Here is a 288,358-nt window from a genome sequence, read left to right on the forward strand (position 1 = left end):
GAGTTAATAAGCATTGCTTCTAAGATTTAAATACATGCTTTCTGATTACATGCTGAATGCAAATAATGAAATTTTCACTGAATGAATTCATGGATCAATTATTATTAATTCATTTATTGATACATATTTATTTTTCTATAAAACTGTTACAAAAAACAACTTTGCCAGTAGCACTTATCCAAACAACTTTAACATCTTCACCTGAAAAATTAAAATTTAGACTTGAAAAATTAAAAACACCCTCATTTTAGCCTCCACTTATAACTTGAATCACTTTTAAATCATCTCAGATTTAATTTTTCTTCTTTTTTTTTTTTTTGAGACAGAATCTTGCTCCGTTGCCCAGGCTGGAGTACAGTGGCACGATCTTGACTCACTGCAAGCTCCATCTCCTGGGGTCATGCCATTCTTCTGCCTCAACCTCCCGAGTAGCTGGGACTACAGGCACCCGCCACCACACCCGGCTAATTTTTTTTGTAGTTTTAGTAGAAACAGGGTTTAACCGTGTTAGCCAGGATGGTCTCGATCTCCTGACCTCATGATCCGCCCGCTTCGGCTCTCCAAAGTGCTGGGATTACAGGCATGAGTCACTGCATCCGGCAGATTTAATTTTTCAATCACAACCTCAGAAAATTTTTCACATGATCTCTAAGTAATACATTCCAGTATTTAAGAGGCTTCATTTTCATACATATATCCTCATTAAAACCCATTTTCTCTCTTGAGAATAAATGCAATGATAATATATTTTTAAAATCTTATTCTTTATTTTGCAGAATAGAATCTTGCCTCTATGTTCAATGCCATTTTGTAATAAATCTGGACTTTAAAAAACTTATTTTAATCGCAACAATACTATTTGTAAATTTTTTTTGTTTGTTTCATGTTGTAGGAAAACATTCTAATAATTCCACATTCTCATTTTCTGGTCTCAAGCTCCAAAGCCTTCCTCATTTTTTATTTGTCCCACCAGTCTGTCTCCTTCACTGACATTTCCTGACATCTCGTTCCTTTTCCTACCTCTATTAGAGGTCTTTTTTTTTTTTTTCGCAGTTCTCTGTTAGAAGGTCTTCTTTTTCACAGTGTTAGAAAGTGTGGGCACAAAAATGCTTGCATGGTCCTTTGGATGAGCTAAATCAAAAGGGCAAATTGACACATTTGAGTCAGATTGCTCTCTAATCCGTACTTTATTTTCTAAGTGAAAGAAAATGAATAATAAAGTTTTTGATCACAGAATGTATTCTGTATATATGTAAACACTTGAAGCTTTTCTAATAATTATGTGTACAAGATCTAATTTAATCTCAAGAATTAATGTCAGATTCAGAACAGAATTTTAAAATGTTGCTAATCCATTTTAAAGTCTGAATGAATTAGTCATTAGCAGAATGCAAATTAGAATCACAAGATGCCGCTACACATTCATTAAGAAACTTCAGTAAAATGGACAATTGTCTAGGCAAATACAAATTATCAAAATGGAACCAGTCATTGGAAACCTGAATAGATCAAGGATTAACTTTTGCTCAACCAGTCAATAAAAAAGGTGAATACTCCACTTAAAAGATGAATCAGACGTAAATGGTCATTCGTAAAATAAACAAAGACAGCCAATAAACATATGGAAGACCACACATTCATTAGTAAGTAAAGAAGTTAAAATAAAAACAGCAATAAAATATCATATTTTAAAATATCAAGTGACACAAATTTTAAAAGGACAGTAATATCCACATTTGCTGAAGAAATTTAGGAGGCAAATACTGGCACATACAGTTGATAATGAAATGAATTGTTAATACTTTCATGTTAATAAGCTGTCAAGATGAATTTAAAAACTTGAAAAAAGTTTTTTGCTATAAGAATGTTCATCATAGAGAACATTATTTTAAAAGAGTAAAGAATTGAAGTGAATCTAAATTTCCTTATATAAATTTTGTTATATATATGAGTATTAAAAATGAATTTATGTTTTAATATGTTAATGAGGGTTGAACTTTAAAAGTTGTACACTACTGTAATGAGAATCAACAAAATGCCACTACACACAGCAATGTGGATGAATCTCACATACATATTTGAGTAAACAAAGCCAATCACCAATGAATATGTACTATATGATTCCACCTCTCTAAAGTGTGTAAACAGGCAAAAACAATCTCTGCCATTAGAAGCCAAGATAACTTGACTTTAATTTACGATTATCTCTTATGGGAGGTGATAACTGGAAGAGAGCAGAAAGGGAGCATCTGGGATACTGGTAATATTCTTTTCTTGAGATCAACTTTGGTTACATGGTTGTGTTTGGTTTGTGAAAATTCATCTAGCAAATGACAGAAGCCAAGGTTTGCATGTATGAAGCTCTAGAGAAAAGTTAGAAAATGATATAAACAAGCTAGTATATAACAAATAATTTAAATAACTCTCCTTGGCCTGATTCTATGCCTCCATATAAGACAGCATGGATAAAATATTTAGTTCATTCTTCCATTATCTTTTCATTCATTCAACAGTTATTAACTGCACATTTATTATAGCCTGGTCTAGTTCTAGTTCATGAAGTGAGCAAAACTAACAGGTCACTGCTCTTATGGAACCCATATTCCAGTGGGAAAGATAAACAATAAACATTCTAAATTTCCATTAAAACTTAAAATATCAGCTAGTGTTAAATGCTGTACAGAGAATTTGATTTTTAAAAATATGGTGGTGACTGAGTTGTTGCTTAAGATTAGGTTGACAGAGAAGGTCTCTCTGAAGAGATAAATGAATATCTGAAAAAAGAGAGTCAGCAATTAATAATTTAGTGGAGGGAACATCAATTTCAAAGAAAAAATGACTTCTGGGTTTGAATGCAGGCACCTGGTAGATCAGTGCTGATGTTTAGGTAGGAGTATAGGAAGAGCGACTGGCCGATATAGCCGGATAGGAAAAGGCTGCATTTCTCAAGTGTGAAGTAAGTTTTTAGGTGCATTTGGATGAGTCTGACCTTGATATCTTTGAAACTGATTTGAAAGACTAATGTCCTTGACAGATATAATCGGGGTCATTGGAGGAATTGGTGCTGAAGGAACCTATTAGGCAGAAGAAAATACATGGAAACTTTGAATTGACCTAAATAGAGGCTAAAGGCTGATTGGGAGATTAAGAGGAAATGTGAAACCAGTTAGTTATTGCAGTAACAATGAGGATAAAGTTCAAGATACTTTTGCCTTAATTTAAGTGGAATGACCCAGCATTCCTGTCTGTAGGTATAATGTTTTCTGCTTAAGCTCATACAGTAAAGTTGTTAGTGGTTCCTTTTTGTGGTCCTTTTGTCAGCTCTGTGATTGATTCATTAAAACTGATGCTTGGGAAAACAAGATTCCATTTTTTAATTTAATAAGCATTTATTGAGCTTGGTGATGGGCATTGGGGAGATGATGATGAGTAAGAGATTGTCTCCTGCCCTCAAGGATCTCACCCTCTGGAGGGAAAAAAGGACAAGTAAATGGGCAGTTACGTGACACAGAGAGTTAATGTGAAACTCAGGGGTGAGAATTAGGGAAGGTAAGAGGAGCTTAACCCTCTGGGGAAAGAGGTTGGAGGAATTAGGGGATGCTTCCCAGAAGGAGTGACTCCAAAGACCTGAGAATGAGCATGATTTATTCAGTGACTGCAGGATGTGGAAGTGGAGGGATAGTGGAGAAGAGGGCATTTATAGAGAATGAAAAGCACCTCACAGCCTTGGAATGAGAGATCCTGTAATGTATTCAAAGAACTAGAAGTGGTCCATGGTGGATGGAACCCAGTACGTAATGTGAGAAGTTGTGAGAAATGAAACTGGAGAAATAAGCTGGATGTGGAAGATGAAAAGCATCATTAATCATACCACAGGGTTTGGACCTCACTGGAATCAAGCAATGGTTTTGTTGCCTGATGCTCATAGAAGCTAATACTATGGCACTGGCTTTTGAGAAAAGTAAAGAAAAAAGACTTATTGAAAATCAACTGGTAAGGAGACAGGAGGCAAGTTCAAATCCATCTCCCTAAGTGGGGGTCTGGGGGCAGGTTTTATAGCCTCAGGCTAACAATGGGGAGGGTAGGAAAATGGTACTTGGGTTCCACCTGCGGTTGGCTTTTTATTCTGCTGGCTCTGGGATCTCGAATGAGACATACTTGGTTCGTCTGGACCTGTTCACATTACATGATATGCAACCTGGGGGTCCATTGCACTGCAAAGCAAATCGTCCTTTTGTTACTAACAAAGTTAAACCACACTGAATTGGGTCTGTGGTTACATCACCTTGAGTGCAAAGGAAAGTCATTAGAAGGTTTTAAATAGGAGTGCAACAGGATCATACTTGTACTTTAGAAAGACTTCAGCTGCAAAGTGAATAGTGGTTGGAAACAGGCTTGCATTACTAGCATATATGTCTTGTGTGAATTAGAAAAACAACTTGTAAATTAGAAAAATGTGCCACCTCTGGGCAGACTAATGATCCAGTAGTGCCCCTGCAGCCCTGATTCTGGGAGCTGAGTTTGGACTATATTTCAGGCCTCACTCGCTCCTGCCCTCCATGGCTGAGTGTCTTCAGGCAGGGCTCAACCTTCACAATGGTTCACAATGGCTGTTTGGAAAAGGGTTTTGTAGGGAATATAGGTAAGAGATGCTGTGGGCATGAACTAGGGATAGAGACAGGTGGAAGGTTTTTTGAGATATTAAGAATTGACGAGACTTGGTGACTGACTGGATATAGAGAGTAAAGAAGCAAGAATAGGGATATCTCTGTATTTGTATGTGTATGTGTGTATTAGAATATTCAGCACTCCATCCTTCCTCTTCTCTCTTTTTTACTCTGTCTCCCCAGAATGTAGTCCCATTTTCCAAAGTGTTCACTGTATAATCGAGGGGGATTAGGAGTTAGGACTCGTGTCAGATAGTAAACAAATAACTGCATTTGGGTGTCAGAATTCTGTATGAAGAATGGGACACAAATGGGGGAGTGTTCTATTCTGTCTGAGTGTGAGGGAGGGAACCAGGAGAGGCAGTAGAAATGGGATTTTGAAAAAGGGGAATGTGGTTAGGGGGCAGAAAGGGAGGCTGAAGAAGGTGTAAAGAAGTAAAGAAGGAATGGTAAAGTATGGCATTTCTGACAAAGGCCCAGAAATATAAAACTGTGTGCACTTCTGGGGAAACTGAAAGTCTTTGGCTGATTACAGCTGGGAGATCAGTGGGGATGGTGTAATAAGAGATGTGGAAGTGGAAGCTAGGGCCAAATGATGATGAGCCTTGCAGTCATTCATTTGACAAATATTTGCCATCATGCAAGGTGCCTGGCAAGAAGTGATGAATAAAACAGGCAAAGTATCTGCCTTTGTGGCATTTATACCTTATCTGGAAGGCAGTGTGGGAACTATTGTGGTTTTGTTCAAATTAATCTGTGGGGAACATGGGTTGGGAAGGATTGACAGAAAAGAGAGATCTATTAGGGACCATCTTTTTCAGAAGAAGATGATGGAGGCTGACTGAGGCAGTCACTGAACAGGAGTGGGGAAGAGATAAGGGTTAAGCAGATTTCACAAACAAGACTCATTCACTGATTTGACATAAACGGTGAAGAAATTGGAGAGCAGGAGATGGCCTCCTGGTCTCTGGTTTGAATAACTGGATGGTGAGATACTTTTCTTTCACTGAGATAGGACATTTTGGAAGAAAGTATAGGTGAAGAGAATGAATTTAGTTTTATAGAATTATACTGTTTCCTGACCCAAGTTGACAAACCTATACCCAAACAGTGCTCTGAACCACCTACTTTTCCCTGCTTGGCTCAAACTGTGTGTGTGTGTGGGGGGGGGGGGGGGGGGGAGAGAGAGAGACAGACAGAGAGAGAGAGAGAGAGAAGGTTCATGGTGGTGGAGCAGAAGTTGAAGGAACAACAGATACTCAATAGTGGGCTTCCTTCCTTTCCTCAGATAGCATTATCTCCTGACACTGAGCTCTCTGGGATCTGTAGAGTTCCGGTTTGCTCTATGAAGGAAGCCTGATTAAGGTTCTAAATACATCTGAGAGGCTGTACATAGATGCATGTTTGCAGAAAAGCAAATGTTTTGATTGTTTTTAGTTCCAAGCCCAGATAGAACTTCAAATGATAAAGTAAATGATGGTTCTCCTTTCACGTCACCAAACTCCTACTGTTCAATCTTTTCCATATGCCTCTAAAACAACTTCCTATTTCCTAAACACCACATGATGACACAAAGCAGGACATAAAATATGTAGCACTTTGCTTACATTCCTCATGGGGTCAAATGCATCAGGAACTAATTTGCTGATCATCACATAGATTATTAAAGAAAACAGGGCATTGGGATGATAAATCAAATAATTAATTAGCAACAAATATGATCTGAACAGGTATATTTACTAAAATGCTATTACAGATGCTAAGGCTTTAAAATAACTTGCTGTTTCATGGAACAATACAGAATCATTTACGAAGAATACTTATTTTTTCATGTGTCAGCTCTAAGAGCAGGACTACCATATGAGGATGCAGAGACTGTGCTTTGTGAAACTCCAGGAGCACCATTCATAGAAGGTATGATTTGCATGGCTCCCTTTAGAGTTCTGTAATATGGTAGCCCTAGATAATATTCATGGTCATGTGAAGGGAAAAGACAGAACTATAGGGAAATCAGGCTTATCTAAGGCACCAGTGATCAAGCAATGCTGGGCACCAGAAAAGTAGAGGGTGATGGTAAGAGGAACAGGATTGGAGAGGAAGACAAGGACTTGCCAAGAAGTTCAGCATAGGAAATGACTAGACATTTGCTGGAAGGAGGGAGAATGAATGATGGTAAGGTGAACAAAAGTGTTCTCTATAAGAGGGAAGGAAGTGGAAAGACAAATTAGGAATTCAGTGCCTAGAGAGTAGGCCTGTATAGCAGTGGGCTTGTCACTGTTTGTTGTTTTTCAAAAACTTATGAAGTTTTTGCAGTGACGATATTGAGTATAATTGCTGTGAAAGCAGTTTATTGAACAGTCTCCATTCACTAGGATATAAACATGGAAAAACAATTTTTTGAGTCGCTGTAACAAACTGTGTTCTACTGAGTTCCTCTATGTCACTGGGTAGCAATTACTAACATCAGAGCCCAATTCCATTAGCATTGTCATTGTCAATTTGTAAAAATCACAGTATCTGTGAAGCACAATAAAGTGAAATCCAATAAAACATGGTATGTCTGTATATGTATACATTGTGGAATGGATAAATCAAGATATTTAATTAATGCATTAGCTCATAAATTTTTTTTTGGTTAGATCAGTTAAAATCTATTCTTTTTGTGAGTTTCAATTATAGAGCATATTGTTATTAACTATAATCACCATGATGTACAGTAGATCTCTCAAACTTATTTTTTCCTCCCACCCCAGCCTCTGGTAACCACCATTCTACTCTCTGCTTCTATGTGTACAATGTTTTTAGATTTCACATATAAATGAGAACATACTGTATTTGTCTTTTTGTGTCTGGCTTATTTCACTTAATATAATAGTGGCTTTGCTGAGGCAAGTTGGATAAATTGGAACTACATCTCTCAGAAACCATATGATTCTGGGTTAGAGTTGGTCAAAAATAATTTGCATGAAATGTGGAAGGCAGAAGTAAAACAGCAGCCATAACTGCTTGCAGGAGAAGTGATAAGAGGCAGTGGGAAACAGGTGCAGATGGGCCGGCATCCTTGCTCCTCTCTACTCCATTTCTGACTCTTCTTTCTGAATGCTGACATTGCTGACTGACAGTGATCCTAGGTCCACCACAAGACCCTTGGCAACAAACCCACAGAGGTTTTTTACGCACAGGTAACAGTCTTCCACAGGCTTCTACAGTGGCCCCCTTCATGATCCCATTCCAGTTCCTGGACATGCCTGGATACCGACATTAAACACCCAACACAAACTTCAGCACTTCAGATAGGCTTGTTAGATTTTTTTCTGATCTCCCATTTCCTTTCTTCAGTGCTTTACTTCCTCATCCTAATTCTTATAATAAATAAATTCCCTACTCTGTAATACTCATGGTGGTCTGTTTCCCTGATGGAACACTGACCAGTACAGTTATTGGTTATTTTGGTAATCTAGCACTGTGGACCAAACCATCCCAAAACAGTGGCTCAAAACATCAATCATTTTCTTTTTTCTATGATTCTATTGGTTGTCTGGGCTTAAATGGGAGGTTCTTTTGCTGGTTAGGCTTAGAGTCTGGTGACTGCAAATGGAATCATCTAGAGGCTGGGAAACAGGGAGAGTTAATTAGTCCTCTTTTTATTCTGCATGTATTCTTGGAACCTCTCCAGTGGTCTCTCCATTAGCATAGCTGTATTTTAACATGGTAGGCCAGGGTTCCCAAGAACACTAAAATGGAAACATCTATCATTTTTCTGTGTTATGTTAATTAAGGCACATCATTCACCCAGCTGAGATCCAACGTGAGAAAGAACTACATAAGGCTACAAATAATTGGAACTGTGGATCTTTGAAAACATTTTTGGGGATTAGCTACCATACTTTTCTGTTTGGCTGCAATAGGCCTGGATCACTTCAGTGTTGCTTTGAGTTGAACTCCTCTTAGTTCTATTTTATGCTGGTGTGAATGTTCATCAGGCACTGTGGTTTGGGTCCCCACACTTACACATGCTGTACTGGGGCACTCTAGCCTGTGACAGCAGCCATCTCAGTGGCATGAATAGAAGCATGGAAAGGTAGTTCTCTCAGTCCTAGCTGAGCAGCTGTGACTATGAATGCATACCATCTCTCTGTGCTAGAGCTTGGGCAGACCTAGCTTGTGACACTGTAGACTTCCCACCCCAAGGAGTAACACTGACTTGGATAGCTAGTGATACAAGTTTTTTTCTATTCAGGAACCCTGTAGACATTCAAGTCTCTGAGGTCCGTAGAGGGTTCGTCCTCTCCCATACAGGGCTGCCTCTCTTCCTTAATGGAATATCTTAGATGTATTTTCTGTTGCCAGATTCCCTGCCAGAGGCGATGAGCCTAAACTTACTTTCCCAAATGTGGTAGTTTTTTCATGATTAATTAAATCAACTACTAGACCATGAATGCTGCTAGGTGGTTGTAATGGACAGCCCACACAGAGACTTCATACTGTAGGTACAATCGCTAGTTTATCCTGGACTACAGCCAGGGCTGGTTTTGTGGACATACCATCTGTGCAGTTGCTTGGAGCTCTGCTTAGAAGGGCCCTGAACTTGGTTTAATGTTTGGCTGTTGGTGTCTTGAAATTCTTACTAATTTTAAAGCAAAGGCCTCTTATTTTCATTTTGCAGTGAGCAGCATAAATTATGTAGCCTGTATTGACTACAACAATGGTAATGATTTAGTTATCTTCCTGATTCTTAAGAATTCACAAATAACTACTTGATGCAGACCTGGGAATAGAATGAAATCAGAGCTTGACCTGGGAGAGGAGAGCCCACTACTGGGACCCACCTGAGCCTAGCTATTGCACTAGAACCTCAGAGAGGGAAGTAACCAGGCTGGGAGGCTTTGCCTCCAGAGTAATGGGGTGAATGGGTGGAAAGGACATAAAGAAAATCTGACTGTTATATGATATTTCTAGTGCCAACATAGAATTTCAGGCCTTCATTTCCCTCTTGGTAAAGGCCAGGTGCTCTACAATTAATGCTTTTCCTGCATTTTCTCCTGTACATCCCTAGCCATTAGCAACTGGCCAAACAGGTGCCAGTCTGCTAGAGGAGCTAACAGTGCCAATAGACTTTTTGCCTCAACAGCTTAGTCTCCAAATGCCCTAGTGCACAGCTCATTTTCCTCTGCACATTTTCTTCTGCATGCTTTGAGAGGAAGTCAAACCTTCCTAGAGTCAGGAGTCTCCCACTTACTTCCTCTTCCTTTGCTCCTTTACTACTTCCAACTTAAACTACAAGGCCTTTTTATTGTCAGCCCTGCTAATCACACCAAATTCTTTATGCCAGGTCAAGATCTATGTTTGAAGATTGTTAAAAGTGACACCTGGACTCAGCTTATATGGCTTTCATTTTCATTTACTTCCAAAGAGCAAAGAATTCCTGACAATGCTACCTGAGATAAGAATGCAAATGAGTGGATGCTGTTCTTCAGGTCCTCTCTAGTTTCTCAGGATGCTGAGTTATAGTAATAAAAATTCCTGTGCAAAATGAGAAAACCACCCGTTGGAACAACAAGGAAACCGTATGCTTGTAAACTTGGACTCAAAGTCTACTTACTCCTATGAGGGGAAGTTCTTTCTGCACCATCTTACACCATTGTTACATGCTCTGTGTTCCATTTTGTTTACATCATTAAGGCCTCTGGCTGACCTGGCTATGGTCTGCCATGTAAAACTGCTCCTTTCAACCCACATTTTCTCCTTAAGTGATCTCATTAGTCAATATGGTTGTGACCCTGAGAGATGAATGAAAATATTATGTTTTAAAAATATTTAGCTTTCTTTATCTGAAAACAAGGGCAATAGATAGTAGTTTCAGTAATTCTTTCCTATGATAAAATAAAAAGTATGCAGATAGGTATGGCTTTTTAAATGAAAAGAGACAGATATATGTTTATATCAAAATAAAATCAGGAAAAATTATAGTTTGACAGGTGGTAATTGATTTTGATTTTTTTTCTAGTTTTCTCCATATCCATGAACTGTAGTAAACATAACCTTGGCAATTGTAGGGTACAGTTGGAGGCTTTGGATGAATATGAGATCATCAATTTATACTTAATAATACCAATATCAAATTCATTTTTTTCCAAATGTTGTTTATTTGCTCTCCTTTACTTGTATTTTGACTGTTCAAATAGATGATTTTAATTTCTTGATGAAATTTGAAATATCATTTCAGAAAACTGTTGCATCAAATAATATACAACCAGGCGTCAAATAATATACAACCATGTATCAGTATGAAAAAAGATCTTTGTTCCTCACTATTTCTTACAAATAAAATAACAAATAAATGAAACTATTAAATTTTAATCTTGACAGTTTTTTACATATCCATGAGTGTTTTTATTTAATCAAAGTATCCTTTTCAGACATCTTAAAATTATTTTTATGAGTTTATGATCACACATGGGATGAATTTTAAGATTCAGAAATATCCTTTACTTACATTGTTTTGTTTTCTAAAACTCTCTTCTGGGTCTACTTGAAGATTTTTTTCTTCGTTAAGGTTCAAATGGTGGTACTTAAAATAAAGTTAACAATTACAACAGACCCAATCACAGACAATATCAGGGTAGAAATATTAACTCCAGAATTATGACTTTTATCAGGAGTAGGAGTAGGATCAATGTCATCAGGATTTGCTTGAGGGATAAACAAAGTTACTTGTGCAATGTTGGATACTTTTGATGTCAAATTGCTTTTATCTATACTTTTAATGGCAATAAATACATGGGTTGCATTTTCTTCTGAGATATTTTCTGGTTTAAATGCAAAGATTTCCTTGGAGTTGGCCTCCTTTGGTGACAGATCAGTAGTATTTACTTGAAGAGCATCATTAAAACTGTCTCTTAGATCAAGAATACTTCCACTTATTCTTATGATATAATGTTGAACTGAGAAAAAAAAGTTACATGTAGTTTAGAGACTGGAGCATAGTATATTCATTCCTTTTTATTTATTCTCAAAAATGTCTAGTTATGCAAAGCAGATACTCAGATCAAAAGCCTTACTCATTTTTTAATAAAAGCTGAATTCTGATCTTAAGCTCTGCAAATTGCTACCTTCTTTGTATGAAAAGTAGGACCACGTTAAAATGTGTCATTTGATTGATTAAAAAATCACATTATAAAATTAACACTTTGCTAGGCTGTCAATATAAAACCATTCTCCCCTCACCCACCCTTACACCCCTGTTTTTGCAATTAGCACCTTTCACTTAAGTCAAAATCACATGACACTTCGTCCTTACCTTTTCCAACATCAAAATCATCTCCTGGTGCTGTCCATGTAAGAATAATCTCATCCTCATGAACTGTGGCATCAAGGTCTGTGATTTGACTTGGTGGGTATTGGTCAGGCAAGGGAAGGCTTGGGACTTGTGATACCACAAATGCACCTCCGGACGCTGTTCGGCTGAAATCCTCCAAGGTGGTCTGAGTATCCTCATCAGTTTCAGGTCTTGGCAGGTTTGCTTCAATTTCCCCTGCATTAAACATTTCCTGGTTTATAATGGGCAAAACTACTGGTATTTTTTATAATTCAGTGAATCACCTTCTTCACTTGTCTTTTGCTTTTAAAAAAATATATACAGTCACATTTTTACTAAGTTTTGTGACAATCATTAGCGTCCAACTGGTGAGAGAATTCTTTCTTTGGTAGGATATTGTAGGACAGAATCAGAAAACAAATTGCTTTAGAATTAAGCCTACACTAGGTGACAGAAATATTATATAATTCAATATGTGCCTTTTTAAAAAAGGAATTGCTTTGCCTCTTAAATTATCTGCACTCTGGGAATATACCTGGGGAAATCATTACCAGTTCTCCTCCACCCACTTGTGCTAGGTCCCTCCCTCCATGCTGCAAGTGCTAAGGAATAATTCTTCTGATTGTATTCCAATTGCTAGTAGAAAGCCCCTAAAAGTCACAAGGGACCAGATGAAAGAAAGCTAGCAAAGAATGCATTCTTAATTCTTACATCACTTTACTGCACACACTGTTTGTTTTTCTTTTTGACTTATTAAAATTCCAAATAAATGTTTACTCTTACAGCATATGTAATCTGAAAGATAAATTCTGCACTGGCTTGTGCTTAGGTTCATAAATTGGCCTGTTTCCTTCATCTTGAGCTGAAAGTTGGGCATACTATTGCTGATATACATAAGATGTTCAAACTAACATAATAATAACTGATGTTTTTGAGTGAGATCATGTCTTTTGCAGGAACATGAATGGAGCTGGAGGCCATTATCCTCAGGAAACTAATGCAGGAACAGAAAACCAAAATACTGCATGTTCTCACTTATAAGTGGGAGCTAAATGATGAGAATTCATGGACACAAAGAGGGTAACAACAGGCACTAGGGCCTACTTGAGGGTGGAGGTTGGGAGGAGGGAGAGGAGCGGAAAAAATAACTATTGGGTACTAGGTTTAGTACCTGTGTAATGAAATAATCTGTACAACAAACTGCCATGACACGAGTTTACCTATATAACAAACCTGCACATGTACCCTCAAACCTAAACTGAAAGTTTAAAAAAATAATAATAATTGACCTTTTTTTGAGTGCTGAGTGCTTACTAGGTGCCAGACATTGTACCAAAGCTCAGATTAATTTAGAGGCAAATCCTAGTATGGCTGAGAACTTTATTCTGTAAATGGGAAAAGCTATATTTTGAGTTTTGATCAACCTGTTTGAAGCCTTAATTATATCAAATCATCAATATTATTCAAATTAACACTGGATTACAAATATCATGAGTTACTCACCGTTCACTACCCAGCCTGGTATGTACGCAGCTCTATTCAGTGGAGGCCGTAATCTTAGCCTGGCGGTGTTTGTTCCTCCATGAGCCCGTACTTTTAAGCTGTATCTGCCATTTTCTGTATATGCTGTAAAATACCTGGAGTAGACTCCATCATTCTTGAAAGAATCAGCGCCTTGTTATAGAAATGAAGGAATAAAGTATTGTAAAGAGAAATTTCGCATTTTCTAAGACAAGCAATTGGCTCTACAAGCATATCCTCTAGATTAGGCTTAATATTTTTAGATTGACCCTTTGGAGAATATTTCCATTATATTCTGCCAAAACAATATATTGTAGAATTGACACCCTTGAGCTATTTTGATATCTACTATTTCTATGTAACATACATACACACACATTGATATTTATGTATGCATAATAAATGCCTAAATACTTCACCTTTCTGTCCTTATTAATTCATATACAGAATATCACACATAGTACTCTTACAATTTCTCCACCATTTGGTTGCTTTCAGCTTGCTTTCTCTAAACACACTAATTATGTCATCTCTCTGTTTAAATCAAAAGGGTCCCTACTAAGGAAAAATCCTTTCTTTGTGTAGGATTTAATTCTCACAACAGTCAACTAAAATTACTAAATTTGGAGATTTTTAGAGATATACATTTCCCAGACTTCCTAGGGAAAGGTCCCAGCATTCTGTGTTCTTACAAGCCCTCGAGATGATTCCTTTGCACACTAAAGTTTGTCTGCAGACTAAAGACATTTGCAGACTAAAGAATGTCTGCTCTATGTCATTGTTAATCACCAATACCATCTCAGGTAAAGACATTCCAAATTAGCAAATTTCCCCAATTACCTAAATGGTCATCTAGCAAAATGTTGAGAAGGGAAACATGGTGCATATAAGTTTTAATGTAGTATAGATTTGCAGAAAGGGGAAAAAGAAGCAAGGGATAGTTGTGGAAATATTGATATATCTGAAGAAGACACTGAGGTACACAAAAGAACAATTTCGCCTTCTCAGTTTTTCTCAGGGGCAACTCTAGTTGAAGATATGATTATAAAATGATTGAATAAGTTACATTGCAAAATATACTGATAGAAAATTTTGTTAATTCGGATGCCTATCAATATACTTATTTCCTTGCTCATTAATCTCTTAACAGAAGCTTCCATTCCTAGAACAACCCAGAATCTAGGGAAAGCGTCTTTAGGCATCACCCATTTGTGCAGACCAGGGAGACAGAGAATGGCCAACATTGCATCTTGATTCCTACCAGCCAGACCTGGTATCTGATGCCCCAGTGATGAATCTTCCTCTCTTGTGGCAGTGCTAGCTGCCCCTGGGCCCCAGTTCTCAGGACTATATTTATACTTTGTTCCAGCTGTTGAGGAATACTCCTGCTTTCTTTTCCTGCCAGAGACCCAAGTTCTATCACTTAATCACATTTAGTTTGCTTGTGCTTCACCCTTTCTCTAGACAGACTTTCTTGATGCTGTCCTCACCTTCCTGAATGAGACCTTTCTAATTGGTGACAGACATTGGTTGCCTGGATGATAAACAATAATGATGACAAAAAATTACATGTATGGCCAGGCATGGTGGCTCACTCCTGTAATCCCAGCACTTTGGGAGGCTGGGGTGGGAGGGTGGCTTAAGCCTAGGAGTTTGAGACCGGCTGGGGCAACATAGTGAGACCTTTTCTCTTTTGTTGACCTTTTCTCTACAAAAAAATTTAAAGATTAGCTGAGCATGGTGGCACACACCTGTATCCCAGCTACTTGGGATGCTGAGATAGGAGGACCGCTTGAGCCCGGGAGGCAGAGGCTTCAGTGAGCTGAAATGGTGCTACTGAACTCCATCCAGCCTGTGCGACAGAGTGAGACCTCATCTCAAAAAAACAAAAAACAAACAAAAAAATTCAACAACCAAAAACGTTTTTATTTTTATTTATTTATTGGATATTTTTGTTGTCGTTGAGACGGAGTCTTTCTCTGTTGCCCAGGCTGGAATGTGGTGTTATGATCTTGGCTCACTGCAACCTCCACCTCCCAGGTTCAAGTGATCCTCTGGCCTCATCCTCCCAAGTAGCTGGGATTACAAGTGTGTGCCACCACACATGGCTAATTTTTTGTACTTTTAGTAGAAAAGGGGTTTCACCATGTTTGCCAGGCTGGTCTTGAACTCCTGACCTCAAGTGATCTGCCCACCTTGGCCTCCCAAATTGCTAGGATTACATACGTGAGCCACAGCGCCCAACCCACAAACATTGATTGGGTGCTTACCACATGAAAGACATTTGCTAAGCACTCTGTAGGTTTTACCTAGATAAAATTTCCTGCTGTTCCTGCTGTTCCTCCTTAATCTGCATCAATTCTGTTGCCTGTCTTACTGCCCCACAATGCCACAGGGACTCACAACATGCTGAATTAAGAAAATATTGGCTTATTCATAGAAACCTATGAATTACCTGCACCATTATCCAAAAGTTCCAAAACTTCTGTATGTCCATTCTGTGATTCAATGAAAGCAGTCACATTGGCTCCAAGAACAGGTACATATCCTTGTAGAATTTCTGCATAAACAATCATTGGGCTGGGGAAACTGTTTACATCCTTATTCATTTTAGCATTCACTGTGATTGGAGGCACAGATGAATTTGCTGCTCGAGAAGTTACTGTAATGGTTAATGTTTCTGGGGTTGCTTTCGCTTGAAGATTGTATGCCCAAGTGCCCACCTAAAAGTTTCAACAGAAATGTAGTAAGTATCCAAAGTCAAGCTACTTTCTATATTTCCATTATGTAATTCTAAAATAAATTATATAATGGGGAGAGAATAAAGACGTTTTTAAGGATGTTGAGGATAAATGGGTCAGGGCTGAGGTAGTTCAGACAGGGCATGCCAAGTGGTACCATTCATGATGTGTACACTTTGCTACATCTCAATTGGAAAAAATAAGTTTTAGAAGGTTTGCCTTGGTTTTGGCCTTAGAGTCCACAGATTCATCATTCCTGGTAGGATGAATAAGGAAGGACCCAGTAGCTCTCTACCCACCAATTTGCATAGACTCTTCCTACATTTCCTTCTTAAAGTTCTTCTCAGACAGTCTTGACTACCTTTTCTTCCTTCTTCTTGATATATAAGTTCTTTTTTCCTACCATCATAATTTTAAGGACACAGGCATAGAAAGTACATAATATTTTATCTTAATTTTAAAGTTGATACAGCCTTTGGTACTGACATTTATGACATTAAACAATTTATGTTCAGTTTTTTAAAAATGTTGACAGGAAGTCTAAAAGCTGATTGCTTACCTTTGCAGTTCCTGGAATACTGAGATAGGCCATTTTGGAAGTTGCATCCACTGTGAAATTTTCCATTATTGTTCCACTGGGATCCCAGAGAGAAATACTGGGAGGCAGACTGTTCCATGTGATGAGAAAGAATGTGTCCTTTCCCACTGTACTATCAATTATGACAGTGTCGTTCATCCAGGGATTACTATTCAGTGTTAATCCCTTACTTTCAAGCTGTTTAAATAGATTTCAAAATTAATGACTGCAGAAGACAGTAATTTTATTCTTTTTTCAAGATGGTTTTTAATTTCTGGCCTGAGAACAAGCTTATAAATGGCAAACCACCTTAGACTTGTGATTTCTCTGCAAGCTGGTGATGATATGACAGTTATCAATTAAAAAGTGAGGAAGTAAGAGACTTAGAGCAGAAGCATGTAGAGCAGAAGCATGGGTTTTACAGTCATGAATATGACCTTACTGTTTTTTTCCCGGTTGTCTTGGCAAGCATTCATGGATGTTTTCCTGATGTGGAATTTTGAAATAATTTTTTCACACAGATAGAGGGAGTAGCACTGGACAGTAAATATATTCAACAAGAGGGCAAACTGATATATAAAGGTTGGAATCCTGAGAAGAGAGGAAACTGAAGATAGAACCTTTCTTTGAGAAGAGCTTTAAAGAAAGTATTTCAACTTTTTGTTGATAGCTGTTAGTCCAGAAGAGCCAACCATTTTTGTTTAGTTACTCATTTTTTAAAGTGACAAAGAAATATGCACATATTGTGAAATGGCTAAATCAAATGGATTAACATAGGCATTACCTCACATACTTATTTTTGTGATGAGAATGCATAAAATCCACTTAGTGATTTTCAAATATACAATACATTGTTGTTAACTACAGTTGCTATATTGTATAGCGGGTTTCCTGGTGTTCCTACCATCCATTTAAAATAAACAGAACGCAAAATAGTATCTTCGGAATCAGTTCTCTCTCCTTACTTCTCAATTTCAGTCACTATAATCATCATTTTCTCAGTCAACGACGATGGCAACCTCAGAAATGACTTTTATTATCCTTCAGCTTATTCTCCAAACACTAGCAGGCAATATCTCATACTAATATTTAACTTGTTTGCAGGGTATATCTGCAGACCAGATGTCCAAACCAATCTGTACATACTCTAAGCTCACATCCTACAACTTCTGTTCTTTTCATTGTTGAGAAGTAGAGGAAAATAGGTTTGTTTAGGGATCATGGCAAGTTTTAACATAGGCAGTGAGCTGATGAGCTGGAAAACACAAGACAGAAGTCTTGACATAAAGTGACATGACATAGACATGTAGGAATGAAAAGAAGAGAAACATTTTTGTAAAATATGTTTTGAGAGAAACTGGCTATGTTCATGTGGGACATGAAGAAAGAAGAATCAAAGTTTACTCAAAGTTTTTGAATCTAAGTAACAGAAAATGGTGGTGCTATCAAGACGCAGATGAGCAAAAGTGTTAAGTTCAGAAGACAGGTGAATAAAACAAAAAGCCACCGAAAAAAGTGGTTGAAGAGGTGACAGAAGCCCTATGTTTGTAGATAGACAATGATTATTCACCCCTTCTTTCTCCTGCTTAATTTATTTCCAAGATACACTCCCATTTCCCAGCCAGGTTCTTGAGTTCATGTGTCTAAACCTATTTCATAGAAGTTAAGCATGGGGAAGGCTTGGAAGCATGAGCTTTTAAAATGCATTCATTGAAAAATGGGTGCTTTATTTTGGAAAAGGTCCATTTTTGGTGAAAAATTTGACATTATAACATCGTAATGTCATTTCTTAACCAAACCCGTGGCAATAGGAAAAGAAACAGTATGTCTGCTGTTTCACCATTTATTTTACTCTTATTTCACCAATTAATTTGACTATAGCTAAAGGGTAATTTCTATTTAAGATTAAAGTTTAGATTTTAATAAAAAATTTACTTTGAGAAAAATATGGAACTCAAAACTTATAACCACCAAATTGTTTTTTCTTTGTTATGGCAAAAGTGAACATGAAAACCCAAGGAATGAGAACTCTGACCTGAAGGGACTTCTGGGAGAGATCAGTATTTCCTGATGTAAGGGCCCCAAAAGCATCAATGAGGCCATTGTTCTGGGCTTTATCTGAAGCATACAAATGACTTCCTCCTAAAATGTAAATGCATTAATTAGACTGCTTTTTAGAAAATAGGTATGTATGTTTTAGTGATTATTAAGGTAATAGTTAAAACAAAATCATAGTTTCAGTATGTGTTATTAAAATAGACCAAAAGCACATAGTTGTACAGGTTAATTCTGAAATGCTCATTTTAAAATGTCATAACTAGTGAATGAAAGCTACCATAATACCTCATTATCAAAATCTTAGCTAGCTAAAATGCATGATAATTATAGAATATGAAAGATGTTACAATTCCATGTATTAAAGCTCACAAACTTTACACAGCCCTTTTAGAGAATCTTTTATTTCTAACAAAATTGACTCTCAGATATTTCAGCCAGTGTAGATTTGTGAAATCTTTTGTTAAAAGATTGCTAATCTTTTATTTTAGTTCTAACAAAGCTGACTTTCAGATATTTCAGCTAGCGTAGACCAAAATCAGAAAATTAGAAAGATGAAAGAGCTGCTATATTTAGGTATCCTCACAATAACTGGCAATGAGCAGATAGAAAATTGGAAAGCAAGAGAGATAAATCCAAAAAAGTACTACTTTCAAGGAGCTACTTGGAATAGAAATAAATTTTACAATGGCCATGAAAGGACTTTGAAATGATGTGATTTTGTATAACTAAGCATTAAAAAGCAAGCATATATTTAGTACCATTAGAAGCCAATTCAACATAATTTATACTCATGTCATAAATTATATATTCTCTACTATGTTTAAGAAGGTATTGGAAACACGTAATCCATTTTCATCACATCTGTGTGTCTGAAATAACCGCTACCATAGTTAATGTTTATATAAAAACTTCATTGTTATTTAGATCTTTTCAGTCTGAGCTTCTGTTAATCACATACACCCACCCCACAGCTTATGCTCTGGTCTCACGGAGTTTTCGCCATTCCCTCCATGTGCCTTGCATTGTCACCCCAACATGATGTTTTTTGCTCATAACTTGATCATCTTTTCTTATCCCCTTTTTCTTCCCAGAGAAATTCACCACCTGTTCAAAGCCCAGCTCAGAATTCAGCTAGTTTCTCATGCTTCCTTTCCCTGGCTCTATACAACTCTAGTAAAGCTAATGGCTTCCTCTGCTCACATAGAATTTTATTTTTCTATATTCCTCCTGTTATGAAGGAATGCTATCTGATTTTGTTATTTCATTAACAGTTTTATTCGTCTCTCCAGCCAACTGGACTCCAAGTGCCAGGAGAACAGAGATTGGGTCTTGTCCCCAGCTTCAGTGCCTCTAGGGCAGAAACTCAAGAGACGTTGTTGAACTGTCAGCCTTTACATTTATGCATTGCTATTGAAGGCCCGGAATAAATGGATCATGTTTTACCTGTTATCTTGCTCATCTCTATTACTGCTTCATCAGCAGCTGTTCCCAAAGCAATAAAATGAACAATGGCCCCACTTTGTTTCACTTCATCAATACAAGAACTTGCAGTGTTATCCTCCCCATCAGTCAGCAGCACTACTTCAGATCCATCGAGTTGGGAATGTAGCTCTCTAATCACCTGCAAACATAATTCAGAGCACAGTTACCAACAGGCGTTCCTAGATCAAATAGACAAACGGGAAATGAGAAAAAAATTACAGAGAAAATAAACACAAGTTACGCAGAATAGAAGAGATAGCCTCTATTTTAAAATAAAGAATTTTCAATCAACAATCTTTGGGGGAAGTTAAACACGAATTTTTTTTAACTCCCAGCTGCAGGGAGTATTTATTTAAAGGAATTCGGTGGGACCAGGCTTTGGAAAATCCTGTCTAGACTAAATGACAATAACATCTCAACCTGGGAAAGTCAGGTCAACCAGATACCAAAGGTATAATCACAGTATGTGACATTAAATAGTGTTCTGTTTTCTTTGACTGGACTACCTTCTGACAGACAAGGCTTCAGTTTATAAAGTATCTTGCATTTAAAGCTAGATGCATTAAGAATCCACTTCAACATTTTAAAAAGTCAGTGATTACAAATTAGTAAACCCTCAGTATGCTTATAAAGAAAAAATATGGAAAGTTCTAAGCATGTGGTTAGGGACCTTGTTATGCAACTTTCGTTTGCTTCTAATAATAACTGGCACAGAAGTAAGCATATTGGTGATGCTTAAAGAATATATGAAAATTATATTTATTAAGTTCAATTTGTAGCTTGAATCCTTTTCCTAAATGCCAAACAGTTTGAAACTCAAAGTTTTGAATCTAGGTGCCTGTAAAAGAGGATAAAGAGAACTTAGCCCAGGATGACAACATATTTCATTTTCTTTGACAGTTTTAATTGGTGGTGGCATCTTGGAGCACCATTTTGAGACTTTGATTCCAGGCCAAGAGGTGAAAAATGACAGATTGTCAGTGACTTTCTTTGTCATGGAGTGAAGGTGTGTGTGTAGATTTGCAGAAGAGGGTTTGGAATGTAGAAATCCGTAAGAAAGCTGGTATCAGGGAACAAATTGACCACCCTTATTACAATTTTTGCATGTTTTGAAGCAAAGAGTGACTAATATATATATTGCAATATATGGGAAATATTCTCTGACATGCCTTGAAACCGAACGGAAAGATAGGAAAATGCTTTTATACATTTATGGCATTTGTAGCATCTCCATCACACTTCTCCCAAGCATTTAAGTACAAAATGAAGATCCAAAGATGAAGGAGAGTTCTCTCTTTCACCTCTCCTTTTCTTGCATGAGTTTATTTACCAAGCATTTACAATGTGCCAGTCACCGTGCTGGGGATTCGGTAGGAACTACATTCCTACATTCATATATTAATAAATAATTGGGTTCAATTTAACAATGTTTATGGAGCTTTGTGTCAGAGACTGAGGAGATCTAGAGATGAACAACAAAGACAAAACTAATACGTATTTACCACAGAATATTCTATAGTTTAAGAGAAATAACAGTGTAGTGTTACAGTTTACTGAACATTTGCTATGTATTAACTGTGTTTTATACATTGCATAATTTAATCCAACTCCAAGCTCCCGAAATTTTGCCACTTTTACTGCCTACAATTTATTTTATTCAGGGCAATTGGAATCATCTTCCTGGAACATAAATTGATTATCAAATTCCGATACTTTAAACCCTTCAAGAGCTTTTTGTTGTGCTTGAAACAAAATACAAGTCTCATATTTTTTGAAGTTTTTAAAGATCTAGTCATTGTCTTCCTCTCCAATCACATTTCATACCCCCTCATTTGCCAAACTCCACTGCCACTAGCTTCTATAATTTCTTAGAATAATCTAGTTTTTTCTCACCTTTTTCCTAAGGAACTTTTGCATTTCTTTTTTATCTGAACCACTGGCTTCTTCTCATCCTTCAAATCAGAGCTTAAATGTTACTTTTTAGAGAAGGCTCATTGGCCTCTCTACCCAAAGTAATTCTCCTTTCCCTGCTACTCTCTCACATTGCTCTGTTTCATTTATTCACAACACTATCTACATAATCTGCAATTCTTGTATTTATCTATCTGTTTATTATCTGTTGCGGGAAGTCAGGGACCCCAAACGGAGGGACTGGCTGAAGCCATGGCAGAAGAACGTGGATTGTGAAGATTTCATGGACAGTTATTAGTTCCCCAAATTAATACTTTTATAATTTCTTATGCCTATCTTTACTGCAATCTGTAAACATAAATTGTAAAGATTTCATGGACACTTCTCACTTCCCCAGTCAATACCCTTGTGATTTCCTATGCCTGTCTTTACTTTAATCTCTTAATCCTGTCAGCTGAGGAGGATGTATATCGCCTCAGGACCCTGTAATAATTGCGTTAACTGCACAAATTGTACAGCATGTGTGGTTGAGCAATATGAAATTTGGGCACCTTGAAAAAAGAACAGGATAACAGCAATGTTTAGGAAACAAGAGAGATAACCTTAAACTCCGACCGCCGGTGAGCTGGGCAGAACAGAGCCATATTTCTCTTCTTTCAAAAGCAAATGGGAGAAATATTGCTGAATTCTTTTTCTCAGCATGGAACATCCCTGAGAAAGAGAATGCGCACCTGGGGGTGGGTCTCTGAACTGGCCCCCCCTGGACGTGGCCACCTCTTATGGTCGAGGCTGCAGGGGTGAAATAGACCACAGTCTCCCATAGAGCTCCCAGGCTTATTAGGAAGAGGAAATTCCCGCCTAATAAATTTTGGTCAGACTGGCTGATCTCAAAACCCTGTCTCCTGATAAGATGTTATCAATGACAATGTTGCCCAAAACTTCATTAGCAATTTTAATTTTGCTCCGGTCCTATAGTCCTGTGATCTCGCCCTGCCTCCACTTGCCTTGTGATATTCTATTACCTTGTAAAGTACTTGATGTCTGTAACCCTCACCTATTTGCACAGTCCCTCCCCTTTTGAAAATCCCTAATAAAAACTTGCTGGTTTTTGTGGCTTGTGGGGCATCACGGAACCTACTGACATGTGATGTCTCCCCCGGATGCCCAGCTTTAAAATTTCTCTCTTTTGTACTTTGTCCCTTTCTCAAGCTGGCCGATGCTTAAGGAAAATAGAAAAGAACCTACGTGAATATTGGGGCAGGTTCCCCGATATCTTGGGGAACTAATAAATGTCCATGAAATCCTCACAATCTACGTTCTTCTGCCATGGCTTCAGCCGGTCCCTCCGTTTGGGGTCCCTGACTTCCCACAACAATTATCTGTTCCCCACTTATATACATGTATCATAAGAGTGAAAAAGCTTTGTTTGGTGAATAAAGTAAAACATGCTCATATTTTGAATAAATTAAAACATGAGCAACCTTATGTGCTAGCTTTAATTGACCTATTTTACTGATGAGGTAATTGAGGACTAGAGAGGATAAGAATCATGTTTAGGGTCACAAAGCTGATAAGTGACAATTGTGATTTGAATGCAGGACTTCATGTTACAAACCTAAACTAAAATGTCATGCAACCCATGGAAGAGACAGATTCAATTGGGTTGGGAGTAAAAGGAAAGCTACATGAAGGAGAAAGGATTTTGAAGGACTGGTAGAATTTTAACATGCAGAGATGGGAGAAAAGGAAGCATTTTAAGTAGAGGAATTGCATGTGCAAAGGTTTGGAGGCTGTTAGTACACAGTGGACTTGGAGAACAAAGTGTGTAGTAAGTTGGTTGGAGGATAGAACATCGAGAGGGGAGAATGGAGTAAATAAGGCAGGAAAGATAAGTGAGGGCAATTTTACTGGGTGGGGGAGACTTTTTAGTAATATCAGACTGAGAGATTGAGACAATTTTGTAGACTGTGAAGAGACAGTGAAGATTTCTAAACAGTAAAATGACATAGTTTATATTAATTGTGGGCTCAAGATGACCATTTGGCTAAAAATAATGTTCATAATAATTATACATATATTTACTAATTATTATAAATATATACTTATAATACATTATTATATACTTAGTATATATAGTATATGAAGTAGATATTTACTATATAATATAGTAAATATTGTTCTAAGTATGTAAATATATCATTTCATGTAATCCTCATAATTACTCTATGAGGTAGGCATTCCTATTTCCTGTATTGTATAGGTAAGGCACTGAGAGTCCAAAGAGACTGAAAGGTTAGCCTAAGATTACATGGTTAGTAAGTAGCACATACAGTACTCTGATGTCAAATTTCATGCTCTAACTTGTATGGCTTACCCTAAATATGACTCACAGTCTTGCTACATCTGCTTGAAGAGGTATGATAAATAGTTGCCCTAGCTGAATATTACACAAAACTCAAATGAGAACTAGCTTAAAGTGGAACCATACTATATCACCTGTGTCATTGCCCCGAAAGTTGATGGCTTTTGCATCCAAGCACACATATTTAACTAACATTTGTCGAGCACTGACTACTGCATGGTAACAAGACAGCAAAATCCATGACTTCCTTGGGCTTGTAAGTGAGTGGCAAATTGATAGTCATTTATTCACCCATGGGTTGTTCATTGATTCACTGATCCATTAAAACATCAAGAGAACTTTTTTCTATATGCTTAGTCCTGTGCTTCTTAGGATTAATTATGCTAAAATTAGGCAGCAAGTATGTGCAGTAGCACTTAACATGAAAATGCCCTGAAAAGAAACAAAAACCAAAATATATTTGCAAAACGATTTTCACCTGAAATGCGTATTTAATTCCAGAGCAGATGGAAGTTCCTCCCTGAGCGTATGTAGGTAATCTTGCCAAGAGTGTGTTTCTTTCATCATTGCTTATTATTTGGATTAGCTTATTTACAATAGTGGCAGTACTATCAAAGTGAACCATCCCCACCCAGGATCCATTTTCAACAGTTTGCAGCAGGAAATGTTTTGCTGCTTGATTCATTCGATTTAGGCGGTCATAACTCTAGATCAAAAAGACAAGAAAAACAAACAAGTGATTTTGACTGGAAAATAACAGAAGATCACATAAAATGAACGGACAGAATTTATTGGTAACATTTTCTATGAACAGTAATCGATGTTGTTAAAGGAAGCTATTATCAAATTTTTAATGGATAAAATTTAAAAAATGGTTGTGTGTAATATGGGACATATATTGTATAGTAAGGAGCACAGGCTTTTATTTACAATTGATTCTTGACTGCTAAGTATCCAAGTAAGAGGTGGAAGGTAGGGTGGGGATTGTGTTGAAACTGGGGTCAGGATACACATCTTAGAGACTGTCTAATTACTCTTGGGAGCTCCTGTGCTTGTTGTCTTCAGATAAAACTATACCCCCAAGCCTATAAATCAAACCAGACTATTGCAGACTCCAACCAGAGACTGGAATCACTCCATTGACTGGAAACTAGACTGCCCAAAAGGTAATACTTACCCAAGCTTCATTTTAAGTTTGGAGAGGCCAAGGCCCTATCTTCCCACTTTCTCCTTCTGTTCCTAACCTCTCCCTGCCCCCTTTCCACCAATGGGTTAATTGAATTGGCTCTTTGGTAACCCTCAGGACCCAGCCCTCTTTTGGAAGGGATTGTCTAAGGTGTAAGCTTCTTCATGCATTTGTCTTCTCCAGTCCTTATCACCATACTGATCTGTGTTACTTCCCACCAATTTATGCCCAAATTTCTTTCTGAACTCCCTGAACCAAATCACAATGAGAAACTTCTACATCTTCATTTTACATGCTCTCTCCACTACCTGCATCGTTGTGGCTCAATTCCTTCAGCTCTATCATTCTCTGCCCTTTTTAATACCTCCCTCATTTGCTGAAGACCTTATTCCTGTTCTTCAGCATGCTTTGCTATGCCTTAAATGTGCCATCCTTCTGGTTTCTTATCACATTGCACCCACTTGTCTGCTGTCCATTCATTTCAACAATTATTTATTGATTACCCCTATGTGATTAACTTTATTCTAGGAAATGGGGTAAAGAAGACCTTATTCCTGTTCTTCAGCATGCTTTGCTATGCCTTAAATGTGCCATCCTTCTGGTTTCTTATCACATTGCACCCACTTGTCTGCTGTCCATTCATTTCAACAATTATTTATTGATTACCCCTATGTGATTAACTTTATTCTAGGAAATGGGGTAAAGATGAATAAGACATGGTTCCAAGTCCTAGAGGATCTCCTAGGCTAGTGGAAGAGAAATGTGTAACATAAATATAATGTACAGTAACAGAGGTTTATGCAGGACATTGTTGGGAAACAGTAGAAGGTGTTTAACCAGCCTAGAAGCCCAGTCCATTTTCTGGAGGAATCCAAGGAGGAAGAGACCCTTGGATTAGGTATTTTTAATTATATTGGCGTCTTTCTTTTACTATGGTGTTTTGCTGCAGTATCTTGAAGTCATGATCATGGGCAGTGATGGTACTTTATGCCACCGTGCAATTTAGAACAATCTAGGTGCAGACAGAGTTCAGTGTGTTCTCAGATCTTCAAATATCCCACATCCCTATATCCAGAAAAAGTGAACCTACCGCCATGCTTCCAGACTTATCAAGAACTAAGCACACAATTCTTTGACTGATCTTCAGCAATGAGAAGACAGGTGGAGGAGGTGGTGTCACCATGGGTGTGGTGTTTTTAAAATCCTCAGAATTGCTAATCACCTCCCATGTACTTCTAAAATTGCACTTTATGTTTTGTAGGCTTGGAGCTTCTTGATTATGGGTTTTTTCATTACAAAATTCAACAACCTAAAAGGTTAATAAAATAAAAAGTAATTTTAATATACCATGCATTTAAAAATCAAACTACAAACCTGAAAAATTTAAAATGTCTTCTGCAGATATGTTGTTTGTTGAATGAAATATCATTTACTGAGCATCAATATTACAACAAGGTAGATTTACCATAATAAGAATAATGGTAACAGTAATAATAGATAACACTAGATAGCACTAGTTCAGCATATACTATGTGTTAGCCAGTGTTCAAAGAACTCTATACCAATATATGTAATCCTCAGGTCACCTGAACAGATACTTTAAAAACATGACAATATGTCATTTGATTATAAATTCTGGAAGCAATTATCAGCATACTTACAGAATCAATACTTTGCATAAACATTATGGATGCTTTTTCTGTTTGCACTTTCTCAGGAAAGAATTGACAATCTTTTTCATACAGTTTTGTTGTAGAATCAATTCTGCATGCTCTATTAAGACAGCTGCCTCCTTGACACTTATAAACTCTATTTCTACCAGAGATACCTGTGGAACACCTGAAAATATATGACAGTTAATCTTTGAGGCAACTGAATCATTAACACTTACAGAAATCTTAAGTGGTTCTATCCATGATGACCTTTATATCAAGATGTTTATTCTTCTATGTTGTGTACCATGAACTTCCTATCCTGGCTGTAGAGCTTAAGGGTTCCAATCAAAGTAATTATCTATTTTTTAAGAAATTCTAGAAGGAAATTTTAAGTGGGGCCTCCAGATAAACACAATGGTTGAGTTCTCTCCTTGTATTAAAGCTGCTAATCTCTTGCTTAGACATCTCTCCCACTGGACTTTTGGTGGTAAATATGCTATAGGGACCTGGATAAGAGAACTTTTGAGACAATTTACTCTGAGTACCACTTTAGCTTGAAGTTCTTTTTAGATTTCTTCCCAAAGAAGATATTCCCAAAGGAATAGTACATGGGATAGACACAAGTGTTCTTATTACTCAAAGAGCATTTTTATCCAAAGGGAAATGTGATTGGAAGCGAAGATAAGGTGCTGCCAAGAATCCCATGGTAGAATAAAAAATGATGGAGACATTTTAGACATATGTTTTATGGCATGTAATTGACCACAGGTGGCAGTGATTACAACAAATATGCTGAGATGTGAACATATTTTGTCTTTTCAATAGGCTTTCAGTTCAAATTCAGGAAATGATGAATAGTTTTTATTCAGTTATTTAGGGAGTCTCATAAATATGTTGATGCTTCTTTTGCTCCCAAACTTGGTGGACATGATGAAACTATCTATGTGGAAAATCATGATGAATATTCTGCAGCAGCAGTTATACATCTAAGGGGAATATGACATAAACAAATGCAATAAACGTAATACTCTCTAAAAGTTGTGCCTGAAAATTGGTGCAATGGGGCAAAGGAAGGACCTTGATTGAAATCATATACCTTTCAGTTCTCACATTAGTGTCAAGTCCCAAGCCCCAGCAGGACATCTACACTGATGAGGTGATAGCACCAATTTTAATTTTAAACCAATTCTTCCCAACTATTTTGCTCTTTTGATCACAGAATCAAAAGGACAGTCTATTATTAACTGTGATGCTAGATGGTATTATAAAACAACCTTTATAAATCTCCAAGAAGTTCCTGCTTGGCTCCTTGAAGCTGCTTGATTTCTTACTCAGTCCACATTTAGCACTACTTAACCATGTTTGTGCATTCTTGTGTAATGTGAATAACTTTGATCTTATCCCAGCATATTGTAAATCCATTTATATGTCCAACTTCAATGCAAGTGAGTTTTGGAAGCTATGGTATAGAGGTATAAAATATGTTAAATTGTCAACTGAATGCTTGCCATTGAAATTGTGTATGTTTTAAATAGCCATCAACTACTTAAAGATACATTTTCTAAAAAAAAATAAAAGCATTGTTTTGTAACATATTGTCTGCATGAAGAATGATTTAGGAAGAAATCAAAGTAGGAAAATAAGAACGGATAAAAGCCTGAAGTCAGTTTAGAAAATTTAAATAGCCATGCCTTGTTGCTTCGATTTTTTTTGACTTAGCACCGTAGAAAGGCTGATCTTCATTGTACTCATCAAACACTCCCCACCGGAGGTGAGCCCACTCATGGACAAACAGTCTGCCTGCAGGAAAGCATTTCAAATACATGATCATAATTCAAGTGACACATTTGGTATCAAAATATTTTAAGAAGCTTCTCTTTCAATTATAAAATATATTTAGATTTCGGTTTTCAACAATTATCAACATTTATATTTCAGTGTATAAAAAAAGTCTATTGCATGAAATTACATTATATTATGCTATATTATGTAATATATTATCTTCTTATTCCACAACATGTTAAATCAATGAAGCAATAAGGGAGGATATGCTATGGGCTGAGTGGACTGGGATTTGTGTTTTGGTTCTTGGGGGTAAAATGTCTTAGTACAATGGTTTATGGTTCTCCAAATTATAACCAACATAATCAGATATACAGTACATCTGTTTCACTAAAATACCATGTGAATGCAATTTAAAAAAAAAGTCTAAAAATGCTCCCTATTATGATTTTAAAAAAGATGGTAAACACTATTGTGGGCCAAATACAATTCTGAGGATGTTAAAATGAAGGAATTCATTTATGGTACTTAAGACATATAAGCATTAATTATATGAAACAATTATTAATTATATATATATATTCAGTGCAATACTAGGTATTAAAAAATATAAAGATGTGTGAGATTTAGTCCTTCACTTGGGGAAGTTTTGAGAGAGGGAGTTCAAATAAAAAATTTTTTAAATAAGAATTTTGCAATAAATGGAGGAATAAAAGTAAATCCACAGCTTGAGATGCTGAAAGAAGGAAAGTAGAACTTTCATTTTAGCAATGTTGAGAAAAACTTCAGAGGAAACGGAGATGGAGAAGGAAAGATTGGAAATTAAGTCTCTTCTGCTACAATGTGTGTTTCTGCGGCTCAAACAACCTCATATGAATCTGAAAATAGGAGGAAAATACACCATAGTATGAAGAAGTCATGTTTCTTTTCTTTTTCTTTCTTTCTTTTTTCTTTTTTTGAGATGGAGTCTTGCACTGTCGCCTGGGCTGAAGTGCAATGGCACAATCTCGGCTCACTGCAACCTCTGCCTCCCGGGTTCAAGTGATTCTCTTGCCTCAGCCTCCCGAGTAGCTGAGATTACAGGCACCCGCCACCACGCTAGACTAATTTTTTTTTATTTTTAGTAGAGATGGGGTTTCACCACGTTGGCCAGGCTGGTCTCGAACTCCTGACCTCGTGATCCGCCCGCCTCACTCTCCCAAAGTGCTGGGATTACAGGCATGAGCCACTGTGCCCAGCTGTCATGTTTCTTTTTTAAGTCTTTGCTATTCAAACTGTGGTTCTGGACCACATCCATCAGCATCACCTGGGAGCTAGTTACAAATGCAGAATCTTCAGGCCACCCTTTGCTTACAAAATCAGAAGCTGCATATTAACAAGGTCCCTAAGTTACTCTTCTACATAATGCACTTTAAAAACACTGGTTTCAGGTTTCCTAGGCAAATGGAACCAGGTTTGTGGGAGCAGAATTAGAACCTTCAGTAGGAAAGGAAAAAGCCCTCATATCAGCTACTGCAGTAGGAATTTGGTGCATGTTAAGAAAAATTTAAAACTCCCTGTACCTGGCTGTCTTCTCAGAGAGTCCACTCAGACTTGATTCCTTCTCAGGTTTCCCTGCCTCCCATGCCTACCTTAAAAGCAGCCCTTTTGACTTACAATTCCATGCCTGTCTACATCATTGTCTCATTTCCAGCTGTCTCTGTTCCTATTTCTAGCAACATTTCTCTCTCCCCCTCCTCGCACCATGTGTGTATGTGTCGTGTGTGTGTGTGTGTGTGTGTGTACTTTTAATATGTGCTATGGCAGCCTCTAGCCATACTGCATTGCTTGCCTGAGTGATCTAAATGATCTATTGTGATTGTTGGTGTTGTTATCATGATTATTACAAAATTGCATAGATTTTGAGAGCTCTCTTACTAATCTTATTTATCCAAAAACCTTATTTGTTTTTTAGGATATTGAGGAATGTGAGTTTTTTCCACAAATGCATATATCAGATTACGTGTTTGTGAAAAGGAAGAAAGATCTGTGTAAGAAGAAGGGGTGACCTATCAGTAACAGAACAGGGTTGAGGTGTGGGATATGGGAAAAATCAATAACTGATATGGGGACATTGAACTTACAAATTGGAGAAGCCTTTCTGTTCTAAGAAAGGTGCAGGTAGAGAAGGTGTAGGTGGTAATAAGTTTGGAAATAGGAAGAATGTAGAGACCTCTGTTTTATCAATCAGGACATTAATTGATGGGATTGAGAAGAGTGCCTGGAGATCTTGAGAAAAATGGTAGAAGTTTTAGAACAGCTGCTATAGGAATTGAGAAAGAGAGTTGAGAAGAGCTGAGTAAAAATATTGTTGAGTAGCTTTGAGTGCTTCATTGAGCTTGGAAAGTGTGTTTTTATAATCATGTCAATTAGTTTTATAATTTTCTTCAACATTCTTGGAAACAAAACAGGATCCAAGAATAAAGTAGATGGAAAATTCAGAAGATTTAGTAAATTGAATGAAACATAAAGATGAGAGTAGTGAGAGAATTGAGCTATTTATACTTGTAGTTGAAATGACTGACTTTGCTGGACATGCCAGGTGGAAAGAAAGTATAACTAAAAGGGCACAAAGGATTACAGGTGTCAAAGAAAACAAATGTGGTCAGGATAATTACGGGGAAGAGGTAAGATTGGGACATGAGGAGATGATGGAACTTTCAAGACTGGAGAGGGGAACTGGTCCAGGTAATGAATAGGACCAGATCTAGCTGAATGTTTGGCAGAGACAAGGGACTTAATGAGTGTTCAATGAACAGGAATAGAAGAGGGTGATTCTGGGGTATGGGGATTCAGGAAGTTTCCCATTTAATAGTGACACACGTGTAGAGCCCTCCTTTAACAATGATTTGCATTTTTGTCTGCAAAGTGCACTTTTGTTGTTTTGACAAATTATTTTAACATTTAGATTGAACTAGATGACACTGCCATTTTTATAGGTCAAAATGATCAATTACAGACAATGTCATCTGTTTCAATGAAATAGATTGATATTATCAGCAACTGATAGTCTAGGAGTGTTTTCTCTTGACCAGTAACTGGCAACATGACGCTTTCTGGCTTACTATACATCTGGCTTTCATGTAGCTTACCTGTAATTTGTTAATATCCAGCTATGGAGAACTGGAAAAATTAAAATCTAAAAAGCATGCCTTAAGAAAAACAGTTATTATTGCTTTGCTCTCTTTATATTTCTGTAGACACTGTACTGAGTACATTTATCTGGATTCTCTAGTTTAATGTAGAACAAATATTTTACAAGGTAGAAACTCCTCTCTTTGCCATTTTGTAGGGAATAACCACAGAGACAGTAGGTCATTTGTTTAAGGTCACATACAGCTAGTAAGTAGGAGAGCCAGGATTTGATTCTAGGGACTTTGGCCCTATGGCCTGCACACTTAACCTGCATAGAAAGTGGTATGCTGCAATCACTGCAAAATTATTTTTTAACCAAAATTTCTACCTGGTGGTCCATATTCATTTTGTTTTTTTCCAAGTAGAAGGTCAGGGGTGAAGTGAATGTATTCGCCTTTCTCTCCACATTCTGTGAACTGCTTGGTGTATGGTTCATCTCTACCTGGGAGCGTAGGTGGTGCAACTATAACATCAGCCTGAGAATGTTGAAAAAGATTGTTAAACATCAAAAATAAAAAATATAATATTCAGTTAGAAAGACCCTTAATTTGTGGCAAAAATGGGCAATATCAGAAAATATAATTTTTTAAGAGAAGATTTTGACACTTACATGTTTATAGTTTTCATGTTTTGGCCTTTTGTACTGAGGATTTTCCTTCCAATTCTCAGGAATTAATATAGATACATTTTTGAAAAAAAATCTTTTTTCTGTGGCTTCAAACAGGTAAGTAGAAGCTGTAGTCACCATATCCTGTCATTAAAGGAAAAAATATGTGAGAATGGTGAAGTCAGAGTAAACTAAATTAGCAGGGTTTTGTGACAGGCATTTCCCAATGTAAGAGTGGACAGAAAAAGCAACAGACTGATGAGCAGGGCCTCTGCCTCATTATTCTAACCCTGCCACCTGTCAACCCCAAACCATCACTTAATCCTGCACGTTGAAAGCCTCCTCAGTCTTCTATAATCCTGCCTTAAAAGGCAAATGCTTGTATTTGGCATTAAGAGGAATTGATTAATATGAATATGTACATGGACTTTGGAGTCATTTACGTGATTCTAATACTAATGTTATTATCTTCTGGGTGACAGATCTTGGCTGATTTATGTAATGCTCCGAATCTTAGTTTCCTCATCCTTCAATGGACTATTACTATCTATCAGTATGGTTGGCTTAGAGATGGAATCAGATATAAAGTCCTCTACAAACAGGCAATCTTAAAACTGTTTGATATCATTACTATTTATAAGAAATCTTAGTAGAAAACAGCCTTAGTTGATGCAAACTGAGGAGGAGACTGTAGAAATGGGTCATTGAAGAGTTTTCTCATCCCAACCTTAGGAGAAGCAGCTGGGTTGGGAGCCTGTGTGGGTGGGAGGTGTGATGAAAAAAAACCCATAGTAGAGGCAAAACTTTGATTACAGAACTGTTGCTCTACCACCAATATGAAAATAATATCACCTTATATTCAGAACTATAAACTCACATACAAGGACAAATAAGAAAAATAGTCCCTCCCAGGAGAAAGCAAACTACTTGGAAAACATATTTCAGCATATCATCTATGAAAACTTCCCCAACTTTGCTAGGAGGCCAACAGTCAAATTTAGGAAATACAGAGAACTCCTGCAAGACTTTACACAAGAAGATCATCCCCAAGATACAATCATCAGATTTTCCAAGGTTGAAATGAAAAAAGAAGAGTGTTAAAGGCAGCTAGAGAGGAAAGGGCAGATCACATACAAAGGGAACCCCATCAGGCTAACAGTGGACCTCTCAGCTGAAACCCTACAAGCCAGAAGAGATTGGGAGCTGATATGGTTTGGCTGTGTCCCCATCCAAATCTCATCTTGAATTGTAGTTCCCATAATCCCCACATGTTGTGGAAGGGACCAGGTGAAGATAATTGAATCATGGGGGTGGTTTTCCCCATCCTGTTCTCATGATGTAAGTTCTTACGCGATCTGATGATTTCATAAGGGGCTTCCCCCTTAGCTCGGCTCTCATACTTCTCCTTCCTGCTGCCGTGTGAAGAAGGACATGTTTGCTTCCTCTTCTGCCATGATTGTAAGTTTCCTGAGGCCTCCCTGCCATGCCAAACTGTGAGTTATTTAAATCTTTTCCTTTATAAATTACCCAGTCTCAGGCATGTCTTTATTAGCAGCATAAGAATGGACTAATACTTTATTCAGCATTCTTAAATAAAATAATCTTCAACCAAGAATTTCATATCCAGCCAAACTAAGTTTCCTTGTCAAAGGAAATTCATTACCACCAGAGCTGCCTTACAAGAGATCTTGAAAGAAGCACTAAATATAGAAAGGAAAGACTGCTACCAGCTAATACAAAAACAGACTTAGACACACAGACCAGTGTCACTATAAAGCCAGACACACAGACCAGTGTCACTCAAACAAGTCAACACAATATCTAGCCAACAAAACAATGACAAGATCAAATCCACACATATCTATATTAACTTTCAATGTAAATGGGCTAAATGCCCCACTTAAAAGGCACAGAGTGGCAAGCTGAATAAAAAAACAAGACCCCATGGTATGTTATCTTCAAGAGAATCATCTCATAAAGGCATAATGACACCCATAGGCTCAAAATAAAAAGATGGAGAAAACCTACCAAGCAAATGCAAAACAGAAAAGAGCAGGGGTTGTAATCCTAATTTCAGACAAAACAGATTTCAAACCAACAAAGATTAAAAAAAGACAAAGAAGGGCATTACATAATAGTAAAGGGTTCATTTTAACAAGAAGCTCTAACTATTCTAAATATATATATGCCCAACAAAGGAGCACCCAAATTCATAAAGCAAGTTCTTAGAGACGTAGAAAGAGACATAGACTCCCACTCAATAATAGTGGGAAACTTCATTGAGGCAGAAAATTAACAAAGATATTCAGGACCTGAACTCAACATTGCACCAAATGGATCCAATAGACCTATACAGAACTCTCCACCCCATAACAACAGAATATGCATTCTTCTCATCACCACATGGCACATACTCTAAACTCAACCACATAATTGGACATAAAACAATTCTCAGCAAATGCAAAAGAACCAAAATCATACTAAACACATTCACGAACCACAGCACAATTAAAATAGAATTCAAGAGTAAGAACAACACTAAAAATCATGCAATTACATGGAAATTAAACAACATGTTCCCGAATGACTTTTGTTTTGGTAAATAATAAAATTAAAGCAGCAATCAAGATGTTCTTCGAAACTAATGAGAACAAACATACAACATACCAGAATCCCTGGGACACAGTTAAGACAGTTTTAAGAGGGAAATTTATAGCATTAAATATCCACATCAAAAAGTTAGAAAGATCTGAAATTAACAACCTAACATTACAACCGAAAGAATTACAGGAGCAAGAACAAATCAGCCCCAAAGCTAGCAGAAGACAAGAAATAATAAAAATCAGAGCTGAACTGAAGGAAATTGAGACACAAAAAAACCATTCAAAAGATCAACAAATCCAGGATCTAATTTTTTGAAAAAATTTATAAGCTATATATGCCACCAGCTACCAGCTAGATTAATAAATAAGAAAAGAGAGAAGGTCCAAATAAACAGAATTGGAAATAATGAAGGGAACATTAATGCTGAGCCGTCAGAAATAAAAATAACCATCAGAAACTACTATGAACACCTCTAAGCACACAAACTAGAAAACCTAGAAGAGGTGGATAAATTCCTGGACCCATACATCTCCCAAGACTGAACCAGGAAGAAATTGTTTCCCTGAACAGACCAATAACAAGTTCCTAAATTGAATTAGTAATAAACAGCCTACAAACAACAAACAAACAAACAAAGCCCAGGATCTTAAGGATTCACAGCCAAATTCTACCAGATGTACAAAGAAGAGCTTCTACCATTCCTACTGAAACTATTCCAAAAATTTGAGGAGGAGGGATCCTCTCCAACTCATTCTATGAGGCCAGTATCAACCTGATATGAAAACCTGACAGAGACCCAACAGAAAAAGAAAACTTCCGGCCAATATCCTTTATGAACATTGATGCAAAAATTCTCAACAAAATACTGGCAAACCGAATCCAACAGCTCATCAAAAAGCAAATCCACCGTGATCAAGTAAGCATCATCCCCAGGATGCAAGATTGGTTCAACATACACAAATCAATAAAAGTGATTCATCACATAAACAGGACTAAAGACAAAAACCATATGATTATCTCAGGAGATGGAGAAAAGATTTTCAATATAATTCAACACCACAATAAAGTAGTTATTGAAGGAAAATACCTCAAAATAATGAGAGCCATCCATGACAAACCCACAGCCAACATTATACTGAATGGGCAAAAGCTGGAAGCATTCTCTCTGAAAACTGGCACAAGACAAGGATGCTGTCTCTCACCACTCCTATTCAACTTAATATTGGAAGTCCTGGCCAGAGCAATCAGGCAAGAGAAATAAATAAAGGCATCCAAATAGGAAGAGAGGGAGTCAAACTATCCGTGTTTGATTATGACATAATTCTATATCTAGAAAACCCCATAGTCTCAGCCCAAAAGCTCCCTCAGCTGATAAGTAGCTTCAGCAAAGTTTCAGGGTACAAAATATATGTACAAAAATCACTAGCCTTCCTATACACCAATGACAGCCAAGCCCAAAGCTGAATCAAATAGGAAATACCATTCACAATTGCCACAAAAAGAATAAAATACCTAGGAATACAGCTAACCAGGGGGGTGAAACATTCCTACAATGAGAATTACAAAACACTGTTCAAAGAAATTGTGTCAGAGAAGACACAAACTAATGGAAAACATCCCATGCTCATCAATAGGAAGAATCAATATCACTAAAATGGTCATATTGCCCAAAGCAATTTATAGATTCATTGCTATTCCTATCAAACTACCAACATTTTTCACAGCATTAGAAAAAAAACTATTTTAAAATTCATATGGAACAAAAAAGAGCCTGAACAGCCAAGGCAATCTTAAGCAAAAAGAACAAAACTGGAGGCATCATGTTACCTGACTTCAAACTATACTACAGGGATGCAGTAACCCAAAGAGCATGGTACTGGTATAAAAACAGGCCTAGACCAACAGAACACAATACAGAGCCCAGAAATAAGGCTGTACATCCACCACCATCTAATCTTCAACAAAGCTGACAAAAATAAGCAACGGGGAAAAGATTCCCTATTAAATCAGTTGTGCTGGGATAACTGGCTAGCCAAATGCAGAAGATTGAAGCTGGATCCCTTCCTTACACCATATATAAAAATCAACTCAAGATTAAGATTAAAGACTTAAATGTAAAACTGAAAACTATAAAAACCCTAGAAGACAGCCTAGGCAATACATCCTGGACATAGGTAAAGATTTTATAACAAAGATGCCTAAAACAATTGCAACAAAAACAAAAATTAACAATTGGAATCTAATTAAACTTAAGAGCTTGTGCACAGCAAAATAAACTATCAACAGAGTAAACAGACAACCTACAGAATAGAAGAAAATATTTGCAAATTATGCATCTGACACAGGTCTAATATCCAGCATTTATAAGGAATGTAAACAAATTTACAAGAGAAAAACAAACAGCTGCATTAAAAAGTGGGCAAAGGACATGAACAGATGCATTTCAAAAGAAGATAGACATGTGGCCAACAAGCATGTGAAAAAAAGCTCAATATCACTGATCATTAATGAAACAAAAAAAAACCCACCATGAGATATCATCTCATACCAGTTAGAATGGCTATTATTAAAAAGTAAAAAAAAAAAAAAAAAACCAGATGCTTGCGAGGTTGAGGAGAAAAGAGAACACTTATACATTGTTGATGGGAGTGTAAATTAGTTCAACCACTGTGGAAAGCAGTATGGTGATTCCTCAAAGAGCTAAAAGCAGTACTACCATTCAACCCAGCAATCCCATTACTGGATATACACTCAGAGGAATATAAATCATTCTACCAGAAAGACACACATGCACTTGAATGTTCATTGCAGCACTATTCACAATAGCAAAGACATGGAATCAACCTAAATGCCCATCAATAACAGATTGGATTAAAAAGTGTGGTACAGGGCTGGGCATGGTGGCTCACACCTGTAATCCCAGCACCTTGGGAGGCCGAGGTGGGCAGATCACTTTGGGTCAGGAGATCGAGACCAGCCTGTGCAACATGTTGAAACTCCATCTCTACTAAAAATACAAAAATTAGCTGGGCATGGTGACAGAGGGAGACTCTGTCTCAAAACAAACAAACAAACAAACAAACAAAAACTGTGGTACATATACACCATGGAATACTACACAGCCATAAAAAAGAATGAGATCATGTCTTTTGCGGGAACATGGGTGGAGCTGCAGGCTATTATCCTTAGCAAACTAACACAGGAATAGAAACCCAAATACTACATGTTCTCACTTATAATGGGAGGTAAATGATGAGAACTCATGAACACAAAGAAGAGAACAACAGACACTGGGGTCCACTTGAGAGTAGGGGTGGAGGCTGGGAGGAAGGAGAGGAACAGAAAGATAATATTGGGTACTAGGCTTAATACCTGGGTGATGAAGTAATCTGTACAACAAACCCTCATGCCATGAGTTTACCTATGCAACAAACCTTCACATGTACCCCTGAACCCAAAATAAAAGTTAAAAAAGAAAAGAAAAGAAGACACTACGGGTCATACATAGACACACAAACTTTTTTTTTTGACAGAGTCTTGCTCTCTCTCCCAGGCTGGAGTTCAATGGCTCAATCTCGGCTTACTGCAACCTCCTCCTCCCGGGTTCAAGCGATTCTCCTGCCTCAACCTCTCGAGTAGCTGGAATTACAGGCGCCTGCCACTGGGCCCAGCTAATTTTTGTATTTTTCAGTAGAGACAGGGTTTCGCCATGTTGGCCAGGCTGGTCTCGAACTCCTGACCTCAGGTGATCCACCCGCCTCAGCCTTCCAAAGTGCTGGGATTACAGACGTGAGTCACCACGCCCGGCCGACACACAAACTTTTTATGGGAAGTAAAACTATGGCTAGTTTCCTAAGCAGAGTTGATTGTTTTAAAAGGGTAAAGGCCCCGCGCTGGCGGGCGCTCCTCCCTCAGCGGCGGGAAGCAGGAGGCAGCGGCGGTGGCGTCGGCTGAGCAGAGGACCTGGCGGGCGGCCTCGCGGGTCAGACAGGATCGTCGTGACAAAGGCTTCGACAGCTTGCTAGAATAGAGGATCTCTGCTGCGTCTCCTCTTCTGTGGCCTTCGTGTGGGATGCACGAGACAGCAGGACCCAGATAACCGTTCTCTCAAAGACACAATGTTTGCACGAGGACTGAAGGGGAAATGTGTTGGCCACCAGGAAGACGTGGAGGGAGACCTGGCCGGCTTGAAGACCCCGTCCTCGTACAGCCTGCAGCGGCAGTCCCTCCTGGACATGTCCCTGGTGAAGCTGCAGCTTTGCCACATGCTTGTGGAGCCCAACCTGTGCCGCTCAATCCTCATTGCCAACATGGTCCAGCAGATCAAAGAGGAGATGACGCAGGATGGGACACGGCGCACACCCCAGGCTGCAGGGCGGGCGCCGCTGGACCGCTTGGTCTTCACGGAGATTCTGTGCCGCGCGACGTGGGAGCAAGAGGGGGCACGTCCTGCCTCTGGCTTGGGAGATGGCCACGCACAGGGCCCAGTTTCTGACCTTTGCCCAGTCACCTCAGCACAGATGCCGAGGCACCCACAGAGGGAGGAGCGTCCGGGAGATGGATGGCCCTCAAGAAAACAGAGGAAGCTTTCGCAAATCACTCGATCAGATATACGAAATGCTGGAGACTAAAATCCCCTGCTACATGGAAGAGCTGTTTTCAGGCGTGGACAGCCCCTACTACAACCTGGACACAGTACTGACAGGCATGATGGGGGTGCCGGGCCGGGCCCCTGTGAAAGGCTCGAGGGCTTGGCTCCGGTCACCCCGGGCCCCAGCTCCAGCTGCAAGTCCGATCTGGGCGAGCTGGACCACATGGTGGAGATCCTGGTGGAGACCTGAGCCGGAGGCATGAGGGCTCGCAGCAGTGTCTGACGCGTGGACACGTGAGCACTCGCTCCCGTAGAGGGTGCGCCTGCCGCCAGCGGCCCAGCCTTGCTGCCCTGTCTGCTAATTCTGAGAAATCCCAGAACAGACCATCATCAGCGGGGTCTGCAACCCCAGGCCTGTCCCACTCACTTTCCCCGCTGTGGAGGGCCAGGCAGAGATGGCTGTTCTCCTGGAAGACTTCTCGCCTCTGGGCCGGTCCTGACGTCCTTACAGCCTTGGGCCCCTCGTCTCTCTTTGTGTCCCCCACTGTAGAGGACGGCGAGCCACAGCTGCATCAACCTCCTTTACATTTAGACAGGTGATTTTTTTACAATTCAGTTTTAAGTGTTTTGGGCAATATTTTGTCTTAAGATATATATTTTTAAACTTTTTATACCTTATGTCTTTAGATTTTTTCAGCTATTTTCTTAAAAGCATATTTTTTCAATAAATATCCTTTGCTGCGACTTTAGAACTTTTATAGCCTAAACAATTGTAGTTGGTGTGTTTCATTTTTTTCAGGTTTAAATAAGGGATTTTTTTTTGCAGTGAGCATCACTACGGTCCTTGTCAACAGTGTAAATGTATCATGTTTTACTTTAAATATGCGTGCAATATTTCTCCATTATGTTCTGTGCTACCGTGAGACCTGGGTGAAACTCAAGAACCGCACATAGCTACTACACTTTTTTTTTTTGTCATTAGAAAATCTACTGTGGGAGCCACATCTTCCTAGACTTGAGCGTAAATTATGGAGGATTTTATTTGTGTCTATTTATGTGTAAATGTCGTTGAAGGCAAAGGTCAAATATTTGTCTGTTTGGAGATCACGGGCACCAGCTGGTCTTCAGGACCTCAGAGACCCTCCTTGGTGCCTTCTGACAGGCAGTGCTCCTGAAGGCCTCCCGTCAGCCCAGGCACCTGCCCTGGGTGAGGAAATAGCACTGCTACTGGATTAGAAATGCCTGTGCTGCTCTGTTAGATTGGTGCTGGAACAAAAGGTTAAGCTTAGGCTGAAGTCTAGAATGAAAGAAATCTGAATCTCTTGTCATTCATGGCCCCTTGATCTGTAGGGTCATAGGTGCTGCCGCAGGGAGTGAGCTGGAGGTGCCTGCAACCTTCCTCTCCTGCCCCGACTCACCCCACTTGTGTTTCCTGTTTCTCATGCTTTTTCTAACTTCCTCACCCCTTAGCCAAAAAGGTTTGTTTTCTTTTGTGGATACAGCCATTCTTAAATATCAGTGATGTAAACCTCACTTTATTAAAAAATTATCCAGCAAAACAAAACAAAACAAAACAAAGGTAAAGAAAATAGACAACGCATAAGGATTTTTAAAGTTTTAGGTTTTTTAAAAGCAAGAATTGAAATAAAAATAACATAATGAACGAATATAACAATGATTAGCTAAACTATTAATATTTGGCACACAAACTCATTTTGGATAAAAACCGCATTTTCTTAAACATTAAAAAAAGAGGCTGGGTGCGGTGGCTCACGACGTAATCCCAGCACTTTGGGAGGCCGAGGCGGGTGGATCACGAGGTCAGGAGATTGAGACCATCCTGGCTAAGACGGTGAAACCCCGTCTCTACTAAAAATACAAAAAATTAGCCGGGCGTGGTGGCGGGCGCCTGTAGTCCCAGCTACTCGGGAGGCTGAGGCAGGAGAATGGTGTGAACCTGGGAGGCGGAGCTTGCAGTGAGCCAAGATCGCACCACTGCACTCCAGCCTGGGGGACAGAGCAAGACTCTGTCTCAAAAAAAAAAAAAAAAAAAAAAAAAAAAAAAAAGAATTAATCCCTCCCTAGACCTTATTATCTCATGAGGAAATATAAGGATGAAAGGCACTTTTTTTAAATTTTATTTTTATTTTTATTTTTTTGAGACAGAGTCGTGCTCTGTCACCCAGGCTGGAATGCAGTGGCATGATCTTGGCTCACTGCAACCTCTGCCTCCTCGGTTGAAGCGATTCTTACCTCTGACTGTGATACTTAATATGATCTTAGAAAAATCATTAATTTTTTCGGACCCCTAGGTTTTTCTTCTGTAAAATGTGGATTATAGTATTTCACAGGGTTTCTTGAAGATATTAAATACGAAGATTTTGTGAAGGGCTGGGAGAAATGTCAGGAAACATTGTAAAATCTGGGCATGCTTGTAAACAATTGAATTTCTGCTTGTACTTATAAAGGACAGTGTTTACAAAATTTTTGCCCATCCAAGTAATTCTTTCAAATAGTGATTTCTGAGTAAAGAAAAGTTTGATACTGATTTACTGTCCTCTGGACACTAAAAACCTATCATTCAGAATTAGCTGCATTAACTGCTCTTTAAACATCTTTAGTAAAATGAATTTTTATCTTCTCATGAAGTTTAAAAGGTACCTATAAGCAAATATCTCTGTGATGTAACAGAGTTTATAGAGTGAATGACAAATGGCAGCCACAAAATCACTTGATTACAGCTTAGTTCATGCCTATCACCTTCTGCTGGGTAATTAAAACATGCAGAAGGGTCCAACCATGAGCAGCAGAACACAGTAGTAGAGAAATTAAATATAAGGAATTAGTATATGTTGATATCAGGGAGAGGGAAAAATAATGTACGTGGCTACACCACCAAACTCTATATTACACGGAATGTTATATTTGAAAGAAACAGAAGTTAGTGTCCTTGGTTTAGTCCTGGAGCCTTTCTCTTCTCCATCTGTACTTGCCTAGTTATCTACACCCAAATTTTCATCTTCATCATGAATTCTGATTCCTGCCTCCATCTACATGGATGTTTTCAGAAGTAACATAAATTCCAAAAGCCCCAACCAACAAACTCTTGATTTTCCAAATGCCAAATTTTCTCCACTTACAGTCTTCCCCTTCTCAATTGATGATAGTTTCATCCAAGTGTTCAAGCAAAACTCTTGAATTCTTCCTTGACTCTTATTTTATTTCCTTCCTACCCTCACCTATCCCCTATACATCTTAATCATCATATCACTTTAACAATCTTTACCACAACCTCCCTGTTCCTAGTCACCATCACTGCCCACCTGCAAGAGTTTCCTAGCTGGGGTCCTTCTACACCAGTAAGCTGCCACAGAGTTTATAGAGGATGGGTGACAAGTGGAAATTCTTTACAGTCCTCAATATTGCAGTCAGAGTGATTCTTGAACATGCATGAGAACACACCCTTCTCTGCTCAGAATCCTCCTATGGATTTTCATCACAGAGTCAATGTCAAAGTCTTTCCAGTGGTCTAGGCCCTGCCACCTCTCTAACTTCAGCTCACCCTATGCTTCCTCCTCCTCATTCATAGCTGTTTCCTTGGTTACATCAAACGAATTCTCACTTCCATGCTGTTTTTCTCCCCTAGTTTTCAATGGGCTCTTCTCTCGCTCATCTCAGGTCTCTGCTGACACATCATCAGTGAGGCCTTCCCTGACTTCCCTACATGAAATAGCAACCCACATTCTCCCCCAATCCAGCCCCACCTAACACTCCATATCCCCCTTCATGATTTGTTTTACTCCACAGCAACCTACCACGATCTTATCTGTGATCCATTTACTTATTAACTACATCTCTGAAAAGAAGATACACTGCATGGTGCCAGAGGCTTTAAAAAAATTTTACTGCTCTTCAGCATGTCATAAACATTCAATAAAGAATTCTTTAAAGAACAAATGAGTCCAACTGCTAACTTACAGATCAAGAAACTCAGTGTCAGGGAGCCCTGTGCCTTGTCTTCTGTCTTGTGGTGAGACAGTGTAGAACCCTGTCTAAAACCTTCATCACCCTCTGCCCATTACCGTATTGTCCTCACTGCACCACACTGCTTTTAGCTTCCTGAAGGACTCAGAAGTTTCCATAATAATTATTAACTATTAACTTTGTTTTCCTCTCCATAATTCAAACAGAAGACATCCCAATTCTTTTTTTTTTTTTTTTTTTTTCCAGAGAGGGAGTTTTGCTCTGTTGCCCAGGCTGGAGTGCAATGGCGTGATCTCGGCTCACTGCAACCTCTGCCTCCTGGGTTCAAGCAATTCTCCTGCCTCAGCCTCCTGAGTAGCTGGGATTACAGGCATGTGCCACCACACCCAGCTAATTTTTTGTATTTTTAGTAAAGACGGAGTTTCAACATGTTGGCCAGCCTGGTCTCGAAATCCTGACCTCATGATCTGCCCTCCTCGGCCTCCCAAAGTGTTGGGATTACAGGCATGAGAGCCACCGTGCCTGGCCGACATCCCAATTCTTGGGAAAAATATTTGCAAACTATTCATCCAACAATGGATTGTTATCCAGAATATACAAGAAACTCAAAAACCTCAAAGACAAAGTAATAATAATAATAATATTTTAAAATGGGCAGATGATCTGAATAGACATTTCTCAAAAGAAGACAAACAAATGTCCAACAAGTATATGAAAAAGTGGTCAACATCCCTAATCATCAGGGAAATTCAAATCAAAACCAGAATGAGACACCACCTCAGCCCAGTTGGAATGGTTATTATCAAAAAGACAAAAAAAAGTGCTGACAAGGATGTGGAAAAAGAGACCTATTATATACCATTGGTGAAAATGTAAATTAATACAGCCATTATGGAAAACAGTATGGAGGTTCTTCAAAAATCTAAAAATAGAATGACCACATGATTCAGCAATTCCACTAGCGGGTATATATCCAAGGGAAAAGACATCAGTCTGCACTTCCATGTTTATTGTAGCACTATTCATGATGGTCAAGATGTGAAGTCAACCCAAGTGTCCATCAACAGATGAATGGATAAAGTGTGGTATATAAACACAAATGAATACTATTTAGTCACTGAAAAAAAATGAAATTGCTTCATTTGTGGCAGCATGGATGAGCGTGGAGGACATTATGTTAAATGAAATAAGTCAGGCACAGAGAGATAAATACCACATGTTCTTATGCATATGTAGGAACTAAACCAGGGTATCTCATGGAGATAGAGAGTAGAATGATACTTATCAGAGGCTGCAAAGGATAGGGGAGAGAAAGGAAATGAAGAGAAGTTTGCTAATGTGTACAATAGCACAGTTATATAGACGGAATAAGTTCTAGTATTTGATAGTACAATAGGAAAATTAAAGTTACTGATAATCTGTTGTGTATTTCAAAATAGCTAGAAGAGAATAATTATAATGTTCCCAACACAATGCAAAGATAAATGTTTGAGTTGCTGAATATGCTAATTACCCTGATTTGATCTTTACAAATTGTATACATGTATAGAAATATTACTTTGTATGCCATAAACATGTACAATTATATGTCAATTAAAAATAATAGTAAAAAACTAAAAATTAATGAAAGATATTCCATTTTGTTCTTACCTCTATTTGTTCAATTATTTTTTCATCTTCTGGCACACTAGGATCTATAACAATGATAATATCTTCAAAGCCGTTATTATTCAGCCTAATGAAGGAAGTATTTGACTGGTGCAGCAGGCACAGAACTAAGAGGAAAACAAAACCTCTGAATAATCCCATTGTTCCTCTCTAGTTATTCCTGGCCCAAATGTTGGTTTGTTCAAGAGGCTTTTCTCTCCTTTCTCTTTATATATGTTCCTAAAACTTATCAGTATTGGCTGATTATGGGATGTTGACTGTATAAAGGTACATTACGTGGCGAAATACATGACTAATTCATCTAATTGTTTAATTATATGTTGTCATAAAAGTGACTAAGAATCAAGATAAATCAGATCATTTTATAAAATGCATTGCACATGTTCCTCTTGGAACACATTTTCTTTTTTGTTGTCATTGTTGATATTCTAAGGGCTCCTTGACAACAGGGATTTTTTTTCAATAGGTTTTTGGGTAACAGGTGGGGTTTGGTTACATGAATAAGTTCTTTAATTATAATTTCTGAGATTTTGGTGTACCTAACCACCCGAGCAGTGTACACTGTACCCAATGTGTAGTCTTCTATCCCTCACCCGCTCTCCTATCCTTTCCCCCGAGTCCCCAAAGTCCATTGTGTCATTCTTATGCCTTTGCATCCTCATAGCTTAGCTCCCACTCATGAGTGAGAACATATGATGTTTGATTTTCCATTTCTGAAATTGGCTGCTGCAAATGCCATTATATCATTTCTTTTTATGGCTAAGTAATATTCCATGGTGTGTGTGTATGTATGTAGGTATATGTGTGTCTATATATATATCTATATATATATATATATATATATATATATATATCACATTTTCTTTATCCACTGGTTGACTGATGAGCATTTGGTCTAGTTTCATATTTTGCAATTGCAAATTGTGCTGCTATAAACATGTGTGTGCAAGTATCTTTTTCATATATTACTTCTTTTCCTCTGGATAGATACCCAGGAGTGGTCTTGCCGGGATTGCTGGATCAAATGGTAGCTCCACTTTTAGTTTTCTTTTTTTTTTTGAGATGGACTCTCACTCTGTTGTCCAGGCTGGATTGCTGTGGCGCGATCTCAGCTCACTGCAACCTCTGCCTCCAGGGTTCAAGGGATTCTTCTGCCTCAGCCTCCTCAGTAGCTGGGATTACAGGCATGTGCCGCCATGCCCGGCTAATTTTTGTATTTTTGTTTGTTTGTTTGTTTGTTTTTTAGTAGAGATAGGGTTTCACCATGTTGGTCAGTTTGGTCTTGAACTCCTAACCTCGTGATCCACCAACCTTGGCCTCCCAAAGTGCTGGGATTACAGGTGTGAGCCACCACACCCAGCCCACTTTTAGTTCTTTAAGGAATCTCCACACTGTTTTCCATAGTGGTTGTACTAGTTTACATTCCCAGCAGCAGTGTTAAAGTGTTCCCTTTTCACCACATTCATGCCAACATCTATTATTTTTTGATTTTTTGATTTTTTTATTATGGCCATTCTTGCAAGAGTAGGGAGGTATTGCATTGTAGTTTTGATTTGCATTCTTCTGATCATTAGTGATGTTGAGCATTTTTTCATATGTTTGTTGGCTGTTTGTATACCTTCTTTTGAGAATTGTCTATTCATTTCCTTAGCCCACTTTTTGATGGGACTGTTTGTTTTTTTCTTGCTGATTTGTTTGAGTTTGTTGTAGATTCTGGGTATTAGTCCTTTGTCAGCTGTATAGATTGCAAAGATTTTCTCCCATTCTGTGGGTTGTCTGTTTACTCTGCTGATTATTTCTTTTGCTGCACAGAAGGTTTTTAGTTTAACTAAGTTCCAACAATTTATCTTTGTATTTGTTGCATTTGCTTTTGGGTTTTTGGTCATGAAGTCTTTGCCTAAGCCAGTGTCTAGGAGGGTTCTTCTGAAGTTATCTTCTAGAATTTTTATGGTTTCAGGTTTTAGATTTAAGTCTTTGATCTATCTTGAATTGATTTTTCTATAAGGTAAAAGATGAGAACCCAGTTTCATTCTTCACCATGTGGCTTGCCAATTATGCCAGCGCCATTTGTTGAATAGGGTGTCCTTTCCCCACTTTTTGTTTGCTTTGTTGATGATCAGTTGACTTTAAGTATTTTGGTTTATTTCTAGGTTCTATATTCTGTTCCATTGGTCTATATGCCTGCTTTTACACTAGTACCATGCTGTGGTGGTAACTATGGCCTTATAGTAGAGTCTGAAGTCAGGTAATGTAATGCCTCCAGGTTTTTTCTTTTTGCCTAGTCTTGCTTTGGCTATGCAGGCTTCTTTTGGGTTCCATATGAATTTTAGGATTGTTTTCCTAGTTCTGTGAAGAATGATGGTGGTTTTTGATAGGAATTGCATTGGATTTGTACATTGTGTTTGGCAGTATGATCATTTTCATAATATTGATTCTATCCATCCATGAGCATGGGATGTGTTTTCATTTGTTTGTGTCATGTATGATTTATTCAGCAGTGTTTTGTAGTTTTCCTTGCAGAAGTCTGTCACCTCCTTGGTTAAGTATATTCCTAAGTATTTTAATTTTTTTGCACTATTGTAAAATGGGTTGACTTCTTGATTTGATTCTCGGCTTGGTCACTGTTGGTATATAGGAGAGCTACTGATTTGTGTTAATTAATTTCGTATCCCGAAACTCTGATGAATTCATTGACCAGTTCCAGGAGCTTTTTAGATGAGTCTTTAGGGTTTTCTAGGTATATGATCACGTCATCAGCAAACAGTGACAGTTTGACTTCCTCTTTACTAATTTGGATGCCCTTTATTTTTCTTGTCTTGTTGCTCTGGCTAGGACTTCCAGTATTATGTTGAATAGAAATGGTGAAAGTGGGCATCCTTGTCTTGCTCTAGTTCTCAAGGGGAATGCTTTCAACTTTTCCCTGTTCAGTATAATGTTGGCTGTGGGTTTGTCATAGATGGCTTTTATTACCTTAAGTATGTTGGGGACACATTTTCTATACTTTCTAATTTTGATGAATTTCCTAAACATAGACATATACTTTATATTTTCTGTAGAGTAGAATGTGAAAATTAATAAAAATCCATAATAAAATGAACAGATACAGTAATACTAATGTCTTTTATTTTTACAAAGCAATTTATCAGCATTACAATGGTATAAATAATGGAAGAGATGATAAGATAGTTAAATGTAAATAACAGCAAATTAGTTAAGATGGGTTTGAGGTCAAAATTAAAGATTTTAAAGACTTTGATAAATTTAGAAATCAAATTATTTACCTAAAAAATACTGTCCAGTAAAGAAATAATAAAATTTGTTTCCATACAAGCACATCAAAAACTTTATCTGGTAGTTTGCTGGTTGCTATTGAGGCAGAATGAACCACATTAATAGTTTACATTTATTCAGTTCTTACCAGAGCACAGATTGTCTCACTTAACCCTTACTGCAACTCTGTAAGGCAAGTATGCATATTACCTTCATTTTATGTATGGAGGAACTGAGGCACACAGATTTAAGTTGCTTGCCAATATCACATGGCTAGTAACTGGTAAAGTCAGGATCTGAACCCAGCATTCTTATGCCAGAGCCCATGGTTTTAATCTCTCCATCACAAGGCAATGCTGTTTTGCTAGGCAAGTAATGTAGTAAGTTTTTATAAAAACGAGCAGCTCTGGGAAACTGTGATTATCCGGAGTGAATAGACTGGGTATTAACAAATACATCCTATGCAGTCTTGCCCTCACTTACCCTCCCTTCCTCTTGCTCCCTGCTTCTCCCTGAACTCCAGCTTTGGTGGCTCCAAGAAAACCAAGCATGCTCCCATCCCATAGTGCTTGTGTTCAGGAAATCCTTTCTGACTGGTTGACTAAATGAATAAATGAATGATTATCATTTTAACCAAAATAACAGCTTATCACAATGCCTAAACAGAAGCTTGTCCAAGGCCTTTGAAATGTTGAAGAAGCCTGATGGACTTAGATCCCCTCTATTGTTTAGAGGAGTATTTATTTTGAGGAGGTGCTATTATAACTTAAAAAACTCAGGAAACTCTCAGTTATACATTTGGGAGAGAATTCCTCTTTGCCAAAGCAGTTAGATAAAGCTCCCCTCAGGCAATGAGCACATGCGGCCTGGTGAAAAAAGGTGAATATTTATAACAGTCTCTCCCTACTTTTTCCTGGTGTCACAGGAACCTCGAAATTGGAGACAAATGTATATCCTTGTCTTGTTTTCCATCTATCCCCCTGGTTGAATTTCTAATACTCTTCTAAAAGAGGAAAGTGGGAAGCTGCTCTGGTGGCCTCAGAGACACCCCCTTCCATTACTAGTCTACATATTACAGTTTCCAGGTCAGCTGGTCCAGCTACAAGGGCCACTGCCTCCATCAACCCAACCTCAGGTAGACATTCCAGAAGCTGGCTTGTCATAAATCAGAAAAGACTGTGCTAAATGAGTCAAACCTAGATTCAATTCAACTCAGGCAAACAGGCTCACTTGAGTCACTCAAAAAGTATGAGTTTCCTTGTCTGTCACTGGATCAAAAAGGAGTTATAAAAAAATCAGTTGTTATGTATTTGTTGAGTGCGTAATAGAAAAATGTATCCAACATAACAAACTTCTGTTTTCGCAGATACTACTATCAGAATAACACCATATTTGTTTTTCTCTCTTTTTTACTGAGAAATAGTAATTGTACATATTTATGAGCTTCATGTGATATTCTGGTACATGCATAACGATGATCAAATCAGGGTAATTAGAATATCCATCACCTCAAATATTTATCTTTTTTTGTGTGTGTTGGAAACATTTTAAAGCTTTTTTTTTCTAGCCTCAGCCTCCCAAGTAGGTGGGATTACAGGTGTGCACCATGCCGGCTAATTTTGTATATTTAGTAAAGACAGGGTTTCACCATGTTGGCCATGCTGGTCTCAAACTCCTGACCTCAGGTGATCCAACTGCCTTGGCTTCCCAAAGTGCTGGGATTACAAGTGTGAGCCACTGCACCAGGCCTCTAGCTCTTTTGAAATACACAATAAATTATTGTTAACTCTAATAACCCTACTATGCTGCTATTGAACATTAGAACTTATTCCTTCTACCTAACTGTATGTTTGTACCCATTAACCAACCTCTCTTCATCCTTCCATGTTCCCACCCTCTGGTAATCATCATTCTACTCCCTAGCTCCATTAACATTGAATTCTCCAGAGCGAGTCAGGACTTCTGATTTCCATGGCAACAGAGAGGTCTCCTGTCACTGGACTTTTAAATCATGAGTCAATTACATGCTAAGAGAGTAATAGTCATTTTCTTTATGAGAAAATTTGGATTCTTACTGAGGTAGATGTGTGGTCTATGATTTCATTTTTTATTTCTGGAAGAAATAATATTTGTAAACTTTTTATTTAAAAAAATGAAAACAGCCTCTTTTTGAACTGAAAAACTGAGTTACTTATCCTTATACAATTTTCTGAAGGCAACATTGGATTTTAATTATTATAAGCTATACACTATCAACACAGAACCTGAGATATAAATAAGTTGGAATTTATTATGTGAGGCTTAGTTTCTTCCTCTTTCCTTTTGGATCTCTCTATGTGTAGTGTGCGCATTCCTTGTGCTCTGGATTCCTTGTGCTAAGCACATGTGGTTCAGGGTCATATCTTGCCTTCTAGAGGCAGATCCAGAAACCAGTCTCTCTTTCCTGTTCCCAGTGCCAACTTACATGAGGTTGGGATTCCCTTTGCACCTAGTCAGATGCAGGTATCTGTGAAAGAGGGAGTGTCTCTATGAGCTCTACACTTGGAGAGAAGCATTAGCAATCCCAATTGTGACTTGAGGTCAAGCCATATTTATTAATTTAGCTTCAGCATATGTGGAGCTAATATTTTTATAATCTGTCTGACTCCTATGTCAATTTCCAAATAAGTTCCAAACTCTGAAAAGGAAAATGGCAGGGTTTGCTGTGTTTCATTTTTGTTTTTGCCATTTTATTTATTCATTTATTTATTTATTTTGAGATAGAGTCTTGTTCTGTTGCCCAGGCTGGAGTGCAATGGCACGATCTTGGCTCACAGCAACCTCTGCCTCCTGGGTTCAAGCGATCCTCCTACCTTAGCCTCCCAAGTAGCTGGGATTACAAGCATGTGCCACCACACCTGGCTAATTTTTGTATTTTTAGTAGAGATATGGTTTCACCATGTTGGCCAGGCTGGTCTCGAACTCCTGACCTCAAGTGATTCGCCTGCCTCGGCCTTCCAAAGTGCTGGGATTACAGGGATGAGCCACCAGGTCTGGCCCTGTTTTTACCATTTTAATATACTAAATACACTAAACAGGAAACAATGTGAAGTCACCTATTTTTGTACATTTTTGGGAATCCCACCATTAAGGATTTCTCATTGGCCTGCCTTTCTTCCTACTTAGTGTCCAGTTTTCCCCTCACCTTCCCTCATTCCCTGATTTTTACCCCTTCCTTCTAGGATTGTTAAATTTCTGGAACTCCAAATACTTTCTCTCTGTTCTACAAAGCAGTGCTTCAGCTTTTTCCTGCTCCTACTCCCAAACTTGCACATTCAAACCCATCAAAGGGAGGTGATGATATGTATAAAGAGCAATACAGTCTTACATGAACAAAGGGAAATTTACAGGTTCTCTATGTATAGATAAACTGTTGGAGATTATTCTATTCCACAGTTAGAGGACTGTGCTCTATTTAACCTCTCTGCAGATTAACAAAATGGTATAAAACCCTCATTTCATCTCATAACTGGACAATCTGGCAGCCTTCTTAAAGATTTCTTAGCAATATCTTCCAGTCCAGTCTTGCACAACATCAAATTATCTAATGTATAATACTAACTTTTCTTTCTCAAGTTCTTCAGGAGTTCATCATTACCTTTGGGTTGGCACAATCCTTTACTTGCTATTCAGAATTCATCATAATGTAGTTCCAAATTATAATTTCCAGTTTTATCTCCCAATATTATCTATGATAAATCTTTTTCTCTAGTCAAAATTTGTGGAAAATTATTTTTACTTTCCACTATTATCCCCTTGACCATACTCATTTTTCTAATTCTATCCGGCTTAAATTCTACTTCTTTATGAAGACCCCCCTGAGCAATCCAGCCTGTCATTTCACTTCTCTGAACTTTTGTACCCTTTTTTACCATAACAGGAAATCTTCTAGATCTAGGATTTAGGAGTTGAGATTTTGAATATCCATATGAGAGAATTTTCTTGCTGGAAAATACCTTAGAGACCATCTAATTCAACCACTGATGTTACAGATGAGAACACTGATGTCCAAGGAAGGTAACTGACTTAATGGCAAAACTTAAACTGGAGACATTTGACTTTTAGCCCCATGTGATCTCTTCTCATGGCTTCCTGCTCACCAGCGCTGCACCAACCTCTCCTTACTCTCTCTAGCTGCTGCTTCTGCTGCTGCTATTTGTACACCAGCTGTACCCTGAGCTTAAGGCATCCCTTTCTTCTTAGAAGCTGTCAGCTTAGCAGATGCTGCAGAAATATTCTAACATATGGCTCTTACATTTAAATATTTCTCTTTGTATAATCAGAAGAACTGAAAAAGCCACAAGGAGAAATAGCCTTTGGACAAAATTGCTTTGAAGAGAGTTTGTCCAAAGAATGTTATGCCAGGAGAAAGTACTTATAGATTTATCAATTCATACTCTACAATCTATTCTTTTTTATATATAAGAAATCCTACAAAGATTGGGGAGAATTAATATTTACAGAGCATATCTGAGTATGTCTGATATTCTGATAACTATATAACTATGTCTGATATTCTGATAACTATATTCTGAGAGTTACCTGATAACTCTCAGATATTTTGATAGTTACTTTACATGAACTTATTTAATTTTCATAATCACTCTTTGAGATAGGTATTATCACCTCCTTTCTACAAATGGTGAAATAGATACCCAGAGATATTAAGTAAATTGTCGAAGTTTGTATAGCCAGGAAAAGGAAGGAGATGGGATTTGAACCTATGTGTACTTCTCTTCATGCCATGCAATGGGTAGTTATGTTTTGCGTGGTTGGTTATACCTTGGAGTACGGTGCACTGCCCAAATCCCCTCATATCTCTTTGAGTGTTCCTGTGTGCTCCTTCTTTCTGCATAATATGCATTTGCTTGCAAAGGCCCATACCTACAACTTTTCTTTGGAGGACAGCCTTCAGACTACGAGAGCTATTTTACCCACTTACACAGAGAGCCAGAAGGTACTTTACATCCTCTGAAGTGGTACATAGCCAATGACTGACAGTTCAGCGATATGAAATCTGAATGCCTTCACTTGGGTTGGGACCAGTTCTGAGGTGTAACGTACACACTAGAGATCCCTGTGGACCAACTTGATGCTGCCCCCATGGGACTTTGCCTGTACTCGTATCCCTGCTTGGATTATTCTCTTGTCCACTTCCTCCCATACCCTTTTATTTCTTTCTTGAGAACTTATTTGGTAAATTACTTGTACATAAATACTTGTCTCAGGACCTGCTTCAGGAAAACCCGCCTAAGATAGGGTGTCATGTCTTAACAAATAATATTTATTAAGCACTTATTGTATGTATGTTAAGCACTATGTTACATTGTTTATATGTATTAACTTATTTAATCCTCACAACAACCTCAAGAGCAGACACTATTTCTAATTTTACAAATGAGAAAGCTCAGCTTTAATAGCTTGCTGAAAGTCACACAGCCATTGGGTGTTAGAACTAAACCGAAACACTGGTCCATCTCCAAGTCACACTTATAATCCTTATGCTGCATTCCTTGAAGATACACCATTTTCCCTGGTAAGGAGACCAACTTATGGTCAATCAACCCCTCTATTTGAGGAAGAATATTGAAAGAAATGATTAAAATGCCAGTGCAAAAACCAGATTCTGACAAATTTTACAATTTTCTTTTTTCTAATGCAGAAGCTTTTAACTTTTGTTACTGGGGAGCAACAGAAATCTTGTCTGGGAAAAACAAATTTAGCAGGTCATATAGTGATTATACTAATTCCTTAAATGTTTATGGTGTATTTCCTTTGTGATAAGCTGAGAAAATAAAAAGTTGCTACCCTTAAGGAATCTATAATCTTGTGAAGGCAATGTCCTAGTGAAGACCTATGACATAATCTCATAAGTGCCATAATAAAATTATATGATAGCGAGGAGGAAAGAACAAGGAGTCATGACCCTAGGGATTCCTTAGGTGAGTCAGGGCTAGTGATGGAGTTAGAAAATGATGATATTTCAGCTAGGTCTTAAAGAATTGGTAGAATTTTAATATTTTATTTTACTCTGTTATTTTTATTTTATTTTACTATTCTATTTTATATTTTATGAAGGAAGAACACATACCAGAATTGTGTTTAAAAGAGAGGTCAAAATCACAGAGGTAGAAAATGGCCAACATTTCTACTTCTAATTAAACTTCCAACACGAAGAATTAAAAAATATATATTTTATACATATATACATATATACATATATACATATATATACATATATACATATATACACATATATATACATATATATACACATATATATATATATATATATGACACTTAGAACACTGCCTGACACATAGTAAGTGCTCAACAAATAGAGGCTATTATTATTATGTATATGAATTCGGGAAGTAGATTCCTGACATTCTTTTGACATTAAAAAAATACTACATTATTTATGAAAAAGCTGGAGATCAACTTCTCATTTCCCATTTCACAGGTAAGGAGCTTTGAAGTTTCTACTCCATTCTAACAAGTAAAATGTTGAACACACTGAAAAATCAACAACTCTTCTTGGATATCTGAGAGAGGTGAGGACACATGGCAAACTGCTGCCCCCAAAATAGGAGCAGACAGGTGAATACAGGGTCTTAGCTTACTGGTGTATAGACTTAGGAGTGGAAACCTCCATGAGAACCAGTGCCAAGGTAGGAAATCTGAACTGTAATTGACTACTTGCTGGAAGCTCAGTGTGGACAAGTCTGAGAGTTAAAAACTCCAGGGTGAGCCAGCCATGGGCGTGGGGCAGGGCAGGTGCAACATTTATGTAAGTTTTACCTCCAGAAGCTTGACCAGGTTCTCATAGTAAATACTAGAAAAAAACAAACAAACAAAAACTTTATGCTTCCAGTAGCAGGAGGGGGAAAAACTATTTAAAAATATGTCAGAGCACTCTGTTCTTAACAAGGCCTTCTCTCAGGAAAAGCTATTTAACCAGAGCCTAACGTGCTGGGGTTTCTTCAGAGCCTAACTGACTTGAAGGAAGGGAAATACCCAGCTCCAGCCAACTGTAGCCATCCTGTTCCATCTAAGGAGGGAGAAAAACCTGAGACACATTTGTAACATTTTCCAGTCCAGAGGCATAGGCTCACTGAAAGACTAATCGTAGGATGATAGGACATTTTTGCTCTCCCCCACCCCCGACCTTACCACCACATTTTTACAGGTCTACTTGTGGCAGTTCCTTTTACTCAGTACATCATGTTTAGCTACCAAGAAAAAATTACAAGGCATACTAAAAAGCAAAACAACTACAATTTGAAGAGAGAGAGGAGGGATCAGAACCAGACACGGCAGGGATATTGGAATCATCAGACATGGCAAGGATATTGGAATCAGACCAGAAATTTTAAACAAAAATGATTAATATACTAATGGACAAAGGAAACAGCATGCAAAACCAGATGGGCAATATAAGCAGAGAGGTGGAAATCCTAGGAAAGAATGAAAAAAATGCTAGAGATAAAAAAAAATTGTAATAGAAATGAAGAATACTTTGGTGTGCCTATTAGTAGATTGGACACAACTTATGAAACAATCACTAAGGTTGTGGCTATATCAATACAAACCTCCAAAACTGAAAAGCAAAGAGAACAAACAATGCAAAAAATAGAAAAGAATGTCCAAGGATTGCAAGACAACTACAATAGGTGTAACATAGGCATGATGGGAATACCAGGAGAAGAAAGAGAGAAAGGAATAGAAGTCATATTTGACACAATAAAGACTGAGAATTTTCCCAAATTAACGTATGGATCCAGGAAGCTCAGAGAACACCAAGTGGGATAAATGTTAAAAAAAATTACACCTAGGCTTATCATTTTTGAACTACAAAAAATTAAAGATTAAAAAAATTCTCAATGAGGATTTTACCTATAGAGAAACAAAAAATTACATTTGACTTTCCTCAGAAGCCATGTAATCAAGAAGAGAGTGAAATAAAATATTTAAAGTGTTGAGACAAAAGAACCCCCATCAACCCAGAATTCTGTACCCTGTGAAATTATTCTTCAAAAATGAGGGAGTAATAAAGAGTTTCTCAAACAAAAATTAAGGAAATTTATTGCCAGTAGTCCTGCCCTGCAAAAGATGTTTAAAAAAGTTCTTTAGAGAAGAGGAAATAATATAGGTCAGAAACTCAGATCTTTATAAAGAAAAGAAGAGCACTAAAGGAGGAATAAGTGAAGATAAAAACTTTTATTTATCTTATTTTCAGTTGTTCAAAAGTAATAGTAACAATAGATTATGTATGCTTATGGGTATATATTATAGATCATTTATATAGATAGATGTATGCTATATCTATCTACATATGTAGATATAACATATGTCTTTTTACATATCATATATATAATATATGTGCTTATATGTGCTTATATTTTAATGAAATGAATGACAGCAATGATACAAAAAATGGGGCAGAGGAATTATAATTATTTTGTATTATAAGGTACTCGCACTACCTGTGAAGTGATGTAGTGTTATTTGAAAATGGAGATGGATTAGTTGTAAGTGTATATTGCAAATTCTAGGGCAACCACTAAAAAGATACAAGAATCATAACGGATAATGCTAAGAAAGAAGAGAAAATAGATCATATAAAATCCTCAGTTAAAACCACGAAAGGCAGGAAAAGATAGGAAGACAAAAATAGCAACAAAAGAAAACAAATAGAAAAATAGCAAGGAAAACAAATAGAAAAATAGTAACAAATATGGTAGACAGTAATCCAACTACATCAATAATCACTTTGAACATCAAGTCTAAATGTACCAATCAAAAGACAGAGATTGTCAGAGCGAATCAAAAAACAAGATCCATCTAGATATTGTTTACAAGAAACTCTCTTTAAATATAAAGACATGTAAGCTTAAAAGTAAAAGGATAGAAAAAACTTGGGAAACTAGAAACAAAGGGAAAATTTAATAAAACTGTGCAGAATAAAAGAAATAAGTAGAACAAAAAACAATAACATTTAAAACAGGACATTAATAGAGAAAATCAATGAAACAAAAATCTGGTTCTTTGAAAAGAACAATAAAACTGATAAGTCTGTAGCCAGGCTAAGAAAAAAGAGAGAGGACATAAATTGCTGACATCAGAAATGAGATAAAGGATATTACTACAGATCCCATGGACATTAGAAGGATAATAAGGAAATACTATGAACAGCTTTATGCCCACAATTTGATAACTAGATGAAATGGACCAATTCCTTGAAAGTCACAATCGGCCAAGACTCACACAGGCACAAATAGACCATTGGAATAGGCCTGCATCTGTTAAGGAAATTGAATCAATAATTAGTAACTTCCTACAGAAAGCAACAAGTCCAGATGGGTTCACTGGTGATTTATACCAACATTTAAGAAAGAAATTAAACCAATTCTTGACAATCTCTTTCAGAGGTTAGAAGCAGAGGGGTTACTTTCCAACTCATTCTATGAGGCAAATGTTATTCTAAAACCAATACCAGACCAAGACATTATAAGAAAAAGACAATTACAGACCAATATCTCTCATGCAAAAGTCCTCAACAAAATATTAGTAAAGTGGATCAAAAAATGTATAAAAAGAATTACACACCATGACCAAATAGGATTTACCCTAGGTTTTTATCCCTTTATACAAGGTTGATTCAACATTGGAAAATGAATTAATCTAATTCATCACATCAATAGGATAAAACTAGAAAATCACATGATCATATCAATAGATGCAAAAAAAGCATTTGACAAACCAAACACCCATTCATGATAAAAATTCTCAGTAAACCAGGGATAGAGGAGCATTTCCTGAACTTGACAAAGAATATCTACAAAAAAACCCACAGCTAATATTTTCCTTAATAGTGAGAAATCAGAGTTTTTCCTCCAAGATCAGAAACAAGGCAAAAGTGTCGCTCTCACCACTCCTCAACAACATACTGGTAATTCTAGTTAATGCAATAGGAAAAAAAAAGTGGGTGGGGGGAGGGTGCGGGAGGGAGAAATAAAAGATATACAGATTGGGAAGGAAGAAATAAAATTGCCATTGTTCACAGATGACTTGAGTGTCTATGTAGAAAATTTGAAAAAGTTGACAAAAAATTCCGGGAACTAATAAATAATTATAGTAAAGTTGCAGGATCCAAAGTTAATATACAAAGGTTAATCACTTTCCTATACACCAGCAATGACCAAAAGGAATTTGAAATTAAAAACACAATATCATTTACATTAGAACTGAAAAAAAGAAATAGATATAGTCTACCAAAATATTTATATGATCTATATATGGAAAGCTACAAAACTCTGATGAACGAAATCGAAGAACTATAATGGAAAGATATTTCATGTTCATGGATAAGAAGATTCAATATTATCAAGATGTCAGTTCTTCCCAACTTGATCTATAGATTCAAAGCAATCCCAATCTAAATCCAAGCAAGTTATTCTGTGGATATCAACAAACTGGTTTTAATATTTATATGGAGAGCCAATACCCAGAATAGTCAATATAATATTGAAGGAGAAGAACAAAATTGGATTATTGACACTACCTGACTTCAGGACTTACTACAAAGCTATAGTAATTCAGACAGTGTGGTACTGGCAAAAGAATAGGTAAATAGATCAAGGACACAGAATAGATAGCCCAGAAATAGATCAACAAATATGCTTAACTGATCATAACTGATGACGAGGGAGCAAAGAAAATACAATTAAGTAAAGATAGTTTGGTGCTAGAACAACTGGACATCCACATGCAAAACAAAAAAGAATTTAGTCACAAACCTGACACCCTTCACAAAAAAGTTAACCCAAAATGGATCATAGACCTAAATGTGAAATGCAAAACTATAAAACTCCTTGAAGATAACATAGGAGAAAACTTAAGTGACCTGTATATGGTGATGACTTATTAAACGCAGTACAAAGGCACAATTCATGAAATAAATCATTGATAGGCTGGATTTCATCAGCATTTAAAACTTCTGCTCTGCAAAAGACAATGTCAAGTGAATAAGAAGGTAAGCCAGAGATTGGGAGAAAATATTTGCAAAAGACACATCTGAGAAAGGACAGTTATTCAAAATATATGAAGGATTCTGAAACCAACCTAATTAAAAAATGGGCCAAGGACCTTAACAGACAACTCACCAAAGAAGATATGCAGATGGAAAATAAGCATATGAAAAGATGCTCCACACCATAGGTCATCAGGGAAATACAAATTAAAACCACAATGAAATACCACTGCACACCTATTTGGCCAAAAACCAGAATACTGACAAGATCAAATGATAGCAGTAATGGAGCCAGAAGAACTCTCATTGGCAGGAATACAAAATGGCATAGCCACTTTGGAAGACAGTTTCTTACAAAGCTAAACATACTCTTGCTATATGATTCAGCAATTATATTCCTTGGTATCTATTCAAAAGAGTTGAAAACACGTCTACACAAAAACCTGCACATGGATGATTATAGCAGCTTTATTCATAATTGCCAAAACTTGGAAGCAGTCAAGATATCCTTCAGTAGATGAGTGGATAATTAAACTGTGGTACATCCAGACAATGAAATATTATTTACCACTAGAAAGAAATGTTACCAAGCCATGAAAAGACATGGAGGAATCTTAAATAAATATTACTAAATGAAAGAAGCCAATTTGAAAAGGCTGCAAACTGTAGAATTCCAACTATTTGACACTCTGGCATTCTGGAAAAGACAAAACTTTGGAGACAGTAAAAAGGTGAGTGATTGCTAGAGACTGAGTAGGGGAGGGTGAGGATAAAAAGTCAAAGCACGGATTTTTACTTTGTATGATACTATAATGGTGGACACGTCATTATACATTTGTCAAAACACATAGAATGTACAACACCAAAAGTGAACTCTAATGTAAACTATATGTAGTGTCAATGTAGGTTTATCAATTATAACAAATATATCACTATATTTGGTAGGGATGTTGATAACGGGGAAGGCTATGCACGTGTAGGAAACTGGAATATATGGGAAATCTCTGTACCTTTTTCTCAATTTTGCTGTGAACCTAAAATTGCTTTAAAAAAATGAAGTCTATGAAAAGCTGGGGGTTTCTAGTCCACAGTGGATTCTTGCTTATTCACAGAAGCTTATCTCAGTTTGGATTACCCAGGTCTTTTTTTATTTGAGACAGAGTCTCGATCTGTTATCCAGGCTGGAGTGCAGTGGCACGATCTCAGCTCACTGCAACCTCTGCCTCCTGGGTTCAAGCGATTCCCCTGCCTCAGCCTCATGAGTAGCTGGGACTACAGGCATGTGCCACCACACCTGAATAATTTTTGTATTTTTAGTAGAGACGGAGTTTCACCATGTTGGCCAGGATGATCTTGATATCTTGACCTCATGATCCGCCTGCCTTGGCCTCCCAAAGTGCTGGGTTTACAGGCATGAGCCACCGTGCCCGGCCAGATTACCCAGGTCTTTTACTCCTCCTCTCTCTCCCTGTCCTGCTAGCTTGTTTGTCCACACTTGACACATTAGTACTTATAGCCTATATCTATTTATTAGGAGTGTTTCCAGTTGTAACACCTGATAAATAGTGGCTGAACCAAATATGGATTTATTTTCTTTATAAGGCAGCCTAGGGCTGGTATAGTAGCTTAATGATGGCACTAAAGACACAGGTTCTTTCTATATTTCTTCACCAACCTTGGATTGGTGGCTTTTTACTCATCATAAGATGGCTGCTGCAGCTACAGAGGATTGTGGTGGCCCCAACAATGTCTGCTCTTTTATCAGAATAGCAAAAAAAATTTTTTTTTTTTTTTCTGAGACGGAGTCTCGCTCTGTCGCCCAGGCTGGAGGGGCTGGAGTGCAGTGGCATGATCTCCGCTCACTGCAACCTCTGGCTCCCGGGTTCAAGCGATTCTCCTGCCTCAGCCTCCTGAGTAGCTGGGAGTACAGGCACACGCCACCAAGAGCCTCAGAAAATTTCAATTTCCACTGATTCACTGTATCTTCTGATTCTGTACATCATGCTATTAAAAGTGTGGTCTATGGTCTGGGCACAGTGGCTCACACCTGTAATCCCAGCACTTTGGGAGGCTGAGGTGGGTGGATCACTTGAAGTCAGGAGTTCGAGACCAGCCTGGTCAACATGGTGAAACCCCGTTTCTACTAAAATTACAGAAATTAGCCTAGTGTGGTGGGCGCATGCCTGTAATCCTAGCTACTTGGGAGGCTAAGGCAAGAGAATAGCTTGAGCCTGGGAGAAAGAGGTTGCAGTGAGCCAAGATATTGCACCACTGCACTTCACCCTGGGAGACAGACCAAGACTTTGTCTCAAAAAAAAAAAATGTGTGGTCTATGGACCAGCTGCATTGCTGCATTGTCATCAGTGGGAGCTTGTCAGAGATGCAGAGTTTCAGGCATTATCCCAGACCTACTGAATCAGAATCTGCATTTTAACAGATTCTCAGATGATTCATATGCACATTAAATTTTGAGAAGCACTGATGTTCACCATATTGACTATAATGGCCAGACTATGCCTTTATTTGTTTGACTTGGATGTAAATGCATTATTATAAATCATTTCTCTGCTATGGTCAAATAGGCTTATGGTGGCAGCCCTGTCACCCACATAATCCTTCATGCTTGATCTACTTTCTTTACTAGGCATTCACATCTTTGCATTTCTCTACCCTGCATGGCCTTCCTTCTTGGTACAGAGTCAGCTGTGCCATTCATATCTTATTTCAGCTTTTGAATTATTCTTGTAAAACCTGCTCAGACAATTCTCTTGACACCTGGGGGAGGGATGGTTGGAAGGAAAGGTCCCTCTTTCAATGAAATACTTGCCCAACTAATTATTGGTTGGGCTGCTTGTTTTTCTTCTTTCTACATATATGTGCTTCAAAGTAAGCAAGTTGAAAGTTATTATTGAGCTCCTTATTTAGTGAAATACAGTGTTTATGTAATGGGTTTTCCCTTTAGATAGAAATTTAATGTTTTTGTGTACTTTCAGATATTTTATTCAGAAGATTGTCACAGAGCAAATCAATTTTAATTTTCTTTTAGATAAAGTATCTGCCACACAAGTCAATAAAAAGTTTGCTCTGTTTTTTTTGTAAGTAAATTCTTTTGACGGTTATTTAAGACAATATGTTTTTAAGGGAGAAAACTTCATAAGGTAATAATATACTTCATAAGGTAATAATATAAACAATATACAATGTTTAAATAAATAATTAATATATAATATAAAGAGCATACAATGTTTTAAAATTTGCCCCTAGATTTTAGAAAATGCAGTTAATAAATAACGTGCTTCTTCATTCACTTGTTGATAACTCTTACCTGAAGAACTGGATAAAAAGTTTGAATGACTGAAAAATTGGAAAGCTGATATAAACAGAATAAAGGCCAATTGGGTCTAAATGAACTGCTCAGTTAAAGACAGGACAAAGACTAACATAGGATTAACTAGGAAAAAAGTGTGAATTTTGTAATATTAAGCACAAAATGTAGAGTATTTCAGCACCTCCATACCAGTATGCATAAAATAGAATGAATACTATCCTTTGGGAAGTGTTCTTTATTTCTATGATTTCAAAGAAGTTTTCTTTCAGTGTAGGATTCAAGAGTAGTATGAAATTTAGAATATGCAGAGTTGCCAGAAAGATAAACACTGGTCAAAAATGTTAGAAACTTCAGAATGAGACACTGCTTCACACTTGCTAGGAAGCTATTATCATCAAACGAACAGAACAAAAAACATAAAATAACAAGTGTTGGCAAGGATGTGGAGAAATTGGGACACTCCTGCATTGCTGGTGGGAAAGTAAAATGATGCAGCAATCTTGAAAAATAGTATGGTGATTCTTCAAAAATGTAAACACAGAATTACCATATAATTCAGTGATTTCACTTCTGGGTATATACCCAAAAGAACTGAAAATAGGAACTTGAACATATATTTGTACACCCATGTTCATTGCAGCATTATTTACAGTTAACAACCAAAGTGTTCATTGATGGATGAATGAATTAAAAAAGTGATATATATGTGCAACTGAATATTATTCAGCCTTAAAAAGGAAGGAAATTTTGACACATGCTACAACGTGGATGAACCTTGAAGACATTATACTATGTGGAACAAGCCAGTCACAAAAGGACACAAATATTGTATGGGTCAATTTTTATGAGGTACCCATAGGAGTCAGATTCTTAGAGACAGAAAGTAGAATGGTGGTTGCCAGGAACTGGGGAGAGGTGAGAATGGGAAGTTATTTTTAATGGGTAGAGTTCCAGTTTGGGAAGATGAAAATGTTCTAGAGATGGATGGGGGTGGTGGTTGCACAAAAGTGTGAATGTATTTAGTGCCACCGAATTGTGTACTTAAAAATGGTTAAAAAGGTAAATTTTATTTTTTATATATTTTGCCATAAGGAAAAATTTAGAAACTTAAGAGGATGAAGGTTTAACATTTTTTATTATCTCACATGTTTAAGTTAATGAGTTAAACACTTACCACAGTGCTATTGCCTTTATTAGGTAGCTTTATTAGGTAGGTTGGTGTCAGGTACTGGTAACCTCAGTTTTCCAGGGTTACCAATAGTCCAACAAGCATTTGCTGAGTGCCCTACTGACTATTAACCAGGCCCTGTAGTAGGCCTTAAAGATACAAAAAGAAGTTAAATATAGCCCTTGACTTTAGTGAGGTCACAGATTAGCATGGAAGACAGACATGGAGATAAATGACTGCAACTTAGTGTAATGCAACGTATAACAGAAATATATACGACATTCTGGTTGAAAGAGCAGGCTCTGGTACACACTGCCTGAATTTGAATCCAAGCTTGATTACTGTTACCAGTAGTGTGATCTTAAGCAAGTTACTAAATCTGTGCTTTAGTTTCTGTAAAATCAGGGTAGTAATGATTCTTACCTCACAGGATTGTTGTGAGGATTAAATGGGTTTTTATTGTGAAATGCTTAGATTCGTGCTTAACATGCGGTAAATACTTATTAGATCCCAGCAAAGACTGAACAAAGAAGTGTGGGAAGGTCAAGGTACAGCTAATTTCAGGAGTGGTCAAAACCAGGAACTTACACATTCTCTCTCTCTCCTTTGTTTCTACTTCCTTTAGTCACTTCCCTTCTCTCTTATGAAGGCTGACCTTGTCCATATGACAAGAAACAGAGCCAAGAACAGAAACTGAGTTTTATGTTTTAAAGCTTCTCTCACCGGAAAGGAATGGATTCATTCAGTTTCTTAGGCGAATACTTTGATTGGCCTGGCTTGGATTAGGTACCCACCCCTTGGTCAATTACCAGAGTGGGAGGGGGATGAGATACTATAATTGGCCCATCATGGGTCACATGCCAATCTCTAAACCAATCACCTGTGGCCAGAATATGGGGGTCATATGAGAAAAAAGTTCTAAAGTCCTGGAGATCTGGATGCAGGAGGCAGTTCTCATCCAGAAAGAAAATAACCTAAAATTACCTATTATCATCTTTATACAGTATACTTGTCTTATTTCTCTAACAAAATTGTAAACTTCTTTGAAGCATCAGTCATGCCTTATATTTTGCCTTCTTTCATAATTAAGGATTTTTAGCAGGTATTTACTGATTGATTTATTGTCATGTAGAACACACTGGGTCTCATAAGAGACAGAGGAAGAACCACTGTATTAGAAACCTGGGGAAATGGTTTCTGGGTCTAACTTTGCCACCTCTCTGACCTTCTATAATATGATGTGGCAAATTAAGATATTAGAATAGATAATTCCTAAGATTCTTTTCAACTCTAAAATTCTATTAATTTTATCAGGATTATATTCACTAATTTTTAAAAAATAATTTTGACTTATTTTAGATTCAGGGGTACATGTGCATGTTTGCTACATGGGTATATTGCATCATGCTGAGTTTTGGGGTAGGAATGATCCCATCACCCAGGTAGTGGGCATAGTACACAATAGGTATTTTTTAACTCATGCACCCCTCTCTTCCTCCCTAGCGTCTATTGTTCCCATGTTTATATCCATGTGTGCTCGATGTTTAGCTCACACTTAAAGGTGAGAACATATAGTGTTTGGTTTTCTGTTCCTGCATTAATTTGCTTAAGGTTATGGCCTCCAGACCCATCCATATTTCTGCAAAGGGCGTGATTTTGTACCTTTTTATGGCTTCATTGTATTCCATGGTGTATATATTCCACATTTTCTTTATTTGGTCTACCATTGATGGTCACCTAGGTTGATTCCACGTATTTGCTATTGTGAATAGTGTGGTGATGAACTTACGAGTGCATGTGTCCTTTTGGTAGAATCATTTCTTTCCTTTTGCTATATACCCACTAATGGGGTTGCTGGATTGAATGATAATTCTATTTTTAGTTCCTTGAGGAATCTCCAAATTGCTTTCTGCAGTAGCTGAACAAATTTACGTTTTACTGACAATATATAAGTGTTCCCTTTTCTCTGCACCCTTGCCAACATCTATTGCTTTTTGACTTTAGACTGGTGTGAGATGGTATCTCATTATGGTTTTGATTTGCAGTTTTCTGACTACTGGTGATGCTCAGCATTTTTTTATATGTTTGTTGGCCACTTATATGTCTTCTTTTGAGAAGCATCTGTTCATGTCTTTTGCCCACTTTTTTTTTGAGACGGAGCCTCACTCTGTTGACTCCAGGCTGGAGTGCAGTGGCATGATATCGGCTCACTGCAAACTCCACCTCCCAGGTTCAAGCGATTCTCCTGCCTCAGCCTCCTGAGTAGCTGGGATTACAGATGTGCCTCACCACGCCCTGCTAATTTTTGTATTTTTAGTAGAGACAGGTTTCACCATGTTGGTCAGGCTGGTCTCGAACTCCTGACTTCGTGATCCACCTGCCTCGCCCTCCCAAAGTGCTGGGATTACAGGCGTGATTGCTCGCTTTTTAATGGGGTTGTTTTTGGCTTGTTGAATTAAGTTTCTTATACATTCTGGATATTAGGCCTTTGTCAGATGCATAGTTTATGTCATTCACTAAATCTTAACTCTTTTCAATTATTGATTGGCTGGTATTTTTGACCCTCTTGTTTAAACAAAATTATTTTTTAAAATCCTGAATTTTTAAATGGCAGTCAGACTTCTTATATAGAACAGAATTCCACTCACATCTGTTTCTTTAGGCTGCCAGCACCTTTCTCCTAGGTTGTTCACATACATGGCTTCCTCCTTTTCACCTTTGCTTTTCTTCTCATAAGCAGAAAAACTGGGAAAAAATAAAAACTAAAAGGTAATAATCATAGACTGAGAGTTTGAAATACCGTAGGTCACTTTCACGACCCAAAAAGCTTTGAAACGGACTGTTTGGAAAGGGTTTTTGGAAGTTTGGAAGAGGGCTACTATGGGTTGAATCTTGTTACCCCAAAAATTCATATGTTGAAGTCTGGACCCCTAGTACTTCAGAATATAACTTTATTTGAAAATAAAGCCATTAAAGATGTTAATTAATTAAGAGATTATACTGATGAAGCTCCTGTTTCAATATAACTAGTGTACTTATAAAATGGTGAAATTTAGACATAGACCCTCAAATAGAGACAACACCACATAGACATGAAGCAAGGGATCAGGTGATGTGTCTATAAACCAAAGAATGCCAAAGATTGCGAGCAAACTACCAAAAGCTCGGGGGGAAAAGGAATGGAACTAATTCTGTCTCACAGCCCTCAAAAACTCGGAAGGAATCAACCTGCCAACACCTTAATCTTGGACTCCTATTTTCCAGAACTATGACACAATAAAATTCTGCCATGTTTGTGGCATTTTGTTACAGCAACCCTAGGAAACTATATAGGGACCAAAATTTTGCTCCCTGATCATACTTTAACTGTAAAATTCTGTTAACTGAGTCTTTGCCTTAATTATAGAGCTTAGAATTACAAAAATCTAGGTTGGAACCACAATTTTCCCCAAAGAATCAGAGACTCATCAAACAACTTCCATCTCATAAGATTAAAAGGAAAATGTAATAGATTCTTAAACATGCAATTAAAGCACTATGGTAGGGATGCCCTCTCTCACCACTCCTATTCAACATAGTGTTGGAAGTTCTGGCCAGGGCAATTAGGCAGGAGAAGGAAATCAAGGGTATTCAATTAGGAAAAGAGGAAGTCAAATTGTCCCTGTTTGCAGATGACATGATAGTATATCTAGAAAACCCCATTGTCTCAGCCCAAAATCTCCTTAAGCTGATAAGCAACTTCAGCAAAGTTTCAGGATACAAAATCAATGTACAAAAATCACAAGCATTCTTATACATCAATAACAGACAAACAGAGAGCCAAATCATGAGTGAACTCCCATTCACAATTGCTTCAAAGAGAATAAAATACCTAGGAATCCAACTTACAAGGGATGTGAAGGACCTCTTCAAGGAGAACTACAAACCACTGCTCAAGGAAATAAAAGAGGATACAAACAAATGGAAGAACATTCCATGCTCATGGGTAGGAAGAATCAATATCATGACAATGGCCATCCTTCCCAAAGTAATTTACAGATTCAATGCCATCCCCATCAAGTTACCAATGACTTTCTTCACAGAATTGGAAAAAACTACTTTAAAGTTCATATGGAACCAAAAAACAGCCCGCGTCGCCAAGTCAATCCTAAGCCAAAAGAACAAAGCTGGAGGCATCACGCTACCTGACTTCAAACTATACTACAAGGCTACAGTAACCAAAACAGCATGGTACTGGTACCAAAACAGAGATATAGATCAATGGAACAGAACAGAGCCGTCAGAAATAATGCCACATATCTACAACTATCTGATCTTTGACAAACCTGACAAAAACAAGAAATAGGGAAAGGATTCCCTATTTAATAAACAGTGCTGGGAAAACTGGCTAGCCATATGTAGAAAGCTGAAACTGGATCCCTTCCTTACACCTTATACAAAAATCAATTCAAGATGGATTAAAGACTTAAATGTTAGACCTAAAACCATAAAAACCCTAGAAGAAAACCTAGGCAAAACCATTCAGGACATAGGCATGGGCAAGGACTTCATGTCTAAAACACCAAAAGCAATGGCAACAAAAGCCAAAATTGACAAATGGGATCTAATTAAACTAAAGAGCTTCTGCACAGCAAAGGAAACTACCATCAGAGTGAACAGGCAACCTACAAAATGGGAGAAAATTTTTGCAACCTACTCATCTGACAAAGGGCTAATATCCAGAATCTACAATGAACTCCAACAAATTTACAAGAAAAAAACAAACAACCCCATCAAAAAGTGGGCGAAGGACATGAACAGACACTTCTCAAAAGAAGACATTTATGCAGCCAAAAAACACATGAAAAAATGCTCACCATCACTGGCCATCAGAGAAATGCAAATCAAAACCACAATGAGATACCATCTCACACCAGTTAGAATGGCAATCATTAAAAAGTCAGGAAACAACAGGTGCTGGAGAGGATGTAGAGAAATAGGAACACTTTTACACTGTTGGTAGGACTGTAAACTAGTTCAACCCTTGTGGAAGTCAGTGTGGCGATTCCTCAGGGATCTAGAACTAGAAATTCCATTTGACCCAGCCATCCCATTACTGGGTATATACCCAAAGGACTATAAATCATGCTGCTATAAAGACACATGCACATGTATGTTTATTGCAGCATTATTCACAATAGCTAAGACTTGGAACCAACCCAAATGTCCAACAATGATAGACTGGATTAAGAAAATGTGGCACATATACACCATGGAATACTATGCAGCCATAAAAAATGATGAGTTCACGTCCTTTGTAGGGACATGGATGAAATTGGAAATCATCATTCTCAGTAAACTATCGCAAGGACAAAAAACCAAACACCGCATGTTCTCACTCATAGGTGGGAATTGAACAATGAGAACACATGGACACAGGAAGGGGAACATCACACTTCGGGGACTGTTGTGGGGTGGGGGGAGGGGGGAGGGATAGCATTGGGAGATATACCTAATGCTAGATGACGAGTTGGTGGGTGCAGCGCACCAGCATGGCACATGTATACATATGTAACTTACCTGCATGTTGCGCACATGTACCATAGAGCCTAAAGTATAATAATAATAATAATAATAATTAAAAAAGAAAAAATAATAATAATAATAATAAAATAAATAAATAAATAAAGCACCATGGTTCCTTTTCACAGCTTTTCAAGGACATAGAAGCTACACTTTGTCTTAGGTTTATTTTGGTTTTTGATTATGGGGAATCAATGGGGGAAATCTATTTACTCTAGGCAAATGTTTTTGTTCTTTGGTCTAATCAGAAGATGAGAGGTGACAGTGTGTTAGCAGCCCTCGTTTGCTCTCAGTGCCTCCTCGGTCTAGGCATCGGCTCTGGCTACACTTGAGGAGCTCTTCAGCCCACGGCTGCACTGTGGGAGCCCCTCTCTGGGCTGGTCGAGGACAGAGCTCCCTCGACTTGTGGGGAGGTGTGGACGGAGAGGCGCGGGAACCGGCCATACCCCCGGCGTTCGCAGGCCAGCGCCAGTTCTGGGTGGCATGGGCTCCGGGGGGCCAGCACTTGGAGCGGCCGGCCAGCGCCACCGGCCATGGGCAGTGAAGGGCTTAGCACCTGGGCCAGCAGCTGCTGAGGGTGCTTCAGGTTGCCCAGCGCTGCCTGCCCACCTGCCCTGTGCTTGAATTCTTGCAGGGCCTAAGCCGCCTCCCCACGAGGCAGGGCTGGAGACCTGCAGCCCATGATGCCTGAGCTCCCCACCCCGTGGGCTCCCATGCAGCCGAGCCTCCCTGACAGGCACCGCCCCCTGCTCCACAGCCCCCGGTCCCATCAACCGCCCAAGGGCTAACCTGTGCAGGCACAGCACAGAATGGGCGAGTAGCTCCACCCACGGCCCCAGCGCTGGGATCCCCTAGGGAAGCCAGCTGGGTTCCTGAGTTGGGTAGTGTCTTGGAGAACGTTTATGTCTAGCTGGAGGATTGTAAATGCACCAATCAGCACCCTGTCAAAACAGACCAATCAGTGCTCTGTAAAATGGACCAATCAGCTCTCTGTAAAATGGACCAATCAGTAGGATGTGGGTGGGGTCAAATAACGGAATAAAAGCAGTCTGCCCGAGCCAGCAACTGCCACGCGTTGGGGGTTCCTTTCTGCGGTGTGGAAGCTGTGTTGTTTTGCTTTTTGATGTGAATCTTGCTGGTGCTCGCTCTTTGGGTTTGCACAGCTTTTATGAGCTTTAACACTCACCATGAAGGTCTGCAGCTTTGCTCCTGAAGCCAGCGAGGAACCTACAAGAAGGGACGAATAATTGCAGATGCGCTGCATGTAAGAGCTGTAACGCTCACTGCGAAGGTCAGCCTAACTCCTGAAGTCAGCGAGATCATGGTGAGAAGAAACTGTGGACATGCCATCTTTAAGAACTGTAACACTTATTGGTAGGGTGCCCTGCTTCATTCTTGAAGTCAGTGAGACCAAGAACCCACCAATTCCAGATCCAAAGAGATATAAAACAAGTAGACCTGTACTACTGGTACTATTTACTGGTATCATTAATAGTTCCAATACTACTGGCACTACTCACGCACCTCACTCCTTATCAGCAAAAGGCCTTGATTCCTATTTCACGAAGAATATAGAAGCTCCTAGACATGAACTCTCTCAAATGCTTGCCTTCATGACTATTTTTTTCCTTAATCATCAGAGAACACTGATCGTTACCTTTGCAAAGGGTAATGTCTGTGCACTTGTGCTCTTTATCCTCCATTCTCTCTAAATACCTTGATGTTCTATTTGTCTCCTCTCTTTTTTATGTCCTCTTCTCTACTGGTTTCCTAGTGCTCTCCCCGGCCCCCACCACCCACCAACATAGAAAAATGATACAAACCTTTGTTATGTTAAAGAAAATGCAGTAACTTGGATATATTGTTACATCCGAAGAACAATTTGAAATACTTGTATTGCTAGATCTCTCTGTAATAGGTTGTTGCTGATCATCTCTCTCTGTTGAAACTGCCCCTTTTGTTGGTTTTCATGATGCGCTTCTGATTACATTTACAAAACTCTGGCCATTCCTTTTCAGTCTAGCTCACAATGCCTCTTCTCGTATCCACTCCTTAAATGTTGGCTTTTCTCAGAGTTCATTCTTGGCTCCCTTCTCTTCCCCCATCTGTGTTCCAGTTGGTGATCTTCCCTCCCACGCATGGCTTCAGTTATCCTCTGTATGCTGACGATGACCAACTGCACATCCAGCTCACTTCTGAACAGCAGCGCTAGGTGCAAGAAGTGGTAGAATATATTTTCAAAGTGTTTAAAGAAAATTAAACGGTGTTTTTAATTATCACTTACATGTTTGCATGAAGTGGATACTAAGATGCAGACCACCTAACACACAAGTTAAAAGCACTGTTGGAGGAAATTATCCAGTTAGAAGCAAATAAGATATAGGAAATAAATATCAGTAAATAATTTAGTAAAATTTCTTGTCTAAACAAGTAATGAATGACAACAAAAGTCTATCAATGTTTAAACTTTAGAAAACACCAACATGAGTCAGGTTGGTGTTGGAGTCCAGAGAGACCAAAGAGCTTACTAAGGCATTTCTGTTGAAAGTGAAGGGGATAAGGAAAATATAGCTACTGACAAGCTTTAGAATTCTATTACTGTAGGAAATAAATCAGTGAATACTAAAGATAAGAACAGAAATTGAGAAAAATACCAGAAGACTAAAAATCATAATGTGTAATTTTCAAACCAGCAGAGTAAAACTCAGTCTATCGAATAGATGTTAGGAAAGGAGAGAAACAGAAGAAACAAAAAGGAAATGCAGAAAATGGAAGAGATAAATGCAAGAAATAAATAATAAACCTTTGTGAATTAAACTCACTTTTAGTAAGAGACTCTCGGTATAGACTTTTAAATGATGCAATAGTATAAGGTACATAGAGAAATACTTAAAATGAATGTAACAATTCCCAAATTACCTACGTGTAAAAGAAAATGTATGAAAGTTAGGATATTTGTAACAGGTAATGAAAAAGAAAAAACCAGTTGACCCTAGAATATTTTATTCTGCCTCATTATAACTCTGCTCAGTGGCTCACTAGCTCAAAGATTGCCAACTCTGTTCTACGGAACTCTTTGTCTCTATCTTGATTGCTCTCAGTATGTCCTGCAAGTCAGTCTAAGTAAAAACATGATTCACACCTGTTGCTGCTTTTCACAATCGTTATCTATTGCCTATAGGATAGAAGTCCAAGATCACTGTCATGTTTTTCAAAGCCTTGATTTGTATTGGCTACTTCCCTATTGCCTCTGTACCCTTGACCCTCCTGTTATCTCCTTTTCATGCTTTGGGATGAAACATATGCACTTTTCTAAATAAAGCATTGTAGTTCTCGTTTATGTACCTTTGCCTATTTGGATCTTTCTGGCTGGAATTTCCCTTGTTTATCCATCAAGACTTTGAGGAGGTACCACCCTCTCCATGATACTGTCTCCTTTATACTCCTATATTTATATGACATTATATTACATCACATTACATTACTTTGTTGCTTTATCCATATCCCCTACTAAATTGTAAACTACTGGAAAACAGGGACCACGTGGTCCCAGCCTCCAGCACAGTGCCTGTCATGTGGTACAGATTGTTCTCCATGAATAGATGAATCCGAGACAACAAATTCTATGTCTCAGGTGCTAGACAGTGTTAAGACTCAGACCAAGAGGTAAAAAACAAAAATTTAGGAAATAGGTTCTGCGTACAAAGGTTACAATAAATGATTTAGTTAGCTCAAAAAGGAAATTAACATAAACAAGTTATTGTCTGAAACTTAATTGTACTGTATGAGTATTACACTTAGGCAGCACTCCGATGGTGGCATGTGAAAGAAAACCAACTCAAATAAGTTAGTTAAATGTATGGTATATGTAAAAAATATTGGGCTTGTCTCAAATAGCACTGTAAAGGTGAGGCTGCCCCTACAGCTCAGGTTCAAAGGGAACTGGGAAAACTGGGGACATGAATGTAGCCAGCGTTCTGACCGTCTCTTGGTCTACTGGCCTCACCTCTTATATCAGCTTCCCTCTTTCAACAGGAAAAATGGACAGAGAGGAGCCCCGAGCCTTACAACACATAGTTTTTCTGTCAGAGACATTGATCTTCTTCACTGGTTCCTGTTGAATAAGTCTTGGAGAAGAGCTCTGATAAGTCTTCTGACTCAGGTGCCCACCCAGGGTGAATTGGTGATAGCTAGGAGGGAAGGGGCAGATAGCCAAAGGTATGAGAAGTAGGGCAGTCTCAATTCTTGACATGCAAAATGAGGTCCTCTAGCATCATCTGGAGCTTATTAGACATAAAGAATCTTGGGCTCCTGAACTTACTGAACCAAAATCTGCATTTTAACTAGCTCCCAAGTGATTCATGTACACACTCAAGTTTAAGAGGCATAGAACACATTAACCAGGAACGACAGTTCTCTATTTTTTCTGAGACTGGGAAAATTAGTACTGGTTTTAAGTTGTGGCAAGAGGTGTTTCAAGGAAATGTTTGCAAGATAATCTTGTGTTTAAAACATAGAATACAACAGTACCTTGAAAAGTTTTGGAATTTTCTTTTGGTAGAAATTTTACAGAGAAATATTCACTATTTTTGTCTGGAATAGTTTGTCATATATGCAAAGAAATAGACATTCAAACTTACTTTACTCTCCCATCATTTCTGTAATAAATTTATCTATTTTTTTTAAACAAATTCACCCCAGAGACTAAATACTGGCACCTGGAAATACCTATTTCCATACCAGTGACTTATTTCCTCTTTGGGCCTCACACTAATTATGTTTTCTCCACATGATATTGAGACTCCATCTCAAAAAAAAAAAAAAAGAAAAAGAAATAATAAATAAAAAATGAAATAAAGTTATAACAGGTTTCTTAAATTTACCAATCCTTTTTTCTAGCTTATTCCAGGTGAAGTCTAGAAAATGCTTTTTGACAGTAAAGAATTTGTTATTTGGTTGAGTGGAGCAAAAAACATTTTCAAGAATCAACCATTCTTTTTATCTTCTCTGCATATCAGAGCTTTAAAAAATCAGATTGTGTCTTTGCTATTAGTCAAAACGAAGGTTGATTACAACAGATTCCCAGAGGATTAAATGACAGTTCCAAAGAATATTGACTTTTTACACAGAATTGTTTATGTCACTTATTGTTGATGAATTAAATTAAAATATGATAGATATTTTTTCTATAGTAGCTTTTTTTTGGTTAATAGTTTAAATCATTTCAGGTGGTGATTTTTTTTTCTTTTAAAACAGAGAACGGGCTGGGTAAGGTGGCTTACACTTGTAGTCACAGCATTTTGGGAAGCTGAGGTGGGAGGATCACTTGAGGCCAGGAGTTCGAGACCAGCCTGGGGCAACATAGCAAGATCCCTGCCTCTATTATTTAAAAAAAAAAAAAAAGATTAAAAAGTGGTAAGAATTTAAAGCATCTAAAACCACTTTTGGGATTCTGATTCAAAGTCTCACTAGGTTCTCAAACCATCTAGCCCACAGTGACAAAGATTAGCAAGACGTCAGTTCTCCTGATTTAAGAATCTATTCAGCAGTAAAACAGAACAACAAAACAAAAAACTCCAACTAACTAGACAACTATGTTATGTTAAATTAGCAAATTTGATTGACACACATTATCCAGTGTTAAAACAGAAAAACAAAACAGACAAGCAAGCTAGGCCATTTAACTACATACTTTAAGTTAGTAAATTTGATGCACGCACAGTCATAAAAATTCCAAAGTCAATAGCTATGTTGAGAATAGTCCCTTGTAATAGTTCTTCCCTGAATCCATGGGAATTTCCCCTTATTTCCTCATTACTGGAAATATAGATAAGGAAGGTACACAGAACATTGAATTAAATACAAAATATTTCCTGCATATGGGACCTTGACTACACAATAAAAAATTAGATCTATAATGAAAGTATTTAAAATTCTTTTCTGAAAAGTAAAATGCAAGAAAAAAAATGGCTAATGTTAGATGTTCATCAGATAGACTAAAATGTTCCTGAAGTTACTTGTACTATTACTCTAGAAATATTTACAGATTATCTTGTCTGGGTCAATTGCTTTAGTTCTACCTTCCTGCAAATAGAGCTCACTAACACAGTATGACCTTACTCAACTTGTTGAATCACTCTTTGCCTCAGCTTCCTGATTTGTAAATATGGATAATAATATTATTGACCTAGGGTTTCTATGAAGAAAAATGAGATAATATAGCAGAAGCTCTTAGAGTAGTGCTTGACACATGGAAAGTGCTTAGTAAATAGTAGCAGTTCTTAGTGTTATTATTAAGCTAGAAGTATTTTGTTATTCTAATTTTGTTATTATTATTCTTGGTTCTAGTAAGTATTCTGTTACCACTATAAGGAAAGTAGTTTTCCACTTCTTTCTTCGTCCAGCAAATAATGTTTTGTGAATAGCATTAATATAATTGTGATTGTGTTTCTGGAGTGAGCCTGCCAATGGATTAACCTGAAAATGCTTCTTGGCTACAGGGACTAAAGCTGTTGAACATCTGAGGCTTGTACAGTGTTGGCTTAGTTCATGCAACTAAGCTTCTTTCAAGAGGAAATATAATAAACTGATGAAAGAGATTGGCTTCCAGAGTCAGACTAACTCTGATTTACACACTGCTTAAGTCACTTACCAAGTGAGGTTGCAGGCAGATCATTTAGTTCTCAGTCTTAGTTGTCCATCTACATAGCCTTTTGATAAGACATTTCTTCCCCTTAGTGGGTCCAGGGTGAGTTTCAAGGGCATGAGAGACCTGTGTAGTCACTTATGGCCCTGCACTCAAGGGGTCCTGCACTTAGTTTAATCCTCTGCTTCAGTTGTCTTAAAATTCTTAATAATTTTATCTTTGAACTTGTGTTTTATAAGGGAAGCCTGATGGAACAATAGAGAACGTGTGTAACTAGTGGAGATAGGTGTAATATGTGTATCTGCCATTCCTTACTGTGCCATTTGTATACAGGTTCCAGATGGCTCATGCACAAAGAATTTGGGTAGACCTAGAGTGCTTGGAAAGTCAGTGAGACTCAAAGTGCCAGATAAGCATGCCATTTCTAGGACTGAGTAAGAAGGTGCCCTGACATCTTGAGACCACACTTTTAGTTCAAACCACAACTTTCTTCAAACACAGAAGGAAAGCAACGACATTCTAAGAAACATAAAAGACCACGCAATTCTACCTATCCTTTTTTATTTGTGTTACTTCCCTGTATTTGCCAATTACTTGTGCTGAAAATGGTGACATAGACGGAAGGAGAAAGATGAGGCAACCCATAGTTCCTTTCCCTTTCAGTCTTTTCTTATTCATCAGTCAGCCGAAGGTAGAGGGTGTTGGTAGAATGTGAACATATTAAGTGAAATAACACTTGAGCCAGTTTTATGCAGTATTTTCATTGTTTTGACAAAACAAAGTAAGTATGCATGTACAAGCTACAGAATACAAATTGTGTATTCAATATAGAAGTTAAAAGTTCTTATATTTGTGTTTAAAACTGGCACCACATAATGTAGATGCATTATGTGGTGAAATTAATGTGGTGAAATTCATATGAGTACTTTAGAATTATAATTTTTCTTTACTTAGAACATTAAATGGCAAAAACAAAACAAAACAAAACAAAAACACCATGACAAGCTGAGATGCACTATGGAAGAAAGAAAAAAGCTTTATATTTTAGTAACTTTAATTACACTTTTTTCCTGATGTTTGAATAAGGCCTTGGTCCTGCATTTTCATTTTGTACTGGGTCCCCAAAATTATGTAATGTGTCCTGTCCTCTTCCGATGGAGTGTAGAGTCCACAGGACCAAGGGGTTGTGACACCCAGTGTGTGTCCTCCCACAGCCTCACATTTCTAGAACACGCATAACATACCCAACATGAAATTCCCTGACAAATGACTCATCCTCCTTCCATGGTCTGTGTGTGCCACAACCGACTTGGAGTTCTTCCTAGGGAAGATTGTGACAAAGGTATGTATACTTCCAGGTTGGAAAGATGGACAAAGGGTAGCTATTGATGTGGTGTATGGGCTGATGAGGCCACACCCATATTCATGAGGCCCATTGGGGTTTGGACTGTGGAGTGGAGAAAGATAGGAAGATGGTGAATCATGGCCCATCTGTTCCTGAGGTGTCATGTCCCACCATCACACTAAGAGGTTTCCAAGAATTTTAAATTTGAACCTGGACTTCCAAATCCTTATGAAGGTATATTTGTCAAGATAGGAGATAGCACATTGTAACAGCTTGTAGGCCTGATTTATAATGTTTGCATATTTAGACACATGGTATTTGGACCTACATTTGTCCTCTTGCCTCAGGACACTCAAATATTAGTGGAGGACCTAGACGTGAATATGTGAAGGACTTAGTACCTGGCACTCAGTAAAACAAGACAAAACTAAACTAAAAACCCAGGAAATGGTAGCTGTTATCATTATCAGATAAAATAATTAATGATAATAATATCACACCATTTTCTTCTCTGTCAAGGCCCTGAGTTTTGCTCACCTCTCCCTCCCCCTGCACTTTCCCCCCTGAGTTGGTGTGATGATGGTGGTAGTATTTTGCTTTCCAACCCTCAGATTAGTGTCTGAGGAGGGAGACTTTTCTCTACATGGACTGGTTGCCTTGATCCTTAAAGTGCTGCCTGGGGTCCCACTTCCATGCCCTACCAGTAGGAGTAGTGCATTCCTGTGCCTGCCTGAATCACACATGAACTCAGTGTGCCCTCTGGAGTTTGATTTGTGCTGTCCATTGTACAGATCATCACTATTTTTTAGTCTCCCCTCCCCCTTAAGAATTCTGAACTTCTTTGAAATTTAGGAAAAGCTTTATCTCTAGAAATAGCTAAAATAGGTTAGGAAGAACCATTTAACATGTTTTCCTTTTGGCATGTGGGTTCAGGAACTGAGTTAAATAGATTTTTCTCAATTACAATAACTGTGCATTGCTTGGGCTTTTTAATTGGATGACTTTCTTGTCCTCTTAGTTATTACCTGGGTTGTTGGATTTGACTGTCTATGTGAAATTTTACTGTAAGCCTTCTTGAACACTGCTTTGTTGATTTGTCTTCTCTTTCTTAGTTTAATGAATCACTCTAACAAATTTTTTTGGGAAAGATTTTGGCATTTCTTTAAAAGTCTGAAACCATGTAGAATTACTTGGAGGCAATGAAAATCTGTTGAGGCCGTATGTCAGGTGTATTTTTAAAGTATAATTTAAAGATTATAGTGTTCATATTTTCTTTATTTTTGATATTGTTCTGGGCAATGATTTTTTCGGATTTGACTCCAAAAGCTCAGGCAACAAAACCAAAAATAGACAAATGGCATTACATCAAACAAAATGGTCCTGCACAGCAAAGGAAACAAATAACAGAGTGAATAGGCAACCTGTGAAATGGGAGGAAATATTTGCAAGGCCATACATCTAACAAAGAGAGAATATCTAAAATATGTAAGGAACTCAAACAACACAATAACAAGAAAACGACCTGATTAAAAAATAAGCAAAGGGCCTAAATAGACATTTCTCAAAAGAGGATGTATTAGTCAGGGTTCTCTAGAGGGACAGAATTAATGGAATACATAAAGGGGATTTTAGTATTAACTCACATGATCACAAGATCCCACAATAGGCCATCTGCAGCCTGAGTAGCAAGGAGAACCAGTCTGATTTCCAAAACTGAAGAACTTTGAGTCTGACGTTCAAGGGCAGGAAGCATCCAGCACGGGAGAAAGATGTAGGCTGGGAGGCTAGGCCAGTCTTTCTTTTTACATTTTTCTTCCTGCTTATATTCTAGCTGTACTGGCAGCTGATTAGATTGTGTCCACCCAGGTTAAGGGTGGGTCTGCCTTTCCCAGCCCACTGACTCAAATGTTAATCCCCTTTGGCAACACCCTCAAGGGCACACCCAGGATCAATACTTTGTATCCTTCAATTGAATCAAGTTGACACTCAGTATTAACCATCCCTTGTCAACTTGAACCCATATACATCTCCTAAGATCACACATAATCTTCAAATAAAGACAATAATAAGGTCATAATTATGCTTAACATAATACAACTATCCTTCATACAACCAAAATGCACCAATCCGCAACCCAAATACATAAAGTTAACAATACTTAAATGCTAATGTGAACTCAATAAATCTTATGTCACATGATAAAGGAGAAAGAAAAAAATGAAGATATTTTCTTGGTACAAGTGTGTACATGTACAAACATGTTTTTAACAAAAGAAGGAGGAAATACTCATGACAATTACAGTCCTCGTTTTTACAGCTGGTCCTGTTGTGGTAGCTGATACCAATGACTACCTTGTTCTACTACCCATTTTGTATCCCATTTGCCTTCAGCAAGCACCTCAGCAGGCCATGGTTTTTTCCCTGTTGGAGTGACCCAACCCTTCATTCCTGAAGGGCCTGGATCATTTGTAGTCCTGCCTGGATTGGGCTGTTGTAGTTTCCCATTACCTTAATCACAGGGCATGGTAATACTAAGAGACACCCTAATGGATCTCCTGTATTCCATTCATATTCTTCCTTACCTCCATTGTGGAGTAGTAGACTAATTTCATCTTGATAATCCGGGTCAATCACCCCAGCCAACATTGTAATTCCATTCTTAGCCTGTTGACTTAAAGGGAGGAGAAGCCCAAAGTGTCCAGGTGGCAATCTTAACTTCCAGTATAATGGATGGTTGTGTCTCCTGGTGGCAGCATTCCTCCCTCTGGAACTAAGACCTCCAGGCAAGCAGAACATAATGTCATGGGACGAGGAAGCAAAAATTTTGCTAGTGAATCACTAGGGGTGATGGTGAGTGGTGCTACTTCCACTTCCACCCCTTGATTCCTGGACCCATGAATCCTGGCTATGGGAGAAACAGTACCATATACTGGATGCTGATTCAGAGCATCCATGGCCTTCTGGAGAACTGTGCCTCAGCCCTGCAAAGTATTGTCACCTAGTTGGCTTTGTAATTGTGACTTCAAAAGGCCATTCCACCGTTCTATCAATCCAGCTGCTTCAGAATGTTGGGGAACATGGTAAGACCAGTGAATTTCATAAGCATGAGCCCACTGCCACACTTCTTTGGCCATAAAATGAGTGCCTTGGTCAGAGGCAATGCTGTGTGGAATACCATGATGGTGAATAAGGCATTCTGTGAGTCCACGGATGTAGTCTTGGCAAAAGCAGTTCGTGTAGGATAGGCAAACCCATATCCAGAGTAAGTGTCTATTCCGGATAGACACTTATTCTATCCAGTGAGGAAAAACCTCTGCCCTTTCCATGATAAAAGAGGTCCAATATAATCAATCTGCCACCAGGTAGCTGGCTGATCACCCCAAGGAATGGTGCCATATGGAGGGCTCAGTGTGGGTCTCTTCTGCTGGCAAATTGGGCACTCAGCAGTGGCCATAGCCAGGTCAGCCTTGGTGAATGGAAGTCCATGTTGCTGAGCCCATGAGTAACCTCCATCCCTGCCACCATGGCCACTTTGTTCATGGGCCCATTGGGCGATGACAGAGGTGGCTGGGGAAAGAGGCTGAGTAGTGTCCACAGAATGGGTCACCTGGTCCACTCGATTATTAAAATCCTCCTCTGCTGAGGTCACCCATTGGTGAGCACTCACATGGGATACAAATACCTTCACAGTTTTTGACCACTCAGAGAGGTCCATCCACATGCCTCTTCCCTAAATTTCTTTGTCACCAATTTTCCAATCATGCTTCTTCCAAGTCCCTGACCATCCAGCCAAACCATTGGCTACAGCCCATGAGTTCATATATAATTGCACATCTGGCCATTTCTAATTTCATGCAAAGTGCACAACCAGGTGCACTGCTGGAAGTTCTGCCTACTGGGAAGATTTCCCTTCATTGCTGTCTTTCAAGGATGTCCTAGAAAGGGGCTGTATTGCTGCAGCTGTCCACTTTTGGGTGGTTTCTGTGTATCGTGCAGAACCATCTGTGAACCAGGCCCTAGTCTTCTCTTCCTCTGTAAGTTGGCCATAGGGAACTCCCCATGAGGCCATCGGTGCAGGCTGAAGAAGAGAAGGCAGGATGGCAGGAGCAGAGACCATGGGCATTTGAGCCACTTCCTCATGTAACTTACTTGTGCCTTCAGGACCTGCTTGAGCCAGATCACATTATATACCACTTCCATTTGATGATGAAATGCTGCTGTGAACAACCCATTTTATAACTAGATAGATCAGAAAGCACCCAGGTCATGATAGGTAGTTCAGGGAGCATGGTGACTTCATGACCCACAGTCAAATATTCAGTTTCCACCAAAGCCCAGTAACAGGCCAAGTGCTGTCTCGCAAAAGGAGAGTAGTTATCTGCAGAAGATGGCAGGGCCTTGCTCCAAAATCCTAGCTGTGATTCACCTATGGGGACCTGCCAAAGGCTCCAAACAGTATCCCTATCTGCCACTAACACCTCAAGCACCATTGGATTTGCTGGGCCATATGGCCCAAGTGGCAGAGCAGCTTGCACAGCAGCCTGGATCTGTTGCAGAGCCTTCTGTCCTGGGCCCCACTCAAAACTGGCAGTCTTTTGGGTCACTCAATAAATGGGCCGGAGCAACACAGAAGACATACAAATAGTCAATAATACATGAAAAAAATGTTCAACATCACTAATTACTGGGGAAATGCAAATTAAAACCACAATGAGATATAACTTAACACCTATCAGAATGGCAATTATAATAAAGACAAAAAATAGTTGTTGGCGAGGATGTAGAGAATAGGGAACCTAGTATACTGTTGGTGGGAATGTAAGCTAAGACAGCCATTATGGAAAACAGTATAGAGGTCTCTCAAAAGACTAAATTATCATATAATCTACAATTCCTTTTCTGGGTGTATATCCAAAAGTTTTAAAATCACTATGTTGAAGAAATATTTGTACTTCCATGTTCATTACAGCATCAGTCACAATAGCCAAGTTATGGAATCAATCTTAGTGTCCATCCATATATAGCACATTTTCTTTAACCATCTGTTTGGATGAATGTATGTGTATCTGTATATGCATACATATACAGGTGTGTATATATATATTACATATATATATTACATATATATGTATATATATAACATATGTACATATATAATATATATGTGTATATATAACATATGTACATATATAATATATATGTATATATGTACATATATAATATATATGTATATATGTACATATATAATATATGTATATATAATATATAATATATAAATTATAATAATAAATAATATATAATATATAAATATATAATATAAATGTATATATATAATATATAATATATGTATATATATATTACATATATATGTATATATATAATAATATATATATACACACACACACACCCCGCATATCTATATATTCACATAATAGAATACTATTCAGCCTTAAAAAAAGAGATTATGTTGTGACATGGATGAACCAGAAGGAAATTTTTCTAAGTGAAATAAGCCAGGTACAAAAGACAAATGCCATATGTTCTCACTTATATGTGGAAGCTAAAAAAATTGAATACATAGAAGCAGAGAGTAGAATGGGGATTAACAGAGGCTGGAGAGTTAGGGGAATGGGGAGATGTTGGTCAAAGTATATAATGTTTCAGCCAGACAGGAGGAATAAATGATAAGAATTTGAGGTGATGGATTTCTTAATTAACTGGATTCAATCATTCCATATTGTGTGTACATATATATATATATATCAGAATCATTTTGTATCTCATAAAATATATACAATTATAACTTGCCAATATCTGACAAAAAATTAATTAAAAAATAATTCAATCCCTAGAGGAATTCCAGAGTATACCTGGAAGTAGATTTTGCCCAGCGTGACTAATTCCAAGATGCAGTAATATTTGGAGAAACAGAGGTTTGATTAGGGTTATTTTGCTTCATTTCTTTCTCTTGCTTTTCTCTTCTCTTCTTATTTTATACATATACCCAGACATCATGAAAGTAAAAGGATCACTTTCTCTGGCAGATACCACATGTGGATTAGGTATGCAAAGCATGAGTTCCTATAATATGTGCTTCCCCTGAAATAGACCCTACATACTATGCATTGCTTTGTTTGTTTGTTTTTAACTTTTATTTTAGGTTTGGGGGTACATGTGAAGGTTTGTTACACAGGTAAACTTGTGTCATGAGGGTTTGTTGTACAGATTATTTCATCACCCAGGTATAAAGACCAGAGGACAATAGTTATTTTTTCTTCTCCTCTCCCTCCTCCCACCTTCCATCCTCAAGTAGACCACAGTGTCTGTTGTTCTCTACTTTATGTTCATGACTTATCATTTAGCTCCCACTTATAGGTGAGAACATGTGGTCTTTGGTTTTCTGTTCCTGCATTAGTTTGCTAAGGATAATAGCCTCCTACTCCATCCATGTTCCTACAAAAGACAGGATCTTGTTCTTTTTTATGGCTGCATAGTATTCCATGGGGTATATGCACCACGTTTTCTTTATCCAGTCTATAATTGATGGGAATTTAGGTGGATTCCGTGTCTTTGCTATTGTGAATAGTGGTGCAGTTAACATTCACATGCGTGTGTCTTTACGGTAGAATGATTTCTATTTCTCTGAGTAAATACCCAGTAAAGGGTTTGCTAGTCAAATGTAGTTCTGCTTTTAGCTCTTTGAGGAATCACCATACTGCTTTCCACAATGGCTGAACTAATTTACACTCCAACCAACAGTGTGTAAGTGTCCCCTTTTCTCTGCAACTTTGCCAGCATCTGTTATTTTTTGACTTTTTAAAAATAGCCATTCTGACTGGTGTGAGGTGGTATCTCATTGTGGTTTTGATTTTCGTTTCTCTAATAATTAGTGATGTTGGACATTTTTTCATATGCTTGCTGGCTGCATGTATGTCTTCTTTTGAGAAGTGTCTGTTTATGTTCTTTGCCCACTTTTTAGTGGGGTTGTTTTTCTCTTGTAAATGTAAGTTCCTTATAGATCTGTGCATTGTTAAGTGCCTGTTTGCTTGATTGTACTTTAGTTGGCAGAAACCATATAGCTTATTACCCATTGTAATCTTAGTGTCTAACATGGAACTTGGGATACAATGTGGGTAATTTAAAAATATTTCCTGAATAGATAAATGAATGTCCCAAGCACACAGATAACATGCTTAATGCAAAGCTAAAGGATTTCAGGGCAGGTGTGTTAAGAGGTGGAAGTTGAAGGAATCGTCAAAGGAGGACTTGAAGTGACATCCCAAGGCATACAGGGGCCATATAAACAAAAAGATAATGGACCAGGTAAAAAGAAACGATCAAGTCATGAGAGTCATCATGAAATTACGTCAGTTCAGTGGGGTAGGAAGTGAACAGCACGGAGGGTTAGGAGGTTGTGTCCAGAATAGAATACTGGATTTTAAGATTTCACAGGTGCAGTTGTTTCAGGTCATTACTAGGTCAAAATGTGGCCTTAGCAAGACTTGTTCAAACCATATGGAATTGCCAATATTAGAATTTTTTACTTATAAAAATACACTTTTATTATTCAAACCAATAGTTTGCTAAATTTTAGTGGAGGTGGGGTGACGATCAAGGAATTTTGAGGCTGAGATATGAATTGACTCATTCATATAGATTCTGATACCACTCAGAGTGATTTTAAGAGGTGAGCGGGGAAGAGTGTTGTGCCTAGCTTGGGTGAGGATGGTAGATAACAGTGAAGAGAAGGGATAAAAATCAGCGTAGATCAATGACATAGGATGGAAGCTTTAAACAAACCACATTAGATCATAGGGGTAACAGCCTAGCTTGGAAGTTGCAAAGGGGAGTTTGGAGAATATTTCTCCCTACCCTCTTTTGATGCTAGATACTTGGATATTAAGAGACATACCAACGTCTGGGACAGATTTACCAGATTTACTCACTCACTTAATTGACTTATCAGAAACTAAGGCCATTGTGGGTCAATGATGGCATAAGGCAAAAATTTGGCTTATTTTATCACCTATGACAATAGAGATCTATTTTGCAATAAACTTTCCTATAACCCAGAGTACATAAGAATGTTTTTTCTTTGTTGCTCTCTACTTTCTATCTTATCTACATGTTAACATTTATCTCTTCTTCTCCAAAGTCACATGTTATGCATCTCTGGTTTACTACCATATCCCATGCTACATTTCACTGAGTTCACCCAAATGGGAAATTAAAATCTCAGTGAGTGACTTATTGGAAAATTTCCAGGCGAAACCCATGGCAACCATGTTCTACAAAGTTGGGACCTCAGGCTCATTTGTCACAAAGTGGCCTTCTCATCAGGTATGTGCGTGGTTTGGTTTTGTAACATTCAGAAGAGGACTCCAAACTGACCCTTGCAGAGCTTATAGCTTGCAGTGAATGCCAAGAATGAGTTCTCAGATGATTCCAGCTGAGCGGAGCGGGGGACCACTCTTCTGAGAGAGAGTGTCACCCCAGAATTCATCCGCCAAGTATTTATTGAAAGGGCTTGTTAAACTACAAACATCCACTAGATGGCCTTTTGGGGTCGGGTCGTGAGGCACCTATGGCCTTGTAAAAGCACTCAAACCACATTCTCAGGAGGCTGTTTTCAGCGTTCCTTATGACACACTCCACTCCTTGTCCTGTTTTCAGAGTCAAGGAGTTACACTTCCATGCACAAATAACATACACACAGTGCCTCCATCTTTTTCCATGTCCCGACCTCAAATGCCTTGTACACAGCTTGAATGTGTTGCCATGAACCCCCGACGTCTCCCCCTTCTTTAATTCTTAGAGCATGCTGGTCATCCAATGCAAGGTAAGCTTCTATTGTCTTTCCTGGTCGTCGATGCGCTGGGTAGCAGCACAGAGCCATCTGCAGATGTCTAGCAAACAGATACAAGAAAGAATAACTATAGCGGCCATCACCCAGATGTGCATGTTTAACCCAGACAACCAAGTGTTTGGGTTTAACCATTGAAAGCCTTCTTGAAATTGCTGAAGGGTACTTGTTTGTGATTGTTGTGATCATTCTTCAAGTTGTTTCTTTAACTCACAGTTAGGAGTAGAAACTTAAGACAAATGGTCGCGATAAGCCCTTTGTGTTCACTGTCTCCCAAGCATATTGGGAGCTATTATACGGCAGAAGTGTGAGACAGATAGAATTATATTGCCAATCACAATGTAAATTTTGACGGGCAATGAATGCCTGCTGCTGATTCCCTAGCTATTTAACAGTGGCTTTAAAAGCTTCCAGGCGAGACAGAATAGTTTTATCAATATTTACCTGTTCTTGAAATTCACGGGTTACATTATATACAATGTGGTTCACCACTGAGGCTGTGTGAATAGATTTTGTCAGAGAAACAGCCACAGTGGCGGCAGTTGCTAATATAATAATAGCTGAGACTAAAAAGGCAATTAAAGTGGCCAGAAATCTTTTTTCTGAGTATGAGACAGTGCTTTTCTAAATAGCTGCAGAGTGGAATCTCCTTCCCAGCTCCTGGTTAAATTTATGGCATCCACAATTCTGCACGCCATTTTACAATCATGACATAGGTTATATTCAACTGTGTAATGTTTTGATGAGACAAGCATGTAGCATACCAACTACTGGGAGAGACTTTAATACCATAAAAGGATTGATTCCGCTCTATGTTAGGAACACCTTGCCCAAACAAAAGTATATAGGAGTGCATAGTACAAATCAGGACTGTGTCAGTAACATTATTATGCAAAGAGAGGGTATAGTTGCCACCGCTAGTAATACTCACCATGTGAAAGAACCCATTCAATAAAAGGAAGTCCTAGTTTCCAAATTTCGGTATGAGCAGGGCTTAAAGCTTGTTTCCCTCTTAGTTATAATATTGGTCCTGAAAGCCTATACTCTGACCAGGTGACAAAACTATTGGGAGGACTCCAAATCCAATAGCCTGATTGGCACACATAAGATAACCATGGGGACCCCATTATCAAACAGAGGCCCTTGATGCGGCGCAGGCTGTCTGCGCGGCGAACACTGGACGACCTCAAACTTATATTGCCAGTCTCTACTCAGACGGCATATAGGAAGATCAGGCCCTTGTGTAGCTTCATTAGAGACCTCAGTAAGATTAGTGGTAACAGCAGAAATAAAGGTCAAATTTGCAAGCTTAGTATCCCTTTTAGACTGATGGTAAAGATACCCCTGAAGAATGAGAGGAACACACTTATCATGTGCTATTGTGGAGAAACAAATAGGGGGATTGCTAGACAATAAAATCAAGGAGTAATTAAGTTTAATCCATCCCAAATTTTCAGTTACGGGGTAAGACAGGAGCATCCATCGACCTCCTATCCAAGAAGTATCATTAGATGACAAAGGCGGGTCAGCATCCCACCATGTAATAACATTAAAAACACGGGGATTTAGAACATGACTCCAATAAACATGTTCTTGAGCTGATCCCACTTGGCAAAGGATAAGAATTACCAGCCACCCCAACATCCATGTCTGTCTTACTTTCTCAGAAGTTTCCCCAGTTACCACCAGATACATAAGAAACCAGTTCTCTGCAGTTGGATGGGCTTCCACAGCTGCAAGCAGGATAGATGCCTGTTGATCCAATCTCTTTAGCTGTCCCCAGGTAATGTTAGGTGACTTCTGAGTCATCATCGTCATTGTTGGTTGATTCTCCGACAGGTCCTATTCTCGAGAACAGAGCCCCATATTCCCCCTTTTTTGTTTATTAAGATATATTTTAAGAGTTTGATGAGCTTATTTAACAATGGCCTGACTGGTTGAGTTAGAAGGAATACCAGTTTTGTGTTGTATGTGCCAAAGTTGCAATGCATATGCAAATTGAGCACTAAGATAGCAAGGTCCATTATCAGTTATTATAGTGCGTGGAAAACTTAGAGTCATAATAGAGTTAAACAAATAAGCAAATGCGTCTTTAGTTTTTTTCTCCAGTCTGGGAGGTAGCATGTGTCAGGCCTGCATAAGTGTCCACAGTAACGTGGAGAAATTTAAAACTTCCAAAGGATGGATACTGAGTAACATCAGTTTGCCAGATAGTATTAGGCACCAGACCTCGTAGGTTGGCACCAAGCCCTAAGGAAAAAGGGGAATGAGAATGCTGTTGGCAATCAGGACAGTTTTAATAATCGTGCAAGCTTAAGCAAGTGTCAAATGAAACTGTTGTTTAAGACTGTGGGCGTTCTGATGAAAAACAGCATGATCAGCTTGAGCTCGCAAAAAAACAGGAGAATCTGCAAACCACATCTGTGGTCATACCAGAGCATCAGCTCAAGCATTCCCTTCTGACAAGGGACCAGATAGCCCAGAATGAGAGCGAATATGTGTGATGTAAAGAGGGTGATGACTGGCACAGAGGAGTCTTGCGCTGCAAGAAACAAAGCTAGTAGGGGTTCATTAGTAATGCCCTTCACATGTGCAAGATCTAAATGAGTAATACTATACACTGCATAAGTGGAATCACTAACTATATTTATGTCTTGGTGAGGAAAAGTTTGTAAGGCCAATATCAGGGCACCTAACTCTGCCTGTTGCTTAGTTTTTAAAATGCTCCTGGATTCTGTGCTGCCAGTTTTGCATGGCATCTTGCCACACTATAGCTACTTTTCCAGTTTTTCCTGAATCATCTGTAAAGAGAGTGATGGCATGAAGTAAAGGCTCAGAGACAACAATAGATACAAATCTCACAGGCACAGTTTGCAAAAAGTTCAGGAGCTTAGAGGCTGGTAAATGGAAGCTGATATTACGAATAAAGTCAGCCATTGCTACTTGCCAATCAAGATCACAAGCTAAGAGAGTATGAAATTGTTCCTTGCTTAAAGGTAGGAAAAGAGTAGCAGGGTCATATCCTGACAGCTGGACACAAAGTTGGCGTCCCGTTATGAGAAGAGAAGCTATTAAATCTGTAGTCTTTTGTACACGTTTAGAGGGATTATGAGACAGGTACATAACAGATGTAAAATACAGAAATGGCAAAAGATAAAGCCTACCTGTTAAACTAAGGCATGGAAGCGATGGATATTTTAAATGATTTTCACTATATTTTGGCCCTTGAAAGTCATTAGAATGTGACTGCAAGTCGCCAGGATAATAAACCTGCATTGAGTTAGCTTAAGTATGTAAAAAAAAAAGAAAAAAGAAAAAGGAAAAAACCCCAAAAAACTTTTTAAAATGTCCTTTGGTGTTGGCCATTTTCCTGCATCAGCCTTTAGATGGAATGTCTTAGAAGTGAGCTTGGGAAAGTAGGGCTGTGGTCAGTTTCTTTTTATTCGTTCTGGGCTCCTTAGGCAGCTTCTGTTTTTAATAGCTTGCCACTTGTTGCTGCCCTTACTCTGAAAGAAAGGAAGGAAGACTACAAGTGGCAGTAAGAGGCCAAAGAACGACCGGGTGGTAAAGTGTGTGTGTAAGCGCAGCGGCTGGAGGCAAGAAGGTAACAGGCTGGGAGAAAACCACTCCGCTTGTCTTCTAGGCCGCCTACGCCTGAAGCCAACCCTGTTAGGTAAGGTACTGAAAATAGACTGGGCTTTTATTATTTTTACCACCCTCAAGCAGAGAGGCTCAGGGGAGGAGCAGACAGGCAGCACAGGGTCTGCTTTGAAGTTTCTTAGCCCCAGTGTTTTTAAACATTTTATAAAAAAGCGAAACAAACATTCCTTACTGCTGCGTCTATCTTCTGACGTTGACAGCAGCTGGCAGAGCGCATCCACCTCAGCCTAGTTAGCATTTAACTTACGGCTAAATGCTGATAAGGGAGAGCGTCCCTTATCAGCGGGCTCCTCCCCCAGGGCTCTGTACTCTAGGCTCCTACGCACTCCTTTGCCCACCTTAGGCTAGTAAGGTCGGGGTGCACATGGACTGTTTCTTAGCCCTTTCCCTAAGGGGCCAGGGAAGACAAGAAATTGCTTGTCAACTGAGACATGCGAGGGGTGGCAGGGAAGGGCAGAAGTAGGAAAAGCAGCAGCACAGCAAGCAGCAGGCCACTTCCTGGGCACAGTTACTAAGGCACGTGACCATGGTGAGGCGGATCCTCAGGACCGGGCTGGAGCTGCCTGCAGTCACCCGGGGACTCGGTCTGTGCCTCTTGGCCTCCCCTCCATCACCACAAACCCAGAAAGGGGCAACCTGCCCAGACTGCCAGTGACTAAATGGGCACTCCATGGCATCTTAGCAACTCTCCTGCCCCAGGCCTCTGTGGGCAGCAAGAAAGCCAGAGCTATCTAGGATAAAACCCAGGAGGCAGCATGTAAGTTCCCCTTATACTCCAGGGAAACAGAAAACCGACAAGGCCAGAAAGGCTGACGTTGGAAGCAGGAAATGAGAACTTGCATATTAGGAAGACAATCATAATCAGCCACTTTCCTTCCCTCTTGGAGGCACCCCTCCAGCAGGGAAGTTTGTCGAGGAGAAGCGGCCACACGATCATACAGATGTTCGCTGACCGGGGGTCTTATCTAAGAACCGTCCCTTGGGCAGTCTCCAATCTCCTTAAGGGGGATGGGAGGCACTGTTGGCTGAACGGGCCCAACAAATGCAGGTCCCTTTAAGGGTGGAGGAAAGAAGGGCAATGGCTTTTCTATAGGGGGAGGAAAAGGCTCTGGTCCGTCTTTATCCTCACTAGAAAAAATATCCTGCTCATGTCCTACGGAAGGGAATGAAGTAGAGAGAGGAGCACCCCCCTGCTGCTCTGGTTCCTGTTTTTCCTCACTAGAAAAAATCTCTTCCTTATTCCCCATAGAAGGGAATGAAGAGGGGAGAGGAATCTCTCCCTTTAAATCTTCTGAATTCCTTTCAGGTGGAGATAATGGGCGGTCTGACTCACTACAATCTGGCAGATAAAGAGGATACAACACAGAGCGTACCAGCGCCCAGGTGGTCAAAACAGTAACATTTGCTCATATCCTCTTTTCAGGCAGCGACCTACCTGCTCCCATAACTCTAAATCTAAGGTTCCTTGATCAGGAAACCAAGGGCATCCCTGCCGAATTAAAAGCATAAGCTTGTGTAGAGCTCCAGGCTCTACAGTGCACTGGATAGCCTTAAGTAGCTGTTGCACTGTTTTAAAAAATACTTTCTGTTCTTTGGTCATTTCCTGACCCATGATAACCCAACCCCTGGTATTTTACGCGTGGGGCCCGTCCTCCCAATGGGAATCAGGACTGTCCCTTACTGGGATTCCCCCAAAATTAATGAGTTTTCCTCCTTCACGTGTAACTTCAAGGCGATCACTTCGGGCGCACCACTTGTAGAGCTTATAGCTTGCAGTGAACGCCAAGAATGAGTTCTCAGACAATTCCAGCTGAGCGGAGCGGCGGACCACTCTTCTGAGAGAGTGTCACCCCAGAATCCATCCGCCAAGTATTTATTGAAAGGGCTTGTTAAACTACAAACATCCACTAGATGGCCTTTTGAGGTCGGGTCGTGAGACACCTGTGGCCTTGTAAAAGCACTCAAACCACATTCTCAGGAGGCTGTTTTCAGCGTTCCTCATGACACACTCCACTCCTTGTCCTGTTTTCAGGGTCAAGGAGTTACATTTCCATGCACAAATAACATACACACAGTGCCTCCGTCTTTTTCCATGCCCGGACCTGAAATGCCTTGTACACAAGCTTGAATATGTTGCCATGCACCCCCAACAACCCTCTGCCCATTTGGCTGGCTAAAGCAACTGGTTGTGTCCTCAATAAACAGTACTGACTTTGGGAACATCAGGGTCTTCCTAGTCTTGGAACTCTCTACTGTTCAGTTTTTATAACAAATTTATATGTAAGAAATACGGGTCCTAGGAAACAGCCTGAAGGACATGCAATCCATTCACTCCAAATTTTACCTCTGGGGCAAGCTCAAGAGCTAACTGCTAGGCCCGCATTTTTTGGGTCCCTGTATAATTGCCTTTCCTGAACAATGCTGTGGTGTTACTCCTTTGGCTTACAGTGAAGGATGTAATTAGCCCTATATTAAACTTGTTGTTATGATTACTATACGGATGCTGCTTTGGCTGCAGCCCTTAACATCACAGTGCCCTAATAAACTGAGGATCCATAGATAAAACTTCTTGTGGGTCTCATGACTAGGAAAAGCCATGCTTCTCCTGAGCTGCTTCTGGCTTGCTTTTCACTATAGACTCTGTTAATCTTGTTACTATATACACCTCATTTGTCCTACCTACTTGTCACAAAGTGAAATATGTGACTTGGCTGTAGCAATTGTACAGAACATTATATTATGCATTTGATGTGGTGGTTTTTCCTCTAGTTTTTTTTCTCCCTTGTATTCTTTATAGGTTTATACCTGAGCACTTCTTCTAGTTTTTATTATATATTTTATTTCTTTATTTTTATGTTTATTGCATGTATCACTAAGATGGCTCAAATCTGGTTTTGAAATAAGAAAGGTCTACAAATAAAGAAATTTTGGGTCTACACAGAAATGATATGCTAGATATTTTGTTTTCAATCATAAAGAGAGCCACCCACATCTTGAACTCATTGTGCTAATAACTGAGAACTTGAAACAATTTTCACAGGAATATCTACGCTGCAGGCACTGGAATCTGTGACTAGTCCTTCATGAGGACCGCCATACTGCTAGGCCTACACTTGCAGCCCTTTTTCCTCTTCTTCTCCTTCCCCTTTCATCTGTCATGCTGCTGGTCTTTCTCACACTTATTAAGGCCTTCGTGTGGTTCTCAAAGACCCCCTTCTCAAGCATATCTCTGAGCATATCTGCCTCCTGATTTCAGAAATAAATCCTCAAATGCTCTTTTTAGTGTACAGGAAAAAGGCCAATGCTTACTCATCTTTCTATCCTTAGAACCTAGCATTGGCCTGGAAAATAATAAGCAGCTGGTGAACATTTGTTGAAAGAACTGAATTACATTAAATAAACTAATGCATATAAGGCATTAGTTGGGCCCTTGGACAAAGTACACAATAAATGTTTATTTCTCAATCACTTTCCCTTCACACCTGGCCTGAAGCTACCTTTCCCACCTTATCCCAACTGCCATGGCTTAAAGCATCACTAACTCTTGTAATTTCATGCACATAACATTCATTTCTGTGCCTAGGGAACTTTCATTATGCTGTTCTTTCTTCAATGCCATCTCTTCCTTAAATGCACCATCATTGCTCAAATTTAGAGAAAATAAGACATATTCCTGGTGATGCTGGTCCAAAACTCCTATAAAACAAGTCATGTCTTTTATATTTAAATAATTTAGATTGGTCTTTTCTTCACCAAAAGAAACCAAACAACTTTTAGCAACTCTGTTAGATTTATGCAATTGCGTGTTGCTTTTAATTGGCAAAGCTCCTTAAAACAAATAAAAACATACTTCCATTTATTGATGCAAGCCCTGTTTCTTTCTAGTATTCAAATTCATTAATAACAAACTCAATGATTATTAAATTTTTGGGTTTGAATGGATAGTTTTTATGCGTGTATACCCAGTTGTTTAGCATTTTATTTTATCGCCCCCTACAGGAAGTCTAAAATACATTTAGTATATCGCCCCCTACAGGAATACATTTAGTATAAATGTACTATATACATTTAGTATATCGCCCCCTACAGGAAATCTAAAATACATTTTAGAAAATTTTATAATCAAAAAAAAGGATGAATGATTTATTTTATTTATCTCACAAAAATTCAGCCCTAGGCTATTGACAGCTGCAGTTCTCCTATCCACTTCCACATAATTTTTAAAATGTGAATGCCAGGAATGGTGCTGTTGATATGAATATTAGGACAAGGAGCAGACGTTTCATCAGGATTAGGTGTCTCTGGCGGAGTCTGTGGAGGAATAAACAAAGATACTCGTGCAATGTTGGATATTTCTGATTTCAGATCGACCTTATCAACAGCCTGAATAGCAATGAAAAGATCTGTGCCATTTTCAAAAGTAATGTTTTCTGGTTTAAACAAAAAGACTTCCTCAGAGTTGGCTTCCTTTGGAATGAGAGCAGTAGTATTCACTTGAAGAGATTCATTGAACTTGTCTCTGAGATCAAGAATACTTGTACTTATTCGAATGATATACTTGTGAGCTAAAAGGAAAAAAGAAGAATGTGACTTTAATTCTGGAATCTTAAAGAAACTTTTTAAGCAGTAGAGCTTTAAAAAATATTTAAAAAGCTTTACAAGTCTATGAGAAATTATATCATCACCCCATAAGGTTCCCAAATAAATGAACTGATGGTCCTGTTTACAAGGGTTACTATCTCTTTTACATTCTTGTTTGTATATAATGACACAGTGATAAGCGTAAAACTGGATTGGGCATGACATAAAGCCTTGGTCAGCATTTCTAGGCATAGTGCCTGGCAGAAAGAAGAGACTGTTTAACAACTGTTTATTATTTTATTATTTATAGAGGGAGTTTGCACCAATGCTTCTCAAACTGTAATGTGTGTACAAATCACCCAGGGATCTGAAAATGCAGATCTGAAAACACTTTCTAACAAGTGTTCATGATATCTACATGCTGCAGTCCACAGACCACACTTTGAGAGAGAAAGTCTGGTAGGACCTGAGGTTCCTTCCAAAAGAGCTCTGCTCTGTAGACATCTATGCTCTATTTCCAGTTCTTCCCCAGGAGTCACTGCTACCCAGAAAATGGAGTTTGTCAAAGGACAGTTTGGCAAGATTTCAGAAACAAAGTGAGGTTTACCTTTCCTGGCTGAAACCTCTTACTCCCAAAGTATACCAGTTTTTCAGGTTTTAAATCTCTCTTCTTTAAATACATTTGTCCCTCATTTCAAAGGACCGGCAAGATCCCTCCTGCCTTCTGCCCCCTAAGTATCAGAACACGGCTGCCTGCCTCACCCACTTCTGCTCCTCTACTTGGCTGGTAAACTCCTTTACAGGGTCCACACCAGGTTCAGCTTACCTGTTCCACGGTCATAATCATCCCCAGGAGCTGTCCAAGTCAGATTAATGAGACTGCCCCCGTGAATTTCTGCCTTCAGGTCGGTGATTTGGCCAGGTGGGAAGAGATCAGGTATGGGAGCATTTGGGACATTAGAAGCCACAAATGAGCCTCCCGAGGATGTTCTGCTGAAGCACACTTGCTTGTGTTGAACATCATCCTTATTAATTTCAGGTCTTGGTGGATTCCATCGTATTTCATCTGCATTAAAAAAAATACTCAAAATATGGTAAGCAACACCACTAAATGGTGATACCTCTGTCTGTTTTCTTATCAGATCACCCTCTTCCTGTTCCCCACTTCTGCTTCTTTCCTTCCACACACAGAATTAATTTTAAATATTTGGAGACAAGACCACAAATACGGTTTCATCAGAGGGAAAAGAGAAAACAGAGAATCACAGTTTTTTTAATCTCTTAGATATTTCCTGGATATTTAGTGGAATAACCTTTTGGAATTTATTTTCATGACATTTGTCCTGAAATTGCTTATTTTCCCATCTTTTTGCCCATCCTGATCTTGTCTTTCCACAAGGTCAGTTTAAATACTACATCTGTTTTTTCCTTCCTTCCTTCCTTCCTTCCTTTGTTTTTGTTTTTGAGACGGAGTTTCGCTCTTGTCATCCAGGCTGGAGTGGTGCGATCTTGGCTCACTACAACCTCTGCCTCCTGGGTTCAGGTGATTCTCCTGCCTCAGCCTCCTGAGTAGCTGGGATTACAGGCATGTGCCACCACACCGAGCTAATTTTTGTATTTTTAGTAGAGATGGGGTTTCACCATGTTGGCCAGCCTGGTCTCGAACTCCTAACCTCAGGTGATCCACCTGCCTCAGCCTCCCAAAGTGCTGGGATTACAGGAGTGAGCCACTGCGCCGGGCCTAAATACTAACTCTGTTTTAAACCTCAGACTGCCTCAAGAAATGTATTCCTCCTAAATAATAGTGTGAGTTTCATTATCTTTCCTATTTATTTGGCAACTGATCAACTGGACCTTCAAGAATGCCTTGATTGTTTATGCATATTTCTTTCACTTTCTTGATGTTTGTATTTCATTTTTCTTATTAAATTTCAGTTTTTAATGAAATGTTTTATGTTAGAGGTTCCAAAATTTTGTGCTTTTGAAAGACTTCTCATTTTCTCAGTGAATGCATGGGAATCTAGTTCTTGTAGCGATCCCAGTTTCATTCACATTCTTGTTGAAGACATGTATAAAAGTAATCCTGGAATTTAAAAAATACCCTGGTCTGTTCAATCTGTAGAGTTCTCAGGTTCTCTTTTCTTTTCAATAAAAATATCTCATAAGATCCTAACATGGCATTACTTAGAATTTGTTTTCTCATAAACTCTACCTCTTTATAGAATTTTTATCTGTTAAAGACCGTTTAATCTTCATACCCATTAATCTGGTCTTGGCAAAGATGAAGTGAATGCTCTAGCATGTTCAGGGTTCATGTTGAAAGCACCAGTAGAGACTGCCATTAAGGCTTATCGAGGGATAGAGGGAAGAACATGGCCTTCTACTGTTATGCCAGGCACTAACACTATTAGTTATATGAACCCATAACCTCTCTAGCTTCTGTTTCCCCATCTTTAAAAAGGGATACTTACAAGAATGAAATGTATTACTGTAAGTAAAATGCTGTGATAAGGCTAGACTTAGCCACTAAACCAGTCCCCTTCTGCCTCCTTCCCCTAACTCAAAAAGCAGTGGCATGGGCCGGGCACGGTGGCTCACGCCTGTAATCCCAGCACTTTGGGAGGCCGAGGCGGGTGGATCACAAGGTCAAGAGATCGAGACCATCCTGGCCAACATGGTGAAACCCTGTCTCTACTAAAAATACAAAACTTAGCTGGGCATGGTGGCACGTGCCTGTAGCCCCAGCTACTCGGGAGGCTGAGGCAGGAGAATCACTTGAACCCGGGAGGCGTGGAGGTTGCAGTGAGCTGAGATTGCGCCACTGAACTCCAGACTGGTGACAGAGCAAGACTGTCTAAAAAAAAAAAAAAATGCAGTGGCATCTTTTAAAACATTTCCCTCTATTATCACCTTTGCATGAGGGACACAATGTGTCTCTGAATCCTCTCTTCACTAAGCACACACCCAAGTAAAGATGACAGTGGGAAGGTTCTCAAAGGAGCTCTTCTCCTTCCCGCACACCAACCTCAGGAAAAGGCCTGCCCAGGACAGGGTGGAGATTGATGGAAAACTAGTCCTGGAACCCATTGGGACACAAACTTGGTCTCAATTCCTTCTCTAGTCCAGGGCAAGTGTTTGTAACCAAAAGTGGTACGGGACTGTCTGTTTCATGGACATAATTTTCCCACCTGCTTACACGTGGGCTCAGTGTGCTGGCCCGCATGAAATTCATCTACTATGCTCCCTGGCCTGAGCAGGAGGATAAAAGAGGAAAGACAGACAGTGGACTTGGACAATGATATTGATGTAGATAACAAGCCCTAAATTATTACTTTTTTATTCTGTGGAACAGATTCATTAGGATAAATTAGAAATGCTTCAATGGAAAGAACTTCATTAGAAGTGTTTTTAAAATAATGATAAAACCTTTATTAAACACTATTTACCAGTAACAGTTTGTTAGATGTGTTTAGTTATTTATTCTGTGTGACCATCCTATGAGGTAGCTGCCATTATTATCCTTATTTTACAACAGAGGAGAGTGAAGTACAAAAAGATTACACAAAATACTGTATTTGATAGAGGGCTGGACTTTGAAGTAAGGCAGTCAAAATCTATGTTCTATCCAGTGATTTTCAGCTGGAGGCTAGTTTGCCCCCCTAAGGGATAGTGGACCACATATGGAGACATTTTTGATTGTCATGACTAGGGAATTGCTATTGACAAATAATGGATAGAGGTTAAGGATGCTGCTAAACATGCCACAGTGTGCAGGATAGCCCTCCACAACAGAGGATTGTCTGGCTCAAAATCTTGATAGTGCCAAGGTTGAGAAACCCTGATTTAATCATGCACCATTCTGCCCCACAGGCTTAATAGTTTCCTCTTGAAACCAATGCTTTTGCACAAGCCAGATGTGTTATTACAAATCACTTACCATTCTCAATCCAGCCAGGTATGTACAGTGCTCCACTCTGCTGGGGTATCACTCTCCGTCTGGCTGCGTTAACTCCTCCCAGAGCCCGCACTTTTACACTGTATCTACCATTCGTGTCATAAGTTGTGAAATACCTTGAGTAGACACCGTCATCCTTGGTAGCATCAGCACCTTGATAAAGAATGAAGGAATTAATAAATATCCTAAAGGTAATGGGGAGGGTATTTGTATATTTCCAACTCATATGTAGGCTATGAATTTTCAAAGCAACAAGAAATTCAACATTAGCTCCAAGAGACCTTAAGATTTTGGTGTGTTGAGGGTAAGGCTTACTTCTTTTATCACTGTGTGTGTAGTGTGTGTGGTTTTCTGTATGCATTCTGTCTTCTTGAATTGTTGACTTTCTTTTTGAAATCTAAGATGGTATCGTTTCTGTGTTACACCCAATGTAGCACAAGGTAACTACTCAATAAGTATCTGTTGAACTAAATTAAACTGCTATATGCAACTGTGGAAGAAAAAAATGTTGTATGATTATTTAATAAAATTCATGACTTCTCCCCAGGGTAGATTTAGGTGGGAAATTCATTCACAAGATTCATTCTATTAAGGTTACTTGCTTCACAGTAAGCAGGCATGTTTTTTTTTTTTTTTTTTAAAGTGTAGAATTCTCTTTCTCTCTCTCCCTGATAGACTTCTTAAAGACAAGAATAATGGGCAGAATTTTCACTTTTGGGGCAAGCTAATATAGAGTCTGCATAGATACAGGAATCATATAACACTGTGCTTGAATCTATCTCTGCTGCTTTCTAAATGTGAAAGCCTCTGAAGATATTATAAAAACAAAGATTATATATGTCTTTGTATATATGTATTTGTGTATATACACACACACACACTCATATGTGTGTATGTATGTATGTGTATATACAAAGCACCTAACACAATATGGTTATTAATTTTCCTCTTTTTCTTTTTTGGGGGTTGTGGAATACCCTATGGCAACTCCCTAGAGACTCTGAATCTATTGAGCTTGAGCCGTTAATGTGTTTTGGGCCTTGCAGAAGCCTTCATGTTTTCCAGCATTTTGAAATGTAGGAATTGTGGGGAAATGGAGAACACTCCCAACCAGACCTCAGTGCTGTGCTGCCTTGCCTGTCTAACTGCCCTCACCAGACCATGCCCTCTTGGCATTCCCTGGTTGCTTCCTGGAAACAGAAATAAATATTTTCCAGTTTCTTGGGTGATTACCTGCTCCATTATCCAGTAGTTCCAAGGTAACTGTTTTTCCATTCACTGATTCAATCAGGGCTGTGACACTGGCCCTCAGAATTGGGGAGGCTCCTTGGCGAATATTTGCATAAACTATCACAGGGCTGGGGAATTTGCTGGTGTCCTTGTTCGTTTTGGAAGTCACTGTAATTGGAGGCAGGGTAGCATTGGATGCACGGGACGTGACAGTCAGAGTCAAGGTTTGTGAGCTTGCTTGCAGACTGTATTTCCAAGTGCCAACCTGACCAAAACACATGTAAACATTTCCAATGAGTAACTTCAGGTGACACAGACCTGACTTCAATGTCACGTACAGGAAAAGCCTCTGATACAAGCATGTTGGAAGCATATCTAAGAAGAGGTGTGTATGTTTGATACTTTGTCAGTCATGGGGGAGCTTCAGTGTGTTTGAACTAACTATATCGTTCCCATTGTCAAGAAAATTCCACGGGGAGTGGGAGGGCGATGGTGAGGTCTGAAAGCTATATGCTTATTGTTGCCTTGGTTTTATAAGAGACGAGTCTCTGAGATAAAGGAAACAGTTTTTATGATCCCAAAACGTCAAGGATCATTTTGCGTCTTGATTACTATGTAATTTGAAGGTTCTCCATTTAGTACCTGGACAAAATATCACCTATTTGCTTTCTCTTTACTTGCTGGCATACTGAGTGATTTTCATTGGATGGAGATTGTTTTTCCTTGTTCTCTCTTTGATTCAATACTGACTCTCCTTTTAGCAACCATCAACATTTAAAATGCTACAATTATTCTGTAAAAACTTTATTTTACCTTGTTGAATTATGAGAAAGAAAAAAAGATGACTCCATACCTTAGCAGTGCCTGGGATTTGGAGGTAGGCCATTTTGGTGTTTTTGTCCACTACAAAGCCATCTTGCTTCTGTCCACTGGGATCCCAGAGAAGGATTTGGGGAGGCTGCGTTGTCCAGGTGATAAGAAACAAAGTGTCCTTTCCCACTGTGCTGTCCACGATCACTGTGCCATTCATCCACTGGCTGTTCTGAAGGGTTAATCCCTTACTCTCAAGCTGTTAAGAAAAACAGCGCTTACTTTCTGGAGAATACAGCTCGCATCACATGGTCTTTTCCCTTCTGCCCCTGTCTCCCCAGTGCCCCATTAAAAGGACTTCAGTGATGCCTGAGTCCTTGATTTGGTGTTAGGAGCAATTATGATGCAGTTCTAAGTTACCTTTCTAGCCTTAGCTTCACAATTTTCCTTCCTCCACCCAAACAAGACCACTTCCCCAAAAGGTCCTTGTGAATCCCTGACTCTTTGACTTTATTATCATACTCTTTACTTTTCCTAGAAGGCTTTACATTTGTCTTCTCCATTTATCTAAGCCTTCTTAGTCTTCTCTATTTGTCTAAGCCTTACCCATCCTTCAAAATTCAAATATGACTTTCTCCATGAAGGTTTCTCTGCTGTCCATCTCATTTACCAGTTGTAAAAAATCTCCCCTTCCTCTGATCTCCTATAGGATTTTATTTCTATCAATCCTTTGACATTCATCACATTGTGCTTCACCCTATATTTATTGGTATATGCAGCTCATCTTATTTACTAGACTATGAACCCTTAAGGGGACTCACTGTGACTTATTTTTTACCCACACATGGATTGTCTGAATTACCTAATTGCTAAGTCAGGCAGTATTGCAGGCCCTGTGGAGATAAATGACATAAGCCAAGGCCAACTTGTTTGGAATAGAATGAGGGAGCTGCAGAGTGAGAGTGAGGTAAGGAAGGATTAACAAGGCTTTTTTAGAAAATGTGATTTTGAGGATTATCTCCTAGGTAGTTATTGTCTCAAAGTTAGCACCTATTAGAAGACAGAGTGGGCTAGTCATGGAGCCAGATTTCCTAGTTTCACAAGTAGATTACAAGCTGGCATGTGGAGAAAGTGAAGGGCTATTAGACCTGGTTCTTGTGGCACGCTGGTGAATGAGTCTTGCTCATTTCTCCATCTCTCTCTCTCTCTCTTAGGTTTCTTAAATACAAAAATCATAGGCAGAAATTTCCTAAATGTGAACTTGTCCTTTTATCACTTTAATTACTTTTCTAGGACACATTCCTACCTTTTCCAAAGCAGGCCCTTGCATTTAATTTTCTAAATCTGAACCAGAATAACCCAGATGGGTGTAATTGCTGTCTTCCTAGATTGAATAAATGCTCCATTGGTAAGCCAGAAAGCCTATGGTTTCAAAATCTCTCATTATTAGGCTTTGACATTACAGTTTTCCTTTACCTTTATCTGAACTTTCATCATAAAAATTATAATTCACACCAGTGTGAATGCTGATTGTTCACTCCCTCTAGTTTAAAAATTAATGTGAATAATTTCTGCAATTACTAAAAAGAGCATTGAAAAAATACATTTTTTCTTTTTTCTTAATAGTTTCAAGACTTTTAAAAGGCAATTTGGTTTTCTTGAAATTTTAGAACCAGATGGGCCATTGGAAGTTTTCTGTCTATACCTGGTGGAGAAATGAAGGTCCACAGGGGTGAAGTTCTTTGCCTAGGTCACATAGTTAATGGCAGACCCAGGACCAAGATCCAGGGGTCTGGACTCACACCGCTGGCTTTTTACAGTACAAAGCACTTTCTGTCCATTATATGTAAATCTTGGCAAACAACAGAAATTTGATGTAATAGAAAAATAAAGCAAGTAATCCCTGGACACTTGTCCCAGAAAATTTGTAACTGAGACGATCTACTCTGAAGAAAATTCTGAGCCAATTATATTGCTCTAGTTGCTTGTTCAGAGATGTTAAAAAAGAATTCTTGGACATATGACATTTTATCTGCTGATTTCTGTGAGGAAGTCACTTGGTATTGCTTCCAAACAAGTAGACAATAATTGCCTTGTTTAAATAAGTGGTGTTGCATTTTAGGAATAATGTTTAATATCAAGCTGGACCTTCTATTTTCATTTTAATTCAGTACCAGACGAGTGGAAAACTTAAAACTTTTAGCCATTAAATTCTCCATCTTGGCTATGATTATGTGTAAATATGAAAAACCAAAGATTAAGAACTCCAACCTGGATGGAGCGCTGAGAGACAGCTCCATTTCCTGATGAAAGGGCCCCAAAAGCATCAATGAGGCCATTGTTCTGAACTTGATCTGAAGCATATGTCCGTAGACCTCCTAAAATGCAATTACATTTTCAGAAATTATTTTCCAGAAAGCAAATATTCGCAACATTTTAGCTGTTGTTTAGAGAGTATACAATATAAATATCCCTTTGTGTTATTAAAGTATAAATAGATCAACATCAAATAGGTGCCTACATTAACTCAGAATTTGATACTTTTTTTAAACTTATTTATTTTTTTCTAAGACAAGCTCTCACTCTGTTGGCCAGGGTGGAGTACAGTGGCACGATCTTGGCTCACCACAACCTCCACCTTCCAGGCTCAAGCGATCTTCCTACCTCAGCTCCCAAGTAGCTGGGATTACGGGCATATGCCCACATGTCTAATTTTTGTATTTTTTATTTTATTTTATTTTTTTTTAGAGATGGGTTTTGCCATGTTGTTCAGGCTGATCTTGAACTCCTGGGCTCAATCAATCTACCTGCCTTGGCCTCGTAAAATTCTGGGATTACAGGAGTGAGCCACCACACCCACCCACTAATTTTTAAATCTTAGTAAATAATAGCTTCAGCAACATCTCAGTCACCTGGCTACTTCAACTATCTGCAAAGCAGCCATGAATCTCTGATATGTTTTGATATTAATTTATGATATAAATTGATGTCATAAAATCTACATATTAAAGGTCCTGCACTTTTACATAAGAGAAGTCATTAAGCCGTACTCCAGGACTATTGATTTACTCTTATTTGAAACATAATTCCAACAAATGTGGCTTTAGAGTTTTCTTCTAAATGAGGAAAGGCACATATGCGACAGCAGCAAGAAATAACAGTGGACAAAGGGACAGTTACAGAATAGTATATTGTAAAAACAGGATTTTACACCAGGCCAGGCAGTCTTGGGCTATTTAGAATAGGTGTCACTAAGTTAGTTGATGTGAAAGCACTTTTTAACTCTTATAATTCCATCTGAACTTAAGGAAATAATTTCAGTAAGGCTGTTGATGCCCCACCCACATCCCCTTACCCAGCCAAGTGCATCTCTTCCCAGCTGCTCTAGGCATTGGCTTATAGCTGCCTCCTCTTCCAGGGAATTATTTTACCAAAAGGGGCCACCCTACTTAGAGAAATAACATACCCCTCTCCTCTGCCCTGTTCTGACAGTCCACAGCCAAAGACTGATAGACACAATGGTGCAAAAGGCCACCCTCCTGCCTCAAGGTGAGACAAGTCTGTGATGTACTTTCCATTCCAGAGTCCCCTGTGGGCGCAGCTAGACTCCGACTAGGTCTGCATCAGTGCTTAGCTCCTTCCCTGGCCCTATCCTTTCCTCCTTCCTTTTCTCCTGAGAGCTCTCTCTCCTATAAATTGCATGCACCCAAATCCCCGTCTCAGGCTCTGCTTCTAAGAAACCCAGCCTAGGACAGGTAGTATTAGGAATAAACAGCTCTGACATTTTAGTGGCCTCAGAAGGCAACTCAGTATAATAGTTGAGATCCACAATATTATCCCTAAGTTAAAAAAGAAAAAAATGTGTTCACCTACTCTGCTAAAGAAGCTGGTGACATATGGAATCTGTTTTAACCATCTGTCTGTGTATGGGAGTTAGACACACAATACGTTAAGGTTTCATGGAGAAACTGCATTGTATTCCATTTTGGGAGTGATCTTTTGCCTTGTTTAACATGCCCTTTGCCCTTCCCTGCTACTTCTCCTGTTTCTTGAATGCTTCTTCTCCAGGTAAAGTTAAAGGCTCCCTTATTTGTGCTTTATTGTACTTTCTGTTGCTAATATAGCACTTGTGCCATGGCGTTATGTAGTTAGTGGCTTGTCATCTGTCTCCCCTAGGTCTCTTGGCCAGCTGCCACTGGAAGAGAGTGGTTCCTGGCCTGGGAAGAAGGTCCTGAGTCCTCACTAGAGTGCTGTGCTAGTTCCGTCTTCTCCAGGCTGCCTTAGTCCTAGACACAAAGCTTTAAAATAAATGGGCAGAGTCCATTCAAACAGTCATTCGGGGGTAAGGGTGGCTAATTAGCCAATTAGGTTATCCTATCTCTCTCCATCCCATCTTTCCCCCACTCACCAGTTCACTGGAGCTCACAGTCCAGTAGGAGAGACAATACCAGGGGTCTCAGCAAATCATCCCTCACCTGTCATTTTGGACAGCTCCTCTAGTTCTTGAGCTGCAGAGGGCCCCAAGGCAACTGTGTGGATGATGGCACCACTTTGTTTGACCTCGTTAAAGCACCCACTTATAGTGTTGTCTTCCCCATCCGTCAGCAGCACGATTTCAGATCCATCGGTTGGATATTTCTTCCTAATCACCTAAGGACAGAATTTAGGGCACGAGTTATCAGACTTACGGTGGCCAAAGTGTTTATGAAAATTCTGCTTACAGGAAAGGAGAAAAGAAATTCCAGAGGGAATAACAAAAATTGTCTGGGAATGACCAAATATCTGTCTGTCTTGAAATGATACAATCTTAACCCAGCAGCATTCATGGAAATTGACCACTGTCTTTCACCTTGGCTAGTCTGCTGCAGAGAGGGATGGTGTGGGATGCAGGACAACTCTAGGGGTGGACAGCACTGGGGAAACAGCAAAGAAGGTGTTTCTAGTTTCCTTCACGTGGTCTCTCCTTGATAGGCTTTCAGAGCTTCCAAGATGCCTTCAGAAACCATCTCATTTAATGGGGATTATATTGGGGGGATATTAGACCCAGGGCAGACTTTAACTTATATGATATTCACCAGTCTGACAATACCAGCTATTTATGGCTGGCACTGGTTCTGACTGGTCATTACCTAGGTCACATGAGTTGTCAATATTTTTAACAGCCTTTCTGATTAAAGTGAAACATTTCATTTCCGTTCATCCTCAGTTCCTAGTTGTTCTGTGACAACTTTGTCTCAACTATTCCCGGTATATTTGGATTATTTATTTATTTTTTTACATAGTATAGAGAGGATACTCCTTCTGCCAATGTTGAATAAGATTAGGATGGGGGGAAAGTTAGATAAAAGAATAATGCTATCTATTTAAGAAGAGAAAGCAAGAGTCCACTCTTCCCCTAAACAGACTGGAAGGAGAGACCCAGAATTAGGGAAAATAAGAAATCAAGCCTAAGCCTCTCTCTGGCCTAGAATCTCAGATAAGAAGGCATCTTCCAAAGGCCTAGAATCTCAGAAAAGAAGGCGTCCTCTGAAGGTGGAAGGGAAAGCTGAGGGCAGAGGAGGCTTCCTCCTCACTCACTGTTTCAGCTATTAGAGGAGGCTACCTTGACTCCCTAGAAGAGAACAGAACAGTGACTGTTGCTGTTGCTGTGTCAAAGAGCCCAGAGCCCAGAAGCCTGTCAGCTGTGATCACAGCCTTGGCCTTACTAAGCTGCAGGCCAGAGAGGCCCAATTTGGATTTTCTTGTCGCACTCCCCATAACTGCTGTGTGTCATGGAAAAAAGGCAAATGTTGCCACATATCCTAAAGAGGAGACAGAAGACAGCTGAGTTGAGTTTTGGCAGGTGAGAGAAGGATAATCCTGCCACAGAGGCTGAGGAGTATACAGTATGGCTAGAGGCTGGATGGAGGATAGGGTGGTGTTCAGGGCTGTGCTCCAACAGGGAGAGCCAGGGTGGGGCTGAGTCAGTGGAGGAGGACCACTGGGCCCTGAGCAAGCCAAGAGAACAAGCCAAACTCGTATGGCCACAGCAGACACCACTGCAAGGAGCCCAGGGCAGACCTGACCAGGGCCTGCAGCAGGGACTAGCAGGGATCTTGAAAGACAGCATAAGATCCAAGGTCCTTTGCCTCATCACCCTAAAGCCCCATGAGCTTCTCCCACCCCACACCCAGACTCCACTCCAGGGGGCATCCTAAATTCCATTGGTATACTGCACACTCTCTCTCACTCATCTGAATGGAAAATGTAGAATCAGAAGTTCTTTCTTCACCACCATGCCATCTGGCATTAGTCATCTCCCCAAGGGTCTTGCACAGCAAAGGTTTGGTACAGCACATCAGTGATTTTATTGTCTGTTTTCCTCCCTTATTTGCTCCCTTAGTCAAAGCTTGGGTGGGTGACAGGGGTAATAAAATGCAGATGCATGCAGGCATCTGGAGAAGTGTTTCATAGCTGACTGTGTATGCAATAGAAACCACTTTCAGGGAATTGATCTTCAAAGTAGACCAAAATGGTCAGAGAGACAGAAAGCACTTGAGGAAATGGTCAAGCCCATTGTCCACATCAAGCCATGTGAGCTGGAAACTACATATTCCTGCTGCCACATGGGAAACTGGAACAGCACTATTGAGTGTGATGTGCCCAACGAGCAGGCTTAGGGCAAACCTGCCTAAGACACTGCAAGGTTCTGAGACCTTATGCCTGCCAGCCCCTTTCAATCTCCTATTCTCTTTCATGTGGCTAAATATTCTCCAAGCAAATACAGAGTATTGCTCCTTGGTTATCTCATCCAGTTGGACCCTAGGCATGTATGGAAACACTGGAAATGGAAGTTTGTTAAGCAACATAAATTGCAAACATTCCAAACTACAATAGAAAAACACTTCTCACAGTAAATGCCGATCGAAGCCCGCTGCAGATGGACGTCCCTCCTGAAGCTGCTGCAGGTAATCTTTTGGCGAGTGTGTCCCTATCACTGCCACTGTTTATCTGTATGAGTTCACTTTGTACATGGGCAGCACTGTCAAATGTCACCATCCCAACCCAGGAGCCCAGCTCAACTGTCTGCAGCAGGAAAAGCTGGCCTGCTTGATTCAGTCGATTGAGGCGGTTACCAGTCTAAATGGAGAAGCAAAAGAAAAACAGGTTACGTTTAGATGGAAAGACTAATAACAGAAAAGGCCATAGGGAATTTGGAAGTGGCTGCCTTAATGTAGGGCAAATGACCATAAGCTTACTTGAGGCATATCCTATGGGGAAAAATTTCTTATTTATATTTAGCAGCACCTTTGGGTAGAATTTTAGGGCCAGTGTATAAATAGTAAAAGATAAAAACAGATTACGTAATCATTAAAGTTCAATGCATTAGTAATAATTCTAGATAAGTTCTGTATCAGGTGATATGGTTTGGCTCTGTGTCCTCAACCAAATCTCATCTCAAATTGTAATCCCCATAATCCCCACATGTTGAGGGAGGGACCTGGTGGGAGGTGGGAGGAACATGGGGGTGGTTTCTTCCAGGATGTTCTCGTTATAGTGAGTTCTCACAAGATCTGATGGTTTTATAAGGGGCTAAGGGGCTCTTCCCACTTTGTGCTTTCTCTCTCTCTTCTGCTGCCATGTAAGACATGCCTGCTTCCCCTTCCACTATGATTGTAAATTTCCTGAGGCCTCCCCAGCCATGTGGAACTGTGAGTCTACTAAACCTCTTTCCTTTATAAATTACCCAGTCTTGGTTATTTCTTTATAGCAGTATGAGAACAGACTAATACATAAGACTATGGACCTATAGATTTATATATTGTCAGTGAAACATTAAAAATGTTAAGCTCATATAATTCATCAAATCTTGGCTCATAAATTGATAATTAATTCAATTTGGCAAATGAGATAGTTGATGCTGAATCTTTGTTGAACAAAGTTGAAGTGGGCATTTCTGAAGACAATGTTACAGTTATAACTATTCTGGCCCTCGGGTTATGTTTATTCCCAACTAGTTCCAAGTCAGGGTCCAGAACATGCATATCTGTGACCAGTATCCAGAAGACCAAGACTCATTGAACATACCGCCATGCTTCCAGATTTATCAAGGACTAAACACACAATTCTTTGTCCAATCTGCAGCAATGAGAAGGTGGGATTGGGTGGCTGTGTTGTCATAGGAGTGGTTTTCTTAAAGTCCTCAGAATCACGGATCACTTCCCATGTGCTTCGGAGATTGCATTTTTGATTTTGCTTGTTTGGAGCTTCTTTGTTATGGTTTTGTTCTGTACAGAATTCAACTATCTGAAATTGTCAATGAAATTATATAGATAATGGTCAACTATGTGGTAAAATATTTAATAGTTTGTTAGACCTGTCTGCTCTGCTAATGCATAACCTTGGCTCAATTGCACAATCACTGTAGAACAGTGCTGGAGAAAATCACAGTAATAATGCAGATTTCCTACCTTAAACCAGGCCTTCAATCTCATTGGACCCTTAGTGCTCCTCAGCAATCCATTTACCTCCTCTTTTTGGTTTCCTTCCTACTCCTCAAATTTACCATTTCAAGCCATCACTACTCTCTCCATGGCATCCTCTCTAGCATTCCTCTCTTGGAACCATCTTGTCTCTCCACCCTTATACCACCAAACTCCACTTCCTTACTTTCCGCTCATTTACCAACACACTATATTCCAACCTTCAACTCCCCGTGTTCCAGCTCTCTCCAAAATCCACTTGGATGTCTCACATGCTCCTCAAACTCCACATGTTCATTATTGACCTTATCACTTTTCTCCCATCTGCTCCTCCTTCTCATGTATTTCTTAACTTGATGTCACCACTATGCACCCCACCACCAAAATTAGGAAACTGGAAGTTTTCCTACCTTTTCCCTCCTAAAAAGTACCCAAGACCAATACATTTCACTATATCTCAATTTCATCATCTTTTCTCCATCTCCAATGAAATATCCATCACCCAAGCCATCGCAGTCCCTCCCTCAGATGATTGCAGTTTCCTTTGTGACTTTTCCATCTTGTTTCCTCTCTGTTTTGTCCACCTCACAGCTGCCTGAGAGTCTTTCCTCTTACTCCTCTGCTTAACACCCTTTGGTGGCTCATGATTGTTCATACACTACAATCCGCTCTTCATATACCAATGGCAAACTCTATGACTTGGAGCTTTGCTTCATTCTCCATTCTCATTCTGGCTGTGTATTCCATGTCTCTAATTTATCCCATTATAGCCTGTCAGTTCCCAAACTTGCCAGCCTTTGTCATCTCTATTGCTCCTCCTCTGTCTTCTACGTTGTAAACTCTACCTTCACGTTCAGCCAAAAAGTCACTTCCGAAATGTTTCTCCATTTTCTACTCTTCCTCCTGAGAATTTCCATTCCACCCTTTATAGCTTCACAGTATCTTGTAGAAATTTCAATAAGGCCCCTTTAACATTGCAGTGCACTTACTGGTCTGTAAATCCATCTGATATGATTTGGCTCTGTGTCCCCACCCAAATCTCATCTTCATTTGTAATCCCCACGTGTTGAGGGAGGGATCTCGTGGGAGGTGATTGGATCATCGAAATGGTTTCCTCCATGCTGTTCTTGTGATATTGAGTGAGTTCCCACGTAATCTGATGATTTTGTAAGTGGCAATTTCCCCTGCATTCTCTCTCTCCTGCCACCTCATAAGGTGTGCCTTGCTTCTCCTTCGCCTTCCACCATGATTGTAAGTTTCCTGAGGCCTCCCTAACCATGTGGAACTGTGAGTCAATGAAACCGCTTTCATTTATAGATTATCCAGTCTTAGATATAGTTTATAGAGGTGTGAAAATGAATTAATACACCATCTATTACAGAAACCTGCTTACTAAATTTTTCTTCCTCAAAATTTAGCCCTAGTACCTGACATGTAACAAAAACTGAATATAACTATGTTGTTTTTTGAGTAACCTTAACCTCTCTGCACCTGAATTATTAAATCTACAAAATAGTGATAGTTATTATGCAGGGAATAAATGAGAATATATGCACTAAGGTCAATACTAATACAGCCAATAAATGATGGTTCCTTTCCCTTTCTTATGTCATATAACACTTGCTAGTATTTATATCCCTTGCATGTGGGGGATTTTTTTTTTAAGGCATAGTATACAGAAGAAAAGTAACATGATTCCTCCTGTCAGTGACTTTACAATATTATCATTCAATTACAAATCCTAATATCTGGGATTCTATTAATTTAGAAAGTAATCATTAGTTGTACAACATTTTTCTCTTTATGTACATTTTTCAGGTCATGTGTTTCGGTAATGTTTTTATGTTATCAATATGGATATTTTTTAGGAAGAAGACCTGAAAAACGTTTGTGTAAACCCCAGGCAGAGGCTTCCACACCTGACTAGGCATCAGATTTAACTCTGTGGCTAATTTAAAATATATAATCTGGGCCTCCTCCTGGAAGTTTCTGAATAGGCCTAGGAATGGACTGCAATGCCAAATTGAAGGACGATGGGCCTGGTGAGCCATGGTGCATCACATTTTAAAAACTTATGCTCCATTCCTATTGACAGACTCTTGCAGTTTATTGCACCCTCTATTCCAAAAGGAAAATGTAATTTTATATGAGACTGGAAGATAAGAGAGACTTCCCACTGAAGTCAGTTAACCGATGCCTTCAATCTCATTTTGCGCAAAATTTCTGATTTATATATTTAGCAGTAATATCAATAACTGGCCAAGTTCATTTTATGACCAGTTAGTCATTAAAAAAATTAAGAATTTTAAAACTATTTAAAGCTATTTAAACTATGTGTAAACTCCCTAATGTAACCAACACTCTTAAAAAGATAGAAAATTTCAGTTAACAACCAAAAGCAAACATGCAGTCTGAACAGAGCTCTCTGAAAGTTAAATCAAGAGCCTACTGATCATGTCTTTATTAACTAGTAAAAGGAACTGCCTAATCCCCCTGGGTAAAGTCCTTATTTAAGTAAGAATGTGTGTGCTTGTATGCCTTTGTGAGTATTTAAAGTAATCCTAAGCACTTGAACTAAAAACTAGTGGGAGGTAGATGATGGAGAAGAGAGCGTGGACACGAGGAGGGTGAGGGGAAGGAAGACAGGACTTTATCCTTGATTTGCACGCCCAGCTTGTTCCAGAGATAATCCACTGCTCACTGATGATTTCTCTAAACTTTGATTCTCCCTTGGAGCACTTGGAGTAAAAGCCTCACTAAATTCATAAGAATCTGGGGGAGGGGGTGAGAACAAGGTACTTACAGAATCAACATGTTGTGCAAACATTATAGAAGCCTTCTCCGTCTGGCGGGATTGGAGTACAAACTCACATCCTTTTTCATAGAGTCCTGTTACTTTATTAAATGTGCATCTTTTGGTGTAACAGCTGCCTCCCTGACACTTCTTTACTACATTTGTACCAGTAATACCTGCTGAACATCTGAAAATATAGGAAGGTTAGATGTTTAGGTGATGTCGTCATTTCAAAGGGTCAGAGTCTATGCTCAGTTTCTGACAGATTGCCTTTCTGTGATTTTCCTCTCATGATCCAAGAAACAAGGACATCCCATCATAGCAAAATTGTTAAATTGTCATCAGAGTCATTTCTGTTTGCCAGAAAGTATCTGAGGGGATTACAAAAATGGTATCAGAATGTATTTCTATGCAGCAGAAAAGCCAAGTCTGGCTTAGGGCTGTTGTTAGCATTAATACAGACTAAGTCCTCAGGCACCTTTGAATCTATTCCCTTCATCCCTAGAAGGTCAAGAGCCCTCTTTTATTTCCCACAAAAGATTTGCTGACATTTCTTGTTTGTTTGTTTTCTAATTAGTTTATTTCATATGGTTTTTGTAGAGTTCTGGTATGTTCATAGGTATTTTAAATGTTTCCATGTATTAGGTATTTATGACTTTTGTTGCTATTATAGTTTGAATGCTTTCCCCCTACATCTTATTGTTTAATTGTATTTTTTAAGTATATAACAATGCATGAGCGGTATAGAAAATTTGGAAAATAGCAAAAAGCATGAAGAAAAGAAAAAAACATGTCTCACCATCAGAAATTAGCTACTGTTACCATGTTGAAGCGTTTTTCACTTTGTATGTATCAACATAACACTCACTGCACAGATGGCTTTGTTTTCTGCTTTAAAAAAACTTAGCAAATTTAATTTTTTAATATTATTATTTAATATTTTTCAAAATGTGGCTGGGTGTGGTGACTCACACCTGTAATCCCAGCACTTTGGGAGGCTGAGGTGGATGGATTGCTTGAGGCCAGAAATTTGAGACCAGCCTGGGCACATGGCAAAACCCAACTCTACCAGAAATACGATGAAAATTAGCTGGGCATGGTGTTGCGCACCTGTAATCCCAGCTACTCGGGAAGCTGAGGCACGAGAATTGCTTGAACCTGAGAGGCAGAGGTTGCAGTGAGCTGAGATCACGCCACTGCACTCCAGCCTGGGAGACACAGTTGGGACTGTCTCCAAAAAAAAAGAAAAAAAAAATTCAAAATGTGATCTTAATAATTTTATATCTTTTAATACTATCATATGTATTCAGACTAACTTGTTGAACTTAGTTTCCCCTCCCAATTTGTCAGTACTAAAATAAAACATCAATGAATAAATAAAATTTCATATCCAATTTTGACTATATTTCCAAGTTTGCCCTGTGATTGATTCCCTGAGTAATTACTAGATCCAAAAGTTTGAACATTTTAAAGCCCGTTGATACAGCTGCTCTATCATTTCCTTACAATGTATTTTTAAACATGAAATCACAGGATCAAGACTTTTTTTAATTTGACATGTGTCACCCAAATTGCTTTCCAGAAAAGTTGCATGAATTTATGCCTCTAACAACCATCTGTGAGAGCTTTCATCCCATTGACAGTAACTTACTAGACAATAAATGAATCTCATCCTTGTCAAATTTACATCTCTCATTACTAGTAAGTATGAACATTTTTATTATTGGACATTTTAATTTCATTTCTTTAATTTTCTTTTTCTTGAGACAGGGTCTCACTCTTGTTGCCCAGGCTAGAATGCAGTGGTGTGATCATGGCTCACCGCAGCGTCAACCTCACTCCCAGGCTCAGGTGATCCTTCCACCTCAGCCTCTCAAGTAGCTGGGACCACAGGCATGTGCCACCATGCCAGGCCAATTTTTGTATTTTTTGTAGAGAAGGGGTTTCACCATGTTGCCCAGGCTGGTCTCAAACTCCTGGGCATTTTAATTTCTTCTTTTGTAAATTACCTATTCTTCTCCTTTGTCTATTTTTCTATTTGGATGTTACTGTTTTACTGATTTTTCAAAAGCTCTTTATGTGTTACAATACTAAGCTTCTAAAGGCTTTCTTTTTCATTTTTGCAAATATCTTTTTCTGTTTTTTCCTTTTTATTTAGTTTATGTTTGGTTTGCGTGCAACAAAATTTTTAATTTATATGTAGCCACATTTATTATTCTCTTAGTTATATTTTTCAATGATTGAATGCATTGAAAGAGTTTTGCTATCTAGGGATTTGATACTTATTAACATTCTTCTAGTTTTCATTATCATTTTGCTTTTCATCTTTAAAGAGTCCATCCAATTGGAAAAGAGTCTGTTAACTCTTTCCCCACACAGTTAAAAAATTGTCTATCTCAAGAAATCCTATCTTTCTTCACAGACTTGTAATTCTACCTATAATAACTAAATTATCATATGTGTAAATGTCTGCCCACATTGTTGTTTTTTTTTTTTTTTTTTGAGATGGAGTCTCACTCTGTTGCCCAGCTGGAGTGCAGTGGCGGGATCTCGGCTCACTGCAAGCTCCGCCTCCCGGGTTCATGCCATTCTCCTGCCTCAGCCTCCCAAGTAGCTGGGACTACAGGCACCTGCCACCACACCCAGCTAATTTTTTGTATTTTTAGTAGAGACAGGGTTTCACTGTGTTAGCCAGGATGGTCTCGATCTCCTGACCTCGTGATCCGCCTGCCTCGGCCTCCTAAAGTGCTGGGATTACAGGCATGAGCCACTATGCCCTGGCCCACATTGTTTTAATTAATGTAGTTTTACAGCATATTTAAAATTTGAAAAGTAAGAATTCCCTTTATTGTCCCCAAAATGATCTTAGCTACTATCTACTCAACGAACTCTTGGATTTTTTTAATGAGGTAAAAATTGATGTACTTTTGACTAGAATTTCATAAACCCTATATATGAATTTTGTTTGAGTTTATAGCTTCCATGAATTGAATGTCTCTCAATTTACCTTGGTTTTCTTTTAACCCCTTGAGAAGGATTTTATAGTTTTCTTTAAATACGTCTTCCACATTTCTTAGTGTTGTTTCTACTTTTATTATACCTTTCATTGCTGTCTTGGAGTATTGTTCTATTATATTTTTGAACTGGTTATTGCTAATGTATGGAAAAGTAATTTGAATATTTATTTTGTATCTGGTCACCTTATTGGCTTCCCTTGTCAATTTTAATTTCAATTTATTTCCTTGTGTTTTCTAAGTGGATCACAGATCATCTGCATAACAATGATTTTCTCTCTTCCTTTCCATCTTTTTACCTCCCCAGTTTTATTACATTGGCCACAATTTCCTAAGCAAGGTTGAATAATTGTGATAATAGTGACTATTCTTAGTCCTGGCAGTGTCTCTAGTGTTTCCCTATTAAATATGAGGTAGATTGTTGGCTTTGAACAGATGTTCTGTATCATATGAATGAAGTAACCTCCTGTCCTGGGCAGTGCTGTTATTTGTGTCATTGCTTCTAAGCCTTAAAAATAATTTAAAATTTTGGAAGATAATGAGCAATACATATTATTAATATATTAAAATTAAAAGTTTTAAAGAGGACATGGCGATCATGTCTTATCTGTGGAAAGAAAAACGTGTTGTATATGTACTCATTTCTAGAATATCTCTAGAAGGAAATACTGCTAATCACCCTTTCTGCCAAGGCAATATATGGTGTCTAATTGGCTGGAAGCTTAGGAAAGAGAACTGGGAAAGAGATATCAGGTTTGGAATGGTGCCATTGGGTTTGAAAAGTCAAAGCAACGTATGATTGCATCAGAGAAGCCCCTCTGGGCTGTGGTCCATGAAGTGCAGAGTGTACAGGCTGAAGGCATCAGGAAGGCTGTGCATGGCTCTAGCAGGCAGCAGTGCACTTGATGTCTCTCTCTCTCTCTCTCTCTCTTTTTTTTTGGGATGGAGTCTCGGTCTGTTGCCTAGGCTGGAGTGCAGTGGTGTGATCTCAGCTCACTGCAACCTCTGCCTCCCGGGTTCAAGCAATTCTCCTGCCTCAGCCTCCTGAGTAGCTGGGATTATAGGTGTGTGCCACCACACGCGGCCAATTTTTTTGTATTTTTAGTAGAGACGGAGTTTTGCCATGTTGTTCAGGCTGGTCTTGAACTCTTGACCTCAGGTGATCCTGCCTCGGCCTCCCAAAGTACTGGGATTACAGATGTGAGCCACCATGCCCGGCCCACTTAATGTCTCTTTATGCCTGAAGAGATCCAACAATGAGGCATAATATAATGGAAATGGGCCAAGTGTACAGAGTCTGACTGTTATAAAGAAAGAGAAAAGTAAAGAGCAGTAATGATCCTGTGGGAGAAATGGAAGCCAAAACTGTGTTCTGAGCCCCTTTTGAAAAAATTGTACTAGGTCAAGACAGTTAGTAATCAAAGCTGAGTGCATCTCCTTAAAGGGCCATCAGGCAAGCAAGACCGGAAGAAGACACAGAGAGGGTGTTGTACCAACTTCTACCTAAAAAGAGGGTGTTGTTTTTAAATGCAGGAATAAATGTGCATTTTTATCAAGTTTCTTTTGAGAATCTATTGGAACAATCATTTATTTTCTTCTTTTCTTCATATACTATATTCATTACTTACAACATATTTGGATTTCTGGAAGACATTCTTACTTGTCTTTAACATGTTTGTTTTTCCCTTAATTTTGCCAGATGTAACTTACTATCCTTTTATTTGAAATCTTTTCCTCTATCTTTTTAGAGAGCCTGTAGCTACAGAATTTTTTTCATTCCATTTTTCAGGTTTTAGTATCTGAGTTATACTAACTCTTTAAAATAAATTAGGAAGTTCCCTATGACTTCTGTTTGCACTAAAGCAGTTTTTGTGCACTGAGACTGCTGGTTGCAAGAATTAGCCCATAAATTCATGGCAGCCAAGCATTCTTTCCAAGTGTTGTGCTTGATTTCTACTGACATCGCGCAAGGTTTAATTCAAACTGGGAGGAGTTTCTGTTTTGCTTTGATATTCGGATTGTTTTTCAGATAAGTTTCACAGTCCCTGCCAAGCCCATTCATACTGACAGAGTCCACACAGATACCATTCTGGGCCGGGCATGGTGGCTCACGCCACCATGATGTCAGAGGTAATCCCAGCACTTTGGCAGGCCGAAGTGGGAAGAGCCCTTGAGTCCAGGAGTTCAACACCAGCCTGGGCAACATAAGGACACCCTGCCTGTATGAAAACTTAAGATTAGCCTGGGCAACATGGTGAGACTCCATCTCTACAGAAAATACAAAAATTAGTCTGATGTGGTAATGTGTGCCTGTAGTCCTGGCTACTCAGGAGGCTGAGGTGGGAGGATTGCTTGAGCCCGGGAGGCTGAGGCTGGAGTGAGCTGTGATTGCATCACTGCCCTCCAGCCTGGGTGACAGAGTAAGACCCTTTCTCAAAAAAAAAAAAAAAAAAAAAAAAAGAAGATATTATTATTCTGCCCTCAAGGCACTGAAGAGCCTCATTAGCTCTGCTTATGTCACTGATGCTGATATGGGATGATGGAAACACTAAACACAGCAACTGTAGATTTTTTATAGTTGGTACAGTTAAAAAAAAAAAAGGAGGCAAATGATTTCTAGTTGCAGAGTGAAGAATTCAATTAACTGAAGCACTTGTAAAGTAAACAAAATGGTAGTTTTGTGGAAATCTGAAAAAGAAGGCACTAAGAATGAATTTGAATTAGAAAATAAGCCAGGACACACATTTTTTAAAGTAATCAATTCAAGAAAAAAAGGTTGCAATTTAAAATAGTTTGGAACAAGTTAAATCAAAATATACATACCTTACTGCTTGGATTCTTCCATTGGATAAGTAGAATTTCTCATCATTATTGTACTCATCAAATACTCCCCATCGTAGGTGAGCCCACTCATGGACAAATGCCCTACCTGTGAGAAAGTATTTTAAAAAACCGATTACAATAAGAATGGCAAAATTACCTTCTCACACTGGAAGAAAGCAATGTTTGGAATATTTATGCTTTGCTGTGTTAATTTTTTAAATTAAAGACTTGATTTCTTTAGATCTAATATAAGTGTACATTTTCTTGAAATATAAATACTTATTTTGGCTTATCAAATGTTAATCAGGCACCTAGTAAGTGCCAAGCCGTTATTCAGACACAGAGAAACAGCTGCCCTATCCTCACATAGCTCCTGGTGTAGTGGAGGGCGTGTGTGGTTAGAAGCTAAAATGCCTGGTGGTGCAGGTATGATGACAGAGGTCAGCAAAGGCAGCTATGGGAGCCCAGGCATTCCTACAACAGCCAGGGCGGCATCCTCAACCAGTTCTCCTCCCTCATGGCTCCTATCCCATCAGACCTCAAGGTCTGCTTACTCCATCTCTGTCTTTTTTATTCATTCTCACCTTTCCAGGCCCATTGCCACTTACTCCTGAATTGCTGCAATAGTCACCAGATTGGCCTCCATGTCTCCATCCTTCAGGGTAAGTCCAACTTCTCAACATGGTGTACAAGGTCCCTGATGCCTCAGGCCTGCTCTTCTCTGCAGCCTTATTTCTTGCTGTTCTCCACTCACTTCCCAAACTCTAGAATTAGGATGAATTCCTGAACTCCTTTTTTTCCTAGGTCATATCATGTTCTTGTTCAACTCTGGTCTTTTTTTACCTATGTTTCCTTAGCTTGGAATACTTCCTTCCCATCTTTGCCTGGATAACTCTTATTCTTCTTTGAAAATCAAGCTTCTATGTACCTAGAAGCCTGCCCTGAAATCCTCATCCTAGGCCCAGTACTCCACGTTTGCATTTCACTATCTCCCGTTAGGCACTTACAATGATAAACAGTCATTGCTACTTACTTGCCAGTCTCCCACAATAGAAAATTGTCTCCATGAGGACAGACAATATGACTTCTTCACTGTCATATCTGGGCACATAGTGTCTAGAACTTAGCAGGCATTCAGTGATATTTGTTAAACTTGAGTGAATGACTTATGTACAGCTCAGTTTTTCTGGAATGTAAATTCCAAGGAAGGCTGAATTTGGAGGGTTATGTGAGGTGGGGCATTCTGTGGAAAATCTAGTATCCCACACTAAGGATTGGGACTTTATTCTGTAGGTATTGGTGGTCTCTTTAAAGATGATTGTGAGAGAGTTGGAGTGGAGTCACAATACAGAAAGGAGACACTATAAAGGAATGATTTTATATATGATCATGATGGCTGGAGTGGGCTCAGGAGTGGGATGGGGCAGTCAGGTCAATCAATTCAACACTTATTTGTTGAGCCATACATTGAGAATGTTCTGTTCCTGTTATGGAGGTGAAATGTGTTGTAGAACGACAAAGAGGTACGCTTGACACATCCTTTTGACCAGGTCTTTAAGCGCTCTAGTGTGTTTGGGGGTGGGGCTTGGATAGCGTTCTTTTGTTTGCTTGTTTTCTCTGCCTTATGTGTTAAAAAAAAATCAAGCTGGTTCTAGGGGATCCAAATCTTTTTTGAGGTAAAGAAACCTAATGCTAGTTATTTAGTAAAGAGTCACATTTGATTCTTGGCAAGTACATTTTATATATATGTCATTACTTGTTTAATATTTCCTCCAATAATTGTTATATGTACCTCATATATAAATGATAAAGTTTATTTATCATTGGAGTTTTTTGTTTAGTTACATGTTTTTGAGAGCTGAATTGCAAAGGTATTCTGTCTGCTACTCAAAGTGTGATCCACAGACCGGTAGAATCAACATCTCCTGTGAGCTTGTTAAAAATGCAGATTCTTGAGTCCCACCCCACACCTAATGAATGAGAATCCACTTTTTTTTTTTTTTTTTTGAGACGGAGTCTCGCTCTGTCGCCTAGGCTGGAGTGCAGTGGCGCGATCTTGGCTCACTACAACCTCCGCCTCCCGGGTTCACGCCATTCTCCTGCCTCAGCCTCCCAAATAGCTGGGACTACAGGCGTCCGCCACAATGCCCGGATAATTTTTTGTATTTTTAGTAGAGACGGAGTTTCACTGTGTTAGCCAGGATGGTCTTGATCTCCTGAACTCGTGATCCGCCCGCCTCGGCCTCCTAAAGAATCCACATTTTAACAAGATTCATATATAATTTGAATGCACGTCTGAGAGCACTGCACATATACGCCATCTGGTGGCTATTGTATGAATTGCAGGCAGAAGATTCAATTCCGTTGTCTCCTTACATATCCATGGAAACTTAATACAAATTAAATTCTTTTACAGTTATAGTATGATGCTATAATAATAATTTACGAGAATTCAAAATACCATATTTATACATGTATCTAAAGTAAATTAAATTCATAGCTTAGAAATGCTGGAAATTCTAAGTGAAATGCATGTTCTATTTTAAGTGAAAAATGCTATGATGTTTTATCTCTAATAGTTTTCTTGGCTTATACGTGCTTACTCACAAAGATAATGCTAGTGCTGATACACTTTGAACATAAAATAGTTAAATTGTATGAGGAGTATGGTAGAATATTTCATACCTTGTGGTCCATATTCACCTAACTTTTTTCCTGCTATGAAATCAGGAGTGAGGTGGATCCTTTCACCCTTCTCTCCACAGTTGCCCATCTGCTCAGTGTAGGGTTCATCATTACCTGGAGGAGTAGACTCAGCAACCAGAACATCAGCCTGAAATTTAAGAAAAAGTTTTTATCATCACAAAGGTTCAGCAAATGAATTAACCATATTCGTACTGGAGTAAGTTTCAAACAATCACACTTGATCCTAGAGTATTTTGATTTTAAAAAATATTGGTTACAGGAGAAAGTGGAATTTTAAAGAAGAACTTGATATTCTCACATTTTTGTAGGTCTCAAGTTTTGGTCTCACATAGTCAGCCTTTGTCTTCCATGTTTCAGGAATCAAAATGGCAACATTTTTGAAATAAAATCGTTTTCCTGTAGCTTCAAACAGATACGGAGATGCCTGGGTAACCATGTCCTGGGAAGAAAAAAAAAACGTATGTAACAATTGACTGAAAATAAATTAAATTATCAGTCATTCAAATTCACATCTGGATTTCACATTTTCAAAAACTAGTTATTTGTTAAGATGGGAAGAAGAAATGTAGAAATACCTTTTAATAATAATAGCTAAGCTTTGAGAGCATTTACCAAATATTCTGTGTCACTGAATAATCAGTAACAATGCAGACTCTGGAGACAGACTCTAATCCTGGCTGCACCAGTTTTTGTGGGACATTCGGCAATTTCTAATTCTGAGCCTCAGTTTTCCCATGTACAAAATGGAATGTTATATTAGAGTGACTGGCTGATAAGGTTGTGGTGAGGAACAAAGTGAAACATGTGATGTGCTAGGAACAATGTTTACTTCACACAAGCAAGTATAAAATGTTAGCTATGGGTTTCATTTCACTTGCTCCTTTGAGGATCAATAAATATTTGAGGGTGAAACTGAGACTTAGTATAATTCTCAAGGTCTCACAGCAAGTAATAACGAAGAGAAAAAGCGAAAGTGATTTTAACACCTGCTGACTCTTGTAATAATTTTGGGATTATATATTAAGTCAAATTAAATGTAATACTAAATGTTATGGTATTATTTATTTATTTATTCATTTTTCTTTTTTTAAAACTTTGCCAAGTGCTGATAGAAGTATTTATTTTTTGTGCAGTGTGGTACTAAGAGTTACATATAAGAAAATAGCATAATTATATATTTTCAAATTACACCTAATTTTACTTCTCTAAAATGAAATAGCTACAGTGTTAAATTATAAATGTGTCTGCAGATTCCCTGAGATACGTTATGACAAGAGAGTAGGGAGAGTGATAGAAGATACTGTTATAGAAAGGGGACAGTGTATCTGTTAGGACTGAAAACCATTTGCTTCGAAAGTGAGCATAGACAGAGGAAAGAAGAGGCTGAAGACTGAGCCCAGGGAATGTGGGGGACCCCAGCATTCAGAGTTAGGATGAGGAGGAGCCAGTACAGGGGCCTCAGAAGAGCAGTCAGTGCCTGCAGAGGAAATGAGGAGCTGTGGGATGAGAGTGCTTATAGGGAGGAGGGCGTGATCATCGGTGTCAAGCACTGCTGGGCCATCACTTCATATGAGGACTAAGAACTGATCCCTTTACTTGGCAGCATGGTGAGCCCTAGTGGTGGAATAAAGACAGCAGCTCTGTAAGAGTGGATTCAAGAAAGTGGGAGGTGAGGCAGTGGAGACAGTGAATACAGACAACAACAGGTTCAGAAGTTTTTCTGTGAACTAAAGGGGAATGGAGTAATAGGCAGCAGCTGTAAGTGGACTTCAGGACAAGACAGTTTTGTTTGTTTTAATGGGAACTATTATAAAATATTTCTATGCTAATGGAAAAAAAAAAAACAAAAATGTAAAAGAAAAAGGGGTCATTGCAGGAGCAAAGTCCCTGTGGGAACAGACCAGAGTGACTAGACTCCATTGCCTAGTGGGGGTCGTGTTAGGAGCAGAAACGCTTCATCATTTTATGGGGAAGCAGCACTTGGGTGTTAGTGCACGGATAAGTCCTGCTGTGCCTCTTCCTAAGCGGTAAACTTGAGGAACTTATTTTACCTCTCTGAGCCTCAGTTTCTCACTTTCAAATAGTGATAATAATGGTTGCCTCTATTTTTTTAAGTGTTCTTAATGATTCACATTTTCTTCTTCTAAAACTCCCAGATTTTTAACACTCACTAGGAGAGTTTAATATTATGTCACTTTAAAAAATAAAATTAAAAAATGAGCCAAGATCACCAAAAACTTGAAAAGTAGGTATAAAACTTCATATATTAGAGTATTATTTTACCATTTGACTGGTGAAATGTGAATTTCCAATGTCTCCCGGGAAGAATAAGTAGCACGAAATGCTCTTGTCTTCCACATTGTAATAGGAACAATAATAAGGGATCTTTGTTTTGGCATCTGTTCCAGATTTTCGGAAAATGACCTCATATCCTAATACACACTTAGACTCTCAGGCTGAGAGAAGGTAGGGGGTGACAGTTTATAGGATGGGCTAGAAATTCCTTCAGGACAGGGACAGTATATTGACCACTGGACGTCTAGTACCTGACATAATTTAGACGCTCTGTAAATATTTGTTGAATGAATAAACAAACGAATGGATAAATAAAGTGGGTTTAGTAAATGGCAAAGCGGTATAGAACTGCCAAGACAGGCACAGTGCCTGGGGTGCTGAGCATTGCAGAGACTCCAAAATAACCCTATTGTGTACCTTCTCGCATGCGTGTGTGCATGTATGTCTGCGTGTGTGCATGGGCATGTGTGTGTGCACACGTGCTTGTGCGTGTGGTGTGTATGTATATTTGACGGGGGAAGAGAGAGTTTCTCTCTGACTCTCCCTTCCTCATCTTGTGACATGTACTCCCCCTGCTAATATTAGCAAGAATGCAGTGGATGGAAGTGGTGCAGAGCCATCAACTGCTCTTGTAGGTGGGGAAATCTGGGGACTGTCCTGCTGAAGCAAGTATTTTAAAAGCTGAGTTAGGGGCTTCTGTCCCCACAGGGGCACCAGGGGAGAGTCTCTCATCAGAAGGTTGTTGGAGCAGAGGGAGGAATGGCTGGGAAAGGTGGCCAAGCCCTCGATGAGGTCCCTCAATTCTGCAGATCTAGGACATCGAATAGGAAGGAGTTAGTGACTCTAAGCGTTCTATTCACTTAAGTGTTCTTGTTACAGAGAAGGAAATGATGGAAGCCAACTTATCTCACCCCCAACTTTAGGATCCATGCTGGAATGACAATTTAATAATTGTAGCGAGAAGTACATATCTCAGGAGGAAAACCTCCAAGGACAATGAAGTGGAAGCACTTTGAAAGCTCTAGTCACTATATACTGTAGATACAAATTACCACGGTCACTGAAGATGAATACGGCATCTACATTCTCCTTCTGGCATATTGCTGAACCCTACTGTCTAGCCAGAGACCAAAACACACTGGTCACATGTTTGCTGATGCCACTTCCAAATTTAGAAACAATCAAAAACTCACTCAACATTTTAGATGATTGAGAGATTCAAGAGGTCTGAATCTCTCTTTTATCACAGACGGCCTGATCCTTTTTGGGTTAAGTAGGTAAGCTTTACGGTGAGTGACACCCTCCACTCCATTCCCCATCCCCTACTTCTGCAATTCTCTAACCACACACTCCCAGCAGGTAGAGATGGTTTTCTTTCCAAACATTATCTTTCTATATTTGCCTCTGCTTAGAGCAATGGATCTCTGGGGAAATCCATCTGGGCCCTTGTTCTATTAATTTTCCATCTAGAGAGAGCCAATGACTATATCCACCATTTATTGAGCTCTTACTATGTACCAGGCACTATGCATGCATTTTTAAAGTTATTTTTTAAAGTCCTGAGATAAATTTAGATTAACAGAAGACATGCAAAATATTGCACTGTATTCTTACATACTCCACCCAGCTTCCCTTTATATGCATGCATTTTAAACTTTGATCCTCACAAAATCCGATAAGGGAGATATTTTTTATTATTATTATTCTTCCCATTTTACAGACTAATACTCTTACTAGTACAGCACTGCCTCTGGACATGTTACAGCCAGATTCCAGGGCGGTCTTTTATAAAGCATTTCCCTCTTAGTTTTAGCTGTTAGTTGTTGTACAAGACCTTCTTCAATGGTATAGAGATGCACCTGCCAGGACAGGAAGTCTTCTTCCTTTCCCTTCTGCTACATAAGAGGTAGCAAGAAATCTCTGAAAGGATCCCTTGAATTGGGGCTGATAAAATGCAAGGTTTTCTCCCTTCAGAGGGTCAGGGTTGTTCTTACATCAGAGATTTGCATCTGGAGCTCCTTTTAGGATCACAGGGAAGGGGGTTCCAATTAGGAGAATAAAAGGAGAGTCTGACTTGTGCCAAGGGTAAGATCAGGCAAAGGATCTGTGCATCTCACAATATCTGTCAAATGTAGCTGACTCTGCCTTACTATAGAACTAAATAATTTTCAGTGACATAATCCACAGCAGTACATATCAATTTATCATTTATCAATTGCCAACAATGTATCACTCTGATTTATGTGCATTGCACTCATTATCTTATCTGACACAAGAATCCTAATGGTTAACTTGTTATTATTTCCATTTTACAGATGAAGAAACTGAGACTTAGACATAAAAATACATGCCAGTGTTGTGCAGCTGGAATAGGGCACTCATGTTCTCTCTATCACAACATTATGCTATTTTTTAAAAAGCATGAATAATTACTATGAACTTACCTTTATTTGTTGAATGAGTGTTTCATCTTCTGGCACATTGGGGTCGATTGCAACGACAATGCCTTCATAGCCATTGTTGTTCAGCTGAATGAGTGAATTACTCAGGGCCCCTTCTAGAAGGTGAAGAATCAAGATGAACACAGAACTCTTAAATGGCCCCATTGCTGTACACCTCCCTGTGATTTCTCTCTTTGGAAAATGCGGGTTATGAAGGTGTCTTTCTTTACCATTATATATATACAGATATGAAAATATAGACACATGTTTCCAACTTATCAGAAGTGGTTTATCACAGGTCTTTAACCCCTTGACCTGAATGTGTTTACTATTGCTCTTGTCTTCAATAGGAGAATGATAACAATATCTTAGTCTCAAATTGTGTACTTGTAAATATTTCTATTTGCCTTCAGCTGTGCCGGATGCTGGGGTAAGGGTGGGGGAGCCCACATCCGGTTCCTTGGAAGCACTCACAGGTGACAAGCAGCTTGGCCGTTGATAGATTTGTTTACTTCTTGGAAATGTTTACCAAGCCACGGACACCAACCCACCCAAAGCCACCCCAACCCCCTCCTGCCCAGGAAAATCCAGACTGTTCTGCATATTCAGGAAACATTTTGTAAGCCATATATCCAGTTATCCCTCATGGGGTCTTTACCACAATGGTGGTTTTGTTTACCTTGACATAACCTCAACACCTCTTCATGCTCCCCTTAAACAAGAAAATATTCAATTATATTCCACATCCATTTGTACCAAAAGCATTAGCAAGTGATGTAGATATTATTGACTATTTTATAATGGAGAGTAAAGATAAAATGTATATCTTACTTTGCAAAGCATACTCTTTCAACTTCCTCATCAGCCTTCTGCTTTCTCTATTGCATAGCTCCTACCAGTCAATAAAATTCCAATTAACATCATTAAATTATTTTGCTGAAACTAAATGTCCCTAGGAACATGAATTATTGGCTGACAGTGGCTGTATATATTCTTTCAATTTGTCAAACCTCAGGCGGAACCTCAAATTAGCCCCCCATTTTCTTGTATTGAAATACTTGAAATATCTCTTCATTCATAAATTCATTTGGTCTTCAGATGGTGGTAAGCATCAATTTCATCTTGTCTAGCATAATCTTAAGCAGTTAAAAGGGAAACACTGAAATAGAGTGGAAATACTCAGTTATAACATGGTTGTCCAGATGATCCAAAATATGCTTTTATATCAAAATACATATACATTTATTATTCATACAAAATTTAAAAATTTAGATTCCAAGATATCTCAGACCCCAAATGTATGTGTCTTTGCCTGGGTTCCCTAAAAAACAGAGCCTAAGGCAGGCATATGTGCTAAGAGTTTGAGAGTTTAATCCCAGAGCAGTGAGAATGAGGGAATGGGGAAATGATTCAGGGAAGGCTGGGAAGCAACTAAAGGAGGAGCATTACTAAGCCCTGCAATGGAGAGACCCAGCAGGCCAGCCCACAGGCGCCCTTGCCTTCCTGTGTGGGATGTCTCCTAAGGGGCTGTGCAAAGAAACCACGCCTTGGAGCAGCCCTTTGGAGAGAGGAAGGAAAAGCGTTTGGCTCCTTCTCATCTTCTACAGGTGATCATCTCCCCCCAGACTTCCTGGCTGTGTCATCCAGCCCTTTTGGCAGTCGCTTAGAAAGAGAGACCCCCATGCCTTGTGGTATGTGAGGAGCCATGGGTTACAAGAGGTGGTAGCTTGACCTCAGGCAGTGGAACTCCTTGGACCTGCAAGGAGTGGATAGTGACTGAGGTGGAGCAAATGACTGAGTGCCCAGTAGACAGATGGAACCAAGCAAATCTGAGGAGGTTCAATAAGAAGAGTCTGATACAGTTCACTCTGAGCTGCTCAGACTCACTCTAGTACTTTCATCATATCAAGCTCCAATATTATAATGTAGGATTTGTATTTCTGTGTGTGTGGGCACGAGCTGTCTCACTTTTTCCCTGAGAGAAGGTACAAGTTTAATCATTTACAGAATCTCCTTCAAAGTGGTGGTCAATTGCAATCTGCTTAAATGCATAAGGCAAGAGGGTTATTGAAATAAATTGCAATGCCTGCTGTTACAGCTAGTCTCAAGGCTTTTGTAATCTCCCTCCTTTATCACCTATTTCCCTCACTTTTACTCAGCATTTTGGCTGATCTGTATTGTTTCTTCTCTTGTTGGGGTAATTCCACCCTTCATCCCTGAGTGGGGTCTTTAGTTGTTCTGCCCTTGTTGGCTGCAGCTGCTGCATTTCCCTATGACAGAGGTCATCTGGTGTGATAGACTCAGTTTAAGTGCTCTCCAAATTTGCTTGGCATTCCCTGCAAGCTGGGTCTTGGCTGCTTGCTCAGTGGAGAGTCCTGGCTTCTGCTAAAATTCACACATCTCCTAGTACCGGTGTTTCTTCTTAGCTTTCCCCAGGAAGAGGGCCTAGTTTAGCATGGCCTTCACTATGCAGACTGTGTGGGCAGCTCCTCCATTCTCTCCTGTGCCCAGGTCTGGATTGAATGGATGCGCGGAGGCTTTGGCTCAGATAAAGCACTGCACCATGGCATTGGGATCTGGCTTTGTCAGAGGCAGCCCAAATGGGCCAAATAACACAAACCAGAGATGCAGGGAGTTAGCACCCTGAGGGAAAACCTTTCACCAAAGAATATTTCCAGCATTCTAGAAGTTTCCTTTGCATTCCCTTCCAGTCAATCCCCCCAAAAGATAATTGCTATTCTGACTTCTATTGCCACATAGGTTAATTTTGCCTGTTTTTGAACTTCATATAAACAGAAATATGCTGTATGCACTCTTGCATTTCGCTACTGTGACATAACATTTTCTATATGAGATTCAGCCAAGTTGTTGAATGTAGCAGTAATATGTTCTTTTTCCATTCCATTCCACTGTAAAAATATACTGCAATTTACTTACCACCCGCTCTTGATGAACATTTGGACTATTTCCAGTTTGGGACTATTATGAATGAAGCTGCCATAGATGTAAGCATTGATTTCAGTTGCAAATATACAAAGAGTGACGTTGCTGGATGACAGGGTTTACATCTATCTAGTGACAAAGACTCCCTCCTTTGACCAAAACTTAAGTCAGGATCCTGAGTCTTCTCTGACTAGGTCTGACCTTGGGCTTCCCTCTCTGTCCTTGCAGAATCCAGTTTGAGCAAGAATCCTGCTAAGTCAGTTTAGGGAAAATCCCCACGTTTGGTATCTGACCATTCTCAGCATCTTTTCACCATGGCCTGCCTTCAGCAATAACCCTATCAAGTCGATTTAGCCAGACATTCCTTATCCTTGATGTTTCCTTGTATGCATTTTTCATCCACTGACCCCACCCTTCTCCTTGGTTATAAATTCCCATTTGTCCATATTGGAGTTGGGGTTAATCGACTCTCTCTCCCCAACTGCAAGACCTCCTTGCAATGGTCCTTGTACCTATTACCATGTCTCCCACCCCTTACCATCTTTAACAAGTGTTTGCATGAAGTTTTTCTTTGATACTAGATTATGTTGATCTCCCAAATAATTTTCAAGTGGTTGTACAGGTTATTTCACATTTCCACCAGTACATTGTACTGTCAGTCTTTCTAACTATCCATTTTCTTGGGAGTGTAGTCATATTGTTCTGTGATTTTGATTTGCATTTTCCCTAATGACTAATGTTGTTAAAGACCTTTTCATATACATATTGGTCTTTTGTGAAGTATCTCTTCAATTTTTTTTTGCACAATTTTTAATTAAATTGTCTTTTTCTTACTGATTTATGGGAGTTCTTTATATGTTCTGGATACTGAGTCTTTTGTATTGAAAGATATATTGAAAATATCTTCTCCTAGTTTGTGGCTTGCCTTAATAGTATCATTAGATGAATAGAGGTTTTTAATTTTAGTACAGTCCAATTTAATCTTTTATGTGTAATGTTTTTGCATCATATTTGAGACAGCTTTCCCAAATTCATGAAGAGATTATACGATATATGATTCCAGAAGCCTTGCTGCTTGACCTTTAACATTTAGGTATAGTGATCGATCTCAAAATATTTTTGTGTATGGTGTGAGGAAAGGTTCAAGGTTTTTGTTTTGTTTTGTTTTCCTCTGTGATAGCCAGTAAGCCAAGAGCATTTATTGAAAAGACCATAATTTCCCCTACTGAATTACAGTTGTGCTTTTGTTGTGCATGAGACAACAAATACAGATGTGCAGGTCTGCTTCTGAACTCTCTGTTCTGTTGCTTGTTCCATTGGTTTGTGTGACTATCCTTACCTTGATTATCTGGTAGTGTAAACAGTCCAGATTTGTTTTTATTCAAGACTATTTTGGCTACATTAGGTGCATTTCAATATAAAATTTAAAAGCAGCTTGTCAATTTCACATACAAAAAATCTGGGTTTTATAGGAGTGCATTAAGTTTATAGATCAATTTTGGAAAAATTGACATCTTTATTATATTGTGTATTTCAAACCATGGAGATGGTATGTCTCTTCATTTTAAGTTTTATTTAATTTTTCTCAACTTTATATATAGTTTTCAGGATAGAGATCTTGTGCATCTTTCATTAGATTTATTCTTATGGGTTTTTCTTGCTGTCGTAAATGGTATTTTTATAAAATTCCATTTTCTAATTGCTTATCACTGGTATATAAAAATATAATAAATTTTTATGTATGGATCTTAAATCTAGTGAACTTGTTTAATTCACTTCTTTCTAGTATTTGTAGATTCTTTTGGATTTTATGTGTATATAATTATGTCATTTGTGAGTAATTACATATTGATTCTTCCTTTCCAATATTTTTGTTTCCTTCTCTTACTGGACTAGCTAGGACCTTGAGTACAATATTGAATAGTGAAAAGAATGGATATCTTTTTTCTTGTTCCCAATCTCAGGGAGAAAAACATTCTAAAGAATTCTAGATTTTACCATTAAGTATGCTGTTACCTAGAGATATTTTGTATCTTATCTTTATCTTTATCAGATTAAGAAAGTCTCTTTGGGCCAGGTACAGTAGCTCACACCTGTAATCCCAGAACTTTGAGAGGCCAAGGCAGGAGGACTGCTTGAGTTTGAGACCAGACTGGGCAACATTGTGAAATCCCATCTTTGCAAAAAATACAAAAATTAGCCAGGTGTGGTGCCATGTCCCTGTAGTCCCAGCTACTTGGGAGGCTGAGATGGGAGGATTGCTTAAGCCCAGGAGAGCCACTGTACTCCTGCAATCCTGCCTCTCACTTTGAACACAGTGAGACCTTGATACCCTGTCTTAAAAAAAAAAAAAAAAAAAGTCTTTTTCTATTCCTAGTTTTTTGAGAGGTGTCTTTTTGTTGTTGTTAAATCATGAATACTTGTTGAATCTTATCAAATGCTCTTTATATATCTATTAAGATGAGTATATAATTTTTCTTCTTTGTTCTGATAACATAATGAGTTACAATGGTTGATTCTTCAATGTTAAATCACTCTTACGTTCCTAGAGTAAATCTTAGTTGATCATGATGTAGTGTCCTTTTCAATTTGCTAATATGTTGCTTAGGATTTTTGCATATTTGTTCATAAGATTGGTGTGTACTTTTCCTTTCCTGTAGTGTCCTTGCCAAGTAACAGTATCAAGGATATTCTGAGGCTAGGCATGGTGACCCACGCCTGTAATGTCAGTACTTTGGGAGGCTGAGGCAGGCAGATGACTTGGGGCCAAGAGTTTAAGACCTGCCTGGCCAACATGGCGAAACCCTATCTCTACAAAAAAATACTAAAATTAGCTGGACGTGGTGGTGCAGACCTGTAGTCCCAGCTACTCGGGAGGCTGAGGCAGGAGAATTGCTTGAAACTGGGAGGTGGATGTTGCAGTGAGCCGAGATCACACCACCTGCACTCCAGCATGGGTGACAGAGTGAGACCTTGTCTCAAAATACACACACACACACACACACACACACACACACGAAAATTAGAAAATATTTGAAACTAAATGATAATTAAAATATGGCATATCAAAATTTATATGACAAGGCTAAAGCAATAGTCAGGAGGAAATTTAAGAAACTAAGAAATAGTCTTATAAAAATTGTTTCAGATTGTATACAGACAGAATATAAATATGCTTTTTTTTTTTTTTTTTTTTTTGAGACAGTGTCTTGCTTTGTCACCCAGGCGGGAGTGTGGTGACACAATCTCTGCTCACTTCAACCTCCACCTCCCGGTTTCAAGTAATTCTTGTGCCTCAACCTACTGAGTAGCTGAGATTACAGCCCCACGCCTCCATGCCTGGTAAATTTTTGTATTTTTTGTAGAGATGGGGTTTTGCCATGTTGGCCAGGCTGGTCTTGAACTACCTGCCTCAAGTGATTTGCCTGCCTCAGCCTCCCAAAGTGGTGGGATTACAAACTGTTTTCTAATTTTCATTGTGAGTTCTTTCTTCACATATGAGTTATGTGGAAATATGTTGCTTAATTTCCAGACATTTGGGGATTCTCTAGTTGATTTATTTATGATTTCTAATTTAATTTCCCTGTAGTATTAATATGTACTAATATAAATATTATATATATACATACATATATACGTATATATATACACTAATATATTATATTCCTCTTTCCCCTGTCTCATAATCCGTTTTGCCAGGACGGTAGACAAACTTCTGAACTCTGTTAGAGGGTGGGCAATCACTCTGTGATTCTCTCCATGTGCACATTATAAATTTGTATGCCATTTCTCCAACTAATCTGCCTTTTGTGAGTTGATTTTTCAGCCAAGCTTCAGAGGGCAATGTGGATGTTTTGAGAGAGAAGGAAGACACCAGTCAAGCAGGCAGTTAGGGTGGGTCTCTGGTTGAATTCTTTCAAACAAAAGAACAACCGGCAGACATGGATAAGGGAGTTTGCACAAAGGGGCTTGCCTAAGACATGCCCACAACCGCACAGATGAAAAAGGCTACACAAGTGACTTACCCAGACATGCCTGCAATGGCAAATTCTGTCCACTAACACATGTGCAGTAAGAGGAACAAAGCAATATGGAGTAACTCAAGCTAAGGGCCCACATGCACACTAGGAGGACAGGGTGGAGCTACCAGAAATTCATGCCTTATGCAAATGAGACACCCAGCCCTCACTGGTTTCTTATAAAAGCCTGTGCTTTCAACAGTGGCAATCTTCTTCTGGGGTCCCTCTCCACGGTCCCCTCTCCACCTTTTATCTTCTTCATTTTCTTGCTTCTTCTTTCCTATGTTGGTGTGAAGTAAGATCATGCCAATTTAAAACATACTCCTTTTAGATGTTTGTTCTTTTATATTGCTTTTGCTACACAGAGCTAGGGAAATAGAAAGTAATTGCCCACTGTACTGGATAGCTTCCTCCTTCCTGGGTCCTGGAGGCAACAGTTGTCAGAAAGCAGCTTTTTGATAAGACTCAGCAGCTTGTAGCTGAGAGGGACTGGGAAATAAAGTGGCCACCATCTGGGTCACTCTCCACCCATTTCAGGAACCATCTTGCTGATAAGAGCTACTCATTCTAAGGGCAGGAGTGATGTTTGGATCAAGGCATGGCTTTTGATCTTTGGGAGCTTTTGATCTTTGGGAGCAAGCTCTAATCACCTCCATGCCTGTGTATCTACGTCTTTGTGTTTTTCTCTATCATTGTGTACTCTTTGATGTGTCCCTTTCATACCTTATTTCACCTCTCTTTTTTGTGCCAGATCTGTGCATTAAACTTCCTGTAATATATACATACACAAGAAATCGGATTTTTCTTTCTTTCAGAGCCTGCTACTCATCTGACTTCCCTCTGCCTCTACTTCCTGTTTCCCTGCATTTTGTATTTGCAGATCTTAACACCTAATGCAGCATCCACCCAACTTTATATACATTCCATCTTTATTTTTCATGAGTTGGATTTTCTACCAGTCTTATACATCCAATCCTCCATTATAGATCATCTTAATTTTGTTTTAAATGTATTCTTTCTTCTCTTTTGTCTTATCAGCTTTATTTAGATCTGGTTCACACTCTTGTCCTGTTTTTCCCTTCAATAAGGCCACTTTTTCTTTTCTTTATGTATCAAATATCCTTGCCTCTTTCTCTTCCTCCTTAGACAGCAAGCTTTCTCAGCCTCAACATTATTGACATTTTTGGCTGAATAATTCTTTGTTGTAGGGGTGTTAGAGTAGGTAGCTAGGCAGACATGAGTAGGACTGGAGACAGATCCGCCACCCTCCACCAGGAATGTCAGGCAGCCATCAGGTGATGGTCAGGCAGTTGTTAAACTGTCCCTCTAAAATAATAATTGGTTGCAGCCAGCACCAGGAGAAGGTAGTTTACCAACAGATAGAAAATGCCTGAAGCTGGTGATTAGCAGCTTCCCAGTAAGATCTCAGGAACTGGGCAGGTGGGCTCAAGCATGTGCACTAAGAGGCAAAATGGTGGAGTTTAACTGGTATATGACCTTCCTCTAGGAACACTCGACTGGTAAGGAAAAAAATGCCTAAAATGAACATGGACACAACTTTAGTAAACATACTGTGCGTGCTCCCCTGCCAAGTGCTGGCAGGCCACTGCGAATGCAGACTGCCTGTCCCAAGAAAAAAAATCAAGGGAGGAGAGATGCAAACCCCGGAACCATGCCAGTGTATAAAACCCTAAGTCAAAGGTCAAACAGGGCACTTGGATCTCTCAAGTTGCCCACTTGGCCCTCTTTCAAGTGTACTTTTTATTCCGACTCTAAAGCTTTTTAATAAACTCTTACTCCTGCTCAAAAACTTGCCTCAGTCTCTCACTCTGCCTTATGCCGCCTGGTCAAATTCTTTCCTTCAAGGGGGCAAGAATTGAGTTGCTGCAGACCCATGTGGACTAACTGCTGCTAACAGGGGCTGTCCTGTGCATTGTAGGATGTTTAGCATATTTTTATTTTAGATATTTTTATTTTATGTATTATTTTTGAGATAGGGTCTCACTCTATCATCCCGGCTGAGTACAGTAACACGAGCATAGCTCACTGCAGCTTTGACCTGCTAGGCTCAAGTGATTCTCCTGCCTCAGCATCCCATGTAGTTGGGACTACAGGCGTGTGCCACAACACCTGTCTAATTTTTTTGATTTTTTGTAGAGATGGGATCGCATTTTGTTGCCCCAGCAGGCCTCTAATTCCTGGGCTCTAGCAATCCTCCCACCTAGGCCTCCCAAAGTGCTAGGATTATAGGTGTGAGCCACAATACCTGGCCTCAATTCTCTATTTTTAATGGGTGCTAAAAGAGTTACAATATGTGTTCTTAATTTATCCCAGTCTACTCTGAATTAATGTTATACCACTTTATGTATAATGAGAGTACCCTTCGATATTATAATTCAATTTTTCACCTTTATGTTCATTCTGCCCTTATTGTCTTATATCTTACTTCTTGTTATTAATACCACAATATATTGTTTTTATTTCTGCTATAGTTAACTGTTTTTTAAAGGAATTGGGTAAAGCAAACCAACAGCATAGATACTTACCTACCTATTTATAATTTATTTATTTATTTTTTTTGAGATGGAATCTCACTCTGTCTCCCAGGCTAGAGTGCAGTGGTGCTATCTCAGCTCACTGCAACCTCCGCCTCTCAGGTTCAAGTGATTCTTCTACTTCAGCCTCCTGAGTAGCTGGGATTACAGGCACCCGCCACCATGCCCAGCTATTTTTGTATTTTTAGTAGAGACAGGTTTTCACCATGTTGGCCAGCCTGATCTCAAACTCCTGACCTCAGGTGATCCACCCACCTAGGCCTCCCAAAGTGCCAGGATTACAGGCATGAACCACCATGCCCAGCCTATAATTTCTAAAAACCCTTCAATGCTATAGATCTATATTTCCATCAGACATCATTTTCCTTCAGCCTAAAGAAATTTCTTTGGTATTTCTTGCTGGCAAAAATTAGCTTCTACTTATCTACATTTTGAAAGACATTTTTGCTTGAAATCATTCTATGTTGACAGATTTTCTTTTAGCACTTTAAAATGCTATTTTATTGTCTTGTGGCCTCAGTTGTTTCTGATGAGTAGTCAGTCATCATTCCTACGATATGTCTAGGTGTTTTCTTTGTATAGATCCTATTTTAGGCTCACTTGAACATCTAAGATCTGTGGATTGACAGTTTAAATCAAATTTGGGTTTTTTTTTCAGATTGAGAGGATGCAGGTTTGGGGACTTTTCCTCTTTGTGGTTGCTTCTTTTTGGGATTCCCTTCCTCAATTTCCAACTAATCTGACACCCAGATTGCTTACTTCTGACTTGTCAACCCAGGATGAATGGCTGCTTTCTGCTTGAGCTCTATCCAGATGTTCTGAGCAAACTAGGGAGATCCTTTGGGGAAAAATTTGGTTAAATGTGCATCCCACCTCTATTTATTCTCCCATTTTAAGGGTCATATCTCCTTCAGCTTCTGCTTGCTTTTGTCAGGATCCATTGCTTAAAGAATTGTGTTCTACATTTTTTTCCAGAATTATAACTGTTATTTGTAAGAGGATTAGTTTGATATGAGCAGCTTCACCATCAGTGTCACATTAAGTTTTAAATGTAAGATATATCTAGGGGTTAACTCTTCTAAGAATAATTGCATTGTAATAAAAGATAAAGCATACACAAATTTTTTTGGTAGACTTTTTGCTATTAACATGCAAGTACAAAGGTACTTTTGGGACAGTCAATAGTGTCCACATAAACAGTGACCTGCTCAGTGCATAGGCTATATCAGCAGCTCTTAAAAATCCCCCATCCCCTACTTTTGTCTCACTTCCATTGAGATTTAATCTTCTTCTACTACCCCTAAAAGAAGAGGGCAAAAAATGGGGGGATGCTCTCTTCACTTTCCAGAACAAATTTCTATCCACTACATAACAATGACTATTCTGAAATTTGAAAATAATACCTGCCCATATTGCTTAATTCCATAGACTTCTCTTCCCTCTCTCAGACAACTGTCTATCTAACCCACAATCTTCCTCCTCTTTTAATCTTGGGCCAAATTATTAATGATGTCACATGTATTGACATCATGGTATTCCACTAGTGACCAGCAAGCACATCATAGTTTTTCATTCTTTTTGGCCAAATGCCCTATTGTTTCTATTTTTTTTAATCAGGTATTCGGAATCAACAGGGTCTTTACTGTGACTCTGTTCTATTGATTGCTATATCTGTGTTTTCCTACATTTACTACATTTTTCTGTTTAATATTTTCACTCCTTACAACCACTGAACACTGTTTACCCTACGCAGTTCATGAGATCACTCTTTCTATACTGTTATATTTGTTTGTTACTTTAATATCATTAGAACCACTTAATTTTGCCTCTTATACTCACTAATTTCTGGACTTAAGTCTATTTGTTCCATTCCTGTACCCACAAAATGGAAGACAAACAACAACAACATCAACAACAAAACCCACCAGGTTTCTTTAAAGCTAGATCTGCTGTCCTGCTAACCTATCATGAAACAGTTAAATATCTCTAGGTAGAAACCCTGGCATCTCTCACACCTTCTTAAATAGGAGTAAAGAAGTAGTCTGAGAACCTGGCTCTACCTCTAACATAGCTTTGCCATTAACCAGTATAAAACTTTGAATTACTCACCCAACCCTCCATTTTCCTGTCTGTAAAATGAGGAAAATATTCGAGAACTTGAAACCCGCTACAATCCGTCTCTGTGTTTCACTAGCCCAGTTTGAAACTAGAGAGAAGCAAATTCCATGCTAGCAAGTATAATAGCGATAGAGGGAGGAAGGATTGACTGCCAGCTAGGAATTGAGCTGCAAGTGTCTTGAAGCTTTCATCTGTGAAAATGTAGGCACTGTGAGACTTAGAAAGTAACAGGCCAGACACTGAATCAGTATAAACTACAAGGAAGTGGCCTGGGTAGAGAGATTTGCTGGTTGTTTTTCTCCCCAGCACTGGTCTGAGTCTCTCACTTAGGGCTTCATGCTGTCTCTTTCTTCCTGTCCCAATTCCCCACATTTCCCTCTCCACCACCCCAAAACATAATCTAATTTTTATTCTTAATTGGCCCTGGTTATAAAACTTAGATCTAGTCTACATTATTATATATATTCTTCAATAAACTTTTAATCTCTTTAATTAAAAAGGCAAATGATTTTATTGTTCGATAATCTTTTTTAAAAATAAGAGGAAGGAGTAAAATTAAAGATGAAAGATGATTTTTATTTCCTTGTGACCTCTATATCCCCCTTCCCCTGCCCTTGGTAAGTAACTCTTGATGGAGAAAGGATTAAAGACTCTTATTTAACCAAAAAACAGAGCCAGCTAATCATTTCCAAAGTTAGTATTTCCCTGCTGACCTCTTTGGTTTAATTGAATAAAACTATATGTTCATATATGTATTAAAACAAACTCAGAATAACATCTTTTCTTCCTTAGTTAAGGCATTATAAGGGCTATAACTATCATCCAATAATAACCAAGGCAGTAACTTAGAAAGCTGCTTTGATGGGAGTAGAAACTTACAAACAAATAAATTCAATAGACCTTTGTCATAAAACCGGAATGAAGAGACAAGGGTAATACCCATATTTTTAAAGGTTACCTCTTACAGTGAAAAAAGATATCTGAGTATTAGCTGTGAGATTTCATTTGTAATATATATAACAAAATAGCAAGAGGTAAAGAGCTTTGCAATAGGGGCTTCATATATAAAATATAGTGTGATCTTCAGTTGTAAACAAGCAACCTGTTCTGCACAGATAAGGAGAAAAGAAAAATTCATCAGACTAACTAAATGATTGCTTCACATAGACAGTTATAATGCAGACCTACCCTACTTTTCTCTACTTGGGGCATTTTTCCACCTCAATAAAACAAACTTTTCTTGACACTGGTCTGACTTTACCCTTCCCTTTGCCTTTAAAGACATTACTTTAAAGAACAATTTTTATTATTTGTTCATAGCCAAAGTCTAAGGGTTTTCTAATCTTCCCCCAAAAAGAATTTGTTGATCTACCATGTAAAAATCTTATCTGTATTGTACAAAAACTCAATGCATTTTAATACAGTTTTTGATCTACCATGTAAAAATCTTATCTGTATCGTACAAAAACTCAATGCATTTTAATACAGTTTTGATGTTAATTTGACTTTGTTAGTATGTTTTTGTAGTCGAAGGCCATGGGTCTTATATCTAAGAAGGAAGACACTTTGTATATTTATTTATAATAATTTTGTTCCATTCTCTTTCTTGTCTACTCTCTTTTTCCTGTTTAAAGTATGATCTGTCACAACTATAATAAGGCAAATGATTCCTATCAAACCCATTGCTGTTAAAACTGCTTTCAATATAAGATAATCTCTGGCAGGTACAGGATCAGAATTGGGGGGAATAAACAGAGATGCCTGGGCAATATTAGATACAGCAGACTTTAAGGAGTTCCTATCCATTGCTCGTATTGCAACATAAATTCTGTGGCTTTCATGTGTTTCTCCATTTGGCTGATGTTCAGGTCCATTTGTGGAAATTTGGGGTGAGAATGTAAATATCTCCCTGATGCCAGCTTGCTGAGGATTTCGCTTTGATGTATTTACTAAAATAGCATTGTTAAAGTCATCTTGGATATTCTGTAGACTTTTACTCATTCTTATTTCATAGCTTGTAGCTGAAATTAAAAAATATAAATAGGAAAATTAAGTCATTTGAGTATATTTTCTAGTTCATTACAAATGAGAACAGCAATAAGAAGTCAAAATATTTAGAAATAAACATAACGAGAAATATGAATACAAGCAAAACTTTAAAACACTACACAAGGACTCATATTAAAATCCGAGGACTTTTTTTTTTTTGAAAAGCAAGATTCAACATAAAAGATGTTATTTTTTCCTAAGTTATTTTGTAAATGTTATGTGATTTTTTTTGTTTTTGTTTTTGTTTTGTTTTGTTTGAGATGGAGTCTTCCTCTGTTGTCCAGGCTGGAGTGCAGTGGCGCCATCTCGTCTCACTGTAACCTCTGACTTCTGGGTTCAAGCGATTCTCCTACCTCAGCCTCCCAAGTAGCTGGGATTACAGGCATGCACCACCATGCCCAGCTTATTTTTGTATTTTTAGTAGAGACGGGGTTTCCCCATGTTGGCCAGGCTGGTCTCGAACTCCTGACCTCAGGTGATCCACCCACCTCGGCCTCCCAAAGTGCTGGGATTTCAGGCGTGAGCCACTACGCCTGGTCTGTTATGTGATTTTATTTAAAATGCCTCATTTCTGCTTTATCTAGTCAAGTTTATTGTAAATTCATATGGAAATTAAACAATCAAAAATGAGCATATAAAGTCTAAAAAATAGCAATGTGGAAGGACTAACCCTACCAGATATACAAATGCTATAATACCTCAGTAATTAAAATGCTGTGGTACTTACTGATGCATGAATAGACACATCAAAAAATAGGCCAAAACACATTCAGAAGTTTAGTATACGATAAAGGTGGAATTCAAATTAATGGGAGAAAAATACAATTTCTGAATAAATGGTGTTGTGAAAATTGGGTAAAAAATTTGGAAAAAGACAATGGAGGCAGAAGCCTCAAAGTTAACATAAGCGTTAGAAAAGGGAAAGTAGAAAAAGGTACTCCGTCAATGTTTACCCAAGCGAGAATAAGAAAGCCCTGAATCAGGGGACTGGTCCCAGGCTTCCTAGCAAACATAATGGCCAGAAGTAGGAAACAAAAATGCACCAAGGTTTGCATGAGTTATGCAAAAAATTCCCCGAAGCCTACTGATAAATATATGAATAAATATTTACTACCCAACTTTCAGAAAACAAATCACTTCCAGTACTGGGAAGCACAAGCTCTGTAGTGCAGAGCCCATTTCTACTGAACAGACACCCACAACATGTGGTGTTTATGCTTCTAGTCAAGGTTTCTGAGTGATTAGTATCACTGAGTTAGCCAGGGCCTCCTCAGTCCGGGGGTAGGCAACACACTGTCCTTCCAGGACTCCAGGATTTAAAGCCTGATCAGCAACTCAGAGCTTTTCACAACAATCCTCTGTACCTTTTTCAGTTCTACTAGCCCCTGACCTAGTTGTTAGAAATGCTGTCTTATGGAAAAATAGGTAATGAAATGAGCAAATCTACCCTGGCCCTGATCAAAGTCTTCTCCAGGTGCTGTCCAAGATAGGGTCAATTCCTCTTCTACTTTTACAGCTTCCAGGTCAATAATTTTGCATGGTGGAAACACATCAGGGTGGGGGCCAGCTGGAACTCCCAGCACTGAAAAGGAGCCTCCTGAGCTGACTCGGCTAAAGCCCCACTTCTGCTCCTCCTCATTTCTGCCTACTGATTTCCTTGGAGCATTCATCTGAATATTACCTGAGACAAAAAAGAAAAAAAAAAAGGCAAAATGACAAATTACAAAGCTTCTGAATAGCTTGTTCTTGACACAGTGAGACTTTCTTAAACCTTTTTTTCTTTACTACATCTTTAGAATAACTGAGTGTATTTGTACAATACTTTGATCACTAATTCATCCATTTATTCACTTAGTAAATCTTTATTTTATTTTATTTTGAGACAGAGTCTTACTCTGCTGTCCAGGCTGGAGTGCAGTGGTGTAATCTTGGCTCACTGCAACCTCCGCCTCCCAGGTTCAAGCAATTCTCCTGCCTCAGCCTCCCGAGTAGCTGGGATTACAGGTGCCTGTCACCACGCCCAGCTAATTTTTGTATTTTTAGTAGAGACGGGGTTTCACCATGTTGGCTAGGCTGGTCTCAAACTCCTGACCTCGTGATCTGCCCACCTTGGCCTCCCAAAGTGCTAGGATTGCAGGAGTGAGCCACTGCACCCGGCCTCAGTAAATACTTATGGAGGGCATATGCTATGCCAATAATTACAGACAAAACAGTATCCTTCATGGAATTTATAGTCATGTTAATCATATTAATAGACATATATTTACAAAGTATGATAAGTGTAAGAAGGAAAGAAGACAGGATGCTATGAAAGAAAATAATGTGGGTCTATAATTTAGCGTGGTATCAAAAGGGTAACATTGAAAGGCTTCCTAAAGGTTGAGTAGGAACTGTCCAGGTAAAGAAGAGAGGGAAGAACATTCTAGGTAGAGGGAACAGCAAACCCTGAGGTGAAAAGAGGTTTCAAGTTAGAAAAGCTAAATTAAAAGCAAGGAGAGTCGTTTGAGATGAGGCAGGAGAGAAGTTTACACAGGACCTCATGGTCCAAAGTAGTTTTAGATTTTAATGTTACATGCTGTAGGGAAGCAGGGAAGTGACAAAATTATATTTGCTTTCTAATAGGACACTGTGGCTGCTTGGTGTAGAATGAACTAAAGCACAGAAAGCAACAAGGTGGCCACTTAGCCATTCAATAGTCCAGATGAGAGAAGATAGCAGCTTGGGATGGGAGATGGTGTAGAGAGGAGGGCAAGAAAGAGGCAGTTCAAGATGTCTTCTGCAGATGTCAAGCAAAAGCTGGTAATGGATATGAATACAGAATGGTGAAGAAAAGAAACATGGTTTAAAATGAAAAAAAAGAAAGCTTCCAGGTTTCTAAAATGAGCAAGCTGGGAGGAGAAGCAGGTTAAGGAGAAAAAGAACAAAAATTAAATTACAAAGTTTGTGATTCCTGTAAAACAACTAACTCAAGATGTTAATGAGCCATTTAGATCTGGATTTTAAGCTTAAAAAAGAGATTTTAGCTAAATTTAATAATTTTAAAGTTATGAATTTAGAGGTTATACACAGATAGATGTTATTAAAGGCATATGCATTAATGAGATTAACTAATAATAATTATTACTATAATGATAAGTAGTATTTTTTGAGCACCTTGTATGTGCCAGGCACTTTTCTAAGGCCTTACATGTATCAGACATTTAATTTTCCCAACAAGGCTATGAAGAGGATACAATTATTACCCTTACTTTTTTAGATGATAAAACTGAGACACACAGAAGCTAAGTCACTTGCCCAAAGTCACACGGCTAGTAAATGGAGGAGCTGGGTTTCAAAACCAGGCAATGTGGCTCCAGATGGTAAGGTAAGAAGGTTCAGACTCAGCCAACATTTAGAGGCCTGGTAGAAAAGGAGGAGCTGGGAAAAGAGCCTGATAAAAAACTCCAGAAAATAAGAGGTAATCAGGAGAGTGAGGTATCATAGAAACCAGGAAATGGCAAAGGAGGGATCAATTGGCTGTGTTTGATACTGGTGAGGTCAGGAAGAATGAGGACTGAAAAGTAAACAAAAAGTATAGAATCATGTTATGGAATAGTCCAAATGATTAGTTATAACTTCTAAAATACATGAATAATATTTATAAAGAATCTGCATTTTTGGAAATAAAAATGCTTAGAAGTCTTTTTTGAGATTGTTTTCAAAGACTATATAGCATGATATATTTCTGTTGGTCTATTATGCTTTAACCACCGCTTCCTATCAGGAACTATTATAATGGTGTTAAAAAGATAACTATCTTCCATTTATTTTGCACTTTTTTCTTGAAGAAAAGCAAAACTTCTTCAGGAATCACTTAGTTGTCTGTAACATCCAAGCTCATATTTACTTAGGAACTCATTTCCTGTGTGGACTGTTTGGGCTGTTGGCCTCCTTCTTTCAACTGCTAATAACTTTTTGCCTTTCTCTTGCCTAAACCTCTACAGAGAAAACACAGATGCAGGAACTGAGAAAACCCAGTAAATCTCTTTATCTATTAGTAATTCTGATGAAACAAGAAAGAGGTCAACATAATGACTAAAATGAAGTTAGGTATAATCTGTGGGCATTACCTATTGCCTTCCTGTTACCCCCCTACCATGAATCACTGAGGATTGAAGAAACAGTCAACAAATTATGTATGGACTTAAGCTTAAAGAGTTTTGAAATTCTCTCTTTCTCTCACTCCCCGCCACCCCTGTACACACATACCCATCAGAGATATGTACATGAAATGATGTTACTCAAATAACAGTGCTAATGGTTCTTACCGTTTGCTGTGTAACCTGGTACATACATAGCATGACTCCCTGGAATAGAGTGGGCTAGGGTGCTTATGCTGGGAGAGTGATTGACATGCACTTTCAAGCTGTATCTACCATTTACAGCAAAGGAGAAAAAATACCTCGAGTAAATTCCATCATTTTTTATAACATCAGCACCTGTATATATAAAAAACACAGTGTCAACACTTGTTATCATAGTAGATTACTAATATTTAAGTCATTAAAAATGAGATTTACTCCCCTTATTCTTTCTTTTTTTTTTTTTTTTTTTTTTTTTTTTTTTGTTTTGTTTTTTTTTTTTTTCTTTTATTATTATTATTATTATTATTATTATACTTTAGGTTTTATGGTACATGTGCGCAATGTGCAGGTAAGTTACATATGTATACATGTGCCATACTGGTGCGCTGCACCCACCAACTCGTCAGCTAGCATTAGGTATATCTCCCAATGCTATCCCTCCCCCCTCCCCCCACCCCACAACAGTCCCCAGAGTGTGATGTTCCCCTTCCTGTGTCCATGTGTTCTCATTGTTCAATTCCCACCTATGAGTGAGAATATGCGGTGTTTGGTTTTTTGTTCTTGCGATAGTTTACTGAGAATGATGATTTCCAATTTCATCCATGTCCCTACAAAGGACGTGAACTCATCATTTTTTATGGCTGCATAGTATTCCATGGTGTATATGTGCCACATTTTCTTAATCCAGTCTATCATTGTTGGACATTTGGGTTGGTTCCAAGTCTTTGCTATTGTGAATAATGCCGCAATAAACATACGTGTGCATGTGTCTTTATAGCAGCATGATTTATAGTCCTTTGGGTATATACCCAGTAATGGGATGGCTGGGTCGAATGGAATTTCTAGTTCTAGATCCCTGAGGAATCGCCACACTGACTTCCACAAGGGTTGAACTAGTTTACAGTCCCACCAACAGTGTAAAAGTGTTCCTATTTCTCCACATCCTCTCCAGCACCTGTTGTTTCCTGACTTTTTAATGATTGCCATTCTAACTGGTGTGAGATGGTATCTCATTGTGGTTTTGATTTGCATTTCTCTGATGGCCAGTGATGTTGAGCATTTTTTCATGTGTTTTTTGGCTGCATAAATGTCTTCTTTTGAGAAGTGTCTGTTCATGTCCTTCGCCCACTTTTTGATGGGGTTGTTTGTTTTTTTCTTGTAAATTTGTTGGAGTTCATTGTAGATTCTGGATATTAGCCCTTTGTCAGATGAGTAGGTTGCAAAAATTTTCTCCCATTTTGTAGGTTGCCTGTTCACTCTGATGGTAGTTTCTTTTGCTGTGCAGAAGCTCTTTAGTTTAATTAGATCCCATTTGTCAATTTTGGCTTTTGTTGCCATTGCTTTTGGTGTTTTAGACATGAAGTCCTTGCCCATGCCTATGTCCTGAATGGTAATGCCTAGGTTTTCTTCTAGGGTTTTTATGGTTTCAGGTCTAACGTTTAAGTCTTTAATCCATCTTGAATTGATTTTTGTATAAGGTGTAAGGAAGGGATCCAGTTTCAGCTTTCTACATATGGCTAGCCAGTTTTCCCAGCACCATTTATTAAATAGGGAATCCTTTCCCCATTTCTTGTTTTTGTCAGGTTTGTCAAAGATCAGATACTTGTAGATATGTGGCATTATTTCTGATGGCTCTGTTCTGTTCCATTGATCTATATCTCTGTTTTGGTACCAGTACCATGCTGTTTTGGTTACTGTAGCCTTGTAGTATAGTTTGAAGTCAGGTAGTGTGATGCCTCCAGCTTTGTTCTTTTGGCTTAGGATTGACTTGGCGATGCGGGCTCTTTTTTGGTTCCATATGAACTTTAAAGTAGTTTTTTCCAGTTCTGTGAAGAAAGTCATTGGTAGCTTGATGGGGATGGCATTGAATCTGTAAATTACCTTGGGAAGGATGGCCATTTTCATGATATTGATTCTTCCTATCCATGAGCATGGAATGTTCTTCCATTTGTTTGTATCCTCTTTTATTTCCTTGAGCAGTGGTTTGTAGTTCTCCTTGAAGAGGTCTTTCACATCCCTTGTAAGTTGGATTCCTAGGTATTTTATTCTCTTTGAAGCAATTGTGAATGGGAGTTCACTCATGATTTGGCTCTCTGTTTGTCTGTTATTGATGTATAAGAATGCTTGTGATTTTTGCACATTGATTTTGTATCCTGAGACTTTGCTGAAGTTGCTTATCAGCTTAAGGAGATTTTGGGCTGAGACAATGGGGTTTTCTAGATATACAATCATGTCATCTGCAAACAGGGACAATTTGACTTCCTCTTTTCCTAATTGAATACCCTTGATTTCCTTCTCCTGCCTAATTGCCCTGGCCAGAACTTCCAACACTATGTTGAATAGAAGTGGTGAGAGAGGGCATCCCTGTCTTGTGCCAGTTTTCAAAGGGAATGCTTCCAGTTTTTGCCCATTCAGTATGATATTGGCTGTGGGTTTGTCATAAATAGCTCTTATTATTTTGAGATACGTCCCATCAATTCCTAATTTATTGAGAGTTTTTAGCATGAAGGGTTGTTGAATTTTGTCAAAGGCCTTTTCTGCATCTATTGAGATAATCATGTGGTTTTTGTCTTTGGTTCTGTTTATATGCTGGATTACATTTATTGATTTGCGTATATTGAACCAGCCTTGCATCCCAGGGATGAAGCCCACTTGATCATGGTGGATAAGCTTTTTGATGTGCTGCTGGATTCTGTTTGCCAGTATTTTATTGAGGATTTTTGCATCAATGTTCATCAAGGATATTGGTCTAAAATTCTCTTTTTTGGTTGTGTCTCTGCCAGGCTTTGGTATCAGGATGATGCTGGCCTCATAAAATGAGTTAGGGAGGCTTCCCTCTTTTTCTATTGATTGGAATAGTTTCAGAAGGAATGGTACCAGCTCCTCCTTGTACCTCTGGTAGAATTCGGCTGTGAATCCATCTGGACCTGGACTTTTTTTGGTTGGTAAGCTATTGATTATTGCCACAATTTCAGCTCCTGTTATTGGTCTATTCAGAGATTCAACTTCTTCCTGGTTTAATCTTGGGAGGGTGTATGTGTTGAGGAATTTATCCATTTCTTCTAGATTTTCTAGTTTATTTGCATAGAGGTGTTTGTAATATTCTCTGATGGTAGTTTGTATTTCTGTGGGATCGGTGGTGATATCCCCTTTATCATTTTTTATTGCATCTATTTGATTCTTCTCTCTTTTTTTCTTTATTAATCTTGCTAGCGGTCTATCAATTTTGTTGATCCTTTCAAAAAACCAGCTCCTGGATTCATTGATTTTTTGAAGGGTTTTTTGTGTCTCTATTTCCTTCAGTTCTGCTCTGATTTTAGTTATTTCTTGCCTTCTGCTAGCTTTTGAATGTGTTTGCTCTTGCTTTTCTAGTTCTTTTAATTGTGATGTTAGGGTGTCAATTTTGGATCTTTCCTGCTTTCTCTTGTGGGCATTTAGTGCTATAAATTTCCCTCTACACACTGCTTTGAATGCATCCCAGAGATTCTGGTATGTTGTGTCTTGGTTCTCGTTGGTTTCAAAGAACATCTTTATTTCTGCCTTCATTTCGTTATGTACCCAGTAGTCATTCAGGAGCAGGTTGTTCAGTTTCCACGTAGTTGAGCAGTTTTGAGTGAGATTCTTAATCCTGAGTTCTAGCTTGATTGCACTGTGATCTGAGAGACAGTTTGTTACAATTTCTGTTCTTTTACATTTATTGAGGAGAGCTTTACTTCCAAGTATATGGTCAATTTTGGAATAGGTGAGGTGTGGTGCTGAAAAAAATGTATATTCTGTAGATTTGGGGTGGAGAGTTCTGTAGATGTCTATTAGGTCCGCTTGGTGCAGAGCTGAGTTCAATTCCTGGGTATCCTTGTTGACTTTCTGTCTCGTTGATCTGTCTAATGTTGATAGTGGGGTGTTAAAGTCTCCCATTATTAATGTGTGGGAGTCTAAGTCTCTTTGTAGGTCACTCAGGACTTGCTTTATGAATCTGGGTGCTCCTGTATTGGGTGCATATATATTTAGGATAGTTAGCTCTTCTTGTTGAATTAATCCCTTTACCATTATGTAATGGCCTTCTTTGTCTCTTTTGATCTTTGTTGGTTTAAAGTCTGTTTTATCAGAGACTAGGATTGCAACCCCTGCCTTTTTTTGTTTTCCATTTGCTTGGTAGATCTTCCTCCATCCTTTTATTTTGAGCCTATGTGTGTCTCTGCACGTGAGATGGGTTTCCTGAATACAGCACACTGATGGGTCTTGAGTCTTTATCCAGTTTGCCAGTCTGTGTCTTTTAATTGGAGCATTTAGTCCATTTACATTTAAAGTTAATATTGTTATGTGTGAATTTGATCCTGTCATTATGATGTTAGCTGGATATTTTGCTCGTTAGTTGATGCAGTCTCTTCCTAGTCTCGATGTTCTTTACATTTCGGTATGATTTTGCAGTGGCTGGTACCGGTTGTGCCTTTCCATGTTTAGCGATTCCTTCAGGAGCTCTTTTAGGGCAGGCCTGGTGGTGACAAAATCTCTCAGCATTTGCTTGTCTGTAAAGTATTTTATTTCTCCTTCACTTATGAAGCTTAGTTTGGCAGGATATGAAATTCTGGGTTGAAAATTCTTTTCTTTAAGAATGTTGAATATTGGCCCCCACTCTCTTCTGGCTTGTAGGGTTTCTGCCGAGAGATCCGCTGTTAGTCTGATGGGCTTCCCTTTGATGGTAACCCGACCTTTCTCTCTGGCTGCCCTTAACATTTTTTCCTTCATTTCAACTTTGGTGAATCTGACAATTATGTGTCTTGGAGTTGCTCTTCTCGATGAGTATCTTTGTGGCGTTCTCTGTATTTCCTGAATCTGAATGTTGGCCTGCCTTGCTAGATTGGGGAAGTTCTCCTGGATAATATCCTGCAGAGTGTTTTCCAACTTGTTTCCATTCTCCCCGTCACTTTCAGGTACACCAATCAGACGTAGATTTGGTCTTTTCACATAGTCCCACATTTCTTGGAGGCTTTGCTCGTTTCTTTTTATTCTTTTTTCTCTAAACTTCCCTTCTCGCTTCATTTCATTCATTTCATCTTCCAGGGCTGATACCCTTTCTTCCATTTGATCGCATCGGCTCCTGAGGCTTCTGCATTCTTCACGTAGTTCTCGAGCCTTGGTTTTCAGCTCCATCAGCTCCTTTAAGCACTTCTCTGTATTGGTTATTCTAGTTATACATTCTTCTAAATTTTTTTCAAAGTTTTCAACTTCTTTGCCTTTGGTTTGAATATCCTCCCGTAGCTCGGAGTAATTTGATCGTCTGAAGCCTTCTTCTCTCAGCTCGTCAAAGTCATTCTCCGTCCAGCTTTGTTCCGTTGCTGGTGAGGAACTGCGTTCCTTTGGAGGAGGAGAGGTACTCTGGTTTTTAGAGTTTCCAGTTTTTCTGCTCTGTTTTTTCCCCATCTTTGTGGTTTTATCTACTTTTGGTCTTTGATGATGGTGATGTACAGATGGGTTTTTGGTGTGGATGTCCTTTCTGTTAGCTTTCCTTCTAACAGACAGAACCCTCAGCTGCAGGTCTGTTGGAGTACCTGGCCGGCCGTGTGAGGTGTCAGTCTGCCCCTGCTGGGGGGTGCCTCCCAGTTAGGCTGCTCGGGGGTCGGGGTCAGGGACCCACTTGAGGAGGCAGTCAGCCCGTTCTCAGATCTCCAGCTGCGTGCTGGGAGAACCACTGCTCTCCTCAAAGCTGTCAGACAGGGACATTTAAGTCTGCAGAGGTTACTGCTGTCTTTTTGTTTGTCTGTGTCCTGCCCCCAGAGGTGGAGCCTACAGAGGCAGGCAGGCCTCCTTGAGCTGTGGTGGGCTCCACCCAGTTCAAGCTTCCAGGCTGCTTTGTTTACCTAAGCGAGCCTGGGCAATGGCGGGCGCCCCTCCCCCAGCCTCGCTGCCGACTTGCTGTTTGATCTCAGACTGCTGTGCTAGCAATCAGCGAGACTCCGTGGGCGTAGGACCCTCTGAGCCAGGTGCGGGCTATACTCTCCTGGGGCACCGTTTCCTAAGCCCGTCGGAAAAGCACAGTATTCGGGTGGGAGTGGCCCGATTTTCCAGGTGCAGTCTGTCACCCCTGGAAGGGGAACTCCCTGACCCCTTGCGCTTCCCGAGTGAGGCAATGCCTCGCCCCTGCTTCGGCTGGCGCACGGTGCACTCACCCACTGACCTGCGCCCACTGTCTGGCACTCCCTAGTGAGATGAACACGGTACCTCAGATGGAAATGCAGAAATCACCCGTCTTCTGCGTCGCTCGCGCTGGGAGCCGTAGACCGGAGCTGTTCCTATTCGGCCATCTTGGCTCCTCCCCCCCTTATTCTTTCTATATAAGATATATTATCATGCTCTTATCTACTTTTTACATTCTCAGGTGATAAAAAATCCAGTGGGTCCATAATTTCTCCCTGTAATTTCTTACCTCAGAAAAATGATTTCCTAAAGGTGAATAAGTTGTACCATGCTAATAAAACATTTAATCATCACCTTTAACATTTTTGTACTTATCATTGAAAATAATACTAGTTTTTTCTAGAAATCAAGCACATTCTTCAGGTTGCTTATAGTTATTGACCCTTTTGAGATATGAATAAAAGCTATTTTGTCCCTAGGAAATAAATATATTTGCACATATACACATTTTCATACAGTTTCAAGGGTTTATGAATGCCTTGAAGTCACTTGATTAAGGACCTTTAATAAATAAAAACTTTGGTTAGTTTATAAAATAGTATGAAATTACTTAATTTCTTCATTAGAGGGTATCTGGAACTGTTTTTCTAGATTCTAGGGAACTTGATGACCTGGAGTTTGACAGAATTTGGTAGCATCTACTGTGCCTTGCTTCACGGGGCATTCTGAAAGGTTGGCCAGTGATGTACTTCTTTCCTTTTGCATTGATCTTCAGAGAGCAGTTCAATTCCAAGCCAAATTCATGACTCAATGGCAGAAGGGCCTAGACCCCAGGGCAGCAGAGGGAAGTCCAGCTTAGCCCAAGTATAGATCACTTTTGCCATTCAAGTACAGGTGGCCATATTGGGCAAGCAGCTTGTCCTCTATCCTAGAGGTCAATTCAGTTTTCATACCACACACACAGCCTTGCATACCAGCAGTGTATCATTGCTAAAGTGTCCCCAGAATCTCCCTCTTCCCCACTGCAAAGGCAGGGCTCCTTAACATAAGAAAAGCAGGAGTATATTTAAATGAAATAAGAAGTGCTAAACATTTTATTATCAAGATAGATTTAGAACTCTTTTTTGTCTGTTGTAAGAAATCAAATCTTGGTATTTAGTGGTTTAATGATTAATAAGGTTTATCTTTGTTGAGAAATTACAAAGGAAAAATCTCTCCATATTAAAGTCACCACTGCCACCTCTTTTAATAACTGAGGCAGAAAGAAATGGGGAAAGAACATTGGCTTGGGAGACAGAGGAATTGGTTTGAAGGCCTGCATCTGTCACTTAGTAGCTATGAGGCTTCATGTCTCTGAGCCTCAGTTTTCTCATCTATAAAATAGAGATAACTTATCTTGCAGCGTTGTTGTGATGATTATTTGAGAGTATGCCTGAAAAAGTACATTTTAAATTGTAAATCATTTCAGAGGTATAAGTTTTATTATAGTTCATTTACTGAGCAAATAAATACTGCTTCCATTATAAAAGTATTAAACAACTATGTACATGTGTGTTAAGTATTGTTTGGAGGGGAAACAATTTACATTTTGATGCCTGAGCAGTATTTTTTATTGTTCCTTTTTTTAGGGCATACATTTAGATATCAAACAAATAAAATAGTTCCAGGGAATAATATAAAAGCCTATTGAGCTGAATCAGACGATTTTCCCTAGGGGAGTAGGCTCTGTTCTCCAGTCCAGCCCACAGGGTGGGGCAAGAAAGAAACATTCTGCAAAAGTACATTTTTGGACCATAAACAAAAAATGAAAGGTACAACCATGGATAAGCCATCAGAGCATGAGAAGTTCATTTGGATCCAATCCAACAGGCAAAACAAGAAGACTTCTCTGGTATCCCCCTGAGGTGGACTTGAACCAAAACCCTTTGAATGAACTTTTGTTTTCCTGCACATCATACATGATTGCCATGGCAAGATACTGATGGGCTACCAAACTTAAGACTCTTGAAAAAAGATTAACTTTGAAAAAACAGGGCAAAAGAATATAATTTTGTTAGTAGATCAAACACTTTGGGCTGCCAACAGAGGCAGGTCTACTGCCATTCTAAGAATGTAATTTAGGAAAATAACCAAATAGGAAAGATGGAACAACAAAGGAATTTGTTTTTCAAAGGAGTCCAAGTGCTGCTGTTTACCTGGCTGGATGCTGTACCATTTATAATGTATGATGACGAGACTCTGAATGCTGTATGTGCAGAATGAGAACTTTTCTCTATTCTGATTCCACTAGGCTTGCAGGCTGGGTCTTCTTGGGACCAAATTACACATGTAAAAGGCATTGGCTGTGCTAGAACTGAGCTGTGCCCTCTCTTCAACTCAGCCTCTTGGGTCTAGGGTCATCTTATAGGTCACAAGTTTAGTTTCCAATTTTTTCTTCATAACTGGGGTCCAAAGGGAAAAAGTGGGTTCTCTGTCACTGCACCTCCCTTCTGATTTTCATTTGCTATTTTAACAGTCCAATCTGATTACTTCAGTGAATAATAAAGCTAGTGACTCTTAGAGGAATATCAGTATGTCATAAGGATATAGAAGCCTGCTCCTGTATGACCTCAGCAAGTGGAAGCCAGGACCAAGGTGTCCAGTGGCTGCCTCCCACCCTTTGCTCATAGACACTATGAGGAGTCTCACGAGGATTCTCTTTTTCCATGTTAACCTGTAGCTATTCAGTATATCAGTGACTCTATGAGAATTTGAGAATATTGTAAGATTAAAAAAAATTGAACTGAAGGAATCTTACAGATAAGCTTAATATTGATACTACCGCATCATATCACAACAGCTGTTGAGAACATGATAAAATGTCATGACATTCCTTGTTACCTGCTCCATCATCAAGAAGTCTCAGCGTAACAGGATCTCCAGTCTCTGGCTCAATTGTGGCAGTGACAGTGGCATTAAGAATGGGATAAAATCCCTGTTTCACATTGGCAAAAATCATCACAGGATGGGGAAAATGGAGGCTGTCTCTTTCCACAAAGGCTTCCACAGTGGCTGGGGGCACAGCTGAGTTGGAGGCGCGAGAGGTCACTGTCACTTTCAGGGCTTGCAGAGAATGATGGGTATTGTTCAGGGTGTAAGTCCAGTGCCCAGGCTGTAAAACAAGTCTTACCGTTTTGGAAAGTGTGAAAAAAAAATCAACTCTAATTTTAAAGCATACATCAAAGCTTCTGGAGAATTTTGCTCTTGTTTTGTTGATGTTGCACTTTTTAAAATACTACAAAAAGATGCCAGGAAAAGTAGCATTGGTTAAGGGATGAATAAATTTGTATTTACATGGCTTTCAGAGCATAAGTCACCTTTATTTCTAGGTAATTCTTTAGGGAATTAAACCTCGAATTTATTTGGAGTGAGGGAGGATACATCTTGATTCCCATTTTTAGAACACAACAATAATAGTGTCCAGCTTCAAAGTACTTTACAGACATTAATCTGAGCCCCTTCCCCAAAAAGGAGTTTAAATGTTTTTCATTTCTTTTCGTAACTGAGAAAATTACATCAAATTAAGTGGACCATTATAATTTATGCGGACACCGTGGACTAAAAAGGCAACAATATCCTTCTTTCACTCCACTTCCCAAAAAACTCCACACTCAGAAATCTCAATCAACAAAAAACACATACACTATTAGGGACCAAGAAAAGGACCTACTATTTTTAATAGGAGAGGATTATACAATATCTAATTTAAGTAATTTATAGAAATACTGCTAAACACTACTCTTGTCTATCTGCCTGGGAAAAACCTACAAAAGAAAATCTGAAAGAAAAAGACTAAAATTACAATACAGCAGAAATTCGTCCTTTTGATTAAGCTATACATACATTGCTTTTTCCTGACTTCTGCTGCTGCTCCTTATCAAACCCCCAGAAGTAACAAGTGAAACACAACAAAGCAGAAGGAAGAACAGAAAAGCAAGGGGTTGAAGTGTAACTCAGGGTGGAGAGTTCAGATGCACCACACCCTAGCCATCTTTCTTCATTGGGATTCATGAGCTTCACCATTTTCCATTAAGTTACGATTCAAGCACCATGTTTTTTTGTTTTTGTTTTTTGAATCATAACATTAGTGACAGATGCATGGCAGGAACTTCCACATCAAAAAGTTCTCTGAGTGTAATAAATGTTTTGATACAGGGCATCTAATCCAGACCAAGAGGTCAGGCAAGGGGAGCAAGAAGTAGGTAAAGTGTCCCTGGCCCTTATACACAAGTGTGAAAAGAACATGATGAATTTGGAGAAAAGTTCAATAGGAGCAGAGCATCGAAGAAGTTAAGAGAGAAGCTTGGGTAGAAGCCAAAACACGAAGGGTCTGGTATGTAAGAGTTACCACTTGGGCCTGGTGACAGAGCGAGACTCCATCAAAAAAAAAGTTTCCACAGCTCATCACTACAGAAGCAGAGAAGACAACTATGCAGAAAACAGAGTTGGTGGCGGTCAGCAGGAATGCAGCTGGTCTGTTGGACCCCTACTGGATTGGGGGAGTGCAGAAGACACTGGTGAAGTCCTTTATACTGAAGATCTGCGGTTGGGAGCAGGGGGAGTCCATGGGTCTGCTGATTTTTTTTCCCTATTTGGTACTATTGTGTATGTGATCTTTGTTTTACAAACAATACCTTTTGGGTTTTCTGCATATTTTAAAATTTTTGTACAGTTTTGAATTCTATAGATTGTCTTGGAAGGATACTGTGTGATGGGCCAGGCGCACAGTAATTGGAGACTTTTAATGTATGTAATATTTCATAGATTGCATGCTATTAATCGTCTGTGAGGGTAGTATTTTTTGTTTTATTGTAAGTTTCCCTCATTTTTTATAAATTAAAAGATGGTTGGTATTAGGAATTTCAAACGAATGCAGAAAATCTTACACGCTGTGTACTATTAATATTATAACAAAGACGATCCAAGTCCAAAATCTGACCAATAAAGCAACCATTTTATCAAGATAGAAGGATTCTAATGGGAGAGAGGATTCTTCCCTCCTGAAGTTTGTATGTCCAGTCCCCTTAAAAAAAATGAATAGTTGTCTTTTCTTGTCATATTAATACTTGAAAGTCCATGGTGATATTAATGAAAGTACACTTTATTGTTGCCTTTGACCTTATGGCCAAGGCAATAAATCAGAAACAAAAATAGTGCCAATGTGTCAAAATCTACATCTGAGAGATTCAGCCTCCCATTTGGAATAAATACAAATCTTCTAAGCTAAAAAAAAAAAAAAAAAAAAAAAAAAAAAAGAGTTACCACTTGGATTTTATTCTGAAACCACCAAGGAGGTTTTGAACAAAAGACAGACTGATTTGTGCTTCAGAAGGATCGCTTTTATAGAGGTAAAGAATGGACTGGAGGGATGGCAGTTCAGAGTCAAGGAGGCTAGTTAAGTGGCTGTCAAGAGGGTGGTGGCAGCGGTGGCTCACGCCTGCAGTCCCAGCACTTTAGGAGGCAGAGGCAGGCAGATCACTTGAGGTCAGGAGTTTGAGACCAGCCTGGCCAACATGGTGAAACCTCATCTCTACCAAAAAATACAAAAATTAACCAGGCATGGTGGCAAGTGCCTGTAGTCCCAGCTACTCGGGAGGCTGAGGCAGGAGAATCGCTTGAACCTGGGAGGTAAAGGTTGCAGTGAGCTGAGATCATGCCACTGCACTCCAGCCTGGGTGACAGAGCGAGACTCCGTCTCAACAACAACAACAACAACAACAACAAAAGCGGGGGGGTGGGGCAGCATGTGAGGAGGCACTGAATTCAGGCAGTGCAAGAGTGAATCTGATCAACTTACAATTCTCCTTAGAACCATTAGTGGTTCCCTTTCACTTTCAGGATTCAAGCCCCTGTTCACTTTACTGTTGTGCAAAGCCCTTGCTAATACAGCTCCTGTTTATCTGTCTAGCCTCACTACTCCCCTCTCCTTCCTTTGCTTACATCCCTAACTTATAGATGACCCTACTCTATTGAACTACTCTAGTTCTATGAACAGCCATGTTCTTTTTATCTGAGTCTTTCTATGTGCTGTTTCCTCTGCCCACAATATCATACCCACCTCTGGCCTGTTATTCCTTATATTTCCATTTTGATGTCTTTGCTTCCAGGAAGCATTCTTCCTCCCACCCTCTTGTATGTTCTGATGGTACCCTGTTCATACTCTTACCATGGCATTTTATTGTAAAGTACCTGGAACAAGACCCAGCACACCCAGTAGATGCTAAAAACCACATGCATTGCATGTATTCATATTATAAATTCTAAGTAGAGATTTTTTCTAAGCATATAGAAAATTGTGTTTGTATGGATTATGTAAAGAAATATGTAGGCTAGAAAAAACATTAATTGTAATACTAGTGGAAATACTGATTTTCAGTGTTGAAGTATTTGGTATCTAATATATAAAACTGGGAATATACCTTAGTTATTCCTCTTAAATTTTTAGTATTCACAAAATGGCCTCATAAATTTAAAGTAAACTTTTGATATATTAAAACAAGATTTTCTTTACATAATGCATTTAATCATGTGATTCAACTGAAAATCATAAACTTGGCTGAATGTTATCCTTAGGAACAAGCTCACAACACCTACCTTAGCTGTTCCTGGAATCCAAAGACTAGCTGTCCGAAAAGTTAGATTGGTGATAAAATTATTTGTGTAGTATTTTCGTCCATCAGGATCAAATAATATAATCTCAGGAGGACCACTGGCCTGCCACGTAACTAGAAACATAGTGTCGTTGCCCACAGTATTATCCACAGTCACTGTGTTTTTCAACTGATGGTGAGGTTTAACATTTTCACCTGTACTTTCAAGCTGTTAAAGAGAAGATATATATGAGAGTTTCTGGTGTATGCATAATCATTCCATCTTTTTCTTTTTTAACAAACAACAATGAATTGGCAAAAATAAAAATAATTTAATTCTGACAGGTACTGTAGTTAAACATCATTTTTCATAAAAAATACTTTGCAAAGCAAAATATTGCAAGTTATTTAAGTACAGTAGGTGTAAAACATTTTGTTGTAGTTAATGCAAGTGTCATTTCATTATTCTTTATTAAGAGATGTTAGCTGTCCTCATATTATCTCTTATCCAAACCAACATTGGCCTAAGATCAGCAATTACAATAACAAGCTTTTAAAAATTTTCATTTGTGAATATGCTTAAATTTTATTAATTTGTATATAATCTGTCCAGATCCTTTTATATATTTCAATAAGAAATAAAAACTTGGGTTTTGGCATGGTTTTGCTACATTAAAAAATTATTTAGGTTGGGCACAGTGGCTCATGCCTGTAATTCCAGCACTTTGGGAGGCCGAGGCAGGTGGATTGCCTGAGGTCAGGAGTTTGAGACTAGTCTGGCCAACATGGTGAAGCCCTCTCTGTACTAAAAATACAAAAAAATTAGCTGGGTGTGGTGGCATGTGCCTGTAATCCCAGCTACTTGGGAAGCTGAGGCAGGGAAATTGCTTGAACCAAGGAGGTAGAGGTTGCAGTGAGCCGAGATTGCACCACTGCACTCCAGCCTGGGAGAAGAGCAAGACTCCGTCTCAAAAAAAAAAAAAAAAAAAAAAAAAAATTTAGCCATTCACAATAAGCCATGTGTGCACACACGCATGTGTAACATGTACAGAGTACAAACGTATGCCTGGCACTGTGCTAAAGGCTTCACAATCTTACTTGATCCTTATAAAAATCCTCTGTGATAAATGCTATTGTTATCCACATTTTAGAGATGAGAAGAGTAGGCTTAGAGAAGTAATTTGCCGATGTCACATACCAAGGGAGTGGAACCATGATAAAACCCAGTGGGCCTGACACCAGAGCCCCTGCATTTAATCACTGCATATTTCCAATGATTACAAGTCTCTAAATAACTTTGAAAATTTACATTTATTAAATAAGCACATTAGTAATGCTTCGTTAAATTGCTCAAACCTGCAAAGCATGTAAAATTATATTGGTGGATAACAGCAAAGACATTGTTAATTGTTTGTTCAAATCAATTTAAGAAATATTTATGGATTGCTGACGGCTGGGCCACATGCTATGCTGGGCCCTGGGCTATTGAAGAAGATTTACATGTAGTTCCCACCTCAGTCCAGTGGAGCTAATGACTCCAGCAGCTTGTGGGGAGGGGGACAAGTTTGGGAACGTTAAGGCTTATTTGATCCCATATGAGTAATATTTTGTTAAATTTGTTTTTTACTTCTTTAAACATTTGTTTTTTTCCATATTGTTGCAGAGGAAGTCACAGGGCATAAAGATTGAGCATTATCAGAGGAGTCAATTGTAGCCTAATCTGTACTAGACATTGTCACTTATAATTCACATTTTTACTTCTTATTATGGAATTGTGTTTATTGCCTTCACTGTGTAAATATAATATTCATGTTAAATAAATTGTCAGGCTGCATTGGTCACATCAAGCCATTAACTTGGCAGGTACACTTGCCATCTGTGAGGAAACTATAGATGAAATTTTGTTCAAAACATTATTCAGTTATGTCCAAAATATCTTTAAAGTACTTTGGAAAGAAAAAAAAATGGCCTTGTGAAAAGGACTTAACTAGAGGAAGCTTTGGTGAGCAAAATCATGTAAAAGTTGTGGTAGTCAAAGAGATATTTAGATATTTGTGGTAGAATTTCATGAAACAGTTGATACCACTTATACAAGGAAGAGCTTCAAATATGTTGAAGAAGCAAAAATAAGATGAATTCTGATTGACAGAAAGTTACTATGATACTAAAAGTAAATTCACAGTTCCTTATTTTTCTTCTGCACCTTGCCTCTGCCACGCCCCCATCTGCACTTTGAGCCACAAGAAAGGAGCAAGCTCCACTCGCAGACTTTGAAAAGCTGAGGTGGCAATTGTGGTAAATGGCTCCTAGGGCTGAAAGCCTGGCTCTGGTGATGCCAAGAAGCCTTTTAAAAGCCTTCCATACACAGCTGTTACATATTCAAGTAAGGTTAATGAAGCAGGTAGCACAATTCGTTGATTTCCCTTGTTTCCTTCTCCCTTCCCACTCCCCACCTGGAAATATAACATTGAGAAAATTCTGACCTGAATATGTTGCTGGAAAATGTCTCCAGTTCCAGAGGAAATTCTACTGAAAGCATCAATCATGCTATTGGAGTCTGATATATCTGGAACAAAGAACTTTAAACCTCCTGAAATACATGATAGGAATGTTCACTATTAAAATGGGTAAAATAAAACAAAAATAAAATGTTAAGCCTTTTCCAACAAGCTTTCTTTGCATTAGAGTGTTTGTTTTGGGGAAATGGGAAAAGCTTGACTTGCTTTGCCTGACATCCTATACAACCACATGGTAAGTGGCCCTAGGCGAGTGGTTTCAGCTATTCTATTCATGACTGTATTGCCAGGGCCTAGAACTTATGTACAGTATATAAGAACTCAATAAATATTTATTGAATAGTCTTCAGATTAAGGTAATTTTAAGATAATTTAGGTTAATTACTATTTACATCCCTATATGTTTACATTTATATTCTGAAAACATTGCTTTTAAAGATAATTCAATAAAACCTTTCATTTGTCAAATCAGCATGCCCATTTTTTATTAAATAAGGAATATAAGATAAAATTACTCTGTGCCTTATTTAGTATAAAAAGATATGTATCTTAAAACACTGTGTGTGTCCCTATTATAGAAGTTAGTGCATTTAATCTTTTTTCTTTTTTGAGATGGGGTCTCGCTCTGTCACCCAAGCTGGAGTGCAGTAGTGCGATCTCAGGTCACTGCAACTCAGGTCTCTGCCTCCTGAGTTCTAGTGATTCTCCTGCCTCAGCCTCCCAAGTAGGGAGTATAGGGACCCGCCACCATGCTCGGCTAATTTTTGTATTTTTAGTAGAAGTGGGGTTTTACCATGTTGGCCAGGCTGGTCTCAAACTCCTGACCTCAAGTGATCTGCCCACCTCAGCCTCCCAAAGTGCTGGGATTACAGGTGTGAGCCACTGTGCCCAACCACAAAGCATTTAATCTTAAACGTATGTTTTAGCTCCATGATTATGCATGCTCAGACTGGCTTAACACAGAATTATAAAATATTATTTTTTGGATGTATATAGTTGGAACCTTTAGGGAAAATGTAAAAAAAAATCAGCAAAATTTTGACAGATTCTAGCAATACGTGTGCACATTTTTTAAAAACAGTTTCTATATCTTCAATTAAGCCATATAACAAGTTTCATAGTTGTGTCTTGGATAGTCAAGTTAAAGGGAAACTCTCCAAAAGATATGTTTTTAAAAGTTTATTACCTGTAAGACGTGATAATTCCTCTAGATTTGGGGCTGCAGATGAACCCAGGGCAATGGAGTGAATTGTTGAACCACTGCTGAGCACAGTGGGTAAGCAATTGCCAAGAAGCTTATCATCTCCACTGGTCAGTAATATCATCACAGAGCCATAAGCTTTTCCATTCAGTTTTTCAACCACCTGAACATGGAGAATTAGTCACTTGGAAGGAAGTGTAGTTCAAATTGTTTTATTGAGCAAAAGAATTCACTCTCATCCAAATTCCCACTGTAGCTCCTACACCCCACGCCCATCTCCACTCAAGTTTTACCTCGCCCCATCACAGCACTTGTCACCCTACATTCCACTGCCAGTTTGCTTGTGAGCAGGGATTTTCCTGCTTGAATCATCAAGGTGTCCCCATAGTTTAGAACTGTATCCATCATAGAGGATGTGGAATACATTATTGTGTGAGAGGCTTGCCTCTGAGATCCAGCAAGTGACCAATAAGAGGGCCTAGAGTAGTGGTTCTCAGTCTTGGCCACACGTTAGAATCAAATGGGGAGACTTAAACAATTTTAATGGTCAGGTCACATCCCAGATCAATTAAATCAGAATCTCTGGGGGTTAGACTCACCCATTAGTATTTTTTTTTTAATCCCCAGGTGATTTCAATAGATAGCCAAGGTTTAGACTATGGGCAGCAACAACCATAGCTGATGTGTCTTGTTTGCTATCAGATAAGCATCCCAGATGCTGAATGCAAACTTGTGTTGATTTAAATAAACTCTGTCATTCCTGAAACACAATTCTGGCCTTAATTGGTTCTGATATGCGTGAAGTCTAGAATGACTATAGACAGAAGCTAGACATGCTGATTTTGACAAGAAAATTGAAAGGTAAAAATGGCCCAGAATGGCTAGGAACAGTTTAGAAAATGCCCAGATGTTGTTTAGGTCCTCTAGTCTTGTCCATTGTATTCATTTATTTTCTCATTCTGTCAACAAGCATTTATTAAGCAACTATCGTATGCTATGTACTTTGCTAGGCACAAGGAGTACAATGGTGAATAAGGCATGGTTCCTAACTTTAAAGATAATCCATCATTACTTTCATAGTTGAGGCTGTTACGATCACCCTGTAACAAATTGCCCCTCATCAGAGAAAACCTCGTATACCAAAAGAAGGAAAGGAAAACAAAGGTGATCCAAGGCTTAGGATGCTCTACTGTACCTCAAATCCTTTCTTAAGCCCTGAACAAATGCTGACGTCTGTTTTAGCTGATACAGTGGTGGGCAGATATGAAACCAGCAACTTTCGATCATCATTGCTGTTAATTTGGTGTAGCTGGGCTCTGATCTCTCCTTTGCTGTCGAAACTGGCAATGCCCACGAAGGTATGAATTTCAACAATCTGCATCAAATAAAATTCTGCGGCTTGTTGTAGTTGAAGGAGTCTGTCAGCCTATGTCCCAAAACGGAAAAAAGAAAATGGCAACATTTGGTTAGTAGACAAAAGTATAATGAAGTAACTCAATTAGTAAACATCTCTGCTAATTCTTTAGAGATGTTAGATCATAATTTTTTGAGCTTTAAAGAGTAACATATTATTAGAATATTGTTTGATTAATTGCAGGCTCAAAAATGCATGCTTTCAGGGAAGAGGGAGTGGCTTGGGGCTCTGCCCCCAACAAGATGTTCATAATTTACCACTCTCTGTTTCTCATCATCCCCACTATTTCACTCCAACCTAGAATTCAAAGATCCATGAACCCAGCTGAGACGAGATTTGTAACTGCTGTTTTAAAAATGCAGTCCAGGTAAAAGGAAACATTGCAAAGAGAACTTTGCTAGAGAGGAGTGGCAGTCAGAGGACCCAAGATCTGCCCCGGCACTACCCTCTGCTATTGTGGTCACCTTAGGCTGGGTACTTCATCTGTAGAGTGAGGATGATAGCTTTCTTGTTTATGAAATTAGAATTGCTGTGAGGATCAAGTGAGATACATATATGGCAGTACAGTTATACCATGAAGGGCTAATCAAGTGCAAAGTAATATTAGTGACCAGTTTTGGGCAGGTGATGCTATTGATTAATTCACTAGGGTAACTTGTTTTGAAAGCTCTGGGAAAAGAGAGGAGCAGCAAGCTGAGCTTCAATGACCACCCACTCAGGGATGACCCTGATCTCTACCTCCAACTCAGGCATCTTCCTGGGTGGATCTAGACCTGCATTTCACACTTCTTAGGACACAGGTTTCTGGCTTAACTAGTTGGGAGTGATGATTTGACGACCATGAAGATGGCAACTCTGCACTTTGAATTCAAATACTGTTTCTCTTACAATATTGGGAAGTAAGTTTAAAGGGGGTAAAACAAGGACTTAGAACTCTGCCTTCAACTTTTGCTAATTACATGATCATAGTAAAATTACTTTTTTTTTAGCTTCAATTTTCTCATCTGCAAAATGGATACTGAGTAAGCACTCACAATAGAATAGCTATTGCCATCTTCCTGGTCATCAGATCATCACTCCCAATCTTGATCTCCACTCCCAGCTAGCTAAGCCAGCAACCCAGGACTCTCTTACCATTTCTGTTACCAGCCTCCACATTCTTGAACAGGTCCCATCGACTCAATATCTTAAATTTCTCTCAAATCCATACCTATGTCTCTATCCCATTCACCACCTCTCAGATCTACCCAGTGTTAGTTACAGTCATACAAATGAATGCCCTTCCCTTGAACAAATCCTTCTTTTTTTGCGTCTTGGCCACTGCACACACTTTTCCCTTCCCACAAATGTCCTCCTTTCTTCTCTTTCCTTACATCACCCAACCTAGCAAGCACCTAGTTGAATCCTTCAAGATTCAACTCCAAATTGATTCTCTCAGTGAAATCTTCCTTAACCACTTTCTTCTACAGCACCAGGTGCTGCCCCTTCAGTGCTCACGTAGTAACTCACATCTCTGTGGAGCCTGGTCACATTGTATTGTATCTATTCACATGTGTATGTCCTGTGTCCCTCATTAGCTGTAAGCATTTCAAAGCAGAGACGCTGTTCTTGTCATCTCCATATCCCTCAGGCCAGTGAAGTATAGGCATCTGATAATGAATGGCAATGATGCTTCAATGACATTGTTGGCAGGAAAAGGGTGGAAAGTTTGGTTTGCCATGAGTTTGTTACTTTGGGCTTATTTCTCTTCTACATATTTCAGATGGTACTCTCAAGTACCATCATCTTTCCTCTTCATTCTATCATTCTTGCTCAATACAGGCAGATAGCCAATATAAATTACTCCGAGACCATGTTTAAGAAAAGCATGCCACTGGGCATGTTGGCTCATGCCTGTAATCCCAGCACTTTGGGAGGCCAAGGTGGGCGGATCACCTGAGGTCGGGAGTTCGAGACCAGCCTGACCAACCATGGAGAAACCCCATCTCTACTAAAAATACAAAATTAGCCGGGCGTGGTGGCACATGCCTGTAATCCCAGCTACTAGGGAAGCTGAGGCAGGAGAATCACTTGAACCTGGGAGGTGGAGGTTGTGGTGAGCTGAGATCGCGCCATTGTACTCCAGCCTGGGCAATGAGAGCAAAGCTTCATCTCAAAAAAAACCAAAACAACAACAACAACAAAAAATGCCCTAGTCAACTGCAGGTAGGCAACATAACAAAATTATTCAAATGCTGGCTATATTAGTGGAGTTTTTAGTTTTTCAGATATCAGCCAAAAAGGCAAGTATTCCAGGACTATTGATCCACAGAGCACAAGGGGATAAATTCTCTCCTTGGACAAGTACTATTAAAATAAACAGCTACCACTTATTATTTATCTTGAACTAAAAATTTCATATTATCTCATTTACTCCCCTCTCAATAACCCTATGAAGTAGACAGTGGTATGCTTGTAAATGTTTAATAACAGTCTTCTGATGAAGAATAAAAGAAAGGAAGGGAAAAAGAGAGGTAGGGAGGGAGGAAGGCAGGCAGGCAGGCAGGCAGGCAGGCCTGATTCGTAGCAACTGCCAGTTTCTGCGGGGTAAATACTCTTCCATGTGTGAAACCATGGTTGATTTCCTGCTGTCAATGTAACGTCACTGAGTGCACAGTTGGGATGAAATTGTAGTAGCACATCCATACAGATGCAATAGACCAGAAATAACCTCAAGAATTTAGCTCAGGGATCAGCAGAAGTTTTCTGTGAAGGGCCAGATCGTAAATATTTTAGGCTTTGCTGGCCATAAGTTCTCTGTTGCAACTCCCTAACTCTGCTACTGTAGCAATAAAGTATCCATAGATAATATGTTGACAAATGAGCATTGCTATATTCCAATAAACTTATTATTTGTGGGCACTGAAATTTGAATTTCATATAATTTTCACTCATCATGAAAAAGCCTCTTGTTTTTTTTTAACCATTTAAAATGTGAACCCGTCCTTATTTTGTGAGCCATGCAAAACATGTAGTGGGACATAGTTTGCTGACCCTGGTCATAGATAATATTAAAAAATAGTAGGAAAAATTAAGAAATGTTGAGTTTTGAGTATTTCATATATTTGTTTTCATATATTTTATTGTAAGCTTCTATCATTTAATTGTTATTAATAGCTATGTTTAATTACTGGTTTGCAGATTTCCTAAAACTTTAAAAGTTGACTCTCATAAAAGTAGGCACTATTATCCCTATCTTACAGGGGAGAAAGCTGCTTCAGAGAGGCCATCATGCTCTTTATAACAAAGACATATTACACAGTAGTGAAGGAGCCAGGATTAAAACGCAGCTGCCTGATTGTGGAGACTAAGACTTTAATCAGTTAAAGCAGCTGGAGGCTGCTAGATTGCTAGATGACTGGTCTTCTGTACACAATGACATGGAAAATAGCCATATAATGGACATTCACTTTCACTGCAAATTCACAGTTTACTTCCTCAACCAGGGATATTTATCAGTGAGTAGAATGTAGCCAGCAGGAACTTTTCATTATACATAAGAATTTTGGATCATTATAGGTAAGAATTTTGGAAAAGGATCTTGGTTGGAAAGAGTTTCAATTAGTAGCAAAAATAAGGGTTAGAAATTATCTGTGGATTTCATTTATCTGCATTATCTCAACTTTTGGCCACATTCTGAATTTGTTCCTCCCAACCCCCCAAAAATAGGATGTCCTTGACTATTCCAAAACTTTTGCCTCCTCCAACTCTCACCCTTACCTCCTGAAAACAAAAATAATTAAAAACTGATAGAAAAGGCATGGTGTCTCGCACCTGTAGTCCCAGCTACTTGGAAGACTGAGGTAGGAAGATCACTTGAGCCCTAGAGGTCGAGGCTGCAGTGAGCTGAAATTGTGCCGCTGCACTCCAGCCTGGGTGACAGCGGGGAGGGAGAGCATCAGGATAAATAGTTAATGCAGGCGGGGCTTACTACCTAGGTGATGGGTTGATAGGTGCAGCAACCACTATGGCACACGTTCACCTGTGTAACAAACTGGCACGTCCTGCACATGTATCCCAGAACTGAAAATAAATTGAAATAATAAAGAACTGATAGAAAAAATGATAAATGTTTACATTCGTTTTCATTCAAAATGTTACCTCTGCCATCTTGCTGGACACATCCAGCACTAAACAGACCACTTTGTCAACAGCCTGTACAAGCGAGAATGTGGGAGGAGGTGGAAGCTCAGTCCCATTCATGGGAAAGCTGTGGTGAAAGTCAGCAGAGTCTGTGATTACATCCCATGCACTTCTGAGGCTGCACATATGGTTCTGTAGGTTTGGTGCTTCTTGGTTGTGGGTACTTGCATTACAAAATTCAACCACCTGGAAATAAAAACAGTCTTTAATAAAGAAAGGCACTTCTCCCAAAGCAAGCATAGTTCTCATTCTCAAGGAACTATGGGTAAAAGAAAAGGTGAACTGAAAGAAAAGAAATCAAAAGTGGTACAGTGATATACCTCTTTCCTTCAAGAATGACATCAGATTTACAAATAAATCTTGGCATTCTTGCTGGAAGCACTAGAATCTTTGTGGTTCTGAGAGCAATCGCTATTAAATTTTATTGGTATTTGATAACAAGCCATGTATGTGTATATATATGCATAATCTTAGTATTAAAAAACAAAACAAAACAATCTCCCTCCTCCCTTAGCACAATATTGTATTAAGAAAATAGCCAGGAGAAGTTATCATGACCAACCTACTCCTTGGAATAATATTTAATGACCACTGCACCTTTATTTGTTGAACAGTCAACATATATTTTTCTATCTCAAATATTGATCTCTGTAAAAATAGATAAGGGGATAAACAACTTAAATTTACTTCCTGATCCCCCCACCCCCACTCAATTTAGAAATATAGATATAATTTACAGAACTATAGATATAATTCACTGAATGATACTGAACCTATGTCAATACCCCACTTAAAAATATGGTTTGCATTGCTAAGTAATGCATCACCATCTATTCCCAGTGGCTCTATTCCTACAAAGAGTCGATACTTCCTATTAACAGAGCCATGGAAACTTAGAGTTAGAAGCAACTGAATAGCCTCTCTTTTCTCAGCTCTAACTTCATAGAAGAGAAAGCTGAAGCTTTGAAAGGTTGATAACTGCTTAAGGACATGAGCTTCTTAGGAAGGTGCAGGGACTGGAACAGAATCTGGTTTTGCTTTGCGTTGTTTAACTCTTTTTCTTCCATTTCATGACTGTGGTTATGGGATTGTAAAACTTTTCTGACAAGATATTTATGAGTAGGTCGGTCAAAACATTGTGAAGATAGTACCTAGTCATAAATAATGTGGATCGAATGCATTAGGTTAGTATCAGATATTAAAGCTATAAATAAGAAACATAATGGATGGGACAAGAAATATGAAAAATTGCCTTAAAGTTACAAAATAACTTCTAGTCTTGACTAAAACCAGAATGAAATAAAATAGCATGTCAATCCAAGGGCCATTGGTCAGCCATGGAAACAAAGAGAAAACTCCACAGAGGCATGTGTGGGCTGTACCCCCAGATCTGTGAAGAGATGACTCACAGATGTGACTTACAGGTTTTTGTGAACTCAGAGAGATATATCAGGTCATGAAGGCTGATGCTACTAACCTCTGAATCACCTAACTCCCTCCTTTCTGATTCTATGCTCTCAGACTATGCATCTGGTGAGAATTGGCTGTTCCAGGCTGCTTCATCCAGAGAGAAAATAAGTTGGCCAGAGGATGCAAGTATGAGATGCCCATGACAGAGTACTCTTTTTAATTACTAATTTTAAAAATAATATTCTGGATTTATATGCTAGTCTCTTGTCAGTTAGTTAGCATGGAATATTGACAAGGTTGGGTTTCTGCAAAGCAGAGTTGGTTGACTTCCCCTGGTGATACCTTACTTTTAAGTTCTAGACTATTTAAAACAAAGGAAAGAGATTTAGGAAATGCATTTCAAATACAGAGTGGTCTGCTACCTCAAACGAGAGAATTATAACCGTTTGTTATATCACTCTCATTAACCCAATGTAATTTCTTATGAAAGAATACAAGAACACCACCACAAGAACAATTTATTTTGTGGTCCCCAGAGTCCCCTTGTTAAACCTCCCAGGAAAGCAAATAGTCACTTTCCTAAAGGTATCATTTTGGTAATTATCTTGGGGGCTTCAATTTTTAAATCTGTAGAATAAAAACTAGATGAAATCTAGGGTCCCCCAAGTTCTAAAGTATAGTGCATCTTAATTGTCTGGTAATTTAAATACTTGAAACGGGGGAAGAGAAGGAATCCTGCAAGAGTGTTTCATTCCAAGGGCATACTTACAGAAGATAAACTTTGCATGAACATTATTGACGCAGTTGCATTTTGGGTGCTATTGTAGATAAAGGTGCATCCTTCTTTAAAAAGCTTACTAATAATACAGTTTTCTTGGGGGCAAGGACCTTTTTCACACACAAAAATGCCTGTGATGTCAGATGAACACCTAAAAATGGAAAGAGAAACTGGGAATTAGGTCTATTTTAGAAACACTTATGTTTCTTCTTGACCAGCTCATATAATTGTTTCAAGGATTGTAGCCTGCTAGATATATACAAAACTTTAAAAACTGCTCTACTGGCGGGGCGCTGTGGCTCATGCCTGTAATCCCATTACTTTGGGAGGCTGAGGCTGGTGGATCACCTGAGGTCAGGAGTTTAAGACCAGCCTGGCCAACATGGTGAAACCCTGTCTCTACTAAAAATACAAAAATTAGCCAGGCATGGTGTCGGGCACCTGTAATCCCAGCTACTCAGGAGGCTGAGGCAGGAGAATTGCTTGAACCCAGGTGGCGGAGGTTTCAGTGAGCCGAAATCGTGCCATTGTACTCCAGCCTGGGCGACAGCAGCGAAACTCCGTCTCAAAAAACAAACAAACAAACAAACAACAACAAAAACAAACAAAAAACTGCTTTATTAAGAAAGTTCACTAATTTAGAAATGCACTCTATTTTATTTTAAAGCATTTTGTCTTGATGGAGGGGTTCTGTATGAACAAGGGCTTTAACAACGAAATAGGGTCAAAGCAAAAGATACTAGGAAATCCAGATGGACTTTGGGAAGCCCAAGGAAGGACATGAGTGGCAAGATCCTGGGTCAGTGCTCCTTTGAGTTCATTTCCACTTGCTATCAGGGGAAAAAAAGATAATGAACATATAATGATGATATTTAACAGGATTCTTTCCTAAATAAGCTATCTCAAATGTTGTTGATGGGAATGTAAAACAGTGGCACTTTTAGGAGAAGAATCAATCAATAGCTACCAAAATCACCCTTTGACTCAGTAATTGTTGGAAGAATTTGATATGTGAATCTGTCTGCACATATGAGAAATGACACATGTGTAATGCTATGAACTGCAGTGTTACTGATAATACAAAAGATGGGAAACAACCCGTGTGTCCACCAAGAGGAGACTGGTTGAATAAATTATGGTATAGTCACATAATGGAACACTATGCAATTATAAAACACAGAGCGAGGAAAAACATATATTTCTATTCATTTGAATTTGCCTGGAGAAATATTGAAAAAATAAACAAGAAACTAATCAAAGTGGTTACTTAGAGGGCATGAGGGGAAACAGTGAAGATACTGCTGCGAGCAAGACAGCTACAAGCATGACTTTTTATTTTATTTTGGTATTTGAACCACATAAATACCAATTTAAAGAAAAATGTCATATAACTTAAGAACTGAAAAGTGAAAGGATCTCTTTCTTATCAGCTAAGTTTTAGCTGCAATTAAATTAATTGCTTAAATTAGGCAATTATTTGATTGCTTAAGTTATAAGCAATTTTAGAGTCAAATAAATAATGAATTATAACATGAAAAAAAGTACTAACCTTGTCACTTTAATTTGATTTCGCCCATTTATGTAGAAAGGTTTGTCATTGTTATACTCATCGAACACACCCCAACGGAGGTGGGCCCATTCGTGGACAAACACTCGGCCTGTGGAAGAAAGAGCTTTTGCTTTTGAGCTTCTAAAATCTCAGCAATGTGCCTTGCTAACTAGTGAAGATGTAAGATTTCTTGACCACACATACTCTTTGGAATCACCAAAGAGTTTAAGTTACTTCCCTCTCTCCCCTTTTCCTCTCCCCTATCCTATTCCCATCTCCTCCTACTCCACCACCTACCATCATAAAAAAGGCAGCATGAAAATATGTTTGGTCTTGTAAATGCAGTAATTTACTTGTTGCACATCTATTTGAAGCTAGTGAGTAGTCCCACATCCTCTCATCTCCCCAGTGAAGCTGCCCAACAGGTTTCTATTCAGCTTCGTAGAGGCCTCTAAGTTCAGGGTTTGGAGAAAGGAAAAGAAGCATATCCAGATAGGCAAATAAAGCTTTCCTAATCTTCTGTCTGAGCTATGCAAGCAGACCTGCTTTTTTTCTTGCAGGTAATTCTTCTATCTAGAGCAATAGTTGAAACCTAGGAGCTAGGGAAGGAGGAAGGAGCAAAAAAGGAGACTACAGAATGTTCTCCCCAGCCTGGATGGTCCCTTCTCTTTTATTTTATCCCTTATTCTCCATGTTTATGTGTATTTTACAGCTCCTAGGTCAGGGAAACCCCCATCCTCAGCATGAGATCCTTTAGAACTTTCTCTCTCTCTAAATCTTATTCCCTTCAAAGTTCAGATCACAACTTTCCCATATAAGCTTTCCAGATGAACTCCCCTCCCAAAGCACACATTTCTTTTTTCTGAATTATTTTAAGTTCTGGGAACTCAGGAAGTGTATGCTGAGTTGACTCAGGCTGTGGCGTATTGTGTAATTTTTGGACCTCGAGACAAAGGAAGGGAGGGTAACAGTCCAAGCTGTGAGTGTTGAGGGAAAGATTGTGCCTACTCATGAAAGTTAGAAGTGCTGATGAAATCATGCTTGAGCAGAGATTATCAGCATCTCATGGTTACCGGAAAGAAAAAAACTACCTTTTATTAAAGATTTATAAAGTGTTTTGTAAAGTGTATTTTGTGGAGTGTTTCACTCCACTTCCTGCTAACTATACAGAGGATAACAAAATTCTCATTAACAAAACCCTAGTTTCGATTTAATTAGGGATAAAAAAGAAAATTAAGACATCACTTGAAAGGCACTACTGTTACATTAAATCAAAAACAAAAAATAAAGATTGGGATAGATAGTCCTTGACTGGCAAACTGTGCTCACTATTTTCTCCCTGAGATCTCACTCACTAAATACCAGTCTCTAGGCCTATGACCCTGACTTCTCTCCCAAACTCCAGCCATCAATATCTAACCACAGGCTGAACCACTTTCCCTGGCATAGTCTACTGCTCTTCACCATGAACTTGCCTAGATCCAGACTTGTGGGATTCCTTCTTGAAGCTGGTTTTTTCCATGTCTGACAAAAACCTGGTGTGTGCCTTGTTCCTTAATGCTGTCTCCACATGCCTCTTGCCTTTCCTTCTGCAGCAGTTCAGACCTCTTTCTGCTTTTTATCTCTGGAGTATTTCTCATCACTTAGAGTTGCTAGAATTAAGTACGATAACATTTGAAAGGCAAACCACAGAGTGGCTAGCGCATAGGAAATCCTCAGTGTCCTTATTACTATCCTTCCCATCTCACTGTCTCCACTCATTTTTAAGTCTTGTGGCCTCATACCTCGACTTCTCCCAGTTATTCTCCTGGTATCCAGTTTCTCCCTCATTGATCAGAGGAAGCCAGATTAATCTTAAAACACTGCTTTGATGGAGTCACTCCTGTGCTTAGAAACCTTGAATGGTGACTTGAAAATGTGGCCATTTTAGTGCATCACCTGGCCCTCATGTATGTTTCAACGTTTTCTCCCACTGCCCGCAGTCTCCCTGCACCATCATCGGGGTCACTGTCTCTCCTATATACCTTTAATTTTTCTGCTGCCACAGTTTTCTTCATAGTCTTCCCACTATTTTCTCCCTTCTTTCCATTTATCAAAATGATGTTCAATCTTGAAGACCTTTTCCTTTGTGAGGCCATTTCTGACCACCCTTGGCTCTAAATGACCTTTCCTTGACTGAACTCTTATAGCACTCCTCTCTGGGCCACTAATCTGGTGCTAAACTCTTTCTAGTTCACTTTAGCCCCTCATCTTTGCATAGGCATATGGCCTATCTCCCCATTCGAGTGGTAAGTCCTTGACAAGTTTCAGATTTTGTGAGTGATTCCCTTTCAGCACCAAGCACAGAATATTATAAGTAGTACTGTTCAATGGCTATTGTTTTATTGGTCCCACTTACCTCGTGATCCGTAGCCAGCTGTTAAGTTATCATTCAGTAGGAAATTAGGTGTGAAATGAATGTATTTTCCCTCTTTTCCACACCCTCTGTATTGTAGGGTATATGGATCATCTCCATGTGCCCCATACCCGTCAGTCACTATGACATTTGCCTAAATTAAAAGAAATGCCTTGTAATACTTTCTCAGCTCTGTTGTTGGTGACATAAACGTATACATTCATTAAAGCACTTTGAACTGTACACTTAAGATGTGTGCATTTTGCTGTATGTAATTATAACCCAATTTGAAAACAGAATTGAAGAAAAACACCTTGTGGATGGAGTTTAAAATGCACGCACAGCTACGTATCAGTAAAATCACTTGGGATTTCCAAAAAGGTCTATGTTATGAAAGCTTAGCAAATTTTTATGGAACCTAATTACTTCCATTTGATCTTTCTACATTCCAGATTAAAATAATCTCAAAAGTCAATCCTGTAAAAGTCTGGTATAACAAAACACTATAAAATGCAATTAAAATATTTGAAGAAATTCTAAAAGCATTTATACATCATTCAGAACCATTCAGAAGGCTGTAAAATGTTACAGCCTTTTGTGAACAACTTTCTGTGGGTTATTTTATTGGTGTAAGACAATAGAACATTATTTCTTTGAAAATTTGTCCTTTCTTTCCTGTAACCAATTAGATCAGCAAAACGATCATTCCAATGAAGTTATATTTCATCTTATGGCCTGACCATTTCCATTACTGTTGCTAAAACATATTTTGAGTCCAAAGCTGAAATATCTACTCATATAACTATCAAGACAAGAAAATGTTATATATAACATTGTTTCTTTTATTTTTAGGAAGAAAGATAACATATTGTTCTGGATATGCCCTTAAAAGTTAAATATGCTGTTAAGTTTTTTAAAAAGCTGATTTTGGAAAAATAGATCTAATATGATCCAATATACACAATTATCACTCTATGTACAATATGTATATGTGTTGTGTGTGTGTGTGTATGTGTGTATGTATGTGTATCCATCTGTGTCTGTGTGTGTGCCACTGAGGAGAAGAGGACAATAATATTTTTCATTTTTATTTTCCATGTTTCTACATTATTTAATATTTTTCAATGAGTATAAATTACTTTTATAATAATTAACATTTATTTTTAGAAAGATAAGAATTCAAGCCAAGATCATTACAAGGAAGTACCTACAAAAAAGGCTGAAGAGGTCACACTCTTAGATAGTCCTCACTTGGGTAAAACCTCATTCCTGTCTGAAAATTTGTCCTGAGGCCAAAAGGAAAGAGTGCCCTTCATGGAATGGAATACTCAGAGGCTGTTTGGGGTTACCTTATACCTTATAGACCACAGTAATTCAGCTCTTATCTACTTTTCCCAACCCTTTTCCCCTTCCCTGATTCCTACCTACATCACATTGTAGACTTGACAGGACAGGAACTACCTTGCTGGTCCTTGGGTTCTCTGCAGTGCCTAGCATGGTCCCGTACATAATGATCATTCGCTAAGTGTTTGCTTAATTGACATTCTGAGGTTAAAGAATTGGTATCCAACAGATATACGAACAGCATTCAGGGACTATTGTTTCCTTTGGTCTTTCTGTTCACTCATATTTTCGCTTTTGCTTTACTTATTTCTCTCCCCTCCATTAGGATCAAGAGTGTTACCTATGGCAATCTGGTTTTGGTGTTTGTTGTCTCCAATACTTCTTAGTTCTATTGAAGGCCAAACAGATGCATTAAATCTCTATTGACAGCTAGAGACAACAAAGCTTAGTGCAAAAAGCATGGGTTTTGGAGTCAAATAGACATTCAAATTATGGCTCTATAATTTACTAGCTGTTAGATTTGGGACAAAGTCCATACCTTATTCAAGCCCCAGTGTTTTACTTTGTGATCACAGAAACTAATTTTAAGTTATGTGAGAATTAAATAATATATGTAAAATGCCTGGCACTTAGTTGGAGCTTAAACACTAACTCTTCCCAGTTTACCCCAGTTCCCCCACCTATCTTATCTTCATGTGCAAACATTCTCAAATGCTTTCATCTGGTCATAGGTCAAATGCTTTTCACAGGCTCTTTAACTTCTTCAGGACATTGGGGTACCTATGTGGATTGCTATACCATTCAATTTCTGACAGAGTAGCTTCGAAGGAGAGCTAAGAATGAAACAGACTTAGGAAATTTCATACTAAGGGTCAGAAATAAGGAAAGGGGAAAGCTGTACCACATGTTTGAGTCATTCTGTTAGAGATGTAGTTACAGTCTCAAACCCACTCCATTGCTGAAACCCTGAGATAAGTTGCCAATGCCTCTACTTCTGGCCCTTCTGGTAGCTGCAGTGGACTCTTGTTCACAGTTGACTTCAAACAGTGATTTACCATTTATATTATTTATCATTTATTTATAGCGTGCACACTAGTATGTACCCGACATCATCAGGGGTGCTTAATCATGATCTGCAACTTATGAGAGCCTTTCAAGGTGAAGTTCTTCTATAGGTGGAAAAAAAAAGGTAGCCATTCCCCTACTCACCCACATCCCCACATCCTTCCTCCCTTCCTTCTAATCTCCTTATTCCCCTAAAACAATATCCTGGACTTGAGCTAATGTGAAATTCTGATAATCTACACCATGGCATAAGACGGTAGTCATATTTTTATATGCATGGTGGTTTATATTTCTGTCTGGACATGCATGTTCATTGCTCCTGACAGGATGGTAAATGGGTATAGTCATAATTGGAACTGTTCCCTTTGCAGCCCATCCTCAGTAGGATAAAACTAGTTCTTGATCCTCAACCAAACTTTTCAGAAAGGACTCCATAAGTTACAAAATAAAGAGATCTTCTGAGAAACTACTTAGGCTGTGGCATTTGACTCACTTTTTACTGCACAATTTGCATTCGTTTATTCTCATATATTTTGTTGATAACATTCTGCCCGTTAATATTATTTGCATTGTTAATACTGATGATTTGTTTTTACTTAACTTCTCACTTTTATAGTTTAAGCACAGTATATTTTTGTGTTTTTTTCCCCTTGAGATCATTGAATGAAATCCTGGATTCTTACCTTTTCATATGATTCTTGTCTTATTTTGCTGTAATTATTAGCTTTCCATGTGGCAGGTATTAAAATCTTTATATTTCTGAAAAATACTCTTCTCTTGGTAGCATTAAATAGGTAAAATGAAGCTTCAGTTATCATTTCCTATAGCCAGACAAAAGAAAAACTTACTTTACCACTTGTAAATCCTGTATGTTTTGGTTTTTTGGTATGCTTAAACAGTAATAAAAAATATTGAAATATTTTGAAGAGACCCATTTCTTTTAGAGAAAGCACTAGACTTTGGGAAAACATAGGAGCAAATTTTTAAAAAATCTTTAAATGATTATATGGAAGATTTTAGGACACTAATTACATGTCTATGCTTGCCTTCATAGTTTTCCCAATTTTGAGAAAGGCTTTTAAGCTTTTACGGAACAAATCCTTTTCATGTCACACCTGTGGGCACATTGAAGACCACACCTTATGATGCTACTGATTTCACTAAAGCAATACCAAAAGGAGGCTCTTAGGTCATAGAGCTATGATCCTCCCTTGCCATATTAAAGTAAAAATAGTCAATTATGTTACAGCACATTCAAGTGAAAAGAAATAATTTTGCTTTTTGGCCCACCATACAGACTCTCACCCTTTCTGCCTGAGAATTCTCACCCTCAGGATGGAATCTAGCAATATGATTTTAACAAGCATGCTCATTATCATGCTTATTCATCAGTGAAATATTCAATCTTTGTTGCCACAATGGGTTGTTATTTTTCAAAGTTGCTACCCCAAAAACAGTCATGTAGGAAAACAAAAGAGCTGAAATTAGTAGCAACCAACAATAACAAAAGAGAGGGCTAGATCAATACTCTGTGAGCTGAGACTACACAGAATTAGATGAACAAACTGGCTTAGTTAGCCATAATCATAACGTTGTGGCGCTATCTTTTAAAAATGCTGTTCTCTCTGTTACTCAAATACAAACCAGGCAGGGTAGTTAGCTTTTTAAATAAGGCTACAGGTCTGATCAAATGGGATACTAGTATCAATTTCATAATTTCCACTCACCTTAATGTTTGAGATGAGGTTCTGATTCTCGAGTACCTGAGGATTAATTGCAATGAGCAATCCATTATACCCATTGTCTTGAAGCTGTACTCCAGCTCCCAGGAATGGGAGTTCTGAACTTAAGACAACCAGGAGAGTCACAAACTTCAGGTCGCAAATAGGACCTGAAATGCTCCTTTGGGTCATGCTGTAGAGAAGCCTCCAGTTCACTCACACTGAGCCTGCTGCATACATTGTGTCAGGTTTTCAATATGGATGCAGATGGTTTCTTCCTGAACTTGCAAGGTTTTAGAACACAAGATGAAGGAGGTGTCTTCTTTGAAAAGTCTGGGGTGGATCCATCTGGGACCTGCCTCTACAAGTCCTTTTCCTCTAGGCAATGCTATGCTTGCCTGTTCTGTGGCTGAGCTGCCTCCTGAATCATGGTTGGGCAAGAAACATTCTGCCCCTCATTCATTTTATAACTTCTCAGAAAGAAGAGGGAAATAAGACCAAAGGAGCTTAAAAGCAGGAAATCTGGGCTGGAAATCAGTATATCTGGACTGTTCAATCAACTTGCAGTAGAAACACAGAAGTCTAAAGTGATTTTCCTCTCCTCATTTTTCATACCCTCCTCCATCAGTTGGCACAAGTACTTTCTACTGCCCTCAAGTCATTTTTCATTTGTTGCAAGATTTCCTTGCCTGTTTATTTTGAAGATTTAGAAATCCATTCTGCAGCCCAGTCCCTACAGCCCTTGGGTCAGATAGTCTGGGCAAGCTCTCAGCTGATGGCTGGGGGTCAGATATCAGATATCCCCCAGGGAGGGCCAACTGCCAGGAACTTGGGTGCCTGTGCAGGCCTTTCCCTCTGGCCTTGCTACCTTTTCTCTCTGCATCAGGAAGAAGAATAGATTTCTCCTTCAGCTCTCTAAGGGCGAGGTCCTGCTTTAGTCAACCCTCCATTTCTCCAGGACCAAAAACAGGATCTAATATATAGTAACCATCGCAAATATTTTATGACTGATTCATAATACCTGATAGTTACCTCATGCTTTAAAGTTTACAAATGAACTCACTTAAATATCAGTACTCTGATGCAGGTATAATTTGTACTTTTCAAATGAAAACAATGAGTCTTGGAAATTCTGATTATGAAAATTAGCCAATGAGAGAAGAAACTAACATTTTTTGAGTGATGGATTTTATTATGCCTATTTTGTGGGTGACAGAACTAATGTTCAAAAAAATCTAAGTAACTTGTTCAAGGTTGGGAGTATTATCATCGTACTAGAATGAACCAACTGACTCCAAATTCCACTGTTTTTCAATATATCATGTTCTCTCTTAGTTACTAAATTATCTTAGTAACCTCATTTCTCCCTCTTCTTTGTGTTTAAGAACGCCGCACAGTGACAGCTATTGTAAAACTAAAGAAAAAGTTTTATTCACAGCGTCAGAGGTCCACAGCAAGCAAAACCTGTGACTCTTCCCTGCTGTGGCCCCTTCTCAGAACATTTCTGGGGAGGGGAGTGTAGCAGTTAGGAAACGGTCTGTCCCTGCTCTCAACAGGGATTTCACCAACATCGTCTCTTTTCTGCTCTACTGTCCATCTTCATGGGCAGTGTGATGTCACTCTTCTTCCCACCAAGGTTGGAGTCTTCTGAACCTGGGCTTTGATATTGCACTGCAATGTTGACAGATGTTGAGGGAATTTTTTTCCCCTTGCTGTCTTGCTTGAATCCTATTCTCATGCTTCTTCTCACCTGCTTTTCCTTCAAATTCCAGCTGTGTCCTGGAAGCCTGGCCTGAGCTCCGTAACTAAGTCAAATTCCCTTCTTTCACCTTTGCAGTATGATCATGGTAACAATGTCACATTTTTATTGTATAATTGATTGTCAGCTTCCTGCTGTATGAGGGAAGGGATGGAGTCTGTTTTTATTCAGTACTTCCCCAGCATCTAGCTCAGTAAACTCTCTGTTGAATGGCTGAATGAATGGAGTCAGGAGAAGTAAATAAAACAAGATAGTGAAGGAGTCCTGGGTTATAGTGTAAAAATTCTTTCCCCCACTCTTGTTTTCTAGAAGGCATCTCTTCTGTTCTAGAGCAGTTTCCCTCTTGCTCCCTCTTGACAGGCAGTGCTTGAGTATGGCGCTCTCCCTGGAGAATGAGATGGCGCTGGTCATTACGTGACTGCCCAAGTGTCTTACCCTAAAGTTCAAAGGTCAGCTTAGCTGCCTTTTCTCCCGAACTGAATTCCCAGCCCTAGTTTTTTTCTGTTTGTTTACTGTGTATTCAGAGTAGAAGGCCAGAGGTGTGGCAGCTCCAAAGGCTCTGTCTGTAAATGTGACTCATTGAGCAGAACAATGCACTTCATTTCAAATATCCCTGGCAGTTTATTTTCTTATGCCAACCTCTTGTGATTTTAAGAATAAAAATATTCCCATCGATAAACCAATATGCTCAAAAACTAAACTCGTAAGCACACTGCAAGAGTGGCTTTTTGCTAACAGCCAGGGAAGTTTTTCTTGACACTTGTATAGGTTGTTTGCTGTGGGAGGGAGTGATTGAGGACTGACATTCAGCACTCTCTCCACTTGTTTTTATCATTACGATGATTCCCTTGGGATGTGAGGCTGGAAAATATTGGCTAGAGAGTGCATGCAACTTTATAAAGAACAGCTACAAATGAACAATTTTGTCCAGCTTCACTTGGGTTGAAACCTGAACAAGCTCACTCAGGCTTTGCTTAGCCTGGGTTGAGAGTCTAGGCATGATATCTACTCTTGTCTATCTGCTTTTTTTAACTTATAATTCAGAGCCCTTTTTGCAGCCAGGCCTGGGACCAGGCCAGCTGAGGGTCTCTTTTTACTGCCTTCTTCTTTCATCAGGCTGACCTTACAGCAGACAAAACTGAAAAGGTGGAGAAAATGAAATTGAGTAAAGGAATTAGAAATTATACTGAGCACAGCATCTTTTTGTGAAGTGTGACTTTATCAATAAAGTGAACTTTTTATCCTTTCATTAAACAAAAATTAACTGGTCATAGCCATAGATTTTAGATTTTATAATATCTGAGAAAGAAAATATACCTAAAGGAAAAGAAAGGAGGAATACAGTTTTTAAGTGTTTTATTTCAATGTTATATAAACTCTAGGAATCTGCTTTGCTGTTATTCTGCTTTCAAGAAAATAAGGGTTATTCAATTTCAGTAACTGAAGAATCTAAAGCACATCTTTGTTCTTTGTCTGACTCTGCAGTTCAACCTGGCCCCAGAAGGGCCTGTCTATTTTTTTTCATGGAGTCAGCTGGTACAGACCCACAGTCTAAGTGAATAAAACATCCAATTGGTGTCAGAGAAGTCAGAAGATTTGACATCTTGGGGAAATCACAGAAAATTTTGGATTATTTCCTCTCAGGCTTTGGTTTCAACAATCCCATCTAGAAGAGGAAAGTGTAGTACACTGTACGGTTGGGCTACACAGCTCATGGGCCATGTTAGTTTATGTAACCCCTGTGAAATAAATCAGAAAAGAAGTGAGACAAATTGTCAAGATTAAGAATTTAAACAAAACACAGAGTTTGCCAAGGGCCCAGATGGTACATTCCCTACCTCCTTTATCCAATTTCCTTCAAATTTAGACTCATTTTCAAAGCAAAGGAACAAAGTGGATGGTCCAGATAGGGTCTGGGAAGCCATTTGTATTGTCAAATCACCACCGCGTCAAAGCATGGTGATCAAGAGCAAAGGTGAAACACAATGAAACACAAACTCAGAATTGAGCATGTCAGGATAAACCAGTTTGTTTCAGAGATAGCTGCTTGAGAACCTGATGGTGAAAAGATTCCAAAATTGAACAAAACAGAGACTGTCTCACATTGCAGAAGGAGGCACTAAGTTTGGATATTGTAAAGACACTCTCGGCAATAAAGGCTTATGGGCACCAGTCATTATTAGAAACAATCTCTCATGTTTGTATGGTGCTTTGCACTTTTCAAAGCCCTTCTTAATCATACTGTATCTCAAGAGTCACAGGAACTCATAAATTCTGCTTCTGTGGAAATTAAAGAATAGTAAGAGTAGCTATCTTTTTAAAGGACCATTTAGGTGAGATCTGTCTTGGACACAAGGTTAAGATTTAGCTCACAGGTTCTCTAAAATTTATTCCATGCATATCAGTAGACTGTACTGTGGAATGTAAAGAATGGGAGATACTGGTTTTATTCACTTGCTGTAGGATCCAAGTCACATCACCTAAACTCTTGAGGCTTGGTTTTGTCACCTTCAAAATAAGGGGGCTGATCTACTTAATGGTATTATTTTTCCTCACTTTCCTCATTCAATTCACTTTGGCAATAACTCAACAGATTATCTTGTGTGCCCACAAACACACCGAAACCCTCCAAAATTTGCCAAAATGAATGAAAAACAAGAAATACTTTTAATGATAACCCAATTTAAAAATGGGAGAAAGTGTATGGAACATTTATCATTTGCAAAACAGCCTCAAACTTGCCTTTTGTAAAAGACTGTTGTATCTACTATATACCAGAGAGTATATAGCATCATGTGGATATAAGATATTATCGTTATTACTACTGTTACTTTTGAGAGGAAAGAAAAAAGAGAAAGCAGAAGTGTAGGAAATTTATTAAAGACATGAAAAATAACCAGGGAGACTCAGAACAGTACACAGAAGTAGAAGAACAAGATTTCGACTCTGTTCTTCCCTAGTTTTTCCTTGATTGCGTCCTGCTCTGACAGTGGCCTCCGTATGTTTCTGAGACCCTAGGGATTTGCCAGATTCTCCTCTTGCTCGCAACCCCACTGGGAAGGGGTAGGGGGTATTTTTTGTTCTCCTTCCTCTACTTGTGCTGCTTCTAATACTCCATTTCACATTACCTGCCCTGTGAAGAACAGGAAGCAACTATAACCAGTTTTTCAACCGGGAACTGGGAGATTAGGGCTCCCCCTTCTGTTCTTGGGGTGCAGGTATCTGGGGCTATGAATCTCTAAATAAATTCTCAGCAACAGAACGGGCCTGCACAGACCTCCCTTCCAAAATGTACCAAAAGCTGTCCAGAACAGTGCTTTTCAAGTTTTATTATACCCAAGAATCACCTATTCAAATGCAGATTCTGATTCAGTGGGTCAAGATGAGACCAATATTCTACACGTCTATTAAGCTTCCATTATGCCCCCTTACGTTTCCAATACAAATGTAAATTAATTTGTGACTGATGCAGCCTTTGTTTTATTTTATAGTTACCACTAAAATATAAATTGTGAATTAACGGGGAATTATTAATTTCAGCCAACCAATGACATCTTTAATAAGTGAGGATTGCCCATAAAGAACGAATAAATCATTATGATAAACATTAATAACTTACGTTAAACTCAACCTAATATATGAAATATATATTGGAAATTTATTTATGTGGCTGGGGCCACTGGTCCTTGGGCCATACTTGAAGTAACCTCTGGGTCAGGAAAGCTCCTGGGAAATGTCTAGGGATTTACTTCATGTTTATAGCCTTTACACCAGAAAGAGGTAGTCTTTATAGTCTTTAAACACATTTTTACCTTCTATGGAAAAGGCCTGTGTATTCTTCAGAACTCAGGAGAAAAACATTGCATTAGTTATGGTGACACCATTGTTTAAATATTCTTTGTAAAGAAACAACTGCAAAGAACTGTGTGGTTTTTTTGTTTGTTTGTTTTAAAACAAACAAACAAACAAAAACCACTGATCTGTAGGTTTTGGAATTCTAAAATTCACAATCACTTCTCTATTATTAAAGCCCTGCCCTGCCCCTCCCCGCCCCCAGTTGAATCCAGCTATTTTCTTATTGATCACATGTGAGGCATGATAAGATTGTTTTAATGGGCACTTTTTTTTAAATTTCTTATGCTTCCTCAGTGATCTCCAACACATAGCCTCAAACAAGTGATTTTCAATGATTGCCTTACTCAGCAGGGGACTGCTCCCTTAACTTTTCTTACTCTCTCTTTTTGCACACTCATTCATTCATTCATTCAAAAGTAAAATTCTGTCAATTATATCTCAATAAAGCTGTTAAAAACAAAACTGTGTTCCTACTAGATGCCAGGCACTTTTCTACGTGCTGGGTATGAATGAACAAAACCAACCAAGTCCCTGTCCTGTTGGAATTTACATTCCAGAGAAGGGAGAGACACAACAAAGAAGTATAATGTAATATCTAGTTGCCACATAAGAAATCAGATAAGGTGGGGAGGCAATGAGAGGGTTGAAGTTGGGGTTTTCTATTTTGTGTTAAGTGGTATGAGGAAGGCCTCACAGATAAGATTACCAGGAGTGAGGGGAGGAATCACGAAACTACCCTAGAGTAAAACAGAGCAGGTAGAAGTGCAAGAGGCTGAGACTGGCTGGTGCTGCAGTGGAGTGGGCACAGGACAGCAGAGTGAGAGAGGAGGTGAAATCTCTGGCTCTGGAGAGGCTAAAGCATCCAGGTGGCCTCTGGTGCACAGATCATGCAAAGCTTGCAACTTTATGTAAAGGATGAGAGTTTACTCTGTAAAATGGGGACTCAGTGGTAAATTTGGCAGAGTGATATAGTATGACCTTCAGACGTTCTTTTTGTAAGGACCACTCTGGCTGCTGAGTTGGAAGTCGATGGAAGGAGGCCGCAGGTGGAGTGGGGGCCAGTTGGAGGGTGTAACTGTAATGCCAGTGAGGAATGGAGACAAAGCTCAGACAACAGGTTGAATCGTCTTCTTCCTCCAACTTTCCTGGGATTTCCTTTCCTCTCCCTATTAAATATTGTTGCTGTGTGGGTGAAATAAGAGCCCTTCAGCTTATAGGCTTATTAAGAGGAAGGATCATACTTCTTTGGCTGCCCAAATGGCCTTAACGTAATGCTGACTGACAAGAGATGAGATAAAATGAGAAACAACAACAAAAAATAACCTGAGACCTATAGTCATTGGTAGTCAAATGACAAAAATGTAGTTCAAGTTTAAGCTTATAAGGCTGTGGTTCTTAATGCCTCATCCATAAATGCTCATAAATGGCAGCTGATTCTACAGTAATTATTAATTAGTATAATTATCAGTACTGTCAGCTGGAGTTCTCTTGCTCCTCAGAGAAGTAGGTATAATTGGCTTTTACATTTGTCAATTTCATGGCCCATGGAAGATCAAGCCCCTCCTAAATTTCTGCAACTATGCTGGATTCTTGATTTCTCAAAACTCCTGCTTCCCAGATCCACACCTACTGCTTCTGTGTTTCACTACATTGTCTTAAGTGTAGTATTTGAAATTTCTCAAAGAACCATGTATATACTGTGTTTGCAGCAATTTAGACTTTACTAAAGAGTTCTTAGGGAAACTGGAGAAGTATTTATATCACAGAAGAAAATAAAACTTAAGCAGTCAGTGAAAATTGCAACATTCTTGTAAGGGAAATAGCTGCACTTTAGTCAAGAGCAGGCAGAGGTGGCCTTCTGGTGCAGCATGACTCAGTGGGTTTGGAGAGCAGGTGCACAACCCTGCACATTATGTAACCACGTGACACGAAGTGCATTAGGTGATCACCCATGTGAGCTCGTGCTTGGCTTGGAACCATTATTGTCTGTAAAAGGTATAATTACCCTGCTAACTCTGTACATACAGCTCGCTCGCATCCAGAGAGTAAAGCCATGTCAAAACTGTCTATGATTCCTCAATGTTTTTCCAGCTACCCACCACTTGCCCACCAACTCCCCTCAGACCTCAGTTAGAATCTGACAATTGGCATCGTGAACAGGATACTGAGGAGAGTGAGCCTTTGGTTCCCCACTGATTCCAGGTTGGCCATGTGGCTGCAACATGGGTTGTGGTACCCCGTGGCGGCTGTTCTGCTTGGATTTGTTCTGGTGGAAACCTGGGCGGCAGTAATTGGGTCCCCCATGAGCGTGGAGAAGGTGCTGAAGCAGCTGGAAGCACAGACCACCAAGGAGCGAGCCTTTGCTGGCAGAGTTGGATGGGCATTTTTGACTGCACTACGAGAAGTACACACCCAGTCCCTGAGGGATGCAATGCAGATAAGGACCCTCCAGGTGCAGGCAGCGCACCTGGAGGCCTGGCTACACAGCTCAGAAAAAGAGTTAGAAGCTGCCATGAATGGGGACCTCCAGGTGTAGGCAGGGTGCCTGAAGTCCTGGCTGCAGAGCTTGGAAAAGGAATTAGAAGCTGCTGTGGGCCAGGCGGGGTGGCTTAAGCCTGTAATCCCAGCACTTTGGGAGGGCAAGGCGGGTGGATAACTGAGGTCAGGAGTTTGAGACCAGCCTGGCCAACATGGTGAAATCCCGTCTCTACTAAAAATGCAAAAATTAGCTGGGCATGGTGGTGCTCCCCTGTAATCCCAGCTACTTGGGCCATTGAAGCAGGAGAATTGCTTGAACCCAGGAGGTGCAGGGTGCAGTGAGCCGAGATCACGCCACTACACTCCAGCTTGAGTGACAGAGTGAGACCCCGTCTCAAAAAAAATAAAATTAAATTTAAAAAGCTGCTGTGAATGCAGGTCTGGGTCTGTTGTCTCAGCCAGAGACCCCCTACTTGGTCAGATACCGAGGAGGAAGAACTCCTGTTGTGGGCTCACCCAGTGGCCCACCAGAAGGTAGAACATAAGCAGCCATTGGGGCCCCAAGGATAGGCTCAGAGACCCACCACTGTAATGCAACATACTTCAAATACTGCCTATACCCCAACTGAGTTGTGGGAGTTAGGCAAGCAGTGCCGTCAGCATCCAGGGGAACCTCCGCTCATCTGGATGCTTCGTTTGTGGGATGAGGGAGCAGACAGTATCACCTCTTCTGCCTCTGAGATGGAAAAGATGGCCTCTATCACGACTCACCCCTCCCTCCATCAGCGGTTGCAGGTTAGCTGGTGGCTGACACAAGGGCAAGGTGACCACACCTTGATTGAGTGGCTATAGGCAGCCATACAGATGGTGTGGAAGGACACCAATGAAATACTTGAAACCATGAGTAAATGGCAGTTGTATGCCAATTTGGTGCAAGTCACCTGGGAGATAAGTATGCAGCGGGCTATGTGTATTAGGGTTCTCTTGGACAAAACTAATAGGAGATACATACATACATATATATATGTATATATATATGAGAGTTTATTAAGTATTAAACTCTGTCTGCAAGCTGAGGAGCAAGGAGAGCCAGTTCAGATCTCAAAATTGAAGAATGTGGAGTCCAATATTCTAGGGCAGGAGGCATCCAGCATGGGAGAAAGATGTAGGCTGGGAGGCTAGGCCTGTTTTCTCCTTTTCACGTTTTTCTGCCTGCTTTATATCCGCTGGCAGCTGATTAGATTGTGCCCACCAGATTAAGGGTGGATCTGCCTTCCCCAGCCCCCTGACTCAAATGTTAATCTCTTTTGGCAACACCCTCACAGACACACCCAGGATCAATACTTTGTATCCTTCAATTGAAGCGAATTGACACTCAGTATTAGCCATCACACTATGTTTGACCTGAATACCTGGGGGCCAGATGATGAACATTTCACCTCCCACATGAGGGATCTCATGTTGGGTTCTGTGCTCCCGAGTGCCTTTGGCTTCCTAACTGCTGTCCTTACCCCATACGTAGGATGCTGCATACATGAAGTGACTACTGCTGTGGCGGCTCTTGCAGAAGCAGAAGGCCATTGGTGGGACCAAGGGCTCCACACAGTAAAGAAGGGGAAGACGTCTTGCCCATAGGGTCCCTACCATGGGAGAAAAGGGAGTCACAATTGAGTGACATGCTCACAGATGTAGATAGATTTGATTTTGGCTGGGATTGGATGAGAGAAAATTGATAAGCAGCCCAATGACGTACTCTTAACTTTGTGAAGATAGTTGTCTTCAGAGTAGCAATTCCAGAAAATGCCCAAGGGGGAGAAGGACGTTGCTGCGCCACCCGGTGCCACCCGGTCCCACCTGGGTACTTTAGCTCAAAGACTACTTGCTGCAGCCAGGTGGAAATGTAGAGCCTTTTCGGTTTGATTAGGGAACTGGCTGAGGTCCCCAGCTTGCGGGGACACTAGATAACTGAAGGCCACATGTGGAATTAGCAATCCACTGCTCTCCCACTAATGTACAGCAGGTGCTGGCGCTGGCGGATACTGGCACAGATTGCAGCCTTGTTTATGGGAACCTGGATAAGTTTCCAGAAACCTGCTTACATTGACAGTTATGGTGGCTTATCAGTGAAAGTGAAGCCTGTATCGTACCTTGGCATGGGCTGTTTGGCTCTCCGCTTATATATTGTGTATGTGTCTCCCATACCGGAATACATTCTGGGGGTGAACATTTTACAGGGCCTGGTGTTACAAACCACACAAGGTAATTCAGACTCCGAGTGCATGTGGTGAAGCCAGTGCTGCATGGACATATGCATCACCAGCCTCAGATCCTGCCACAACCCCAACGGGTTACTTCGATTTATCAATACCATTTGCCGGGTGGGCATACAGAGATGACTGAGACAATTAAAAAGCTGGAGGAGGTGCAGATAGTGTGTGGCACCTACAACCCCTACAGTTCTCCAGTGTGACCAGATGGAAAGCCTGATGAAACTTGGTGGATGATGGTGGACTATCAGGAACTAAATTAAGTAACATCCCCTTTGCATGCAGCTGTACCATCAATAATGGATTTGATGGACCATTTGATGACAGAACTGGGACAGTACCACTATGTAGTGAACTCGGCCAATACATTTTTCTCCATAGACATCACTCCAGAAAGCTAGGAACAGTTCGTCTTCATGTGGGACGGGGAACAATGAACTTTTACAGTGTTGCCACAGGGCTATGTGCACAGCCCCACCAAATGTCACGGTCTAGTTGCTACAGATTTAGCTACTTGGCAATGTCCAGAAGGGGCCCACCTATTCCATTATGTTGATGATATTATGTTAACCTCTGATTCTCTTGCTGATTTAGAAGTGGCAGTGCCCCTCTTGCAGCAACGTTTGGCAGCATGCAGTTGGGCTGTCAGTGAATCCAGGGTCCAAAGGCCTAGATTATCTGCCAAATTATTGGGAGTTATCTGGTCGGGTGAGACAAAGGCCATCCCAGAGGTTATCATTGATAAGATTCAGGCATATCTCCACCCCACCACGGTGAAGCACCTGCAAACTTTTGTGGGCCTCCTGGGATATTGGTGGGCATTTGTGCCCAATTTAGCTCAAAGTGATAAAACCATTGCATTGGTTAACAAAGAAGGGAGCTACCTGGGATTGGGATGATGTGGCTGAGACTGCCTTCCTGCCAGCCAAGCAGGCTATTCAGCCAGCAAAAGCCCTACGGGTAGTTGACCAGGGGTACCCATTTGAGCTGGATGTGCATGTGACCACAGATGGTTTCAGATGGGACCTGTGGCAGCACAAGGAGCACTTGAGAATGCCATTAGGCTTTTGATCCCTATGGAAGGGAGCTGAGCTCTGGTATTCCTTGATAGAGAAACAGCTAGCAGCTGTATATGCCGCCCTTCAGGCTTGTGAGAGTGTGACAGGATCGGCTGCAGTCATTGTGTGAATGACTTACCCAATAGTAGGATGGGTGCATCATGGGTAATGACCCCCTAGACTGGGACGGTGCAGACATCCACCTTGGCAAAGTGGGGCGACTACTTGGAGCAGTGGAGTATGCTGAGTACAAGCCCCTTAGTAGTAGAGTTGCAAGAGGTCTTGGGACCTGTAGTCTTAAAGGAAGATAAGGCCTGAGGCACCCCTAGACCCTGAGCCTTCATTTAAGGAAGGGCGTTGCCCCCACTCCTGATGTGGCATGGTACACAGATGGGTCTAGCTGAGGTGCTACTGCTCCCTGGACCGCTGTTGCAGTCCAACCTAGTACTGACACCATATGGTTTGAAACTTGGTATGGACGAAGTAGGCAATGGGCTGAACACAGAGCCCTATGGATGGTGATCACCAAGGAGGCAAAACCTATGGTAATCTGTATGGATATTTGGGTGGTCTATCAAGGTTTAACCTTGTGGTTAACTACCAGGAAAATACATAAGTGGCCTTTGGCTACCCCCAGCAATGCTGAGGCAGATGTCTTGGCTAAGGTCTGATGGTTAGAGTCGGCACCTACATGAGATGTGGCCATGTGGCTACACCAGAAACTGGGACATGCGGGGGTAAACTGATGCAACAGGTCAATATGCATTGGGATCTGTCCCTGCCCATGCAAGATATTTGGGAGGCTTGTCAGAAATGCCCAGCATGTGCTCAGACATACCCTAATCAGAGGCAGCTGCCCAGTGTTACACAACAGTAATGATAGGGCAAGTACCCTTGACCAGGTGGCAAGTAGACTACATCAGGCCACTGCTGAAGCTGCTAGAGTATACGCATGTGCTAACAGCTGTGGATGTAGCCACAGGCCTGTTGTTCCCCTACCGTTGCAGGGTGGTCAACCAACAGAACACCATTCAGGCCCTGCAACACTTATGTGCCCTGTGTGGTTACCCTCTGGCCATTGAGAGTGATAGGGGAACACATTTCACTGGACAACAGGTACAAAAATGGGCACAACAAATGGGCATAAAGTGGGGACTCCATGTGCCATACAACACACAAGCTGTGGGTATGATTGAGCAATATAACAGGCTCCTGAAGAATGGGTTATGCTTGCATGCCACACCCCCATCTTTGCGGGGCTGGAGTTCCAGGCTGGACCTGGTGCTCCAAACCTTGAATGAATGACCACCGAAAGGTGGCCCAGCCCCAGTGAAGGCTTTGTTACACTGGGCCACTGTCCCATTCAGTTGCAGATGCATACCAGGGATGACCTCCTCTGACCAGATATGGGGACTTATGGTAACCTATTGTTGCCTGCCCCAACACCCTTGAAGGCAGGAGAACAGAAAACCTGGCTGTGTCTGTGGACCCTCCAAGCTCCCCACTGCTGGTGGCTGGCCATCATAGCTCCCTGGGGGGAGGGCCTGCAGTGTGACTTGCATGTTGCTCCTTGGGTGTTTGATGCATGCCCCTGTGGTTGGCTGTTCATGGTGGAGCAGCCGGGGAAGGAGCCCTCCTCCAGGTGACATATGTACTGTCTGTGTGGCCTACTATGAGCTCCCCTGTGACTGTGGCACTGATACAGGACTCAAACCATGGGGAGCTGAGAAGGTGTGGTACCATCGCCCAGGGCAAAAGCCCTTGGCGGCTGCATTGTTATCTAGGGATGAAATGTTAGCTTGTATTTTGCCTGAGGGTCGTGACTTACCCCCATTAGTACCTGTGCTTGCTCTGTCACTTTGACATAGGTTAACATGCTCCAACTGCACTGTGGACCTATGCTGAGGTGACTAATGTTTTCAACCGTTGGGTCTGCACCACCCTTCCAGCAGCAGCTGCGGATAGCTTGCCTTGGCACATGCATCCCACATCTGCAGAGAACTGGACATAGCTGGAGACTTGGAGTCCCATAGCTGACACCTGGAACGCAAAGTGGCAAGCTCTGGACAAAGGATGCTGCAAGACCCATGGTGTGCCCACCCCCTGGCTGGCCTGTAGCCTTTATGACAGGCGGGGCTGGCTAGCGGGGGAACATGTAGTATCCCTGGCCCAGGCACTGCAGTGCATAGAGCAACACTGGGCTAACACCACTGTGGGATGGGTATCCGTCACAGTCTGTGCAAACATAACATGTGTTGCCGCACTAAAGGTAGGATGGAATAAGTGGCCCCACTAAGGTCACGCCCAATGGACTTTTTGCCCCTGAGATTTTATGAGTCTGTGGGGACACAGGGTGGCCTTACCTGCCAGATGACTGGATTGGATGTTGTACCTGGGGGTGGCCTTATGTACCTGCCACTGTTCTCTCCATGTTGCCCAGATGTCAGCGTAACTGGGAGGTGCTACGCTCTTCATTTTCGCAAATGCGATGAGCCCCCTGGTGGTTCTACGCAATGACTATCCCTGGAGCAGGTGTCATAACTGTAGAAGCACAAGTTACTGTTCTTGTAGAGCACAACACTTGGGCTCTGAATTACACTGACCGGCCCTCCTCCTGTTAATGGATGAGGTTGATCAGATCAGAAAGGTGGTGTGGCAAAACAGAATGGCCTTAGGCATAATAACTGCTGCCCAAGGAGGCACCTGTGTCCTTTTAGGAACACAGTGTTGTACCTTTATCCCTGACAATCAGCAGAACTTAACAGCAGCCCTGCAAGGGATCTCATGGGAGATTAAGGCAGTTGAGAGCCTTACTGATGATCCCCTGCAGAGATGGTGGCATTCCCCAGGCTCTGGCCTATGCTGGGCCCTAACAGTCATAAGTAGCATAGCTGGGATCCTAGTAGTGAGCTGTTGCTGTCTGTATTGTTGTTGTGGGATATGGATTCAGGTCTCCACTCTATGGTCACGTATCCCTGCCTGGAGGAGGCCCTTAGACTAGGGGGTGGAGTGTAAGCGATATGGCTGCACTTTAGTCAGGAGTAGGCTGAAGTGGCCTTCTGGTGCAGCATGATTCAGGGGGTTTGGAGTGCAGGCGCACAACTCCACACATTATGTAACCATGCCACATGAGGTGCATTAGGGCTCAGAGCCAGTATTGTCTGAAAAAGGTATAATTACCCTGCTAATGCTATACATATGGTTCACTCATGCCCAGAGAGAGAGTAAAGCCATGTCGAAACTGTCTATGATTCCTTGAGTGTTTTTCTAGCTACCTGCCACTTACCCACTGACTCCCCTTGGACCTCAGTTAGAACCTGACAATTCTTTATTTATTTTTTAATTTATTATTGAGATAAGGTCTGGTTCTGTTGCCCAGGCTGGAGTACAGTGGTGACATCTCAGCTCACTGCAACCTCCACCTCCCAGGCTGAAACCATCCTTTCACCTCAGCCTCCTGAGTAGCTGGAACTACAGGTGCACACCATCAGGCCTAGCTAATTTTTGTATTTTTTGTAGAGACAGGGTTTTGCCATGTTGCCCAGACTGGTCTCGAACTCGTGAGCTCAAGCAATCCACTTGCCCCGGCCCCCCAAAGTGCTGGGATTACAGGCGTGAGCCACCACACACCTGGCTGGCAACATTCTTTAAATAATTTTCCACAAATGTGGATCTTCCTTGGCTCCTAATTTGCCTCAGCCTCTTTCTATCTTGAGGGATCTTCATCCCTCTTCTCTTCTCTCTTCCTCACTCTGAAAAGTAAAACCATCCAACCAACCATCAACAAAACAAGCCTTTCCTGGCCTCATACAGAGCCCGTGCCTTACTCCTCTGAATCCTAAGCACCACTCACTCAAAATCCAGGCAAGATAGGAGAAGTAGAAGAGCTCCCCTCCACCCCAGACATTTACCAAGTGCTCTCCCCAAAAGGGATTCTTCAATAAGAGCTTTCAAAGACTATTCTGGCAAAGACACTCATCTTCCTGGGGCCTTGAAAAGGGAGTAGAGTTCACCTTTATTTATTCTTCTCTGAATTCAAAGTCAGAGTATTTTCTCCTCTGACATTCTTTTTCTTGTGACATGTCAGCTCTATTTTCTAAAGCTGCCATTTTCCCTTTAACTAGCTGGGCATAGCCAAGGTCTCAGAGTAAGGTCTCAGGGTTCTTCCCATATCCCACCATGCCTAGCATTCTACCTTGTTCCCAGTTTTCTTGAATAATCTCCTGTTTTGATTATTCCAAGAGTTTTGGCTATGGCTTGCTTGAAAATTCTAATGAAGGTCCTGCTTAAACTAAGACCACTTTGATCTTATTCCTCATTCCTCGCCAATTCTTTTAGTCTCTCTCATATGAGTACTTTCTCCTCTGCCTTTTTTTATACTCCCCCATGAAGGCTAGGGAACAACTTTTTTTTTTTTTTTTTTTTTTGGAGACAAAGTTTTGCTCTTATCTCCCAGGCTGGAGTGCGATGGTGTGATCTCAGCTCACTGCAACCTCCGCCTCCCAGGTTCAAGCGATTCTCCTGCCTCAGCCTGCCCAGTAGCTGGGATTACAGGTGCCTGCCACCATGCCCAGCTAATTTTTGTATTTTTAGCACAGACAGGGTTTCACCATGTTGGCCAGGCTGGTCTCGAACTCCTGACCTCAGGTGATCAGCCCGCCTCGGCCTACCAAAGTGCTGGGATTACAGGTGTGAGCCACTGTGCCCAGCTGGGAACAACTTAAAAAAAAATTAGTATGTCTCTTTCACAATATATCTGTTTTAATTTTTTCTCTATTAGAAAGTAATGGGATATTTTTGAGTAGAGATTTTTTAGAGTCTGATAACTAGGAAAAAGGAAAATGAATCAGTTCTTTGATGTAATGTTATAATTGGTTGCTAAAAATGCAATAATTTCCAAAACAAAAAGTGTACAATATATAGTACATTTTATCCAAGATCAAATATTCATATTACAAAAATATCGAGTCTTTTGAAAACAATGGTTATGAGTGACACATTTTTGAAAAGAAACTTTTCAAGAAGCATATTATCTTTTTAAAGAATAAAAGAGTAAATTTTTTAGTGTCATAACTTATCCTAAATGTTATTACATCACATACATGCTTTATCTCCATTTGAATGACTTATCATAATCTACATTATAGCAATGAGTCACACATTGTAGATGACTTACAAAGAAGGGAATAAAGACAAAAGAATAAAATTCCAGAGTATAAGAATATATCAAAATTTCCTGCCACTTCTGTTTTCCATTATATGAACTCTTATTGGCCGTCACCTACTAATCCTGTGTTATCACAATAATGTGGAAGCAGTGGTTAAATGCTTAAATGATTGGGCTTTCAAGTTAGTCTGCCTGGATTGAAATCCCAGCTCTGCTTCTTACTAGTTGTGTGTCCTTAGCTAAGTTATTAAACATCTCTATGCCTCAGTTGCTACATCTGTAAAATTGGTGTAATAATTAAGTGGGACATAGAGTGATTAAAACTATGACTAGGCCAGAGTAAGAGTTTAATAGATATTAATCTCAATTAATGTATTGCCGGTTTCTCATGTGTGTGGCCTCCGCTTAGGTTTTGTTAATGCCTACCCAATCACCATTCTCCTTCCTTCTTTCTTGCTGGCAGAACCTGTCTTCCATGACGGAGGTCAAATGTCCGATGCTCATTTTTCCAAGCCGCCCTTAAACTGCAACGTGAGTATGTGACCTGACAATAGGATATGCTAGGAGGAGGGAGGTGCAAGAGAAGGAGGTGGTGGTTTTGAGATCATTTATAAAAAAGATTTTTCTCCCTGAAAAGAGAAGTCTGGAAAACCCCCATTCTTCTTTCTTATCATGGTGTCAGAAGCTGAGGGGGGCTCTGTGACCGTCAGGTAAAAGGTGTGAGGGCAGTCTTTTTGCTTTTTGCAAAGGGTAGCAGAGCAGAAAGGCAGAAAGAGCCAGTGTCCCTGATGACACAGGTAACTGCTGAGTCAGCCGAAGAGCACCTAACTCCAGACTTCACTGTGAGGAGTCATGAAAGCCCCTATTCTTTAATCCACTTTAACAGTTGGGTATCCTGTTACTTCCAGCTGAAGCTGATAACGATTGATAAAGGCACTTCAGAAAATAGCATTGACATTTCTAAAAAGTGTCAATCAATGTTTGGAAACATGTACATAAAGTGGTTTAATCTGTAAACTATGTAACATTTTGATGAACAAATTAATATTATTTTCAGCCCTTCTTTTCCAAATAAAAGGATCATGTTTAGCTTAATAAGCTAGCGGGGGAAAGACCTATTGAAAAATATCCATCCAAAGTGGACAAGCCTATGTTAAAAAGAAAAAAGGGAAAAAGCAAAGTAATTGTTTAGGTTTTTTAAGCTTTTCTTAAAGTGTGTCTAGACCATACATGTGCTAACTATGGCAATTTCATATTTGTATCCCTGCATTATTAAGCTTCTGTCTCCAAAGGACCACTTTCTGTCTTCCCATAAATGTTTTTCTTTGTACTTGGCACCTAGGAGTCCATCATTTTCTGAGGGTTCTTTAAATAGTTCACTAGCTCTCAAATTAATTTCTGGTTATACGAGTGGATTTTCAAACAATACAAGAATAAAAAGTGTCCAATTTCTCTACGACCACACAGCATCTTTATGCCATCAGACTTAAGTTGCTTACATTACCTTACATTAAAAAAGCCCTTAATAGCTAATGAAAGCCAAGTGATAATATAGTTTAAAAGGTAAATTTTGTACTCAAGCATCATTTTCCTTTGGTCAGACAGAGAAACACTGATGTCCCAGAGGACAGAGTATTAAGCTTAAAATACAAGGTTAAACCGTGTTATTTTCTGAATAGCATTTAAAATAAACAGATTTAAAAGCTGGTTATCTAATATAATGCATTAAATGGTTTAATACCTGACCTAATTTCATTGACTGTAGACATTGAACATATGCTGCAAGGTGGGCTAAGTTTGACAGTAATTATTTAACTGGTCAAACATCCTGGATTTTTTTCAGGTTATGGTAATTACTGGAATCATTTATAGTTAGAGGGAAAACTAGATTCACATATACTATTACTCTCCTTTAAAAAAAGGCTCGTGTCTGAAGACTACAACTTACGTGGAAAATATCTGGAGGAAAAGAAATAAACATTCTTGATTGTGCATCATGTACTTTGTACCTTAAAACAATCATTGCCAATACCTACCACTTACAGAGCACATACGATTTATCAGCGATAAGGCAATGTATTCTACAAATATGGCTTTAATTATCACAACAATCCTATCAGATGGGTAGAATTATTCCTTAGTGTTTTTAATAGAGAAGCCTCAGGGAAGTAATTTTCCCAAGACTTCTTGGTAGAAAACATGAATACATGTTGGTCTGATTCCAAAGCCCTTGTTGCTAATTACTGTGTAATTGTAACAACCCATTTCACCCTCACCCCAGGCCCACACTTAGCCCTACCTCTACAGGTTTAGTTAGTATAGTGCTGGGGTAGTTAGTGCCTTTCTGGATGGTTTCTGGTAAGAACTCCTTTCAAAGTTCAAGACAGCGTGTTGTCCATTGCTATGGATTGAATGTTTGTATCCCCCACTCCCCAAAATTCATATGTTCAAACTATAATACTGAATGTGATGGTATTTAAGGATGGGGTCTTTGGGAGGTGATTAGGTCATGAAAGTGGAGCCCTCATGATGGGATTATTGCCTTATAAGAAGAGACATGACAGTGGGGAGGGCTTGGTCAGTAGCTGCAGCACTAGAAAGTTGGCAGAGCAAGACTAAATAAAATTTCCTTTGGTCCTAGGAAATCAAGTTCTCAAAGCCACTCAGTCAAAGTGGGCACTTTTAGCAAAGAAGGAGCAGAGGAAAGGAAAAGGGCTCAGGTTTAAGTGACTGGAATCATTCCTATATGATTCTTGGCAGCATAAATGTGACAAGCTGCAACTCAGACGACTAGATGTAAAACCTTGTGCCTTGGAACAACCAGATAAACACTCCTCGGCCTTTGTTGTATGCATCCAAAGGATTAATGATGTGAGTTTACTGGTGCAGGGAATCATCATAAGACTTTGCCTGAAGACATTTTTCAGTGGTGTCTTTGTAGAAGTCACCCCCTCCCCACCCCTCCACCCTCAGCCTAGAAATGCTGCATATAGTGGAACATTATGTGACTTGGGGATTTTCAAATCTGAAGTCTCTCCAGGAACTCATCTTGAAACGTGGGCAAGCCAAGGTCAAAAGTGAGATCATTCCCTCTGGCAGACAACACAGTTATTGGGGAACACCTGGGGAGGTTTGGCGTTATTTGCTTGAAAGACGTCATTCACAAAATTGTCTTCCTGGGGAAGTATTTCCAGATCTCACTGTTCTTGCACCCTTTCCACCTCTTTGTGGCCTGTCATGCTACCAAGAATAACATGGTGGGCTTCCTCAAGGGAATGGGCTCACCTGGCTATCAGAGTGAAGGCATGAATGAGCTCATCCACAGCTGAACTAGACCCAGAATACCTGAAAGCACAGTGTATTAGTGTATTGGAAGTATGTGTTTTTGCTTTTCAGAATTGATACCAAGTGACTTCAGAGAAGATTATTTCCTGCTCTATTGTCAAAAACTGGAAGGGAAGGGTCAGGGAAAAGACAGCAGGTTATGTTCATGGCAGGCACCTCTTGGCACAGTCCAGTTCTAAGGAAACATTTCCATGTTCTCCATATTGGCTGCCACATCCTCTGAAATCAGCACATGCCATGGAGGAAGGAGTCCTGCTTTGTCGCATCTTCTATCCTGGGGTTTAATATTCATGAATGAATAAGCATTTTGTACAAGACGCCCTAAGACTCCTGCAGCAGTGCACCAAGCCCATGGGTATACTTGAATCTAGGAGTTCCTAAGGCCTTATTTTTAAAAGACTTGAAATACAATTAGGAAGAAGGGCACAAAAAAGAACTGCTCAGTTGTCTCTGCTGTGCATCTATGTTCCAGCTTTTCAGTGGTGGCTCTGAGAGCTCTCAGACTTGGCTGACTCCAAGTATATCTGGTGGCTTTTATATTCTAGCCTGCAACTGGCTTAGCCTTTTTCTCTAAAAGCTCAGGATTTGAGAATGAAAGACCTCTTCAGCAGAAAAACACGCACACACTCAAAATTTTGCTTGCAGTTTTAGGGTATTTAGACCCTTCTCCTCAGGGACCTATGCACTTTATGTGAGGAAGTCCTGCTCTTATCAGGACTGGTCACCCAGGCCCCAATGTTGATCATTTCTGGTTCCATGTCCTGTGGAAGACCAAAGCTTACCAAGAGAGCTTTTTCTCTTTACGTGGCAGATTGTGTTGCCCCCTGTGCCTACTAGAACTCTGGGAAATGCCCACCATTTCTCTCCTGGGCTTCAGGATAGAATTTCCTGATTTCTCTGATGATCAGCACTCTCCTTAAAACCCAGATCAGGAAGGAATGAACCATTTTCTTCATTTGGCCTGGATAAAGTTAGCACTGTCTGGCTTTTTAGGACCCAAGCAGGCAGCTTAATAAACCTTTTCCTTGCAAATTCTAGTCTCCAAAAGTATTGCCCTTTGTCCTGTTGGTAATAATGTAGGAAACTAGCAACAAGGCTTCCAGGGATTTCCTGAAAACAGTGGATCTGATACTGCTTGTGTTTTTCATCAGTGACCACCCCCAAGTGGACCCTCGCAGTAGTCCCTTCAATTAATTACCTCAGCTTGCCATCTGAGCAATTGACGAGGATGTGCCAGGCCTAGGTTAAACTTTAAAACATGCTTGACCATTCTATTTCCTGATCCTTTCAGAGCAGCTTTCTACATTTTGGTTTATGGGGCCCTCAAATATAGCTGGAAATTGAGTTAGAGGTATAAGAATGCCTTAAAATATGCCAGCTTATGAGGCCATCAATTAGGTTGGTTGGCTCCAGAGTTAGCCTGCCAGGAATAGATACTATAGATGTTACTCTCACACTGTAAAACACTGTGAAATCAGATTACTTTTAAATGATGTATCACAAAGTCATGGAAAAAAGCAGTTGTGAGTATGGAATCCCAGGTCTTATATCCCAGCTTGTTTTCACTCTGCCTGTAAAATGGGAGATAATATCCTCCAGCCTGTCCGCCTCACATGTTGGTTAAAAACATTAAGCAAAATAATAGTTTGTAATTTATAATTCTATACAAAGCAAAGATCTTATTATTTATAAAAGGAAGAGACATGAAAGAACTTGCTTCCCTCCTCTCTCTACCATGTGGGAGTATAACAAGAAGGCATCCTTCTACAAATCAAGAAGAGGGCCTTCACCAGGAACCAAATTGGCTGGCACCTTGATCTTGGTCTTCTCAAATTTCTGTTGTTTAAGCCACCCAGTCTATATTTTTGATACAGCACTCCAAACTAAGACACGTGCTGATACTCTATCTTGTAAAGCAAAGTTGTTCTGTTCCCCCAAGACTTTGCTCAATTCTTGTCTGACTTGCCCTGTGGACAACCATCTTCGTAGTAAATGGAGTCTACCAAATTTTAAGACTTATATAAAACTACAGTAATCAAGAGAATGTGATGTAGGCAAATATTTTGATTATAAATTATTAGAATAGAATGGATTGTCCAGAAATAAACACACACACACGGTCTAATCATTTTCAACAAAAGCACTAAATTAATTCAATGGGGAAGAGAAAGTCCTTTAAATAAATGGTGGTACCAAATTGGGTATCTGTATAAAACAAAGTGAATCTTGACCCCTTACATCATTCCTAAAAAACTTAATTCAAGATAGGTCATATACTTATTTATAAAAGCTTCAAATAATAAAACTTCTAGAAGAAAACATGGCGACTTCACAAATGTGGAGTTGCAGTGCATTAAACTATAAAAGAAAAATACTGGTAAGTTAGATGTCTCAAATAAAAATTTTCTGCTCTTCAAAAGATACCATTAAGAAAATAGATGAGAAATAGGAGGAAAGTATTAGTTACATATATCTGACAAATCGTTTTTCAGAATATGTAAACAACTCCTGAAAATCAACAATAAAACAACAATCCAAAAAAATGGGTAAAAGACTTGAACAACACTTCATAAATGATGTACAGATGGTCAATAACTGAAAGGTGCTGAACATCATTCATTACCAAAAAAAACACAAATTGAAATCCATAATGAGCTGCCACCTCACACCCCCTAGAACAGTTAAAATAAAAAATACTGCTTTACTAAATGTTGGCAAGGATGTGAAGCAACAGGAAGCATCATACACTGCTGGTAAAGTTAAACATACTTATACCCTATAACCAACAATTCCACTCCTAGCTAAGAAAAATGAAAGCATATGTTAATAAAATGCCTTTTAAAGAATGCTTATAGCAGCCTTATTCATAATAACTAAAAGCTGCCAACAACCTGAATATCTATCAACAGGAGCACTAATAAGCAAATTGCGGTATATTTACACAATGAAATACTACTATATAATAGGCTGTTCTTACGTTGCTATAAAGAAATACCTGAAGCTGGGTAATTTATAAAGAAAAGAGGTTTAATTGGCTCATAGTTCTACAGGCTATACAAGCATTGCACCAACATCTGCTGGGGTTCTGTGAGGGCTTCAAGAAGCTTATAATTATGGCTTACAAGAAGGTTTAGGGGAGCAACCACATCACATGATGAGAGTAGCAGCAAGAGTTGGGATTGGAGAGGTGCAACACGCTTTTAAACAACAGCTCTCACATGAATTCAGACCAAAACTCACTTATCACCAAGGGGATGGTGCTAAACCATTCATGAGGGATATGCCCCCATGATCCGACACTTCCAACACCAGACCCCACCTCCAACACTGGGGATTACATTTCAACATGAGATTTGGAGAGGACAAACATGCAAACTATATCAACTACTCAGCCAAAAAAAAAAAGAACAAACTACTAAAATATGCAACAACATGGATGAATCTCAATCTCTCTCTCGCTATATATATATATATATATATATATTCATTCAAATATGTGGGTGTGTATATATATGTATATACACATATATACATATATATACACACACACATGCATATTTGAATGAAAGAAGTCAGACAAAAAGGAATATATATTGTGTGATTCCATTTATATGAACACCAAGAACAGGCAACATTAACCTCTAGTCATATAAATTAGAAAGTAGTAGTCTCTGTGTGTGGGCTAGGGGAGGAGGGAGAGGCATGAGGGTAGTTTTGGTGAACTGACAAGCTACAGATACAAATAATACAAATAAACACTTTGGACTGACATAAATGTTCTAAATTTTGTTTTAGGTATCATTTTCATGAGTGTATATAATTATAAAATTGGCAAAAGTCATACTCTGAACATTTAATACATATGTACTTCATTGAATATAAATTATACAACCATTTAAAAGTGGCCTGTAATCCTCAGGAATTAAGTAGTCACTGAAGGCACACCTTTGTTGGGAATGGCAGGAATGAAGAATACAAAGACTGTGGGGTGATTTTTCTATTTATGACTGTACTAGGATGCTTAAAGAAAAATGTGATAAGCTCAGAGGCCCAGAGAACTTCTATGATTACCTTAAAACTTTATTAATTGCTGGGATGACACATCCAAATCAAGTATTAATGCTGTGAAGAGCTAAATTACAAGGTAAGTTGAATAAACAGACTCCTCAAGTCTCTTATATAAGAAATTAAGGCATTGATTGGGAAGGAGTTGGATCTTTAGAGTTGTGATAGAGAGGTTGGGTGAATTCAGATAGCTCTATTACCTTAATACACAGACACTACAGAGCTTTTTGCTTTCTGAAGAACTCCTCCCTTCCTGTCTATAGGGCTGGTCTTGTACTCCTTGAAAATTCTGAAGTAACTTAATCTGAGGAATTTACCTTGTGAATCAATTGAGAAGAACTGATTGTTCTAAAAACTCAACTGTTATCACTTCTTTATACCTCTAGACTACATCACCTAGTAGAAATATAATGTGAGCCACATATGTAATTTAAAATCTTCTACTAGCTACTTTTAAAATAGTGAAAAAGAAATAGTAATGGTTAAATTTTGGTAATATATTTTATTTAACTCAATGTATACAAAATATCATTTCTGGTGGCATTGGTGGTATAGTGGTGAGTATAGCTGCCTTCCAAAATATCATTTCAACATAATCAGTATGAAAATCAAGATATTTTATGTTCTTTTTCATATGCAAAATGTGTGTATTTTGCATTTACAACATGTCTCAATTCAGAATCATCACATTTCAAATGTTTGAAATAGCTATAGGTGGCCGGTGGCCGTTGTATTCTCCATATTGGACCAGGGTTTCTTAATGTCAGCACTGTTGACATTTTGTTGTGGAGGATGTCCTGTGCATTGCAGGATGTTTAACAGCATCTCTAGCCTCTACTCACTAGATGCCAGCAGGACACTTGCCCTTCCTCTTTGGCTGTGGCAAAAAAATGTCAAGAACCACTGGTCTAGATCTAAAGTTAGATCTCACAATCTTCCAGGGTATAATAAAAGATCTGACCTGGGAGAAGGCTTTCATACCAAAAAAGTGCAAGATTTTGCTTATTCATATTGGCAGAAGACTATAGAAAATGATAACGAATTCCAAGTGTGGCAGACCAGGGATGAAGGAATATTTTTGATGAGACCAAGATATTATTAATATGAATACATTTACCAGAGACCATAATTCACTGTGCTTGCTTTGAACATCTGGGAGTGGCTGTCAAGGTTTGCTCAGTTGGTTGATTGAAACTAAATAAAGTTGAGATGTTAGAAATCTCTTGATTTTAGAGGATTGAATTAAAAGACTTAGGGAAGGGGTAATGAAGAGAGGTTGATTAATGAGTGTAGACATACAGTTAGATAGAAGAAATAAGACCCAGTGTTTGACAGATAAGTAGGGTGACTATAGTTAACGATAATCTATTGTATATTTCAAAATAACTAGAAGAGAACAATTTGAATGTTCATAGCATAAAGATAAATATTTAAGGTGATGGATAGCCTGACTATCCTGATTTGATCTTTACACATTACACATTCATATAAATGTATCCAATTATCACATGTACCCTGAAAATATGTACATCTAGTATGTATCAATTTTTAAAGAAGACTTAGGGAACAGTACTGTATGAATGGATTTATCATATGTTACCCAGTCATCTCCTTTCAAAGGTGTTCTGAGAGGGCCAAAGGACCTTCTTTTTACTAAAGCATTGAGAAAATATAGGGAATGCCAGAATCCTTTAAAAGCTCTGTAGCTGCTATTCTATAAGCCTGGGGATAAAGATGCTGCCATTGCATGAAATCCCTAATTCCCTAATGGAAATAGTAAGATCCCAAAGTGATAGAGGCCAAGTGATACCACTGAGCCATCAGAGATGAGACATCTGTTGTTACCATGATACCAGCAGGGCGTATCATATTGTTTGACTAAGGGGGATCTTTAGGAGTTGATAATTAATCACTGCCCCTATAATTGAAATGGATAGTCTGCTAAGATTCTACTTAATTTGTACAGCAAAAAATTTACCAGAACTAATCAAGAGACCTGAATGTCATAACCTTAAAGGAGATTTACAGCATCTTGACATTGGCTTTTTGACTCATGGTTATTATAATAGGAAGACAAAGTGGACGCCTTTGGAACTGCCCTTATCTACTAAAAGATTAAACCAAAGGCAGTACCATACTCCTAGGGGAATTCCAGTGATTAGTGGCACTATTAAAGAGTGCAGAGATGTAAAGGTGGTGACTCTCCATCACACTTTCATTTAACCTTCTGTTTGTCCTCTGCAAACAGAAGGTTATCTAAAATGTTGCTTTTTAATTTTGAAGTATTATTTGTATTCAAGTATCTTTATTCTATTTCATTGTCTGCTATTTTTACATTCTAGTCTCTATTTGTTGCCATGAAGGTAGAAATCACAATTTCTACCCAACACTGTAGTGTTGCATCCTACACACAAATGTACTTTAGTGAGCACATATGTTCATGTATCATCTATGGCTTTTCTTGGTATGACAATGGCAGAGTTAAATAGTATCACAGAGACCATGTGACCTGCAAAACCTATTAATAAAATACTATCTGGCTGTATGAGCCCATTTTCATACTGCTATAAAGAATTGCCTGAGACTGGTAATTTATAAAGGAAAGGGGTTTAATTGACTCACAGTGTAGCGTCGCTGGGGAGGCCTCAGGAAACTTACAATCATGATGGAAGGTGAAGGGGAAGCAGGACACCTTCTTCGTTAAGGAGAAGTGCCCAGTGGAGGGGGAAGGGCCCCTTACAAAACCATCAGATCGCTTGAGAACTCACTAGCATGGGGGTAAACTGCCCCCATGATTCAATTACCTTCACCTGGTCTCTCTCGACACGTGGGGATTATGGGGATTACAATTCAAGATGGGATGTGGTTGCGGACTCAGAGCCTAACCATATCACTGGCCCTTTACTGAAAATGTATTAATTCTGTCTCCCGCTTTAAATTATGAAAGGGACAATTACAGTACTGATGGAAAAACATTGCTGGAGTGCTTTAGTGAAACGAATTACTTAGGTAGCAGCGTGCCACGGTTACGGCTTAGTTGACAGTTACTCTACTTGTGAACTTCATAGGTTGGTGTACGATTCTTAACATGAACATTAAGTAGAGGCATTGAATGAAGATATTTTTCCGATTAAAATCTTGCTTTGCTTCTTCAGGACTTTATAAACCAGACCAGCTGGCTGTAGCACAGATACGAAAGACTTTGAGACCTTGAAGGCACCTTGGAGAACATCCTCAGGCTTTCTCATTTAACAGGAAAAAACCTGAGGCCCAGGGAGGCATCTCAGCTAAAAATACTACTATACATTTAAAAGGAGGTTTTTTCTGGTCGCAGTTGCCTTCACGTTTTCAAATCTTCTCTTTAAAAAGCAAAAGCAGGGCACATCCAGGCCAAGCGCCAGAAAACTCGGAATTGGCTTTATTTCCTTTTTTTCTAGTTGGGCTCGGTTATGATTTTCGGTAACGTACACAAGTGCTGTCCTTTTCCATAAACAAACGCTTAAAAAAAAAGTTTACCCGAGAAACAAGGATAGACACGAAGCTGCCTTCCCTGCCCGGTTCCTCACCCTCGCCAATAGCTACAGGCGCTGCCCGCGTCCCTAACCCGGACCAATCGGCAGCCTGCTGCGGGCCTGACGGGAGGGGCGGGGCCGCCGTTGCCAGAGAAGCCACTAGCCGGTTACTAGCTGCGCTTTTGTTCCACTTCTGCGGGCACTCTTCCGCGGCAAGCAGGTCTAGGAATTCGCCTGCTTCCCACCTCGCGTCCCTTGCCTTCCTTCCTAGTCTACCCACTGTAGTGCCCCCTGCATCCCGCTCCCTCCTAGCCGACCCACAGTACAAGGATTGCCAGGGTTGCCATTGGAGCAGCCGTGGCGCATCTGACCCTTTTTTTTATAGCGCGGCGACGGCGGGCTGTCGTCACGACGACGTGCGGACGCAGCGGCGGGGGCGTAAGTACGCGTTTTGGGTTGGGGACGACTTTGTGGGGAGCCTAGCTGCAGCTGGGCGTTTACCGCGGGAGCCGTTAGAGGTCTGGAGGTGAGGGCAGTGGTGGGTCCCGGAAGTAAAAGGTCGTCGCGCCCACCCAGCCCCCTCCGCGCAAACCCTCCACCTCCCTCAGGCTGACTACCTGGCCTGGGAAAAGGGCGGCGAGACTCACTCTTAGGAAGCGTGTGGTCCCTGGGACGTCAGGGCAGATGTTAGCGTGAGGTGGGCTTGTCCAGAACGAAGTCCTGACCGGGCTGTTCCCGGATATGGTTGCGTTTCTTTCAGAAATAGTGACCTGTTAATCATTGGGCTGGCTTTTAAGCGCCCATCATGTGATATATCAAGATTGTAGGAAGCCCTGGGGGCTTCGTAAGTGAGGTATATTGCAGGAATCCTCAGGAAATAATTCCTTCTCCAGGATTCCTCTAGGTCCCAGCCCCTTTAGGCGACCCCTGTAGTGCGGGATTGACCTAGGGTCGTGGAGAGTGCTAAAGGCCGACTTGTGTTCAGTCCCAGCTCTGCCACTGAACCCGCTGTGTGGTCTTGTCTAGGTCACTGAACCTTCCTGGATTCCTTACTGATAACTGTAAAATGGAGACAATAATCATCACTTTGGGGTGGTTGTAATACGAGATTAAGTAAACGCAGGGCCATTAAGGTGGCACCGAATGTAGGTGGTTAGTGAGTGGTGGTGCTTGTTGTTTACTGAGAATAACCATACTGGGGCTGCTGTTGGGTATAAAATCTATTTCGAAGACAGTTTCCTCATCACGCAACGCATAGTACGGTTTCAAGTGTTTTTGAATGAATGAGGTTCTTGGAGTTTTAAGTGCAACTGAGTTATGGTTAAAGAAACAAACCGGGCCGGGAGCGGTGGCTCACGCCTGTAATCCCAGCACTTTGGGAGGCCGAGGTGGGCGGATCACGAGGTCAGGAGATCGAGACCATCCTGGCCAACAAGGTGAAATCCCCGTCTCTACTAAAACAAATACAAAAAATTAGCCGGGCTTGGTGGCGGGCGCCTGTAGTCCTAGCTACTCGGGAGGCTGAGGCAGGAGAATGGCGTGAACCCAGGAGGCGGAGCTTGCCGTGAGCCGAGATCGCGCCACTGCACTCCAGCCTGGGCGACAGAGCGAGACTTGTCTCAAAAATAAAATAAAATAAAAAATAAACAAACTGCAGAAAACCTGTCTGCTTTTGAAATTAGTTTGATATTCTGCTTATAGTAAGAATGTCATGATCATGTTTATGATCTGCTTTTTGCTTCTGTTTTTCATCTTCTTATTTCACAATGGATGTGTATTTATAGTGTAGTTTTTCTATCCCAAAAGTTACTTGTGACAAACTTTAGAACAATGGAATTTAGTGATCTGGTCGCGATCTGCTCTCTCTCTTTAGAATTGTAGTCTGTGCTTTTAGGTAGCTCACTCATTACTCATTTCCTTGTCCAGAACAGTTTTCATCTTTTGAATCTGAATTGAACTTATGAGTATTAAAACCTGACTGAATAAAGGCAAGTTTGTGTGTTACTTTTTGCTTTGTAGATTTTTATATTTATGTTTTAGTATCTCATGGCTTTTTTTTTTTTTTTTTTTTTTTTTGAGATGGGGTCTCGCTCTGTCGCAGTGGAGTGCAGTGCCGAGATCTCGGCTCACTGCAACCTCCGCTTCCCGGGTTCAAGTGATTCTCCTGCCTCAGCCTCTCGAGTAGCTGGGACTACAGGCGCCCACCACCACGCCTAGCTTATTTTTGTATTTTTAGTAGAGATGAGGTTTCACCATCTCATGGCTTTTAATTCAAAACTGAGTTCCACCAATTCTTTACTTGTAATCTTGGACAAGCTATTTAACCCTTCTAATATTTAATTTCCTTATTTATAGCTTTTTAATAGCAACCTTGTGAAGCTTTTGTGAGATGATGTTTATAAGGTCAGGCAGTGCTCTTCTCAGTAAATGGCAACAGCTGTCATGTTGAAGGAAAGGAATATGCTTTATGTTTATCTGGTACAGGATGGTGACTTTATTTGGGATTAGACAATATTCTGAACATCTTTGGCCCAGTCTTTTTCCAGGTAATTGGGCTCTATATGGACACTCAAAAGTGTCCGAGTTTAAACAATAAATAATTCAGTCGCCCTAACTTATATTTGAGAACCTAATCTATGCTCCCCACTGTGTTAGGTAATTTTTTAGGGCAGAGAGTGATGCGTATATTTGTTCTCACGGTTAATAGCAAGTTTAAAAGAGAACTAAAATATGAGCATTTATGGAGCAGTTAAATTCTAAACTGTATGATTCTGAAAATACTTTTGTTTAGAGTTCTTGGTGGGCTGGAGAAATCAGGGCAACACTTTGAGAAGGAAATGGGATGTTGGCTTTGAAGTACATGCCGTGTTTACAGACCAGTCACTCTTGCTGTCAACTCTTCTGCCTATATTATCCAGTCTGCAGCCCATCTTTTAAATATACATCCTTCTTTATTCATTAGAGAGAGGGATTACTAATTAGTTATCTAATCTAATCTCTCTGTATCAGAAAATGTTTTTTTCCATTTTGGTAGCTTTTACCCATAAGATTTATTTTCCAGCTTTTTGCCTGTTTCCAAGGTTCCTATCCTTTTTTTTTTTCATACAATTACCTCTCTAGTAAAATTTTGACTAATGTCCAGAATAGTAGGGGGAAAAAAAAAGAGCATCCCTGTATCTACTTTGTGTTCCTTGCTGAATATTTCATGGTGACTTTTTTCAGTAGAAGCTGTGTTTGAAGCCAGTGGAAGTTAGTTTTCTAAGAATTTGTGTTTGGCAAACAAAATGTGCAGGTTTCATGTGCTATTCTCTTCAGAGAGATTGTTTTAAAATATGTATTCGTCTGAAGTTAGTTAATTTACTTAGTCTGATGTAGGTGTTAAGGAAGGTCATGGACCATGATTTTCCTTTTTCTCTGACCATGGCTAGCACCATAGTCCCTGAACAGTTATCCCCAAGTGCTTGCTGTTGGCCACAGTGGAACATAGTTTAGTGAATGTAGCTGTATCAGCATAGCCTACGAGCACTCCTGGAAAAAGCTTTAAGTACATGTCCTCTTGGCAGTAGACTGGCAAAATTGTCTCTCTATAGGAAATGTAAATCTTTAAACATTTTAAAATATTTTAAAATTGCTGATCTTTAAGGATTTTTAAATGGTTTTTAAAAATTTTTTATTTCCATAGGTTTTTGGGGAACAGGTGGTATTTGGTTACATGAGTGAGTTCTTGAGTGGTGATTTGTGAGATTTTGGTGCACCCATCCCTGAGCAGTGTACACTGAATCCAGTTGGTAGCCTTTTATCACTCACCCCCTTCCCACCCTTTCACCCTGAATCTCCAAAGTCCCCTGATTCATTCTTACGCCTTTGCATCCTCATAGCTTAGCTCCCACTTATGAGTGAGAACATATGATGTTTGGTTTTCTATTGCTGAGTTACTTCACTTAGAGTAATAGTCTCCAATTCCATCCATGTTGCTGCAAATGCCATTAATTTATTCCTTTTTATGGCTGAGTAGTATTTTATCATATATATTATATATACGTATATCACAGTTTTTTTACTCATTGTTTGATGGACATTGTGTGGCTATAAACATGCATGTGTGAGTATCTTTTCTATATAATGACTTCTTTTCCTCTGGGTAGATGACTAGTAGTGGGATTGCTGGATCAAATGGTAGCTCTATTAGTTCTTTAAGGAATCTCCACACTGTTTTCCATAGCGGCTGTACTAGTTTACATTCCCACCAGCAGTGTAGAAGTGTTCTCTTTTCACTGCATCCATGCCTACATCTATTATTGCTTTTTGATTATGGCTGTGCTTGCGGGAGTAAGGTGGTATCACATTGTGGTTTTGATTTGCATTTCCCTGATCATTAGCGATGTTGAGCATTTTTTCATGTTTGTTGGCCATTTGTATATATTCTTTTGAGAATTGTCTATTCATGTCCTTAGCCCACTTTTTGATGGGATTTTTTTTTCTTGCTAATTTGAGTTCATTGTCGGTTTTGGATATTAGTCTTTTGTCAGATGTATAGATTGTGAAGATTTTCTCCCACTCTGTGGGTTGTCTGTTTACTCTGCTGACTATTCCTTTTGCCATGCCAAAGCTCTTTAGTTTAATTAAGTCCCAGCTATTTCTCTTTATTTTTATTGCATTTATTTTCTTGGGTTCTTGGTAATGAAATCTTTTCCTAAGCCAATATCTAGAAGGGTTTTTCTGATGTTATCTTCCAGAATTTTTATAGTTTCAGGTCTTAGATTTATATAGTTTCAGGTCTTAGATTTAAGTCTTTGATCCATCTTGTGTTGATTTTTGTGTAAGGTGAGAGATGAGGATCCAATTTCATTCTCCTACATGTGGCTTGCCAATTATCCCAGCACCATTTGTTGAATAGGGTGTCTTTTCCCCACTTTATGTTTTTTGCTTGCTTTGTCAAACATCAGTTGGCTGTAAGTATTTGGGTTTATATCTGGGTTCTCTATTCTGTTCCATTGGTCTATGTACCTATTTTTATACCAGTACCATGCTGTTTTGGTGACTGTGGCCTTATTGTATAGTTTGAAGTTGGGTAATGTGATGTCTTTTCACCTAGTCTTGCTTTGGCTCTGTGGGCTCTTTTTTGGTTCCAAGTGAATTTCAGGATTGTTTTTTCTAGTTATGTGAAGAGTGATGATGATATTTTTATGCGAATTGCATTGAAATTGTAGATTGCTTTTGGCAGTATGGCCCTTTTCACAATATTGATTTGACCCATCCATGAGCATGGGATGTGTTTCCATTTGTTTGTGTCATCTATGATTTCTTTCAGCAGTGTTTTATAGTTTTCCTTGTAGAGGTCTTTCACCTCCTTGGTTAGGTATATTCCTAAGTATTTTATTTTATTTTGTTTTGTTTTTGCAGCTATTGTAAAAGTGGTTGAGTTCTTGATTTGATTATCAGCGTGGTCACTGTTGGTATATAGCAGTGCTACTGATTTGTGTACATTAATTTTGTATCTTGAAACTGCTGAATTTATCAGTTCTAGGAGCTTTTTGGAGGAGTCTTTAGGATTCTCTAGGTATAGAATCATACCATTAGCAAACAGCAACGGTTTGACTTCCTCTTTACCGATTTGGATGCCCTTTATTTCTTTCTCTTCTCTGATTGCTCTGGCTAGGACTTCCAGTACTATGTTGAATACAAATGATGAGAGTGGGCATCTTTGTCTTGTTTCAGTTCTCAGAGGGAATGCTTTCAACTTTTCCCCATTCAGTATTTTGTTGGCTATGGGTTTGTCATAGATGGCTTTTATTACATTGAGGTATGTCCCTTGTACGCCGATTTTGCTGGGGGTTTTAATCATAAAGGGATGCTGGATTTTGTCAGATGCTTTTTCTGCATCTATTGAGATGATCGTGTGATTTTTGTTTTTAATTCTGTTTATGTGGTGTGTCACATTTATTGACTTGTGGATGTTAAACCATTCCTGCCTGCCTGGTATGAAACCCACTTGATCATGGTGGATTATCTTTTTGATATGTTGTTGAATTCACTTAGCTAGTATTTTGTTAAGGTTTTTTTTTTTTTTTTTTTGAGATAGAGTCTCACTCTGTTGCCAGGCTGGAGTGTATTGGCATGGTCTTGGCTCACTGCATCCTCCACCTCCCGAGTTCAAGCAATTCTCTGCCTCAGCCTCCCCAGTAGCTGAGATTACAGGCGCCCACCACGATGCCCAGCTAATTTTTGTATTTTTAGTAGAGACAGAGTTTCACCATCTTGGCTAGGCTGGTCTTGAACTCCTGACCTGGTGATCCACCCACCTCAGCCTCCCAAAGTGCTGGGATTACAGGCGTGAGCCACCACACCTGGCCTTTTAAGAATTCTTGCATCTATGTTCATCAGGGATATTGGTCTGTAGTTTTCTTTTTTGGTTATATCCTTTCCTGGTTTTGGCATTAGGGTGATATTGGTTTCATAGAATGATTATGGAGGATTCTCTCTTTCTGTGTCTTGTGGAGTAGTGTCAATAGGGTTGGTACCAATTGTTCTTTGAATGTCTGGTAGAATTCAGCTGTGGATCTATCTGGTCCTGGACTTTTTTTTTTGTTGGTAATTTTTAAAATACCATTGCAGTCTCACTGCTTGTTATTGGTCTGTTCAGGGTTTCTCATTCTTCCTGATTTAAGCTAAGAGGGTTGTATCCAGGAATTTATCCATCTCCTCTAGGATTTCTAGTTTATGTGTGTAAAGGTGTTCATAGTAGCGTGAGTGATCTTTTGTATTTCTGTGGTGTCAGTTGTAGTATCTCCCGTTTCATTTCTAATTGAGCTTATTTGAATCTTTTCTCTTCTTGATTAATCTTGCTAATGGTCTATCAATTTATCTTTTCAAAGGACCAGCTTTTTGTTTCATTTATCTTTTGTATTTTTTTTTCAGTTTCATTTTGTTCTGCTCTGATCTTGGTTATTTCCTGCCTTCTGTTGGGTTTGGGTTTGTTTTGTTCTTGTTTCTCTAGTTTCTTGAGATGTGACCTTACATTGTCTGTTCATGTTCTTTCAGACTTTTCAATGTAGGCATTTAAGGCTATGAACCTTTTTCTTAGCACCACCTTTGCTGTATCCCAGAGGTTTTGATAGATAGTGTCACTCTTATCATTCAGTTTGAAGAATTTTTAAGTTATCTTTAAAATGATTTGATCATTAAACATTTAAACATGTATACAGAATACGTGTCTTTGTTTCACCCACCACTGACAAGTTGTACAAAAGTACATTTGTCAGTTAACAGTATATTCCACATTACTGAAAACATTTTATTGTGAAATGTCTGCTTTTCTATACAAAAATACATTTGGTCCAATAAAATGATTGCGTTTCTTATAAAGTAGGACTTTTTATGCTAAAATTATTACATTTTTGTTCAGCACATATTTTTTATTACACAATTATCACAACACAAAAGCAGTGGAGTACCTTGGAATCTCTGAACAATATTTATCCTGGAGAAGATGACTGTTGATAACTTTCATGGAAATTCCTGAGACAAATAGTTGTCTTCCTTGTGTGTTGAGAAACCAGTAATGTAATGTAGATTCCATTTTAGAATGTTAGGTAGAAAGTCATTCTGAATTCCTGTTTTTACAGTGTGTTGATTTTATTTATTTGTTTACCCTTTAAGATAAGTGGCAGTTACCAATTATAGGTGATGAAGCAGGAAAATTTTATGACTTTATCTTATGATAAAACTTTTAGAAAAGTTGTGTATAAAATGCCAATACCAAACTAGTCTTATCTTGTAAAATATTTTCTACAAATTGAAAATTTCTATCTTTTTACATTGTTTTTTAAACCTTTATTCCAAATATAGGAACCATTTGTCTTTTAATGATCCCTGAAAAGACAAATCAAGAGGTGAATTAAAAAAAAAAGGCAAACAGTCTTTAGTCATTATATTCTTTAAAAGCTCTAAGCCTTATGTGTTTTCCTTCAATTATTGCTTAGCTTTTATGAGGCTTGTAGGTGCTGAGGATTCAAATATAAAAAAGACATTCTTTCTTGAGATTCCAGTCCACAGAGAGACAAATATGACAAATATTTAAACAAGTAAAGGGTTGGTACCAGTTGCTTTCTGTATGGGGATAGCTATTGCAACTGAATGAATTAGTAGATGATGGTTCTCTTGATTGCAGTGACTTATCCCGAGCATATTCTTCTTAATTTTTAGGTTTGGTTTTTTAATTTTATTTTGTATACTTGTAATTCTTCTAGTCTATAGATAGCTCAAAATGTTGTTATACCATTGTAATAGATGTTGCATATTTGCAGCATTCAAGGGAGTCATCCTAGACTATCTGTTGGTTACTTAGCAGTTCTTTTTGGACTTCACTTTCTGGTATTTAAAAAATATGACTATACTTCATTGGCCTGTTTCCTAAATATTTGTCTCTATAGTATATAGAACATTCAGATAAAATATATACATTTTATGGACACTTCGGAAGGTTTCTGAATGGCTAATTTAAATAATCTTCAACCTGTAATTTCACTTCTACTCTAAGTGTTAAAAATTCTTGAATATAATATGTTTTGTAATACAGACATATAAAACTAAATTACAAGGAGGTAAATATCCAAAAAAATGTAGAAAACCTTAAATATAACCTTTGATTTTGTGTAAACATAAAATGAAGTCAGGGAACACATTACCACGTGTTGTTAGAGTTGGGAAAATAGAGCCTTAATGGTTGCCAAAGCTCTAACTCATTATTTAAATTGGAGTAGTTTTGAAGAAATTAATAAATATTCACATTTTTAAAGTGACATCTACAGGTGTGAGTAAAAACAATTAGATTAGTAAAATTTGGAAGTAATGTCATCTGTCTGGTCTTTTCATTATCACCAATAATATTCTAGATTGAGTTGGGAATAGGAGTAAGTGAATTTAATTTTGAAAAGTCTACTTGCAATTGAGTATCCTGTCCTTTGTAGCTATTGTTGCCAACTACTTTGAAAAGTTGAATTTCTACAGATTTAGGCATAAATAACATATATTTCTTATGGCATGGGCCTAATAAGACAGACTATAGGTAACCCATAGTTTTTATATTTGTTTTATAGTCCTGCTGGGTTCAAATATTGTAATACTTCAAGAAATAGACTAATAAAGATTTTTACACTCGTGATTATTTAGGAATTATCAGGCCTTTTGGAAACAGTGTATAGAAATTGGCAATTGTTGAGTGGTTGTGCTGTGCAATTTTGATACAATTTTGAATTAATATAACAATGAGTAGCAGTTATACTTCTTATTTTGTCTTTGAAATGTTATTCTTTTACATATCCTTATAACCTTTATTTTTTATGAGAGAGTAATGACAAAAAAACTCTATTGAAATAAATTTAATAACTAAAATATTTCCTAGCTTTCAGCTTATGTGGAGAAGTCGCTGTGAAGCCACCTATAAATCCATTTACTGAATTTATGGAGAAGGCTGTAAATGATGGAAGTCATTCAGAAGAACTCTTTTCCCATCTTAAAACTATATCAGAGAAAGAAGATTTACCACGGTGTACCAGTGAAAGTCATCTCAGCTGGTATTCTCATCAGTATCAGGAAATCTAAATTTCCGATTCCAGGATTTCCTGTTTTGTCTATAATATAAATTATTTGAATCAAATACAGCACTCTTTTAAGAGTATCTTTTCCAAATCTAGTATTTGTTTATTAAAATATATTTAATCTGATTACAAAGATACTCATCTAGCAGAATTCAGCTAGTTTTTTTGAATCTTAATGAAAGCCATTAAAAATAAAAACCTGGCCGGGCACAGTGGATCATGCCTGTAATCCCAGCACTTTGGGAGGATGAGGCAGGTGGATCACTTGAGGTCAGGAGTTCAAGATCAGCCTGGCCAACATGGTGAAACCCCATCGCTACTGAAAAAATGCAAAAATTAGCCAGATGTGGTAGCGTGTGCCTCTTGTCCCAGCTACTTGGAAGGCTGTGGTAGAAGAATCACTTGAACCCGGGAGGCGAAGGTCGCAGTGAGCCGAGATAACGCCACTGCACTCTTGAGTGACAGAGCCTGGGTGACAGAGCGAGACTCCATCTCAAAAAAGAAAAAGACAAAAAAAAATGAAAACCTCATCTGTTAAGAATTTGTAAAATAAAGCTATTTAAGATAAATGAAAATATAATATGTGATATCAGAAATGTAGTTAATGAATGTGAAATCACTGTCATATACACTTGTTATTTACATGAAATATTGCCCCTGTCAAATGGCAATCTTAGTATGCCATTACTGTCAGTATGGATAGCTTAGTCCAGTTTCTGGTTGAACTTGTTATGAATGAAAATAATATTTTATCATCTATAATCACACTTGACTTTCTGCCCATGGTTTTTAATAAGGGACAGGTGTCGTTTATAGATAGAATGTTCTTAGGCTCATTACTTTAAGCCAGTTGTGCCTAAGAACACACATATTTTTGACATAGCCTCTAAGATGCTGTTGGTTTGTTAATGAGCCGTTACGTTTTACAAAGAAAGAGAAAAGCTGCCAATTAAAGAGTTTCCATATCACTTGGGAATTTTATTTATAAATATTGAAAATGCTCCTTCAAACTTAACTATGTGTACATCTTTAATCCAAATAACTTTTGTGATTACATATAGGTAAAATATAAGTAAAATAAAGTATTCTTAAAATTTGCTTACACTCAAAGTCCAAGTTTCGAGCTACTTTTGAACTAAAAGTTGTCCTTGCTATTAAGAGTACTGTATAGGATACGGCATTTCTGAGGAGCATCTTTAAATGAAGTGGATTTAACTTAAATTTTGTATGTGCATTTGTAATTAGCATGAAGCAGGACATTCTAAATGAAAAGACTGAATTGGAAGCAACACTTAAGGAAGCGGAGTTGGTAACTTGTTCTATAGAATTGCTTTTGCCACTATTTAAGGACACCATTGAAAAGATTAATTTTGAAAATGTGAGTGACTTATTAATATATAATAAAATGAAAAACTAGTATAATACTCAGAATGCATTAACTGAGGTCTCATATCTTATATAGGTATGCTCACATATGAGTATTTAATACCAAAAATGAGGGTTTATCAGAATTCTTTATTCCCGTGTCATTAACTACAATTCTTTTCCTGAAAGATAATCTCAGCATACACTTGATAAGAGGCTAAGCTAGAAACAATATATTTTGGATGTTTGAATTACCTGGAGTTGAACTAGAAAATCAGCTTTTCTTAAGAGTGAATTTTAAACTAAAATCTTCTGAGAGATGAAATATATCTGTTTCTATAGTATTATTTGGAGTAGAGAACTATTTTTAAATTTCAGCATATTAAAGTTTAAATTAGGGACAAACAATAGATTATCTTCTATAACTTTTATTTAAATAAAAGCCTAAAATGCTTTTATAATTTAAGCTCTTATTTTGATTTCATTTTAATGTACTGTATAACAGATCCAATTTACTATTAACAAATTTTGTAATGTTTATTATTACTATGCACAAAAGAATCACTTTGTTTAGTAGGAAAAAATACTGTTTGATAATATCATATTTTAGAGGGTTTTAATTAATGCTGTGTCTTAAAATGTGTATGTGGTTCTTATAATTTGTCAGGCGAATCTTTCTGCATCGAATTTGAAGATTTCTGAACAGAAGGAAATATTAACAAAAGAATTAGACACCTTCAAAAGTGTAAAACTAGCTTTAGAACATCTTCTTAGAAAGAGAGACTACAAACAAGTAAGGCATCAACACTAAGCACTCATTTTAATAGTGATATTTCTCATTTGAAGGATACATTATTTTTAAACTGTAGAAATTATTGGTATATTTGAAATGGAAATAATTCTTTGAATTTTGTCAGTCATTAATCCCTACCTTTAATGTTTCATAAGTAGTTGTATATGAAAACCATGTTTTTATAGAAAATGTATTCTTATTTTTCATCTCAAAAACTTTGTTATACTTAGTTTAGCTGATTCTAATAAAATATACACTTTTTGAGTTTAAGCTCTTTGTACATTATATTTCTACATATCTATATATTCTTCATCTGATAAAAGCTTTATTGAAATAGAATTCACATACCATACACTTCTTCCATTTAAATTATAAAATTCAGTGGTTTTCATTGTATTCACAGAGTTGTGCGGCCATCACCACAGTCAATTTTAAAGCATTTTTATCACTCCAAAAAGAAAGCTTATACCCTTTAAATCACTTAAATTATTCTTCTGACTCCCTTTTGGCTTTTTCCTACGATAAAAATTATTTCAGAATTGTAAAAACTATCTAATATTAGGTAATAGTTTTTGTTATTAAAAAGTTACATATTGATAGAAAATTGTGATAAGCAGAGAAATATTCTCTTGATCTCAGCACTTAGTGAAACATCACTATTAAGGACTGTTAATTTTATGTTGTGTGCATTTTGCAGTATTTTGTTTCTTTATATATGTTATGTGTGCATATATACGTGGTGTTTTAGAAAAATGGAGTAAAACTACTATCTTTGTTTTGTAACTGGACTTTTATACTTAATACTGTATCATCAATATTTTCTCATGTATTGAATATTTTTTGAATAGAAAAGAATCTTAACTCAAGCTCTTTGAATCCTTATGGATCCAAGGATGGCCTTTATGAAATCCATGAGCCCTCTGAAATTCCGTGTACAATTTTGCATTATATGTACATATATATGTGGTTTGGGGTGAAAAGAATTGATAGCTTTTTCACATTCTAAAGGAGAAGTATGATTCTCAAAAGTGAATAAATAGTCTTCTAGGGTCTCATTTAAAATGGCTATATAGAATTCTGTTACTGATTTGCTGTAATTCTTTAAGAGATTTCTTATTGCTAGAATTTAGATTGTTGATAATTTTTGCCTATTTGTAAACAGCACTGTGTTGCATTCTATACTCTATACAAACTCTATACAAACTTCTTTTGTATAGAGGATTTTTGTGATTTTAGTGTTATTGGCCTATACTTTCTGAAGCATTCTTTTGAGATCAATTTAGTAAATTAACTAATTTCGTAAATTGCAGACCAAAAATAATTTGGAATACTTGGGCAAAAATATTTTCAATGGTTAACTCTTTTAAAAATCTGAATTAAAAGTCGTTATTAATTTATTGAGTAATGCTTATTTCACTTTCTACTTTTTTATATAGAGAAATATAATTTGTGATCACTGATTTATAACATTCTTTTCTCAGACAGGAGACAATTTACCCAGCATGTTGCTAGAAAATCTAACTGATAATGAAAGTGAAAATACTGTAAGTCTTTCCACACTTACTTTGTGTCCATTCTTCCTGTCATTGTTATTTGCATGCTGCTTGGTTTTATAAAATTAGCCAATATTATCCAAGTTGTGAAATTTCTAATTCTTATTTTATATTTGCTCAAGAATCTTAAGAAGAAGGTATTTGAAAAGGAGGCCCATATCCAAGAACTTTCTTGTTTGTTTCAGAGTGAAAAGGTAAGCAAAATTTGAGCTTTTGAGCTTTATTCATTATATTAATATTGACTCCCTTTTTTTTTCCCATCCTGGCCCCAACTCCTCAGAAATAAACACAGAAAAGTGTTTTGAAATTCTAAATTATTTGGATATTTTACAGGTTTTACCTATCAAATGTAACATCTTAATTTTATTATTTTTTTTAGAGTTTTATGGTGTTTGTCAGGATACTTGGCATAAATTACTTCATATAGGAACTGTTTTAAATTTGTATTGTGTTTCAGTTGGGGGACAAATTAAGGAATTTTAGTGTTTGTAGGAGCATTTTAGGTATACCCATACCTTTATTTAGAAAGATAGATGGGAATTTTAAAAAAGAGATGATTATCAGGAGCCATTAAATAAAAAAGGTTGGGGGATAAAACTTAGCCCTGGTTGGGCATGAAATACATTTGTAATAGGGGTGACAGTTTATGTAAAGCAGTGCTTTGCTTTTTATCAGCTGTCTAGATTGTGCCTAAATCAGGGTAAAATTAAAAATATTGGGCTGGGGATACAGCAAATAATATGGATTTTTTTGGTTTTCTCTTTCTCTTTGTTACAGGCAAATACTTTGAAAGCAAACCGTTTTTCCCAATCAGTAAAAGTAGTACATGAACGACTACAGATCCAAATTCATAAAAAGGAAGCCGAGAATGATAAGTTGAAAGAATATGTAAAGGTTATATATAAATATATATCCATTTTTATAGTTTAAGTGATAAAATTAATGAAAGGCTATAAAGCCTTCCTTAGTTCTAGAATTTGGTGGTTTTAAAATACACAGTTGTTGACATGGGAAATACATATTTAAGGTAAATCTTAATATTTGTGGCCTAACTAAAGGTTTGGGTCCCAATTTCAAATAAAAATGCTGTCTCTGTTTAATACCAATCTAGGAAGGATTTATGGAATTGAATTACTTTAAAAATCATTTCCACTTTATAGTTAATTTATATTTACTGTGGAAATTTATAGAAAATAAATTTAAATATACCAAAATCGTTGTTAACATTTTGGTGTACGTTATTTCAATCTTTTTTCTCCATCTATACATACATACTTTCACACGTTTAACAGTCAATACAATGTTTATTTTTTGTTACTAATCGTAATAATTTTAAAATCAGCCCAACTTTGATGTTCACAAAATTAAGTAATTCCCTTATTAAACAACTTTGTAGGAGTATAATTAAGGGGAATTTTTTGGTTTAATTATTCTTTTGGAGTCAAAGTCACTTTGAGATAAGAATTTGAGGTGGCATATCATACAATATAAGGTAACTCTTTTTTTTTTTTCCGCCAAAGGCAAAGAAGCAATATTCCCACCTTGAGAGGTTACAGAGACTCAAACTCCATTGAGTGTGAGGACTTCTGAGTTAGATTTCTGTTTGGTTTTGCACTCCTGAGTTATAGCAGATGTCTGCAACCTGTAGCATGTTTCAAAACCATACTCGAGTTTGTGTGTGTGTGTGTGTTTCTTCCTTTAAAGGGACATTAAGTGGGTTTATCGGGGATATAAATTTTGTATGCTAGGGCACTGCAGATGAACTGGACTTGGTATTGCAGTGGTCTGTCATAGTAAATACAGGAGAACATGTGTGATTGAATACATCTGATGTGTGATTGAACATATTAGATAATCATCTTTCCCAATTTATCTTGAAGCATAGTGGTTATTTTTTATAACCATGATAATTTGGAGAAAGAATATAAGGCTAAAATCCTAAAATTTTGCTATGAAATTCAACTATAAGTGAATTCAAATTCTTTTACCAAAATGCTACTGTTAAGAAATGATTAAAAGAAACTGTCTGAGTCTATGGATTTTTTCTACATTTTCTCTCACACACTTTGGATTTAAGGCATTAAGTAATTAAGGGGTTCAGAATTTAGTTCTTTTTGACTTAGGTTTGACAGTGTTTTATTTTTTTGTTTTGTTTTTGTGTTTTTTTTTTTGAGTATGAATCCAGTGAACTCAATTTGGCAACATCAGTCTCAACTTTTTAGTGTTGAGTAATTTGTTGTATTGGGTCTTTTAAAAATTTACATTATAAATCTCTGGGAACTATCCCACAGATGCCTTGCACCAGTTTTTCTTTCTAGATCTTTGTGATGTAGCAATTAGAGTTAGAACATTTTCATATTTTCAAAAGAGACTGAGAATAATTGTCTGTATAAAATGTGACATGTATACAGACACTGCTTTGAAGATAGAAAAAGAAGATAATCAGCTTTATGTGTTCATTCATTTGGCAAATGACTTGAGAGGTTATTTTGAAATTATAAAAATAATTTGTCATTTCAGTATACTCCTTGATAGTGCATAAGTGTGGGATTTGATAAATCTGGTGAGAAGATTGTGTCTGGAACCGTGTTCAAAAAGAAAATTTAGTTTCTATTTTTAGAAGTTTTTTAACTTAAGACAGCAACTATTCATGGTGTGATGATGACACCGTGTGGACTTTTAGAGGAATGACAGCAGTGTTTCCTGTGGGATGTTCCTTTGTCTTATGTCGACTTACTGTACTGCTGTTTTTCCCCAGCTACTTGTGTTTTATGGGATTTTGTTTTTTAAAAACAATTTAAGAATGTATTGCTCCTTCTCTTAGTTTACTTAGTCACTCTTCAAAGAGATCAAATCTAAATCTTAATATATACTTCTTAATCTCAATTTTAGTGGCAGTTAAGAAGCTTAGATTTTGATGATTGTAGAGTTGAGTTGAAAAGTCCTAGGTTTAGCTTTCACTGTGACTCCTTTGCAATTTTTAAAAATTAAAATGGCTGTCTAAGGAATGGGAGACTAAAACTTAAATTCTGTAATAATTTCACATTCATTTCAATATTACACAGGTTTCGAAAATGTGAAAACATTAAAATCATAAGTCTTTAAATTAATAGATACTTAATACTCAAATACTTAAAATGCACAGTCTTAAAATAATTTGAAATAAAAGCATTTGAGTTATCACATTAAATCACATCCCTCATCTACCCAGCCTAATATTCCATCTCTCATCATGTCACCAAGAGGTATGCCAAAGAGACAGTCATGCCAGTTAGTTACAATCACATTGAATGATAGAAACATGTCCTCAATAATACTAATCTTATGACTCTTATAGTCATTAATTTATCTAAACCTGTGTTTGGTCTTGGAATAATGACTTCCATAAATTTACTTTATTGGATAAAGCAGTATTTTATTATCTTTAATGTAACTCTAGTGTCAGGGCATGCCCCCTAATTCTAGTAAATTAAAATTTGGTAAATAAATCTGTTTATCTCATCTATAGCCTTCTTAAAGATTATAATCATATCTTTAAGATTTTATCTTTCAAAGTGAAGAGTCCTAATATATTTGGGGAGCTACCAATTCCTTTGAACATTGGTACGTATTTGGATTGTTTCTAGCTCAATTATGTTTTTTAAAACTAGTTTTTAAAACCAGTATGATGTATAATATTCTAGATGTGAACTAAAAAAATTATTTGAGTTAATCATAGAAGTTTTAAGGAAGTTAGTGTTTGTACCATAATCATTATAGTATCTTTAATAATGGTAACATTAGTCTGATATAGGATATGTTTTAAATTTGCAACCTTTAACAGGTTATAGAGAAGCATTGGTCCCCAATGTGTAGAGGATTATTGTATTAGGCCATTTTAACAGTGTTATAAAGAAATACCTGAGACTGCATAGTTTATAAAGAAAAGAAGTTTAATTGGCCCACAGTTCCACAGGCTGTATAGGAAGCATGATTCTGGCATCTGCTCAGCTTCTGGGGAGGCCTCAGGAAACTTACAATTGTGGTGGAAGACAAGTGGGGAGTGAGGCATCTCACATGGTGGGAGCAGAAGCAAGAGAGAGAGGAAGTAGGGAGGTGCTGCACACTTTTAAACAACCTGTTTTCGCAAGAACTCACTCACTATCAGGAGAACAGCACCAAGAGGATGCTGTAAACCATTCATAAGAAACAACCCCCATGATCCAACCACCTCCCACCAGGCCCCAGCTCCAACACTGGGGGTTACAGTTTGACATGAAATTTGGGTAGGGACACAGATCCAAACCGATATAGTTTGGCTGTGTCCCCACCCAAATCTCATCTTGAATTGTAATCTTCAGAATCCCCATGTGTCTAGGGAGAGACCTGCTGGGAGGTGATTGGATCATGGGGGTGGTTTCCCACATCCGGTTCTCATGATAGTGAGTGAGATCTGATGGTTTTATAAGGGGCTTCCCCCCCCTTGGCTCTTCACTCTTTTCTCTCCTGCTGCCACGTGAAGAAGGTCCCTGCTTCCCCGTCACCTTCTGCCATGATCGAAGTTTCCTGAGGCCTCCCTAGCCATGTGGAACTGTGAGTCAATTAAAACTTGTCCCTTTGTAAATCACCCAGTCTCAGGTATTTTTTTATAGCAGTGTGAGAATGGACTAATACAGTTAATTGGTACTGCAGAGAGTGGGATATTGCTATAAAGATACCCGAAAATGTGGAAATGACTTTGGAACTAAGTAATGGGCAGAGGTTAGAACAGTTTGGACAGCTCAGAAGAAGACAGGAAGATGTGGGAAAGCTTGGAACTTCCCAGAGGCTTGTTGAATGGTGTTGAGCAAAATGCTGATAGTGATATGGACAATGAAGTCCTGGCTGAGGTGGTCTCAGATAGAGATGAGGAACTTCTTGGGAACTGGAGTAAAGGTGACTCTTGCTATGCTTTAGCAAAGAGACTGATGGTATTTTGCCACTGCCCTAGAGATCTGTGAACTTTGAACTGGAGAGAGATGATTTAGGGTATCTGGTAGAAGAAATTTGTAAGCAGAAAAACATTCAAGATATGACCTGGTTGATTCTGAAAGCTTTCAGTTTTATGCATTTACAGAGAGAAGATTTGAAATTGGAACATACGTTTAAAAGGGAAACAGAGCATAAAAGTTTGGGAAATTTGCAGCCTGACCATGTGATAGAAAAGAAACACCCATTTTCTGGGGAGAAATTCAAGCGGTCTGCAGAAATTGGCATAAATAATGAGAAGCCAAATATTAATGGGGAAAATGTTTCTGGGGTATGTCAGAGGTCTTCCTGGCAGTCCCTCCCATCACTGGCCCAGAGGCCTAGGAGGAAAAAGTGGTTTTGTGGGCTGGGCCTAGAGCCTTGCTGCTTTGTACAGTCTTGGGACTTGGTGCCCTGCATTCTAGTTGTGGCTAAAAGGGGCCAATGCATAGCTCAGGCCATTTCTTCAGAGGGTGGATGCCCCAAGCCTTGGCGACTTCCATGTGGTGTTGGGCCTGTGGGTGCACACAAGTCAAGAATTGAGGCTTGGGAACCTCTGCCTAGATTTCAGGGGATGTGTGGAAGTGCCTGGATGTCCAGGCAGAAGTTTGCTGTGGGGGTGGAGCCCCTATGGGGAACCTTTGCTGGGGCAGTGTGGAAGAGAAATATGGGATTGGAGACCCCACATAGAGTCCCATTGGAGCACTGCCTGGTGGAGCTGTGAGAAGAGGGCCACAAGTCCCCCAGACCCCAGAATGGTAGATCCACCGACAGCTTGCACCATGTGCCTGGAAGAGCCACAGATACTCAATGCCAGCCTGGGAAAGCAGCTAGGAAGGGGGCTGTACCCTGCAGGCCATAGGGCTGGAGCTGCCAAAGACCGTGGGAGCCCACTCCTTGCATCAGCATGACCTAGATGTGAAACATGGAGTCAAGGGAGACTGTTTAGGAGATTTAAGATTTAATGACTTCCATGCTGGATTTTGGACTTGCATGGGTCCTGTAGCCCCCTTTTTTTGGCCAATTTCTCTCATTTGGAATGGGAACATTTACCTAATACCTGTGCCCCCATAGTTTCTTGGAAGTAATTAACTTGCTTTTTATTTTACAGGCTCCTAGGCAGAAGGGACTTGCCTTGTCTCAGATGAGACTTTAGACTTGTGCTTTTGGGTTAATGCTGGAATGAAGTAAGACTTTGGAGGACTGTTGGAAAGGCATGATTGTGTTTTGGAATGTGAGGGCATGAGATTTAGGAGGGGCAAGGGGCAGAATGCTATGGTTTGGCTGTGTCCCCACCCAAATCTCATTTTGAATTGTAATCCTTATAATCTCCACATGTCTAGGGAGAGACCTGGTGGGAGGTGATTGGATCATCGGGGTGGTTTTCCCCATGCTGTTCTCATGATAGTGAGTGAGTTCTCGTGAGACCTGATGGTTTTATAAGGGGCTCTTCCCCCTTTGCTCCTCACTCTTCTCTCTCCTGCCACCATGTGAAGAAGGTCCTTTCTTCCTCTGCCTTCTACAATGATTGTAAGTTTCCTGAGATCTTCCCAGCCATGTGGAACTGTGAGTCAATTAAACTTCTTTCCTTTATAAATTATTCAGTCTAGGGTATTTCTTTATGGCAGTGTGAGAATGGAGTAATACACAAACCATATCAGTTATGTACATATTTTTACAATGTTTACATAAACATTGGAGTTCTGAAATAATTTAATTGTTGCTATTTTTTTTTTAGAGCTTAGAAACCGAGATAGCCAAGTGGAACCTGCAATCGAGAATGAATAAGAATGAGGCTATAGTGATGAAAGAAGCAAGTAGGCAAAAAACTGTAGCTTTAAAAAAGGCATCTAAAGTTTACAAACAAAGGCTTGACCATTTTACAGGAGCTATTGAAAAGCTTACTTCCCAAATTAGAGATCAGGTATGTAAATGCATTCTTTTTAAAATTAAAAGATCTATTATGTACTTGGTTTATATAATTAATATCATGATGCTTAATATAGTAATTTTATTCTTTTCTTAATGCTGTTAATACCAGAAAAAACTTACACTTTTTGCTTTAATCTTTTACTTTGAAATATTACATAAAATGTCAAATTTTCATATTGAAATATATCAGCATTTCCTTGGGAACTTTACTTAAAGGAAATATTAAGTGTGTCCCCACCCCACACACACACAAAAAGTTCTATTGGCCAACTAACTAAGGGTAATACTTCATACATATTTCCCCTTGGGACATTGTGGTCTATGTTAGCAAATTAAAGGTTCTGACAAGGCTTTCAGAAACAGTGGAATGAAGGGTATTGAACTAAGTTTCCCACACTTTTTAAACCACAGAGCTAGTCTTGTATGCACAAAGCAACTCTTGGAACTGGTTCTGAGGAACACTAGTTTGAGAAATGCTGATTTATGTTATTAGACCCTATGACTTTATTCAGTAAGTAACCTCATTTAATCTCTGTAATACATTTAAAACCATGTGCTGACATAAACACACCATGTAAAATATATCTTTGGTATAGTACAAATTTGAAAATGGCCTTAGTGCTTTATTGTTTTTGATAAATTATTATATTTATTCAATTACTAATTAATAATTTTTTTTAAAAAGTCTCACTGATATCCTACCTCTTAAGAACTTATGTTAAGGCTTATAGAATTATTAGAGGCTTTTAGAAATGAAAACAGACTTGTATAAAAAGTTTATTGCAAACAAAATAGTATTTTGTTAACCTTGTGACTTGGGATAAGGAACTTAACATTTTCAGTTTCCTTATGTATAAAATAGGGCGTCATAATACTACTCCCTATCTCATGTGTTTGTAGGGAGAGATAAATGAGAAAATATATTTTTGCACTGTCCTCCTTTCTGTTCCTGTAATGCATGAAGTTTTTTTCTTTGTTTTGTTGTTTTTCTTGTTTGTTGCTGCATCTGGCTTTAATGTTCTTCCCTGGCTCACAATAGCTCTTTCTTTTTTTAATCATTCAGGTATCTTTTCAATTGACATCTCTTCAGAGAGGCCTTTCTTGACCATTCCTTTTGAAGTAGTTCTAAAACAATCATATCAATGTCTTAATTTTTTTCATAGCATTCACTATAATCTGAAACTATATCATTTATTTTTTCACTTATCACTGCTGTTGTGTTTTGTTTTATTTTTAACTGTTTCCTTCTACTTGAATATAAGTCTCAGAAGGCAGGAGCTTGCTATCCTATTCACCTAAGGTAAGGGTACCATTATTTAAAACAGTACCTTAAGTCTAAAATATGAACAGTTCAGCAATAAGAGCTAAATAATAGTTTAACAAAATGTTATCACATATCTACACAATGCGTAAATTTTGCCAAGGACTACAGAGAGAGATCAAGGACAGGGAGGATTTGTAAAGGTCTGTGTTCTTTGGTAGTTAGAAGGTCACTAGTTACTAATTCAGATGCAGTTTCAGTGCAGTGGAAGGAAAGGTGAAAGGGGGGATTTTGCTTTATCTGCATGTTATAAGGAGAGATGAAAGAAGAAATGGAGATTTGGAAAGTACTAGAGACCACTGATTCTGACTTTTAGTACCTAGGGGCCAGGATGTTAAATGCTCTATAATCTGCACACTGAAGAATTAACCCATTTCCTTCTTTGAAAGTTAGACAGATCCTAATTTTGCTTCTCGTGGCTTAGATGTGCCATTTCTCTAAAGCAAAGAGAAAAGGTAGGCCAACTCAAAAAATCTCTAGTAAGGTGATTCCATCACTGACTAGTTTCAACATCTGGGAATGCCATACTGATGAAGTAGGTAATAATTATATTCTAACACATAAATTCTTTTCTTACTGATAAAACTTCTAAATATCTTAATTTATATTATAAGCTTATACTTCTTAATTTATATTAAAGCTTATTTTATACAAAATATGAAAACAATGCTAGTCTTCAATATATCAAAAATATTACTGTGAAAAAATTTAAACAAAAAAGTCTTGTAATACATGCTCAGTAAATACTTGCCCAGTAAATGGATGAATGATGAAAGAAAGAAGTACCCAATAAACGTTAATTGTTGTCATTACTGTTTCTAGGCTTTTTGATTTGTAATTACTGGCATTGTGGCCTTCCAGTGTGTTTTTATGTAGAATGTAGAGCGGAGGCACAGTGGCTACAGCTCTTTAGGTGGATCTGCAGAGAATTATTTGAGCTATTTATTGTTTGCTGTGCTCCAGGCACTATCAAGGCCCTAGAAATATAGCCATGAACAAAAGCAGATAAAAATCGCTACCTCATGGGAATTCACATGCAAAACGAATAAGCCACTACTACCACTTGTATCTCTGTGTGGACATAGCAATGTTTGAAGGCTGATGGGGTGACCGCCACAAAATAGATCTTGGCGTCATTATAGCAAAGATAAGTAAGGTACATCACCAAATGTTATGGAGCTGTGGAACTGGGGGTAGTTTCTGTGTGTATCACAGGGGCTTTCTCCTGTGATGCTTATGTGTTTGTTACCATTTTCTGTATATAGAGCATGAAATTAATTCAAGACCAGCCTGGGCAACATAGCAAGATGCTGTCTCTACTATATATATATATATGTGTGTATATATATATATACACACACCATATATAGAGAGTAGTTATATATATCAATATATATGTATAACATATATATATAGTATATACATATGTATCTAGATATATTTTATATTTGTGTGTATATATATGTGGTGGCTGTGGTGGCACACGTTTGTAGCCCTAGCTACTAGGGAGGCTGAGGCAGGAGGATCCCTTGCACTCAGGAGTTGGAGGCTGCAGTGAACCATCATGACTGTGCCACTGCACTTCAGCCAGGGCAAAAAAAAAAAAAAAAAGAAAAGTAAAATGGAAAGTTCAGTAAAAAAAAAGAAATTATCTTAATTATGAAATATTGTTTAAAAATAGGTGCAACATCTTTTAAAATTTAAGTTGAAACTTCTGCTGTGGGTATATAAAATAATAGCAATATAGATATTTACTTTAAAATTTTTCTATTCAAAGTTGTACAGTGACTTTATTTATTTATTTCAATAGTTTTTAGGGGACAGGTTGTTTCTGGTTACCTGGACAACTTCTTTAGTGGTTATTTCTGACATTTTGGTGCACCTATCACCCGAGCACTGTACACTGTACCCAATGTATAGTCTTTTACCCCTCACCTCCCTCCCTCCCGTACCCCCAATTCCTAAAGTCCTTTATATCAATCTTATGCTTTTGCATTTTCATAGCTTAGCTCCCACTTATGAGTGAGAACATACGATATTTGGTTTTCCATTCCTGAGTTACTTCACTTAGAATAGTGGTCTCCAACTTCATCCAGCCTGCTGCAAATGTTCCTTTTAATGGCTGAGTAGTATTCCATGATGGATATATACCATATTTTCTTTATCCACTCTTTGGTTGATGGGCATTTAGGCTGGTTCCATATTTTTGCAATTATGAATTGCACTGCTATAAACATGCATGTACAGTTTTCTATGTTTGAAGTTCCATGCTTTTTGGAAGATTGCTTCCCTGTTTATAATGTATTTGTGTTTAGAGATCTGAACAAAACAAAAATGTTTTAAAATTATAGTATGAATACTTTTATGTATTTTTTAGGAAGCCAAGTTGTCTGAAACAATTTCAGCTTCCAATGCCTGGAAAAGTCATTATGAGAAAATTGTAATAGAAAAAACTGAATTGGAAGTACAGATTGAAACAATGAAAAAGTAAGAAAAAATTTAGAATCTTTTATTATTTAGTAAGAGTTTTCACTTTTTAAAAAATTATTTGAGTTGTTTGTATTTTGATTTTTTTAGATTACATATGGTAAAGGTGCTACCTATATGATTTGATATTTTTGCTATTTATAATTCTATAAAGTTTTCTTACTCTACTATTAAAAATAATTAAAATGATTGCTCATTTAAAGTGAATTGGTGTTCACATTTTTAAATTTTTTTTTTTTTTTTTTGAGATGGAGTCTCACTTTGTTGCCAGGCTGGAGTGCAATGGTGCAATCTCAGCTCACTGCAACCTCTGCCTCCTGGGTTCAAGCGATTCTCCTGTTTCAGCCTCCCTAGTAGCTGGGAGTACAGGCACACACCACCACGCCCAGCTGGTTTTTTTTTTGTATTTTTAGTAGAGACAGGGTTTCACCATGTTGGTCAGGATGGTCTCGATATCCTGACCTTGTGATCCACCTGCCTCGGCCTCCCAAAGTGCTGGGATTACAGGCATGAGCCACCACGCCTGGCCCACATTTTGAAATTTTAAACTTGTAGATTATCATTCAGTATTTCGGTATGCCATCTATTATTTGTAGTAAATGTTAATATTTACTTTTTCTTAAATGGAAGTGATGTTTCTCTTTTAAACAAGAACGTGTAAAAATATATTTAAAAGTTTATAATAACTGCTTTGAAAATCCTAAAAATGATTGTTCCTTAATTAAAGTGACTTAAATGCATAACAAAGAAAATGAAAAATCAAAATACATATATTTTATTATTTGAAATGTATTACTGGTAACACTATAATGAACCCTGAATATTTGATTTTAAGTGTTTTCTGTGTCTTCAGTTTTGTCATTGAAAACTACCATATATAATTCATTTCTAAAGTTTAGTTTTATTGCCTCACTTAATTCTTTTCTTTAACCTTGTCCCTAAAATTGAGTATATATGTGCGCATGTGTATGAACGACAGGAAGAGAGAGATGTGCATACTTGTGGATAATAGTTTAGAAGTTTTATTGAATAGCAAAGAGCATGTTGTATAATTTTTTGTTGGTATCATCCGTGGGTAATTGTTTCTAATCAGAGTTACTTTGGTTGTACCCTTTTAGATTACTTCTTCCTATTTTTCTTGTTCTATGAGTTCTATTTAGTTTTTGTATATTCCCTATTTGAAACAATGCACCCTGCCAGAGTGATTTCAGAAACACACTTAAAATGTGTTACTTGAATAAAAATGTTTATGACTTTTATAAAATGTGTCATTGATTTTATAAAGGCAAATCATTAATCTTTTGGACGATCTGAAGAAAATGGAAGACCATGGAAAAAATTCATGTGAAGAAATTCTTAGAAAAGTTCACTCAATTGAATATGAAAATGAAATTCTGAATCTTGAGAATACAAAATTAAAGGTACTATGTATGAGTGTTTGTGCAGGCGTGTATTGTGTAACGACCATAGTCTGCTTAGTAGAAATAGCTTGAAGAAAGAGTATGTTTAGAGCAGTGCTCTTGTATAATTTTGTCTTCTATGCTTGTCAGGATATTATGTTTTCAGCAGTACTAAATAATATTTATGAAGTTGACTGTCTCTTTGCCTCAACTTTTAAAATAAACTACTATGCATTTTTGCAGTTAAATGAATCATCCAAATTACATTAACTTTAGTACATAAGATTATTTCTAGATGTCATGGTTACAATAGGATATAACCTCAGGCCTGGTCTGTTTGAAACCAGAAAGTATGTTCTTGGCTGCTTCATAACCAGAAAGAATTTTCCAACTTACTCATATCCAAGGGGTAATTGCTTTCCATAGGTACCAGAGGAGAGACAGGGGAGAAGCTTTTAAATTTTCTGAGAAAAAAAGATATTTGAGTTCCCAGTCAACCAGAGATACATACAACCAGATGGAACTTGAAAGATGATGGCATCATTTTCACTTCCATAATACTTTTAGAGGACAGAAAATAAAAGACAGAAGAGAACCTTTTTAAACCATGAAATAAAGTTTATGTGCACAGGATAAATAATATATTAGTAGCATAGAGTACATTTTAGAGAAACTTGTAAAATAAGCATCTAACATTGTTTTGTTGTATTTATAACAGTTTAATTCTATCACTGAATTTAGAGTTAACTAAATGATAATACATTTATTCTATGTATTAAGATGTCCTTAAGACATGTTAAATTCCTAAGAGATATTGCAGATATATTCTGTGGTCCTTGAGAGAAAAGATCTTTAATGTTAAAAGAGAAGTGAAGGTCTAAGGCTTTTTTTTTTTTCTTGATTTAAGGTTTGTTTTTCTTTGTTTGTTTTGCATTAGAAATGTACTTGTTTCTTGGAAACATAATTACTGGCTGTTTAGAATCATGCATTATATAAAACTTGCAGTGGGTTTTTAAAAATGAGTATGTTTATGAGAAAAAATATACACAATTTAAAAATCATCACCAAAGGAAATTATTTTAATAAAATGATAGCATTCCAGGCTTTAGGGTTCTGAATTGTTATTTTAAAAGATTACTTTTCTGATGGAAACTGGAGATACATCCAAATCTCTTTTACCCTTTGTAAACCCTTCTTTCTATGTATGTGTAAAATGTTGTGGCCTGAAAAGGGAATTTTATCCATTGTAGGTCTTTGCATATTTTCCCAGGAGCCAATCTGTTTGCTACGTACCGATCTGTCTTTGTGGGAGATACGTAGTGTTATGCAGTACAGTGTATAGTAATTAAAGCTTGTTTATTATATATTACAGAAGGCAACAGATTGCCCAAGCCAAAAAGATTCTTTCCCTTTGTAGGTTTATAAAGTTGTAACTTTTCTCATCTTGATGTTGGGTTTCAGTCTCCTTTAGACCAATGGGACAAAGCTAGGCTCACAAATCTCAAGTCTGTTTTGTTCCAGGTGGAAAGACTCGATTAGTTTCAAGTGCAGGACTTGAAATTGCCAGTCCTGTTGGCTGTGGTCATTCAGAGTGAGTGGAGGAAATAGGAATCTAAGTGATATATGTTATAGGAAGTAGCAAGGTCTTCTTTTCGCACCTTTAATGTATTTAGTAATGCACTTATTTCAGCTACTTTTTGTTAGGAAAGATTTTAAAAAATCAAAATTGCAATGTACCTTAATACCATTTTTTTTAGCAGTGACATTGTGATATTCTGAATTAGAATTTTTTCCTTCAAGAAATTTTGTAAGTCCTTTATGGTTCTTCAAGCAATATGAACTTCTCATGTTTTCTTAATAAAAGAAGTTCAATTATTCAGTGAACATAGTTCCTCCAACTTCTGACAATTTATTCAGTATTATCTTTTGAGTGAAGAATATATACTCATTACAGTAAAATTGGAAACTATAGAAATATAGAAAGAAAAGAACAGAGTGATCATTGATCCTACATTCCTTGGAGATAACTATATTTTGTAATATTTCTGTTTTTTCGTAGTTGTTATTAAAATAATGTCTTGCTTTGTTCACTTTAAAATGGAAACAGATATATGTATATAACATATAAACTCTTTATAAGCATCCTTTTAAATTACTTGGTAATATATATTCAACATAGAAGTGTTAGGTGATTCCCTATTTGTTGGACATTCAGGTTATTCCCAATGTTTTTAACATTTAATAATAATAATGCTCTGATGAACATTTTCATACATAAACTTTTTGTTGTATTGTCTTTAGCTTAGATTCCCATGTAGAATTACTGAGTCAAAGAATATGAACATTTTGAATGTTCTTGATATGCTTTGCTACATTTCTTCTGAAAAGGTATTTTATTACTCATACTGCCATTAGTTCTCTATACCTCATCAGCACAGGAAATAAAATGTGTTTTTTATTTGTAGTGTTTGCTAATTTGGCAGGTAAAAATGTTATCTATGGTTTTAATTTGTAACTCTTTGAGGAGCTAGTTTTAAACTTCTAAACAATTTCTATTTTTATTCTTCTGATGGTTATCTGCATATCTGTAAATTATATATTATACTATTACTTGGTTTATCAAATTTAGTCAATTATATTAACCTTCTAATTAGTCGAGCACTTACATAATAATATAAATACTAATACAACTAAAAGACATGTTAAATTCCTAGTAAATACTACAACAAACATATAACTTTATGCTTTCAAAAAAAACAAGTGAAGGTAGTTTGATACAGGAAGCTAAAAGAGTTAAGGTTTTTATGGACATAAGATATGAACGTAAGTGCAATATACAATAAGCACTTCCAAGATAGGGCTCATGACCAAAGAGAAGAAAGAGGAGGAGGAACATGGAGTATATGGGCTTTATGTAGAGTGCTGTGTACCTCTATGGCTTGCTGTGTTCAGCTGAGTTTGTGCAGTTTGTGTTCAGCTGATGTTTTTTACATGGTTCAGACAATTAATGAGCTAGAAAAAATTGCATCTGAACAAAAGTTACTTCTTTGTTATACATCATTCCCCTGCTTACCAATACCATAAGATGAGGTTCACGTGACAGAAATGTGAAACATAGGACAGATTATATATCTTCACCTTTTATTTGGAAAATAAGGATATTTTCCAACTACCTGTTCTTTGTCTGTTCTCCCCACATTCACTTTGCCAGTGTTGTTAAATTGACAATTTGTTATGTAACCTGAAGTGCTCTTTTTATAGATTGATTCTAAACATTAACAGCAATGACTTATAATTGTTCTTTCACTACACAGTCAAGTAATATGTTTATAAATGTTTTTTTCTTGTACAACTTTTAAATTTTTCCTGGAGTTTCCAGAAACCCTGCTTGTTGTACTCTTTGCCCTTATCATTGTCTTGTTTTTATTTTTGTTGTTGTTGTTTTTTTTTCCCTTCTTGAAATTCTTCATCCTATCTCTGTTCTCTGAGGAACCTATTTTCCCCAGATTTCTTCTACTTGGGGCCTTCTGTCTTCTTATTTCAATCTGAATGAGTTGGTCTCTAGGCCTGCTGCCCAGATGCCTTGCTGGAATTTTCTTGACTGCTACCCTGGTTCCAATGTTTCCTTGATCCCACATTGTGTTTCCTGTTCTTTTTACTGGAATATATCTGCAACTAATATTCCCTTAAGACAGAGAAAATTAGAAGTAAACATTAAAATGGTCTTACATGTCTAAAAATGCCTTTATTCTGTCCTCATTATGATTAATGGTTTCAGCTGGGTATAGCAACCTAGATTGAAAGTAATTTTTACTGAGAACTTTGAAGGCTTTGCTCCATGGTCTTCCATAAGTCAGAGTTGCTAGGAGAGAAAATCTGCCACCAGTCTGATACTTATTCCTCTGTAGTGACATTTTTAATTTTTCTTGAAATTTTCAAGAAATTCCCCTTATCCTTGGTGTTTTGAAACTTCACACCCATCTAGTTGTGTCTTCCAGTCCTTTGTGCTAAGTACTTTGTAGACCTTGTAAATCCAAAGACTCATGTCCTTTACCTCTGGAAAATTCTGTTATATTATTTCTTTGGTAATGCTCTCTCTCCTGCCCCTTTCCATTTTCTCCAGTCTCTCTGTCTGGGTGTACTGCTGATTGTATTGTTGATTTGTTGGACCTCCTAGATTGATACTTTGTCTTCAATTTCTGGGTTTTGTTCAGTTTTGGGGGCAGATTTCTTTGTTTTTTATCTTCTAATCCTTCGTTTAAAAGTTTAATTTTCAAGAATTTTAAAAAGTATTCCCTAAGTGTTCATATCATCAAATATCTGAAAATACCTATAAGAATTTTTTCATTTTTTTTTCAGTTCAACTGGCACTTTTTTTTTTTTTTTTTTTTTGAGACAGAGTCTTGCTCTGTTGCTGATGCTGGAGTGCAGTGGCACAATCAGAACTCACTGCAGCCTCGACCTCCCAGGCTCAAGCAATCTCCTGCCTCAGCCTCCCAAGTAATTGGGACCACAGCCCATAGCTAATTTGTGTGTGTGAGTGTGTGTGTGAGTGTGTGTGTGTGTGTGTATGTGTAGGTGGGGTCTCACTATGCTGCCTAGGCTCCTGGGCTTTTGAACTCCTGGGCTCAAGCAATCCTCCCACCTTGTCCTCCCAAAGTACTGGGATTACAGGTGCGAGCCACTGCGCCCAACCCAATTTTTTTCTTCCTTTTTTTAATATAAAAAAATTTTAGATCTCTCTTGTGATACTCTTTTTCCGAAAGTCTGGTGACATTTAAGAATTTACAAATGAGACAATAAAAAGACTAACGAAACAGTAAAAAACTAAATGGATATGTGGATGGTTCTTGCCACTAGATTGGTTTCACTTCACTTTTCTCAACTGTTGGGAAACTAGCAGTTTACTGACGGCTCCTAAAAATGCCAAAATACATGCGTCTTTGCTCTGGGTCACCAGCACCATCCCTCTGTTATTCCCAAACAGTTCATTCAATTTCTTTAGAGGAATTTTCTTATCTTTGTTTGTTGGGAAGTAAACTCCTAGTTCCAGGTGTTCTGCCTTGAGTGTGTGAGCAGGGGGTGGAGGTAGTGGTAGTTAGCTGTTCTAGTCACAGACTTTGAATTAATCCTTTTCAAACCCAGGTCTCACTCTTGCCCTTAGCCCTGTGCCTCTCTAGATTCTACAGATAGATGAACTTCCTCCTTAGCTAAATCCACTCCTGATTCATTAGTCAGTCATCAGTTTTCCAGAAGCATTAACAATATTTTGTCCTTTGATAGCCCCTGGTCTGTTATTTTTATTAAGTTGACTTACAAACATTCTTTTCCCTTTATATTAGTTTGGTCTTGGGAATGAAGGGAGATTTTACAATGTGTTTAGTTCTCCAGCAGAAGACTCCTTAAACCTAGGAAATTCTCTCTGATAGGGCACATTACTAATCTTCTCATTTTTCACTCTGTTTTATTCTCTCTATATTAATTTTGCAGGTAGAGTTTCATTACACTTGTTTGTATAATTTGTCTCCCTCTGAGGGCTTTTCTTCCCTCCATCCATCCATACCAGGGCCAGAGATTGTTTTATCCTTCCATTACTTCTAGTGCCTAGTACTGTGCCTGGAATACATCAGTCATTTAATAAATAACTCTGGAAAGTAGCGACCGTAATGGCTACTATTTATCAATTACCATTAACGTAGCAGGCACTTGATAAGTACTTTACTTTTTTTACTTCTAATTCTCATGTCAATACTATCGTAAAGATACTTTTCTTAATTATGGATGAATACATTGAAGCTCAGAGAGATTAAATAACTTAGGCCAAGATCATACAACTAGATTAGTGGCAGAGCCAGAATAGAATTTGGAAGAAGACAGGAAAAAATACTAGACACAATCTTGTTCATATTTTATAATTAGAAATTTGATTTGTCTCACATTTTAAGTTATGTAAAGTTTGCCAGAAATTGTATTGGAAAATTCCAGAAAACAAAATACACTAGCAACACTAGGGAAGTTTCTTTTATATTTCAGCAAGTCTTATATTAGTTAAGATTCAACTTCACCATATATAACAGAAAATCGAAATTAAATGGCTTAAGTAAGATAGAGATGTATATTTATTATGTAGAAGAAGTACAGTTGGCACTTCAAAGCTGATGTGGCTCTTTAGCTTTTTAGCTTTCTGTTCTGCCATCCCTAGGTCATGACCCTCATTCTCATGATCTAGAATAGAGGCTGGAGCTTCAGCCATTATAGTCAAGTTTCAAGCAACAAGATGGAGGAAAAAAAGATGCATTACCTCCCTTTTTAAAAAATTTCCTCCCCTTTAAGGAGCCTTCCCAAAATTCCCGTATGACTTGATTCTTTTACTTATTTAGGCACATGACCCCCACCTAGCTGCAAGGGAGACTAGGGAATGTAGTCTTCTAGTTATTCTGAGCTCTAGCCAAATATGAATACTCATTTTCTGCAATTGTTTTATGTTTTCTGCATCTACTCCTATATTTCTCCTATTCTTGCACATTGGAATGCCATTCTTCTCAGTATCTAAATCCTACCTTTCCTTTAAAGTTTAGCTCAAATGCTACTTCCTCCCAAAGTCTTCTCAATGAATCTGTCCTTGTAAACTCCTATCTTTGTGTACATACAGGTTGCCCAGGGAAGGTGTGACATATACTTAACTGTCAATGAATATTTATTGAATGAATGCTTAAATTGCTCTATTTGGAAAGAGAAAGCAATTTTATTACGTTTATTTTCTTATTTTCTTGAAATCCTTCAGAGAGAAAGGATTAGAAAGATATTATAAACTAGTTTTTGATAAAACGATGAATTAATTTTAAATTATATAGACTATAAAAGTCATTAAGTTAAATTTGTATCTTAGCATATTCTATTAATAGTTAAGAAATGTATTTTTAATGCATTATTTTCTGGATTTTTAAGGAAAACATTTAAATAAGTTTGGCATATGTTATTTGCAGAGTAAATGCAGTTTTTTTGCAGCCTAGATGTTTGTGTTTTATTACTTTTAATTACTTTAGAATAGTTTTAGATTTTAAAGTTGCAAATGAAAAATAAACTGTGAATACTGCTTCCAAGGCCAAGTAACCTCCTCTATTCTCTATTAGACACAACAGAAAGTTTATTTGGAAGGTTAAAAAGTTGTATTTGTTTCTTATAGAAAGTTAGAAAAACAGAAAAGCACAAAAGGAAAAAAATTTAAATCACCTATAATCTCATAACTGAAAGATAACTGGAGTTAATATTTTAGCATATATATAATTTTTTATTTTATATGTAATATATACCCTACTTCCAATAGCTACTTCCAGTTTTTTACTATTATAAATAAAAACATAGTTTCTTTGAGTCTTTTTTGCTTATCTGTTTTCTTAGGATATATTTAACTGTATGGTCAAAAGAGAGACTCATTTTTAATATTGTTCTATATTTCCAAATTAAATGTGTCTACTATAAGTGAAATAGTCCCTATACATTTTCCAATACTAGGTAATTAAAAGTGCTAATTTTAAAACAAATCTCTCCAAATTTTATAAATAATCTCATTTATTCTTGTGGCTTTACATACCATCTATGTGCTCGAGGCTTTCAAATTTATACCTCTAATCTAGACCTAGTCCCTGAATTCCAGACATATATTCTGCTGCCTGATTGACATCTCCACCTCGATATTTAATAGGTGTCTCAAAGTTGTCATGTCCAAAATGGAGCTCTTGATGTTTCCCAAAATAGTAAATCCTACAGTTTTCCTCATCCCAGTTAATGGAAAATCATCATTTCTCTCATACACTGCTACCAGTCTGTCATCAAATCTACCTCAAGTATATTCAAAATTTGACCACTTCTCACCAGCACCACTGTCATTACCCGGATTCAAGCCTCCATCATCTCTCATCGTTACTGTGACCTCCTGATCATTCTCCTTGCTTCAGCCCTGGCCCCTGCAGGCAGCATTCAGTATTAGCAGTAGAGTTGTTTCTATAAAGATGTAGTCAGGTGGGTGTGGTGTCTCACGCTGTAATCCCAGCACTTTGGGAGGCTGACGCGGGAGGATCACTTGAGCTCAGTTTGAAGACCAGCCTGGTCAACATGGTGAAACCCTGTCTCTACTAAAAATACAAAAATTAACCGGGTGTGGTGGCGGGCACCTGTGATCCCAGTTACTGGGGAGGCTGAGGCAGGAGAATCGCTTGAACCCAGGAGGCAGAGGCTACAGTGAACCAAGATCATGCCACTGCTCTCCAGCCTGGGCAACAGAGTGAGACTGCCTCAAAAAAAAAAAAAAGAAAAGAAAATTCCAAAGGGCTCTCATAGTGATTCCAGGTGCTGAGTTCTGATGTGTCCTTCACTGAAGGTCATTGACTGCCTGGGCACAGTGGCTCCTGCCTCTCATCCTACAACTTCAGGAAGCCAATGTGGGAGGATCACCTCAGCTCAGAAGTTTGAGCTCACTCTGGGCAACATACTGAGACCTCGTGTCTACAAACAATTTTTGAAAATTAGCCAGGTGTGGTGGTGTGCGCCTCTCAGCTACTTGGGAGGCTGAGGTGGGAGGATCGCTTGGGCTGGGGAGGCTGAGGCTGCAGTGAGCCATGATTACACTATTGCCCTCCAGCTTGGGCCTGACACCCTGTTTCAAAAATAAATTAATAAATACAAATTAAAAAGTAAAAAAAAAAAAAAAAGTAGTCAGATCGTGTCACTGCCCTGCTCAGAACTCCCCAGAGATATCTTGGTTCATAAATACCTGCAAGGCATTATACCATCTCATTTTCTATTACCTCTCTTCTTCTTCCACTCTCATCTCCTTCCATTCTTCCCCTTTCTTCTCTATTTCTACCTCACTGGCTTTCTTGTTGTTTTCCCCTAACTTGCTAGGCCTCCTCCCGCTGTTGCCTTTTTCCCTTAAACAGACACACTTCCTGTCAGTTTTACTCAAAAGTCTCTTTCTCAGGAGGCCTTCGCCCACATGTCATTCCTAGCTGCTTTTGTGTTTGTTGTATCTTACAGCTTATTCTTACTTTTTGTCTGTCTGCCCCTCCAGTGTGTAAGCTTCATGGAGGAAAGGAATGTCGTCTGTTTTGTTCACTAATAGAACCTTCAGTGTCTACAGCATTTTAAAAAATAACTAGTGAACATATTGGCTCATGTATTCATCAATCATTCACATTTCTGCCTTTTTGAATTACTTATTATTTTTTATATTTGTCTTTTGTCCTAATTAATATATAATAACTATGTATTAAGGATATTAATCTTATATTTGTTTTATTTTTCTAATGACAAATGTTATTTGACAAGACATCAAATTTGTCATTTGCTAATACTTTTTCATATTTTGTTTGCCGTTTAAACTGTATTGGAAAGCTATGAAATTTTGGAGAGAGATACACGCACACACATTTTTTTAAATGGCTTCCCTTGAGAGTGCTCTCACAGCTCTGCACATCTTGTAATCAAAGATATTGTCCATGTAGACTGTCTTTTCAAGGATGTTTGTATAGTAGATATCCTTGGAATATGATAACTGTGTCTCCCTTAGGAGTATGGGTAGGCATGCTTACTGCCTGCTATAAGAAATTTGAGTTCCCTAAACTCAGGTTTGTTCTTCTGTAATGCATTTGACTGCATATGCAGTTGCCACCTGGCCTCTTTGGGTTGCTCTGTGGGAATTGGGGCTCAGCAAACTGATACAAATGCTGACAGTCTTGCTACTCTTATTGCTGTGAGTAATAAGTCCCCTGTCTCTGACCTAGGAATCTTGTACCTTCTGTTAGCATCCATGAAATTGCAGTAGGCTAACTAGTAAGCTTGCAAGGAAGATAAAATCTCAGACTTTTACATTTCTACATGTCTTCTTTTAATTTTATGCTCTTTATGACTTTTGTTATCCTGAAATAGTTTTATCTGAATTGTCTGAAAATTTTTAAAGTTTTTATTTAAGTCATTTGATGCTTCTTTAGTGTTGGGCTGAGGCAGGTAGTTAACCTGTTTTTTTCCTGATAGTTAGAAACAGTTGTCTTATTGCCGTTTATTTAGTTGTCCATGTTTCCTCCACTGATTTAAAAATCTAACCTTTATCATATACTAAGTATAATTTTTGTGTATTTTTCTTTTCCAGTAACCTCTGTATTCTATTGATTTTTCATATCTAGGAACATTTCCAAGTTTTTTTGTCAGTAAATTTAAAAAGTTTTAAAAATCATATGTCCTGTGTAAATCTTAATAAGGATGTTCATAAGTATTAGTCACTAGCTTTGTGAAATTCCTAAATTTTAGATAGTATTGCATGCAATAAAAAATAATTATTTTATCAACTTTGTTCATACATGAGTTATGTTTTCATAATAATTCTGTAGCACTGGAGTATAAATGTATTCTAATGACTTATAAAATCTATATCTTTTTTGCTAGACTACACTTGCTGCTTTGAAGGATGAAGTTGTATCTGTTGAAAATGAACTCTTAGAATTGCAAGAAGTAGAAAAAAAACAGAAAACCCTTATTGAAATGTATAAAACTCAGGTGACTACTCATTTATTTTAGTGTTTACTAACATTGGTAGACAATTTAAAACACTATTTCTTTGTAATCTAAATAAACAGAACTGAAGAGAGGTGGGGCTATCATTGTGGGTTATAATATGGTATGTCTCAAATATTTCTTAAGGTCCCACACATCTTTATAAATAGATGATTCTGCTGATTCCTGATTCAAACACTGCATATGGATATACTGGATATTCCTAAAAGTAGATTTAAAGTTAATTACATTGGTATAATGTGACCCTTAATGTATTCTTGTTAATCTTGGTTATATTTGTTTGTCATCATGTATATTTAATGGTATTGATTTAGATTAATGACTCCCTTCTAGGGTCATTAAAGTTCATTATGCCTCCTTTCTCAAGAAATAAAGTATAATTCAGATTATTCACATGAAAGACCAAGAAAAAAACATATGACAATAAATATGAAATAGACCACGTGTTCAATGGTAATTTATAGACACCTTTATTTTTTTGGAAATGTAGTATTCAAGAAAAAGCTACATAAGATGGGATTTATGCAGGTCCTTGCATGATGGTTAACACACTGGTCAGAGAGAGTTTGAATTAAAGAATAATGAACTGGCTGGGTGTAGTGGCTTACACCTGTAATCCACTGGGAGGCTGAGGTGGGCGGATCATTTGAAGTCAGGAGTTCGAGACTAGCCTGGCCACCATGGTGAAACCCGTCTCTACTAAAAATACAAAAATTAGCCAGGTGTGGTGACATGCACCTGTAGTCTCAGCTATTCAGGAGGCTGAGGCAGGGGAATTGCTTGAATCCAGGAGGTGGAGGTTGCAGTGAGCTGAGACTGCACCAATGTGCTCCCAGCCTGGGCAACAGAGCAAAACTCCATCTCAAAAAAAAAAAAAAAGAATGAACTAAGGATGAAAGCTTAAGGGGGGCAAAGTGTGGACAAGTAGGAAGGGGCTGCATCTTGATGGATTAGATGGGAAAATTAAGAGTTGAGACATCCAGTTAGAGTATTTCAGTCATCCAGATCTGAGGTAGGAATGGAGGTTGTGGTGGACTGTGGGACCTGTTATTCATCAGGGTCTTCCAGCTGGTTATTTGGGTTTAATCCCTCAGCAGGAATACTGTGGTTGAGTGACAATATTGTGGGTGCAGGGCCTAGAATGTTTTTTTTTTTTTCTAGCAGATTTTGATTTGGTGGGAAAAATAATTTAAATGGAAGCTAGTTTGGACCAGAGACTGATTCTTTGAAGTGACATTGATCTGCAAATGAAACTCTTTGTAGTCTTCAAAGCTCAAGTGGAGAGTTTAGAAGTATTGATGAGAGAAGACAGGTAAATCAGACAAAGATTGTGGGTTAGAGTAGAGCACTGAGTGATTCCATATTTAAAGAAGGAATAACATTAGATGAACCAATCAAGGATATTGATAGGAAAATAATGACTTGTTTAAAATGAAATTTTAAATTTTAGATTTTTATCTCATGTTATGATTCTAAAAATAATACGTTTCTCTAATACTTTATTTTCAGATACAAAAGTTGCAAGCAGCAGCTGAAATAGTTAAAGGCAGATGTGAAAATTTGCTACATAAAAATAACCAAATAACAAAAACCAAAAATAAAAATGTAGAGAAGGTACGTTTGGAATTTCAAATAAAATAATATTTTATATATTTTTTACTTTATGAATAGTACACAAATTCATTCATTTTGATCATTTTCTCTAGTTCATACTTAGGAAAGGGCTAGTCTTAACCTCTGTAAGAGTTTGTTTTCCAAGGAAATAATGTTTCTTCCAGACTGGAAATGTTGTTTGTTTATGTGAATGTTTTTTCACTTTTTTGTTAATATTTGGAAAATAACATAAATGTTTAATTTTTCTGATGCAAGAGCAGACTTTAAATAGCTCAAAAAATGGTTACCAATCATAAGTATACAAACCTAAGTATCTCTCATTTTTAATTTCACCCTTTTTTTCTGGTTATAAATGTTTTACATCTACAAAAGCAAAGCCAATATCTGCTAAATGCATTTTTGAAGAAAAATAATATCTTTTAAAAAACGATCATTTCCTTTTATTTGTTCTATTGCAACAGAATGAAGGGAAGGCCAGTGTTGGCAAGTTATGATGTTTTTGTGAATATTTTAAAGTTTTTAAATGAAACCGCATCTCTGTTTGGGTTTTTGTGTTGTTTTGGTAAAGAAGCAGTGAAAGTTGTAGGATGCTGACTCCTGGCAGCAGAGGTCATGCGATGTTAGTGGTCGCTTCCACCTGAATCTAATAAGGTTACTCTCTCTGGGTTGCTCCCTATCTTAGGATTGAGAAGTCAGAGCAAGGCAATAATGTGAAGACGAGGTCAGCCAGAGCAAGCGTCCTCCAGTTATACAGAAATAAAGATAGCTCACTGAATGCACAACTTACTGCTTTCATGGAATTACTTTTCACCTATTTTTAGCAGGCCAGCGAATAAACCATTTCATGTCTTTTGGTCTCATTTTCTCATGAAACATACCAGTGCAAATGTCTCCTTTTCTGCTAGGCAGCACTGTAAATAAAAGTATATTTTACAGTCCTGTTCAAATGACAGAAAGGGCTGGAGCCTGTCTTTTTCAGATACTGTGAGGTCACAATATTTTCTAACTAGTATTTAACAAGACAACTATTTTTTTAATGAAATTTTTCTTTTTCTTCACTGTTTTAAGTCTCCTGGTTTTCTCATGGCCTCTAAGATGTTTTAAGGACACTGAGGGATCCTTTGTTCTGGTTTTATCTTTCTGATCAAGAATGCCAGATACTATACAGAAACTATTAGGTGTTCCTGTCTGAGGGAAAGAGTCTGGCTATTTTTTGTAATTAGCAGTGCAAACAATTCTTAAAGTTGCTGCTTTTCACATCTCCACAAAAGTGCTGCAGCGAGGAACTGCAGTAGCCAAAACAGATTAATGTAGATGAAATTAGAGAGATTTGTTGATAGTAACATTAATGGCCAAATTAAAGGCAAGTGAGAACTGATGGTACTAGCAATTTTTAAATAATATACAGTAAACCCTATCAGTTTTGGCTAAGATGAGTGAAGCAAGCTGCTCTAATTTAGGTAAGTATCTGAGTTATAAGATTGAATGACTAAAAGTGACAATTCCTTTAGAACCTATAGCTGGACAGTAGACAATTACAGCTTTATTAGTAATGATTATTAGTGATAATCCATGCTTGAATATAATGTCAGGATTTTAAAAATTTGCTTTTAAAAATTAAACATCCACCCTGTCGGCTAATTTACCCTATTTATGTGCTCAACAAACTTTTTGAAAACTAAAGTCTACCCCACTTTTTAGTTATACATTCTTATTTAACAGAGTTTAAATTAATATTTATTCAGTTGTGTTCTTATTTAAAGCCATTATACCTAAAATACTTATGTTATAAGCATATCTAGTATTTAAGATAATGAAAATATTAATGCTGAATGTGTGATCTTATCTTGCACTTATTTCCCTACTGCCACAACTCAGATGAGAGGCCAGATGGAGTCTCATCTGAAGGAGTTAGAGCGTGTCTGTGATTCCTTGACGGCGGCGAAACGGAGGCTTCACGAGTGTCAGGAGAGTCTGCAGTGCTGCAAGGGGAAGTGTGCAGACCAGGAACACACCATTAGGGAGCTTCAGGGCCAGGTGTCCAGCCGTCCTTCTGAGTTTTGCTAAATGCGTTAAAAGAGTGCTTTGGAATGATTTTACCAGTTGAGGGCACTCATGTCAGGGCTTGATTTTTAAATTCCCATCTACTTAGTTTGTAAAACATCATTTTCATGCAGATACTATAATACTATTTTGCAAGCTATTCTTTTAGTATTTTATGGTGAAAAATTGGTAATTAAAATTCCTATTTTAGTTTATTCATGCAAATCTATAGACATTTGAAGACTTGGTAATAGAATGAGAGAAGGAGCAAAGTTATGCTTACATATATGTTCCTTGATGTAAGGATAAGGTAAATTATTGAAACTTACATTACAAAAATTGAATTTATTTTAATTAGAATTGTACGTCAAGTTTTTTGGGATATTTTTCAGTCTGTTTTTTTTTCCTGTTTTACTTTTTATACCATCAGAATATGGATCATGTGTATCCTGTTAGTAGCCACATAGCCTTCTCCTAGCTCAATGCCTACCTAGCACATAGTAAGCACTCAATATTTTTTTAATTAATGAAATTTTTTTAAAGGAGCAGTCCAAGGATGGCGACTAGTCTTTTTTCTTTTTACTTTCAAGACAGTTTTAGGAAGCATTCCCTGTCTATCTTCCAAATATAATCTGGATTTTAATTTTGCAAAAATTAATACTGCATTTTCTCACTTAAAAAGTCGGAGCTAAATGATGAGAACACGTGGACACATGGAGAAGAACAACACACAGTGGGGCCTTTCAGAGGGTGGAGAGTGGGAGGAGGGAGAGGATCAGGAAAAATAACTAACAGGTACTAAGCTTAATACTTGGTTGATGAAAAAATCTGTACAACAAACCCCCATGACACAAGTTGACCTGTGTAACCTGCATTTGTACCCCTGAACTTAAAAGTTAGATAAAAATAAGCAGACAAAATTTTAGAGTTTAAATTCCTGAGAAGAGATTTTTCTAGTAAAATGTCAAATGACATAGATTAGCCTAGATTACTAATTGAAATTATGAGAAAAAAATTTTTTCCTTAAATCAAAGCTTCTTACATTATTTAGAGCAGTTTTTGAAGCAGTGGGAAGAATATTCTGTCTTGGCATGGGTGAGTGTGTCTTTGGTTGATTTGTTTACTTCACTTTGCTTCTCAAAAAAATATGTATTTTACTTACAGTTTCGACTTGACAGATACTCAATTATTAATCAGTATTTTTAGGTGAAACAGAAAACCATAAGAGAAACCCTAGGTATCCAAAAATAAGAGATTAATACTGCTTAAAATTTTCCTATTTCAACTTAACAAAATAAATATCTTTCTTCAATAAGTTGTTGTTCAAAGTGTTTTAATTGCCATCATCCTGAATTTTTTTTAGTTGGTTATTTTCCAATACAGGCAACATAGCTTCTTTAAATTTAACCAGGAATTTAAAACTTCCATTTTAACAATATAACGTTTTCTTGGTGTCTTTCTGTGTAAGAGTAGTAACATTTATACCTTCTTGTTGTTTGTGGTTGTTCTAACAATAAATTATATGGATTTCTTTGGAAGTTGATTGTGAAGAAAATGACTAAGAAAACTTTTTTTTTTTTTCTTTTAGGTTGATGGAAATCACAATCTTCTGACAAAGCTTTCTCTGGAAGAGGAAAACTATCTCATTCAGTTGAAGTGTGAAAACCTTCAACAGTAAGTATTAAATTACTTAACATTGCTGCTGCATATTTCTCTGCACACTAAAATTTTAAAATATATGTTTTCTGTAAAAAGAAAATTAGAACAGATGGACGCAGAAAATAAAGAGCTTGAGAAGAAGCTGGCAAACCAAGAAGAATGTCTTAAGCACAGCAATCTCAAGTTAAAAGAGAAATCTGCAGAATATACAGCATTGGCCAGACAACTGGAAGCTGCTTTAGAAGAAGGAAGACAAAAGGTATGCATGGCCTTTATTTAGAAACTTTTTAATTCATTTACCAAAGAGTCATCTTTTTAAACATCTTGCCAACCTGTAGTTATTGTTTTTGTCCTGCTGACAGGGTGAAGGGAGCAATTACATTTTTCTTCTTTAACTATCTTCCTTTTCAAGCAAAACAGATATATTGCTAGGCTAGAGCTACTTCACTAGATAAATGGTAATGTGGCTGGGGAAAGGGCAGAGATGGAAAACACTTTGAAGACATAATCTCCTCCTGTACCTTTTTTATATACAACCAAATTGAATGTGCAAATAATTGAAAATTTTTGTTTTGATCAGGATTCAGTGAGCTGTAAAGTTCAAGTCCCTTTTGACAAATATTGTTGCATAGATAAATACATACAATATTAAATTTCAGTTACATCCATTAGGTTAGCATTCAATGAATACTTCAGTATCAGGCAATCTGCTAGTGCTTGAGACACAAAGATGAATAAGACCTGGCCTTAGCTCTCAGCACTCTCATAGTCTGGTAGGGTTCAGCCTAAGTGCATTTTGGAAGTGCCAGGTATGCTCTTAGATTCCTTCCTGAAAGGAAGAGTTCAGAGTCCCAGAGGTATGTCTGCCCTCTCCTTTCTCTCCTGCTACAGTGGAATATGGGGCTATCTGTAGTTTCTGCCCACGTGAGAGTGCCATCACTGCCCTGTTGTGCCATCATTGCCCACACTGAGGGGACGGCGCCAAGGGCGTCGATGTTTGTCCTAAGGGCCCTTTCTCCCATAGCTTCAGCTCACACTGGCATCTCTCATGCATAATTGTGCTTGGAATATGTACAGAAGAAATCTTTATAATAAGTTAGAACCGAGTTCATAGGAATTAGGTTGGAGGACAGTCCTTTCCACTAGCTCCTTGTTCCTGGATCAGTCCCTGCCTCTACTCTCATTCTTGTGGCTCCAACCCAGCATTCTTACAAATAGGCTTCCTTAGAAGGAAACATATCTGATTCCTTAGATGAACATAACTAAGCTAGACTTCCTGCTAAAATAAGTAATCAGAGAAATATGAAAATTCAAATTCAGACCAGTTTGGACGTGAGTGAATGAAGAACCAGTCTCTGTGTTTGTGTGTGTTTGTAGGAAGTGTGTATACCAATTCCTACTCCCAATTCTATTAATCCAAGTGTATAATGAGTATTTAACAAGAAATTTCTATGTTCCATCACTGCTCTTAACACCCTGGCGAATAGAAATGCTATAAAAATGGTAATTGGTCTCAGTCTGTTTTTAAAATATATTGTCGGAGAAAACACCTACCTAAGTCATGGAGCAGTGAAAATGTGTACATCTCTTCCATCTCAAGCCAATTTTGCAGATATTTAATGCTGCGAAGATAAGTATAGTACATACTTACGCTATATGTGCTTCTTCAAGATAGAACATCTTTAAACTTGGATATAACATACAAGTAATATCTGTTTAGAAAAAAGGTACAATATAACTGTCAAGGCTTTAAATCATATTTTAAAGAAAGGACTTTATTTTACTCTTTTGATAAAAATTACAGGTTGCTGAAGAAATAGAGAAAATGTCATCTAGAGAGAGTGCTTTACAAATTAAAATATTAGATCTGGAAACTGAGCTTAGAAAGAAAAATGAAGAACAAAATCAACTTGTTTGCAAAATGAACAGTGTAAGTATTAGCATGGCTTAACATAAAAGATAACATTTAACATTCTTACCATGTAGAAAATACAAAGTGAGTGAATCAAGTCTATTGTTTTACTGATAATATTAAAAATAACAAGCAATGTAAGACATAAAAAATAAAAATGTTATGATATGCCAAATAATTTATTATTCTGCCTCCTTGGATGGCACATATTGCATTGCCCTCAAATCTCATCAAATCTCATCAGGCCCTTTCCCTACATACTACTTTTGCAATGACAACTCCTTAATGAAAATTACAGATATAATATACTTGATTTCATCCTGATATGAATTTTTCATCTTTTAAAGATAAACACAATTTAAACTATTATTACAAGTGAGTTTTATATGTCTTGAATAATGAATATTTTGTTTTAGAAAGTTATAATTTTGTATTAAACATTCAGTATTGTTAGATATACATGTGAGATGGATGCTTTATCCACTCAGCCATGAAATGAAAATACCAAATTGACTGTGTTTAATTCGTCTTCTGTTTTTTTTCCTGAATACTCATGAAACAGTCAATTGGCATAGAATATTCTGAAAGCTAGCATTACTCATGATTAAATTACATAATAACTGTTTACTAGATAATGACATAGAGAATAATGATACTGTGTTTTTTCCAGGATCCAGAGACTCCATGAAATCTATTTTTTTAATTCCCAAATGTCTAAAAAGTTGAAAACCTAAAAGATTCAAGAGTTAAATGATTTTTGGCATGCACAATTTGATCTTATTGCCATCAAAAGTTTCATGACAACTTAGAACAAAACGTCGATCACCTTTAATTTAGCACAGGCCTTCCATTTATTTCTAAACTTTTTTTTTTAACTCACCATTTGACTTTCTGATATTGTAAAATATGTGTGCTGTTTTTTTGTGTAATTGAAACCTCTGAAAAAATAAATGAGGTGGGTTTTTCTGTAATGTCCCTAGTACTTGGCCAAAGCTAGTAAAATAAATAGATCCCATTCACAATTGCCACAAAGAGAATAAAATACCTAGGAATCCAACTTACAAGGAATGTGAAGGACCTCTTCAAGGAGAACTACAAACTACTGCTTAAGGAAATAAGAGAGGACACAAACAAATGGAAAAACATTCCATGCTTATGAATAAGACGAATCAAGATCATGAAAATGGCCATACTCCCCAAAGTAATTTATAGATTCAATGCTATCCCCATCAAGCTACCATTGACTTTCTTTACAGAATTAGAAAAAACTACTTCAAATTTCATATGGAACCAAAAAAGAGCCCACATAACCAAGACAATCCTAAGCAAAAAGAACAAAGCTGTAGGCATCATGCTTCCTGACTTCAAACTATACTACAAGGCTACAGTAACCAAAATAGCATGGTACTGGTGCCAAAACAGATATATAGACCAATGGAACGCAACAGAGGCCTCAGAAGTAATACCACACATCTACAACCATCTGATGTTTGACAAACCTGACAAAAACAAGCAATGGGGAAAGGATTCCCTATTTAATAAATGGTGTTGGGAAAACTGGCTAGCCATATGCAGAAAACTGAAACTGGATCCCTTCCTTACACCTTATACAAAAATTAACTCAAGATGGATTAAAGACTTAAATGTAAGACCTAAAACCATAAAAACCCTAGAGGAAAACCTAGGCAATACCATTCAGGACATAGGCATGGACAAATACTTCATGACTAAAACACCAAAAGTAATGGCAATAAAAGCCAAAATTGACAAATGGGATCTAATTAAACTAAAGAGCTTCTGCACAGCAAAAGAAACTATCATCAGAGTGAACAGGAACCGACAGAATGGGAGAAAATTTTTGCAATCTATCCATCTGACAAAAGGGCCAATATCCAGAATCTACAAAGAACTTAAACAAATTTACAAGAAAAAAACAACCCCATCAAAAAGTGGGCAAAGAATATGAACAGACACTTCTCAAAAGAAGACAGTTAGGCAGCCAAAAAACATGAAAAGAAGCTCATCATCACTGGTCATTTAGAGAAATGCAAATCAAAACTACAGTGAGATACCATGTCACACCAATTAGAATGGCGATCATTAAAAAGTCAGGAAACAACGGGTGCTGGAGAGGATGTGGAGAAATAGGATGCTTTTACACTGTTGGGAGTGTAAATTAGTTCAACCACTGCGGAAGACAGTGTGGCAATTCCTCAAGGATCTAGAACCAGAAATACCATTTGACCCAGCAATCCCATTACTGGGTATATACTCAAAGGATTATAAATCATGCTGCTATAAAGACACATGCACACGTATGTTTATTGTGGCACTATTCACAATAGCAAAGACTTGGAGCCAACCCAAATGCCCATCAATGATAGACTGAATAAAGAAAATGTGGGACATACACCATGGAATACTGTGCAGCCATAAAAAAGGATGAGTTCATGTCCTTTGCAGGGACATGGATGAACCTGGAAACCATAATTCTCAACAAACTAACACAAGAACAGAAAACCAAACACCGCATGTTCTCACTCATAAGTGGGAGTTGAACAATGAGAACACATGGATACATGGCAGGGAACATCACACACCAGGGCCTGTCAGGGCATGGGGGGCTAGGGGAGGGATAGCATTAGTAGAAATACCTAATGTAGATGACGGGTTGATGAGTGCAGCAAACCACCATGGCACGTGTATACCTATGTAACCAACCTGTACGTTCTGTCCATATATCCCAGAACTTAAAGTATAATAAAAATTTAAAAAAAAAGATCTGATGTTTTGTTAAACCTGATAAGTTTTGTACTAGTAAAATTCTAGAATTCTAAGCATAGATTTAAACATTGCTGAAAAATGAGTTTGTGTGTTTTATGCCTTCCAGGGGACAGTTAAGTGGGCAGTATTTATTTAATATACCTGCTTCAGCCCCATTTGAATTGTAAGCACTCTGAAAGCATGTTTCATAGTCGTCTATATCCCTGGTGTCTCCCACAGTGCCCTGCTCACCTGCAGGCCTTTTTGTATTTTCTGTCCAAGTACCCTAATAGGGTGGTGCAGAATTGATGTACAGATCTGAGGATGACCTCAGCAGCTTAATCCAAGGCACCCCTCCTGAAGCCTGAAATGTCTTTGAAGTCTTATGTATTATCCTAAAATCCATTAACATTTTACATTCTACCCTACAAAATAAGTATGTGTTACTATTTTTCTTTCCAAATTGTTGAGTAAAACTCATTGTATTCTTCCTGTGACTTTGTACTGCCCAGCCTAGCTCATTGTTTTTTACCTGCCCCATTTCCTGAGCTGGGCATTGCTCAGTTTCAGAAGGTATCAGGTGTCATTGAAAACCTGATATGAAGGATGTAAAAGTTCTCTCTTTTCTATCTAGGTGTCTATATTTTAATTGAAAGCTAGATGATATTTGCAACCTGTTTTTATCTAAAGCATTGTCAGTGAACTCACCTACTTAGGGATTCATATGCACCTTAGTTAAAAAAAATGTATTGCAGTTTTAAATTTTTTCCTCAAAGAACCACTGTAATATGAATAATTCTTTTTATTTTTTAAGGGATTCTAAAAATAAAATGTTCACATTATCAAAACTAGAATTCTATCAACTTTTAAGACATTCAATTATTTTGGAATAAAATGTGGATTTTTAGACAGAAAATGGCAAAAACTAGTATGAAAATATATCATGTTACATGTGAAATTATGACAGTTGTTAAAGAACCTATTAAGTTAATCATGTTAAATATGTAATAATTTGGGGCTAAATGAATGTGTATTATAAATTATATCAGTGAAGATCGACCATGTGTGTGCTTTAATTATTAATTTTAAAGAAGAGTGAGCTCTAAGAATGAACACATCAGATGTGAGTATTCTTTTAAAAAATCAAAAAGAATTATCTAGTTATTGTATATATGTTTTTAATATTATGACTCTGGTCCTTTGGAATGAATGCTATTATTGCTTATCTGTATTTTTTTCCTTTTTTCTTTAGAAAGCCCAACATCAGGAAGTGTGTTTGAAAGAAGTGCAAAATAGTCTTGAGAAATCGGAAAATCAAAATGAGAGTATTAAGAATTATTTACAGCTTCTTAAAACTTCTTATGTAACAATGTTTGAATAAATTATCAAATTTATTTTCTCTAAGTAGTAGATTTTTATTATGAGTCTAAAATGTGATTGGGTAAAAAAATAAATATACTACCAGTTACATTTTATGATTTATGAGTGGTAGTATTAGAGGTTTTTATGTAAAGATTTTTGAAACATAATTTATCTAACTGAAACTTTAAAATAGGATAGTTGTTACTATTCCTGTTTGCTGGATAATTCTTATTTATCTTTGGTTTAATTTCTTTTAAAATTAAATTGGTTGTTAGAATATTTTTCTCACACATACACATGGAAGTCAGATTTATTCTTTGTGATGTTTGTAGCCACCATTCAAGTGAATTTGTAGTAAGTCTTGGTCAATATGATTTTAAATAATGTATATAATTGTTTTATATTGTGATATATAAATATAATGTAAAATATTCTGAATTTTAATTTTTAATAATGGTGTAATTACATACTTCCTAAAGCTACTAAATGTCTCAATATACTACACTTAATATTGTTTCAAGTATATGCTGAGTTGCCATTATAATTTCTGTTAGGTTTTAAGTATACAATTTTAAGTCATCGCTATTAAGTACCAACTGCTAATGACAGATGAAAACGTGGTCATGCATTCTTTCTTTATAAAGAATAGACATTCAGACTGTCTTCAATTTGTACTCTCTTTTATTCGTTTTATACTAATGATTATCTGATATTATTATTTTAGACATTCTAGAGCCCCTTAGTTAAATAAAAGATTAAAGGGGAACAGCTTATCCCACCCTTTCCATGGCCAACTCATGGGGATGATCAAAATAAGCGCTCTTAACATCAAGAAGCTTTAAAATAAGGTCTTTAGTATTGGGATGAAGTTGTCCAAGTTGAAAAAGAACTTGTTTGCTATAATCTCCCACTGTGTGTGTCAAGGCAGGATACTCTAAAAGGGGATGACGTGGTTTACAAAGGATCAAGTAATAGTGACTCCTCTTGGACAATGACTTGAGAGCTGTTAATTCAGAGGAACACTCAGGTCTTAAAAGATCACTAAAAAAGGCAGGTTGTGAACTACACAGTTCCAGCCTATGAACAGAAATATCTCTTTAAGATGTTTTATGCTCTTTTTCTGATCAGAGATGGGGGCCTGGTCCCCTCTGATCCCCTCACTTTTAAGACTGTCATGTCATCCACAGATGCTTACTTTCTAGTGACCCAATTGGTTCATAGTATTTTTCTTAAAATAGCAAAACACAGAGTGTCAGAACTGGCCACATTTTTTACCCAACAATTGCTAACAAGATTAGTGTCACTTTAAAAAAAAATCTTAGTACTCATCATACTAAAAACATACTTGACCCTTGCAGCCCTTTCTTTATCTCCTAATGCAAAGGGAGCCTTAAATGCCCACATGAAAGGAAAGCAAAGCTCTTGAGTTTTACTCATTAAACTGTAAGCTCCTTAAGGGCCGAAATGTATCTTAGTCATATAAATATCTGGGCACTCAGTTGATGTTTGTGGATAGATGGACAGATGTTGAAAGAGGCAGGTATTCATACTCCTGTTTTAGATATGAAAAATGTAAGCAAAAAGGATTAATTACCATGGCTGTGGTATGAAACTTGTTTAAAGTTGGCATTTAAATTCTAGTCTGCAACATTAAAGTTCTGTGTACAGAGCTGTTTTTCCACTGTAGCAGCAGCCCAGCAGCAGCGCTGCTATGATTGATTAAGCACTTGCTATGTGCCAGAGTTAATAATTGTGATATGTTAACTCATTTAATTTTCAGGAAACTAAGACATGGAAAGGTTAGGTAACTTGCCCAAGGTCGCACAGCTAGTACGTGGCAGACATCCAGAGTCTCTGCTCTGCTCTTAACTCTCACCATACTACTTCTGTATCCATTTCATAAATAAAGATAGTAGTTTCTTATAACAGCAATGCATTTATCTTACCCATGAATACCTCCTTTCTCATATTTTTAATTTTTTATTGTTACCAAAGTAATTTGTGCTTATGGCATTTAAAAATTGGTGCCTGCAGCTTTAGATAGACTGTGGAAGGAAAAGACTACCACAAAGTTCCTAAGGTTGGTATTTAGCTCCTAGTGACAACATGACAAAGGAAAGTTGCTGAATGCTAGAATTTAACAATCTGTGCTTAATACTGTTTCCATGTGAAGCATTAGGTACACACATTGGGCTTACCTGGTATGTGACCTAAATTCAATGTCAGCGAGGCCCTTGAGCCAGAAAGCCCATTTCCCCACAGTACTAAAAGATCTGCAGGATTTTCCCTTTATCTTTGATACTCAGGCCCTCAATACTTTCTAAGTTGTAAATGTTTTCTTCCATTATCTATGTTATTATTACTTCTCATGTTCCTTTCCTCTTTAGTTGGCTCCTGGATCTGACCTCCATGCAGCTTGGTCTTTTCCCTCAGGTTATCTGCACTGGGTCTCTTATGAGGTATTTCCTCCAGCGATTTTTCTGACCACTAATGTTATTTTCAAAGTCAGTCATTCTCTTTTTCTGTTGGATATTGCACTTTTAATTAAGAAATCATGTGGTAGTTTTTAGTTTCTGAAAATCTTTCCTTTTTTTAGTTCTATAATTCCATGATATTTTTCATTAAAATTATCTTCTCTCTCTTCCATTGGTTCTGCTTCAGTAGACATCTCTCTTATTTCTGTTCTGCTGGTCATCTTTCTTCCCATGCCCCATAAATGAATTTAACTTTTCCTGGCCTACTCAAGCTATGGTTTCCTCAGCATCTGCCAGCACCCTGTTGTGCACATCTCTTGGGCAGTAGCAAACTAAGTGGTAAGAGATGCGGTGGCTTCATTTCTCATGGGCCTGTGAGATCTCTTACCATCTGATAAACTTTCTATGAGGAGCTGTTTTGCTCCCAGACATTTTCAGTCTCAAGCAGCAGTTCTTTCCCAACTACAAAGATTGGAAAGCCCTTCACTAGAGAGCCCCTTCAAGGTTTTCTGAGGTCAGCAGGTCTGTTGCGGCAAACGGCAAATGAAGTCCTCTTAGGAAGTGAGTCACAGCAGGGTCTGTAGCTGGAAAAATATACAGCAATTTAAAGAATGAATTTGATCTATCTCTGCTGGCTTGCAGTTTATTGGTTATATTTAGGTGGAAAAAAAGTCACAAAATCATGTTTATTTTTGTAATTAAACACCTCTCTGTATATAGGTTCACATATGTTGGTATGCACATGGAGAAAGGAATAGAAACCCACACACCTGATACGGTTTTGTTCTGTGTCCCCAACCAAATCTCATCTCAAATTGTAATCCCCACGTGTTGGGGGAGGGGCCTGGTGGGAGGTGATTGGATCATGGGGGTGCATTTCCCCCTTGCTGTTCTCTGGGTTCTCATGAGATTCAATGATTTAAAAGTGTGTGGCAGTTTCCCCCTCACTCTCTCAGTCCTCCTCCTGCTCTGCCGTGGTAAGATGTGCTTGCTTCCCCTTTGCCTTCCACCATAATTGTAAGTTTCCTGAGGCCTCCCAGTCATGCTTCCTGTTAAGCCTGTGGAACTGACTCAAACTCAAATCAGCAAGATAAAAATAATCCCATTAAAAAGTGGACAAAGGATATGAATAGACAAATTCTCAAAAGAAGATATACAAGTGACCGACAAACATGAAAAAATGCTCAATATCACTAATGGTCAGGGAAATGCAAATTAAAACCACAGTGAGATACCACTTTACTAATGCAAGAATGGTCATAATCAAAAAATCAGAAAAGAATAGATGTTGGCATGGATGTAGTGAAAAGGGAACACTTCTACACTGCTGGTGGGAATGTAAACTAGTACAACCACTATGGAAAATAGGATGGAGAGTCCTTAAAGAACTAAAAGTAAAACTACCATTTGATCCAGCAATCCCACTACTGGGTATCTACCCAAAGGAAAAGAAGTCATTATGTGAAAAATAACTTGCATATGCATGTTTATAGCAGCACAATTTGCAATTGCAAAAATATGGAACCAGCCTAAATGCCTGTCAACCAATGAGTGGATAAAGAAAATGTGGTACATATACATTGTGGAATACTACTCATCCACAAAAAGGAAAAAAAAATCACAGCATTCACAGCAACCTGGATGGAGTGGGAGACCATTATTCTAAGTGAAGTAACTCAGAAATGGAAAACCAAATATTATATGTTCTCATTCATAAGTGGGAGCTAAGCTATGAGGATACAAAGGCATAAGAATGATACAATGGACTTTGGGGACTCCGGGAAAGGGTTGTGGGGAGGGTAGGGATAAAAGACTACACAATGGGTATAGTGTAAACTGCTTGGGTGATGAGTACACCAAAATCTCAGAAATCACCACTAACGAACTTATCCATGTAACCAAACACCACCTGTTCCCCAAGAACTATTGAAATTTTTTTTTAAAAAGAAATAATTTCATTGTAATAATGCCAAGGAAAACTTCTAGCATGTCACCTGAATGTAATCCTAAAACTCATTTTTGTCTATAAAATTTGCTTTAACTTCTATAGACAAACATAGTAAATTACCTTAAAACTTCATAAATTTGCATTTCCAGGCTAGAAGTATAACTTGATTTCACTATTTTGAGCTTGTTTAATTTGAAATTTTTTATTTAAGACTTTCTGACAGTATACATATGGTAGTGTAAGCATTTCAAGAAATAAGAATTTCAATTTGAAATGACTCATGTTAAAATACCAAGCACAATACTGTATGGTATATTCTATACCCAAAGACTTCTTTCTTTTTCCTGCCTGACATAGAAAGAACTTTTAGAAATTAATAAAAATGTGATTTCCAACAATAAAATATCAAAGGATAAGAACAGACAAATCACAAGGGTGAGGATAGCAGCTGCTGCCAATGCTTGGAGGCAGGCAAGCCATCTGAGAACTGTGGCTTCAAGCTGTTTAGAGAGGTAGGCAACAACCTGGAGGGTGGGTCCCTTAGACTGGGTTAGAACACATAGTGCAACTCCACGCCATTTGTCGGCATAGAGGGAGAAAAGTTTGGCAAGGTCTGGGAGAGTGAGGACGGGGGCTGAGGTGAGAGCCTTCTGGAGTAGACGGAAAGATTGGGTAATAGGCTGCGCAGGTTTTAAAGGCTCATGGAGAGGGCCTTTAGCAGCTTGGTATAACAGTTTGGCAAGTAGAGTGAAGGAGGGAACCCAGAGCCTAAAATATCCTGCTAGTCCTAGAAAAGAGGAAATTTCTTGCTTAGTTTGCAGAGGCGGGAAGGACTGGAGGAGGGATATGCGGTCCGTCGTGAGCCTTTGGGTTTGCCGGGTAAGAGCTAGGCCTAGATAGGTGACTAAGGGGTGCATATGTGTGCTTTCTTAGGGGAGACCTGATACCCCTGTTCTGCCAAGAAGTTTAAAAGAGAGATGGTATGGGCATTGCAGTCTCTTTGAGAGGGGCTACATAGGAGCAGATTATTAACATATTGAAGGAGAGTGGATGGTTTTAGGGATAAGGTAAAGAGGTCTCGAGCAAGGGCCTGTCCAAAAAGGTGGCGGCTGTCTCTAAAACCTTGAGGTAGTACGCAGCAGGTGAGCTTACGTGAAAGGTGGGTGTCAGGGTTTTCCCACATAAAGGCAAAGAGGTTTTGGGAATCAGGGTGTAAAGGAATTGTGAAAAAAAAAGCATCCTTTAGGTTTAGAACAGAAAAATGAGTGGTATTGGAGGGAACTGTGGAGAGTAAAGTATATGGGTTAGGAACTACTGGACATACTGGGAGTACAGCTTGGTTAATGAGCCTGAGATCCTGGACTAATTGATAAGTTCCATCTGGCTTTTTAACAGGTAGAATTGGTGTGTGAAAGGGAAATTTGTTGGGTGGAGTAGGTGACTGGCGAGGAGGCCAGAAATGATAGGCTTTAGGCCTATGAGAGTTGCTTGAGGGATGTGACACTGCTTCTGTGATAGGAACTGGGTGGTCTCTTTAATGCGGAGGGGGGTGTGGTGTTTTGCAACTGAGGGTCTGGAAGTGTCCTAAACAGCGGGGTTAACTACGGATGGGGGTTAAGGAAAAGTTGCATGTTTTAAGGTGGGAGGTTGGAGGAGCAGAAGAAAGTTAGAAGCCCCAGAGGGGTCTGGGTTGATGCGTTGGGTACTGTGGGGAATGTGGAAATGGATAGTGTGGAGTTTTGAAAGGATGTCTCTGCCTGGGAGCGGAGTTGGGCATGAGGGCAGGACTCAGAAGGAGTGAGTGAAGGAAAAGGTGTGCAGGGAGCAGAAAAGTGGAGGGGTGTCTTGGGGTTTGGAGACTTGCCCATCAATTCCCACAACAGAGACTTGGGAGGACTGGGTGGGTTCTGAAAAATTAGGTAAAGCAGAGTAGGTTGTCCGATATTAATTTTAAAAAAAAAACATACTGGCCTACCTGCCACCATCAGGGTTACACTTGGCTCAGATGAAGCGATGGTAGTTGCCAGGGCGTCCGTTCCAGGACACCATCAGTCTTCAGTAGCAAGGCCAATGAGATTCGAGTAGGAGGTTTTGGCCGGCTTAGGAAGGGGCAGTCCCTGCGGGGGCCACTCACAGTCCAACTTCCTGTGGGGTCCTTCACAGAGGGGACACAGCCTGGTGGGCTTACCTGGGTTTGGGCATTGTCTAGACTAGTGACCTTCATTGCCGCACTTGAAACAGGCAGGTGGAGGTGGATTGCTAGGAGTCTTCCTTGTGGAGCTGCGGCCCTGTGGGCCTGCAGGGCTCCTGATGGTAGAAGCAAGCATTTGAAACTCTGCCTGTTTTTGCCTTTTACTTTCCTCATTATGATTGTTAAAGACTTTGAAGGCTAAATTAAGAAGGTCTCATTCTGGGGTGTGAGGGCCATCATCAAGCTTCTGAAACTTGTACCGAATATCAGGGGTGGACTGGGAGATGAACCAAAGGTTTAAGATAGTAGTTCTTTCTGGGCTTGCTGGGTCTAGGTTGGTATATTTTCTCATGGCTTCAGTTAAACCAGAGAGAAAAAGGGCTGGGTTTTTGTTAGGACCTTGGGTGATTTCTGAAAGTTTTTTATAGTTTACCACTTTGTGGGCACCCTTTTTGAGTCCTGCAAGGAGACACACAATCACGTGGTCTCAATGGCAGTGTCCAGAGGTCCTGTCTTGATAATCTCAGTGGGGTCCTGGTTCGGGACTGCCTCTGTGCCAGTAGGCTGGGCAGGAGCTTGGTGATGAATTGTATTAGCATGTGATGGAGCTGGGGTCCAGATATGGTCTCGGTCTTCTGGGGTGAGGGTGGAAGAGAGGATAACGTAGAGTTCATGCCAGGTTAGTTCATAAGACTGGGTGAGGTAGTGAAACTCTCTAATGTAGGAGGTAGGGTCTTCATTACTGAAAAGACTGAACTGAGTCTTTTGTTAATTTGAGAGAGATCAGTGAGGGAGAAGGGAACATGAACTCTAACAACACCTTCAGTTCCTGCTACTTCCCGAAGTGGGCACTCTAGCATCTGCACTGAAGTAAGGGTGGGGCATGGGCCAAAGATGGCACCCAAGCGAGTATGGGCGGGAGAGAAGGAAGAAGCCGGAAGTGGTTCCTGCTGAGGGTTTGAAAGGGAAAGGGGGGATGAGTTAATAGGCAGTGGAGGATAGATAGGGGCATAAGGTGTTGGGATGGGTTTAAAAGCCTCAGGAGAGGGTGGTGGGGGAGGAGAATGGGTACAGGTAATTCTAGAATTGTCCTGAGGAGGGGACGGTGTAGGAAAAGAAGTGGATACTGCTGACTGAGAAGATGGCAGCTAGGAAGAGGGCGGCTGGGAAGATGGCGGTTGAGAAGATAATGAGGAGGCTTGTGGGGTTAAAGAAGACGGTTGAGAGGAAGAGGTAGGGGCTGGGAGGGGTAGACAGCAGTCAGCTGTATTGAATGAGGAAAAAGAGGTAGGGTCAGGAGGAGAAAGGTGATCAGGGTAGCAAGAATGGAGGAGAAGGATTTGAACAGGTGAGCAAGAATTGCAGAGGTCAAGTTGTGATCTGAATGCAAAAAGGCCTGGACATAAGGAATTTCTCCCCATTTCTCCAGTCGTCGGCAGTAATTGCTTAAATCAGTTAAAATTGTAAAGTTGAATGTTTCATTTGTGGGCCATTTGGACCCGTTATCCAATTTGTATTGTGGCCAGACTGAATTGCAAAAAAATGACAAGGCACTTAGGGTGGATATCTTGCCTGAGGCCTAAGGTTTGCAGGTTTTTTATGAGGCAGGCTAGAAGGCTGTTTTTTGGAATGGAGGACCACGAGTTTCCCCATAATGGAGAGTAGGCTTGGGAGAACAGGGAAAAGGAGACTGTCCTGGATGGCCGGAGGGATACGATAAAAGGAGCGATTGTTACTACTGCGTTTTTTGCTCCTGGAACAGAATCAAATGGCTTAGAGGCATCCCCCTAAGACCAGATGATCAGCGAGTGCCTGGCACATGCCAGAGACTTCTTGGACCAACGTTGGGTTTTCAGACTGGAGAAACCAAGAGAGGCTGTGCAGATTTTTACCTGTTAACTGGGCTCCCGGGAAAACTTACCAGTAGGTGAGATCAGTGACTGAGGTGCATGCACAGAGAGGCGACTGGAGACTGAGGAGCTTCCTTTGTCTGGTTTCTGTGGCCTGCTCTCTGGGATGGAAGGGTAGGTCCACGAGGGACATGGACTGGAGCCCCTCCCGGGTTTCAGCACCAGATGTAAGGTTCTTTTATCAGTTCGAACCCTGAGAGCACACCAATAGACAGGAGGCAGTGTGGAACAACATGCTGTTTAATGCACACCTGGGTGAAGGTGGGCTGAGGCCTACAGTGGTGTCAGCCCCAAGTGAGGACAGGAAAAAGGTTTTATAGTCTCCTGTAAACAGGAAGTGTCCTTGTCTGATGTAACTGCTACATTTTACCCAGATGTCCTCTTTCTCAATCTTCAGGGGTACGTGTCTTCCGGCCAGGGTAGGTGTCTTCTGGCAGGCTCTCTTCCTGCTCCTGCTATCTTGCTGATGCCTGCTGCTGACAGAAGTGGCCTTGTGCCTTGGGAGTGGGCCTGAGAAGGGAGGAGTTATTCATCTCCCTAAGCTTTCAGGCCCCATGGAGAATCTTACAAGACCCCCCCACTATGACCACAGACACATACATTCTAAAATCTTAGGATTCACTGCTGACTTTTCTCAAATTATTAAGTAAGAAGTAACATAAACCAAAGCTTCCAAAGAATAGAAGAGGAAAAGCTTCTCAACTTTTTTTTAATGAAGTCAGCATAATCTCAATAACTAAAACACAGCAAGGACATTTTAAAGAAAAACACAGTCCAATATCACACATGAACGTAGATGCAAAATCCTAATCAGAATATTAGCAAATTGGATTCAGCAATATGCAAAAAGGAGAATATATGATTATCAAATGGGAATTTATTTCAGAAATGCAAGGGTGGTTTAATATTTAAAATTGAATTAATTTAATTTGCTTTATTCTCCAAAATTTAGCATCCATTCATAATGAAAACTCTTAGTAAACTAGGAATAACGTTGGAATGTCTGCAAAAAACTTACAGCAAACATCATCCTTAATGGCGAATTATTGAAGGGTCTGCGTAAGATTACAAATAAGACAACAATATCTGCTCTCACATATTTATATTCAAAATTGTATGGGAGGTCCTATCCAGTGCAATAAGGAAGAAAAAGAAATGAAAGGCATAAGAATTGAAAAGGAGAAATAAGATGGCATTATTTGCAAATGACATTGTTGTGTACATAGAAAATCCAAAAGAATTTATAAACTCCTATAATCATGTGAATTTATTAATATATATGAATAGGTCAGTATACCAAAAATCACACTATTTCTGTATTGCAGAAATAAACATATGGGAATGAAATTTTAAAAATACCATTGATACTAGCATGAAAAAAAAATAGTCCACCTTTAAGTAATATTGCATCAAACACTGAGGACAAGCAAAATATCTGCAAGGCATTTACACTGAAAACTACAAAACATTACTGAAATTTTTCTAATCTAAAAAATTGAAGGATATATATCCATGAATTATAAAGATCTTAGTCAGCTTTCCAAATTGATCTGTAGATCTATAAATTCATTACAATCTCAGTCAAAAACTCATTTTATTTTCTTAGATGGACATTGACAACCTGATTCTAAAATTTACATTTAAATAAAAAGGGCCAAGAATGGTTAAAGCAATCTTGGAAAACAGCTTAAGGACTTACACTACAAGACATCAAAACTTATGAAGCTACACTTATTACAATAGAGTAGTAATGGAGCAAAGGCAAATAGAACAATGAAACAGAATAAAGAGTTTGAGGCAAAATCCACCCATTTGGTTTATGATATCTAATTTATCTGATTTATGACAAAGATGACACTGTAGTATATTGGGAATGAATTGTAATTTCAAAAAATGGTGCCAGACCAGTTAAATATGCACATGGAAAACAATCTTAATTTCTAGTTCAAGCCATACACAGAATCTATTCAAGATGAATGATTGAACATAACATGAAGGTAAATCAAAAGTTTGTAGAGGAAAATTTAGAGGACTATCTTCAATAGCTTGGAGTAGGTAAAGACTTCTTAAAGAGCATAGAGGATTGGACAAATTGGATTATAAATTTTATAAATTATATAAATTATAAATCCAAATTTATAATTGGATAAATTGTTTCCTTTGTGATTAGCAATTAAAATTGAGAACTTCTGTTTATCAAAAGTCACAATTGAGAAAGTGAAAAGGTAACACAAAGAGGAACAGAAAAATATTATATAAAAATATTGGACAGAGATACATATATTTATATGAATTTATATATATTTTTTTCTCCAGCAAAGACTCATATCCAGAATTCATTTTACACTAACTGGGACCTAACTGTTGATTTTTAACAACCTAAGATAATTTTAATACAGATGGATAATTGAATAAGTACATGTATATGGGAATAAACATCAGCTTCAGGTATTACTTGAAATATCATCAACTAAATATTAATGAGATAAAACCACAGCACTTCTAAATTATGTACAAAATATTGATATAAACAAAATATTAAAGATTTATGATTTCAGAACTCTTCACAAAGCTTTCAAAGCACGTTCCCACTTGTAAGGATGTACCAGATGCTGTATTTGATACTGAACATGCAAAGTTGAGTAATAACTCTTTTCCTGGCAATAGTGCTTCCCTACCTTTTGAAAACCATGACACAGTAGAAAATAATATGTGTTATGTCCAACTATGGTAAAAAGAGGTAGTTGCTTATAGCTAGAAATTCTGGTCCAAGGCTCTAGCCAACATAGATATTGTCCAGGCTACTCCACTTTATGAGATGAGATTAGTATCTGTCCACATTTGTAATCCATTTGTGCCTTAAGAAATCCATCACCAGCCTTTCTTCTTTTGTTCTAGCTTTTCTTTTACAAAAGATCCGGTGAACATCTCATGTTCCCGGTGGAAGAACTGGTGCTTCCTCTAGATGCCTTTGGATCTGAGATAGGTACCTGAGCTAGATTTCTTATGTTCTTCCTCAATCTGGGTCTCTTGGTGCATCTAGACTATTCAGAACTTGTTGCATGGAAGCAATAATTGGTGTCTTGTTATTCTGCCTCCTGCCTCCACTTCTGTTTTCTGTTCTTTCCCCATGTAGTATGCATTTTCCTCATCCAGAGGGACACATGATTTCCATTATATGAAGTGCAGTATAATTTGGCTTTGAAATAGCTGAGATAAAAATTTTCATTTGCAATGGGAATATGGCTGAAGTAAAATGATAGGTAAGCATTTCATCAAGTGATATATAGTCATAGAATTTGTGCTTATTTTAAAATTATTATAATTTTTATCCTAATTCTGTATATAACTTTCTTAGTTCTTTACAGTTGATGAATGCAAATTCTCTATACAGGTCTCAGAAAACTCTCTTGACATACAAAATGTGAACCTATGTCTATTTACAAACATGTTTTATTTAAAGTTATTTATAAAATGTTGAACATATAATTAATTGATGGGTTTACTGTGATACCTAGCTAGATACCAAGTCAAGGGATGATTTAGAAGATTATCATAATATATTTGCACATGAAAGTTTGATTATGATATCATTTTATCTAGCATAAATATTTAGAGAGAACAATGGTCTATGATCACAGCATTAATTCTTACTAGGATTAGATTATAGTTGGACAATGTAATTACATAAATGCTCAAACTGAGGTAACAGGAACAGCCAGAACTAGATTCCCTAAGCTGGTTTACAGTCATCTGATTGCTACTGGTGGTGGGAACCTTAGAGATGATGAGCTTTGCATAGGAATGTTAGTAGCAAGCGTTAGCCAAGCAGAATGTTGTTTAATGAGGTGAGGCCATAGGAATTGGTAAAGGCTGTGACCCCCATAATAAAACTTTATGAGGCTACAACTTCCTAATTAGGAACAGTCAGAAATGAATTAACAACCACAAATCATTAAAGACGAAATGATCCAATTGTTATTCTCCAACTTCTTATAATGAGACAATTCTGTAACCAAATATTTCAGTATATGATTTTGGGATTCCTAAGTAAAGAAAGACATTTTTACAAAAATAAACTAGTAGTTAAGTTGCCTATAATATGTTATTCATTAATAGACTGGTAAGAAGGTAATGAACAAAGTGTAATACAAAATGGGTAAAAGCATTCTTAATGTGTAATGATTTTTGAGACAATTGGAAGACAGAATATAAAGACAATTTATGTAAGAAATTCTAATTATCAGTATAAATTCTATAAATTCTGTAGTTTTCTTCAAACCACTTACATTTCTTGGTAAAATTATTTCAAAGTATTTTGGATTTTTGTGTAGATATTAAGAATTATTAACCTCTAGTAATTAATAGTATATATGAATGTAAAAGTTTTATCTGGTATTTAGTCACATTACTAATCAATTTTGTCAGTTTTCCAATTGATTCTTTGGCCTTTTCTGAATAAGCAGTCTAAGATTGTAATTAGCAATATTGTTAATATTGTATCACTGTTAAGTATCAATGATGTTTACAATGTCTTTACAAATGACTTGTTCATATTGGGATCCAAATGAAATCCACATATTGCATTTGGTGGATATGTTTCTTGTAATCTATAGCAGCCTTCTCCTGTATTGTCATGACATTTATTTATGGATAAATTTGATCATTTGCCCTGTAAAAGTTCCCACAATTTGTATTTGGCTCATGACATTTTAAGATGTTTCTCCATCTCCTCTATTTCCTGTAAGCCAGTAGTTAGGTCCAAGATCTTGAATGAATTCAGGTCTAAAATTTTTTTGGCAAGTATTCTTCATAGGTGATACCATATGCTTTCAATTGTATCATGCTAAGAGTATGGTAATGTCTGATTGTTACGCTTTTATTAATGTGAAAATGGGTCAGTGATTTCACGTGATGTCAGACTGATTCATTCATTGAAAAAATTAGATCAACCTTTTTTTTTTATTATACTTTAAGTTCTAGGGTACAAGTGCACAACGTGCAGGTTTGTTACGTGTGTATACATGTGCCATGTTGGTGTGCTGCACCCATTAACTCGTCATTTACATTAGGTATATCTCCTAATGCTATCCCTCCCCCTGCCCCTCACCCCATGACAGGCCCCCGTGTGTGATGTTCCCTGCCCTGTATCCAAGTGTTCTCATTGTTCAGTTCTCACCTATCAGTGAGAACATGCACTGTTTGGTTTTCTGTCCTTGTGATAGTTGGCTCAAAATGATGGTTTCCAGCTTCATCCATGTCCCTACCTACAAAGGACATGAACTCATCCTTTTTTATGGCTGCATAGTATTACATGATGTATATGTGCCACATTTTCTTATTCCAGTCCATCATTGATGGACATTTGGGTTGGTTCCAAGATTTTGCTATTGTGAATAGTGCTGCAATAAACATATATGTGCATGTGTCTTTATAACAGCATGATTTATAATCCTTTGGGTATATATCCAGTAATGGGATTGCTGGGTCAAACAGTATTTCTAGTTCTAGATCCTTGAGGAATCGCCACACTGTCTTCCACAATGGTTGAACTAGTTTACAGTCCTACCAACAGTGTATAAGTGTTCCTATTTCTCCACATCCTCTCCAGCACCTGTTGTTTCCTGACTTTTTAATGATCACTATTCTAACTGGTGTGAAATGGTATCTCATTGTGGTTTTGATTTGCATTTCTCTGATGACCAGTGATGATGAGCATTTTTTCATGTGTCTTTTGGCTGCATAAATGTCTTCTTTTGAGAAGTGTCTGTTCATATCCTTTGCCCACTTTTTAATGGGGTTGTTTGTTTTTTTCTTGTAAATTTGTTTCAGTTCTTTATAGATTCTGGATATTAGCCCTTTGTCAGATGAATAGATTGCAAAATTTTTCTCCCATTCTCTAGGTTGCCTGTTCACTCTGATGGTAGTTTCTTTTGCTGTGCAGAAGCTCTTTAGTTTAATTAGATCCCATTTGTCAATTTTGGCTTCTGTTGACATTGCTTTTGGTGTTTTAGACATGAAGTCCTTGCCCATGCCTATGTCCTGAATGGTATTGCCTAGGTTTTCTTCTAGGGTTTTTATGGTTTTAGGTCTAACATTTAAGTCTTTAATCCATATTGAATCAATTTTTGTATAAGGTGTAAGGAAGGGATCCATTTTCAGCTTTCTACATATGGCTAGCCAGTTTTCCCAGCACCACTGATTAAATAGGGAATCCTTTCCCCATTGCTTGTTTTTCTCAGGTTTGTCAAAGATCAGATACTTGTAGATAAGCGGCGTTATTTCTGAGGGCTCTGTTCTGTTCCATTGATCTATATCTCTGTTTTGGTACCAGTACCATGCTGTTTTGGTTACTGTAGCCTTGTAGTATAGTTTGAACTCAGGTAGCATGATGCCTCCAGCTTTGTTCTTTTGGCTTAGGATTGACTTGGCGATGCGGGCTCTTTTTTGGTTCCATATGAACTTTAAAGTAGTTTTTTCCAATTCTGTGAAGAAAGTCATAGGTAGCTTGGTGGGGATGGCATTGAATCTATAAATTACCTTGGGCAGTATGGCCATTTTCACGATATTGATTCTTCCTATCCGTGAGCATGGAATGTTCTTCCATTTGTTTGTATCCTCTTTTATTTCATTGAGCAGTGGTTTGTAGTTCTCCTTGAAGAGGTCCTTCACATCCCTTGTAAGTTGGATTCCTAGGTATTTTATTCTCTTTGAAGCAATTGTGAATGGGAGTTCACTCATAATTTGGCTCTCTGTTTGTCTGTTATTGGTGTATAAGAATGCTTGTGATTTTTGTATATTGATTTTGTATCCTGAGACTTTGCTGAAATTGCTTATCAGCTTAAGGAGATTTTGGGCTGAGACAATGTGGTTTTCTAGATATACAATCATGTCATCTGCAAACAGGGACAATTTGACTTCCTCTTTTCCTAATTGAATACCTTTTATTTCCTTCTCCTGCCTAATTGCCCTGGCCAGAACTTCCAACACTATGTTGAATAGGAGTGGTGAGAGAGGGCATCCCTGTCTTGTGCCAGTTTTCAAAAGGAATGCTTCCAGTTTTTGCCCATTCAGTATGATATTGACTGTGGGTTTGTCATAGATAGCTCTTATTATTTTGAGATATGTCCCATCAATACCTAATTTATTGAGAGTTTTTAGCATGAAGGGTTGTTGAATTTTGTCAAAGGCCTTTTCTGCATCTATTGAGATAATCACGTGGTTTTTGTCTTTGGTTCTGTTTATATGCTGGATTACATTTATTGATTTGCGTATGTTGAACCAGCCTTGCATCCTAGAGATGAAGCCCAGTTGGTCATGGTGGATAAGCTTTTTGATGTGCTGCTGGATTCGGTTTGCCAGTATTTTATAGAGGATTGTTGCATTGATGTTCATCAGGGATATTGATCTAAAATTCTCTTTCTTTGTTGTGTCTCTGCCAGGCTTTGGTATCAGGATAATGCTGGCCTCATAAAATGAGTTAGGGAGGATTACTCTTTTTCTATTGATTGGAATGGTTCAGAAGGAATGGTACCAGCTCTTCCTTGTACCTCTGGTAGAATTTGGCTGTGAATTCATCTGGTCCTGGACTGTTTTTGGTTGGTAGGCTATTAATTATTGCCTCAATTTCAGAGCCTGTTGTTGGTCTATTCAGGGATTCAACTTCTTCACGGTTTAGTCTTGGGAGGGTGTATGTGTCCCGGAATTTATCCATTTCTTCTAGATTTTCTAGTTTATTTTTGTAGAGGTGTTTATAGTATTCTCTGATGGTGGTTTGTATTTCTGTGGGATTGGTGGTGATATCCCCTTTATCATTTTTTATTGCATCTATTTGATTCTTCTCTCTTTTCTTCTTTATTAGTCTTGCTAGCAGTCTATCAATTTTGTTGATCCTTTCAAAAAACCAGCTCCTGGATTCATTAATTTTTTGAAGGGTTTTTTTTTTGTCTCTATTTCCTTCAGTTCTTCTGATTTTAGTTATTTCTTGCCTTCTGCTAGCTTTTGAATGTGTTTGCTCTTGCTTCTCTAGTTCTTTTAATTGTGATGTTAGGATGTCGATTTTAGATCTTTCCTGCTTTCTCTTGTGGGCATTTAGTGCTATAAATTTCCCTCCACCCACTGCTTTAAATGTGTCCCAGAGATTCTGGTATGTTGTGTCTTTGTTCTCATTGCTTTCAAAGAACATCTTTATTTCTGCCTTCATTTCATTATGTACCCAGTAGTCATTCAGGAGCAGGTTGTTCAGTTTCCATGTAGTTGAGTGGTTTTGAGTGAGTTTCTTAATCCTGAGTTCTATTTTGAGTGCACTGTTGTCTGAGAGACAGTTTGTTATAATTTCTGTTCTTTTACATTTGCTGAGGAGTGCTTTACTCCCAACTATGTGGTCAGTTTTTGAATAAGTGTGATGTGGTGCTGAGAATAATGTGTATTCTGTTGATTTGGGGTGGAGAGTTCTGTAGATGACTCTTAGGTCCACTTGGTGCAGAGCTGAGTTCAGTTCCTGGATATCCTTTTTAACTTTCTGTCTTGTTGACAGTGGGGTATTAAAGTCTCCCATTATTATTGTGTGGGAGTCTAAGTCTCTTTGTAGGTCTCTAAGGATTTGCTTTATGAATTTGGATACTCCTGCATTGGGTTCATAGATATTTAGGATAGTTAGCTCTTCTTGTTGAATTGATCCCTTTACCATTATGTAATGGCCTTCTTTGTCTCTTTTGATCTTTGTTGGTTTAAAGTCTGTTTTATCAGAGACTAGGATTGCAATCCCTGCCTTTTTTTTTTTTTCCATTTGCTTGGTAGATCTTCCTCCATCCCTTTATTTTGAGCCTGTGTGTCTCTGCACGTGAGATGGGTCTCCTGAATACAGCACACTGATGGGTCTTGAGTCTTTATCCAATTTGCCCATCTTTGTCTTTTAATGGGAGCATTTAGCCCACTTACATTTAAGATTAATATTGTTATGTGTGAATTTTATCCTGTCATTATGATGTTAGATGGTTATTTTGCTCGTTAGTTGATGCAGTTTCTTCCTAGCCTCTATGGTCTTTACAATTTGGCATGTTTTTGCAGTGGCTGCTACCAGTTGTTCCTTTCCGTGTTTAGTGCTTCCTTCAGGAGCTCTTGTAGGGCAGGCCTGATGGTGACAAAATCTCTCAGCATTTACTTGTCTATAAAGGATTTTATTTCTCCTTTACTTATGGAGCTTAGTTTGACTGGATATGAAATTCTGGGTTGAAAATTCTTTTCTTTAAGAATATTGAATATTGGCCCCCACTCTCTTCTGGCTTTTAGAGTTTCTGCTGAGAGATCCGCTGTTAGTCTGATGGGCTTCCCTTTGTGGTTAACCCGACCTTTCTCTCTGGCTGCCCTTAACATTTTTTCCTTCATTTCAACTTTGGTAAATCTGACAATTATGTGTCTTGGAGTTGATCTTCTCAAGGAGTATCTTTGTGGTGTTCTCTGTATTTCCTGAATTTGAATGTTGGCCTGCCTCGCTAGGTTGGGGAGGTTCTCCTGGATAACATCCTGCAGAGTGTTTTCCAACTTGGTTCCATTCTCCTCATCACTTTCCGGTACACCAGTCAGACGTAGATTTGGTCTTTTCACATAGTCCCATATTTCTTGGAGGCTTTGTTAATTTCTTTTTACTCTTTTTTCTCTAAACTTCTCTTCTCACTTCTTAGACAAATGGCTAACTAGAATAACCAGTGTAGAGAAGTCCTTAAATGACCTGATGGAGCTGAAAACCATGGCATGAGAACTACGTGATGAATGCACAAGCTTCAGTAGGCAATTCGATCAACTGGAAGAAAGATATCAGTGATTGAAGATCAAATGAGTGAAATGAAGTAAGAAGAGAAGTTTACAGAAAATAGAGAAAATTTTTAACTTAATGATTTTAAGCAGCCATTGATAATCATTGCCAAGATCCATTATTTTATTAAGGAATCAAAATGGTGATTTTTCTAATTTTGTCGTTGTTCTGCATTTATTCACTGTGATTTTTCTATAAAGAACTTTCCTTTATCAACTGTACTTATCCTCACATACAGGTTATAAGGGAAAAGATGAATATTTGATTCAATTTGCAGAATAATGATTGAGTTTGTAGCAGCCTCCAGAAGCTACAAAATGTTTTGTTTTAATTTTAGTGTATTCTTGCAGAACATGGAATATACAAATATATCTATGTTTTTTCATCTACTTTAATTCACTGTAGTAATTTATCTTTTAATAATGAAAGTCTTCATAAATTTGACATGACTTTTGGCTACTTCACTTAAGAGTGAGTGTGTATGTTTCAGATTCATGTGTGTGGTTTGCATTTTTTTGAGGTTTTGGTTTGTTCTTATTTTTCTTATTTCACATTTATGTTTTTAAAGTTATTCTTTCTTTATTTTTTTAATTACAGCAATCCTCCCCTCATCCATGGTTTCATTTTCTGTGGTTCCAGTTACTCATGCTCAACCATGGTCAGAAAAGAGGTGAGTACAATACAATATGATATTTTTAGAGCGACAACATTCATGTAACTTTTATTACAGTATATTGATATAATTATTTTGTTTTATTATTGTTGTTGTTAGTCACTTACTATCCCTAATTTGTAAATTAAACTTTATCATAGTTATGTATGTATTGGAAAAGCATAATATATGATATGGTTTGGATCTGTGTCCCCGCCCAAATCTTATGTCAAATTGTAATTCCCAGTGCTGGAGATGGAGCTTGGTGGGAGGTGATTTGATCATGGGGCTGTTTCTCATGAATAGTTTAACACTGTCCCTCTTGGTGCTAGTTCTACGGTAGCAGGTGAGTTCTCGTGAGATCTCGTCATTGAAAAGTGTGTGGCACCTCCCCCAACCTTGGTCCTGCTCCTGTAACATGTAAGACGCCTGCTCCTGCTTTGTCTTCTGCCAGGAGTAAAATCTCCCCTAGGCCTCCTACGAGGCAGATGCTGCCATGCTTCTTGCACAGCCTGTGGAACCATAAGCCAATTAAACCTCTTTTCTTCACCCAGTCTCAGGTATTTCTTTATAGCAATGTGAGAACAGACTAATACAGTATATATAAGGTTTGGTACTGTCCTCAGTTTCGGGCATCTGCTGGGGGTCTTAAAATGTATCCCTTAAGGATAAGGGTAAACTATTGTGTAGTAAAAATATGGTCTTCATAATTTCTGCTGTTGGGAATTTATTAAGTATCTTTCTCTACTCCATTATTAATTTTCTATATCTTCTTTATTGTGTCTATTTTACCTATTATAGATTAATACTGTAAATTCTCCTACAGAGAGTGTGTTTCTGCCCATTTTTCCTTATATATCTAGTATTTTTATTCTATATATTTTTGCAACCTCTACATATTTTTTCTTCATATTTGTATGATAAATTGTGCCAATTTCATTGTTTCTATTGTTCTTTGTTATTTTGTTCCAGTACTTTCTCCTGGAGATAAAGAATTTGATATTTTCCCATCTTTTCTTCCCAGTCTGAGATTATAAATTCTCATTTATTATTTTTATAAAAATAAATATTAATATATACTTTCAAATAGTTAAAAGGATATTGAATGTTCCCAACACAAACAAGTGATCAATGTTTGAGATGATCAATATGCTAATTACCCTGATCTGATCACTATATATTATATGTACGGAAATATCACTATATACCCTATGAATGTGCTAAATTGTTATTAAAAATGATAATAAAAATTAAGGTTGTAACCATGTATAAAATAATCATTTAAATTTATAATTATATTGTTAGCTGATTGCATGTTCTTTTTGGTATCAACACTCAATTGTTATTTTTGTTTTACCTTTAATTTTTCTAGGATATGCTTTAAACATTTTATTCACTAATTATCTGTATTTGGAATATACTTAGGGTTCTCATATTCAGGATTTCCTTCTTGCCTTCATTTACGTGTGGAAACCTGAGCAGAAACTTTAGTGGGAAGAAAATCTTGGAGTTACAACTGTTTCCTTCAAAGCTCTGTAGATGTTACTTCCCGTCTTCTGACACCCACAGAAGAAATGTCTGAGGCCTTCAAATTCTTTTTCTTTTGTGGGTAGCCTAAGTGTTTTTGCCGTGTTTCCCTGGATCCTTTTTTACCCCAGAGGTCCCTTTAAACAGTATCATCACTGGATCAATGTCATTAAGTCATCTGACTTAAGATCCAGATATTTTACTGTCTGTCTATTCTCTCCTTGTCAAAGTAGAATTTTTGAAAGAGAAAATTTGCCTGACACCATCTTTTCTAGAATTCTGTCCAAACAGGGACATATGTGGTCAAATTTTCATCTATGTAGATAACTCTGGTGACCATGAAATATCACTATGTTGTTGGGGGGGATAAGAATGAGTGAAGAGGGAGAAGGAACATTGGAGGCTGGGAGACCCAATAGGAGACTGTGTCATAGTCTAGTAAACAACAATGAGGGTAGCAATGGTAGGAATAGCGAAAAGGGGATAAAGTCATGAAATCTGATAACATGAAATCCACATGACTTGGTGACTCATTGGCTTTTGTTGGGAGGGATGCACAGATTGCTGATCAGGTACCAGTTTGTGGTACCTGATCTCAACTAAAATACAAGAGGAAAAAGTGGGGTCGAGGGAGACCAATTTTGTTTCAGATTCCTTTTTTTTTTTTCTTAGGAAAAAGAAAATTATTATTTTGCTTATATTTTTGGTCTGATTTTAACTTATGCGTTGTCTAATTATTTTCCAATGTATTTGTGTGTGTTTATTGGGGAAGGAATGTGATGTTCGATTTAACAAGTCACAGAATTTTTCTGTGTTCTTTGTTACTGCATTGTTGCTCATGTGTTAAATTAATTTTATTTCCAGTGTCTATATTATTTACATAATGATGTAAATATTTATCATATTTTAAAATCATATTTAGGACAGACTCAAAACACTGTCAGCCTTTACAGTTCTAAACAAGTGCATACACTAGTTTCTCATAATCATAATAGCTTTGAAATTAGATGAGGCTCTAAGTTAATCATACAAAAAAATTCCAAACAAACCCTAAATCATTTAAGGGGTTGTAGAAAGTATTAGCCAAATTTGAAATTTATGTTATTTATTATAAATTTCTTTCATTGACAAATTAAAACATCCCCTGTAAATCGTAAGAAGGGATGCACATTTATACCGGGAACTTGACTGTTAAAAAAGCATGTTAATGTTACTTCAGAATTATTGCGAAAGAGCTAAAGAAGGCAGTATTTCCTTCCAAATACTCAAGAGTCATTGGTATTTAATGAAGAGGGATTTGGGGTTTCCTGATTTATTAGGATAGATTTTTTTCTAAAAAAACTACAGCAAAAAATAATATGTAATCTAAAAGTTTTTCAATTTGGGCTTAATAAAATCTTAGGATTGGATCTTACTCTTTTGAAACTTATTTATTCATATCACATATAAGGCTACTTTTCAAGTTTCAATAAAGGCAATTATTTTTCATGCTTTATATTTTTGTTTCTTCAGGGATTTTGATCTTATAAAGTTTTCAACTTCAGTTTATCATTAACAATTTAATTACAAAAGTAGTAATTTTTAAATTAAAAATAAATTCAAACGATACCAAAGAATATGATGTGAAAATATTACTTCAGCTGCTTCTCATCCCAGATCCCATTCTCCAAATTAAGCACTATTGATTGTTGCTTAATCATATTGCTTAACCTTTAAAGAAGGCCTAATTCTTTAACTTTAAATAACTTAGCCCAGGGGAGAAACAGTATCTGGTTCTCTTACAAGTAACAAGAACTAAGTATCAATACCTTTAAATTTTGATAACTCATTAACCTAGAGATACTGAATAATATTGAAAATGTTTGCATCTCTTAATTTTAGCAACACTAAGATTGTCTTATCATTGCTAAAATGGCCAAGTAAACTTTTTTTCATTGTTTTGAGTAAGAACATAAGCTACACTTTTAAAAACATGCTTTTCTATATTTCTAATAGATATAGCAACTTTCACTATTCATGTCAAATCAATATGTAATTTCAATATGTGATTTTAGTGATCCTAGTTCTATTTAAAAATGAAAAATATAGTTTATCAATGGTATTTTAAATGTTATTCATCTTAATATAATCCTTTGAAGGCTACACATTCCAATATCCAAGTTTTAAAGTAGTTTGTATACACCCAACATGCAAACCATGACTTTAATCATTTCCTCACCAGAACTTCAATTATGCCAAGCACTTTTTAATTATCCTGTGGCCCACAAGTCTATTCTTAGTAAAAGTCTGATTTTATGGAGGCAGTCTTCTCCTCTGTGGCAAAAATCAACTCACCACTTAGCAACTCCACCCATGAAAAAGCCCTGTGAATTAAAAGCTACTAAATTAAGTGTGTATTTTTAACAGCTTCAATTTTGAAGTCTATTTTGGCATAAAAGTTGAAGACTTTTTTTTGAAGTACAAAAATGCTACGTTGGCATTTCCTGGTATTTTCAGAATGCAATTTGTTTTTTGGGTTGTCCCTTTTACAAAGTTAGTTTCTTATAACATCAGTTTTTTTTTCCAGAGGGAATATATGTAATCAACTTGCCCTATCACTTTGTATTTTTTATCTTATTTTAAAAAAGCAAATTCTGAACCAAGAAGAACAATGATGGAAAAAGAATTTGTGTGTGAGGCAGGGCTGTAGGATAGGAGGAGAGGGTTTGGGGGCACAGGGGGAAGCAGAGGAATCACAGAGCTGAAGTGTAAATGGGCTCAGTGTTTCCTGCGCAGATCAAAACCTGGAACACAAATCTAGAAATTAAGAAAAAGTAAGGCACGTAGAATTATTGTACTTTTTACTGTTTTCATTTCATAGTAATGGAAAATCTGCTTTTCCCAATTAATACAAACACAATACAAAGTCATTTTAGGAAATGCTTGTATAAGGCTAATGCTTATAAGATATATTAAACACTAGTATATAATACATTCATTCAAGAAATAATAAGGACCTGCTATGTACAGGGCCCTGTACTTCTCTTGTGTTACAGTGTAGCTCCAATAAATGATTGTATTATGATCCACCCTCCCAAAAATGTGGTGTTCAAAAGCTGAACTTAGGAAACGTGACACATACTCTGCCCTCAGTCAACACCTGTTTTCCTTGTTTTGCCTGCTTTCATCTATTATAGAGGTTGGAATATCTAAAAGTTCCCCAGTTTGCCTTACAGATAAAAGTTGCTTGACAAGGTTCTGGCCAATGAGATGTAAAGAGAAAGTCACTGATACCACACTGTCTCTTTCTAGTATGCTCTGGAAGTGCTGCTTCATTCACCCCAGGTGGTGGAGCTGAGAAGCCAGAAGAGTCTTTGAAGGTGCTCTTGACCTACTATACTAACTGTGGACCTCCTACTCGGGACTTGTTATGGCATAAAATATACACACCTCTTCCTTGTTTAAATGACCATTTGCTGGGTTTCTATTATTCTTGGCTGCATGAGTTACTGACTCAGGAAAAAAATTTGGCAATAAGCATGACAGTGGTCTTCATATTCCAAATAGTGATGAACAGTGTCTAAGACGGCCCACAATGATCCCCACCTCCTTCTCCGCCTTGTGTAGTTCCTCTTCCACTCTCTACCAGGGTCAGTTTTTGTGACCAATAGGAAGTGGCAGAAGTGAGGGTTGTTGCTTCTGAAGTTATAAAAGGTTAAATATGCTGGGGTGCTCTCTCTCTGATTCTTTGCTCTGGGGAAGTCAGCTACCATGTTATGTGAGCAGCTCTATGGAAAGGTCCACATCTTACAAAACCGGAGCCTCCTGCCAACAGGAGCTTGGAAGCTGACTCTGTGGTCCCTTCAGATGTTGGCCATCTCACAAGAGACCCTGAGACAAAGCCACCTAGTGGTGCCCCTTTCAGATTCCTAACCCTCAATAGTAAATGTTTGTTGTTTTAAGCCACTAAATTTTAGGGTGATTTATTACTTAGCAATAGAGAACTAAGAAACAAATGGATTGATTATAGTATCTTAAACGGTGTGCTTTAAAAATACTCAATTTAAAAATATTTTATAGTTCTTTAATAACACATTTTGGTATAGGAAATGGATATATCCTATATATTTATTGGTAACTTTTTTCATATTGAAATATATGACCTCATATGTTTGCTATTAAAACTTTTTTGGCCTTCTTAATGTTTAGGTGCTATTTACTGACTCATTGAATATGTGATCTAGATAGTGTTCTTTATATGAGTCAGAAAATATCCCAGCTTTCATGGAATTGCTACTGTGGCGTGGGAGGCAAATAATTGAACGAGTAAACAAATAAGACAGTTTTATATAGGGCTGATCATTGGGAAGGAAATAAAACCATTAAATGGTAGACTCAGGATGAAGATGGCTGGATTTTGCAGAGAGTGACTTATGCTAGGAGGGAACATTGTTACTGAAATCTGAATGCTTGGAAGAGGCCAGAAATGTAAAGGTCATTCTAAGCAGAGCATGCAGAGAGTGCAGAGGCTAGGAGGTGGGAATTCTTAGCTTGCTTAAGCAATTGAAGAAAGGCCATTATGGCTGAACCACAGTGAATGAAGGCGAATAAGATGAGGGCCTGGTTCCTTGAAGGTGGCTTCTTGTTGCTAGAAACAAAGTAGGCAGGGCCAGGCTTTGTAGGACACAGTAGGAGGTTCAATGAAAGCCACTGGAGAGTTCTAAGCAGGGCAACATCATGATTTGTGTATTGACAACAATCTGTGAGGCTGCTGGGTGCAGGATAGATAATAGGGCAAGAGGATGGAGAACAACTAGGGGGCAGTTGTGCTTAGCATATATAGAAACTGTATGAGTGAGTGTGTGTTAAGTGAATGAATGAATATGTCAGAGTCAGTCAAGAATGACTATAGTTTGGGTCAGTGTGATGGCAGTGGAAGTGCAATCATGTGGACAGATTTGCACTATATTTTGGAAGTAGAAACAGTAGAACCTGATAATGCTTTGGAAATTTGCATCTGGAAAGGCAGTGAGGGAAAAAGCAGACTCAAGAAAAAATAACTCCCACCATTCTGATTTAAGCAACTGGGTAGATGAACATGCGTTTATAAGTTGAGCAAAGACTGCGTGGGAGTGTATTTGGGAGACAAAAGCTTTTGTTGGTTTTGAAATATCTGATATTTTCATGTGAAGATTGTAATCAGAGAACTCAGCTGGGTATTTGACTACATTGCTTATAAGAGGGGTCAGGGCTAGAGAAATACATTGAGGAGCTGTCATCAATTTCTCAGAGATTCATAGTGCAGGCTAATTTATACAGGCTTTCAAAATCAAGCTTCATTGGCTGTGAAATCTTGTCATGCTAAAGGGAGCCATCAGACTGAGATAAAAATATAGAGGTGCTATTTAGATCATGCCACTGGATAAGGTATAGCTCTAGAAGAAGACAGAGCCAGTGGAGCTTAAGGGCGCTACAGCATCACAACGATGCTTTAACTTTGATACCATCAAAATTGACGTCACTTTAGAAAACGTTCTGAATAGTTTCCAGGTCTTTGTAGAGCTCTCTTTTTTTGAAGGAAATTGACAGAGTTTTGTATCTTGGCTTAGCACTCTCTCCAGCATTAGAGTCATGTGGCTTTCTGTGTCTTCCTAGAAATAATAGTTCTCATTTCTGGGATTGTAGATGGTTTTCTTGAATTTATTTTTAAAATGTGTGGTATTTTCATAGAAAAATAATGCAGTAATGTACCACTGGTATGGTATATTGATTATGCATGCTTTTACTTCTTAATACACCCAGTGTACAAAAAGGGATCACAAGAGAAAAACAAAAGAATTCTGCTACTCAAGATCTTACAACACTGTGTGATATGTATCTGTTAGCAATAATAGGAAGCTACTTCACACTTCTGCAGTGATCTGAAAACAGTCAGATGCCTTTGAACTTGCCATGTCTGCATGCAGCTCCTGCACTTATTTGAGTTACATGAGGTTGCATGTTCTTATTGAGAGTTAAGAGTTCTCATTTGAAAGTAGTCCAGTCTTGCAAAACTCTAGCGATGAAAGTAGCTCACTTACTGGAAGGCAATGTAGATGTCTGGGTCACCAATTGAGAATAAGTGACTTCATGGATGTTAAGCACCAATAAGAGGCAGTTTCAGATGGCTGGCCAGCTACCTCACACAGGAATCTAAGACAGGAAGGCTGCAGTCATGTGCAATTTAATGGCAAGTCTAGTAAGGATGATAATTTCAAAGTAGTGATGAAAGTAAATGATATTTGGAGATATCTCCAATAACAGTAATAAGAGATTAAAATATCTGTGGTTACTATTGGTGACAAGGTGACTTGTTCTGCTCCTACAATGGTGATTTGCTGTCTGCATTCATAATGAAAGGAAAGGCTAAATGTCAGTTAGAAGTTTAATGAAAATAGGCTGGGCGTGGTGGCTCATGCCTGTAATCTCAGCACTTTGGGAGGCTGAGGCAGGCGGATCACTTGAGGTCAGGAGTTTGAGACCAGCCTTGTCAACATGTTGAAACCCCATCTCTACTGAAAATACAAAAATTAGCCAGGCATAGTGCTGGGCGCCTGTAATCCCACCTACTTGGCAGGCTGAGGCAGGAGAATCGCTTGAACCTGGGAGGCAGAGGTTGCAGTGAGCCAAGATTGAACAACTGCACTCCAGCCTTGGCAACAGAGTGACACTCCGTCTCAAAAAAAAAAAAAAAAAAAAAAAGAAGTTTAGAAAAAATAAAGATGTGATTTACTTTTCCCATCCATGTTTATGCATGCATTTGTGGACCTCAGGTAAGAGCCCTTGGTTTAAATGGAAATTAAGATAATATGCCTGAGTTAACATGCTGTAGTTTGAGGGGATCACTATTCATCTTTTCACTATTTATCTTTTCTCCCCTACCTGATTTTAGGACAAATTGAGAGTGAAAGATGCAGGAATAAAACACAGAAATCAAAATAAAGGGTTTACTGCTGAAAAATCCGCTTGAACAAGCCTGTTAACGTGTCCTTCCTGAATGAAGCCAGCTTACCCCTAGGCCTCCACTGTCCCTCAGGAGAGAGAACACGAAAACTGGAACTCTCTGCAGAAAGGAGGATCCCAAAGAAGGGGCCAAGCTGTACATTTATCAATCAGGAAAGCCACTCCACCCTCCATGGCAGCAATTTGAAACAAGTATTCTTCCTAACATAACATGAGTTTATCAGTTCATTTCATTTTTACTTTGAGATTTTTGTGAATAACTATAGAAAAATCTATTTCACCTGGCAATAAATAGGAAAAGGCACAGCATAATGTTTAAATACAGAGAATATTGTTACATGTAAGATGTTGATCGAATGTTCTAAATACAATTTGAAAACTGTGTGAGAGGAGGAAAAGGTATATTCAGAAGGACTTAGGTGAAGCCAGATGAATATTTTCATGACAGGATGTTGGCTATTGATATGAAGAAAGTAGAGGAATAGACTTGCTAAAAGTTAGAGGAGTCTAGTTTATCTTCCAAGAAGCTTTGCAACCCTGTAATACTGTAGAAATCACAAATTTGGCAATAATTTTAAGATAATTTATGTTCATTTTTTATGGAATGCCATGTTTATTTTTTTATATATGACATTTTCTGGTCAGTAGTAATATATATCCTTTATTAAAATTGGAAAGTAAATACAAACATTTTATTTATTTGTTGGTTAAAAAATTATTATCCTCATTCTTCTTTTTTTTTTTAACCAGTAAAGATCTGGATAAAGAAAAACATTTTAGAAAACCGCTTGTAGAGTACCATGAACCAGTCTCTCTTCTCCATTTTAAAAAATTTATTGACTCACTTTTTTTCCATAACTTTTTGAGATATTATTTCAACCACTTTGCATTTAGAGAAAAAGAGGCAGAGGCTGATTAAGAAATCTGCCCAATGCTATACTGATAGAAGTTGGGATAGCTGGGATTTGAGCTTACATAGGCTAGTTCTAGCATTTGTGAAGTTCTCACCTAATAAAAATTATCTGTAATCATAACCAGAGCAAGTCATTTCTAGCCTTCTGTCTATAGACACGCAGATACATTTGTAATGTTTTTGTTTGTTTGTTTTTAGCACGACAGATCAATTCCTGCTGGCATTATAGTTCTTTAACTATCATAGCTTCTCTGATTTTTCAACACATCTGTCATCCTTATTCTGCAGGCATAGCCAACTCTGTCAGTGCCTCCTCAGGCAATCAGAATCAACAGATAGAATGTAGGACAGAAAACTGGCTGCAAACATGTTGGAAGGGCTGGAGGAGCAAAAGAGGGAAGATCTGTTACCTAGAGATAGTAACTTCCAGAAGTCACCACTATACTAGTGCAGGAGAAGCAGAAAGGAAGATGCTGCTACCCAGAGCCAACAGTCATTGTGCCCCTGATGCCGCTGGAACCCCACTGCAGCTGCTTTACAGGAAGCAGGGAATTAGAGCTCTTGCTGATGCTACAGGTATCCAGGATCCAAAAGATATCAGCTGCTGTCCCTGTTGCAGCCTAGGGAAACTGTCCCACTGAGACTGTTGGGGTACCTGCTACTGCATCTACTGTCTGAACCATGTTGCCTGAGCAGATGTCCAGGGCTCAGGCTTGCCTGCTGCTTTTACTGCTGCCACCATGTTTATCAGAGCTACTTCAAGAAGAGAAGAAATCCTCCTCATTTCCAGTTTTTTCCAATGCCTCCCATTGCTTCCCAGAATGCCAAATTCTCTTTGAGAGACAGCTGAAAGGAAGGTTTGGAAAAGACTCTGGTGCATGCAGATTCTGCTTCCCTGCAATAGGGGGAAAGCATAGGGTGGAACTGGAGCTGAGAGCTAATCATGAATGAGCAAATCAGTCTTCAAGATATTTACCTTCCCTTGAAATGTTTCCCTTCTTTTACCGTGTTTTCCATGTCATTATTTTTCCACAATTCTGCATCATCTTCTGTTAACTATTAATGCCCTGGATAAGTTTATTTGCTCTTTCTTAGGGTTAATTTTTCTCCTTTTCTTTGAAGCTTTAGTTTGCAGGTTCAGCTTGTGTGGGAGTTTTCATCTCCCTCCTCTTCAAGACTCCTTGGATATCAGTTTTTTGGTTGCCTTCACCAACTCTCCCCCCACCATCTCTAGACCAGGGCATGGCCTTAGTTGGTGGCTTGGACTCCTGTCGCTTGGTGTGTTTGGGGATATTAGAGATCCAGTCACTGATCTGGCAAAGGGAACACTGTCCTTGCTTCCAGCTTTAGGAAGAACGCTTTGCTGTGTCACCCCACGTGAGTCCAACTCTTGGCTGCCTACACTGCCTGAGGCTTCAGTTCTGGCATCGTGCTGCAGGTGATCTATTATCCTGCTTTTGAATATGGCTATGACTTTTCTTTATATTTTTTAAAAAATGTTATTATTAGTATGTTTACAGTGAAGGGAAGAATGTGAAGCATGAACTCAAGAGTCACAGTAATGATAAATTTTAATGATTGTATGTCCTATCTGTCATAATACATTTATTTAGTTGATTTGTTTGGATTTTCTAGGTAAATAATCATGTTATTCAAGGATAATGAATGCAACCACCACGTAATCATCACTGACTCCATGGCAAGTACACTCTGCCTTGTGCTTTATATACTTGTCAGGACTCAGAAATGGGCAAAGAGGATCACTGGTGTCTTTCAGTGGAGTGCTGGGCATTATAGTGGAGTCCTGGATTATCTGATTCCAAGAATTCACACCTTGACTTTCTATTGACTGGGTTATTTTGCACCTTTGCAGAGGTAGCTGTTAAATTGTTGAAAACTGCTGACAATGCAGCAAATTCTTATTCATACCAAAGCAAACAAATTTTGACTGGTTGATTATAAAGCTCTGTAAGTCAAATTCTCATTTGAACAGATCTTACTATATTAGTGGTTCCCTCAGTAATTAAAGAGTTGAAATAAAATCTTTGACATATGTTTCTTTTATAACTGTAGAAGGGTCATAATTTTACTTTTTTGAAAATTATCCTTTAGCATACATAGTATCTTTCAGTCTTCACAACCTGAGAGGTAAGTATCACTCCCATTTAATAGATGAGAAAACCGAGACTCAGATCAAATGCTTGCCTGCTCAATGTCAGATTAACTACTAAGTGGTCAAGCTGGGATTTGAATGCCAAATTTTGCTGTCTTCAAGCTCTACCTTCAAGATCTATGGTCTTATATATTTTTGCTTCCTGGAGAAACCCCATTTACTCACAAAAAGATGATGAAAAAATATGAACTTTGATAAAACAATATTAATAATGACTAATATTTATCAAGAGTTTACTGTAAGCCAAACAGAGAACTAAACTTATTTGGATTAATTCATGTAAGTAACAATGAGAGAAGTGAGTTTAAAGAGGTTCAATAACATGCTCAAGGTTTTACATGCTATTTCCAGCTTTTTCTCTTCTTTCTCCAAATGCCTAGTTTTCCACATTAGCTGCATGCTAGAATCATCTAGAGAGAGCTCCTTAAAAATATTAGGGTATCAGCATATCTTAAAAGATTCCTAGGTGATTCTAATATGGAGAATCACCACATAATAGAGAGGACTTTTCCTGCTTCCCTAGCTGATACTTAAGAGAACTGGACAAATCTGCAATATTTGTTTTGGTTTTTCTGCTGTAGCTTGGAAAAGGAGTAATGCGGCTGAAATCTGTACTGTCCTGAAGCTTGAGTGTCTAGATGTATGCAGGGCTTAGCTAAAAGCATTTGGAAAAGCATCTCAGCCGAAGGTCAAATCATAGCAGGAGCACAGCAATTTAGAGAAACCATCTGAGTGGTAAGAAAATGACTTTTACATGGACTCACTAAATGATTTAGATATGCCTTAATAAGGCCAGACAATAACACATATTGTCAGTATTTGCTAAACAAATTCTCTTCTTGTAATTTGGAAAGGATTTCAATCACATATTAATATTTTCTATAAACATCCTTATCCCCTTGCCCACAGAAGCAGACACAGTAGCCTAGCTACTCAAAGGCCATTCACAATCTTTCATTCTTGTCTTTTCCTTCATCATGACTTGAAAACTAAAACATTTAGATTTCCAACCATCTTTCCATTAGAAGTAACCATGTGACCCAATTCTCGACCAGTAAGATGAAAACAGTTGTTATGAAACTTTGAAACATCGTTTTTAAAGAGATAAACTAAGAAGCCCCTGCTTTATATATAGATGAGCCTTGAGGTGGTAGAGCAGCTATTTTGTGACCATGTAGAAAAAGCCACAAGCCAAGAATGGTGGAACAAAAAACTAAAAGGACTCTGGGTTCTTGATGATATCGTGGAGTCATGTACCAGTCCTCAACAGCCTCATATCAGAAATTTTTAAACATAAAAAAGTTAGTCCCTTAATCATACAGTCTACTCTTGGTTGGTTTTTCTGTTGCTTGCAGCTGAAGGAAACCCTAACTGATACATTTGTCAAAACATGGAAATAAGAATGTATTTTTTGTTGTTATTTTATTTGAAAAACCACTGTTAAACAAAAGCTTTTGAAAGCCAACTTCAGTCAATTTAATTAAGCCCAATAAGAAATCTACACAAGTCATGTCTTTTTTAAGTCAGTCATGTGTTGTTGTCTTCTACCTTAGTTTCCATTCTGATTTCAAATTGAGTGACAAACTCTGGTAATATATACCCAGAATTTTTCTAAATTAACTCCTATTTTTTCCTCTTTTACAACAATACATTACAAAACCTAACACTTAATAGAAACCAACTTTCTTCTCTTAGATTTAATTGTAATGCAGAAATCTAGCAACAGGATCAATTGTGGTATTTTGTAATGCAAAACTCCCAAGTAACTTTTAGGCCTTTAAGCATCTCATCATGAGAAACATGTATTAAATATATAATAACATTGTTAGAAAAATGTGTCCTGTTTTACTGGAGCTTCTTGCTGCTTTCTTTTTTCACCTTTTCATACGGTTTCTTCATAATTGTTCTACCCAATTCTCAGCCAGTCTTGTTTGTTCATATTTCAGATTGGCAATGTGGTAAAAACATAGTGATTTGTGATCATTCAAGAGTGGTTTGATCAATGAAATAGATTAAATCTAAAACATCTAGATTAAAATAGCAAGTTCTTAGATAATCAGAAGAATACTGTAATTGCTGTCTTACATAATTTTTATTTTAATTTTTTAGAGACAGAGTCTCTCACTGTCACCTAGGCTGGGGTGCAGTAGCATGATCATAGCTCACTGCAGCCTTGGACTTCTGGGCTCAAGCTGTTCTCCCCTCTCAGCCTCTCAAGTAGCTAGGTCTGTGAGCAAATGCTACCATGCCCAGGTAATTTTTTTTTTTAATTTTTGTAGAGACATCTCTCTGTGTTTTCCAGGCTGGTCTTGAACTCCTGGCCTCAACCAGTCCTCCTACCTTAGCTTCCCAAAGTTCTGGGATTTACAGGCATAAGCCACCATGCCTGGCCTGCCATATATAAACTTTAGGTATTTTAGTATAACGTACTTAGTTCTACATTTTTTCTAACCATAATACAGTCTTCCTTTAATTCAGAGTACATAGTCTTTTCAGCCCAGTAGAGCTTACATTTCTTTTAAGAAAATTTTCTTTTATGATTACCCATAGGTCAACAAATTTTAGCCTTTTATAAGAAGACTGAATTTACTTTTCAAAACTGAGTAAATTGTTAAACTCATTTTGAGTGATGCAAGTAACCCATCCAGTGCAATGTAGATTGTCCTTCTTATCTTTATTATTAATGAAGAGAAACACAACCATTTAGAGTTTCTCAAAGGAGATCGAATTTTACAATATTTAGGATGTGGGCCAGTGTTTTGGAATGAACATGTTTTTTCTTCATGAGTTTCATTAAACATGTTTACTAATGTTTTACACCAGTGGAATTTCATATCTGTCAGAATTCATGATCTCATTCAGTTGTTATAAGAAAAACTTTAGACAAATTAAATTTAATGGAGTTTAATTGAGCAAAGAATGATTTGCACATCACACAGCCCTCAGAACCAAAATAGGTTCGGAGCAATTCTGGTGCTGCAGCATGGTCAGATCATTTTATGGACGGAAAAAGGAATGTGACATTCAAAAAATGGAAGTGAGGTACTGAAACAGTTGGATTGGTTACAGCTGGGTGTTTGCCTTATTTGAACCTGGTTTGAACAGTTTGCTGCCTGTGATTGGCTACTTGTTACAAGAGTAGGTTACAGTCTGTTTACATATCAAGTTCGGTTATAGTTCACTATGCATGGAGAAACCTTTAGGCAAAAGTTAAAATACATAGGGAGACAGCTTTAGGCCAAACTGAATTTAACAATGACCCCTTCAACCTCTCAATTATACCACAAACTTTAAGCATAATGTCACCTTCTGTCATTATTGTAAATGAACAAGTCTTATTTGGTCTCAGCTCCCATCTGTTTTGAGATCTGTTTGCTTCTTTAAGGCTTTGGTTTGATTATGTGGAACATAGCATAAGTGACTCCAAGTTGGGTTAGTGTAGTCTGTTAGGGCCTAGCGCATGAGTTCAGTTCAAAACAGTGGCCTCTCATAATTCTGTTTAACAAATGTTAGATGAGAGCATGACCAAAACTTAGAGCTTTATTGCTATTCTTAGTTACCATCATTTTGGGGTTCTAGTCTCAACAAGTCAATCATAGGTTACAGTAGTGTCCTCATGATCACATGTCTTTGGGTTTTTGTTGTTGTAGCTGAAGAGGGACCATTTGGCATTCTACAGATGGCTGCATGTACACATTTAAAACTTTTGAGAGAATACGGCACATCAGGGAGACTACTATTATGGCTATCAAAAGGATAATACCAAGAGTTTGGAGTATGCTTCTTAGCCAGGTTTCCCATGAACAAAACCAATCAAAATCAAATAGATCAAAGAATGAACCAGATGAGGAATCTACCTATTTTAACTAAGCAGCTTGTTGGTTAATCCCCTGTGACTGAGTCTGTATAATACCTGATGTATTCATCTATGTGTAATAAGAAGTGTCAAAAACTGCACAGATTCCTCTCTTTTCTTAGTTAATCTAGAGCAATTTTATTATCTAATAAAACTTTAGCAAGAGAATTTAAAGAAGTCTGTTGTGCAACCATAGCCTTTGCAGTTGAACCTGCTGTAGAGCCTATAATGAGTGATACATTTGTAAGCATTGCCTCATTTATATTTATTTCAGGCCATGGGAAAAGAGACCTAAGAAATGATGCCCATCCAGAAGAGTGAAGACTTCCTGGCAATGTTCTTTTAACCTAAGATGTAGGTTAAGAGGAGTGAAAAAATGCTGTTTCTGACTGATGATGGAGCAACAAAGGTACTATTAAAATTTCTAGCCTATATTGGCCCTTCATCTTCTATCCATCAAGGCATAAGTTACTCAGGTATAAAGTTGGCTGCAAAATCCTCCACAAATAAAAGCATACCCCATCGGTGCACACAAGGCCCCTTTCCCAATTATATTGTTCATAGAGGCATAAGCAAGGAAAAGGAAAAAATTAAGAGAGGTGAAAGTTTTCTGATGGCAGAGAATTCTTGATCCATGATCTTGGGAAAGTTGTCCATGTCTAGGATGCTGTCTGCTCCTGGGGAGAGACTTCTCTGATTAGCTGTACCTTAAGGTCTCCAACAGGTATACAGTTCCAAGAGTCTGAAGGGGCCACTCTGAGTTGTGTGATTATAGGCCCAACGTTCAGTTTCCCAATGTTTTGCTGCAGTGTTGGTGGCAAGGGCAGTCTTCCTCTAATATCGTTCCCAGAAAACCCGGTCTCCAGGTTGTATGTGGATCATGAAGGGTTTGATTGTCTTAAGTTGATGGATCATGAAAAGTTTCTTTTACCTGGTAAAAATACACTTTGGCATAAGGCATTAAAGCCTTGCAGCATTTAGTCATACCAGAGGTTAGGAGCAGAACATACATGAGTTTCTATTATTAGGGAAATAGGCCTTCCAGTAACTATTCCATAAGGGATCAACTTGTTTCCCAGTGGAAGTGGATTTGGTTGTAATCAATCTATAATATCTTTGACTGAGGCAATCTAGTTGATTCAGTTTTCTTTGCTTAATGTGTCTGTATCCATAATACCTTATTTAACTGTTTTACAACTTGTCCAGTGAAACAAGTAGATCTATTGCTGGAATTTTCTCCAGGAATATGTCATGAGGGAAACACATTTCCTAATAACTTTTTAGCTACTCTTGTAGCCTTCCTATATGGGAAAGCTTCTGTACAACCAGAAAACATGCAGTGAAAATGGCAATTGAATGAAATCCCTTTATAAATGACCCATCATATTGAAGAAATGTACCCGAAGTTTTTGTTATCTTATCAGGATTATGGCTTTGACAAATCAAAAATTAATCATCAACCGTTACAGAAATTTAGAATAGTCACCACACCAATGTTTTTTCCCATAATTTGGATCATTGTATCTCTTCCATGATGAGTCGTGGAGTGGAAAGCTTATAATGAAGCTTCAGGGACTCAGGAAGCAGTCCAGGCTCCATGAGTCCATGCTTAACATTGGGTTTATAGCCTCTTAAATTCCAGTTTTGTTTTCCTAATTCAGGTGTGTAGCACTCTTTGTTAAATATGTTATCATAGGTAATTTGACCTGGACCATGGAGTTTATTGGAATTGCATATCTTAACAATTTCAGTACTTATAAACTTAGTATGAAAATCTGCAAACATATTTCCTTGGTATTTAATTAATTCTAGTCTGCTTGGGTAAGCAATTTTATAAACCAGTTTCTTCATTAGAGTTCTGATATGATCCTAAAGTAATCAGAAACCTGTATTTAAAAGTGTTTGTCAGGGTCCTTTCCATCCTTTCGATGAACCTCCTTGAAGACATAACACTTTAGGATTATAATTGCTTGTAAAGAGCTTTCAGAAAAGGCAGCAGAATTAATCAATTAACTAGAGACAACAAGACTTAAAATGGCTATAATTAAAGACATAATTGACAAGAAAGTTAATTTTTTCTGTGGCCTACAATAATTTAACATAATAACCATAGTATCATGACTGATAACATATACCATGACATGTCAGAATTTTAGAAATCTCATACTATTTTTGGAAAACAATATAACTCAGAAAAAGGCTAAACATCATTTCTTATTTGACAATGCTTCCCATATAATTAAACATATCAAATAAGCCTATTTATTATATCTCTTTTGAATGCTTCAAGGGCTCTCTGTAGCATCCAAAGGTTAGTTTGAAGTCAAAAAGACTTAATTTTTCTTTTGAAATTTGATGTTGGGAAGCCTGTCAAATATGTCAAAGGTTTAAAATACTTGATCAAAATAGGATCACAGATCACTCTGAAATAATAATCAATCATTTAGCCAAATTGATAATTAAAAGTTTTAAAAAGCAAAAACGTTTACTCTTTGATAGAGGGAAGACCTAATTTTCCAAATAATTAAAAGACCTACAAAAGACATCATGAAGCATGAAAATCTGTTTCTCTTTCTCTCCCCTCCCATTCTCACCTTTTGCAGTTATTCAAAAGGTGAACAAAAAATCTTTTACCATCTCTTATTATATTACAGAAAAATCTTAAAAAAATTTTCCCCATGATATAGTCTCAGGAGGTCCTGAGAACCTATGCCCCAGAAAAATCTTGTTTAAAGGAGAAAACCAAATTCTCATTTTGTACTAGTGTAATTTTGATA

General features: G+C 38.3%; 4 protein-coding genes, 1 long non-coding RNA gene and 3 pseudogenes across 34 annotated transcripts in view; 4 read left to right on the plus strand and 4 right to left on the minus strand.

The window, feature by feature from the left end:
- Positions 1-10,793: 10,793 nt before the first annotated feature.
- CLCA4 (chloride channel accessory 4) lies at positions 10,794-72,431 on the minus strand. 4 transcript variants are annotated; one of them, XM_054477779.2, is made up of 15 exons: positions 72,111-72,431; positions 71,474-71,514; positions 33,045-33,185; positions 32,763-32,910; positions 29,170-29,278; positions 27,485-27,662; positions 26,914-27,132; positions 25,116-25,343; positions 20,326-20,503; positions 18,860-18,966; positions 16,807-17,022; positions 15,962-16,229; positions 13,489-13,659; positions 11,968-12,201; positions 10,801-11,611 (listed from the first exon to the last, which is right to left on the minus strand). In XM_054477779.2, exons 2-15 carry the CDS (start codon positions 71,474-71,476, stop codon positions 11,226-11,228), a joined length of 2,586 nt encoding a protein of 861 aa, XP_054333754.1. In that variant the 5' UTR covers positions 71,477-71,514; positions 72,111-72,431; the 3' UTR covers positions 10,801-11,225. The 4 variants fall into 4 exon arrangements, with proteins under 4 accessions (XP_054333740.1, XP_054333754.1, XP_054333748.1 ...); XM_054477773.1 differs by lacking the exons at positions 71,474-71,514; positions 72,111-72,431 and adding exons at positions 67,374-67,470; positions 71,077-71,215; XM_054477765.1 differs by lacking the exons at positions 71,474-71,514; positions 72,111-72,431 and adding an exon at positions 45,871-46,071 and having other exon boundaries at positions 10,794-11,611.
- LOC129031497 (cell division cycle-associated protein 4-like) lies at positions 39,764-40,486 on the plus strand (annotated as a pseudogene).
- Positions 72,432-94,760: 22,329 nt separating the features above from the next.
- Positions 94,761-126,122, minus strand: CLCA1 (chloride channel accessory 1). 2 transcript variants are annotated; one of them, XM_054477744.1, is made up of 14 exons: positions 125,916-126,122; positions 121,475-121,615; positions 121,156-121,303; positions 118,471-118,576; positions 112,643-112,820; positions 109,445-109,663; positions 108,269-108,496; positions 105,853-106,027; positions 103,649-103,755; positions 101,421-101,636; positions 100,571-100,832; positions 99,320-99,490; positions 96,209-96,448; positions 94,761-95,366 (listed from the first exon to the last, which is right to left on the minus strand). In XM_054477744.1, the coding sequence occupies exons 1-14, from the start codon at positions 126,075-126,077 to the stop codon at positions 94,975-94,977; spliced, it is 2,745 nt and encodes a 914-aa protein (XP_054333719.1). In that variant the 5' UTR covers positions 126,078-126,122; the 3' UTR covers positions 94,761-94,974. The 2 variants fall into 2 exon arrangements, with proteins under 2 accessions (XP_054333719.1, XP_054333726.1); XM_054477751.1 differs by lacking the exons at positions 121,156-121,303; positions 121,475-121,615; positions 125,916-126,122 and adding an exon at positions 119,504-119,754.
- Positions 126,123-138,102: 11,980 nt separating this feature from the next.
- Positions 138,103-176,911, minus strand: CLCA2 (chloride channel accessory 2). The gene is made up of 14 exons (XM_054477730.2): positions 176,285-176,911; positions 175,241-175,378; positions 172,152-172,302; positions 169,754-169,862; positions 168,196-168,355; positions 165,975-166,202; positions 161,616-161,846; positions 160,406-160,583; positions 159,187-159,293; positions 156,708-156,932; positions 152,955-153,225; positions 143,904-144,074; positions 141,044-141,277; positions 138,103-139,568 (listed from the first exon to the last, which is right to left on the minus strand). The coding sequence occupies exons 1-14, from the start codon at positions 176,468-176,470 to the stop codon at positions 139,126-139,128; spliced, it is 2,832 nt and encodes a 943-aa protein (XP_054333705.1). The 5' UTR covers positions 176,471-176,911; the 3' UTR covers positions 138,103-139,125.
- A 16,739-nt stretch (positions 176,912-193,650) lies between these two features.
- LOC129043618 (ribosomal protein uL30-like) lies at positions 193,651-196,191 on the plus strand (annotated as a pseudogene).
- A 7,602-nt stretch (positions 196,192-203,793) lies between these two features.
- Positions 203,794-251,184, plus strand: ODF2L (outer dense fiber of sperm tails 2 like). 26 transcript variants are annotated; one of them, XM_063653286.1, is made up of 18 exons: positions 203,794-204,222; positions 213,188-213,359; positions 214,629-214,761; positions 215,416-215,541; positions 217,023-217,085; positions 217,217-217,288; positions 217,872-217,988; positions 223,819-224,004; positions 227,711-227,820; positions 229,106-229,241; positions 231,522-231,608; positions 239,661-239,771; positions 241,299-241,403; positions 243,282-243,440; positions 245,035-245,120; positions 245,202-245,364; positions 246,910-247,035; positions 251,033-251,184. In XM_063653286.1, exons 2-18 carry the CDS (start codon positions 213,247-213,249, stop codon positions 251,159-251,161), a joined length of 2,022 nt encoding a protein of 673 aa, XP_063509356.1. In that variant the 5' UTR covers positions 203,794-204,222; positions 213,188-213,246; the 3' UTR covers positions 251,162-251,184. The 26 variants fall into 26 exon arrangements, with proteins under 26 accessions (XP_063509356.1, XP_054333802.1, XP_054333834.1 ...); XM_054477847.2 differs by lacking the exon at positions 231,522-231,608 and having other exon boundaries at positions 203,956-204,004; positions 204,170-204,222; positions 247,688-251,184; XM_054478000.2 differs by having other exon boundaries at positions 203,963-204,222; positions 247,688-251,184.
- A 6,370-nt stretch (positions 251,185-257,554) lies between these two features.
- On the minus strand, positions 257,555-262,704 carry LOC129043663 (transcription factor NF-E4-like; annotated as a pseudogene).
- A 6,644-nt stretch (positions 262,705-269,348) lies between these two features.
- Positions 269,349-288,358, plus strand: part of LOC129031498 (uncharacterized) — a 55,800-nt gene continuing 36,790 nt past the window's right edge. Inside the window, exons 1-4 of the long non-coding RNA XR_010124109.1 lie at positions 269,349-269,513; positions 270,077-270,149; positions 278,569-280,990; positions 285,856-285,990. This is a non-coding gene — a long non-coding RNA (uncharacterized LOC129031498). The remainder of the gene's footprint in view (positions 269,514-270,076; positions 270,150-278,568; positions 280,991-285,855; positions 285,991-288,358) is intronic.

Source organism: Pongo pygmaeus, chromosome 1, assembly GCF_028885625.2.
Source record: "Pongo pygmaeus isolate AG05252 chromosome 1, NHGRI_mPonPyg2-v2.0_pri, whole genome shotgun sequence".
Classification (NCBI taxonomy): domain Eukaryota; kingdom Metazoa; phylum Chordata; class Mammalia; order Primates; family Hominidae; genus Pongo; species Pongo pygmaeus.

Excerpts from the sequence above, each read along its gene's own strand:
- CLCA1 (XM_054477744.1), bottom strand. The coding sequence starts at position 126,077 with ATGGGGCCATTTAAGAGTTCTGTGTTCATCTTGATTCTTCACCTTCTA. Across the intron at positions 112,821-118,470 it reads GGAAGAATCCAAGCAGTAAG|ATGTTCAGCAGGTATTACTG; the intron begins GTATGTATATTT and ends CTATATTTTCAG. Across the intron at positions 95,367-96,208 it reads TGATTATGACCGTGGAACAG|CTCACAAGTATATCATTCGA; the intron begins GTAAGCTGAACC and ends TTTTCCTTTTAG.
- CLCA2 (XM_054477730.2), bottom strand. The coding sequence starts at position 176,470 with ATGACCCAAAGGAGCATTTCAGGTCCTATTTGCGACCTGAAGTTTGTG. Across the intron at positions 175,379-176,284 it reads ACCTCATCTCAAACATTAAG|GAAATGATAACTGAAGCTTC; the intron begins GTGAGTGGAAAT and ends GTCTGGCTATAG. Across the intron at positions 144,075-152,954 it reads ACTTCTTGATGATGGAGCAG|GTGCTGATGTTATAAAAAAT; the intron begins GTAACAAGGAAT and ends TTATATATACAG.
- ODF2L (XM_063653286.1), top strand. The coding sequence starts at position 213,247 with ATGGAGAAGGCTGTAAATGATGGAAGTCATTCAGAAGAACTCTTTTCC. Across the intron at positions 245,121-245,201 it reads AAGTGTGAAAACCTTCAACA|AAAATTAGAACAGATGGACG; the intron begins GTAAGTATTAAA and ends TTCTGTAAAAAG. Across the intron at positions 245,365-246,909 it reads TAGAAGAAGGAAGACAAAAG|GTTGCTGAAGAAATAGAGAA; the intron begins GTATGCATGGCC and ends TAAAAATTACAG.
- CLCA4 (XM_054477765.1), bottom strand. The coding sequence starts at position 46,029 with ATGGGATTATTCAGAGGTTTTGTTTTCCTCTTAGTTCTGTGCCTGCTG. Across the intron at positions 32,911-33,044 it reads AACATGAAAACTATAAACAT|GCTGATGTTATAGTTGCACC; the intron begins GTAAGTGTCAAA and ends CAACATTCTCAG. Across the intron at positions 27,133-27,484 it reads TTATGCAAAGTATTGATTCT|GTTGTTGAATTTTGTAATGA; the intron begins GTAAGTATGCTG and ends TTAACCTTTTAG.